We start from the raw sequence: 288,358 nt of genomic DNA on the forward strand, positions 1-288,358 counted from the left end.
AGTTTATTTCCCTCAAATATACAGTTCATTGTGGATTTGGACACCTCACCAGGGCTGCTATTCTCCATATGGAGGTTCAGAGATCTAGTGAAATCTTTATCTCTGCATTATCACAGTGTTATGTTTGGGAGCGGTCTGGAGGTTCTGGCACAAGTAAATAAATTCTATGTTCCAGGCCAGATCTAGTCACGCGGCTGTGGTTAACTACAGGGCAAGGAGAGGATGTAATTTCCCATATACTCAGAAGAAGGGAAGAACTACAAACGAGGAGCAATAATTACATCTCCCATATGGGGAGAAATGTAAATAGAAATGCATGTTCTAGGTCTTGGTTTAACAGAAATATGTGATATATTTGGTATATGCCTAATGTATTTTATTTTGGAGACTTTGACTCAGAGAATATCAGCAGCCTGATATGATGTTGAACATACCATCAAAAAGATCCTTAAATTTTCCAGCTCATATTTCTGTGAAAACATCTTAATGTTTCAAGGCACTTAAATGAATGCAATGTGTGGTTACTAATAGCTCACAATTCCTTACATCTTTTTCTTATACCCAGATGAACTTTAAAACAAAGTTCAAATTTTGTTTGAAAGCAGTGTGCAATTGGAACAAATAGAAGAAATTTTTCAAGATCATTGATATTTTTAAGTTGGTTGTCCATCTATATTGATGCATCTATTTCCATCTCTCTTTATATACACATACATACTCATATATACATGCGTACTCATATACACACACATATGTATATATGCATACATACACACAGACATGTATTACTTTATTTAACAAGGTTTCATAACATTAAAAACAAATGTGATCCTTGAGATTTCATTAGTTAGAATCCTCCCATCTGCAGGAGGGATTCCTAAAATGCAGGCGAACTTGCCTTTATCTTCAAAGGTTTCGTCCTAGCATCAGAAAAGTTGTTTGTAGTAAGCCCAGGGGAGGGAGGAGGGTCTGACAAGATTTCTCCTCCCCTTTTGTGGCTGAACCGAGAAGGCTTCTAGTGTAACTAATTTTACCAATATAGATCAGTAGGTTAGTTCCTGAAGGAGGCAAGCCTATGGCTGTGTGGGGTATAAGGAAGAGGGGGGAGTCAGCACTTGATATCACTCTCCCGCCCTCTTTTCTCTCCTCTCTCTCCAGGGTCTGCCACTGCCCTCATAGACTGCTAGCCCCCAGCGCACAGCCTAAGAGAAAGGAGCTGTCCGTTCAGTACCAGGACCACGTGCAAGCTGCCCGCCAAAACACAAAGAACTGAAATATTAATTAAAAAAAGCCAATCTGCTCAATCCTCCGCCCGCAGGCAGGCTCTAACGGAAAATCGCATATGCTTTCCCTTTCTCCTCAATAAATCTTCATGTGGGCATTAAAATACCTAAAAGGATTAGTCATTAAATGCTTGTACATTTGGCTTAATTCGCAAGAAACTGTATGTCACAGGGTTACATCAGAACTGCAGTTTAATCTAATTTGCAGTATTTGTGTAAATGCTTTATTTCTTCTGCTGATTGTTACAGAGGATAATATTAATATCCCAAGTGTCCAGAGGGAGAAGGTTAACACACCAGCACGGAAATGAGCTGGATGCTGACTGATATATTAAAATATCAAAGCTTCTTTTAAGGTAAAACACAAAGAAGAATAAATGGAAGTGTGGCTTTTCCTCCTCAAGCTGCATTTATTATTATTATTTATTATTTGATCCTCAGGTAATAAGGAAAATGCGTTTTTTGAAAAGGATTTTTGCACTTCAGTTGGTATGCTCTCCTACATATTGCATTCAAAAGCTGTCTATATGGAAACAGCGAAACAACTCTTCAAAGGATTTTATTACAAAATCATTCTTATTTTCTTCTGAGACATTTCTGTTGTAGCAACAACATCCAGTCCAGTTATATGAGTCATGCCTTTCCCCACCCCCTGCCAAACATTTCTTCTTTCACTGAACTACTAGAGCATGCACTGTTGTCTGTCTTATGCATCTGCAGCTGGCCCTGATGATTTACCTCTTGGTGCTCCTACTTATTTTTGTACACAGTTCTTATAATTTTACTGGACAGTAAGTCCCCAGGCGAAAGGGATCAAAACCCCAACACTATCTAGAAAAATAATTTTATTCATTAAATACATGTTTATTGTTTAACTACTCTGTGTGAGCCCTCTGCTGGTTTTTACTCATAGTGTATTTTCTGAAATTATTTTTTGTTTACATATTTGGGACACATCCCAAGTTAACAAAAGAAGCCCTTAATTTGGGTTAATTCTTGCTTTCTTTTGCCAGAATGCTCATGGAATATGAGCTATTTTATTTATTAAATGCATTTTTTTTAAAAAATCAAAGTTTGCATCAATTTTAGAATTCATGTTTAAGAATTCAACAAGATATTCGAATATGAAGTCAACGTTTGATTGCCCAAACTTTATCTACTGGGAAAAAGTAGCCTTAGACAAGAGTCTATTTCAATTTAGGTTTTTCCTTTGTCCGTGACGTACTGTATGACATAGACAATTGGTTAACTGTAAAGACTCTATTGATATATTATGCAAGTGGTGAAAAAAGAAGGAAAATGCACAATTTGAGGCTTTCCTTGGAATAGAAGAAGTTTTTTTAGGGGGTTCAAAATAACAGCACTTAAAATTGAGCCAATGTGCATTATTATATATAATAGATGAGTGAATGTCTGTCCATTGTGATAAAAAGGGCACATTGTGGTAAAAAGCTCACTTACAGAGTTAGATGTTTTTTCTATTCCTGGTTCAGTTGCTTATCTTCACACCCATAGCAAATCTCTTGGTCTCTGATCCTCATCTCTCTTTTTTTTTAAGATTTTATTTATTTATTCATTTGAGAGAGCGAGAATGAGAAAGAGAGAGAGCACATGAGAGGGGGGAGGGTCAGAGGGAGAAGCAGACTCCCTGCTGAGCAGGGAGTCTGATGCGGGACTCGATCCCGGGACTCCAGGATCATGACCTGAGCCGAAGGCAGTCGCTTAACCAACTGAGCCACCCAGGCGCCCCTCTGATCCTCATCTTTTATGTTAAGCAGGTATATCAGATATCTTTAAGATTTCTTCATATTCTGACCTTCTATGAGTCTAACTGAACATCTTCAACTTCTGAAGTTTTAATTCCATGTCCTATCATGACATTCTTTTTTAAGTTAAAAGGTGTCTTCTTTGGGATGCCTGGCTGGCTCAGTTGGAGGAGCATGTGACTCTTGATCTCCAGGTTATGAGTTCAAGTCCCACATTGGATGTAGAGATTACTTAAAAATAAAGTCTTAAAAAAAGGGTGTCTTCTTTGAGTCACTCTTTTTAGTTTGTTTCAAATATGGATAAATAATATGGAAATTTTGATCAACAATCAGAACTGAAATCATCAGATTATTTCAACTTTTACTTATTTTCTCTGACAATTTATAGTTTATTTGTTATTTTTACTCCTAGCTCCTTCATCTTGTATTATTACTGAATAATGAATTCTTTGTCAAAACATAAATGATTATTCTTGCTTTCTTAATAGTTATTCAGGGTCTTGATGATTTATTTATCATCAAAGTTTTGTTTTTATTTGAAGAGACTGATTATACAAAATTAAACTGATTCTGGTATTCAAACCTCTGTTAGATGTAAGTTTAACACGTTAATTCTCAATAGTTTAATCAAATTCTAAAAAATTAAGTAAACACCTATTTTATTATTTATACCTAATACCTCATTAGATAGTAGGAAGGCATTAGGAAGTGTATAAAGCATAATTTTCAGAATTTGGGAAACTTACAATCCAGTTGAGGAAATAATACTCACATGTAAAATCAATTATATGAAAGGCAGTCAATTATATGAATGGCAAAATGTAACAGATGTGACATAATAACATGGGGCAGAATGGTTTAGGTTAGTTTTCTGGGACTTGGTGAAGAGGGGCATTTTAAAACAACATGGTCATAGCCTAAGCATTGATATATGGCATTAAAAATCAAAGTTACATATCATAATAATCAAAATAAATCATAATAAAGAATCATAATAATTAATTCACATTTTTACCTCTAACTCTTATTTGACAGATAATTTTTTCTCCCACTTTTATACTGGAACATGGGTATCATTTCTATTTTGTCCTTTACATTAAACCTTTCTCTTTCCAGGAAAATCTCATGTTTTCTTTGCTCTAGGGAGGGAAATTATACTCACATTCAAAGCATAAACCCCAGCTTCCCATGGGACTGCTTGGTTGATAACTGGATAAGAGAAGTACATTAGGGTGGAAGTGTGGGTCATACCATATCAAACCAAAAGCATGAGGCTAGAGTCAAGTTTGGTGAATTTTCCTTGTATCAGATCATTTTCAGGCCAGCTCTACTATTTAGTCTTCCTCAGATAAGGATAATATTCTTGCCACTGAACAATAAATTGAATTTTTTCTAAAACAATAATCTAGCAGAGTACTACCCACTCAGGAATTAGATGTGATCTGGGGTGAATTGAGATAAATAACTCCTAATTAAAATAATGACAATTCAAATATGTGAACCATAAAATTGTATGAGCTTTTAAGTTAAGGATACTGCTTTTTAGCAAGTGCATCATTTCTAATGCACCGGTAGTTCTAGGGAGAGAAGTTTTGGGGAAACATCTACAAGACTATTTAATATCTGTTGTCTACAAAAATACATAGCATTTACATCTAATTTGTATTTTTAACAATCATTTTGAGAAAGTTCTTGCTATGACAAACACTTTTTTGCTAATATATTCTGTCTGTTACATTTGATACATATTTACAAACTCTGGAAAGAGAATTTAAGGTAATGGATGCCATAATAATTTTAAAATATACGTTATGTATTATATAATGGCTTTGCTTAAGTAATGTTTGAACTGTAGTCTTAAATTTCAACATATGTGGAATGTTCAGTATAGACCCAGAATATATATATATAACAACTTGCGACCTGAGTCCAAAAATGTAATAATACATCATATAGAGATTTTAAAACTCCATCAAGAAGTGTGTGTGTGTTGCTTATCCTTGAATCTAAACTGATTCCATTCTTTTCAACTAATAGAATGCTGTGGAGGAGGTACTGCATGACTTACAAAACCAGAAAAGCTTCCGTCCTGTCTGTAGGCTGGGATTCTTGCTTAGGAGCATTTTTTTTTAAGAAAGTTGGGGTTGGGGGGGAGAGGAAAAGATAATCTTAAGCAGGCTCAACACGCAGCCCAGTGCAGAGCTGAGGTGGGCTCCATCTGATCTCACAACCCTGAGATCATGACCTGAGCTGAAATCAAGAGTCATCCAGCTTAACTGACTGAGCCACCCAGGCACCTCACTTTGGAGCTTTATATTTTCTTGTTCAGCCTAAGAATTCCTGTATTATTCTAAAAAAAAGTTACAGTGGGGAAGAAGCTATAAGTGATGCTAGAGTTTTGTAGTATTCTCCAGACAAAATTTTAGAGTTTAAGGTGGTCATTTTTTTGTTTCTTCTTGTTTTTGCATGTTTGTATGTCTGTCTTTCCTTTGATGCCCTCCTCTCGATATTTTGAAGTCCTTATACCATCCTCAGCCTAGGTGAAGGTGAACATAACAATATGACTATTTTTATGAGGTTTAACACTACTTTTAAGCTATTTGGTTTAACAGCTGACTGAGGTGGTGACTGCCATGGTGTCCCACTCCAATGTGCCTTTCTTGGGAAATAAATAGACCTATTTTTGCCTTACTCAGTTCCCACAGAAATGCAATTCTTAATAATGATTGGTTTGGCACATAATATGTTCTAGATACTGTGCTAACTATATATATTGTCTTTTTATTTATCACCAAAATTCTATGAAGTATTCATTACTGTTTTCTATGATTCATAAATGAGGAAATTGGCTTAAAGGGATTAAGTCACTTGCCCAAGGTGACCTGTATATTAAGGACAGGAGCCAGGATTTAAACCTAACTGTCTTACTCCAGAGTTTGGGATTGTTTCATTTTCTTAGAATCTTGTCAAGCAACACACACACACACACACACACACACACACACACACACACAGCCATTGGTATAACCATTATGAAAAATAGCATGGAGGTTTCTCAAAAGAGTAAAAATAGAATTACCATATGATCCAGCAATACCATTTCTGGGTATATATCCAAAGGAAATAAAATCCTACCTCAAGGAAATATATGCAGCTCCATGTTTTAGCATTATTCACAATAGCAAGATATGGAAAAAACCGAAATGTCTATCAGTGGGTGAATAGATAAAGAAAATGTAGGGTGTGTGTGTATAAAGTGTATATATATGTATACATGGAATTTTATTGTATATATTCCATTGTTGTATGAATTATAATTATTATATTAATATAATATGATATAACACAGTATTATTCAGTCTTAAAAAAAAAGGAAATCCTGCCATTTGTGAAAACATGATAAACCTAGAGGACATTATACTAAGTAAAATAGGCCAGGCATGGAAAAACAGATACTGTATGATATCACTTATATATTGTATCTGAAATAAAAAAAAAGAACAAGAACTCATAGTTTCAGAGTGTAGAATGATGGTTACTAGGAGCGGGGGTGGGGAGGTCATGGGGAGTTATGATTTAATGGGTCTAGAGTTTTAGTTTTGCAAGATGAAAAGTATTTTGGGGATAGATGATGATGATGATGATTGCACAGCAATATGAATGCATTTAATACCACTGAACTGTAAACTTGAAAATGGTTAAGATACTAAATCTTCTTATGCATATTTTACCACAATAAAAAAATGGAAAAAGAGGAAAACATTTTAAAAAGAAATTGTACATTTTCCATATTCTTGCTTAACCACTCATGTGGTAGTCATCACTTAGCTTCTACCAAGCAGAGGAAAACACTATCCCAAGTGTGAAAGAACAACGAGATGGCAAAAACCATGGTCTGAATGACCACGCTGAAAGACCTACTCCAATAGTGTGAGCCACTTTTCAGGTGGACTATTATGTGTGAGAGAAATAAACTACTCTCATCAAAGCCACTGTATTTTTATATTTATTTGACACCACGGTTTAGTCTATAAAATAATCAATTCAGTCCTTTAAGTTCAGTTTTATTACTGAGAAATTAAATGAGAGAAATTAAATGAGAGGAATTAAATGATTATTCTAAGATTACACAGATCTATCTGCCTATCTTCAAATTCCATGCTTGTTTTACTCCAGCATACCAGTTCCAGACACAATGGGAAGAGTCCTAGGAGCTACAGTGAAATAGATTTTGGGAGCTCGCTGAAAATCAGACATATATAGGCTCCATGTAGAAGCTGTCTGGGAGCTTCTTTTGTATACTTAGTTCAGTCCCATCAACATATTCTGAGAACTTTGTGTGTGATAGGTATTTTGCTGATCACTGGGATTAAAAGGTGAGTAAGATCCAGCCTCTGTCTTCAGACTGCCATGTCAGTCACGGTTATGGCAGGAAAAGGAATTCAGCTAAGGTGATGCAAATAATGAGACTTTCATGAAGGGACTATTTGTAGAGTTGTGGCTAGGGTTAAAGGAATGAAGGATGTTGAGTTACCCAAGGAAAAACAATCAGTAGATATAATAGTAGGAGACCACTGCTAAGACTGAAGGGGAAAATCAAGGAAATAGTGTTATTAGAGACTGGTGAGAGCTAAGTCAGATAGAAGGGGGCTCTGAGCAGGAGCTGAGCCACAGCTTCTTCTGATGAAGACATTGTGCCATTGTTGCCACCCATTGACCAATCCAAAGGGAAAAAAAAATGGCCACAGAATCCAGATTATAGGGTGAGCCTACTGGGGTACAGAGAAGGGCATAGAAGGGTGAAGAATAATCTTTTTGTTACCAGAGGAAGTTAATTGAGAAAAACTAGCACGGGATTTTTATAGTCTATTTTAAGACGTGGGAGTGGGGCAGTGACCATATGTGTTGATAGACAGAATGTAATTTTAGAAATGTATTTTGTCTTTAATTTTACCTAAAATCTACCCTCATTACTGCATAAAACAGATACACAGGCTTCCAGTGGCCTATTGAACTCAGTAAGTCATGGTGGAAGAAGCATGTCAAGGGACAGCTACCCACTACTTATTTAGTTTAATGTTAGATGACCAACTATTACTATTTTATTAAGGTAGTTACAACTAGGAGTTTGTATGTCATGGTTCCCTCAAAGATTGCCAGAAACCACGGCTAGCATATGTCATACCTTGATATCTTTCCTGAAAAGCCCAAGTTTTCCATTATTCACAGAATGGTGCAACCAGTCAAGATTCCTTGTAACAAGCAACCCAAACTGATTTTAGCTAATTATGCAGAAAGGAGGTTATTAAAAAGATTTTGAGTGGCTCACTGAATTGCTAGAAGATTGGGTAAATTGACCCGGAGAACAGGCAAGGTAAAGGAGCAAAGAAGTGTGAACCTCAGGCATAAATCATGGCTTAGAACCATTCTGCTGAGGGCAAGACTACCTCTGCTTATTGAACAGTGGAGGCTGTCTTAAACCACTGTTACTACCTCCAACATGCATTCTCCACCACTCCTGAGTTTTGTTCTACTAGAAGTTCTGGGAATCAGACCTGGAACAGCTATGTCTGATTGGCCAGTACTAGTACATGTGTCCTGCTTAGCTGTAACAGAGGCCAAAAAAGCAAGTATCCAGATTTTTAGTTCTCCGCCCCCACCAGGGGACAGATTCTTCCTCCTACCAGGACCTGCAAAATAAGGAATTCTTAAAATCTAGACATAGGATTAAAATACTGGGGGTCATACGTGTTAATTTCACCTGGGTATCCATTTTGCATCTATATCTTATATATAATAAAATCTATTATATACATACTATATTTATATACATATATAATGATAAAATGGGTGATACAAAAAAACTCTGTCCTGGGGGAAAAGACACTGACAATTATTGACTGATGTTCTCCCAACTCTAAATGTAACATTGATCTTCAATGATAAGATAACTTATTTAAAAGATCAAAAAGGTAACACTGGTGTAGAGTAAATGAAATTATTTAACACTTATATGAATGCCTACATCCAAGAAAGAGAGAAATACAAATCATGCATCCCAAGGCTTTCTTAGAAGGTCCAACATATGATTAATAACAGTTTATAAATTTCATCTTAAATCTCCAAATTAGATTCAACTGTATGGATTTAGTTTTAGACCAAACACATTATAAAATTCATACTGTTTAATGTGACATTTCAGCAGCTATGCCTCTTAAAAGGACCTTATTATCAATACAACAGCAAAATTTCATTGTTTTCCAACTCAAAATAATTTACAAAGATGTAGCTTTTCCCATGTTTTCTTACAGATTTGGGACTGAAACCAGGACTTGGACTCCATGTCAATGTTTATTTTCCTTTTGATTTGTTTGAAGAGTAATTATTAGTACAATTTTTCTCTGTCTGAAGAAGGCACAACGTGAGTTACATCCCCCATCTCCTTGCAATATTGGCTATAATCACACCAATAATAAGAAAATCTGGTGTATTTTGAATAGGGTAGACAATGCTGGGATTTTTAAATTTCATTTTGAGCTGACACTGAAATACAGAGAGCAGCTTAGTTGTGGACATAATATGTCAGGAAAATTTCATGTTTAATTTTCATGTAGAGTAACAAGGATTTCTGCTTTTGAATAATGATTCAGGAGTGATTTGCTGATTGGAGAGACAATATGCTTCAAACATATGTTATTCAAGATTCGAACAATTTTCACAGTCCAGTCTTAAATTATTTCTGAGAATGTCCTGTGGAAGGAAAATGAATTAGAAAGGATCTGATAAGGGAAATTCATTTGCATCCCACGTACAACAGAGAACCTGTTGAATGACATTTAAAAGAGGATTAAAGCTGATTTCTTACAAGCTCTAGGATAATCAGATTTCTAAGCTAAAGCAGAATTAGGACTTCCAATTCATTTACAAAGTAACTGATGTCATTGACCAGAGGGCCCAGCGTGATGCAGTTGCTTCTGGATCCCTCTTATCCTTTTATCTCTTTCAAGACTTGCTTCTTTCCAATATTTTTTAATGAGAGGGGGCTATGTGTTGTTGTTTTGTGTTGCTGCTATTATTGATATACAAACTTTAGAATGGTATTTTATAGTCAAGACAAATTAGACCATGCCATGGTTCCTCAGGCTCTATTACATTTACTTGAATAGTATAGATATTTCCTATAATGAGTATTAATTTAAAGACATAAACACAATGTTGAGCAGAGCATATTCTTTAAGTGAGTAACAGTATGACCATTTTTGTGATATCAGTGTGATGTGCACTTTTGAGATCATGCCACTCTCCTTTTGGAAACTCTAGATACTGGGATTTATTGGATCTCCTTGGGAATAGCCTGATGTTTCCATTATACTTTCCTTCTGTATTTATCAAATTTGACTCTGTGAAAAGCAGATTTTGAGTATGATTTCTGGGCTATGAGAGACAATGAGAGTCTTTCCCCACACTATTCTTTTTTTTTAATTGAGATATAATATTGTGTTAGTTTAAGGTGTATGATGTGTTGGTTTGATACATTTATATGTTGCAATATGATTGCCATGCTAGCATTATCTAATACTTCTATAATGTCACATTATTATCATTCCTTCTTTGTGATGAGAAAAGTTAAGATCAAGTCTTTTAGCAACTTTGAAGTTTATGATATAGTATCTTTGACAATAATCACTGTGCTGTGCATTAGATCTCCAGAAATTACTTATCTACTAGTTGAAAGTTTGTACCATTAAACTACACCTCCCCAGTTCTGCCACCCCCCTACCCCTTGGTAACGACCATTCTAGTCTAGTCTGTTTTTACAAGTTATTTAGATTCCACATATAAGTGATACATAGTATGCGCCTTTGACTTATTTTGCCTAGCATAATGCCCTCAAGTTCCACCCATGTTATTGCAAATAGCTGGATTGCCTTCCCACACTACTTTTTCTTTTAAAATTCTTCTCACCTTCGATATCAGTTGGTGTGATAGTTAAGATTATTGTTCAACATATATTCACTCTCTTCTCTTCTGACTGAGGGTAGAGTATGCCTTTACTGCCTCCATTTAAGGTCATCTTTGGCCATGCGGCTTGCTTTGGCCCGTGGAATGTTATAAAAGTCTAAAACATGCTTTCATAATTTTTCTTGGCTCCTGGACTTCTGCCATTTCCACGAGAATATGTCCTGGTGCTGTCCCTCAGCCTGACCCCAGAATCAGACTCATGGAACAGACTTAACCTAGCCCTTGTCTTAGAGCCACGTCTGGATGAGTCTGGCTGAAATCAACCAAACTTCAACTCTTGTGAACAAGAAAAACAAGTACTTGTTGATGTAATCCATCAAGAATATGAGGTTATTTGCTATGCAGCATTATTGTGGCAATAGCTGATTATACAGAGGGTAAAGTCATTGATCAAGACAAGGAAAAATAATTCCCAGGGTATAACTGAATTGTTAAGAAGAACTGGGGATATCATTTTATTATTTTGAGAGTAAATTGCTTATTTTGCATTATTGTGGATGATATTTAAAACTATTTGAGCCCTTCCTATATATCCTGAATTGTGCCAAATGCTTTACACAGAATATCTCATTTAATTTACACCATAACTCTGAGAGGTAAGCCAGGTTATTACAACTTTGGAGCTAAGGAAACAATTGCAGTTATTCTATGGCACGTGATGGATCCAGGATTCAAACATAGAAGAGGCAAGTAGACTTAAAGCCCATCTCTTGACATTGACATGATAAAGAAACATTTCTTTGGGTGAGACAAACAGCCCATTGTGTCCCATCCTGACACACTGACAGGAAGGCAAAATAGTATTTTGTGTGAAAGCATCACTGTTCTTATTTACTTTCACCTAAAAAACTCAGAGATATAAAACCAGATTTCCTGTATCTAGTTATATGTTTATTATTTTGATCTCTTTTCAATGTATATGTCTATACCTCTTATTTATGCAACTACTTGATGCAATCTGTATGATAAATTCACTATTCACAAAGGTGATTTGTTTACCCTAAAAATATCTCCTTCAAATTTCATGGTTTAGGTCCTTATTGTGAAAATTTCAGATTTGGTGGAAGTCTAATTGACCTTACATATAGCTTTAGCACAAGTTACAAACATTGTTACCCTCTCAAATTTTATTTTCCTAAGATTCCTCCATCTCTCTAGTTAATTATCTTCTGTCCAATTTCCACTAAGTCCCCCCCCCCTTTTTTTTCCAGGGCGTAGTCCTTATTTTTCATCAGAGTTAAGTAGTACTTTCAATTTTGTTTCCAGTTGCCCTTCTAGAAATCTCCAGGATTATTCTGAACCTTCAGGCCTTGGCCTTACCATCTTTGGGGATGTGCACTCTTTAGAGGGACTTCAGCTCACCTTCTGAATTATTCAGCAGCACTTAGGTCACATTTCGCCAATGATACTTTACTTTTCCTAAAATAAGCTTTCCGTCAAATTACAGTGAGTCCATTTTGCGGTTCTCTCTGTGGTAAGGATGCTTAGATTACAAGATTTTGTTGGCTTGATAATGCAAATATTGAAGGATTATCCATATATGTTACAGCTACTTTTGAAACGTTCCTGACAAATGCCACGTAATAGGAGGATTTAAGCATGTCCTTGCCAAAGTGTATGTTTGATGGTGGTGGTGAGGTGTAGAGTAAAAGTGAACAGTGTGCTTGGCTACAGTCTTCTTTTAGCCATGACAAACATAAGAGAGGACACATAAATATGGTAGTAGTCAGGTGATTCATGTTTCCTCAGGCCAATCAAAAGCAATTATATACAATCTAAAGCAGAGCAAAATCTAACATTGTTGGTTGGGCTGGGGGCTGGGATTTGGTTGATGATAGGATCTGTTAATTATGATTTATCTGACTTCTCATTGCTTCAATGGGAATGTGTTGGTTAGTTTACATAGTGATGAAGTAGGCCTTCCAAAGTGTCAGTGTAGAAAGTAACAAGATACATGCACACACGAACACACACACATACGCATGCACGCGCACACACACACACACACACACACACAGCCACTCATACATACTTGGCCTGAGTTCCCTGCCAACTGGACTACTAATATAGATGTTTATTCCTTGGAGCCAGCTTTTCACAAATTTGTGATTTGGGTGGGGTCCAAGGGCTCAAGACCAATCACGTGATAATATCATTACTCTAGATAGATTTTATTTTCATCCCCTTTCTTGGCTTATCACAAGTGCAAACAGAGAGACTAGTAAGTCTGAAAAATCCATTTTCATCCGTCTTAATGGTAAATGTAACTTTTACATTTAATATTTTATATTCGTAAGAAAGGCTCACAGCCTTATATGAAAATATGGGGGATGTGACATCCATTATATGGCAGTTTGTCATGGAATGGAGGCGAGTACAATAGTTCAAGGTTTTTACTTCATCTACCAGTGGAAATGCACAGGGATATTACCAAAAGCTAGAAAGGAGAAATTATTTCTTCTATTCAGAAAAGGAAGCACTGTGGAGGTTGGAGAAATGATTCTCAGGGTGATTTTTAGTCCCGTTCTCACTTTAATTGGGACTGGTTTTGGGTACAGCAAGAGGTTACACACACATAATGATGGTTCTTGTGGAAGGGTATGTAAAAACATTCTTTTACTGATTTCTTTTTCTAGGAGCAGCAGGGGCCTTGGATCATCTTTTCTCTGTCACTCAGGTTTATGACTAACTAGAGAGGAAACCTCTGTAGGAACTAAAGGGACACTCTTCTCCCTTCCTCATCTCTCCAGGGAGACCTTCAAAGAGCAGAAAGTCAAAACCACTGGATATCTACTATTTATTTTTATAACTGTAGCTAATTTCTGCCTGTGACCATGGACCTTATATCCTTCCTTTCATCTTCCTGGACAACACACCCCTGGATAATACTCTGAAAAGAAGGAGGGAGGGTGCTTTGATGGGTAAATGAAAAACCCCCATCTACTAAACAATAGATTCAGCCACATCTTTGAAAGGGAGTAATACAATGTCCAGAAGAAGGGTAATCACTAAAACAAACAGAAGTAGCAAGTCAGTTTCTGCTTCCTAAAAATTTCAATTGGCAACCCCCATTTTGAGCAGCTTGACTGCAGTTCAAGAGCTCGTTTGAAACCAGGAGAGTTTGGCCCTCTGGATTAAGAACTAATTTCAGAGTTCTTTTTTTTTTTTTTAACCATCTTTCTTTGTTTTCCTAAATCTCTCCGGACTTTGCTGAACTTCAGTTCTCCACTGTCATTCTAGCAGCTTATATTCAGAAGCTTCCCTCCAGGCTAAGAAATCATCAGAAGGTGGCCAAACATCTTCCTTCAAAAAAATAATGATTGCATTTCTTTTTATTTAACATTTACTTACAAGATATGATGAGATGCTTCTAACCAAGTGACCACCTTCTCAATCCTTAACACTCAGGGTGCAGTTAAAAATTTGAATTCAACTATTATTGAGTTCATGACTTTTGTTTTTTGGACCCTTTATTATTGAAAATGTTAAATATCTGCAGTAGTAATTGAATAAGATAATGCAGGAAGGCAGTGTTGAAGTAGCAAATCCCCTTCCATAAAAAAACAGTGAAATGAGTAAAAAAGTCTTCAGTTTTACTCTACTTAGTGGCCAAATCTTTTTCTTGCAGAAAGTTATATATGTGGGAAAAAAGTTTTCAATTGCTTAAGAAAGCACTGTGATTGTGATATGACAAATGGTTTAGATAGTAAATTGTAAAAACACTTCACTAAATAATAATATATATAATACATAGAGGAAGGGAAATTCCATTTATTAATTCCCACTGTGCATGTAAGAGGTAGGTGCTATATGTTCAGTGTGTTATCGAGTTTTATTTTCTTAGTTGCTGAAGATAAAATTCATATTAGACTTAAACTGCTGCCTCTTCTTCCTACATCTTCCTACAACAGAGAAATGAATAAATTCCTGCTTGTCGGTAGCAAAGACGAACAATCATTAATTCTGTGAAATTTTCATCTGTTAACACTCTGATTCTCAAGATCTTTTTTCAAACTATTGTATGTTAGTAATACCCAATTGTTGCCAAAAGGTTTATGTACTCATTATGAGCAACTCTTATTTATTAATTGTAGAAAGACTTCAGAGGCCTCTCCATGAATGTTGGAGGCGTTTGAAAGTAAGTTTCATTTCTCAAAAATTATCTCTAATACCGACTGTGTGTTATGGTGACTTCCTTTCTTTCAGTTCATTCACTAACTATGTAAGATCCTACTAGGTTTCAGAATAGAGCAGGAAAGGGGGAGAGACACTGCTGGAGGTTGGTGGGGAGGGGTTGAAATTTTAATTAAGTAGGACAAGGAAGGTCTTGTTGAGTTGACATCTGAGTAAAGACCTAAAGGAAGGGAGGGAGCAAGCTACATGGGAGAGGAATGTGATAGGTTGTGCAACACAGCAGGTGCCAAGGCCTGAATAGGAATGTATCAGAGGTGTTCAGAGGACAGCAAGGGGATCATTGTGGTTGAGTGGGACAAAGCAGGGGAGAATGGAGGAAGTCAGGGGAGTTCCAAGGGGCCTGACGATTTTGATGAGGCTTTTATTTTTTATTTTTTCTTCTGCTTTTACTTTGAGTGAGATGAGACCAGATTGCAGAATTCTGACCTAATTTGACGTAGAGGGATCATTCTGGCTGCTAGTTGAGAATTTTCTTGAGACAAACACAGGCAAAAGAATGAGCTATTGCAATAATTCAGATGGGAGATGATGGTGGCTTGAGCCAGATGGGTGAAGGTGAAGATGTGAAAGACGGTTGCATTCTCGATATAGCTTACAGCTGTATCCGATAGGATTTGATTACAGATGTGAGAGAAAGGAAGAATTCAAGAACGACTCCCAAATTTTTGGCTTGAGAAATTGAAATTGTTGAGTTGTAATTATTCAGGATGGAAAAACTTAAGAGAAGAGCAGATTGAAGTGAGATTTATGACTTTTATTTGAGGATGTACTGAGTGAGTTTCAGAGGCCTATCAGACTTCAAAGTGGAGATGTTAAGAAGGCCATTGGATATACAAGTTTGGATATACGGAGTTTGGTTGGCCCTTGCATTATAAATTTGGTATAAATTTTGGAATTATGAGCATTTTGATGATTCATAAATCCATGGATATGGCTCAGATAACACAGAAAAATAGAAAAAGAGAAGCCCAAAGCCTCAGCTCTGGTGTTCACCACTCTTTATTTAGAGTCTGGGAAGAAGAGGAGAAATCCATAAAGGAGGTCGAGAACGCATATCGTGAGGTGGGCGTGGCTATGGAAACAACCTGAGTGTCACCATTTACAACAACATGGATGAACTGGGAGGGATTATACGAGATGAAATAAGTCAGACAGCTAAAGACAAACACCGCATGATTTCACTTATATATGCAATCTAAAAAGCAAGACAAACGAAGGAACAAACCAACAAAACAGAAACAGACTCATAAACATAGAGAACAAACTGGTGATTGCTAGAGAGGAGGATATAGGAGGGATACTGGAATAGATGAGGAGGATTAAGAAGTACCAGCTTCTAGGGGGGTAGGGGGATGGGTTAGCCTGGTGATGGGTATTGAGGAAGGCACGTTCTGCGTGGAGCACTGGGTGTTATGAACAAACAATGAATCATGGAACACTGCACCAAAAACTAATGATGCAATATATGGTGATTAACATAACAATAAAAAAATAAAAAAAAAGAAGTACCAACTTCTAGTTGTAAAGTAAGTAAATCATGGGAATGAAGAGTAAAGCAGAGGGAATAGTCAACAATATTGTACTAATGTTATATGGTGACAGATGATAACTACACTTACCGTGGTGAACATAATATATAGAATTGTCAAATCACTGTGCTGTGCACCTGAAACTGATATAACATGGTATGGCAATTATACTATAATAATAAATTAAAAAATGAAATTGGTCAGCGGTTAGAGGGAGAGGTGGGGGTCAAGAGAGAGTTTTTGTTGTTGTTTTGGATTTTTTTTTTTAAGATGAGAAAAACAACAGCATGTTTGTGCACTCATGGAAAAGATCCAATGGAGAGAGAGAATCCATGTGATTCAATAGAGCACGAGGAGAATTCCGGAAAGAATGATTATCCTTGTATTGATGCAGAGGATGGATCTGTTGTATAGGTGGATTCGTTGACTTGCCCAAGAACATAAAAAGTTCATTCTTAATAGCAACAAGAAAACTTACCATATGGTACAGATGCTGATAAGGATGCACATGGGAGCTTGTGAATGTTCTCTTTTGAAGCAAGTATGAGGTAGGAAGTATTGGAGGATTAGAGGATAGAAAATGAAGTCTGAATATAGGGAAATATGAGCTAGGGAAATATAGTATGATTTCCAGGCAACACTGAGGACCCCCTAGGCTCTTGGTCATGTCTTGGAAGTGCTTTTCTTTCACAAGCTTTTCTCCAGCCTGGATTAGTTGTTCAGATTAATTATTAAAAACATTTAATTTTTTTCACGCTAAATGTCATGTACTGGGGGTATAAAAGTGATGACGAAACAGTACTGCCCCAGAGAAACTCATAGTCTACTGAATTTAAAGGACCTGTAAACTGATGATAAAAAAAAAGTGTTGTGACAATTTCCATAGTAGTTGTACAAAGTATGTTCATGCCATAATTTTACAATGAATGGAACTCAGTCTTTTACATACCAATTGGCAATAGCAAAATTTAAAAAAAAAAGATCTTTAGGGAATATTTATTCACTTTGATATTTGGCATGTCTGTGCAAAATGTATCTGTGGTATTTGTAAATGATTGCAAAGTATGCACTTTAGGGAAATTGTTAGAATTATGGAAAATCAGAGCTGGAATGAAACATGACTCATTCCTTAATTTTACACATGAAGAAACTGGATCTCAGACAAGGAAGGCAAATGGTATAAAAGGACATGCCTGGTTACTCAGCCTAGGGCTCTTTCCACTTCACCACTTATTATCTCCAGACCAGGACTTCACTCAACCCAAGGCTCTGTGGTCATTCTTACTTATTATTCTAACTGGAATTGGCAGTTTCCTACTTCGTAAAACTTTCCACCCTTCTGTGGTTTGAGAACATAAATTGCTCTGGTATATTTCAGAGGCTAAACTGCAAAAGAACTAAAGCAACCCGGAAGTGAAAAGGAGACAAAAGAAAAAAACAAAGTGAAGAGCTCCTCAGGGAAGAGTTACTACAGGGGATTTAAATTTTCTCTAAATTTCTGCCTTTTCTTCATACAACATGTAATTGGTGAAGGCCTATTATTTATCACCAGGCATATAGAAAATTACAGAAGAAGGTTCTCACCTTTGAGAAAATTAAAATCGTTGGACCCGTAGAACCCGCTTTTTTGTCCATTCTGTCTTTATTCCTTTTGTGGTCTCCTCCATTCATATTCCAGACTTACAGAAACTCATAAGTGAAAGGAAGCATTCTGTGTAATGAAACTAGTCAGCAACTTTCTCCTTAAATTTCTGAAAATATCAACTGGGTTTGGGTAAACAAGACATATGAAAAAGAGGAAAGACTTTTTTCCTAAAGGACATAGTAAAAACTCATAGTCCAACTAGTCCAGTTATTCAATTAGCTGACTAATTATTAAATCAACATTTGTGGGTCTATAATATGCCCTGAATTGTTTGAGGAGCTCACATATATGTATCAATGGGGCCTATGCATATAATCCATAAAACATAAAAACTGATGGTTAGTCATGAGTTTACGTTGATAAAGAATATTTCTTAAAAAAATTTTCTGTCCATATACTTAAATAAGAATATTTGGTTTGTATTTTTTGCATCGTATACTGCTTGCTAATAAAATGAAGATAAGTTCAAAATGTGTGTGTGTGAGTGTGCGCGTGCGTCCGTGTGTGCATGTGCGCGTGTGCGTGTGTGTGTGTGTGTGTGTGTGTGCACTCACACATGGTAAAGGAGCAGTGACAGTGTAGTCGATGACTTAGTCTGGTGTTTGGGAGTGAAGGCTACTGGGAGTTAGGGGGGGACAAGGACAGATTGGAGGACACAAAAATCCCTTTTTAATGATCATAAACAAATAACAGGATGAGATGTTTATTATTATTATTTATTTTTGGCTTGGGTTTCCATCTTTACGGTCAAAACAAGAAAATTGGAAAACCACATCCATCTTGCACCATTATTCTTGCTTTTTCCTACTGGTGAACAATCTTCCCTAGTTCTCCATTCCTTTAATTGGTCCTTGGAGAGTCCTCTCAAACCTTTACAGTGACATTCAGTGAACATTTCTGAGTGGTGCCAAGCCAGAATCTCTGTGATAGCTCACAGATTGAACTAAAGCTGTATTACTTCCTTTTGCGATGTTTAATGCATGAGTTTTCTTATTTGGTATGGCTAAGCTGATGACATACAATCTTTTTTTTCTTCTTAAAGCTTCATGAATTTCTTTGAATATGGTTTAAAATGCATTCTTTAAAAATGATTACATGGCAAACCTTTCCTTCTATTGTTTCCTCTGCACATGGGTTGAAACGAAATTATTACACATGAATGATATATTTCTGAAAAAGTAGAAATAGTCTGCAGAGATGGATTTAAGATACTTAAAAGTCACAGACTCTACTTTGACAGTTCTACACAAAGAAAAGTGAGTTTTGGAATATCTGCAGATCTCTTCAACATCTATCTCATAAATGAGATGAAGGCATATTTTGGTGGTTATAATACATCAGCTTCAAAATGTTTTCAGTATTGACCAAATAAGCTTTAGATGTAGGAGAAAACTTATTAAAGTTTTTTGATAGAGAGGAGAAAATTTTTCTTTTCTTTTTTTTTAAAAGATTTATTTATTTATTTGAGAGAGGGGACAGGGAGGGGCAGAGAGAGAGAAACTTCAAGCAGACTTCCCGCTGAGCAAGGAGCCCGACACAGGGCTTGATCGCATGACCCATGATATCATGACCTGAACTGAAACCAAGAGTCGGACACTTAACTGACTGAGCCACCCAGGTGCCCAAGAGGAGAAAAGTTTTCAAAAGTTACTAACGTACGATTTTTGTTTCCTTACATTTCAAAATTGAGTGCATTGTACATAAAAATCCAATAAATATTATTTCCAGAACATTTATTGAGTCATTAAGTAATTCACTTCCATCACCTTTCTTTTTTCTTTCTTTTTCCTTCTTTCTTTCTTTCTTTCTTTTTCTTTCTTTCTTTCTTTCTTTCTTTCTTTCTTTCTTTCTTTCTTTCTTTCTTTCTTTCTTTCTTTTTTCTTTTTCTTCCTTCCTTCCTTTCTTTCTTTCTTTCTTTCTTTCTTTCTTTCTTTCTTTCTTTCTTTCTTTTTCTTTCTTTCTTTCTTTCTTTCTTTCTTTCTTTCTTTCTTTCTTTCTTTCTTTCTTTCTTAGAATATAACATTTTCAGACATATTTGATATGTATTAATTTTTATGTTTACTGCTTTTCTCTAATGATTAGAATGAAAGCTCCAAGAGGCCAGGAATTTGGTCTATTTTGTTCACTGTTGTAGCCCCAGTACCCAGAACCTAGGCTAGGGAAAAGGTGAGGTCAGCCCTATTTAAGCAATACATGAAGATTCTCCATCAAAAAGGAGGAATTTTTTTCTAGAAGGTAAGAGCTGCTAGACAGGTAAAGTAACAGTTTACTGTATTTGACTTACTGCTTTCTTACACCCTCAAGCTAAGACATACATATTGCAACACATATAGTTGCACCTGTGTGCTTTTTGCCATTTATGATTTTAAGAGCCATCTCAGATTGCAACTAAAAATATTCTCACTTCTCCCCAGTGGGAGACACATTGTGTCACTTCTTGCTACTGCATCTAGTCCCAATTCTAGATGATAAGTTTTCCTTGAGGTTGGGTCCGGATTTGGCTCCACAGGATCTGACAAGGAATCAGTTACAAATTTAACTGTCTCTAACACGCTCCCGGGCAGGAAGAACAAGGAATCTCTTTGCTGTGGCAGGGGAGATGGTTTCTTGGTGAGCCCAAGAGAGGCCTCTGCCTTGTTCATTGTTTTCCATGACCACAACTGAAGTAGACACAGAGTGATTTCTATTCTAGAAGCTACACCCCTTGAGCCTCTCACCCTCTGGAGGTGCGGTTTGTTGGGGCAGCAGGTAAAGTATTAATTGCCTTGCTACTTTATTGAATTTCTTTTCCACACTGTTAGCTATTCATCTATCTTGTTGTTCTTAACCAGTCATGGTCCTTGAATGCAGACTACCATCATAATCTTCGCTTTGGCCTCCCTTTATAGTTTCTGTTCTTTAGCAACAGGCTTCAGAACTCTGTCCATTTTCCTAATCCTCCTAACATTGGCTTTAGTCTGTGCCTCGTACTTAAATCAACAGGAAAGAACAGGGTTAGTGCCTGCCCCTAAGCTTCTTCTCTATAGATGATTTTCATAATGTAGCTAATTAGTACTTTAGTCAGGCTGGAGCACATTTCAGGAAGGGCTTTGGAGAGGCCTGTCAGATCATGCTCCTCCATTGCTCTGACCCTTCCCATATTACAGCTTAATTTCCCCCATGTCCTTCCTTTCTACAACTCATTTTTGCTTACACTTTGTCTTGAGATTACCAATTAGGCTTTTGCAAATTCTAAAAAACGCATGATTAATATGACCAATAGTAGTCTTGAATTTCTTGGTCTGGGTAAAAAAAGATCTTTTGTAACAAAGATTCTTGCTGTTAACCTTCTTTCTTTTCAAAGGATGCTGTATATCAGTCTGAAGAGTTTCTCTTTGGGGCGCCTGGGTGGCTCAGTCGTTGGGCATCTGCCTTCGGGTCCAGTCGTGATCCCGGGGTCCTGGGACTGAGCCCTGCGTTGGGCTCTCTGCTCGGCGGGGGGCCTGCTTCTCCCTCTCCCACTCCCCCTGCTTGTGTTCCCTCTCTCGCTGTCTCTCTCTCTGTCAAATAAATAAAAGCTTAAAAAAAAAAGAGTTTCCCTTTTAGCAACACCTTATTGAAGTAGCCAGCACAATTCATGCTATTTTTCCACTTAATTGCTCAAATTCCTAGGTAGGAGTATGAGCTACAAGATACAAAATTTTATAAAACATGTAAAGATAAGACTATCCTAAAGCTAATTATACTTTTGGGGGCTTAGTAAAAGAAGGAAAACTTCCTAATTCTTTTAATGAAACGACTATAAATAGATATAGAAGCCTAACAAAAATTGTACCAAAAAGAAAACTACAGATTATCAATGCCAAATTTACAAATCAGGAATTAGCAAACAGATTCCAAGAGCACTCAAAAATGCATAATAATTGGGGCACCTGGGTGGTTCAGTTGAAGAGTCTGACTCTTGATTTCAGCTCAGGTCATGATCTCAGGATCTTGGGATCAAGCTCCACATCGGGCTCTGTGCTCAGCATGGAGTCTGCTGGTCTCTCTCCCTCTGCTCCTCCCTACCCGCTCACACTCACTCATTCTCAATCTCTAAAATAAATAAATAAAATCTTTAAAAAATGCATAATGATCAAGTGGAGTTTACTTCAGGAATATAAGGGCAGTTCAATAACAAGAATACCATTATGTAATTCAACAAATAATTAATAGAGCTAAGGAGAAAAAAAATTTTATCACTTGACAAAAAAAAAGCATTTGACAAAATTCAAGAATTGTTAATATTAAAAGTAAACAATCAGTTGTCGACTGGCAGTTACTACCTTAACCTGATTATATACTTACATTTACACTCACCTGTATACACATACAGACCCTAGCCCTAGAAAGTCTTAAAGGGAAAACACCAGAGGCTTTTCTTCTTGGCTGAAGTTTGGAAAAAGATGAGGATGCCCACAATGTACTATTTAATACAATGTTACTCAATAAACTTAGTTAAGAGAAGAGCACTGGGTGTTATACACAAACAACTACATCAAAAACTAATGATGCAATGTATGGTGATTAACATAACATAATAAAATAAAAAAATAAAAAAAGAGAAAGCAAATAGAAGCATAAAAATGTGAAAGGAAGAAATAAAACCTTTTTTCTACATATGAATATAATTACTTATCTGGAAAAGTATCTCGCTTTCTCTCTCCTGCTCTCTCAAATAAATAAATCTTCTAAAAAATGTATGAAAAGATGCTTAATGTTGCTCATAAGAGAAATGCAAATGAAAATTACAATGAGATATGATATCCAAAATTTGAGAACACACTCTGTTGGCAAAGATGTGGGGAAATGAGCACTTTCATATATTATTGAATGGATTACAGAATTACATATGCATAACCTGGTGACCAAGAAATTACTTCTAAAAACTTATCTCGTAGGGGCGCCTGGGTGGCTCAGTCATTAAGCGTCTGCCTTCGGCTCAGGTCATGATCCCAGGGTCCTGGGGCTCCCTGTTCAGCCGGAAGCCTGCTTCTCCCTCTCCCAATCCCCCTGCTTGTGTTCCCTCTTTTGCTGTCTCTCTCTCCGTCAAATAAATAAATAAAATCTGAAAAAAAATAAAAAAATAAAAACTTATCTCATAGATAAACTGGCAAAACAAAACAAAACAAAAAAAGGAAAAACAAATCATGTATGTGTAAGGCTATTCATTGCCACAGTATTTGTATAGCAAAAGACTAGAAACAACCAAAGTGTCCATTAATAAGGGACTGATAAAAAAATATGGCACATTTGCACAAAAGAGTACTCTGAAGCTGTAACAAGGAATAGAAAAGATTTCTATATCCTGTTATGGAGTGAGTACAGAATATATAGTGTCATAAAAAAAGAAGGCCAGGTGAGAATAGTGTGTATAGAAGGCTTCCTTTTGTGTAAGAAAGGAGTGAGATATGTGATGCACAGACTCTACTATGACCCCCGGTCATCCTTGCCTCCTGGTTCTCATGCCCTTGAATGTTGGTGGGAACTGTGACTTGCTTGCAACAACAGAATATGACAGAGAAGACGGGTTGTCATTTCTAGAATTATATTATTTTTCTTTGCCTTATTTTTACTATATTGGGATTCTTTGTATTTTCTGGATTACACCTACATACACTTCTTATTCTCTTAATTTTATTCTTTTTGATGAATGGTTGTTCTTAATTTTAAAGAAATCCAATTTATTGATCTTTTCTTTAATGGTTAGGTTTTTTGGTGTGTTCATTTATTTATTTATTTATTTATGTTTGTTGTGTGCTTTTTTTTTAAGATTTTATTTATTTATTTGACAGAGAGATAGAGAGAGCCAGAGAGCACAAGTGGGGAGAATGGCCGAGGGAGAGGGAGAAGCAGGCCCTCCACTGAGCAGGGAGCATGATGCGGGGCTCAATCCTGGGACCCTGGGATCATGACCTGAGCTGAAGGTAGATGCTTAAAGGACTGAGCCACCCAGGTGCCCCATGTGTGTTCTTTTAAAGAAATCTTTGGATATGTGAAGGTTATGGAGATATTTTCTTATATCTTCTTCTAGAAGTTTATATTTTTAACTTTCCCATTTAAATTTATAAGCCTTTTCAAACTAAGTTTTGTGTTTGGTGTATATTAGAGATCAAGATTCACTCTTTTCCCATATAGATTCCTGCATCCTAGAGCCATGTATTGAAAGGTCATCTTTCCCTACAGAACTGAAACAATCTGCTAATTGGTCTCCTTGCCTCCAGTTTGGCCTTCTAGAGAGTCTGTTTTTCATGTAGCAACCAGGATGATTTTTTAAAATTGTGCACTGTATGATATTTCCATGCTTAAACCTCTCTAATAGCTTTTCATCACACTACAAATGAAATTAAAGAATCCCATGACACACAAGAACACACATTACCCAGTTCATACGTAACCTGCCTCTGTATCTGACCTCCTGTTCCGTCACTCCATCACTCATGCTGCTGTAGCCACACACACACTGGCCCCTTACTGGTCCTTGAACTCTCCACGGCCTTTAAACTAGTGTATCCTGTTACTCAAAATACCCATCTCCAGGTATATGCAGGACTCACTATACCACAGCACCTCCAATTCCATTTCTCCAGAAAGGCCCCCTCTGACGATTGTCCTAAATGGTCTGTAATAGTACTGATTCTCTATTCCTCTGCTACTTTATTTTTCTTCATGGCACATTTCACTACCCGACGCTATAGTTGTTTGTTTATTGGCTGACTCTCACATTAGAATGTAAGCCCCATAAAGGCAAGGACCGTGCCTCCCAAAACTAGAATAATGCCAGGTATACAGTAGGAACTCAACTGGTATGTGTTAAATGAATTATTGAATAGATGGAAAAATAAAAGTTGATGTCGATGATGCAGAAAGACAAAAGGATGCAGAGAGGAAGATTGAAAACGTACTCTCTTTCCTTTGCACTTTTAATTACTTTGTATTGTGATACTGTGCTTCTGACATATACCTTTGCTGTTATTCATATAGCAAAATGCAAAAAAAATATGGGTTCAAATCTTAATTCTATCATATACCAGTCCTGTGATCTTTGAGACTCTCTGAACTGCAATTTCCTGTGAAATGGGAATTATAAATACCTGCCTCACTGTGTCATTATTGTCAGTATTATAAACTATCCATGTAAAATGCCTACGCAAAGGTATATATGTAGGATTTCAAAGATGGTAACTGCTTTTATTATTACATAATTTCCTATTTATAAATTAGAATATTACTAATTAAAAGAAAACTCTTGGTATACTTCCGTCACCAGTAGAATTCTTTGCGTATATGAAGAGCGCAATAAATGTTTTTAGAATAAATGAATAGATACAGACAGGCTATGTTAAGAACTAAAATTGCAACGAGTCTGTTTTCTTCTTTCTGTCTGTATCTCACATTGATTTATTGATTAATAACGGAATTAATCTGTCCTTGGGCTAATTTGTTAGAAAAATCTCTGGAGAAAAAAATCCCCAGTTTACATAGTCTCTTAGTCTCTATAAAATGTTTTTGACTTTTTATTTCTTCTCTAACTTTAGAGTTAGACCTTTTTGATTCCTCAGTATGCACAATTGTATATTTCAATGATTTTTTTCAATAGGCAAAATACTTCTCCCCCTTCCCTTTTCACTTCTAAAACCTCACAAGCTGTTAAAATGTCCATCCCTTCTGCTCCATTTCCTCACCAAAATCCTATCACATACCATATGAATTTTTAACCCTAACACCTGTCTACCCACATGGTTCCAGAGGGGTAAATTAAAAAAACAACAACAACAACAATAAAGCTCACACATATCCCTATGCAACTAGCACACAAAATATATAAAACATAGTTTGTCTACACCGATTATCTACTGTGTAAATAACTCCAGGGACCAGAAGAATGCAAATTATATGTATTAAGATCACAGCTTTTCCACTTTCCTTGGGTCCTGACCAATGATTGTGTTACTCTTCAGTTTGTGTGGTTTCAAAATCCTTGGATTTAAAGCTTTTGTCTCATTATCCAGGTGCCAAGCAGTCCTTCAGGCTGCAGAGAAAGCTGTTCTGTGAGATCTGCTTCTGCCTTAGGGTGTGGTGTATGACAGAGAAGAACAAGAAGGAAGTGTGTTAGCGCCAATTTTAATTTAATTCATTAATTACACAAATGCTTGATATTAATAATTTTCTTAGTCTTGTATTGGGTGTGGGTAGAGAAACCTTTAAAGAAAGCTTCTGCATGATGCTGTAGCTCTGTGAATATTTGGATTTCTATATACCGGAAATCAGTTAATGCTTCTGTACAGTCCCTGGAGTGATTGATTGACAAGCTTCTCCCCGAAGCATCCTTTATTATCCCATACTTCTCCACGTCTTTCTTTCTTTCTTTCTTTCTTTCTCTTTCTTTCTTTCTTTCTTTCTTTCTTTCTTTCTTTCTTTCTTTCTTTCTTTCTTTCTTTCTTTCTTTCTTTCTTTCTTTCTTTCTTTCTTTTCTTTCTTTCTCTTTCTCTTTTTTCTCTCTCTCTTTCTCCCTTCCTTTCTTTTTCTCTTTCTTTCTTTCTTTCTTTCTTTCTTTCTTTCTTTCTTTCTTTCTTTCTTTCTTTCTTTTCTTTCTTTCTTTCTTTCTTTCTTTCTTTCTTTCTTTCTTTCTTTCTTTCTTTCTTCTTTCTTTCTTTCTTTCTTTTTCTTTCTTTCCCTGATGATCCAGTTGGGAACCAAGGGGAAATGATGTGTAAGAGTAGCTTTACTGTGGCAGGGAGGAGTATTACCCACATTGTTCAGAATTGGTGGTACACGGTGACAAAGAAAAGCAGACTCTAACTTTTAGTTGGTTTTATCATTGTTTTGAGATTTTTCAATAGACAATGTACTCTCTTATTGCTGGCACTCCAGGCATACCATTTGCATCCCCCTTGCCCCAACATACTATTGATAGCTTGGCATAGTTGACGTCTTAAGAGATACTGAGGTATATCACTGGGAGTTCGATTCAGTAATGAGAAGATGACTATTTTGATGGAAATAAGAGAAAGACCTATCTTAATCTTACTCTATGATCAGTATTTTCCTTAGGGAAATAGCTGGGTTTTTGTCCTCTTTATTTTTGTTCTTCTTGTTTTGAAAAGTTTCATGCTTAAGGGTTTTGCTGGTAGGGCAAGGGGGTCAATTTATGAATTATTTAAGCAGCCTGGTCTATACTTTACCCCTTGCTTTCAAGAATAAAAGAAAGAATAAAATAACAATAAATTTGGTAGAACAGTTTTTATGTGAGAAGAATTTTTTTTTATCACTAGTTAATAGTTAATATAATATTAATGAGGCCAAGTTTGGGGATTCTAATTCAACAATATTATGTTTTATAGTCATAGAACACAGCCCAGTTTCAATCTTGATTCTTTATTTTGAGAAAACATACCTCTTTTGAAAGATGCCCAGGGGTTGTAATGTGTACAGATACGATTGATTCTATTAACATTTTGGAAAAACAACTCACAAGCCATATCTTGTCCAGTGATGTACCACATTTTATTGTATCTAAAATGCCTTTGATGATTAAGATGCCTCTTCATGTCCTGTATCATAAAGAAAGAAAAAAATATGCCAATTATATATGATACAATGCTTCCTTACTGCTTAAATGTTTATTTTATATATATAAAAACAGGTTTTGATATCTATTTAGACACAAATTTTATATTTTGTCACACTTGGGCATGCAAATAAAGGAGAAATATAAATAAAATGAATTGTTCAAGATACTCTTAAACTTTTTTCAAACTGAGTCTCTCCTATTTGGAATCACTTTTAAACTTAGAGTTGTCAATGTTTGTGTTTTTCTGAACAACACTGTCTTCTGTGCCATCAAGAGTTTTGGTGATTTAATAGTTCTTAAAATTATATCCTACTATATTGTTATGATTTTCTTTCAAGGTATAGATATCCATTCTTCAAATTTTGACTACAGTGCTCTTTTCATCTTTTCGAAAAATGTTGCACCAGCAGAAGCAATCATAGTTGCATCATGACCACTAACTTTCCAATTGGAATTCTAAGATAAATTATAAGATCTACCGTAAAATGAATTCCAATGGTTAGTGCTTTAAAATTAATAAGATGTACTCTATCTCAGTTAATTACAGTCTCACCCAATTACCTTTCTGGAAACCAGCAAAATAAGAAATCTTTATAGTGTTAGTGTATGATAGTGTAAGATATTGACTAAAGAGCATGAGACCTGAGTTCAGAAAGGCTTCGTTTTTCTCTGCTATTGTATAAACTTGACAATGACCATTTACCTGAGTTTCAGTTTCCCCATAGGTAAAGTGAGGATAAAAATACCTCATCTTTATTACAAGGATGAATTGAGATACTGTATGTTACGGTACTCACTGGGACTCTTGGGAAATATTAAGTGCTCAATAAATGGTACCAGCGCCAATGAGGATGATGACTTGATCTGCAAGAGATATATTTGTAATACAAAAACTCAACCTTAAAGTTATAGAAAAAAAAAAGGAAGGAGGGACTTTTACAAAGTTACCTTTGAGAATGTGTGTTAATCTTGGCCATTAATCAGAGTATCTGAATATAACAGACATAACGAAATTTGAACAATTTATTACCAATAGACCCTCACTGCAAGAAATATTGTAGCAAGGTCTTCAGGCCGAAGGGAAATGATATCAGATGGAAATAAGGATCTGTATAAAGGAATGAAGACTATCAGAAATGGTAACAACGTGAATAAACACAAAGTATTTTCCTGTTACTTAGATCACCTTAAAATATGACTATTTTAACATACATAATCACAATGTTGTATGGGGTGATAATGTGTAAAAGTAACATGGATGACAGCCACGGCACAGAGTTCAGAGTGGAGACATGTAAGAAGGAGAGTTGGCGTTTCTTATATTATATAAGGTGTACTATCACTTGAAAGTAGACTATGATAAGTTAAAGATGTATAAAGATGTAAATACCTAAAGCCACCTATAACATGATAAAATAAGAAATTGCAGCAAATAAGCCAACAAAAACAATAAAACAGAATCATAAAAAACTAATCTAAAAGGAAGCAGGAAAAGAGGAAAATGGGAGGAAAACAGACTGGAGAATTAGAAATCAAATAACAAGATGACAGATTAAACATATTAATAATCACATTAAACATAAGTATGGTCTAAGCCCTCAATTAAAAGGCAGAAATGGGGGCACCTGGGGGGGTACAGTCAGTTAATTGTCTGTCTTCTGTTCAGGTCATGATCTCAGGGTTGTGGGACCGAGCCCTACTTCTCCCTCTCCTGCTCCCCCTGCTTGTGTTCTTTCTCTCTGTCAAATGAATAAAAAATAAATAAATAAAAGGCAGAAACGGTCAGATTGGATAAAATAAGCAAGACCTAACAATATGCTGTGTACAACAGAGTCACTTCAAATATAAAGACATAGTCAATTTAAAAATGAAGGTTAGATGAAGATGTAACATGGAAACAGTAATTAAAAACAAAACAAAAAAACAACCCAGAGTGGCTTGGGAGTAGATTTCAGAGCAAAGACTATTACCAGTGATAAAGAAGGTCATTTCATAGTGATAAAGGAATTATTTCATCAAAAGGATATAGCGATCCTAATGTTTACATACCTAATAACAGAACAGCAAACACTGATAGAACCGCAAGAAAAAATAGACAATGTTGTAATTATAGTTGAGATTTCACATCCCCCTCTCAATAACTGACAAAATGAATAGAAAATCAGTATATTTTGAATACTATCAACCAATTTGATCTAATCAGTATTTGTTGAACAGTCCATCTAACAATGGAAGTATATTTATTCTTTAAAAATGCGCACAAAATATTTACCAAGGTAGGTCAGAGGTGGGCCATAAAACAAGTGCAAATAAATTTAAAAGTATTCAAGTCACACAAAGTATGTTATGACAATGGTATTGAATCAGAAATTAATAAGAGAAAATCTCTGGAATATAACCAAAGATTTGGAAACCAAATGATATGCTTTTGAATAACCTATGGGTCAAAGAAGAAATCTAAAGGAAAATTAATATTTTGCACTGAGATAAAAAAAGCACAAAATATAGAATTTATGAGATACTGTTAAAGCAGTACTTAAAGGGATGATTTATAGCATTAAACAGTTATATTAGAAAAGAAGGAAGGTCTTAAATCAATGACCTTAGCTTCCACCTTAAAAAACTAGAAAAAGAGAAGTAAGTATAAAATCCAAAGAAAAAGTAATATTAAAGACTGGAATGGAAATCAATGAAATACAGTATAGAAACACAATAGAGAAAGTAGTTGAAATTAAGGGCTGCTTTCTTGAGATTAATTCAATTAAGAAACATCTTGAGAGACTGATGAGACAAAAACAAACAGAAAAGACACAAATTACCAATAACAGAAAGATAATATCACTAACGCTATCCAGATATGACCAAAACAATAAGGGATATTATCAACAACTGTGTTAATAACTTTGACATCTTTAATGAAATAAATTCTTTGGAATGTACAAACTACCAAAGCTTAGTCAGGATGAAATAGATAGCCTGAATATCGCTATACCTAGTAAAGATTTTGAATTTTGAAGTTAAAAACTTTTCCATGAAGAAGACTCTAGGCCCAGATGACTTTACTGATGAATATTACAAAACATTTGATACCAATTCTATGCGAACTTTTCTATAAAATTGAAGAGGAGGAAATACTTTCCAACCCATTTCATGAAGTGGACATTACCTTGATACCAAAACTAGACAAAGATATACGAAGTAAAGAAAACTACTGAACAAAATCCCTTGTGAACATAGATGCAAAAATTCTAAGCAAAATTTATGCAAATTGAATTCAATAATACATAAAAAGGATGATACATAAGGAGCAACAGGGGTCCGATTCCAGAATGCAAGGTTGGTTTAACATTCAAAATCAATCAATAAAATGTACCTTATTAATCAACAAAAGAGGAAATCTATTTGATTATCTCAATATTTACAGAACAACATTTAATAAAATCTAGCATTAGTTAAGGCTCTTGGTACATTAACAATAGAGGGAAACTTTCATAACCTAATAAGTTCATCTATATACAACTTATAACTAACATCATTCTTAATTGTGAAAGACTAAATGCTTTTCCCTTAAAATCATTAAGTATAAATGTACATCAGCTTTCACTTCTTGTATTCAACATTTTACTGGGAGTACTAGTGGTGGAATAAGCTAAGAAAAAGAAAGAAAAAGCTCCTTCTATCTTGGGACTTCACCAGACCCTAGAGATATGCTGTCCAACATTGTTGTCAGTAGCCTGCATGTGGTTATTGAGCATTTGAAATGTGATGCACTGTTGAACAAAGATGTACAGGAAGCGTGAAATATACACAGATCTTGAAAACATAGTATAATTAAAAAGAAAGTAAAATATTGAATTAATAGTTTTAAAATTACATATGGAAATGATATTTTATACATAAAAAGTTAAATAAAATATGTTACTAAAATTAACTTCAGGGGCACCTGGGTGGTTCAGTCATTAGGCGTCTGCCTTCGGCTCAGGTCGTGATCTCGGGTCTTGGGATCGAGCCACGCATTAGGCTCCCTGCTCAGCAGGAAGCCTGCTTCTCCCTCTCCCACTCCCCCTGCTTGTGTTCTCTCTCTCGCTATGTCTCTCTGTGTCAAATAAAAAAACTTTTTTTTTTTAAGATTTTTATTTAGGGCACCTGAGTGGCTCAGTTGGTTAAGCGACTGCCTTCGGCTCAGGTCATGATACTGGAGCCCCGCGTCGGGCTCCCTGCTCAGCTGGGAGTCCGCTTCTCCCTCGGACCCTCCCCCCTCTCATGCTCTCTCTCTATCTCATTCTCTCTCTTAAATAAATAAATAAAATCTTAAAAAAAATTTAAGATTTTTCTTTATTTTTTGACAGAGAGAGAGAGACAGCGAGAGAGGGAACACAAGCAGGGGGAGTGGCAGAGGGAGAAGCAGGCTTCCCGCGGAGCAGGGAGCCCGACGCGGGGCTCGATCCCAGGACCCTGGGATCATGACCTGAGCCGAAGGCAGACGCTTAAAGACTTAACCACCCAGGTGCCCCTTTCTTTTGAACTTTTTTGTGTGGCTACTAGAGAGGTTAAAATTCCGTACGTAGCTTCTATTGTATTTCTGTTAGATCGTACTGTCCCAGAGATCCTCTTGGAAGATAGAAGAAACAGTACAGATGCTTGTAAGCTTTTATGAGCCAGGCCTGAAAGAGATGTATAGCACTTCTGTCCCAGGCTTCTGGCCAGAACTCATACATGTAGCCTCACTTTCCCGGGACATGAAAATACGCAGTGTGTGCTCAGGAGAAATAGAAAGTGGATTTTAGTGGCCATATAAATTGTCCTTTTGGCATGTATTTGTGATTATGTGCATGAATAAATGTCTTGCTATTAGTGTCAGAGACCAGCAACTTAAATCTTACCATTTGGAATCTTTCCCTACTGACCTTGCACAGTCTCTTAAGCACATGGAGTCCCACTGAATACTTTGTTAAAAAAGACTATTTATTTATTTATTTACTTACTTACTTACTTATTTATGAGAGAGAGACAAAGAGAGAGAGCATGCATGCATGAGTGAATGAGAGGGGAGGAGCAGAGGGAGAGGGACAAGCCAACTCCGAGCTGAGTGCTGAGGCCCTGGCAGGTCTCCATCTCAGGACCTTGAGATCATGACCTGAGCCGAAACTAAGAGCTTGGACGCTCAACCGACTGAGCTACCCAAGGTGCCCCATCACTGAATACTTCTTGACTGGTTTGAGTAAACTGAATTCACTAATACATAAAAAGGATGATACATAATGAGTAACAATTAAAGAAGGAAAGGTGGGGTGGGGTGGGAGGTGAGTGCAAATGGAGGAATAATTGGAAATTTGACAGAGGAAAAATTTGTGGAAGGTAAAGAATACAGACTTGGTGTGACGAATATAAAGTGATTTCATGATTGGACTGCAGAGGGGGATGGTGAGATCATTATTTAAGACTTTGATGCTGTGTGCCTGGTATATTGGAGTGGGCAAAAGCTTTGAATCAATGTGGCCTGGGAGAAGGCTATTGATGATGTATTGAGGTCACATCAGATTTATTTAGAATATGTATTAGGAGACAGGAAGAGAAAAGTGCTATGTTACTAACCTGCTAAACTTTGCTGCTTCTCCTTTCTAAACAAAGACATCAACTTTTTTTTTGACGTGGTATGCAGCAGACTTCTGTTTGTTTACTCTTCACATGCAAATTGCCTCTTGTTTTCCAGCCGGTCTGCTCATTTCAAAGCCAACCAGGATAGGTGGGAGGCTTATGGCTTTGTAGCCCCAAATAACAAGGAAATGCTAAAGTTTCTTCATTTTTAGAAAAATTCCATGTGGCGTGCCATGAAATCAAGCTGTGTCTGTTTGGTGTCAGTCTCTTTTATCATAGCAATTGTTTCAGAACTTTCCTTCCACTGAAAGGGTAGTGGAAATCCATACACCTGAGAACAGGGTCATCTTGGTGGGGGGAGGGGGCGTCCTACAATTCTCATGTGGGTTGGTGGGAGTGTTGGTAACAGTTGTAATGGTTAGTAACACTTGGGTGTTAACCCACCTGCATTGTCTTAAAAAGAGATATCTTTAATCTTTTGATGATGTCTAGAGGGGAGACAGTGGAAAATCTGCCACTAACTTAGTAGTGGCAACCCTGTGTATGTGTGTGTGTGTGTGTGTGTGTGTGTGCACGCGCGCGCACGCGCATGTGTGCACACATTAGCAAAGGATTTCCTGCACTCCATAGTGGTTATAGATGAAGGGGAAGTAGATTGAAGTGATTATAAATGTAGACTGTCTAACTATCCTTTGCAATATTGTGATCAGACAACCTTGTATCAAAACATACAAATAAGCTTGCATTTTATGTTTTTTTGTCATTAGAATATCTTTAAAACATTTAAATAGCATTTTCTGCTGTTATAAATGTGCGGTATCTATCATGGCATTTTATCTTTGTATCAGTCCTTTGAGGTAAGGAGAATACATTTTTTTTTTTCTCATTTAATAGGCTAAAGGAAGCAGGATCCAAACAGGGAAAGTGGTTTACTCTGGTTTATACCGTATGGTTATTGGTGGTGGAGCTGAGACTATGGATATGTATAGTCTTGCTTCATCTCTAAGGGCAGATGAGAGGAAGCAGGTGTAGGCAAATCTTAATTGGAATGTGATCCAATTAATTGGAATGTGGATGACTTGCTTTAGAACCATTGGGGATCGATGTTAAAAATTCAGATTTCTGGGGCACCTGTGTGGAACAGTTGGTTAAGTCTTTGTCTTCAGCTCAGGTCATGATTCCAGGGTCCTGGGATCGAGCCCTGCATCAGGGCTCCCTGCTCAGCAGGGAGCCTGCTTCTCCCTCTCCTACTACCCCTGCTTGTGTTCCCTCTCTCGCTGTGTCTCTTTCTGTCAAATAAATAAACAAAATCTTTGAAAAAAATTCAGATTTCTGAGCCCGAGGAGGATCCACTGTCACAATTCCCGGAAACAGTGCCTGAGGATTTGTGTAGAAACTACCTCGGGTGATTTTATGCATACCTAACTAAGTTTGAGAACCACTGGAAAGCAGAGTGCAGCTAGGCCTCGGAGCTGAACAGTTCTAGATTTGAGGAAGAGTTGTTCTACAAAGCTATTTGACACTGAACTTCAGTGTTCTTGTATTTAAAACATGCAATTATGGAAAATTTTTAATGTGCAAGAGGAAATGCAGTGAAAAAGTGATTTCTTAAAAAAAGTTGAGTATAGCTTTATCCCAAATGTGAGTTTGCCTGTTGCTGAGGGGCAAGTGTAAATTCAAACTCTTTTTGTATTACCCACATAAGACTAAAGGAAGAACATAAAAATTAGTAAAAACAAATACACACTGAAAAATAAGACAAATTTTGCTATAGGTCATGCAAACTTATATAGCTAACTTAAGAACCCACGTGAAAACCATGGGCTCCAAGGTGAGGAGGAAACATAAAACTTCTGAACTTTAGAGTTTAGGTTGTTTCTTGCACAATGTAATTCAGCTTGGTTAAATTTTTTTGAAAATTCAATTCCCCTGGCAATCCTAGAAGCAGGACATGAATAACTTTCAAAAGAAAAAAATCTTTGTTGTTTGCATAGCACAGCTTTCCATTTAGTTAGAAAAAAAATTACTAAAATTTCCCTTGAAAAGCAGTGATTGAAATGTTCTAAAAAAATTCAAAGAACTTTTTTGAAAATATCAGCTTCAAAACAGAATTTCTCAAGGTTTTTATAAAATCCAAACACCAAAACCCTGATGGGTGCTCTCTTATCTCAGGCCTGTGTGTCATCAGCTGATCTGATGTTCTGAATATTTTGGGGAAAGGAATTTTATGTATCATAGGGCCGGATTTATCCTAGTGCCTCGGCTGGGATTAGACCAAAAAACAATAGAAACTTATTTGTTTATATCAGACAGAGAAGTTAATACGAATAATAAACCTTTCTTGAACCCATAGTTTGGGCCAGACACTGTACCAAGTGCTTGGAAAATATGAAAGGAATAAAACAAGATTCCTATCCTGTAAGCATCAACAATTTCTTATTCATAGTCTATAGAGAAGAAATTGAGATGCTGGGGAATTTATATGAGCATCTATCACTACTTTAGAATCCTTTAGGTGCTCAAAGCATGGAACTACCAACTTGATTTGGGGGATCTTTAGGAATGAAACATTTCCTGTAATATCCATTACCCAAAGAGATGTTTGGTGAGTGGTTTAGATTCAGTCACCTGGAGAATCAAGAATTTAGGATGCTTTTCTGTTCTGACCTTGACATCCTATGTGAGCATTGACCAACCTTTTTGACATTTCACCCAAACTTCAGAAAGAGAAATTATTGAGAAAACCTCTAAATCATCTTGGGATGTATTTTTGCTGAACCAGCTGGCTAGTTTAATGTTCAAGAGGTAGACCAGTGAGGGTTATTGGTTTAACTGACTGTGCCATTCACAAAAGTTGAGAAAATTGATTTAGAAAACAAAGTACACAGAAATTGGAGAAATTTTACTTTGCATATTCTGAGTGAGAGAACAAGTCTTTTGGAAAAAATTCAAATCAAAGGTGCTAGGTTGATCACTCTCCTACTTGTTCTGCCTGTGAAAAATTCTTTTTTTTTTTTTTAAGATTTTGTTTATTTATTTGAGAGAGAGAGAGCACAAGCAGGGGGGAGAGGGAGAAGCAGGCTCCCCGATGAACAGAGAGCACAATGCAGGGCTTGATTCCAGGACCCTGAGATCACGACCTGAGCCGAAGGCAGACACTTAATAGACTGAACCACCCAGTTGCCCCCCAAAATTCTTTAAGTATAAATTTAATTCTTCAAATCTGCATTTCAGTGGGTCATCATAGCCCCTTTTATACTATACTTGTTAAGGGTAGCGAATAAACATTTGCACAGCTGATGACGGACAAACCCAACTCAGGAACAGATAACACAGCCTGGCTTCTAAATCAAGAAATATTACTGAGATGTGACTTCTCCATAAGATGCCACAGCTCTGGTTTTACTGATACTATGTACACCATGACTACTTCACAGGAGTACTGGAGACACCTAAATAAATGAGGGAAAATTCTTTGAAAAATGTGAGAGTCACATGTAGACTTGTCTATTACTGTAAAGTCCTCAAAAATTGGCATTACATTTAAAATTTCTCTGTGAAGTTGCATCATTAACCTATGATGGGGGGAATTTTACCAACAATTGAATCAATGAACTAAAACATTAAATAAAGTTTTATATCCCACAAAGCCAAATTTCATTAGATTTTATGAATAATTGTTTGCTAATTGATTTTCAAACCCAAGCTGAACTTGGTTTCAAGGACCTAAGCAGGTTCTATGAAGTATTATTTCTTCAAGTCACTTTGGAATCAAGGGTCAAAAAATTTAGAAAACAATGGCATTCTTTCTTTAAAAATTCACAATGAAAATAAAAATATTATTGACTCTGAGGAGTCCTGCAAAGAAAAAAGCCATTGTGTTTGTTTTTGTTTAACCGTTTCTTAAACTTAGTTGATGAGAGGAACCCCCTCTCACTTTTAGTTGGCAGAGGGTAACATCTATTCACATCTGTTTTCTTTTTTTAAGTTGGATATAGGCTCATCCAGGGAGTTTAAAAAAAGTTAACTAAAGTTGCATATCTTAGGCTTTGGAATTAATTACCTTAACAATCTTGTATGGACATCTTTTTCTCAAGTTATAATCACTACCATCCCACAGGATTTATGATGTACAGAACACATTCCCAGAAATACTGGTATCAAGGAATGACAAACTATGCCAGAAATCAGGCTTGCTGAAGGCTTACAGAGATCTTCAGTGAAGATTGCGTTTAGTTTAGAGATATTATCTGTCCACCAGCAGTAGCTTCGGTCCACAAACCCTCCCAATGATCTTATTTTCAATTATCCATTGAATCAATGCTGACCACACTAGAAGGCAGATCAAGGGGCAGAATGTTAATTTCTTTGGTTATGAACGTCTTTGTATGCACAACATTCTTTTTACTTTTTCCTCTCCATTAGTTTTTGCTTACCAAATCCTTTTTAACCCTTGTTATCTTGTCTTTCATTCATTCAACAGATATTTGAGCACAGTTTTATGCTTGGAACCATGTTAACTGGTGATATAAGAGATAAATAAGATGTGATCCCTGCCTGAAGGCCTGTGGGTCCAGTAGTGAATGAGAACGAGGCTTTCTTTACTGTCAAGGAGCTTGTTGTCTGCTTTTGGGCTTCTGGTCCATCTGTCTGCCTGTTATCCCCACTGCAAGCTCTAACACCGATATTTTATCCATTCCTCAGCTATGATTTACATAACTGATTTCTGACTTTCAAATCCTTTGTGCTTCATGGTTGCTGACACTCAGTGGGGCATTGACAACTAATTTCTCAGACTACCTTTAGACCCAGGGTCCTCTCCAACAGGCCCTAGTGTTGCCTCAAGGCTTTCAACCTGTCCTGCAGCACTACCACCACAAGTGGAATGGGGAAATGTTTAAAGGTTACAAAACTCCATCAAACAAGCTTTCGGAATCCACTTCCCTCACCTTGTCAAACAGGCTGAATATCTATTTGAGATGGTTTAGGAGTGCCAATGTGAAATTTTTTGGTGGGTTTTTGAGCACAGAAAAGATTTTGATGTTTCCTTAGTCTTTTAAATTAGTGCTAAATTTATTACAGTATGAAACTTGAAGTCTTATTTTACTTAAGCTTTTTGATTTTCATATGTAGTAAATTTTAGCAATTATTTTCAAGGGAGCTTTTGATCAATGTTCAATCAACTTTGAGAGAACACAATAAATTGCTTTTAATAATCAGTTCATTTTTCAAAGTTCATTAGTTTAACATCCTTAAACATTTAAAACTGTGTTTATAAGTTCAATATATTCAATTTTTTTAAAAAGATTTTATTTATTTATTTAAGAGAGAGAGAGAGAGCGAACATGAACGAGGGGGAGGGGCAGAGGCAGGCTCCCGGATGAACAGGGAGCTTGATGTGGGGCTCGATCCTAGGACCCCAGGATAATAACCTGAGCTGAAGGCAGACACTTAACTGACTGAGCCACCTAGGCGTCCCCTATATTCAACTTTCATTTATAAATACTTCAAATATTCAACTTAGCAAGTAAGATGATTCAAGTACTAAACGCCATTATGTCTAACAACCAAAACTTATAAATATAGTGAACCACATTTTTTTATCATTTCAAGAATGTTTACAAACATCATTAAATAAACTTGCACCTTTCAACTTGAAATCAGAAAGCTGAAATCAATTATTTAATTACATATTTTGCATGTTTGATTATATATCCACGTTTACATTTTCAATCGTGGGACTGAATCTTAAAGATATTTATCTAACTTACAAATAGTTTCAATACCAAATCTTCAGAGTAATCTTTACACAAATCATTCACAGGGTTTTGATTTACTTAATACATCTTCTTGAATTAAAAAAAAAAGACTTATCAGAGTTATAAGACATTTAGCTACCAGTGAACAATTTTACCTTTCTGAGAAAGTTGTGGCTATCAATTCCAGGAAACTTAGGCCCAGGGAATTTTGGCCACAGCATAAAATCTAGGATTACAGATACACAGGGTAATTCTAATTACAATGCTAACAGATGTATTGAATTCTTGTTTGTGGTCTCCACAACGCTGGTGTGCTATAAAGAGGTTGGTCCTATTGTTCATAATCCTGGGTACGAGTTATACCATTAATTGATTTTCTGTCTGAAATAAAGAGAAATCTTATAACTTTCTCATCTGCTGGTTTGAACTTGAACCCTCGTAAGACAACTCTGACTCCAAAGGTACCTTTAATGTTATTCCATTGGATAGTTCACACCCTTGTATAAGTCCTTTTAGACCCCATTTAAATTAAAAAAAATATAATTGTGGCAAAATACAAAGAACATAGAAATTATCATCTTATCCATTTTTAAGTATATAGTTCAATGACATTCAGTACGTTCACTTTGTTTTGTTACTTTCTGTTTCTATGAGTTTGATTACCCTAGGTACCTCATATAAGTGGAATCATACCGTATTTGTCCTTTTGTGACAGGCTTATTTCACTTAGCATCATGTCCTCAAGGTTTCTCCATGTCATAGTATGTCATTTATTTGTCAATAGACGATTGGGGGTTTCCAACTTTTGGCTATTGTGAACAATGCTGCTATGACCATGGATGGACAAATATCTCTTTGAGTCTCTGCTTCCAATTTTTTGTGTATCTACCCAGAAGCAGAATCACTGAATCATACAGTAATTCTATTTTTAATTTTTAAACAAACTGCCATATAGTTTTAAGTTCCTTTAATTTTATGTCCTGATTAGGTAGAGAGCTCCGCTCATCCACTGCCTCTCCACTTTTTTTTTTTTAAACTAATTCTTGTACTGGTTGACTGTATTCATTTAATAATGTTTGTTTTTTATTTTTCTGAGTTTAAGGCCATAATGACTGGGTCCTGAACATCTCTCATGGCTTTGCCTTCATTCAGAAGTGGGAAAAAAAACCATAGAGCTTTGCTGCTTAAAGCTTGTCCATGGACCAGCAGCATGGATATTAGCTATAAGTTTGTTAGAAATGCAGAGTCTCAGGCCCCATCTTAGACCTACTGAATCAGAACCTGCATTTTAGCAACCTTTCCAGGGGATCATTATGCACACTAAAATGCATGCATGTGGAGCACCATCTTTGATTTCTCACAGCTCTTTTTATTTTGGAAAATCTGTAAACATTAGAGTGAGCACAGATAATGTTATCTAGTGTTTGCTAAGCATTTTTATTCCTTCTGTTGGGTCAGTATCAGATTTCAGTGGATTAAGACTATAAGAAAAACCTTTGGTCACGGGTCCTGGCACCACTGAGCTCTGGAATCTTCTAGAATTCAGGATGTCTGGGAAATCAATTATTAGGTGAGATTAGGTGAGATTAGGTGAGGAGTCAGGGACTTGGAAAAACACAGAAGTGAAGGTAGAATATCTGGCAGAATAAAGAAATTACCAAAATATAGTCAATTTCTCAAGGGCAGGAATCATGTCTTATTTAAGTCTGCATTCTCAGAGCCTAGTACTGTATGTGGCATAGTGTTGAGTAAATATTTGTCCAACTTAGTGTTTGCTGAACTAACAAAAACCAAGTCTGAGATCTAGATATGGGAGTCTGTAGTTGCAACAGTTGAATGGAGCAGTTATGGAGTCTGTCACAGTGGTACCGTTAACCCTTCTGAAAACTGAGACCCTTCTGAGGGTAGATTTGGGCATTTATACCTGGCTGTACTTTGACCTAAAGCAGCTCTGCCATGGGAGTCTGGAGAATTTTAAGTTCTGACAGTGTGAAGTTGGATTCTAAATAGAAAAAGGTAGTCTTTGGTCTTTAGGAAATCACTTTTTAAAACAGACCAAATGGTTGCAGAGAAAGGTGACCTAGCTTTGAGAAAACCCAATATATAAATATCAGAACTGCCAAAAGAGATCAATGTTACTGTCATGAAACTGCCTTAAATTTCCATCCCCAAACCTCATTTTAAAATAGTTTTATCTTAAATGTTCTTTTCTTCAGGAGGAACATAAACTCTTTCAGGAAACAGCTCTGGGAACTCTGTACTAGGACAGGTTGAACTCAAGTTATTACTAGAGTGTTTCTGAAAGAAAATCTGTTGGACATACAATTCAAGGTCACCCAGCTACCAATTCTAATAAAAGAAAAACAGAGCCAGTGCTTGTAAAGATTTTATTTATTTATTTGACAGAAAGAGTGAGAGAGCACAAGTGGGGGGAACAGTAGAGGGAGAGGGAGAAGCAGGTTCCCCTCCAAGCAGGGAGCCCGATGTGGGGCTCGATCCCAGGACCCTGAGATCATGACCTGAGCCGAAGGCAGACGCTTAACCATCTGAGCCACCCAGGCACCGTAATGTTTCCTTTTTAATAAGAAAAAAAAAAGAGTAATGTTTTTCTTAAAGGTTCTAGTGTCAGGTGTTAAAAGTAAGCTTAGACAGTAAGCAGAGAGACTCCTGAGCAAAGAGGGTGCTAGAATTGGAAAAGAAGAGTCTCTTTACTTGGTTCAAGTAGTAAGTGGGACAGAAGAGAAAGCCATCTGTCCAGTAAACTGCAAAGAGGCTGAATGAAGACTTGCTCCAACAGAATGACTATCTCAAGGAAGTGTTAATACTTTAAAGAGTATTGATTCCAGCCCACCCAATTCTTGAAGACTTGACACTTCAATGGCCTTTAAACTACAAGGTAGGGAATTTGACTTCAAGTTAGAATTCAGAATAAATGCTAAAGGGAAGTTAAGGATCAATAAAAAAAGGTAATAGGTATAGGGATTTCCTTTTGCAAATTTTTCTCTAAAATGTGTTATTGAAATGCATTAACTAGTAGTCATTGAATACCCAAGTACTGTGCCAAGGGCTATAGAAGATCAAAATATGGGATTAATATTCAAAAGCTACAACTTCAGGCAATGTGGAAGAGCTACATTTGTGCTAAACACAGAGCATTTCTTGTGTATGGCAGGGGAAGATCACTCCCTACTGGAATGATGATGGAAGAGTGGAGGAGGTGATGCTGAAATTGAGCATTCATTGAAGGATTTTTATAGCTAGATAGAGGAGATGACAAAGCATTTTAGATACAAGGAATGAGTGAGCAAAGGCTTATAGTAAGCATTCATTTAGCCCCCTCTGTGTACTAGGCATTATATTCTTGCACTCGTTTTAAAAAGAAGATGAATATGATACAGAAATATAATGAGAAAAAAACATATGTAAGAAATAATGAATACATCAGATTTGACTTAGCAAATGTTTCTTATAGAGGGAAAATGTGGGAGATGAACCTGAGAAGGAAATTGGAGACTGATGATAGAGATCCTTGAATGCTAGACTAAATCTGATTATTAAAGTAGATAACTATAAAGAGCACGAAAGGTTATATTTCAGTGAGTTAAATGGAAAATCACTCCTAGTTTTGATTTGAATCTCAAAGGAAATATTGGAGGGACCACCACCTGGTGGCAGAGTACTCACATTGCATCATCTTTTATTAGGTGCATAAACATTCTGAAGTTTCAAACTGCTAATCTTTATTTATAAAATGATAAGAAATAAGAGATGATTACTCATTGTGTACGTCTTCTCCACCAGATTCCTTTCTAAAAAGAGAAATCCCTGAGAGCATCTAAGATGATTTTTTCCTAAAAAATTCAATACATCTTTAAATAGAAAAATGGTGAGAATACTCTCTTTTATTTGTCCAAATTACTTTGGCAATTAATTATAATTCCACCAACTGTCTGATGACAACATTAGAAAAGAGATTTAACAATTTTATTTTTGGGGTATTTTAATCTTAAAATACTCTTTGATTGGTATTCTTTAGATGTATCTTGATTTGGTGGTGGTTACACATGTGATAAAATTTCATACACACACACATAAAACTAGTGAAATCTGAATATCTGAAGTATCTAAGATCTGAATTAAGTCTGTGATTGTACCAATGTCAGTTTCTGGTTTTAATATTGTTCTATAGTTAAGTGGGATGTTACCATTGGCAGAAATTCAGGGAGAAATTCAGTGAATTCTCTGTATGATTTTTATGTAACTTAGATAACTATTTAAAAATGAAAACTTGGGCGCCTGGGTGGCTCAGTTGGTTAAGCGACTGCCTTCGGCTCAGGTCATGATCCTGGAGTCCCTGGATCGAGTCCCACATCGGGCTCCGTGCTCGGCGGGGAGTCCGCTACTCCCTCTGACGCTCCCCCTCCTCATGTGCTTTCTCTCTCTCTCATTCTCTCTTTCTCAAATAAATAAATAAAATCTTTATAAATAAATAAATAAAAAATAAAAATGGAAACTTAATTATAAGTATCAGCTCAACTTCTACAAACTTTAACTGCAGAAATGAAATATAAAAAGATTTACAAATGACCAGGGCGCCTGGGTGGCTCAGTCGGTTGAACTTCTGCCTTTGGCTCAGGTCTTGGTCCCAGGGTCCTGGGATCCAGCCGTGTTGGGCTCCCTGCTCAGTGGGGAGACTGCTTCTCCCTCTCCCTCTGCTCCTCTCCTTCCCTCTTCCCCTGCTCATGCTCTCTCTATATCAAATAAATAAATAAAATCTTAAAAAAAGAAGATTTACAAATGACCATTTGTAACTATAAATTCTATCAAAGAAAGAATATATCTTGGAAATTAAAGGATGTTAGGTATAAGCATTATATTAATTTTCTTTCTTAATTAAAAATATACTCACCCAGATTGATGAATTTTGTCCTCACTTATTATTTATAGACTTCTTTTGTCTCTATCAAATAAGTTTATACACTGAATGACATATTAACATTGTAGAAAAATTGGAACAAATCAGACAATAAAAAAAAGTAAAAGGAATTATTATCACTCAGACCCACTCAAATAGTATAGTTTTTTCATTGATCCATTCATCATTCAACATTTATGAGCAAGTCTCTGCTCTGAATGTTCTTTAATAATATAGATTAGTGAATGGTGCGGCCTCTAGTGCATTTTCTAATTTACACAAAGCCTCCCTAAAGGCCGGCACTGGCTCAAAAGGTAGATATGTACAAGGAACTTACATTAGTAACTATCTCAAAATATTGTTGTCTTAAATGATTTTTTCTATATGTCTAGCATGCCGTAGGCACTATGAAAGTGTCAGCTATTATTATTTTTATTACTATTAAACTACTAGAATTTGTCATATTTGACCACAAGAAAAGGAGCAGGGCCCGATGATCACAGAATGTAGAATCATAGAACTTCTGTTTTTCATTCAACAAATAATTTTGAGTGCCCTTCACATACCAGGCACTGTCCTTGGCAATGGGACTGGGGAAAAAAAATAGATGCTCCCTCCCTCCATTCCTATAATATAGCTCACATTAACCTGTATTTTGAAAGAACCAACCAAGATTAATGGTCAAATTTATTTTATTTAATGGTTTAATTAAGTGCATTGTGCTGGATGACAAGTGAGTGGGGAGGAGATAGGATGTGCAAAGCTTAAGACTGTCTCTGTTATCCAGGGTTTCTGGTATTAACAAGGGAGACATACTTTCATCAAAATATCAAGACAAAATGATGAATTGTCAAAATACATGGTACAGATAAAAAGTTTAGAGGGGGAAGTAAGTTGTTGAGGCCAGTGGTAAAGAAGCAAATTTTTATGGAACAGAGAGGACCTGAGCTGGGGCTTAGAGAATGTATACATCATATTCTGCACTGAAATGACTTTTTTGGATATGTGGCACAAACTAATTAGCCACTTTCTAAATCTACCTCTCTTCCTCTCAGGAGCAGAGCAAAAGTTATACATAATACTTTCAGTCCTAGCCTATGGAAACTCCCATTTGATGCGCCATGTGCCTTGTTTTCTCCAAATTTTGGCTGAATGGTGGCACTAAGGGCAACCAAGGGCAACAATGGAAGCCACATGTTCAAGTCAGTGGGGACACCATTAGCCCACATCCCTCAATGACCACATGGAGGGCGCCTGGGTGGCTCAGATGGTTAAGCGTCTGCCTTCGGCTCAGGTCATGATCCCAGGGTCCTGGGATCGAGCCCCACATCAGGCTCCTTGCTCAGCAGGGAGTCTGCTTCTCCTTCTCCCTCTGCCTCTCCCCCTACTTGTTCTCTCTCTGTCTCTCTCGCAAATGAATAAATAAAATCTTTTAAAAAAAAATGACCACATAGAGCAGAATTCCGCGCCCCCCACAACTACTGGGCTTTACTTGAATGAAAAATCAACTGTCTTCTCATCTGTTTCTAGGTTTGCCTGTTACAGCAGCCGGCTTTAACATACTATGTAACATGACCAGATTGACTTTAAAATTTTTTAGCACTTTTGACGGTGTAAAAGTCAATATAATACAACATGCAAACTCTGAATCAGCTGAAAATATCCAATCTACACTGAGGTTATGGTGAGGTTGCCAGGGGAGGGAGATGAGGGTTGGTGGGGTGGGGGGCTCCTCTATAGTCATTAACAGATTCCAATAAATTTGGAACTGAAGATTATGTGCATGAATCTTTTGTTTAACAGATATAGATACACATGAAAGAAAAGACGATACTAAATGACTTGCCTAGTATCCTAACTGGGGTATGTGGAAAGGCCTCTTCCCCTGCACAAGAGCACGTTTGACTCCTGACACCTGGGCTGGTTCACTTTCCATTGTTTTATTTTATTTTATTTTTAAATATTTTATTCATTTGACAGAGAGATAGAGAGAGCACAAGTAGGCAGAGCGGCAAGCAGAGGGAGAGGGAGAAGCAGACTCCCCGCTGAGCAGGGAGCCCAATGTGGGACTCGATCCCAGGACCCTGAGATCATGACCTGAGCCTAAGGCAGCCGCTTAACCGACTGAGCCACCCAAGAGCCCCACTTTCCATTATTTTATTTTTTTTAAGATTTTTATTTATTTGACAGAGAGAGACACAGAGAGAGAGGGAACACAAGCAAGGGGAGTGGGAGAGGGAGAAGCAGGCTTCCCGCTGATCAGGGAGCCTGATGTGGGACTCGATCCCAGGACCCTGGGATCATGACCTGAGCCGAAGGCAGATGCTTAACGACTAAGCCACCCAGACTCCCAACCATTATTTTAAATAACTGTTAAGTCTCATCTAAATTAGGTTTTAACTCATGTACCAGTGGTAAAACTAAAAAAGCAATTTCGTCATCCTCTTTTTAAAAATGACTGTATTTAAGACATAGCTGTCACCTCCACTCTATCCTCCCTGGCTATAATCCAGAGTCCACTAAAATCCTCGATGAAATTTGTCAAATAAAGCTCACCAGTTTATAAATACAAATGTTCACAAGTTTTCCTTTTGGTGTGAATCTAGCTCTCTCTTTGACTTTATGGGCCTCAGGCAGTCATGCAGATTTTTTTTTTTTATACATCACAGCTTATGACATGGCTGAATAAAGAGCGGTTAGTGGCTGATGGGCTATAGTGTAGATTCACGTGCAGGTGCTAAATGATCATAACTGGGCAAGTGGTCACAGCTGGATCACAAGGAGTCAGACAAGGACAGTGATAGCATAAGCCCAGACTCAGGACTTTAAATTAGGACTCCCTATGTTCCCATTGCTCAGTATCAGTACTGACTCTTGACCTGTGGAAGATACTGAGCCTGGAAGCAAGAGAAGAAGAGTTTGAACTTGGGGTAGAGACTCCATCTTACATGATTGACACACTTTTCCCCTTTTTTTCTGGAAGTGCTTCTTTATTTAGACAAAGCCCCAATGTCTTTGGTCTTAAAATGACTCGGGCAGCCTCCCGGTGCTTACCACTGGCTGTGTTCTTACACCTACACCTAGAGGAGGCAGAGTAAACCTACCCATATACACCCCAGCCCAGGCCCTCTCTGGAGTCCTTGTTAGTATCCTTGGGAACAGGTGAAAAGTCTCCATAATGAGAAAAGGAACTAAGATGGAAATTTGAAGGGATTATTTGTAAGTACAGTTCCTAATGAAGAAGGTTTAGTTTTTGAGTTCTGCTTAGGAACGCCGTGGAAGGTAATATGACTTTAGGCTATGGAGGCACTTGTGTTTTTGGATGTCAGATGGGTGCTGAAGACAGAGATCCAGGTCTTGCTGACTTTTCATGTGTCACCTAGAGAGTTGATGGACAGACAGATGCCCCATATTTTTCATGTTTTTTTTTTTTTTATGAGAAAGAGTACTGCCAAAACCATATCCTGTTACAGTGCTGCATCTAAGAGGATGTGTGTCACTACAGCACTAATTAGGAAGGGCCCCTTCCAGTGGCCAGACTCCTACTTGCTCTGATCATGCTGTTACATCCAGCTAAGGATCTAGCTCTGCCAAGTGGACCACAAAAGGAGAGATGCTCTTTTTTTTTTCTTTTTTCCACCCAAGTGGAAAAGATGCCTGTGGTGTAAGCTCTTCCATGTTAGAAATTCACTCTTGCATATCTTATGTTTCCCAATGATACCTCCAAGGATTTCATTTCTTTAGACCTTAAGAGATCTTTGAGGAGAAAAAGAGTGAGGATTCTCAGGCAGTCACTTGAAGAACAGTCGACAAAGGCAGCGGCATCAGAACCCACACAGGTGACCACACACATCAGTGCCTTTGTTATGACAGCAGATCACGGCAATTTTCAAATGTTGTAATTTGGCAAATTGGATCTTCAAATAGGTGAATAAGTTCACCTTAAAAAAAAAATAGTACTCTCACACAGAGACTGATTGCTTTTTTTTTTGTAGTTTCTCTTCTCGGACTGTTTGTTGTGTGTGTTTAATGCTCTACGCTTTGTTTCCCCAGCCCCGTCGAAAGTGCGCCACTCTCTGCTGGTTTCTTTGATAGCTTTGCTCACTGAGCAGCCTGTGAAACTGTTCAATATATCCGACCGGCAGCTATCCTCAAGTGGAGTGGAAACACCCAGGGAACATCCTCCCTCCTCCCTGTTTCCGAGGTACGGCTGCCGCTACTGGAAATGTATCACCTTTTAGCTGTTTAATTTTTTTTCTTTTTCTTTTTTATTGTTATGTTAATCACCATACATTACATCATTAGTTTGTGATGTAGTGTTCCATGATTCATTGTTTGTGCATAACACCCAGTGCTCCATGCAGAATGTGCCCTCTTTAATACCCATCACCAGGCTAACCCATCCCCCCACCCCCTCCTCTCTAGAACCCTCAGTTTGTTTCTCAGAGTCCATAGTCTCTCATGGTTCGTCTCCCCCTCCGATTTACTCCCCTTCATTCTTCCCCTCCTGCTATCTTCTTCTTCTTTTTTTTCTTAACATATATTGCATTATTTGTTTCAGAGATACAGATCTGTGATTCAACAATCTTGCACAATTCACAGCGCTCACCATAGCATGTACCCTCCCCAATGTCTATCACCCAGCCACCCCATCCCTCCCACCCCACCCCCACTCCAGCAACCCTCAGTTTGTTTCCTGAGATTAAGCTGTTTAAATTTTATGTTGTCAAAGACAGTCACATTGTTTTCACACAGAGAATGATTTTTTTCTTCCTTTAGTAGCAGAATTAAATAACCGAATCATGAATAACTTATTTGCCAGATTATTTTAAGATTCACGGGCTATATTTTCGAGGCAAAGGAAAGACGTAACATTAATTTCAGCACAAATTGTAAAAAATATAATGCTGGGGCTGTGATGACTCACTTGCTATAGTTAAAGTGATCTTCATAGTTCATTTAAAGAGAATAAGATATAATATTTAGTGCTTAACCAAAGATAGTTTAAAATGACTCACCTTTTGTAATATTAGCAAATGTTATATCCTATATATATCTAATCAATAAGGGATTGTTAATGCTGAGGACTACTTCTTCCTTATATTCCAACCTCTCTCTTTCAATGGATTCTTCCTGTTACCTTTAAAATTCTCATATTTCCCACTGAAAATAAATTACTGAACACTTAATTTCTTTCCTTTAGCAGTTAATCTACCTCTTTCTCTTCAAATGTAAACTTCACAAAGTGCTGTCTGCATTGTTTCCTTTTTAGTGAATCTATTAATCTAACAAACATTTATTTAATAGCTACTCTACACCATATACTGTTCTAAAATTAATTTGAGGGGTGCCTGGCTCGCTCAATTGGTGGAGTGCATGACTCTTGATCTTGGGGTTGTAAGTTTGAGCCCCACATTGGGTGTAGGATTACTTAAAAATGAAATCTTTAAAAAAAAACTAAATTAAGTTGAGATTTCTGATCATCAAGACAGTATAAAGAATTCAAAATGATTTTGGGGGGGATGAAAGTTAATTCAAGTTTTTCCATCCAAGCTATAAATGCAAATAACATATAATGGCTGTCAATAAAGGCTTTCTCTTGACTCTTGTTTTATTTAGCATATTCTTATTTTTTTTCTTTTTTTCTTTACTGTTTCAATCAACCCTTATTTACTGTGACAGCCAACTCAGTCTATGTCTGTCAACATTATACTTTAGTGTTTTTTTTTGTCTATGTTATGTAATCTGTTAGGCCTCTTGAACCATATGACAGATGCAGAGATATCTTGCTCTTTGGGGGGAAATAGACTTGCATAGGGTATGAAGAACATGACTCTCTCATTTTTTTTTTTTTTTTGACTCCCTCATTTCTGTAGGGAGAGAAGTTCTCTGTGAAGTGTATAGATGATATTTCTAAAGAGTTACCAAGAGCCTGGTATATGTATGTGAGTTAGGTTTCTCACTCAACCTTCAATGATTCTTTTGCCTCCCCTGAGGTACTGTTTTGCACAACACAGTAAAAATGTGGACGGGAAGTAATTCCATACTGCAGTTCAGCATATGCCAAAATATAGATTTTCTGCCTTTATATACTCGAGAAGTACTGCTTTTGTCAGTGTCTAGGGAATTTAGATGAATATGTAACACCAGCTTAGCTTGTAATAATTACTTCTGGCAAATGTGAGGGCTCTATAACTCCCATTTTCAAGAGGCTGGTGCTTTAGCACAGATCTAGGGATGCTTAGAACGCGGGTGTTATGTATCCCATTAAGGGGAAGAACTCCTCCATGATCTTGACCTCCTTATTTCTGTAAAATAAATACATCCTAGGGTCTTTTCCTTCAAAACTTTGCCGTGATCCACGGTTCAGGACCCTAATGGGTGACTGATATCTGACAACCTTGCAGGAAACATAACTGCTTTAAGCAAGATGGGTTTAGATGACCTTAGGGATGGAATATTAAGGGTGTGACAAGCTATAGCGAATTTTTAAAATTTGATGGGGGGTATTTAGTGCCCTTGAAATTGTAAGTCATAAATCAACTGTGCATGTTCTGGCCTTGCTAGAACATTAGATACAGTCAAAACATACAAAGTAACAAACACAGCCCTCAAACTTAAGGCTGTTGATAATATGTTAACTATATTGGTTCTCTAGGGCTATATATCCCTGCATTCTCTTAAAGACATGTTATGATAGGCACTGGTAAATGATTTACATCCCTTAGTGTGCTCAGCTCTGTGCAAAGTACTTATTCTGTAAAATAATAACAGAGCACAAACCCCCACACAAAAAGCTTTTTATGAGTATTTTTTCTATTTATTTGAAGCACAGTAAAAAAAAATTGTACACTTTAAAAATTCAGTGGCATGAGGAACACTGCGATAACTTGAGGGACATTATACAGTTAAAAAAAAAAGGGAAACAAAAAGGAAAAAGAATTTCCGTGTTTGAAACACTGCATGACATAATTATACCTGCTCAGACCATTTACAAATACTAGGTCAATAAACTGCTAACATCCATAAAAAGGTAGTTTTCTTACTAAAATGCAAGAATTTACATGATGGGTATCTAAACCAGAAATAAAAAAGCATTGAAATGAAGTCAGATCATGTTACATGGAGGTCACTTGACTAGAGCAAAGTGTGCGGGCTCCTAAAAACTTTTACTAGAAAATCACTAAATGATCTCCTGGTTGTTCAACCTTATCAAGGTTTTTGATCATCTGAGGTCAGGAGGTTATATGGAACAAAATGACTTTTTACTCACTGCTGTGGCTGGATGGGTGTGGCTGGGTGGGATGTCTTGTGAGCTGGGTCAGTGTCCCAGAGGATCCCAAATACACAAGATCACATGAACTAAAGTAGCTAAAACTTTTAAAGCTTTTAGCAGAATGTCTGGATCATGGTAAATACTCGATAAATGTGTAGATTTTGGATTTTAAAAAATGTTTCTCACAACATACAATGTATGAACTTGGACTTGAGGGATGGCAATATTTTGATAAATTTACTCTGCTATATTTGCATATAATAGGCTGTCACTAAATGGTTCATACATAAATCTATACTGGTTAGGGCACCACTAGCCTCTGTAATAAACACACTTCAAAGTTTCAGAGATTTTCCCAATAAAAGTTTATTTTTTTGCATGTATACCAGTCCAATGCAAATGTTCTTTTTTCTTTTTTCTTTTTTTTTTTTTAAGATTTTATTTATTTGAGAGAGAGAGAAACAGAGAGAGCGACAGAGAGCATGAGTGGGGAGGAGAGGGAGAAGCAGGCTCCCCACTGACCAGGGAGCCTGACTCAGGGCTCCATCCCAGGACCCTGAGATCATGACCTGAGCAGAAGGCAGATGTTTAATTGCCCAGACACCCCAGTGCAGGTGTTCTTGTTTGGTGTGTGAGATGTCCCCCCCATGTGGTGTTTCAGGGACCCAGTCTCCTACTACCTTGTGTCTGTGCTATTCCCTGGGGCCTCAGAGTCTTCATTCAGCAGACAGATGGGTAGAGTGAGGAGAGAGAACTTACATTCACTCTTAATCATTTGGAAGCCGCACATACTGTTTCTACTATGATGTTGTCAAGAACTAGTCACACGGCTCCTTAACATACAGAGAACCTGAAAAAAATTGTCCTTGCCTGGACAGCTGATTCTTATGACAGTCTACACTCTGGAAAGGGGTACAGAAATTTTTGGTGAACCACTCAGTCATTTCTGCTATAAGGTTATCATAGAAAGTTTCTGGAATATGAACTGATAAATCCAAAGAATTGGAAGTGTAATTTGTATTGACTCACATAACTGAGTCTTGTTTAACACTTAACACCATTGTATCAATCCTCTGACTTGGAGCTTTAGATGTTGCAGGGACTGGATATTAGTGAGTACCATTTTATGAAGTACCACCTACTCTAGTTGGATCAGTCACTAACATATTTTAAGGATCTATGTTGTTCTTTGATGTTTTTCTGAATCCTTTTTTATGTTATGAAGGCTGCTAGTTAAGCTCATGGCTACTAAACATGTAGGCTTGGGGTTTGACTGGGGAGAAAATCAAATAATTTATTTTTATTGAAGTTCAGTCTTGGTCATCTATGTCATTAGATCAGACTCCCAGAAGCTCATTTCGACCTCTGTTTCCTCTGGGCTAGATTATACAAATCCCTGCTTGCTGGCCACTGAGTAAATTGCTCTTTGAACTTGCATTTTTTTTTTTTTATGTTCATCTGCTATTCTGTCTTATGTGGGGGAGCCATATTTTGCTACCATTATTTCATGTCATTATTACTGCTATATGCTAAACTCTGAGTGAATATCATAATTTGAAGTTTCTATTATCAGAATAATATGCATATTTATTCAAAGAAATAAAATATTTCATGAAAAAATGTCATTGAAATGAATTCCACAACTCATAGTTTATTTCTTATCCAATGAACAAGGCAAGTTGAGTTATTCCCTGAGTTTAATGGGCATACTTGTTTGACATCTTCCTTAATTTCCTTTCATGATGTTCTACCAACTATGATGCATTCTAACTCTTTTTCTTTAAGTTTTTATTTAAATTCCAGCTAACTTACAGTGTAATAGTAGTTTCAGGTGTACAAATAATGATTCAATACTTCCATGCTACACTCGGTGCTCCATTCTAACTAATTCTTAAGAAAGACAAGCCCATAGTACAAAAATAAGGAATTAAAAAAAGAAACTACTTTTACTTATATGCAATTTGGTATTATTGGCTTTATTAAGTCATAACCTGTACTCACTTTCAGATTATTTTTCTTAGTGCATTTTTCCTGATTCCCAATTCTAGATTCCTCTTTCTCTACCCAGTTGGCTGGGAAATGTCAATGAGATGCCTCCCCTTGTGTCCTGGGCTGGGGAGAAATAACAAATCGTAGGCTTGACAAGTAATTTGCCTGATGATTTCAAAGCTGGTTAAAGAATTGTTAACTGTAATGGTTAATTTTATGTCAACTTGGCTGGGCCATAGTGACCAGATATTTGGTCAAACATTATTCTGGATGTTTCTGTGAATGTATTTTTGAATGAGATTAACATTTAAATGGGTAGCCTGAGTAGAGCAGATTACCCTCCATAAGGTGGGTAGGCATCAGTTGAAGGCCTTGATAGAACAGAGACTTAATTCCTCTAAAGAAGAGGGATTACTGCCAGCAGAATGCCTTTGGACTTTAACTGTGACTCTTCTCTGAGTCTCTAACCTGCTGGCTTACCTCATCAGATTTTGGACTCACCCCAGCCTCCACAGACCCATGAGCCAATTCCTTAAACTCTCTCTCTCTGTGAATACACACACACACACACACACACACACACACACACACACACACACACACACAATCATGCACCAAACTGAATAGTTAAAACTCTAAAATTCTAGTTTTGGTTACTAGGAAGGTATTTATAGCTAAAGTCTATTATTTGATATTATTGAGAAATAGGTTATTCTGGATAATTGGGCATTTTATTTAACAGAATATGTATAAATAGTATGTACATACAATCCACATACAAATTTTTTTTTGGAATTTAGATATTTTGTAAGAGTTTACATTTGTAGGTAAAAGTAAACAGTTTTGAAATGATACACTGTTTTAAAATCAATATTTAGATATAGAAATATAATAAATATCAATAATGATAATAAATTAATAAATCTAGTACTAATTCTGGCTCAGTGACCTAACCTTTTTAAGAGAAAAAACTTTTGTAAACTCTAATAATAGTTCAGTCATGTTATGTGCTGTGATTACTTCTCTTCCTCACATAGCTTCTTGCTTCCTCTTGTGTTTATAATTGTCATGTTATTCCCTTAATTTTCTATGTATCTGCCAATGATCCATCTTCAAACTCTCTCCCATTTACATAAATGTAAACATCAGTCTTTTAATAGATTAAAGCACAGTGGGTGTACTACTGATTCCTTCTTCAAGAAATTGCTGTTGTAACTTTCTGGAATGCAACCTGTTCCATTGTGCATTGACTGCTTGCTGGGTCTGATAGGATTCTTTTGAGATTTCTCTTGGTTTAGATCTTCTGGTTCCTAGGTCCTGTATCTTCCTTTTTCTTAGTTACTGTGTCATTTTTACAAGTACATTCTCTAGTTGCTTCTTAAGAAAGTACCCATGGGCTTATATTTGCTGAGACCTTGAATGCTCAATACTAATTTAATCTACTGTCATAATTAGAGTTTAAGAATAGATTTCTTGGTTGGAAATCACTTGAGAATTTTGAAAACATGTTTCACTGTCTTCTAGCTCTTTGGTCCTTTCTATAAAACCCATTTTCCTATTTTCTTCTAGAAGCTGAAAGAATTTTCTAAAATTTGATGTGGCTTTACTTTCATCCACTGTGTTTGGCATTTGGTGGATTTATTCAACTTAGAATCTTATGTTTTCTAAGTTTGGGAAATTAGAAAAAAATTATTTCTTTGATCTTCCTCCTTCCTTTCTCCCCCTTTATTCTCCCTGGCTGAGATTCTTGTTATTTGGATGTCTAATCTCCTGAACTGGCTCCCAAATTTTTGGTTTAAATTATTATACCTTCCTTTCTTTATTTCTTCTTCTTCTTCTTCTTGCCCTATTTTTTGGGGGAGTGTATCAAGTTTCTTTATCTTTAAACTCTTAATTAATTTTTTAATTTTTTCTATTATTATTATTAATTATTATTATTATTTTGCTTGTTGTTTAAGATATAAGCTTATTTCTTTGGGGATAGTTTTCATATCCCTGAATACACTCTATTCTTGAAGTCGTTTTTTTCTCTTGGTCTGTTGTGGTCTCTTTCTTTTAAAATAAAGCATTTCCTCAAATGGTTCTCCTTGTCTGTTTATTTTGGGGAGTCATAATTTTTTTTAATTTTTTTATTGTTATGTTAATCACCATACATTACATCATTAGTTCTTGATGTAGTGTTCCATGATTCATTGCTTGTGCATAACACCCAGTGCTCCACGCAGAACGTGCCCTCCTTAATACCCATCACCAGGCTAACCCATCCCCCTACCCCCTCCCCTCTAGAACCCTCAGTTTGTTTTTCAGAGTCCATCGTCTCTCATGGTACGTCTCCCCCTCCAACTTACTCCATTTCATTCTTCCTCTCCTGCTATCTTCTTCTTTTTCTTTTTTCTTAACATATCTTGCATTATTTGTTTCAGAAGTACAGATCTGTGATTCAACAGTCTTGCACAATTCACAGCGCTCACCATAGCACATACCCTCCCCAATGTCTATCACCCAGCCACCCCATCCCTCCCACCCCCCACCACTCAGCTACACTCAGTTTGTTTCCTGAGATTAAGAATTCCTCATATCAGTGAGGTCATATGATACATGTCTTTCTCTGATTGACTTATTTCACTCAGCATAACACCCTCCAGTTCCATCCACGTCGTTGCAAATGGCAAGATCTCATTCCTTTTGATGGCTGCATAATATTCCATTGTGTATATATACCACTTCATCTTTATCCATTCATCTGTCAATGGACATCTTGGCTCTTTCCACAGTTTGGCTATTGTGGACATTGCTGCTGTAAACATTGGGGTGCACGTACCCCTTTGGATCCCTACATTTGTATCTTTGTGGTAAATACCCAGTAGTGCAATTGCTGGATCGTATGGTAGCTCTAATGTTTGAGGAACCTCCATACTGTTTTCCAGAGTGGTTGCACCAGCTTGCATTCCCACCAACAGTGTAGGAGGGTTCCCCTACTCCACATCCCCGCCAACATATATCGTTTCCTGACTTGTTAATTTTAGCCATTCTGACGGGTGTGAGGTGGTATCTCATTGAGGTTTTGATTTGCATTTCCCTGATGCCGAGCGATGTTGAGCACTTTTTCATGTGTCCCTTGGCCATTTGGATGTCTTCTTTGGAAAAATGTCTGTTCATGTCTTCTGCCCATTTCTTGATTGGATTATTTGTTCTTTGGGTGTTGAGTTTGTTAAGTTCTTTATAGATTTTGGATACTAGCCCTTTATCCGATATGTCATTTGCAAATATTTTCTCCCATTCTGTCGGTTGTCTTTTGGTTTTCTGAACTGTTTCTTTTGCTGTGCAAAAGCTTTTTATCTTGATGAAATCCCAATAGTTGATTTTTGCCCTGGCTTCCCTTGCTTTGGCGATGTTTCTAAGAAGAAGTTGCTGTGGCTGAGGTCGAAGAGGTTGCTGCCTGTGTTCTCCTTTAGGATTTTGATGGACTCCTGTCTCACGTTTAGGTCTTTCAACCATTTGGAATCTATTTTTGTATGTGGTGTAAGGAAATGGTCCAATTTCATTCTTCTGCATGTGGCTGTCCAATTTTCCCAACACCATTTGTTGAAGAGACTGTCTTTTTTCCATTGGACATTCTTGCCTGCTTTGTCAAAGATGAGTTGACCATAGAGTTGAGGGTCCATTTCTGGGCTCTCGATTCTGTTCCATTGATCGATGTGTCTGTTTTTGTGCCAGTACCATACTGTCTTGATGATGACAGCTTTGTAATAGAGCTGGAAGTCCGGAATTGTGATGCCGCCAGCTTTGCTTTTCTTTTTCAATATTCCTCTGGCTATTAGGGGTCTCTTCTGGTTCCATACAAATTTTAGGATTATTTGTTCCATTTCTTTGAAAAAGGTGGATGGTATTTTGATGGGGATTGCATTGAATGTGTAGATTGCTCTAGGTAGCATTGACATCTTCACAATGTTTGTTCTTCCAATCCATGAGCATGGAACGTTTTTCCATTTCTTTGTGTCTTCTTCAATTTCTTTCATGAGTATTTTATAGTTTTCTGAGTCCAGATCCTTTGCCTCTTTGGTTAGATTTATTCCTAGGTACCTTATGCTTTTGGGTGCAATTGTAAATGGGATCGACTCCTTGAATTGTCTCTCTTCTGTCTTGGTGGTGGTGTATAGGAATGCCACTGATTTCTGTGCATTGATTTCATATCCTGCTACTTGACTGAATTCCTGTATGAGTTCTAGCAGCTTTGGGGTGGAGTCTTTTGGGTTTTCCACATACAGTATCATATCATCTGCAAAGAGTGAGAGTTTGACTTCCTCTTTGCCGATTTGGATGCCTTTGATTTCTTTTTGTTGTCTGATTGCTGTGGCTAGGACTTCTAATACTATGTTGAATAGCAGTGGTGAGAGTGGACATCCCTGCCGCGTTCCTGACCTTAGGGGAAAAGCTCTCAGCTTTTCCCCATTGAGAATGATATTCGCTGTAGGTTTTTCATAGATGGCTTTTATGATATTGAGGTATGTACCCTCTATCCCTATACTCTGAAGAGTTTTGATCAAGAAAGGATGCTGTACTTTGTCAAATGCTTTTTCTGCATCCATTGAGAGGATCATATGATTCTTGTTCTTTCTTTTGTTAATGTATTGTATCACGTTGATTGATTTGCGGATGTTGAACCAGCCTTGCAGCCCAGGGATAAATCCCACTTGGTCATGGTGAATAATCCTTTTAATGGACTGTTGGACCCTATTGGCTAGTATTTTGGTGAGAATTTTTGCATCCATGTTCATCAAGGATATTGGTCTGTAGTTCTCCTTTTTGATGGGGTCTTTGTCTGGTTTTGGGGTCAAAGTAATGGTGGCCTCATAAAACGAGTTTGGAAGTTTTCCTTCCATTTCTATTTTTTGGAACAGTTTCAGGAGAATAGGTATTAGTTCTTCTTTAAATGTCTGATAGAATTCCCCTGGGAAGCCATCTGGCCCTGGGCTTTTGTTTGTTGGGAGATTTTTGATGAGTGCTTCAATTTCCTTAGTGGTTATAGGTCTGTTCAGGTTTTCTATTTCTTCCTGGTTCAGTTTTGGTAGTTGATACATCTCTAGGAATGCACCCATTTCTTCCAGGTTATCTAATTTGCTGGCATAGAGTTGCTCATAATATGTTCTTGTAATTGTTTGTATTTCTTTGGTGTTGGTTGTGATCTCTCCTCTTTCATTCATGATTTTGTTGATTTGGGTCATTTCTCTTTTCTTTTTGATCAGTCTGGCCAGGGGTTTATCAATCTTGTTAATTCTTTCAAAGAACCAGCTCCTAGTTTCGTTGATCTGTTCTACGGTTCTTTTGGTTTCTAGTTCATTGATTTCTGCTCTGATCTTTATTATTTCTCTTCTCCTGCTGGGTTTAGGCTTTATTTGCTGTTCTTTCTCCAGCTCCTTTAGGTGTAGGGTTAGGTTGTGTATTGGAGACCTTTCTTGTTTCTTGAGAAAGGCTTGTATCGCTATATACTTTCCTCTCAGGACTGCCTTTGCTGTATCCCAAAGATTTTGAACAGTTGTGTTCTCATTTTCATTGGTTTCCATGAATTTTTTTAATTCTTCTTTAATTTCCTGTTTGACCCATTCATTCTTTAGTAGGATGCTCTTTAGCCTCCATGTATTTGAGTTCTTTCTGACTTTCCTCTTGTGATGGAGTTCTAGTTTCAAAGCATTGTGGTCTGAAAATACGCAGGGAATGATCCCAATCTTTTGGTACCGGTTGAGACCTGATTTGTGACCTAAGATGTGATCAATTCTGGAGAATGTTCCATGGGCACTAGAGAAGAATGTGTATTCTGTTGCTTTGGGATGGAATGTTCTGAATATGTCTGTGACGTCCATTTGGTCCAGTGTGTCATTTAAAGTCTTTATTTCCTTGTTGATCTTTTGCTTAGATGATCTGTCCATTTGAGTGAGGGGTGTGTTAAAGTCCCCCACTATTATTGTATTGCTGTCAATGTGTTTCTTCGCTTTTGTTATTAATTGCCTTATATAATTGGCTGCTCCCATGTTTGGGGCATAGATATTTACAATTGTTAGATCTTCTTGTTGGATAGACCATTTAAGTAGGATATAGTGTCCTTCCTCATCTATTATTACAGTCTTCGGTTTAAAATATAATTTGTCAGATATAAGGATTGCCACCCCAGCTTTCTTTTGGTGTCCATTAGCATGGTAAATGGTTTTCCACCCCCTCACTTTCAATCTGGGGGTGTCTTTGGGTCTAAAATGAGTCTCTTGCAGACAGCATATTGATGGGTCTTGTTTTTTAATCCAATCTGATAGCCTGTGTCTTTTGATTGGGGCATTTAGCCCATTTCCATTCAGGGTAACTATTGAAAGGTATGAATTTAGTGCCATTGTATTGCCTGTAAGGTGACTGTTACTGTATATTGTCTCTGTTCCTTTCTGATCTGTGCTGCTTTTAGTCTCTGTCTGTGCTTAGAGGACCTCTTTCGATATTTCTTGTAAGGCTGGTTTTGTGTTTGCAAATTCCTTTAGTTTTTGTTTGTCCTGGAAGCTTTTTATCTCTCCTATTTTCAATGACAGCCGAGCTGGATATAGTATTCTTGGCTGCATATTTTTCTCATTTAGTGCTCTGAAGATATCATGCCTGTCCTTTCTGGCCTGCCAGGTCTCTGTGGATAGGTCTGTTGCCAATCTAATGTTTCTACCATTGTAGGTTACATATCTCTTCTCTTGAGCTGCTTTCAGTATTTTCTCTTTGTCTCTGAGACTCGTAAGCTTTACTATTAGATGTCGGGGTGTTGACCTCTTTTTATTGATTTTGAGAGGGGTTCTCTGTGCCTCCTGGATTTTGATGCCTGTTTCTTCCCCCACATTAGGGAAGTTCTCTGCTATAATTTGCTCCAACATACCTTCTGCCCCTCTCTCTCTTTCTTCTTCTTCTGGGATCCCAATTATTCTAATGTTGTTTCGTCTTATGGTATCACTTATCTCTTGAATTCTGCCCTCGTGATCCAGTATTTTATCTCTCTTTTTCTCAGCTTCTTTATTTTCCATCTTTTGGTCTTCTGTATTGCTGATTCTCTATTCTGCCTCATTTATCCTAGCAGTTAGTGCCCCCATTTTTGATTGCACCTCATTAATAGCCTTTTTGATTTCGACTTGGTTAGATTTTACTTCTTTTATTTCTCCAGAAAGGGTTTCTCTAATAACTTCCATGCTTTTTTCAAGCCCAGCTAGTATCTTTAAAGTCATGATTCTGAACTCTACGTCCGACATCATACTAATGTCCGTACTGAGTAGGTCCCTGGCTGACGGTACTACCTCTTGTTCTTTTTGCTGAGGTGATTTTTTCATCTTGTCATTTTGTCCAGAGGAGAATAGATGAATGAGAGAACAAAATGCTAACAGGTTAACAATGTATCCAGCAAATATACTCTATACAAATCAGAAAAGACCTGAAACCAGGGGACAAGAAAAGCAAAGAAAGAAAAAAGAAAGAGAAAAGAAAGAAAGAAAAAAAAAAACAAAAAGAGAAAGATTTAAAACAAAAAAAAATCAATACAGAAAAAACCGAATATGATCAAATATGATCAGGCTAGTGCATAGATCAGTGCCACACGCTAGCTTTTGGGCATATTTTGGTCTGTTAGAAGAAAGTGCCTGCTAAAATTTTAAAGGAAGAAAGACTTATATATGTACAAAATAAGGGTTGATACAATGAAGGGATGGAAGATGAGTGTAAAGGTGAAAATTATAAAAGATTTTATAAAAGGAATTGATACGATAAGAAGTTGTTTGAAAAAAGAAAGAAGATTAAAAAGAAAAAGGGAGAGAATGTGATCAGGCAGGAGACTAGAACAAAGCCATACACTAGTGACTTAGGGTATATTTTGATCTGTTAGAAGAAACTGTATCTCAAAATTTTAAAGAGAGAACAACTTATATATATATATGCCAAAAATAAGGGTAACTACTATGAAGGGATAAAATATGACTCTAAAAATGAAAAATAAAAAATGTTTTTCTTAAAAAAGGGATTGATAAGATGTTGGTTGAAAAAGGGAAAAAGAAAAATTCAAAAAAAACCCAAAACAGTTAAAAAAATTACCTTTGAAAAACTAATGAATTATGGTAAAAAAAGCCATGAATTCTATGTGCATTATTCCCCTTGGGTTGGAGTTCTCCCGTTCTCCTTGATCAGTAAACTTGGTCTTGGCTTGCTGGTTGTTCGTGCTTATCTTCTAGGGGTGGGGCCTGTTGCCGTGGTTCCCAAATGTCTTTGCCGGAGGCGGAATTGCCCCGCCCTTGTCAGTTCCAGCTAAGCAGGCTGCTAGGGTTTGCTCTCAGGAGCTTTTGTTCCCTGCAAGCTTTCCCTACTGCTTTGGAGGACGACAGTGAAAATGGTGGCCTCCCAATCTCCGCCCCAGAGGAGGCAAGCACTCGGGGCTCCGCTCCTCAGTGCGCCCCCAGAGAAAAGCAGCCAGTCACTCCCGTGTCCCTGGTCTCCGGCCGCACTCCTTGCTCACCCGGCCTGTGACCGAGCATTTCTATGTCTGGCACCTGACCCCGTGTGGAGTCTCCAAACCCAGCAGATCCCTGCAGTGCGCTCCCGCAGAGCTTTTCCCGGGGGAGGGAGGGGAGTCTCCCCAGATCTGCTGCTTTTTGGGTCCCTGCTGGAGGAGCCGTGGCCCGACTGGGCCGCGGATCACAGTTTATGGCAACCCCGAGCTGAGAGCCCGCGCCTCGGCTCCGTCTCTGCAGCCGGCTTCCCCGCTCCGATACCTGGGAGCTCTGCCACACTCAGACATCCCCGGTCTTTCTGTGATCCCGAGGGTCCTGAGACCACACTGTCCTGCGAGGTTTCCATCCCCCGCTTAGCCACTGGAGCGACGTCCCTCCGCGGAGCCGACTTCTAAAAGTTCCAATTTTGTGCTCCGTGGCTCTAGCACTTGCCAGAAGCGGCCGCCGGAGGCCCTCTCCCCCGCCGTCTATCCTCCCGAATATCGCCTCAGATTCACTTCTCCGCACGTCCTACCTTCCAGTAAGTGGTCGCTTTTCTGTTCAGAGAGTTGTTGCTACTCTCCTTTTCGATCTCCTGTTGAGTTCGTAGGTGTTCAGAATGGTTTGATCCCTATTCAGCTGAATTCCTGAGACCAGACAAAATCCAGGTCTCCTACTCCTCTGCCATCTTGCTCCGCCCCCCTGGGGAGTCATAATTTTTTAATATTTTTATGGAAAGTGTAACAAAAGTCATACTGGCATGCATTCTTTTTTATTTTGAAAGAATGGCATTAACAGAAATGGAAAAATTAGAATTAAAAAAGTATAAAAATGACCCAGGCAAAGTAAATTTTTCAGAGAAATAAACTTTTTTTCCTGGTGCTCTATGTTACTTCCATTTTCCAAATTTCGGAGATATAAAATTTCCCATTCACTTTCGTACTTGGAGAAGATGTTACCCTTTGGCAGATGGTTTAACTGGTATGGGTTATGAATTGACAATGGGAGAACGAGCCAAGTTCTTGAGTTGCCCTAAGACAGAGTTGGGCAGGGGTGCCTGTGTGGTTCAGTTAGTTAGGCTGCTGACTCTTGATTTCAGCTCGGGTCATGATCTTGGGGTCATGAGATCAGGCTTGCACTGGGTGTGGAGCCTGCTTGGGATTTTCTTTCTCCCTCTGCCCCCCCCCTTCTCCCGCTCGTGCATGTGCATGTATGCACTCTCTTTCTCTGTCTCTAAAAATAAAAAAAATAAAAAAAAGAGTTGGGCATATGTAATGAAATAGTCAGGCAACAAGTAGGCAGAATAGGTGAAAATCATATAATTAACTATATCCAGGCAAGTAGACAAGGTTCAGAGGTCAACAGATCAAAGAGCAACATGAAACTTCTGGTTCTACTTCCCTCTTATAGTGGGCATCCCTGTGCCTGTGAGTATTTATCATGGGCCAGGAATTGATCAGAAGCCTATGGTTCAACCCTGCTCCTCACTGAGGCAGGATAATGATATTTAGATTCATTTAACATTCATTCAACAATTACTTGTCGTACACTGACTATGGACCTGGTATTCTGTGAAACACTATTGATAACAGTGAAGAACAAAACACATGGACACTATCTGCAAAGGTTTATGATGTAGTGGCAAAGACAAATAATAATCAAAGACACAGGTAACAAGCAAAGGCTTGGATAGCAGAATAAAGGAAAAATATAGAATGCTGTCTTATGTCAGGTTCCCTAGAAACAGCCTGAGATCAGAACACTTGTGCAAGTTACTTTTTAAGGGAGTGCTCTCAGGGAAACTAGAGAGGGAAGCAGGATAAACAGAGAAGAAAGCTCAGCAAGATGTGGTCTCAGCTGGAGACTGGTTTGAGCCTGAGCTTACAGGGCGCTCTAGAGTATGAATGACACCACCAACTTGGTCCCACATTGTGGAGGCAAGCCTTTTGTAATTCTGATCAGTCAGTCGTTGGGTTAGGGCTGCCAGGTAGAGTGGGGGTGACGAGAGTGTGGGAGGAGCATACTTTGTATTTTATTTGGCTTTTTTAGTTGAAAAATATATGTAAATATGGTAAAAAAAGCATTAACCTTTTTTAGAAAAGAACAAAGGGGCACATCATGAAAACCATTTCTCTTCCACCCTAGCCCATGGCTTACTCAGTCTACTTGCAAATATTCTAAAAACATTACATGCATATGCAAACATACATATGTGTGTGAATATATTTGTGTATTTCTTTTTTAAAAACATATTAACAATTTAAAAGGTACATTTCAGTAGCATTAAGTATATTCACATTGTTGTGAAATAGATCTCTCAAACTTCCTCACCTTGCAAATCTGAAACTCTATGCCCATTAAACAATTTCCCTTTCTCCTTTCCTCTCAGCCCTACTATCTGTTTCTATGAATTTGACTACTTTAGATACCTCATATAAGTGGAATCAAAAGTATTTGTCTTTTTGTTTCTGGCTTATTTTACTTAGGATAATGTCCTCAAGGTTAATCTTACGTTGTAGCATATCATAGGATTTTTCTTCTTTCAAGGCTGAATAATATTCCATTGTTTGTATAGGCAACCTTGTGCTTATCCATTTATCCATAGATAGACATTTCATTTGCTTCCACTTCTTGGCTATTGTAAATAACACTGTCATGAATACAGGTGTACAAATATCTCTTCGAGACCCTGCTTTTGATTTTTTTGGATGTATACCTAGAAGTGGGATAGCTGGATCATATAGCAGTTCTACTTTTAATTGTTTGAGGAAATTCCATATTGTTTTCCATAGTGATTGCCCCATTTTACAATCTTACCGAGAGTGCACACGGGTTGTTACTTCAACGCTTGTTATTTATTTATTTTCTTATAGTAGCCATCTTACTGGGTGTGAGGTGATGGCTGCTTATGTTGAAACACAGGAAATAAAATAACTGATGGAAGCTCTAGCCACATGTATGTGGCTAGTAGGCTTTGGACTTTGTTCTAGCATGATCTGTCAGCCATTTTCAGTGAGAAGTCTCAGATGTCAATATGTTTATGTCTTTTCTCATGGGCCAACTATGTCCCCCATGAGTACTTTCAGTCTTAAGTATGGTAATTTACATCTGGCTGCTTGTGTCCTGAGGGCCAATATAGGGAAGAGAGGTAAAGGTTTCAACATTCAATACATAAACTTTATTTATTGTCCTGCTCCAGTTACGTGTGATGTCTCCACATCCAGGAATCCAGACAGCAAACCTTCATTCTTCTGCTGAGCAGTTACTTGCTTGGAAGGAGCTGGTGAGATCGGGCAGAGGAAGAACTACTTAGACAGACTTTCATCTAAACCTTTGTTTTAAACTTCATCTTCATTCTTACTTCCTGGGGTAGCATGGGTGACAATTCCTGAACTTTGTGGGATTCCACTATATAAATTGGATTGTTTCTCAGTTTTTTCCCATGGTTAACTGAAGACTCAGCTTCCTTGGGTCTTATTAACCAGTTAAAATACATCCAGTTTGATATCCAGCTCCAAAAATAATGTTATTCTTCTTAAATCTTTTACTTTTTTTTGCACGTTTATATTTAATTAAAACCTGGGCCATTAATTTAGTGACTTTTTAAGAGAGGTGGTAGGAGTAGTGACATTAAATAAAAAAAGTCCAGGAGCTTAACAGGATTTTATTAGTGTTGTTCCAACCATTAGATGAAAAGTGATCCCTAGGGGTGCCTGGGTGGTCCAGTGGGTTAAGTGTAGGACTCTTGGTTTTGGGTCAGATCATGATCTCAGGGTCGTCTGAGCCCCACATCGGGCCCCAGGCTCAGTTAAGGGTCCTCTTGGTATTCTCTCTCTCTCTCCTTCTTCCCCTCTCTGTGCTCTCTGTCACACGTGGGCTCTCTCTTTCCAAAATGAATAAATAAAATCTTAAAAAAAAAAAAGTGATCCCAATCTCACTTTTGTGTTAGAGAAGACTGGTGCCCCCAGGTCCATGAATAGGTTGTTATGGTTAGGGTTTCCTTGAGTGCACACGAGCAGACCTGATCTGAAGACACATGAAATGGACCAGTTTCAGAAAAATTCTCCCTCCTTAACTCTTGCAAATCTCAGATTCTCTTTGCCACTTCATTTTGGGCAGCTGGTACCATGACCTTTCCATTGTCCCAAGCTGTGGGACTTGGTACTCATCCAGACCTTCAGTCTTACATGTTCTGTCTTCAAGTCCTTCCCAGTGCTACTTTCCAAAGGTTCCATTAGGTGCTTAAGGCTATTTAAATAAATGAATCTCACATCATATGTTAGGTGGCTCCTATATTACCATTTCCACATAATACCTTGTGTAGTTAAATAAACCTTTATTTTCCTTGACAACTCTTAAAACATACTCTTCATGTTGGATTATCAGGTTCCAGTTATAGGATAATAGGGCAAATGATGTTTGGCCAGAGACTCAAATCAGAGCCCAGGGATCATAGATCTATCATGTTTATGCTTTAGAACCGCCCTAAATGTAGAAATAAATTCCAAAATGGCAGTCACTGAGGAATGTGCATATTTTTTTGATTATTTTGTTTACTGACAGAAACAATATCACAGGATAGAAAAAAAATTATTTGTATATATATATATATATTTATTTATTTATTTTAAAGATTTTGTTTATTTATTTGACAGAGAGAGACACAGCGAGAGAGGGAACACAAGCAGGGGGAGTGGGAGAGGGAGAAGCAGGCTTCCCACTGAGCAGGAAGCCCGACGTGCCGCTAGATCCCAGGACCCTGGGACCATGACCTGAGCAGAAGGCAGATGCTTAATGACTGAGCCACCCAGACGCCACCAGAAAAAAAAAATTTAAATATAGTAAAAGTCACCAGTGATTTCATTATCACTCTAAAACAGAAGCTCTAATTTTTCTATTAAAGTTATAGTTGTACAATATGTTTCTTTACATTCTAAGTATATTCACTTAACATTGTCTATTATATCATAATCATTTCCTTGTTCCTTAGAAGTCTTTATAATCCTAAAAAGAAGCCATTATAATCATAACCGTAAAATTTTCTATGGAGTGACTGTACCATAATTGATTTAACTATCCTCTCATTATTGGTAATTCAAACTATTTCCAATTATTTCTCTATTATATAGTGTATCGATCAGAATTTTACCATTAACATTGAAACCACTCTAAGTGTTGAAAACGGAGAACCTGGCATATGAAATTGATTATTCAGGTCCTGGAAGCACTAGAGACAGAGGGTGATGAGGTATTCCCGAAATTGGCAAGGGTGCACAGTCACTTCTACCCCTAGGCTGGGGACAAAGGACGATGGGGTGATGTTCACTAACCAGCTCAGGGGCTGAAGTCACCCTGTTAAAGCTGGAACCATTGGGGAGACTCAGGCAGAGGATGGGCACACAGAGAAAAACCCTGGCATCCATTTTTCACTATTGTCTCTGTCATACTGTGATTTATACTGAGATAGATATTTGGTTTTCCTCCCCATTTCTGACACAGAGCTCCTAAAATATTCGGAATTTCCTTGGTGATAAGAGTTATAAAGGTGTTTTTGTTATGGTAACGAGGCGACTAGGGACCTCCCCACCTAAGGATAGGGTTGGTTGCCAGGAGACGAATCATGTGATCGGAAGGTTGGAAAGTTCAGTCCCACACCTTGACCTCTGGGGAATGAAGAGGGACTGGAGGTTGATTCAACTCCCAATGGTCAATGATTTAATTAATTATGACTATGTAATGAAGCCTCCATAAAAACCCCAAAAGGAGCGCTTCCAGGTTGGTGAACCCTAGGGGGTTCTGGGAGGGCGGCAAGCCTGGAGAGGTCATGGAAGCTCCACACCCCTTCCCCAGTCCTTGACCTGTGCATCTCTTTCACATGGCTGATCCTGAGTTACATCCTCTTGTAATAAACTGGTCATCTGGTAAGTGAAACATTTCTCTGAGTTCTGTGAACCACTCTAGCAAATTAATTGAAGCTGAGGAGGAGATTGGGGGACCCTCTAACTTACAGCCAGTCAATTAGAAGTACAGGTAACAACCTGGACCTGCATTGGAGGGGGTCCTTGGAACCTCTAATTTGTAGCCAGTTGGTCAGGAGCACAGGTAACAGTGTGGGCTTGCTAGTGACATCTGAATTGGCAGGGCATGGGGGGGGGGGCAGTTTTGCCAGACTGAGGCTTCAGCTGTGGAATCTGATGCTATCCCCAGATGGATAGTGTCAGAATTGAGTTGAATTTTTGGACACCCCATTGGTGTTCTGAGAATTGCTTGTTGGTGTTGGGGAACCCCACCCCCCCACATTGGAATTGGTACCAGGAGCCCTAAACAGCCTCCACCTGGCATAATCAAGCTGACACTAGAGGCTGAAAGTCCAGTCTGTATTTCAGTCAGGTCTCCTGAGTTACAGAATTAAACAGGAGATGTGTGAAGATTAAGTCTGAGGAAAATCAGATCTATATAACCAGCATATATAATTTATGAAATTTTTAGAAGACAAAAAGACACTGATTTTCTTTTGCATGTTCATTGTCTATAAAGTAAATCTATTCCAAGATATTAAAACAAGATTGTCTATAGACTCCATTATTTAAAAGGCAACCGTGGGGGTGCCTGGGTGGCTTAGTCATTAAGCGTCTGCCTTCGGCTCAGATCATGATCCCGGGGTCCTGGGATGGAGCCACGCATCGGGCTCCCTGCTCCGTGGGAAGCCTGCTTCTTTCTCCCTCTCTCACTCCCCCTGCTTGTGTTCCCTCTCTTGCTGTCTGTCAAATAAATAAATAAAATCTTTAAAAAAATAAAAGAATAAAAAAAAATAAAATGCAACTCTGTATTCAGTGCCTGGCCCATAGTAGTAGCTCAATAACTATTTTATGAATAACTGCATAGATAGTTATAAAAATATTCCCCATTTGTAATTTATGAAATGTCCACTATTTGTAGTCCCTTTTTAAGCTCCAGGTAAACAGGGTCTGGTAAACTAATTCATGACAGCAATTTCACATTTTTACCCCCCCAGTTTAGGCAATGATGGCCTTAGTGTATTCATTTATCCTTTCCTTCTTTTAGAAATACTATTGGCTTTGTTGCCAGGACCATCTTTTTGAAGTAGTCTAACTCTTAACTGAAATTAGTCTGACTCCTAATCATTTATCTACCTCTCTTCTCCAAGTCCCGTAACTTGGTCTTTTTTAATTACTTCCCAGGATTCCTGATATCAAATAAGGAAATATTATGTAACATAACCTTTACAGATTCATTGTAAAATTAGCAATAAAAAAGATTCAATAAAACAAAAACATACTGGGTGCCTGGGTGGCTCAGTTGGTTAAGCGACTGCCTTCGGCTCAGGTCATGATCCTGGAGTCCCAGGATCGAGTCCCGCATCAGGCTCCCTGCTGGGCGGGGAGTCTGCTTCTCCCTCTGACCTTCTTCCCTCTCATGCTCTCTCTCTCTCAATAAATAAATAAAAATCTTTAAAAAAAAACAAAAAAAAACCAAAAACATACTTCCAGAAAGGAAAATAAACTCTTATTTTAAAGATTTATTTATTTAGTTTAGAGAGAGAGTGTGAGCAAGGGAGGAGGCAAAGGCAGAGGGAGAGAAGATCTTAAGCAGACTCTGCCCTGAGAGCAGAGCCTGATGCGGGGCTCGATTTCATGACCCTGAGATCAGGACCAGAGCTGAAACCAAAAGTCGGATGCTTAGGTGACCAGGCTACCTGGGCATCCCAAGAAACCTTTTTTTTTTTTTTTTTTTTGGCGCATGCTTATATAGTAAATTACAAAGAACTGTAGGGGATTGAGATTTTGATCTGTCCTAAATTACTGATGACAGTTAATATTCATAAAAAGACTTGTTAATTTCTCTTTATAAAAATGATTTTTATGGGGCTGACCCTTAGTAGTGCTATTTAAGTTGCAATGTGATACAACCAAATGGATTTAAATAGGGAAAGAACACTGCCCTGGATTCAGTCATGATTAGACTCCCTCATTAATCAAGGGCTGTTCAACACTCCTGTTGATGCCACTCTATTTTTACAAATAAGTTGTAGGCCTCAGGAGAGTCAATCAGTAATTAACAGTAGGTGCTACTAAGTGAATTATTGCAATCATATGTACGCTCATCAAGAATTTGTAGAGAATAATTAATATAAAATTACTTGGTAGAAATTAATTTTATAGGTTGCTCCTTTCACTAGTAAAATGTCAAGTGTGTTTTACAAATGATGATGGCAGAAATTATAACGTAATCTCCAAGGATATAATGGGTTTTGAGCTCTTTTCGTTCTTGGAAATGTTTGGCTGCATCATACCCTCTCTCCTTCTTTCAAGTAAGTATGAACTCAAGTCAGCCCTCGTTAGCTCCTCACTTCATCTTGTGCTAACCCCATACAGGAGAGCAGGTTACCAGGCAACCACTAGCTGTCTCTAAGAGTGTCTGTGGCAACGGTACCTCCTGATACCTCCTGTCATAATGTCTCCTGTTAAGTTGTCAGGATCGGGGCACCAATGTGGTTGCCATAGTCACTCTTAGCAGTGGCCTGTGGTAGCTGGACTGAGAGCATAGTTCTGAGTTCCCAAGATAATTAATGAAATAGTAATGAAATTGGCTATTCTGGCTGTCATTTTTTCTGTTTTGGGGGGCTAACCAAATTTCTGTGTATGAAGAGATCTAGACCATTAAAGTATTGTGATAATTAGGGTCATACTAGCTTAAATATTTGAGTTGGGCAAAATGTCATTCTGTCTATGATGTAACATTTGCAAGCGTGGCATATAGTTACCAATGAAGTGTGTCTTAAAAGTAAGTCACAATACACAGTTATTACTGCTGTTTTACGTACATTAGAAAGCAGCCCTTTTAGAAACCAGAATGTAGTCTCCTTAAATTGTTTTCACATGGTGAATAGCTTCATTTAGTAAGGCATGCAGATATGTGCACTTCTGTAGTTACCAGTTTGCTATTTAATCAGAGCGAGTGTTGCTAATGATGATAACAACGTAGTAGTTACATTTATCAGTTTACTTTGTATCAGATCCTGTGCTCAGTGCATTATCTTATTTAATCTCCACAAAGTCTGTGTGAGGAAGATGAGATTCATTTCCCTCTTTTAAATATGAGAAAACCAAAACAAAGAGAAGAAAAGTAGTTTACCCAAAGACAGACAGCTCTGAAGAGCAAAGCTGGGATTTTTAACCCAGATCTGTTTGAGCCTGGAGGATTTAAACAAATGAGAATTTGGATTAAAGAACTACAGAAAAGAGAAATCTGGGTTGGATAAAAGGGGCTCCTGGTAAGGAATTACTTGCTGTAGAAACTCCTCTTTGCAGCACTCATTCTTAAAGGTGCTACAAAACCAGTCTTCTGACTGCTTGTATGATATTTGAGGACTTCAAGAAAAGAGCTTGGGTCTGGAAAAAATCCTCATCCTGGGCCTAAGAGTGATTTGAGAGTCATGTATTTGAGTGATGGCATTGGAGTCTAAGAACTGACTCTTTAGTGATCTGGAAAGGAGATTGCTGGTGATGACTCAGGGGAGGAAAGTTCGCCAACAGAGCCTCCCTGGGATGCAAGCCTGGGATGACTGCTAAATAGAGGTGGGGGAATATCACAGATAGGGGAAGAGGGATTTAAAAGGTAGGTGTGAGAGGCTGAACATAAACTACTGACTTCAAAATTTTGCAGAAGAATTGCCTCTCAGTCGCTGTTTACAGGAGGATAGATTTCTTTTTCATTCATATTCAGGTTTTATTGATACACAATATTATACACTTACTGAGACACATATTATACACTTATTTTAGTATACAATTCTGACAAGTTTATGTAGCAATGTAAACACCACTACAATCAAGATACAGACAGTTCCGGGGGGCGGAGCAAGATGGCGGAGGAGTAGGAGACATGGATTTCCTCTGGTCTCAGGAATTCAGCTGGATAGGGATCAAACCATTCTGAACACCTACGAACTCAACAGGAGACCAAAGAAGAGAGTAGCAACAACTCTCTGAACAGAAAAGCGACCACTTACTGGAAGATAGGACGTGCGGGGAAGTGAATCCGAGGCGATATTCGGGAGGATAGACGGCGGGGGAGGGGGCCTCCATCAGCCGCTTCTGGCAAGTGATAGAGCCGCGGAGCACAAAATCAGAACTTTTAGAAGCCGGCTCCACTGAGGGACGTCGCTCCAGTGGCTAAGCGGGGGGGTGGAAACCTCGTGGGACAGTGTGGTCTCAGGACCTTCAGGGTCACAGAAAGACCGGGGGTGCCTGAGTGCAACAGAGCTCCCAGGTGTCGGAGCGGGGAAGCCGGCTGCAGAGACGGAGCCGAGGCGCGGGCTCTCAGCTCGGGGTTGCCATAAACTGTGATCCGCGGCCCAGTCGGGCCACTGCTCCTCCAGCAGGGACCCAACAAGTGGCAGAGCTGGGGAGACTCCCCTTCCTCCCCTGGGAGGAGCGGTGCGGGAGCGCACCGCAGGGATCTGCTGGGTTTGGAGACTCCACACGGGGTCGGGTGCCAGAGATATAAACGCTCGGTCACAGGCCGGGTGAGCACGGAGTGCAGCTGGAGACCGGGGAGACGGGAGTGACTGCTTTTCTCTGGGGGCGCACTGAGAAGCGGGGCCCCGAGTTCTCAGCTCCTCTGGGTGGAGATTGGGAGGCCACCATTTTCACCCTGGTCCTCCAAAGCTGTACCGAGAGCTTGCAGGGAACAAAAGCTCCTGAGAGCAAACCCTGGCAGCTTGCTTAGCCCGGACCGACAAGGGCGGGGGAGTTCCGCCTCCGGCAAAGACGTGTGGGAACCACGGCAACAGGCCCCTCCCCCAGGAGATCAGCACGAACAGCCAGCAAGCCAAGACCAAGTTTACCGATCAAGGAGAACGGGAGAACTCCAGCGCTAGGGGAATACTGCACATAGAATTCATGGCTTTTTTACCATAATTCATTAGTTTTTCAAAGTTAATTTTTAACTGTTTTTTTTTGAATTTTTCTTTTTCCCTTTTTCAAACAATACCTTATCAATCCCTTTTTTAAAAAAAAAACTTTTTATTTTTCATTTTTAGAGTCATATTTTTATCCCTTCATAGTAGTTACCCTTATTTTTGGCATATATATATATATAAGTTCTCTCTTTAAAATTTTGAGATACAAGTTCATCTAACAGATCAAAATATACCCTAAATCACTAGTGTATGGCTTTGTTCTAGTCTCCTGCCTGATCACATTCTCTCCCTTTTTTTTCTTTTTCTTTTTCAATCTTCTTTCTTTTTAAAAAACAACTTCTTATCAATTCCTTTTATAAAATCTTTTATAATTTTCATCTTTACACTCATCTTCCATCCCTTCATTGTATCAACCCTTATTTTGTATATATATAAGTCTTTCTTCCTTTAAAATTTTAGGAGGCACTTTCTTCTAACAGACCAAAATATGCCCAAAAGCTAGTGTGTGGCACTGATCTATGCACTAGCCTGATCATATTTGATCATATTCTGTTTTTGTTTTGTTTTGTTCTGTTTTTGTTTGTTTTTACCTTTTTCTTTTCCCTTTTTTTTCTCTTCTTTCTTTGCCTTTCTTGTCCCCTGGTTTTAGGTCTTTTCTGATTTGTATAGAGTATATTTGCTGGAGACATTGTTAACCTGTTAGCATTCTGTTGTCTCATTCATCTATTCTCCTCTGGAAAAAATGACAAGACGAAAAAATCACCTCAGCAAAAAGAACAAGAGGTAGTACGGTCTGTCAGGGGCCTACTCAATAATGACATTAGTACGATGTCGGACCTAGAGTTCAGAATCATGACTTTAAAGACACTAGCTGGGCTTGAAAAAAGCGTAGAAGTTATTAGAGAAACCCTTTCTGGAGAAATAAAAGAACTAAAATCTAACCAAGTCGAAATCAAAAAGGCTATTAATGAGGTGCAATAAAAAATGGGGGCACTAACTGCTAGGATAAATGAGGCAGAAGAGAGAATCAGCGATATAGAAGACCAAATGATGGAAAATAAAGAGGCTGAGAAAAAGAGAGAGAAACAACTACAGGATCACGAGGGCAGAATTCGAGAGATAAGCGATATGATAAACAAAACAACATTAGAATAATTGGGATCCCAGAAGAAGGAGAAAGAGAGAGGGGCAGAAGGTATGTTGGAGAAAATAATAGCAGAGAACTTCCCTAATGTGGGGAAGGAAACAGGCATCAAAATCCAGGAGGCACAGAGAACCCCTCTCAAAATCAATAAAAATAGGTCAACACCCCAACATCTAATAGTAAAGCTTACGAGTCTCAGAGACAAAGAGAAAATCCTGAAAGCAGCTCGGGAGAAGAGATATGTAACCTACAATGGTAGAAACATTAGATTGGCAACAGACCTATCCACAGAGACCTGGCAGGCCAGAAAGGACTGGCATGATATCTTCAGGGCACTAAACGAGAAAAATATGCAGCCAAGAATACTATATCCAGCTAGGCTATCATTGAAAATAGAAGGAGAGATCAAAAGCTTCGAGGACAAATAAAAACTAAAGGAATTTGCAAACACAAAACCAGCCCTCCAAGAAATATTGAAAGAGGTCCTCTGAGCAAAAAGAGAGCTAAAAGCAGCATAGATCAGAAAGGAACAGAGACAATATACAGTAACAGTCACCTTACAGGCAATACAATGGCACTAAATTCATACCTTTCAATAGTTACCCTGAATGTAAATGGGCTAAATGCCCCGATCAAAAGACACAGGCTATCAGATTGGATTAAAAAACAAGACCCATCAATATGCTGTCTGCAAGAGACTCATTTTAGACCCAAAGACACCCCCAGATTGAAAGTGAGGGGGTGGAAAACCATTTACCATGCAAATGGACACCAAAAGAAAGCTGGGGGTGGCAATCCTTATATCAGAAAAATTAGATTTTAAACCAGTAAGAGATGAGGAAGGACACTATATCCTACTTAAATGGTCTATCCAACAAGAAGATCTAACAATTGTAAATATCTATGCCCCAAACATGGGAGCAGCCAATTATATAAGGCAATTAATAACAAAAGCAAAGAAACACATTGACAACAATACAATAATAGTGGGGGACTTTAACACCCCATGACTGAAATGGACAGATCATCTAAGCAAAAGACCAACAAGGAAATAAAGACTTTAAATGACACACTGGACCAAATGGACTTCACAGACATATTCAGAACATTCCATCCCAAAGCAACGGAATACACATTCTTCTCTAGTGCCCATGGAACATTCTCCAGAATTGATCACATCCTAGGTCACAAATCAGGTCTCAACTGGTACCAAAAGATTGGGATCATTCCCTGCGTATTTTCAGACCACAATGCTTTGAAACTAGAACTCCATCACAAGAGGAAAGTCAGAAAGAACTCAAATACATGGAGGCTAAAGAGCATCCTACTAAAGAATGAATGGGTCAAACAGGAAATTAAAGAAGAATTAAAAAAATTCATGGAAACCAATGAAAATGAGAACACAACTGTTCAAAATCTTTGGGATACAGCAAAGGCAGTCCTGAGAGGAAAGTATATAGCGATACAAGCCTTTCTCAAGAAACAAGAAAGGTCTCCAATACACAACCTAACCCTACACCTAAAGGAGCTGGAGAAAGAACAGCAAATAAAGCCTAAACCCAGCAGGAGAAGAGAAATCATAAAGATCAGAGCAGAAATCAATGAACTAGAAACCAAAAGAACCGTAGAACAGATCAACGAAACTAGGAGCTGGTTCTTTGAAAGAATTAACAAGATTGATAAACCCCTGGCCAGACTGATCAAAAAGAAAAGAGAAATGACCCAAATCAACAAAATCATGAATGAAAGAGGAGAGATCACAACCAACACCAAAGAAATACAAACAATTACAAGAACATATTATGAGCAACTCTATGCCAGCAAATTAGATAACCTGGAAGAAATGGATGCATTCCTAGAGATGTATCAACTACCAAAACTGAACCAGGAAGAAATAGAAAACCTGAACAGACCTATAACCACTAAGGAAATTGAAGCACTCATCAAAAATCTCCCAACAAACAAAAGCCCAGGGCCAGATGGCTTCCCAGGGGAATTCTATCAGACATTTAAAGAAGAATTAATACCTATTCTCCTGAAACTGTTCCAAAAAATAGAAATGGAAGGAAAACTTCCAAACTCGTTTTATGAGGCCACCATTACTTTGACCCCAAAACCAGACAAAGACCCCATCAAAAAGGAGAACTACAGACCAATATCCTTGATGAACATGGATGCAAAAATTCTCACCAAAATACTAGCCAATAGGGTCCAACAGTCCATTAAAAGGATTATTCACCATGACCAAGTGGGATTTATCCCTGGGCTGCAAGGCTGGTTCAACATCCGCAAATCAATCAACGTGATACAATACATTAACAAAAGAAAGAACAAGAATCATATGATCCTCTCAATGGATGCAGAAAAAGCATTTGACAAAGTACAGCATCCTTTCTTGATCAAAACTCTTCAGAGTATAGGGATAGAGGGTACATACCTCAATATCATAAAAGCCATCTATGAAAAACCTACAGCGAATATCATTCTCAATGGGGAAAAGCTGAGAGCTTTTCCCCTAAGGTCAGGAACGCGGCAGGGATGTCCACTCTCACCACTGCTATTCAACATAGTATTAGAAGTCCTAGCCACAGCAATCAGACAACAAAAAGAAATCAAAGGCATCCAAATCGGCAAAGAGGAAGTCAAACTCTCACTCTTTGCAGATGATATGATACTGTATGTGGAAAACCCAAAAGACTCCACCCCAAAGCTGCTAGAACTCATACAGGAATTCAGTCAAGTAGCAGGATATGAAATCAATGCACAGAAATCAGTGGCATTCCTATACACCACCACCAAGACAGAAGAGAGACAATTCAAGGAGTCGATCCCATTTACAATTGCACCCAAAAGCATAAGGTACCTAGGAATAAATCTAACCAAAGAGGCAAAGGATCTGGACTCAGAAAACTATAAAATACTCATGAAAGAAATTGAAGAAGACACAAAGAAATGGAAAAACGTTCCATGCTCATGGATTGGAAGAACAAACATTGTGAAGATGTCAATGCTACCTAGAGCAATCTACACATTCAATGCAATCCCCATCAAAATACCATCCACCTTTTTCAAAGAAATGGAACAAATAATCCTAAAATTTGTATGGAACCAGAAGAGACCCCGAATAGCCAGAGGAATATTGAAAAAGAAAAGCAAAGCTGGCGGCATCACAATTCCGGACTTCCAGCTCTATTACAAAGCTGTCATCATCAAGACAGTATGGTACTGGCACAAAAACAGACACATCGATCAATGGAACAGAATCGAGAGCCCAGAAATGGACCCTCAACTCTATGGTCAACTCATCTTTGACAAAGCAGGTAAGAATGTCCAATGGAAAAAAGACAGTCTCTTCAACAAATGGTGTTGGGAAAATTGGACAGCCACATGCAGAAGAATGAAATTGGACCATTTCCTTACACCACACACAAAAATAGACTCCAAATGGTTGAAAGACCTAAATGTGAGACAGGAGTCCATCAAAATCCTAAAGGAGAACACAGGCAGCAACCTCTTCGACCTCAGCCACAGCAACTTCTTCTTAGAAACATCGCCAAAGCAAGGGAAGCCAGGGCAAAAATCAACTATTGGGATTTCATCAAGATAAAAAGCTTTTGCACAGCAAAAGAAACAGTCCAGAAAACCAAAAGACAACCGACAGAATGGGAGAAAATATTTGCAAATGACATATCGGATAAAGGGCTAGTATCCAAAATCTATAAAGAACTTAACAAACTCAACACCCAAAGAACAAATAATCCAATCAAGAAATGGGCAGAAGACATGAACAGACATTTTTCCAAAGAAGACATCCAAATGGCCAAGGGACACATGAAAAAGTGCTCAACATCGCTCGGCATCAGGGAAATGCAAATCAAAACCTCAATGAGATACCACCTCACACCCGTCAGAATGGCTAAAATTAACAAGTCAGGAAACGATATATGTTGGCGGGGATGTGGAGTAGGGGAACCCTCCTACACTGTTGGTGGGAATGCAAGCTGGTGCAACCACTCTGGAAAACAGTATGGAGGTTCCTCAAACATTAGAGCTACCATACGATCCAGCAATTGCACTACTGGGTATTTACCACAAAGATACAAATGTAGGGATCCGAAGGGGTACATGCACCCCAATGTTTACAGCAGCAATGTCCACAATAGCCAAACTGTGGAAAGAGCCAAGATGTCCATCGACAGATGAATGGATAAAGAAGAGGTGGTATATATACACAATGGAATATTATGCAGCCATCAAAAGGAATGAGATCTTGCCATTTGCGATGACGTGGATGGAACTGGAGGGTGTTATGCTGGGTGAAATAAGGCAATCAGAGTAAGACATGTATCATATGACCTCACTGATAGGAGGAATTCTTAATCTGAAGAAACAAACTGAGGGTTGCCTGATTGGTGGGGGGTGGGAGGGATTAGGTGGCTGGGTGATAGACATTGGGGAGGGTATGTGCTATGGTGAGCAATGTGAATTGTACAAGACTGATGAATCACGGATCTGTACTTCTGAAACAAATAATGCAATAGATATGTTAAGAAAAAAAAGAAGAAGAAGATAGCAGGAGGGGAAGAATGAAGTGGAGTAAGTCGGAGGGGGAGACGAACCATTAGAGACGATGGACTCTGAAAAACAAACTGAAGGTTCTAGGGGGAGGCGGGTGGGGGGATGGGTTAGCCTGGTGATGGGTATTAAATAGGGCACATTCTGCGTGGAGCACTGGGTGTTATGCACAAACAATGAATCATGGAACACATCAAATCTAATGATGTAATGTATGGTGATTAACATAACAATAAAACATTATTTAAAAAAAAGATACAGACAGTTCCATCATCCCATAAAGTTCTCCTTGCCCCTTTGTAATCAAAACCCACCACCCACCCCAGCCCCTGGCATTGATAATGGTTTTCATCACTATAGTTTTTCCTTGTCCAGGATGTCATATAAATGAAATCATTCAGTATCTTTTTGAATCGGGCTTCAATCCTCCAGGCTCAAACAGATCTGGCTTCACTTGCATATTTTTTTATAACATATTTGAGATACATCCAGTTTTTTTGAGTTTGTTCCTTTTCATTGATGAGTTGTATACCTTTGAATGAATATGCCATAGTCTCTTTATCCAGTCTTCATGTGAGAGAAATGTGGATTGTTTCCAGTCATTGATGATTATGAAGAAGGCCTCTATAAACATTCACATTCAGAATTTCGTATGAACTTAAAATTTTATTTCACTTGGGTAACTATCAGGGAATAGGGTTGTTAGGTTGTATGGTAATGGTTTGGCTAATTTTATTAGAAAATGGAAATTATTTTCTAAAGTATATTGCATTTCTACAAGAAATGTCTGAGAGTTCCAGTTCCTCTATAATGTTCCTCCCTCCATACCCCATTCTCATAGGTATATAATAGTAGTATCCCATTGTGGTTTAAATTTGTATTTCCCCAATGACTAATTTTGTTGAAACTCTTTTTGCATGCTTATTTATATTCCACATTAACTTCTTTGGTGAAGTAGCTATTTAAATCTATTGAATTTTGAAAGATCTTTATATATTCTGGATGTAAGTCCTTTATCAGATATGTGATTTGCAAATATTTTATCCCAGTCCATGGCTTGTCTTTCGATTTTTTTTCACAGTATCTTTCATAGAGCAGCCCTTAATTTTGATGACGTTCAATTATTGATTTTTTTTAATGGATTGTGCTTTTGGTCTTATATCTAAGAAATCTTTTCTAAACCCAAGGTCACAAAGATTTTCTTCTCAGTCTTAAACCTTTTATAGTTTTACATTTTATAATTAGCTCTATAATCCATTTTGAATTATTTTGTATAAAATATCCGAGTAATTGTACATGGTTCATTTTTTTTGGCATAGAAGTATCCAGTTTTTCCAGGACCGTTTATTGAAATGGCTATCAATTCTCCATTAAATTGCCTTTGTACCTTTATAGAAATATCAGTTGACCATATATATGTGGATCTATCTCTGGACTCCATTCTGTTTCATTAATCTATATGTCTATCCTTTCTCCAATATCACTCTGTCTTGATTAATTTAGCTTTATAGTAAATAAATGAGGTAGCGTGTGTTTCCAATTTTATTTTTCACAAAATCGTGACTTGTCCAGATTTTACCTTTCCATATAAATTGTAAAATTAGCATATTGATTTTGAGAAAAAATTCCACTAAAATTTTTTAAGGATTTTATTTATTAACTTGAGAGGGAGAGAAAGAGAGAGAGAGAGAGAGCAGGGGGAGGAGAAGGGGGAGAGAGAGAGAAGCGGACTCAGCACTGAGCTCAGAGCCTGAGGCGGGGTTCAATCTCACGCCCTGAGACCATGACCTGAGCCGAAATCAAGAGTCAGAGGCTTACCAGACTGAGCCACTCAGGTTCCTCAAGTGCTTTATGTCTTTTAAGGAATTTATTCAATTCTATCTAAGTTTTCCAAGTTATGGGTATATAATTGTTCATAATATTCACTTGTGGTATGCAGAACTCTAATTTCCTTCCCTGTGAATATGAGTGTCATTCCCATGATTATATTATGTTACATGGCAAAAGGGATTTTGAGGATATAATTAAGCTTATTAGTCAGTGATCTTAAGATAGGGAAATTATCCGGGTGGGACTGTCCTAAATAGGTGCACCCTTTAAAAGCAGAACGGTTTTCCCTGGCTGGTAGCAGAAGATGAAGTAAGAGATATTTGAAGCACCTGAAGGACTCTGCATCATTGCCGGTTTGAAGATGGAGGAGGATCATGTGAGTAGAAATGTGGGTGGTCTCTCCAGGAGCTGTGAAAAACTCCCAGTGACAGCCCTCAAGAAATCAGGGACCTCATCAGACCTAATCTCAAAGAAATGAGTTCTGCCAATAACTTGAATTGGCTGCCAGGGAGTTCCTTCCCAGAGACTTCAGGTAAAAGCTCAGCCTAGTCAATTCCTTGATTTCAGCTTTATCTAAGAAGATAACCCAGTTGATCCCATCTGAACTTCTGACCTACAAAACTGTGAAATAATAAATGAGCATTGCTTGAGTCATTATATTTGTGGCGATTTATTATGCCAGGGATTGAAAACTAAAACACCTTTATTATCCATTTAATATGTAGAGGGTCTTAAGTGATGTCCCATCTTTCATAACATGACTTTGGTGATTTGCATGTTTCCTGTATTGTTCTTTAGAAATCACACCAGAGGTTAATAAGACTACTTCCTCAACTGGAGGTTAAAAAGATTTTATAGATCTTCTCAAACTGTTTAGCTTTCAGTTTCATTGATTTTTCTCTATTATTTATCTGTTCTCATTTTTTCTCTTTATTATTTCCTTCCTTTGTGCTTGCTTTGGGTTCAGTTTTCTCCTTTTTTCTGGTTTATGAACATGGAAGCTTAAGTCATTGGTTTGAGACCTCTTTGTTTTTATTTATTTTTAAAAAATATTTTATTTATTTATTTATTTGAGAGAGAGAGAGTAGGGGGAGGGGCAGGGGAGAGGGAAAGAGAGAATCCCAAGCAGACTCAAAGCTGAGTGCTGAGTGACCCTGAGATCATGACCTGAGCTGAAACCAAAAATTGGACACTTAACTGTCTGAGCCACCCAGGCGCCCCAAGACCTCTTTGTTTTTAATATAGGCATTTCATGTTGTAAATTTCTCTCTTAAGCATTGCCTTAATGCGTCCTACATATGCTGTTTTTTAGTCAATTAAAAATATATTCTAAATTATCTTGTATCTTCCTCTTTAACTTATGAAACATACAGAAATGTGTTATTAATTTCCAAACATATGGGGATTTTCTAGTAATATTTCTGGTTTTAATTAATGATTTAATTCTATTCTGGCTAGAAAATACTCTTTGTATGATTTTAATACTTTTAAATTTGTTGAAGTTTCTTTTACAGCTCAGAATATTCTTGATCTTGGTGAATGTTCCTTGTGCTCTTAAAAAAGAATCTATGCTCTGCCATTATTAGCTAGAATGTTCCATACGTGTTAATTAGGCCAAGTTTATTGATAGGAATATTCAGGTCCTCTATATTCATATTGATTTTCTGTCTACTTGTTCTATTGATTAGTGAAAGAGGAATGACGAAGTGTCCACGTACAATTGTAGACTTACCTATTTCTTTTTTTAGTTCTATTAGTTTTTATTAAAAAATTGAAGCTCTATTGGCAGGCACTTTAGGATTTTTATGTCTTTTTGGTGAATTGACTCCTTTTATGAGGTACTTCTCTTTCTCCATGGTTATTTTTGTTCTGAAGCCTGTTTTGTCTGATAGAAATAGACCTGCTTAAGCTTAATTTTGATTAGTATTTCCATAGTATCTCTTTCTTCATTCTATTACTTCATTTCTATTACTTTTAACCTTCTCTACCTATTTATGTTTAAAAGGGTTTCTTGTAGGTATCACATATTGAGACATGCTATTTCATCCAAGGTGACAGGACAAGTTTTCTTTTACTTGATGCATTTAGACTGCTTATATCAAACATAATTATGGGTATGATTTGATTATTGGATATTGCTATTGGTTTTCTTTGTTTATTCCTCTTTTCCCCTTTTTTTGAATATTTTTTATTCCATTTTATCCTTGGCTTATTATTTTGATCTCATTTATTTCTCTATTTTATTTTATTATGTTAGTCACCATACAGTACATCATTAGTTGATTTTTCAAGTGTTTTGTGTGGGCTTTCATGAAGTTTATAACATACTTTTTAAAAAAAAAGATTTTATTTATTTATTTGTCAGAGAGAGGGAGAGAGAGAGAGAGCGCGCACAAGTAGGGGGAGTGGCAGCAGAGAGAGAGGGAGAAGCAGACTCCCCGCTGAGCAGGGAGCCCATGTGGGGCTTGATTCCAGGACCCTGAGATCATGACCTGAGCCGAAGGCAGATGCTGAACCGATTGAGCCACCCAGGTGCCCCTATGTTGGGTATTTTCATGTGCTTATTTACTGTCTTCCAGTGACATGTCTGTTTAAATCTTTGCCCATTTTTTAATTGGGTGTTTTTTTAAATAATGCTGATTTTTGAGAGTTGTTATTTTTGAGAGTTCTTTATTCTCGATATATTTGACAAATATGTGATTTGCACGTATTTACTTCTAACCTGTAGTTCTTTTCTTCTTTTCATCCTCTTAATGGAGTCTATTACAGAGCAAAAGGTTTTAATTTTGTTGAAGTCCAATTGATCAATTTTTCCTCTAATGGATTGTGCTTTAAATCTAAAAACTCTTTTCCCATTCCTAGATCCAGAAGATTTTTCTCCTGTGTTTCTTTTGAAAAGCTTTGTAATTTAACATTTCAAATTTAAGACTGATCCATTTTGAGTTACTTTTTGTATCAGATGTGATGTTTAGGTTGAGGTTTGGTTTTTGCCCACGGCTATTCTTTTACTTCAGTACCATTTGTTGAAAAGACTGTCTCTCCTGCACTAAACTGATTTTTTTCCTCTTTTGTCACAATTATTTGGCCACATGTGTGTGAGTCTTCTTCTGGGTTCTCCGTTTTCCATATATGAGTCCATCCCTCTACCAAGACCATACAGTTTTGATTACCAGAACTATATAATGTCTTGAAATTGAGTATACTGATCTCTCTCAGTTAATTCTTCTTTTTTCTTTTTTTAAAATTTAAACTCAGTTAGCCAAGGAATAGTACACCATTAGTCTTTGATAAAATATTCAGTAATTCATTAGTTGAATATAACACCCAGTGCTCATGATGTCATGTGCCCTTTTTAATTCCCATTACCCAGTTACCCACATCCCCCCACCCAATTCTTTTTTTCAAAATTCTTTTGGCTATGTTAGTTCTTCTGCCTTTCCATATAAATTATAAATAATTTTGTCTAAAATTACTTGCTGAGATTTTGATAGGTATTGCATTAAACCTGTATATTGTTTTTGGGAGACTTTGTCTTCCAATGTTGAATCTACCAATCCAGGAACACAGCATCTCTCTATTTATTTAGACCTTCTTTGATTTCTCTCAGTGGCATTTTGTATTTGTATATGAGTCTTGTACTTGTTTTGTTAGGTTTATAGCTAAATATTTCATATTTTAGTGATTACAAATGGTATTGTATTTTTATTGTTGGTGTCCATGTGTTTATTGGTAGAATTTGGAAATAGAATTATTTCTGTATATTTATCTTTTGTCCTGTGATTTTGTTAACTTCACTTACTAGTTCTAGGAGTATTTTTGTAGATTCCTTGGGATATTCTATGTACACAATCATCTCATCTGCAAACAAGGGCAGTTGTATTTCTTCCTTTCCAATCTGTGTGTCTTTTCTTGCCTTACTGTACTAGTTAGAATTCCCAGCACCGTGTGAGTAAGAGTGATAAAAGTTGACATCCTTGCCATGTTCCCAATCTTAGGGAAAATATATTCAGTCTTTATTGTTAAGTGTAATTTCAGCTATAGTATTTTAAAAATAGATGCACTTATCAAGTTGTGCAAGTCCCCTCTATTTCTATTTTTGAGGTTTTTTTTAATCATAAAAGAATATTTCATTTTGTCAATTGCTTTCTGTATCAGTTACATTATCATGTGACTTTTTTTCTTTAGTCTGTTAAAAGATGGGTTATATTGATTGATTTTTGAATATGAAACAAACATCCCATCCCTGGACTAAACCCCCATGTGGCCATGGTGTATGATTCTTTTTTATATACTATTTGTTAATATATTGTTAAAAAGTTTTGTGTCTATATTCTTGAGAGACCTTGGTCTGAGTTTTTAAATTGCTTTGTTTTTCTCTTTTTCTGGTTTTGACTTTAGGATACTATTAGTTTTAAAAAATGAATTAGGACATGTTCCTTCTTATTAGGAAGAAATTGTGTAGAATTGGTATTAATTCTTTAAATATTTGGTAGATTTTTCCAATAAAACCATCTGGCTGGGCAGATTTCTTTTTTGGGAACTTTTAAATTATGGCTTTGATTTTCTTCATAGTTATTAGGCTATTCATATTATTTATTTCCAATTGGATGAGTTATAATAGTTTGTAGTTTTTGAGGAATTGCCATTATGTGGTAAGTTGTGTAAAGTTCAAATATATGTGTGTAGAGTTCTTCATTGTATTCCCTTTTATCATTTTATTGTCTGCAGGATGTAGTGATGCCCCGTTTCATTCCTGATGTTGGAAATTTGTGTGCTCCATTTTAAATTTGTCAGTCTTGCTAAAGAGTTGTCAATTTTATTGATTTTTTTCAGTAAACAAGCTCTTTGTTTTATTGATTTCCTTTATTGTTTTTCTAAGTTCTTTTATTTATCTTAAGTTCTTTTATTTCTGCTTTTTATCATTTCCTTCCTTTTGCTTGTTTTGGTTTATTTTGCTCTTTTTCTAGGTTCTTGAGATAGGAGCTTATCTTATTAACTTAAGACTTCCTCTTTTCTAATACACACATTTAGTGACATAAAGTTTCCTCTCACAACTGCTTTAGCTATGTCTCAGAAATATTGATATGTAGAACTATTGATATGTATTTTCATTTAGTTCAATGTCTTTTTAAATTTTCCTTGAGTCTTCTTTGACCCATAGATTATTTATTTTTCCCCTTAGCTTTATTGAGGTATAATTGACAAATAAAAATTGTATATGTTTAGGTTTTACAATGTGATTTTTTTAAAGGTGTACAATTTGATAATTTAATGTACTTATATGTTATGAAACAATTAATCAGTACATTTGTCATCTCACATATCCTTTGTGTGTGTGTGTGGTGAGAACACTCTGTTAGCATCAAGTACACAATACAGTATTATTAACTACAATCACCATGCTATACGTTAAAACCTCACAACTTACTCGTTTGATAACTGGAAGTTTGTACCATCTGACTAACATCTCCTCATTTCCACTACCCAGAAAAGCCCCTGGCAACCACTGTGCCTGCTTTCTAGTTCTACAAGTTTGACTTGTTTAGATTCCACATATAAGTGAGATCATGCCATATTTGTCATTCTGTGGCTGGCTTATTTTAGTTAGCATAATGTCCTCCAGGTTCATCCAACTTGTTGCAAATGGCAGGATTTCCTTCTTTTTGTGCGGCTGAATAATAACCCATTATATATATCCATATCTGTCTATCTAATTACATTTTTAATCTATTCATTTGTCTATAGACACTTAGACAAGTAAATTAGGTTGTTTCTATATCTTGGCTATTATGAATAATTCTGCAATGGACATGGGAGTGCAGACATCTTTTCAAAATACCAATTTCATTTCCTGTAGATATATACCTAGAAGTGGGATTCTGGATTATATGGATTATATGGTAGTCCTATTTTTAACTTTTTGAGGAAACTTCATATTGTTTTCCATAATGGTTTACATTCACACCACCAACAACGTCCAAGGATTCCTTTTCTCTACATCCTTTCCAACACTTATCTCTTGTCCTTTGATGATAGCGTCTTAACAAGTGTGAGGTGATATCTCATTGTGGTTTTAATTTGCATTTCCCTGATGATTATTGATATTGAGCACCTTTTCATTTACCTTTTGGCTATTTGTATGTCTTCTTTGGAAAAATATATATTCAAGTCCTTTGTTCATTTTAAAATCAGGTTATTTGCTTTTTTGTCCTTGAGTTTTAGGAGTTCATTACATATTTTTCAATAGTAACCCCTTAACAGATACATGATTTGCAAACATTTTTTTCCCATCTCATAGGTTGCCTTTTTATTTGCTGATTGTTTCTTTTGCTGTATGGAAGCTTTTTAGTTTGTTGTAGTCCTATTTATTTATTTTTGCCTTTGTTGCCTGTGCTTTTGGTATCACATTCCAAAAATGATTACCAAGGTCAATGTCAGGGAGCTTTTCCCCTCTGTTTTCTCCTAGGATTTTTACAGTTTCAAGCCTTACATTTAAGTCTTTAACCCATTTTGAGTTAATTTTTGTTTTTGGTATCTGAGTCCAATTTTATTCTTTTGCACGTGGATATCCAGTTTTGGCAACACCATTTATTGAAGAGACTATCTTTTTTCCTATTATGTATTCTTGACACCCTTGTCAAAGACTAGTTAACCCTATGTGTGGGTTTGTTTCTGACCTCGCTATTGTTTGACCCACTTCTAGGTATATATCTACAGGAAATGAAATTGGTATTTTGAAAAGATGTTTCTGACCTCGCTGTTTTTATGCCAGGACAAAACTGATTTGATTATTATTGTTCTGTAATAAAGTTTGAAATCAGGAAGTGCAATGTCTTCAACTTTGTTCTTTCTCATGTTTGCTTTGGCTATTTGGAGTCTCTTGTGGTTCCCTATGACTTTTAGAATTTTTCTATTTCTGTGAAAAATGTTATTGAAATTTTGATAGGGATTGCATTGAATCTGTAGAACACTTTGAGTGGTACAGATGTTTTAACAATATTAATTTTTCCAATTTATAAACACAGGACATCTTTCCGTTTACTTGTGTTTTCTTCAGTTTCTTTCATCAGTGCCTTACAGTTTTCAGTTAAAATTATTCCTAAATATTTTACTGGTTTTGATGCTACTGTAAATTAGACTGTTTTCTTAATTTCCTTTTCAGATAGTTTTTTGTCAATATATAGAAATGTGACTGATTTTTGTATGTTGATTTTGTATCCTACTACTTTACTAAATTCATTTGTTAAATCTAACAGTTTTTCAGTGGACTCTTTAGGACTTTTATATATAAGATCATGTCATCTACAAACAGAGACAGTTTCATTTCTTCCTTTCCAATTTGGATGCCTTTAGTTTGTTTTGCTTGTCTAATTGGTCTGGCTAGGACTTCCAGTAATGTGTTGAATGGAAGTGGTGAGAATGGGCATCCTTGTCTTGTTCCTGATCTTAGAGAAAAATATTTCAGTTTTTCACCATTGTGTATAATGTTAGCTATTGGCTTGTCATATGTGGTCTTTATTATGTTTTGGTGTATTCCTTATATTCTTAATTTATTGAGAATTTTTACCATGAAACGATGTTAAATTTTGTTACATCCTTCTTCTGCATCTGTTGAGATAATGACATTTTAAATTCTTCATTCTGTTAATATGATGTATCATGTTTATTGACTTATGTATGTTGAAACATCCTTGCATCCCCAGGATAAATCCCACTTGATCATTGTGTATAATCCCCTTAATGTGATGTTGACTTCAATTTGCTAGTATTTTGTTGCATAGTTTTTGCATCTGTGTTCATCAGGGATATTGCCTTGTAATATGATTTCCTTGCAGTGCCTTTTTTTGGCTATATAAGGATAAATGCTGACCTCATAAAATGTGTTTGGAATGTTCCCTCTCCAATTTTTTCAAGAGTTCAAGAAGGATTGCATCAATTTTTTAAATATTTTATATAATTCACCCATGAAGCCCTTGCCCTGGGCTTTTCTTTTTTGGGAGATTTTTGATTATTGATTTGATCTTAGAACTATGTTTTTAGGTTTCCACATGTTTGGAGATATCCTGTTATCTTTCTGGTATTGATTTCTTGTTTGATACTTGTGGTCAGAGAAGAGTGTCTGCATGATTTCAATTCTTTTAAATTTGATGAGTTTTATTGGATAACTCAGAATATAGTTTATCTTGTTATATGTTCCATGGGCATTAGAAAAAAATGTGTATTCTACTGTTGGTGGGTGGAATAGTTAATAAATGTGGACTAGATTCTGTTGGCATATAATGTTATTAATTTCTTTTATAACTTCACTGGTTTTTTTCAGTCTAATTTTCTATTAATTGTTGACAAAGAGGTATTGAATTTCCAAGTGTAATTGCAGATTTCCCTTTTTATTCCTTCAGCTAGGTCTATTAGTTTTTGCCTAACACATTTTTCTGCTTTATTGTTTGGCGTGCACATATTTAGGATTACTATGTCTCCTTAATAGATTGACTGTATTATCATTTTGTAATGACCCTCAGTCTCTGGTAATTTCTTTTGCATTGAAGTCTTTTTAAAAAATCTGATACTAATATAGCCACTTCTGCTTTCTTTACTGTTTCTGTGAAATACAGTTTTCCATTTTTTTGCTTTCAACCTGCCTATATCATTGTAATTTGAATGAGTTTCTTGTAGTCAGCAAATATTTGGTATTTGTTTTTTAATCCACTTTGCTAAACCCTGTCTTTGAATTAGAATATTTGGAACACTTGTAGTTGATGCAATTAATTAAAATGTCAAGGCTTATGTCTGAGCCATCTTATTTTTTTGTTTTCTGTTTGTTTTTTTCTGTCTTTTTCCCCCCTCTTCCTTCCTTGCCAATCCTGTAGGTAACATGGACAGTTTTATGAATTCCATTTTGATATATCTATTCTGTTTTTGAGCATCTCTTTGTATAACTTTATTAATGATTGTGGTAGATATTAAATTAAATAGATATAACTTATCACAGACTACTGGAGTCATAATTTTGCCAGTCTGCATGGAGCATAGAAACTTTACCTCTCTACATCTCTTTCTTCTCTCTCACTCATACTTGCCTTAGATATTTTCCCATCACGCATTTAAAATCACATCGGTATTATAATTGATCTGCAGATTTTGAACATAATTTAGACAACTCAACAGGAGAAAGAAAGTCTATTGTGTTTGCCCACAATGTTTTGCTTACCGTGTGTTTTTCTACCTTCTTGATGTTCCAAGATTCCTCATTTTATCATTTTCCTTTTGGTTAGAGAACTTTGCTTAGCCATTTTTTAGGGTAGTTATGCTAGAGAGAAATTCTTAGTTTTCCTTTATTTGAGAATGTTTTGATTTCTCCTTTATTTCTAATGGATATTTTCACTCAATATGGAATTCTGGATTGATCCTTTTTTTTCCCCCCAGTACTTTGACATGTCCCATTTCTTTCTGATTTCTCTGATTTCTCATGGAGAATCTGCTGCCATTCAAATTATTTTCCCCCTTACAGTGAAGATTTTATTTCTCTTTCACTGTTTTTAAAATTTTTTCTTTATCTTTAGTTTTCAGAATTTTGGCCCTGATGTGTCTTGGTGTAGATATTTTTGAGTTTATTCTGTTCTTAAACAGTTACTTCATCAGTTACTTGAGTTTGTAGGTTTATTTCTTTTTCTATATTTTTAGAAGTTTTCAGCCATTGGGTCACATGGGTGGCTCAGTCGTTAAGCGTCTGCCTTTGGCTCAGGTCATGATCCCAGGGTCTTGGGATTTAGCCCCACATTGAGCCCCACATTAGGCTCCCTGCTCCGTGGGGAGCCTGCTTCTCCCTCTCCCACTCCCCCTGCTGGTGTTCGCTCTCTCATTGTGTCTCTCTCTGTCAAATAAATAAATAAAATCTTAAAAAAAAAAAAACCACAAAGTTTTCAGCTATTATTTTTTTGAGTACTGTTTTTTAGTTCACTTTTTTCCTACTCCCCTAGAGGACTCCAAGGACACAATTATTATAAATATATTTTTTACAGTACTACTAGTCCCTGAGGCTCCATTTACCTTTGCTAGTTTATTTTCTTTCTCTGGTTCAGATTGGGTAATTTCTACTTTTTTTTTTCTTCTTCCGGTTAACTCTCTGTTCCCTTTATACTACTATTGAGATGGTCTGTTGTGTTTTTAAAATTTAGTTGTTATTTTTTGGTTGTAGAATTGTGTGTGTGTGTGTGTGTGTGTGTGTGTGTGTGTGTGTGTGTGTGTGTGTAGGCTCCATGCCAAGTGTGGAGCCCAGTGTGTGGGGCTTGAACTCATGAGCCTGAATCAAGACCTGAGTTGAGATTGAGAGTCAGACACTGGTTAGGTGTCTCACCATGTTCCATTGACATGTGAGGAAGAGGGGACTCTACTGTTACTGCTGAATAAGGGGTATGAATTCTGGCTCCCCAATAGGCCTGAAATGATACCTCTCTGGCTGATAGGGTTAAAAGTGTCTCCTTCCTGCTCCCCATGTGGCCTCTACTAAAGTGATGAATGAAACAGCCTTCTGGGGGTGGTTGAAGCCTTAAGTTTCTGTTAGCCCTCCTCTAACATCGTCCCAGCATGTGGCGGGCGGTGCACCTTATTGCTGCTGGATGGGGTAGAAATCTGGGCTCCCTCTGTGGTTTCCATTGCCACCATAGAGGTGAGGTTTTATGAGGAAGACTCTGTATCAAGCCAGGATGAAATCTTCTGGCTCCCTACTTGGCCTTCTCTGATGCCACCCTGGTGGGGTTGGAGACGTGGGAGTTTGAAGTTTCTTGTTGTTGCCTGGGAAGGGTGGAAGTCCAGGCTCTCAGCTTAACCTTTGCTGGCCCGGGTAGGTTGGGGCTACAGTTTTTCTTCTGTGGTGTTTTGCTGGATCAGACTGATTATTATCTGAGAGTTTTCTATCTTGCTAAACTGCTCTCCTCTTGTTTTTTTGTTTTGTTTTGTTTTGTTTTGGATAGAGAAATAGGGTTTTTTCTTTGGGTTTATTTTGTCTGTGGCTATTGGCATTTCTACGTTGCTGACTCCTTCCATTCTAAGTTTGGGATATGAGGCAAAAAGAAAATAGGGAAGTCACTACCATGTTGTTCCTTGAAAACTGGTCTACCTCCTTTTTTCCACCTTTCATAGTCTTGTTAGGTTTGTTTTATATAAAATATCTATGGATTTTAGTTGTATTCAGTAAAAGGAATAGTTGTACTTAGTGGGAAAAATCACATCTACTCCACCTTCCCATAAAGATGGGTTAAACATTATATATTTTCCCAGTTGTCCTATGGCAAAGCAAAAATTGCACAGGAAGAAGTTAAACAGTCAAGAAAGACATTAATCAGGGCTATTGCAACAGGGGGAGAGAGAACAAAAATTAGAATTTTTGAAAACAAATTTATTTATTTATTTTATTTTATTTTATTTTTAAGATTTTATTTATTTATTCATGAGAGACAGAGGGGGGGAGAGAGAGAGAGAGAGAGAGAGAGAGAAGCAGAGGGAGAAGCAGGCTCCCAAGGAGCAGGGTGCCCGACGCGGGACAAGCAAATAAAAAGCAGAATCATACCTGTAAACACAGAGAACAAACTGATGGTTGCCAGAGGTGAGGGGGAATGGGGGGGGATAGACAAAATGGATGAAGCGGGGGAGGGAGATACAGGCTTCCAGTTATGGAATGGGTAAGTCACAGGAATAAAAGACCTGGCATAAGGAATATAGTCAGAGAATGTAATAGTGTTGTATAAAATACATAAAGTACTTCTTGTAGTCAGTGAAAAATAAAAACAGAGTTCAACTTCAATGAAACGAAGGACTGGAGAGCTTTTAAGAGCTGGGGTTGGAGGGAGATGGAAGGACATCTGAATGTGCTAATTGACTTTATACAAGCAAAAGAGAACATTCTCATATCTTTATGACAGGAGGTATTTGACAACTTGGGGCAAGGCAGTCATTGAAGTAAGCAACCTGTTTTCCTATAGAAGATAGGATATCATCTTCCTTGATATTGCATGCCAAAGGGATGGCTCCCAGTTCCTTCAGAAAGACATTCCTGGGTTATTAAATTGTTAAGAGGATTTTAAAAAGTTTTACATCTCAAGGGGCAGAGGAAAAATTTATAATTACCAATTTTCTAAAATAGATGTTCTAAGAAAAGGGATGTCAGAGGTCTACAGTCAGGAAGAGGTCTAGGTAAGTTCAATCAAGTTGAAGGAAATGCTAAGGCTGCCTTGGATCCTATGGGAGATAAGTGCCTGCCATCACTTTGTCATAGGTACAGCTATTCCTCTTCTGTCTCCCATATGTCTATTTCATTAATAATGTGCATAAATATCATTACCATATTTTGTCCTTCCTCCATCCATTTGTTCAAAACTGGGTTCTGTGTCTCTACTATGCATGCAAGAAGAAATCTGTTATATATCATACCTAGGCCAATAAAAAGTAGCTACAACAATACAAACTTGTAGGCAAATATTTTTCATAGCCATCTCATTGATCCTCTTTATATCCCTTGTGATTTCTGGTTAGATTCTATTCCTTTGATGTGTGATTTCTGATCGGCACATTCAAATATGTCTGCATTTTCTTTTTTAAAAAAATTTATTATGTTATGTTAGTCACCATATAATACATCATTAGTTTTTGATGTGGTGATCCACGATCTATTGTTTTTGTATAACACCGAGTGCTCCATGCAGTACGTGCCCTCCTTAATACCCATCCCCGGGCTAACCAATCCCCCCTCCCCCTTCCCCTCTAAAACACTGTTTGTTTCTCAGAGTCCATAGTCTCTCATGGTTCATCTCTCCCTCCAATTCCGACCCCCTTCATTTTTCCCTTCCTTCTCCTAATGTCCTCCATGCTGTTCCTTATGTTCCACAAATAAGTGAAACCATATGATAATTGACTTTCTCTGCTTGACTTATTTCACTTAGCATAATCTCCTCCAGTCCCATCCATGCTGATGTAAAAGTTGGGTATTCGTCCTTTCTGCTGGCTGTGTAATATTCCATTGTATATATGGACCACATCTTCTTTATCCATTCATCTGTTGAAGGGCATCTCGGCTCTTTCCACAGTTTGGCTATTGTGGACATTGCTGCTATGAACATTGGGGTGCATATCGCCCTTCTTTTCACTACATCTTGTCTTTGGCGTAAATACCCAGTAGTGCAATTGCTGGGTCATAGGGTAGCTCTATTTTTAAATTTTTGAGGAACCTCCACACTCTTTTCCAAAGTGGCTGTACCAACTTGTATTCCCACCAACAGTGTAAGAGGGTTTCCCTTTCTCCACAGCCTCTCCAACATTTGTTGTTTCTTTCCCTGTCCATTTTTGCCATTCTAACTGGTGTAAGGTGGTATCTCAATGTGGTTTTGATTTGAATTTCCCTGATGGCTAATGATGATGAACATTTTTTCATGTGTCTGTTAGCCATTTGTATGTCTTCAGAGAAGTGTCTTTTCATATCTTCTGCCCAGTTTTTGACTTGATTATTTGTTTTTTGGGTGTTGAGTTTGAGAAGTTCTTTATAGATCTTGGATACCAGCCCTTTATCTCTAGTGTCATTTGCAAATATCTTCTCCCATTCTGTGGGTTGCCTCTTTGTTTTGTTGACTGTTTCCTTTGCTGTGCAGAAGGTTTTTATCTTGATGAAGTCCCAAAAGTTCATTTTTGCTTTTGTTTCACTAGCTTTTGGAGATGTATCTTGAAAGAAGTTGCTGTGGGTGATGTCAAAGAGGTTACTGCCTATGTTCTCCTCTAGGATTTTGATGGATTCCTGTCTCACACTGAGGTCTTCCATCCACTTTGAGTTTATCTTTGTGTATGGTGTTAGAGAATGGTTGAGTTTCATTCTTCTGCTTGTGGCTGTCCAATTTTCCCAGCACCTATTGAAGAGACTGTCTTTTTTCCATTGCATGTTTTTTCCTGCTTTATCAAAGATTATTTGACCATAGAGTTGAGGGTCCATATCTGGGTTCTCTATTCTGTTCCATTGGTTTATATGTCTGTTTTTGTGCCAGTACCATGCTGTCTTGGTGATCACAGCTTTGTAATATAGCTTGAGATCAGGCAACGTGATGCCCCCAGCTTTGTTTTTCTTTTTCAACATTTCCTTGGCAATTCAGGGTCTTTTCTGATTCCATATAAATTTTAGGATTGTTTGTTCCAGCACTTTGAAAAATGTCATTGGAATTTTGATCAGGATGGCATTGAAGGTAGAGCTTGCTCTGGGTAGCATAGACATTTTAACAATGTTTATTCTTCCGATCCATGAGCATGGAATGTTTTTCCATCTTTTTGTGTCTTCTTCAATTTCTTTCATGAGTGTTCTGTAGTTCCTAGAGTATAGATCCTTTACCTCTTTGGTTAGGTTTATTCTGAGGTATCTTATGTTTTTTGGTGCTATTATAAATGGAATCGTTTCTCTAATTTCTCTTTCTACAGTTTCATTGTTAGTGTATAGGAAAACAACTGATTTCTGTGCATTGATTTTGTATCCTGCCACATTACTGAATTGCTGTATGAGATATAGTAATTTGGGGGTGGAGTCTTTTGGGTTTTCCACATAAAGTATCATGTCGTCTGTGAAAAGAGAGAGTTTGACTTCTTCTTTGCCAATTTGAATACCTTTTATTTCTTTTTGTTGTCTGATTGCTGTTGCTAGGACTTCTAGTACTATGTTGAAGTGGCAAGAGTGGGCATCCTTGACGTGTTCCTGATCTTAAGGGAAAGGCTCTTAGCTTTTCCCCATTGAGGATGATATTCACTTGGGTTTTTCATAGATGGATTTTATGAACTTGAGGAATGTTTCCTCTATCCGTATACTCTGAAGAGTTTTAATCAGGAAAGGATGTTGTATTTTGTCAAATGCTTTTTCTGCATCAATTGAGAGGACCATATGGTTCTTCTCCCTCCTCTTATTAATGTGTTCTATCACATTGATTGATTTGTGAATGTTGAACCACCCTTGCATCCCGGGGATAAATCCCACTTGGTCGTGGTGGATGATCCTTTTAATGTGTTGTTGGATCCTATTAGCTAGGATTTTGTTGAGGATTTTGGAATCATATTCATCAGGGATATCGGTCTGAAATTTTCCTTTTTGATGGGGTCCTTGCCTGGTTTGGGGATTAAAGTAATGCTGGCCTCATAGAATGAGTTTGGAAGTTTTCCTTCTGTTTCTATTTTTTGAAACAGCTTCAGGAGCATAGGTATTATTTCTTCTTTGAATGTTTGGTAGAATTCCCCAGGGAATCTATCAGGCCCTGGACTCTTGTTTTTTCGGAGGTTTTTGATCACTGCTTCAATCTTGTTACTGGTTATTGGCTTATTCAGCTTGTCAATTTCTTCCTGTTTCAGTCTTGGCAGCTTGTAGGTTTCCAGGAAGGCCTCCATTTCATCCAGATTGCTCAGTTTATTGGCATATAGTTGTTGATAACAATTTCTAATAATTGTTTCTATTTGCTTGGTGTTAGTCATGATCTCTCCCCTGTCATTCATAATTTTATTAATTTGGGTCCTTTCTCTTTTCTTTTGGATAAGTCTGGCCAGTGGCTTATCAATCTTATTAATTCTTTTTTTATTTTTTTAAAAGATTTTATTTATTCATTTGAGACACAGAGATACAGAGAGAGAGAGAGCATGAGCAGGGGTGAGACAGAGGGAGAGGGAGAAGCAAGCTCCCACCTGAGCCAGGAGCCTGACGTGGGGCTCGATCCCAGAACCCTGGAATCATGACCTGAGCTGAAGGCAGACGCTTAACCATATGAGCCACCCAGGCGCCCCTCGATCTTATTAATTCTTTCAAAGAACCAACTTCTAGTTTCGTTGATCTGATCTACTGTGTTTCTGGTTTCTAATTCATTGATTTCTGCTCTAATTTTAATTATTTCTCTTCTAATGCATGGCTTAGGCATCATTTGTTTCTTTTTCTCTAGTTCTTTAAGGTGTAGAGTTAGTTGGTGAATTCGGGATTTTTCTATCTTTTTGAATGAAGCTTGGATGGCTATGTGTTTCTCCCTTAGGACCGCCTTTGCAGTATCCCATGGGTTTTGGACCGATGTGTTTTCATTCTCATTGATTTCCATGAATTGTTTAAGTTCTTCTTGGATTTCCTGGTTGACCCAAACATTCTTGAGCAGAGTGGTCTTTAGCTTCCAAGTGTTTGAATTTCTGCCAAATTTTTTCTTGTGATTGAGTTCCAGTTTTAAAGCATTGTGGTCTGAGAATATGCAGGGAATAATTTCAATCTTTTGGTATCAGTTGAGACCTGATTTGTGACCCAGTATGTGGTCTATTCTGGAGAAACTTCCATGTGCACTCGAGAAGAATGAGTATTCTGTTGTTTTAGGGTGGAATGTTCTGTAAGTATCTATGAGGTCCATCTGGTCCAGCGTATCATTCCCAAAGCTCTTGTTTCCTTGTTGATTTTCTGCTTAGATGATCTGTCCATTGCTGAGAGTAGAGTATTGAGGTCTCCAACAATTAATATATTGTTATCAACATGACTCTATTTTGGTTAACAGTTGGCTTATGTAGATGACAGCTCCCGTGTTGGGGGCATAGATATTTACAATTGTTAGAGCTTCTTGTTGGATAGACCTTTTAAGAATGATATAGTGTCCTTCTGTGTCTCTAATTACAGACTTTAGTTTAAAATCTAATTTGTCTGATGTAAGAATTGCTACCCCAGCTTTCTTTTGAGGTCCACTGGCATGGATCTTCGTCCCTTCACTTTCAGTCTGGATGTATCTTTAGGTTCAAAATGAGTCTCTTGTAGGCAGCATATGGATGGGTCCTGTCTTTTTATCCAATCTGCAACCCTGTGCCGTTTTATGGGAGCATTTAGGCCATTCACATTGAGAGTGATTATTGAAAGATATGAATTAATTGTCATCATGTTACCTGTGAAGACGTTTCTATAGATTGTCCCTGTAAATCTCCGTTGTATATCACTCTTGGGGTCTTTCTACTTTTATAGAACCCCCCTTAATATTTCTTGCAGGGCCGGCTTAGTGGTCACATATTCTTTCAGTTTCTGCTGGTTGTGGAAGCTCTGCATCTCTCCATCCATTCTAAATGACAGCCTTGCCGGATAAAGTATTCTTGGCTGCATGTTCTTCTCATTTAGTACCCTGAATATGTCTTGCCAGGTCTCTGTGGATAGGTCTGATGTTATTCTGATGTTCCTCCCTCTGTATGTAAGGAATCTCTTCCCCCTAACTGCCCTTAAGATGGTTTCCTTGGTTCTAAGATTTGCAAGTTTTACTATTACATGCAGGGGTGTTAACCTGTTTTCCTTGATCTTGGGAGGGGTCCTCTCTGCCTCTAGGATGCGAATGTTTGTTTCATTCCCCAGATTAGGGAAGTTCTCAGCTACAATTTGCTCAAATACATCTTCTAGTCCTCTCTCTCTCTTCACTCCCTCCGGGATTCCAATTATTCTGACATTGGAACACTTCATGGTGTCACTTATTTCCCTGATTCTATTTTCATGGATTCTGAGTTGTTTTTCCCTGGCCTTCTCTTTTCCCTTTTCATCTATTATATTGTCTTCCAGGTCGCTTATTCGTTCTTCTGCCTCAGTTACCCTAGCTGTTAGATTATCTAGATTGGATTGGATCTCATTGATAGCATTTTTAAGTTCTGCCAATTCAGCTTTCATTTCTGCCCTTAGAGACTCTATGTTGCCATTAATTGATTTCTCCATTCTACCCATTGTCTTCACAATTGCTAGCCTGAATTCCATCTCCAACATCTTGGTTATATCTGCATCCATTTGTAAATCTGCAGCATAAGTCATAATCTCTGAGTCTTTTCTATTTTGGGGGCTCTTCCTCCTGGTCATTCTGTTGATGGATGTTTGAGGGAATGTATAGAGTCCAAATTATTGACCAGAACCCAAGCAAGATACACCTGTTTTCTAGGGACCTTAGGGTTGCTGGTCTCTTGTTTTCCCAGCCTGTCTTCTGGGAGAGGGGCCTGCCGCACTGTTACTCAGGCAACCCTGTTTGGGCGGAGTTGCCCTGTCCGCCTGTGGTGGGGGATGGGCTCAGCGGGGATCAGTTTTGGGGGCTTTTGTTCTCTGGCGGCTTTCCCTGGTGGCTTTCCGTGTCTCTTCCACGAGTCAGAGCAGAAGAGACCGTTTCCAACCCTCTGCCTCAGAACAGAGACCACAGTCTGTTCTTCAATGAGCTCTCTAGATCACACTGTCTCTGTTTCTGTCCGTGCTGCTATAAACTGCAGTGTCCTGAGTTGTGTGCCCCTCTGCAGCGCCCCCAGTCCTGCCTCCAGGGCGGGTCACGTCTCTGCCCTTTGTGCTTCTAAAACCGCCAGCCACTCCCAGTTCACACGCACAACCCCACTGCTCTGGGTTTCCGCCCTGGGGGCTGCCATAAAGTCCTTTCCCCTCCGCTACCAGTCTGCGAGTCTGTGCCCGGTCCCCAGCATGCGAGGCTGTCGCTTACCGGCGGTGTAGGATCCCCACGGACAGGCTCCCTCCCGTTGCCATTTATCCTCCGATATCTGCCCGCGGAATCACGGCTCCCTGCTTCGTACCTCAAAACCAACCGCCTGCGATATTCTGTTTGTAGAGATCCAGATCTTCTTACGTCTCAGGCTGGTTTCGGGGGTGCTCAGAGTGGTCTTGGTAGATATCCAGCTCAATTCCGGGGACCAGTTGAAATAGGGTCCCCTACTCCTCTGCCATCTTTCCTTCTCTTGCATGTCTGCATTTTCTTGAATGATCTGCTGATGATTCTATGATTCTACCATCTGAATTGATCTTGCCTGTCACATGATTCCTGGTTGAATATCCACACTGAGGAAGTATTACTTTAAATCTGGTCTTTGACAGGACTTTTTTTGTAGGAGGAGAAGCCAACACAGCCATGTCCACCCCCATACCCACTACATGCTAAAGATTAGGAGTGGAGTAAGAGTGGCAGAGGACTACTGAGATAGTATCATTTGCTTTTTATATTTCTAGACATAATCTGTATTCTAACAGCAAAGTTTATTTTACATGGAAGGATGGAATTTAGTAAGCAATGACCATGTGTTACAGAGTTTTGCAGATCTACTTCTTCATGCAAAGGAAGGAAGCAAAGAACCAGAAAATGTATATATATTTCTTACTCAACTTCCCTTCAATATGGATATCGGCAGCCTGAAAAAACAAACATCACACATATCTCAGAGGCCATATTCATCTTTTAGATGCTGAAAAGGATTGCATTGTTTTAAAATAATGAGCTTGAGTGGTGTCAAAATTGTTTAGTTCTTCTCCCTTTCTTGGACTTCCTTAAGAAGTGAATGATTCATAGAAGGGCTTCTTCCACAAAAGAAATTTTCATAAACTTATAATCTCAAAAGCCAAAGTACAAAGCAATACACTATTGTGGTTCAAATGACTCTCATATAGCAATTATTATAAAGACAGAAAAATCATTATTATGCTTGGAGGTTACAGTATATATTACAGTATTTAAAAGCAGCCTGATGACTGGCATTGCTTTATTCTCTCCTTCCAGAGGACCCCCACCAGGGACACATAACTTAAAGGTGGTAACTTAAAAGGCCATGGTATAGTCTTGAAGAAATTGTGCAAAAGATAAAGAAAAGGCATCTGGCACTTAGTCTAGGTTCTGTCATAATCTTGGTGCATAAATTTAGAAAACTTTTTTTTTCTTTAAACTTGTTTTATTGTATTTGGAAATAATGCACAGAACTTTTATTAAGCTAGTATTGAAGGAAATGATAGACATTTATTTTGTGTTTTAATCATGCTAAAAGTGTATTTTCTACATATTATGTCTTTGACCATGATTTGATGTCTGATATATTTAAGTCTATATGGAACAGAACCTAATCTTATTAAAATGGGATTTGGTTAATATAGCAGTACCCTATCTCACTAGATGGCAGTATGACAAATTAGACCATCTCCATGAAAGGTTCTGGATGCAAAATTCCCTATATGCAAAGTGATATATAAATTTAAGGTATTCTTTTACGACATTATATGATTTTCTAATCTTAGTACATATATCATTAAATGTATCCAGCAAATATTTTGCTATTATTATCCCAAAGTTCACTCAGTCAGTAAGTGGTAGAACCCAGATTTGGGACAAAACTGTCTGCCCACAGAGCCTGAGCACCTTACCTTCTTATATTATGTACTCAGGTGGAAGGTAGATTTTGAGTGCAATGAGTCCAAAGATAGAGGAGATCTTTACTAAGGCCTGGAGTAATATTAAAGTAAAATATGCAATAAGAAAACAAGTCCTAGACATAGCTGAATATTAACTGCTACCTCGTGTCTAGTGTGTGATTTACAAGTATGTGGTTGAAAATTTAAAAATTTGCCTTCATATTAGGTATGCAAAGATTTTCACATATATCAGTCTTATTTCTCTACAAAAGAGACTTAGGGAGTGAACCGGTAGCATTGATTAGCATATTCTTTTCCTGGCTTCAGTTTTATTATCTATAAATAGAAGAAGTTGGAATAAATGTGTATTGCATTTTTTTTTTTCCATATGTAATGATCTGTATTCTATAGTTTTAAAGTATGGGGAATATTCAGTTCATCTAGAAATTGGCATTCCAACGGCTGAAAGCAGTCACCACCTCTAGATTATGAGTGATAAAGAGGAAATGAAGACTTGCAACTCTCTGTTCCTACAGGCACAGGGTTGTGAGTGTTGACTGTCCTTCCTTCCATTAAACTTAGTATTCATTGTAAAGAAGAGACATGCCCAAGTAACTTGCATCCGTGGTGTATCAGAAGGATTCTGCTCTGGTGTTGACTCATATATAGATTGCTCTACAATATCCTGTGTCATGAAATTCTTGGGAAAATGTTCAGATGGAATCTGAGAGCCTCATACCTTCCTGCCACAATTTCCTTCTCTTGGGAATAGGTGTGGCTAAGAGATTATGGCCATGATTCTTAAGCAGAAAATGCCATTATGCCCCCTGCTCTTTCTTAAAAACAAGGATGTATATTCACCTGAGGGGGGCATGAATAACATTTTCAAATGTTTTGCTGAAACACAATTTGTTTAGGAATCCTAATTGCTTTCTCTTTTTATTTATTTATTTATTTATTTATTTTTTAAAGATTTTATTTATTTTTTGACAGAGAGAGAGACAGCGAGAGAGGGAACACAAGCAGGAGGAGTGGCAGGCAGAGGGAGAAGCAGGCTTCCCGCTGAGCAAGGAGCCTGATGTGGGGCTCGATCCCAGGACTCTGGGATCATGACCTGAGCCGAAGGCAGATGCTTAATGACTGAGCCACCCAGGTGCCCTGCTTTCTCTTTTTAATATTGCACATTCATGGGTAGATTAAGGGGAAAATTAGCACTTTGTATTCTACGTGAGGTGAAAGGAAGTTATTGGATTCTACCAAAAGCCCACAACTATGCCCTTAAAAAAATATTTAGACTAAAAGTTTAGTAGAACTCCATTTTGTTAGAGGTTGGGCTAGAAGCTAGGGCCAGACCCAGGTCATCAGCTCAATCCCCGAGGAAAACCTGGTCCCGAATTTAGGAATGTTTGGGTTTTAGAAAAGTCATCTGTTGGGGCAGAGGGCTGGAGGCAGTGCTGAATATTCTAACATCTGAATATTCTTTGATATTGCATGCATTTGACAAGCAGCCTTTGATTTTTGGAGATCTCAATTTTTGCTTCAATGTCACCAAAAGATTTGAAGGCTGATGAGGCCTAGAGAAAAGAAGTATTCCTAACTTTGGCAAGTCTTATAAAAACTTCGACTCACCTCTGAAACTCTAGGCCTGGAGAACTGGTTCCACTCCTGACCAAGGTTTTTCATACTTCAGTCATTGGCAGACCTTCTTCTTTCTTTTAGGAAAGTATTTTATTTTTCTCTTTTTGCTGGGCCATTTTCTATTACTTACAAGCTAACTGATAGTGTGTTTCTTAATATCCGAGACTCCTTTTATCCATTTGCAAATTAAAGATGATAGTGTCTGCTTTATGTTTTCAAAGGGAGAGATGTGAGTCACAGAAAGTGATTTAAAAGTGTTTTTGAATAGAGAAGTAGTCATTATACAGTAGTAGTAGAAGTCGTAATTGCAGTAGTTATAGTAATTTCAGTGGGAATGCTATCGATAGTAGTCATAGTTATTGTTAAACCCCATAAGTTAGCAGTGCGTATGAAAGAGGTACAATACAGAAAATACTGTGTCTGTAGATAGATCTGTTGTGTGTCTTATCGCTTTAGTCCTCACTATAGTCAGCTGATATTATTAAATGCTCTCAGGCTCCTAAACTCTGGTATGTTTTGGCTTAACTAAAGATTTGCCAAGAAAAACATCCTATTCCTGGAAACCAAATTAGAAGAGAGATTCCCTGCCCCATTTCACAGAATAGTGGTTTATTAAATTACTAAGTGTTAATGGAAATTTAACCTTTATCATAACAATTGTGCTAATTGTCAAATTCGAGAACTTGGGGAAGATACTTGAAACTCGGTTTCTTGCTGCACCTCTACCTTGTTCAGACTCAGTGGAGTTCTCTTTCATTGTTGATTTAACATCCTCTGTACCCCAGGTCCACTTCTTGTATCGTTTTCCTTTGGCCTGGCTGTTTTCTGTGCATCACATTCTGCTGGCTTTTAGCTGGCCTACATTGACTAAAGAGGGCTTGTTTTTCCTGTCCCTTCCGAGTGATTTGGAAATGGTTTTAACACACTGTGAAGTTTTAGACTTGTCAAGTACAGTTGTAGTTGCACATTGGGTTTTCTTAAACGTGGAATAACATTGGGAGGATGACCCCTGTCGTGCCTAGAGCCCATTAAGCACACTTCAGACAGGGTTTAGGTTAGTGTTTCTCAAACTTAGACCCTTTGCTTCAGAATCACCTGGACTATTAGGTCCTAGGATTTATGAATCAGCCCTGCATTTTAAACAAGCTCTCCCTGAAGTTCTTGTGAGCAAGCTAAAATTTGATTGATATTGTCAGTGATGGAATCATCAAAGTATTGTATTTCTAAGAGAGCAACAGTATATTTGTATGTGATTAATATATTAAATCGTACTAGAGTGTGAGCTCTTCCAGAAGAGCCATAGTTTATTTGTTTGTGTACAGAGTAGGTGCTCAATAAATATTCTAGACCTGAGTATGAAACTTAATCTACCAGAGTTGCACCTGAGGCAGCCCAGTGATCCAGCTTTGCCAGATGGAAGACTGAATGGTTAAAATGCACATGAGTCTGGCTTACCAGTCTTGTTCTGTTATGATAATCATGGAGCTTAAAAATAATTAGGAAATATTAGAGCTGAATTACCAACTGGAAGCAAACCGTTCACTTTACGGATGGGGAAACTTAGACCTACCGTTGCTGACACCTAGATAAGCTTTCCAAAGCTAATTAGCAATGGACCCAGGAGCAGAATTTAAGACTTCAAACTCCTAGATTATTCTTCTAAGATAAGCTCTTAGATATGTTTCAATTTTTTAAAGATTTATTTATTTATTGGAGGGAGAGCGAGAGAGTGTGTTGGGGGGGGAGGGGAAGAGGGAGAAGGAGAAAGAAAGTAGCTTCCATGCTGAGGGCTCCATCTCAGGACTCTGAGATCGTGACCTGAGCTGAAACCAAGCGTCTCACTACTCTGAGATCATGAACTGAGCCAAAACCAAGAGTTGGATGTTTAACTGACTGTGCCACCCAGGAGCCCCACATAGGTTTCATTTTTGATGCTTAATGGAAGGACACTTAGAACAATTTTGGTTAAACTAAGTTTTTTTGTTGTTGTTGTTGCTGTTGTTGTTGTTGTTTTGTTTTTAGGTGCCAGAATGTATAGTCCATTATCTAGATAAAAACGTGCTTGTCTATGAAAAATAAGTCTTGTCAGTTTTGTGTAGCTATTGTTCAATATTTTTAGGTGAGGTTGATATCTCTAAATGGTATGACATGGGAAACCTAAGAAGAAGGCAAGTGAACAATTGTTTATATGGCCCTTCAGTCAGTCCTCAAAGCCTGTGTCTGCCAACTTGTGGGACCAACTGCTTACTAGGCTGAGGCTTCTCCTCCCAGCATCCATTACTCACCATGCTACCAGTTGTCCATTATCACTTGAGGAGAGGCAAGCATCCGCTCCAAACAGCAGTGGTTATATATCCTGGTTCTGCTACTTTCTAGTGCTGTGCTTCTGACCTCTTGGTGCCTCAGTTTCCTCAATGATAAAATGGGGGTTTTAATAGTGCCAGCCTCACAGAACAATAATGAGCTAATAATATAAAGCCCTTTAAAACAGAACCAGGTCCATGGCCAGGCACTTAATAAATATCGGCTTTTATTTGCTGACATCAGATTCCTCTGCCATTGTTGTTCTGAAGTAGAAAGAAAGGAAAGTTAAGATTGGAAGGACAGGTGACTCCTCCCAGGGGAACTTTTACACACAGAGAAACTAATGCTTAGAGATGTATTTGTTTCCTGGGATTACACAGTTAGAAACTGAAGTGGCATTAGAAGCTAATTTTCTTCCAGACCATGTGGAATTTCAATGGGTGGATGGTGAAGGCTGGAGCAAGACTCCTTATCTCCTGCTTCTCTTCCTGCCCTGCCCTGCAGCGAGTGTAGCAACTCATGGCATCCAAGTCACTTGCATTGTGGTGTTTTAGGATTGCTGGTCAGCTTTGCAGTAGACATTGATGTCTCTGGTAATATTGTTGGCTGATTTTTAATCTATTTTGTGGTCTGTGAAATGCCCAGTTCTGTGAATTAGGTGAAATACATAATTCTTGACTTAGTATAATCTTCAAACAAATTGTTTTTCAATTGCATGGAGAAAATAGGAAAAGTTAAGAGAGATCAACTGAAAGTTAATTTTAAAGAACTAGGCAATCCTTTGCAGTTTCAAAATTCTCAGAAGGACTTAATTCCAACTGCTAAACGTTAATGATTTCTCAATTGGTGTCTGGAGTCTTTAAAGAGACTAGAGCTTCTTAGAAATAAACAGGTGGTACTCACAATACAGCATTAACAGTTACTGCTGCTTTGTCACAGTTTCTTTTACTGGCGATAAATGATCTTCCTCTATGATTCCTCCTCAATATCTCAAGGATTATGGAGGCAGGGGAGTTTTCTGCATACTTGAAAAATGTCCTTCAGACTCTTCAAGTTTAGTGTTTTTTTTTTTTTAAGATTTTTTATTTTAGAAAGCGAGGGAGAGAGCACAAGCATGGGGGGAAGTGCAGAGGGAGAGAGTCTTGCCTGAAGCGGGGCTTGAGCTCCTGATCCTGAGATCACGACCTGAGCCAAAGCCAAGAGTTGTTCCCTTAACTGACTGAGCCACCTGGGAGCCCCTAAATTTAGTTTTTTTTTTTTTGTAAAAATATCAAGAGGGGTTTATTACGGTTTTATTTAGTGAAATGGGAAATTAATAATATGATGAAACCACCTCATAATATTTAATAAATGATATGACATTCTGGTTTTAATATGGCTTTGGGGAGAGTGAGACACAGTGCATTTAAAGTGTGCATATTTGAATTGGCAATTCACAATAAATGTGGAGGTTACAGCTTGAGAAATGGGCCTCTAGAAAAAAAAAATCGAGGCAAGCCAGACTGCTATGTGAGAATAATTATATCACGTAATTTGCATGCAACTATATTTAAACTGAAGAAATAATTCCAAGTTATTCATAGCATAAGGTTGACTTTGTAGTGCCATTATTCCCTACATAAGATATATGCTATAAATCATGCTTTCAATGTAGAGAATAGCTGAGGTGAAGATACAGTTTTCTCCAAGATGTACAAAATGCAATTGAATATTCCAGGTTGAGAGACGTAATTCTCAATTACAGCATATTGGAATTACTTGATAATCCATTATATGTAAGTAGCTTAAGCAAAATGTGCCTCTTTACAACAAATTAACTTTTCTTCAAAGGATGTATTTCTACTCTTTGTGTAAGGTAATAACTATTTATTTATAAACTATAAAACATATAGCACTGTTATACCTACAGCACTCAGAAATTACTAGGCTATATATTCATTAAAGAGAAGTAATTACTTTCCAGATATCTTGCCTACAATCTTTTATTGACCTCATAATGCAATTGCTATGCTTAATAGATTGATGCAGCTGTTTATGCAATTCTTTTCACAACATTTGAGTTTGCTACACAAGTTCAATAATAATTCAAACAGGCACACCCGCTTAATAAGCTTAACAGACAGGAACACGGAGACTGCAGCACGTAGGAAAATATCAGTTGAGAGCCCCAAGGATATGGAAGAGGTGGGCAAAACTGATAAAATATTTTTATGGCAATTGATTTGTAATTGTTACTGCCCACATTTGGTCTCATTGGAAAATAGCAGGTTTTGAGTATAGTCACTTAAGATCATTTGTATTCTGATTTGGAGGAGATAATTTGCAGAGTTGGAATTCATTTTCTTGAAGATGCCACAAAAATATTCATAGATCACTATGGACAAAAAAATACAGGAGCAGTAACACTAACGATGATAATACAACAATAAATTCTCCCTCCTCTTGGAGGGTGCGGAGGTTGTTATTAGCGCGCTGTGTATTATATCACAGGTTTTTCATCCAGTGTTCTTCTGACAAGAAGTAGAAGATATTGGTATGAGATAAGAGTGTGAATGCAAACTTCACTGGAATAGCAAGTAAAATTGAAGAGGAATTATGTGATGTGGATTCAGATGATTAGTGTTTGGAATGATGGCTGCTTTCTGTTAACTTTGCAAATTGCCAGATTTATTAAAACAAACATTTGAACCATCTATATAAATGTTATGTGTCTAACGTCTATCCAAATATATAGTCATAGCTGTATGTACTTTATGTGCACTTCAGACAAGCAGGATGAAAACTTATAAGGAAATGCCTTGTGAAATGTGTTGTAAAGTTGAAATGATATATAAATTCTCACTTTATTATCTACTGTACAAACCCATATTTGTTTAAAAATATGTTATTATTTTAGTTTGTTTATTTCTGCTTATAAGTTTAGTCTAGATAAAGAATATATTCTCAGACAGGAAAATGTACTATTCTGGTAAAAACTTCTTCCAATACAAATGATCTTTATTTTTAGGAAATCTAAAGGAGGGCAAAAAGCTAGGTATCGATCTTATTGTTTTAGTTGTCATGGTTAACAAAAGACAATTCAAGCAACATTTAAAAAATATTTATTAATATGATGAGGTGATTAAATCTAAAACATTGGTATTCAACACCTTTAAAATTGGACTGTAACTTTGGTCAGGAAAATACTAATCAGTGTTCTCTGCTCAGTATTAGTATCATATGGTAGTATCATTTTTTATTAACATAATACAAATATCCTGTGCAGTGCTATACCTTTCATTGCTTGCGGCTTCGGAATCAAAATGTCACAGCAAATTTTACTTTCACTAATAGATTGAGACTTGTACATTACATCAGTAAAAGTGAACAGTAGTGGTACTATGCGAAAATGGCCAAGGCAGGCACATACGACAATATCCTAAATTATAGCTCCGTTTTCCTTTGTCCCCAAACAATAGCAAAAGGGTGAGAAGTTGGGAAAGTAGTATTTATTACCTTTTTGGAGAAAAGTTCACCTCTCTGCACCTTCTCTATATGCATTGTCAAAATATCACATTATACAATTCACTGGAAGTGAACTTACTGCTAAATACCCATTAGGTTCCCAGGAGATGCCTTACATTAATTGTTTAGTGAAAGCACCCTTAGGCTATCACCGGGGAAGCACATTAAATGCATAAGAAGAGAAGTTGACAGAGATCCCTGTAGAACAAGATGCATCTACCAAGCTCAAGACTTCTCCAGGAAGAATCCTGTGAGGCCGTGTTGAGAATGGTCATTTGGGGTGGGGGTGGTTTTTCTGTCTCTCTCTTTTACCCCCTACTTGATACAAACATAAAATTAGCATGGGAGAAAAAAAATGATTAGAAAAAGAGTGCTCTGGAATTGTAAATAGCATTAGCTTATGTGTCTTGGTTCTCAGGCATCAAGGCAGTTTACAGACAGAAAGGAATTGTAAAAGTTGAGAGGAAGGGTATTATCCACCTAATGATGTTATAAAATAGGAATGATGGCACATAACCGAGAGGAGAAAGATAAGTTTTGAAGTAAATGAGAAGAAAGTAGCAAAGTTTTAGGCTAATGGCCATATAGGCTGATGAAGGGAAAAAAGTCAAGTCACAAGATGAATGACAGTGAATTCTGGCAAAATATGTTTTCATGGTCTGTCTGCCACATTGCATCTGAAAACGTTTTCCGTTCTGAATATAGCACAGATTTTTATCACTCCCTTGTTTAGTTACAATTGCTGGTGAAACTATTGTACGTCTATTATGCACTATTATGTTTGTTTATTTCACATCATTTTGTTTAGAATGTTTCTAAAAAAGAAATGTAAAAAAGCAAACAAAATATGTGCTTGGTGGCTTAAATCCCTCCACCTCCTTTTTTTGGTCTGCATTACTGTGAAAATTCCACTAGAGGGGGCACTAGTAAAACAAGAAGCAAGATCGAACCCGATTTTAACTTTTTCATTCTTTTTCTCTTAGAGGTGAAAAAGACTCACTCTCTTCTTTTCTCATACCTGGACAGGAATATTATGAAGGGGTTACAGGAAAGCAGTGAATATGTCATACGGAAGGAATCTTTAGGTCTTTTAAAATGCTTCCATTACCTGTAGTTTTTTTTTTTTTTATTTTAATGTTAATATGCTGCAGTTAAATTTTAGCCAAAAGAGCAAAAATTCTTAGTTACATATAGGTAGATTTTGATATGTTTGCATCACAATTACTGGAAGCTGAAATCTTAAAGAGGAGATTTCATCCGTGACTTTTCCTTAGTGACTGTATTCATTACATAAGCCACTGACAGCTGAAGATTATTCTTTAGTTGTCAGCTTGAAATTACCCAAGGCATAGACATGGTCTTAACTTTAGTTCATCACAGAGAAAAAAATTTTAAAAGGCAATAGAGAAATGTGTCATTTGTTTGTAATGAATCTTTACTAAATGCTAAAATTTGCCAAGCATTATAAACTTTCATGTAACTATTGATTTGATGCTGTCTTTTACTACTATTATTTCTCTTAAGTCATAGCCACAGAACTCCCCTAGCAACTAACAGTGCTAATATGACAGAGGTACTGTTTGCTGTGACAAGATGTCATATCATGAGAGTCAAGGTCACATCCCAGTCTGTTGGTCCACATGAGCTTTGGCATCAGTGAGGAAAGCCCTATCCAGAAAGAGCTCAAATCTTTAGGTCTTTCCTAAACTTCGATACTTCCTAAACTTATAGCATTGAAAAAAATAAATTTTTTTAAGTTTTTTTTCTCAAAGAGTTTGTAAAGTGCCATGTTGTATTGGGTTAAATAAAATAAACCATCCCGAACCCTTATCGTAATGCCAGACAGAATATGTGTGCTTGATAAATATTAGCAAATTTTATGTTATTTCTATTCCTTCAGAATATCCATTCTTTGTCCCTTGGAATATGTAGTTTGTGTAGATTTTCATGATTTGCTACCATTTTTAGTACTCCTATCCAATCTTTTTTTCTGACTTAACCTAGCATAAATTTTCTGAAGGAAACTGGTTACTCTTTGCTTGAAGATCTGCTTTCTACTCTGACACATTAAAATGTTATGGATTGGTATTTCTTTTGCCTTGCTTTTGGTAGATTGCCAGTATTTCTTACAAATGTCAGAAGAATGTTTTAGAAAATTAATGTCTAAGTTTCCTAGCTATGTAAATTTCATTGTCACTTAAAAATAGCTCTGAAGAGAATAACCGTCATGTGCTATATATCAGAGTCATTAGAACATTCGATCTGGAATATATTCTTAGAAATCATTTAGCGCAAATGCCTCCAACAAATGGAACCTGAGGGCTAGTGGAGTTAAATGGCTGCCCAAGGTCACACCACTAGTTGTGAGCTGAGCCATAATGGAAGTATTTCTGTCCTCCTTTGTGCAAAATTATTTTCCAACCCAAATTGCAGAATTGATCATTTTCTTGTTTGATTTGGGGAAAAAAAAGATTCTGTGAGTAGATAGAAGGTGGAGAAATGCCCCAGATCTAATGTACATTTGCGTAGCACTTTGGGAGTTTATGAAATCTCCTTGCAAACACAGTTGCCTTCAATGATGCTTTGGTATGTGAGGGAACTTTCACATTCCCTTACATTGCAAGAAAACTTTTCTTCTGTTTCTTAGCACTTTTTCATTCTATCTTTATGAATTCTCATACTCAGTAGAGTAAGGGCTGATGCCCCCATTATGCAAACCATTAAGCTTATATGGATGCACTATAACTGCTTTGGAAATGGTTATTTAGAGTACTCAGCTCACTGGTGCTGAATTACAGATTTTTTTTTCTCCTCCGTTATACAGTTCTGTGACCTCAGGTGTGTAATGGACACGAAGAGTGGTGATGGTGTTTGGTGCCTGGGGCAGTGCCACCAACATGGAGAACTGTCATGATCTCTGTATACCTCCTATCCCCTCCCTCCAGCCCAAAGAAGGGAGGGAGCAGGGAGGGTGCAAAGAGACTTCTTTGATTACAATTCCCTGTGGCCAACTGCTTTTCTCCATCTCTATTTCTATACCTACTGACTTCCTTGGGGAGAGTTGGGTGAATTATAGAATTTTAGTATTAGAAAGAAATTGTAGAGACTTCCCGTTCAACTGCCTCATTTTATAGGTTTACAGTGATTAAAGTGACTAGCCCAGGGCCATTCACTCCCTTATCTATTTATTCATTAAACATGGTCTTTTTTTTTTTTTTTAAGGACTCTATTGTGTTGCAAGGGTTGAACAACTACGTAGTGACAGAGCTGGGGATAAAAGTTAGTTTTCTTTAGTCAAAGTCTGGTGTTTTCCCCTAGCCACGAAGCTTCCCATAAAACTATTGACAATGTTGTTGTTGATATGAAACCATTAATTCACTTGTGAGTCTTTGACTTGACTTGTTTAGTTTTTTAAAAGTTGGCTGAAAATTGCATTTTTAGGAGCTGTTTTCCAACGTTCGGGTAAAATATCTGATTAGTAGTAACAAAACTGTTCGAAGGAATCCTATTAGTTTGAGGGAAAGGGGTCTGTGACTCCCTTAGAAATACCAGAAGTGTTCTTTTCCATATTATTAATTTAGTCTAAAATAGTTTTCTTTAGGTATATTTTACTCCCCCTTTCCCTCATTTTATTTTATTTTTTTCCCTTCCCCCATTTTAAGCTTACCTTTTTTTTTTTAATTAATTAGGAGAGATTATATTGTTTCAAAAATAATATGTGTTTGTTTTTTGAGCCTGATGCAGATGGCCAGCCCTATACAGCTGGGCACAGCAAACAGCGTATGATGCAATTTTAGTAACACTTCCAAATAACAGTCCTCTCCACTAGTCTCCAGTCAACTTCTGTTGGGAGTTTCCATTGTTTCACAAAGTCCTTAGTTGAGTTTAGGATATGGATACAGGTAAGGGGTAACCCAATGGCTGGGTAACACATTAAACAATATGTGGTCATCCAGTTAAGTAATTAGGACTGATTGTCACAGGGCATTTGTTTGGCTGGGAGAGCTTGTTTTGATAGGGGAAATGAGGGAAGAGTTTGGAAATAATACCTAAGGACAGGTGGACTATTGCATTGGGGCCAGCCACGGGGCATTATAATGAAGATAGGAGGCACCAGGGGATGGGAGAAATATGATTGTCATAGACTTTAGGGAGATAGTAAAATAGACAAATGGAGATCCATTGATTTAAAAAAGCAAAGCAAAACAAACATTAACCCTCCTTCACTTTTTTTATTTATTCAGCAATGTTTAGTGACTACTATGTGCAAGACATTATGCTGGTTCTTTAAAACAATGGTGGGTTTGTCTTTTCATTTGTTCCCCTAGTATAACAAGTCAGCTGTCTGGGAAACACAACATCTGAGAAGTAGGTATATATTCTAACCCTGCAGGCAAAATCCACACTGTCTATTTGCACCTTTGCCTCCGTCTGTCCCTCTTCCCTTCCCTGGCTGTGTTTTCAAGGGACACCATTAGAATGAAAGAGCAGAAGTTTGGAAGCGGGAATGATGAGCAGTTTCCGCCCCCAGAATTGTCAACAGGTATGCACACAGCATCTGCGACTCTGGGAGAGCTGACAGGCTAGGAGCCACCGTGGCTCACACTTGAAAATAATAATAATATCCACTTTGGGGTATGGAATTATTTATTACTACTGGTGGAATTTTTGCCAAAGGCAAAAAATGAAAATATCCAATGAAAAATGTCCTCGGTCCACAGCCCATGATACTCATGCACCATAGGAACTGATTAACTCTGTGACCAAGAATAAACTGTACTATAGTTATTACTATTATTATTTTGCTTTTTAAAGACATTGGGAGTTAAGGAATCAGAGCAAACATAGTGCTTCACAGCATTTGTATGAGCACTTGGGCAGAGCTGATATGCGTAACTGTGATGTCTCTGAGGGAGTTTCTTTCCTTCCTTCTTTTTAATTTCCTTTATTTTTCTCTTCCTCTCTTGCTCTTTTCTTACCTACAGTCATTCTGGGGCCCAAGACAGGCCTGTGAAGATGGGGCATGGTGGGATAGAGACCTACTGGCAGTGCTTTTTGAAACCTGCGAGAGGGAGTGCTCTCAGGCTGTGTTTACGTGTTGAGTGTATAATTAATACTTACGTGGGGGCTACCGTTATGCTCCTGTGCTGAGGTTGTCATATTCACTTATTGTTCTCCTGATGGACTGTGGATTGTGTGCCATAAACCACTGCAAGGCATAAGTATATATGTGACTGTACACTTGGTGTGAGTTCTTGCCAGCCCTACGGCTCTGCGAGTGGCTTTTTAACTGGATAAAAAGGCCAACCAACCTGCTGTCCAGGGTTGGGCTCTCTGTGAGCCTGGCTACAGTTTTTCTCTTTCTATAAGATAAGACCATGTCTGAGAATCTTGTTTCTGTACCAGTATTCAGCCTACATGGATTGGGTTCATGCCTTATTTTGACTCTGATCCTACTTGAGACCCCCAGCATTAGATGCTCAGGTTGGGTCTAAGAGCACCCAGCTCTCTCTCCATCCACATTTACCCTTTGGTGCAGCTAGCTCGTGTTCTGGGCATCTGGCTGCTTTTGGTAGTGTGGTTTTGATTCATAAATGTCTATTTGGGGTTGCATTTCATCTCATAGATCTGGGCTTTGTTTCCAACCCTGAGCCCCTTTCTGAGTTTTCCTGGGTTTTACAAACAGTGCTCCCAGGGGGATACCCGTTCTTTTTTTTTTTTTTTAGATTTTTTATTTGAGAGAGAAAGACTGTGACAGAGAGGGCATGAGATGGGGGAGGGTCAGAGGGAGAAGCAGACTCCCCGCTCGGCGGGGAGTCCGATGCAGGACTCGATCCCAGGACTCCAGGATCATGACCTGAACCGAAGGCGGTCGCTTAACCGACTGAGCCACCCAGGCCCCCGGGATACCCGTTCTTCAACTTGATCCTTGAAGAGTTAGGTTCAAGGTGCCAAAGCACCACCATCTGAGAGGGAAATTGGGCTGTGTGTTCTGCTTTCTCCTTTCTTTTTTCTTCTTTTCATTATCCTTTCCTTCCTTCACTTTTCTCATTTCTTTTTCTCTTCTCTTTCTCTCTTCAGTTCATATGGGTATGCTAAAAATTCCAGAATGGAATATTTGAGTCTTGCCTAATTGTCAGGATATATATGATATCATCGATAAGGATTCTAATTGTATGACTTAAAGTTAACCAGTAAAAAAAGCCCCATTTTGCTATTTCTTTCCTAAGTAAAATATAATCCTTACAGAAACAAATCTAATATCTAAAGTTAGCCTAACATGCTAGGTCCAGAGTTTTGGGACATTCTAGGTTAAGAATAGAAAATTGCTATCTTAAGAAAAAAAACTTTGGATGAAACCAAACAAATTGGTAAAAATTGTGTATCTCAAACTTAGTACTTAATGTCCTTTTTTGTGTTCATGCACATATCTTTGGGGCTCCACATTTTATTCTATCAAAATATATTTAGTAACCATTTGAAATTTCAGACTCTTAAATATTTTAAAGATATTCTTAATATGCAGACTCTTAAAATATTTTTATAGAAATATAGAAAATATTTATGTGGAATATATTAAATAATTAGACATATGGTGAAGTGAGTCTTGAAGCAATGAATACCACAAATAATATTTTTAAAAACATTCAATAGTATTTTACAGAGAACAACTTCTAGAATTTTAAAGTCTTTTGTTCAATTTTCTAAGTAATAACTCTTAAAAAGAAAAATAATAAGGAATTTCTAACTACATGTCCATATATCCTCATCTTCAATTCTGAAATCTAAAAGCCTCTGGAAACCCCAAGTTTTGAGAAATTAATTTGGTATAAAAGATTGACCTGAGCTGAAGAGGCTATTTATAGACTTTATTCATCCTAGTTATTATGAATATTCACATATTTCACTATGGAAATGTTAATGTGTTCATGATGATCCAGCCTTAGGCCCCACTGAGGGTTCTATATAAGATACAGTAAATTACTTTTAAACTTTTCCAAAATTCTGAATTATAAAATACATCTAGCCCCATGTTTGGGATAAGGGATTGCAGACCTGTATGTGTGGGTTATATTTCTCAGGAGATTGTTCCTCTTATTTGGAATCTAAGGAGAACAAATCATAGTCAGAAAAGGCATTTGTGGACTGGTCACTGAGAAATAATGAAAAATGGACTTTATTTTCCTGCTCCTCACACGAAGTAAAGCCATTCTCCTGTGACAGCACAGTGTCGCCTTGTTCTCACCACGCTGAAAAGTAAAGCACCTTTGGTTCGTATCCTAGTGAATCATCTTCAAAGAAAAAAGCAAAGGCAAAGCAAAACATCATAAGAAACTTTGATACCTGGTATATCAAATAATTTCATATATCATATGAAATTATGATATATACATATCATATAATTTTCTTTTCAATGCAAGGAGCTTCTATTAAGTATGTCTTTTGAAATTTCCTGGGAAGTGTACATTGCTCTGATCAACCTGGCTTCTTTCCTTAGCCACTTGCTAAGACTATAGGAGCCTTCACATGATTAATCAAGGGACTCTGTTCACAAAATCCAATGATGAAAACATTTGACTGCTGCTCATCTGGGCAGACAAGGGGGTTTTGATCTCTGTGTGCTCTGCTGAGCTTAATACCTTACTTCAGATACATATCAATACTCAATCCATACTTCATATACCTCTGAAGAAATCTAGGGAACAAGAATTTTCATGACCCTAAAAATCACTGTCCTTAACTTCTGGCCACTCTAGGATTACCACGTATTTTATGTATATGAGATGCCATTGCATGTGTAAATAGAATTTTCAAAGCAGCGTTTAAAATTTAAAAGCCCAATGTTGCCAATCATGAGAGTTCCACACACTATTTATGTTTGAGAATCTGCCTCCTGTAGAGATTTGAATATATTCTTTAATTTTCATTTAATGCTTCTAAATATTACAACTGTTTTTGAAAACTCTCCAAAATAGAATATTTACAAGAGTCTTTTTTTTTTTTGTCCAAAGATTTTCATTAACATGAGAAATGATTTTTGCGTATGATATCTAGATATATACCTTTGGATATATATGTCGCCAGTAAGTATGTAAGTATATAATATATATCCATCTTTATTTGGGAAATTACTGTCATCATGCATTAAGTTTTGTAAATTATATTCTTCACTTCATTCTCATTTCCAAAATGTCTGTTGGTACATTTTCCTCGATATCAAAAGAAAAAATGCACCAAGGAATTCAGAAAGCAAAGGGCTTTCAGTGAATGTCATAGGGGATCCAGTAGTTTCCGTCAACCACCTATAAGTCTCATTTGCATTTCCTCTCTTCACTACTTCTTATAATATGGCCAGGTTTAACTTTTCTGACCATGATTTTTCTAGTCTAGACATCTGGTCCTCCTGCTTCTGTCCACTGCTCTGTTTTCTTCTCTTTGCCTTAATGCAGCCCACCTGGTCCAGCGGGCTCTCCCACATGGTTCTTCTCTCTCTTCTAATCCCCTAATCCTAATGCTGCCCTGCCTTTCACCTCAGCTGAGGACACCTCAGTTTATACGGAAAAATGTTTGCTGAAGTAGGGGTGAAGGGTCTCTGTCTAAGGCTATATCATTTATCATTACCATCAGGATATATTTGAATAACAGGAATTTGTATCAGAAGGTGAAAATATTGTTTCCCCAGTGGTTTATTTTGACTGACTCTTTAAGATAAAAAGACTTCAGAGAATCAATATGGTTTTATTTCAACCATGAGCTATTTTTCCTTTAGGAGAACAGCACATTGTCGAGTAAACTGTTACTTTGGAGACCCAGTGAAGTCTTGTTCTATTAACAATGGCATCAGTTTTATTTTTCTGAGATAAAGGGGCACACTGAGGCTTTTTCCAGCAGCTGGGAAATCATGCCACGATACCAAAATAAATAAATAAAGGCATTCTGTTTCCAGTATGAGATTCCCTCTGGGATTTCTGTTTTGGCTGGGATTACAGGAGGAGCGATAATGGTTTCGAGCCCACGGTGCATTTACTCCTATGCGCAATCTGTTCTATGCCTAACCTCTCCATATTAATATCCTTAGAACGATGAACTGTGAAGCCGTCTTCTAGACTGGATATATCAGAAAACAGGAAAAGTTAGGCCCATTCAAGTCCACTCTGGAAACAAGGCAGAGGAGTGTGTCTCCTAACTGTGAGGAATATCTATACCTAGAAGTGTGCATATTCTACTGGGATTCTGTGCAAGACGGGTCAGCAAGAACGCGTGTTCTTAATGCCTTAGGTTTCATCCCGGGTTCTTTACACAGAGGGGCTGTTTTCAGTCTGAATCATCAGTGTAGCCCTGTATATAACTACCCCACCAATAAAACTCAGGGCCATACAGGGAAATGAAGACACAGAGAGGCACAGACAGGAAATAGACAACCTGAAAACTCTTCCAAAGATCTACAGTCTACTACGACAATGACTATTGGTCCTACCACCGCCACCAAAAAAGGCTTCTTTTTTTTAGTTGGGAGTTTGGTTTTGAAAGTCCCCAAATAACTTTCGGATTTTCAGTGAAGTTCCTTGGAAACCTTGAACAGTAGGGCCAGAAGGAAGTTCTTTTCAGAACTTCAGAAAGCTGGTATATTACCGATTCCTTCCAAGTGGGGAGGACTACATGCAGGAAGAAGACGCATGAAACCTGGCTGTCATTCAATCGCTATTTATTTATTTATTTATTTATTATGTTATGTTACTCACCATACATGACATTCATTAGTTTTTGATGTTCCATGATTCATTGTTTGCATATAACACCCAGTGCTCCATGCAGAACGTGCCCTCTTTAATACCCATCACCAGGCTAACCCAACCCCCAACCCCTCCCCTCTAGAACCCTCACTTTGTTTCTCAGGGTCTTTTGCAGGAGACCTCACAGCATGCCGGGGGGGGGGGGGGGTGGCGGGGAGGGGGAGGCGCCGGTGGGGTGTGTGTGTGGGGGGGAGGGATAATGGCATCCGAGCCCCATAGCTTGGGGTATTTCAGTTGTTTATTTTTTTGAGTCCCTAAGAAGTCAGGTTGCTGCAGCTTCACAAAGCTGAGGCAGCTCCTTTGCCCAGTTTAATCTGAGCAGCATAACAGATCCCTAGTTTAAAAAATACCTATTTGTAGATATCGACCTTAAGAGGTTTGTCCATTTATGACCATAGTGTTGCTAGGCATTCATTAAATAATCACTAAATAATCATTTACTCTACTGATGTCACAGAATGCCCAAAGTTAACCAATGTGAAATGAAAAATGTTTTAAACTTTTCAGATGAACAAAAGAATTTTAAATTAGCAAAATATTCTGGAAAATTCAGAATTTCTGTTCTTTGGTTAAATTTATTTGGCAGTGCCACAGCGCATGTAGTATCTCTTCTCTCCTAATCTCTATCTGGAGACATCCTTGTACCTGTTTTTCCAACACGAAAACTCAGAAAGAGTGGTGAAGTGACTTGTCCAGAGAGTCATAGGAAGGAGCCTCTATATCCTAGAACTGATTTTCAATGTTTGTTTTTTTTTTTCAAGATTTTATATATTTATTTATTTAGTGAGAAAGAGAGAGAGAAAGTGAGAGAGAGAGAGAGAGTGGATGAACATGAGCTAGAGGGAAGGGCAGAGGGAGAGGGACAAGCAGACTCCCCGCTGAGCAGGGAGCCCCACAAGGGGCTCAGATCAATCCCAGGAGCCTGAGATCATGACCTGAGCTGAAGGCAGATGCTTAACTGACCGAGCCATCTGAGTGTTTCTGATTTTCAGTGTTTTACATGGTATGTTTTTCCTCCAACAAAATGATATTTTGAGAATAGACAAACATCTTAATACATGCTACCTGGAATTTATTTAATGCCTTCTATAAGTAACTCCTATCTCTGTGCTAATTTCATTAAGGTAGTGGTACTCAATTAGAAATTTTAATGAAATATCATGAGTTGCTATCACCCCACTCACCTCCATTTGAGAATTTATGTCTCCATGTAAAGGTGAAAATACTGACTCACCCTTGAAAAATCTCTAATCTTTACCATCCTTCAGACATTGGTGGTGTTCAGGTTGATCGTCAAAAATACATTCTGTCCCCAAACAACTTCCCAGAATAACCCAAGTTTATTTCTCTTTAGCTCTGAAAGTCAAGTGATCCCTCAGGAAAGAAATCTCAAAATCCATCCAAGGTAAAGTTCTGGAAAGCTTAGAAAAGAAATCAAATATTCCACACTTGCAGATCAGACTCTGCGAAATATCTTGACTACTAGAGAATCCTTGGGGACATATATATTAGAAAATATATTCCAATGCAACGCTCTCTCCCAAGGAGGGTGAACCACTCAGTGACTCTCAAATCCTCAAGATAGGACACTCTCCTGGCACTGCTCCTGAAAAAGAGCTACTTGTTGGAGGAGGTGGAGGGGGGCGGATAACCCTGCAATTGTCCAACACCAGACAACTTCTTGAATCCAGCTCACCTAAGCTATTTTTCCCCCTACTCTGAGAGCAAAATGAATGCTGCAAGCAATCAGAGTAATAATGGTCTCCCCCCCTCCCAACATTGTTTCCCTTCCTTCCCCCTGAAACCCTAAGCAAGGGACTGGAGAGACTTCAGGAGCCTCTTCATGGTAGCACTTCACAGGCTAGAAGGTGACAGCTTCGCCAGGGACTAATGCAGTCCGACATAATTGAATGTGGCCTGGAGCAAGGCAGCTGCCTGCCGCCACTCTTGATTGTAGCTGTCATGGGTAACGCCTGCTGCAGGAAAACGCGTTCCGTGGAACGCGGGCCCGCTGCTCAGCCCCATGGTTGATAGTTTAGTTACCCAGACGCTGCGACCACAGTTTTGTAGTTAATAATTGTCAGTATCACACTGCTGAGTGAGTGCGGGCGCCAGGCCTTTGAATTATCAATAATCTTTTTAGTGATCTCTCTTTCTCACTCTTTCTCTTTTCCTCTCCGGCTCTCTTTCCTCTGGAATTTAATCAGACCCCGGAATTCTGCGTCTACACCAGAATTTGACCTGATTCACAAGTACTACTCCATCCATTTTTGACTTTGTTTCGTTTAATGGATTCAGTGTTTTTTGGCGCACAAAACAACAGTACTTCTGTATTTTCTGTTTCTGTACTGAAACCCACTCAGAAAATGATCTGCCAAATTAAGTTTTATGAGTAGTACTGAAAGTATTTGACATTTTTGGGTTTCTGTTTTAGTGATGTAAAAGCTCGTTAAATGCAAATGAATAATGATTCAAAGTATTATATTTTTTCTTCCAACTAGATAGACACAGATTTTAGGGGGTCAGGTTAAATTCTTAGCAAATAATTTAACTCAAGGGTAAACATTTTATATGCAAATAAAATAATGAGCAATAAAATAAACGTAACTATATTTAGTATTTGTGTATTCACATATGAAAAAGCAAGTTGTGCCTTTCTGTAAATTGAGGTGCAAGTGAATGGAAGATGGAAAGAAAAATCATATGGTTTGGATTTTAAGGATTTGATTTTACTTTGTATTTATTCTTGATTTAATAATGCAGTGTTTTAAAATCATATAAATATTTATGACTTATTTGTACCCATTTGACTTTGAGGTAAGAATTAAATTTCTCTTATGACATTTTCTACAATTAATCTTTAGTTATAATTAAATTCTAATGTCGGCTAGTGGTGTGAGCTTTATTTTACAGATAGGTAAATGGAGATGCTGAATATTTCTAAAGCTGATGCAAGCATACGGATGTCAGATGGTAATTCTTAAAAAAAAAAGATTTGGATTCTTGAAACCAACTTTAAATGGTAAAATCTACACTTTTCTTGGAAAGTTCTATGGGTTTCTCACAACCACAGCCTCACCCAAATATCTAGTTTCTTTCATAAAATCTTGTCTATATCTATCTCATGGTATCAGTACTCTTCCCAACCCTCCCTTCCCCCCAAATTGGGCTCTGTGTGGCACTTAGGAAGGTATTCGATAAAATATTCAAATGAGTGGCAAAGGTAATATCTGCATGACCAGGTTCAAATGCAGCCAGACTGTCATTTTACTAGGACACGAGAACCAATGTTTTTGTTCTTTGCTGTAAAGCTAAGTCATGGCTAAACCAGCTATATTTACTATTCAGTCTCGTATATTCATGTTCTTAAACTTAACCAAAGAGGTTTAGAAAGTTGAACTATCACCTGTTGAATTCTAATGACAGACAATAAAAAGATAATAATGCTGGACTTTTCAAATTCTAAAATATCCCCTTTAAGGTCCGTATCATTGAGCTATACTCACTATATTGTTTGCATTTCTTGAGAGAGCTACTCATCTCTCTAATATATAGATTATTTATTTTTTCTCTCTTAGAAGTAAAAAAGGAAGAGAAAGTCATATTTATGAATTCACTGTGTGTTTCTCAGAGATTTTCACATGTTTTACTTTCTTTGATGCTCTCAACAGTCCCTCAATGAAACCTAGGAAGCTTGGTTGTATTAAATTAGAAGATAGATAGGGTTAAGTCCTGAGTTACAGATTCAGGATTTCCTATGGTTACCAGCAGAGCCATAGTACCTTGAGGCTGACATATTTAAAGAACAGATTCTACATCAATATAGAATTTTACTACAAAAGTAAATTGCTACAAATAAGTGTATTGTAATATTTTGCATGGTGTTTTTTTGTTTGTTTGTTTGTTTCCTGGAATGAGTTTCCTGCTTGCCCCTTTCTGTAGATGTTACCCTGTAGATAGTTCTAGGAGCTAAGGTTTAAGGTAATTGCTTCAGTAATTTCATTCTCTGGAAAGCTAGTGTGGAAAGGTGGGGGTGGGGCGAATATTTGATATGCATGAAGGTATTGCTCTGATTTGCACAGGCCATTTCTGCAACTAAAAATGTTATGACTAATCCCTTCAACGTGGAGATGTGTGGAGAGGCAGTGGCTGAGATTTAAATGCTGAGGTGTAATTTTAGATAAAAGTAGCTTCCAAAGTGGATAAAGTGGACTTTAGATAAAAATAGCTTCCGAGGTGGAAATACTGAAATCTAATGGGTGTGTACAGTGCTGAAGGCAGACATCTTAAGAGTTAAAACTCACTTCTGACTTGTAAATGGTAAATCACCCAAGAGCCCTTTCCTACTCACCCCAGAAACAAATAAAGACATAATGTTATGACCCTCCATCCCAACTCTGCTATTAACCTGATCATTTAGAACCAGTAGAGAGTGTCAACCTTGAAATTCCAACTGTCTCCAGAGGCTCAGTTTCATGAGCTGTTGTTTATAGACAACTTTACTTTGTCTGAAAAAACATAATGGAAATCTATGATCATCTTCTAGATATTAATATGCATCTCTTTGTATGTGCATAAATATAACTATAATATATATACATGTAATTATATAAACATTTCTCAATGAGAGGATAAGAAATTAAGTTAGCAAGTGAACCCCAAGTGTATGAGGGAGAGATAGTGGTAGCTAGCATTTGATTTGGAAACATTCTGACACTAAGAAATGTCTTTTCATGTGGTTCTACACAGAGAGTAGAAGTGGTCCCCATTCTTTTGTTTTAAAAATTTTAGCTATGATGCCTCAACACTGCAGTGTAACATCAGCCACATTGTTTCACAGATACTCTCTTTGCCAGAGTCTGTTCATTTCTAGTCACAGTCAAAAATCATTTGCTAATGCTTTTTCTATTTTAATTTTAAAATATAGAGTTTGTATTCTATCACATGTGCTGGTCAACGGTAGCCTTTTTTTTAATGAGTGAGGCCTCTGTGTTTTTACTTTGTTAGGTGTAGGCAGTCTGTATTCCTCCTACATTTTGCTTTAAAATTGATCACCTTTCACCTGTCAGTTATCAGTTATATTGCTATTAGTCAAGATAACAAATCCCACCAGCAGCTGTGGCTCTTTTTACTTATCTCCCATTATTTAGTAACTGCAACAATATTTGGCAGCGGAGTTATACTGAAGTCCTTGCAGGTAGTTAACTTGGAAGTTCCACTCTAAAAGGGCAAAATGGCCAGAAGCCAGAAGCAGAGTTGTTCACCATCATACACTATTTAAGATGGATTTTGAAAATAATACCAGGACTACTGAAAATGGGGGGAAAGGCATCAAGCAGAAAAATACGACCTCCATGGGGTGCAGCTAGCTGTCTCCTGAGCAAGGCGGAAAAGAGGCTTTTGCCCGCTGCCGGCTCCGTGGCTGCCCCAAATGAGATTTGACCTCCTCCTAGGATTCCACGCTCCATCCCTGCGAGAGAGACACAAGTTTGCTGTATTTCCGTGAACATGAAAAAAGTATATTTTTAGGAGTCGGCCAACTATGACTAGTCAGCTGTCGGATTGTATTTAGATTTGGGGAAGGCTCCGGTGAGGATTGAAACCACTTGTTTCGCTCGCTCTCTTTCTCTACTTGTCACTGCGATGACGTTGGCCCTGGCTCCAGGGAGCCCTTGGTAAAGTACAATGCCCAGGGCTATGGGAGACATGGGCCTCAATAACTGATATGAAAGGTCCTTAATTAAGCACTTAGCATTTCAAGGCAGTCATCACTGCTCGCCCACAGCCCGCGGTGGCAGCCCGTCACCACCGATAGGCCACCTAGAAGACTAACGTGAGCTGAGTCGAGTCTTTTGTACTTGAGGCGAGCCGCCTGGAGGCACAGGCTGATCCGGTGACCCTCCCAGATACACTTTCTCCGCCGGAAGGAACAGAATATGGGATGTGACAACACCGCAGCCGGGGAAGGATTTTCCTCCCTGCCGTCCACCCCACACCCTCTGAAAGATCCGGGATTTGAGGAGGAAGTTAGAATGACAGTGGCACTTTCTTGGCTCAGCAGATGAGGATGGATATAACCGAACCCAATGAATGAATAACGGTGAATGTATTTATTATGAAGCAAAAGGGAACCCCTCCACCATTGTAAAGTGTCAATTATCTTGCAATTACCCAAGGCCTCGAAAAAGTCAACTAGGAAAGAAACATCCCCCCGGTTTTGTTTTGTTTTTGTTTTTGTTTTTGTTTTTTGCCCCCTCCGTCAACACAGCACATGATTCTCTGGGCAAGAGAAACCAGAATAAACATCAATGTTTGGGGAAGTTTATCTTGATATTAAGGAGCTGGGAGACTTGGCAGCATTAAAATGGAAAGGGTTAATGGAATGAACTATAGATTAAGTTGTAAAGCAATCAAAGAAAACCAGTTTATAGCAGACACCCATCTTCTGGTGTTTGGGTCTGTGTCAAGCCATGGATGTGGAAAATTAAAGCCATACTGAGAAAGGAAATGAACCATGTCTAATACATCCCCAGCAATAAAATGTTTTCACTAGGACTGTAAAACTGTGGCTTACATTAGGAAAAAGAAAATCAAACTATATGTCAATTCCACATCATGGGACATGAAGTGTCCACAAAAATTTATATTACTATTTAGAAGTGTTTCATTCTGGTGTTTTATTGTGATTGGATGCGCCCTCCTCAGTATCTTTTGACTGGTATGAAAATGATTTGAACTACTTTTTTAGCATTTATTTTACATCTATTACCTGTTCTATTACTTTTTATTATTTTATTGTGCTTGTGTAGAGGATTTTGCACAGTTTTCATTATAATGTAACATTAAGTCAATTTATTTGTGTATTACATGCTGTATAATTGCACCTTTTTCTAGAACAATTTGGATTTCATTATCTAACAAATCAGCACTGTTACATTTCTAAAAGCTCTTGTTAGAAATCAAGTGCATTTTCAAAGTAGGACAACAGAGGTCAAGTTTGCACCAAAAAGATTCCTCAGTAATGTTGGAACTATTTGAACATCAGGTGAAGGTCATATTGAAAAGAAGGAAAGACTTGTTTCTTTGAGGAAATATTTAATTATTCACTATTGTACTAGGTTAAGATCAATAAGGATCAATACTGCAAGAAAAGGAATCTTGTAGAACAAAGGGTTCTGACATGGAACAGATAAGAGTGAGAGATATAGATCACCAAACGAACAAATTAATCCAGGAAAAATGTCGATTGTAACTGTGTTTGGTTTATTATTATAAAGGCTATCGAGATACCATTTGGATGCTTAGTTTACAAGGGCTATAAATTGCAAAACTACCAGGCACAATGAAGTGTACATATGTTTTTCCATAGCTATTTTCATAAACTGCTGCCTAACACAGAGGTGGTGTAAACGATTTCAGCAGTCACATAGGTAAAGTGCAAAACAGTAAAACCAAACCAAACAAACCCCCGCAATCACTAAGAAATTGATTAAGCTGTGAAATCATTAACAGAATGTGGATTGATGTTTTATAGGCATAATTATATTTTACATCTTCAATGAGTAAGGATGTAAAGATGCTAAGTTCTTTGACACTACATTTTCTAGATGGCATACTTGGTATTTATCCCATATTATTTTGGCTTCTTTGTTAACTTCTCATGAAATTTGCCTTTTTGTTCTTATTAGACTCTTAGCGGCCTCAGGATAGTGACCATCTGATACTTAATACATCTCCACAACCTGTGACTAGTAATACTAGAGATACTGGTAATACTAGAGAATAGTAATATTGACTTAATACTACTAATAGTAGTAAACATCAAGAAATGTGATTCCATTAGTTAAGACAGTAAGTCACTCATTTTATTTAGTTTCCGTGAGATGGGTTACCAATGCCCTTTTTTCCCCCTTAAGGATATATAGTATATGGGAACTTTAATCTAGAGAAAATTCCAATTTCATTTGTAGGGTCAATATGAAATTCTGTTTTGATGAATTTGGTGATGTATTTACCAAATAAAAGTGTTTCGATTTCAAAGAGTTTTGATTTCAAAGAGTTCATTATAAAAAAATGGAATATATTTTATTTGACCTGAAAGTTTTACCTGTTATTGGAATTTCACCCACAATATTCTCAAAATTGTTAAGTAATATCTCTTGGTGAAGGGTTTTATACTCTCCACCCACACGGACACTGCAGGGAATGTGGGAGAGGATGCTTTAGTGAAAATTTTAGCACAGATTTTGGACATGTGAATAATATCATTTTATTAAATCTTAGCCTTTTTAAAAACTAAATTGTTATCTTTACAAATAATATCTTTTAATAACGTTTCTGTGATGTGCTGCTTTGTGACTCTTACGTAGCAAGTCAAGTTGTTGGGGGAAAACAACAAACAACAATAATAAAATGCATCCATGCATTTAATGGCTCAAGTAAGCTTGAATGAAGCCTTCAACATATGATCTTCTTTTGTCCTTTTCTGTTTCTTCAATTTTCCTTTTTTACACTTTCTGCTTCTTGTTAGGCTTTCTCTCATTTTGTGATTTATTTCTACCCTTGGATTTTAGATAATGTTCTAGTGATAAGAAAGTCAAGGTATTTATTGGCCTCTACTTTAATCAGCTCTTTTTTCCTTTGGTGAAACTCCCTTGTGCTGGCAGCTAATAACCTTCACGCTAATAGCCATGCATTTCTGCTTCCACCAATTGAGATGTATGGTTACCGAAAGTTAGTTCTGTTTCCCCAAATTTGTACTTTTCACTGTAATTATACAGTATAAGTGTTATATCACCCAATAAGATCTAGGCTAAATATTTGTCTTTACGAAAACTGTTGAATATTTTAAGAATACTTGATAAAATAAATTGCAGTAAAAGATTTCAAGCCCTCATGTGAATAAGATAGAAAAACAGTCAACATTTTCAATTCTCTACACATTGCTTACATCTCATCAAGACACTCAATTCTAAAGAAATCCAAACTAAATATACTAGACAATACTTTGTGGGCATGGTTTTTGCTTTAAAAATAGTAACTTCAATCAGGAGATCCATACTCAAAGAAAAGATCTAGGCCCTACCTCAAAGTTTGATGGAGAATGAATGAATATTAATATTTAATAAGTTAAAATAAATTTTAAATGGATGCATCATTTTTATGAGTCCCTAGATAATAGCGCTAAACAGAGTGCTAGTTGATATTATGCAGTCTACCTGGTCCAGCTTTCTAGGATTCCTAGCAACTATATTGATACTAAAAATCAATGTAGCTACATACCATACATACCACGAGAGATACCCAAGTATCTAGATTTATATGCATAATCCAAATATATAACCAAGCAAAGCAAAACATAACTCTTCATGGAAAAAGTGAGCTAATATTTATATTTCTCATACTGAGAAAGTAACAGACACTATTTCAATTTCCTGGTTAAACTGAGAAAAAAGGAATATAATTTTTAAAAGGAAAAAATAATCACTTAAAAAACCAAATGAACAACAAAACACTGTATTTTGGAATTTTTAAAGGAGAAATTAAAGAATAAAGGCCTATTGCCAAAGATAGGAAAAATAAACTATTTACAATAGAAATAAAATGACAAGTATAAGACTGAAAGCAAAAAATATGTAGGATAACATGTATGTTAAATATCATATGAAATATATATACTTTGGGATAAATATAGTTTTAAAAGAAAAAGAACATGAAATTGGGTTAAGAACAAAAGTGATTACCACCTAAAACAAAACAAAAAAAAAACCCCTCAGTTTACAAGTAGAAATATAAGAAATACAAACAAACCAGAAAATAATCAATAATCAAGTTATTTTAAGTTGAGTTCAAGTTAAAAGCTTAAAATGTAAGGGGGAAAAAAACATGTTAAAAGTAATGATTAAAAAGTATGACGGAAGGGGGCGCCTGGGTGGCTCAGTCGTTAAGCGTCTGCCTTCTGCTCATGTCAGGGATCCCAGAGTCCTGGGATCAAGCGGCACGTCGGGCTTTCCTGCTCAGCGGGAAGCCTGCTTCTCCCTCTCCCACTCCCCCTGCTTGTGTTCCCTCTCTCACTGTGTCTCTCTCTGTCAAATAAATAAATAAAATCTTAAAAAAAAAAAGTATGACGGAAGAAAAATTACAAGTGTAATGCACTTACATGTTTCAAATTATGTAGCAGAGAAATATTTGAAACTATGTTCTGGTATTGTAAGAATTGAATGTACAGTGATAATGGTGGTAAATATTAATATACCCTTGATTTCTTGATAAATCTGGAACACAAATTTTAAGTGATGCTATAGATATTTTAAATAATTTAGTTAATAGAATTAATATCATTAATCTAATAAGCATGTTAAAATTTTGTCATGAAGAAAACACAACTTTTTTACATGTCCATGAAACTTTTTTTAAAGGACTATATATTAGGTCACAAAGGGGGTTTTAATAAAAGCAGAAATGTTACAAACCACAATTATCTGTTTATAAATAGAGTAGATGTAAGTACCAAACTGGGAAACAATTGAAAACTTCTCAATCGTTTGGAAGCCCCCACCTCTGTTCACTCAACTATTCTAAAACATCCTTTGTCAGACTTCAGTTTATCAGGGTCAGTTTTCCTCAGGGTGTTCAAGGACCACTATATTTGAATAAACGTGGGAGTGTCTGTTAAAAAATGAATATTCTGGGCATGAATGCAGTCATTCCAAACCAGTCTGTAAGGGTGGTGCCGGTGACCTGGGTTAAGCCATCTAGGGAATTTTAGACCAATAGTGATCTGGAAAATTAGTGATATTAGCTCTAAACTTAAGTTTGGAAAGAAAAATAGAGACCCCTCTTGGAAGATGAGAGATAGAGCATCTCTTTATCTCTCTTCCTCTAAAGATCCCTCTGAAATGCCAGAGAGGGAACAAACATGTAAATTTATAGACATAGATAATAGCAGATAGAATTAGACAATACTAGATAAAAGTTGAGGAAGAAGAGAGTGTGCTTCGGGCATTGAGAGATTTCAGCAATTCTGGAAGATGAAAAGCAGATAAGTGTGGTAATTCATGTAATAGGGCAAAGAGGAGAATATGGACAAAAGAGTCAACTTGCCTCTGAGAATCTCACAGAGGCTTAGATCCAAGAGAAACCAGAGTGCAAGGTGAGAAATGTGGATAAAAATAGGACTTGTTGAAAATGTATATGTGGGATAGCTGACTCACAGCCCCTCCCTCATCCAAAATATATATTGTAATACAGTCATATGTCTGTTCCCCCTCATATGATCTCATATGATCTGCCCCAAATCACAGGTAGGAAATTGGAGGTTTCTTCTTAGAAGAAAGTGAATGGCCTCAGAGAAAAGAGCTTCACGCTCTGTATTTTTGTGCTCCCCTAACAAATTGGCTGGCATTCTGATGATCCTAGATCCAAATGCAAAGTCAATAATTCAGGAACACAAAGCTCATAATCAGCGGCTTAGTGCCTTGTCATTATGAATATTCAATCAAGGATCATCAAATATTTGAGAAAATTCTTCAACATGAAAGAGGGGCACTGTGGTGGGGGAAAAACAATTATATTAGAGTAGCCAGATGTAATGAAGTTCTAATAAAAGATGTTTGTAAAAGTATTAAATCATAATTTTATTTATTAGTTTTTAAAATATTTTATTTATTCATTTGAGAGAGAGAGAGATCATAAGCAGGGGGGAAGGGCAGAGGGAGAAGCAGACTCCCCCCTTAGCAGAGAGCCTGATGGTGGGATTCGATCCCAAAACCCTGGGATCATGAACTGAGCTGAAGGCAGATGCTTAACTGACTGCGCCACCCAGGCACCACTGAATCATAATTTTATTTATTTATTTGACAGAGAGAGACAGTGAGAGCAGGAACACAAGCAGGGGGAGTGGGAGAGGGAGAAGCAGGCTTCCCGCTGAGCAGGGAGCCCGATGTGGGACTCGATCCCAGGACTCTCGGACCATGACCTGAGCCGAAGGCAGATGCTTAACGACTGAGCCACCCAGGCGCCCTGAATCATAATTTTAAAGAAGACCAAGAAGTTGTGACAAATAAGAAAAAAAATCAAAGAACAATTCCTGAAATACAAAAGTCAGAGAGAAGTAATATAAAGTAGAAGAAATCTCTGTCAGTAAGTTAAACAAAAAGACAGCGAGAGGGAGAACAGAAGAAATAAAAGAGACATGAAGGGTTATCCTTTAAAATAATTCTCAAAAGAAGAGAAAAACCAAGGGGAAGAAATTATTAAAGAAATAATAGAAGAGGGGCACCTGAGTCCCCGTTGGTTAAGCATCCAACTCTTGATTTCAGCTCAGGTCATGATCTCAGGGTCATAGGATAGAGCCCTGAGTTGGGCTCCCTGCTCAGTGCAGAGTCTGCTTGGGATTCTCTCTCTCCCTCTGCCCCTCCCCCCTCAAATAAATAAATAAAGCCTTAAAAATAATAAAAAGAAATAATAGAAGAAATTTTCCCAGCCCTGAAAGTAATGAGGCTCTAGATCTGTGCTGTCCAATATGGTAACCACTTGCTGCAAACAGTTCCACACACATACTCAAAATAGCATCAAAATATGTTCTCTATAAAGCAATATGAATCACACAGACACAGATTTGCCAAAGTAAGCCAGGAAGCTTAAAGTTAATGAGACAAAACCTTCCAAGTTCCAAGGGAAATGATTTTTAACCTTAAAATCTAAAATCAGACAAATGCTTTATCAAACTATTTTTAAATATGAAGAATATTTTCTGACTACCAACAGTAAGAAAATTTACTTCCAACGTACTCTGTCATAGGTAGCTACTTGTGGATGTGTTCCAGCAAAATCTAGGAGTAAACCAAGAAATAGGAGGATATGGGAACCAGAAAAATGTGGGTTCAGCCCAGAATATCAGGTAAGCAAAGTTGCAAGGTAAATTTCCCCCCTAATCTCCCTAATGTGAATTACATGAAAAATTTACCTATCCCTGTTTCAGGGCTTTGATTCTATTTCTTGCAAATTGGATTATGATGTTAAAAGAAACTTACTGTCATCCTGCCTTGGTTTACATTGTAAAGCATCCCTGTTACAGACCCAGGCCTGAATCATTTTGCTTTAATTCAGATGCTTTCCCCACTACTAGGCTAGGAGGTAGAAATGTTTATTATAATATATATCTTATTGTGTCTATGCAGAAAGATATCTAAAAGATTACTTACTAAAAATTGTGTTTTTTGAAATATTTTATTTATTTATTTGAGAGAGAAAGAGATAGCGCAAGCAGAGAGGAAGGGCAGAGGGAGACGGAGAAGTTCACTCCCCACTGAGAATGAGCATGAGCTGAGGAGGGGCAGAGGGAGAGGGAGAGAATCTCAAGCTGACTCACCCCTTAGTACAGAGCTCGACACAGAGCTCCATCTCACAACTCTAGATCATGACCTGAACTGAAGTCAGACGCTTACCTGACAGAGCTGCCCAGGTGCCCCTAAAAATTTGTTTTATGTTGACTCTGGGTGCTGGCACTTTGGAAGAATTAATTTTTCTCTTTCTCTTTATTGATTAAATTTTGTACATGTAAGCATTATAAATTCACAGGGAATAGTGAAAGATTGGAAATAAATGACCATAAGTGGGAAGGACTGGTTAAATAAATCTGGTATATTGGTGCAATGTAAGATTTTTAAGTACTGATGTATTAAGTAAAAAACTCAGTGTGACTGTCTCAGTGTGTAGAGTAAGGTACCATTTGTGTAAAAAAGTGTAAAACAAAAATATGTACATCTATTTGTTTATGTGCAAATATCTCTGATAGGATATGTAAAAGCAGGCAACATTTGTCTCTAAGGAACCAGTGATTTGAGGTCAGAATCAAGAAGAAGAATTTTCACTATATGCCCTTTTATAACTTCTGATTTTTGAACTCTTTGCATGTACTACTTATTTACAAACAATATTTTAAAAATTACAAGTATATCCTAGGTAGGATAATGTTCAAAATGTCTTTCTCCCAAATTTCAGACTAGAAAACTCCTAGTTATAAGACTCACTTAAAGGGTTGTTTCTTTGAAGATTTTTTTTGATTACTATTTTTTCCTTTCAGAAGATGACATTAGCATCCCCCTGTCTTCTGCCAGACGACCCTGTCTATAAATCTACTGTAGTCCCCAGAATATTGTATCACACCCTTTCAATTCATCCTATCTCAGAGAACTGCATCTCCAACTATCTACTTAGCCATCCTTCATTTATTCATCTCTTATCCTTTATATTTCATCTATTACCAAGTGCTATAAATTTAGCTTTTTATATTTAACTTTTCTTTTCTCTAGTTTCTGTCACCAGATAATTCAAATAACTCATCAATTATTACCTGTATTACTGCAATCAATTCCTAATTTTCTTCCCACTTCCAAGTCAGTAATTATAGTGTGATCTTTCTAAAATACAAATTAGACACCTTACTTTTTAACAGTGGTCCTCCAGAAAACAGAGACTGAAGCAAGCATTGAAAGGATAATCTGGGGGCCCTGGGTGGCTCAGTCAATTAAATGTCTGATTCTTGATTTCGGCTCAGGTCATGATCTCAGGGTCTTGAGATTGAGCCCCACGTCAGGCTCCACGTTCAGCTCTCTCCCTCTGCCCCTACCCCCATCTCTCTCTCTCAAATAAATTAATAAAATCTTAAAAAAAAAAAGGATAATCCATGTGGGAGATGCCAACCAACGGTGGAGAGAGAAGAAAGGACAGTAAGCTAGAGAAGATGTGAAGCATCAAAATGGTCCAATACAAAGTGATCAGCTAGGATTAGATACACAAATTGTTCTGTGTTTGGTTCACTAGGAGAAAGAAAAAAGGGGGGAATTTTAACCACCCTGTTTTCCTGCCTCCCATTATTCAATATTCATTCCATGAAAAGCCAGTTCTGAACTCTGGGACTTTTTTATTCAGAAACTTTGTGGTCAGATTCGGATTCAGAAAGAGTTGCCAAATTCCATGACTTGCAATGTATTGTTTTTATGCAAGTCAGGAAGTGGCAGAGACTGATTGTGCAGCACTCCTAGGACGGGTGACCACCCTGTCCTGTCTAGCAGTCAGCCAACACCTTCAAAATGAAGGAGTTACAAGATATTTGTGTCTGATACAGCTGTTAAATTAAAATGGCTTCGGGGACGCCTGGGTGGCTTAGTCAGAGAAGCGTCCCACTCTTGATTTCAGCTCAGGTCATGATCTCAGAGTCCTGGGATCAGGCCCCCATCAGGCTCCCCACTCAGCAGGGAGTCAGTTTCCTCCTTCTCCCTCTCCCTCTGCCCCTCCCCCTGCTCTCTTTCTCTCAAATAAATAAATCAGTCTTAAAAAAAATAAAATAGCTGCAATGGCTCCCACATTTTCTTAATTATAGTATTCAACCTCCTGAACAGACCTCATCTGGCAAACTTCTCTCCGTCTTCTTTTTTTCCAGCCATGCTGAACTTCTTCTGCCTCCCATAGGCCCCACTCTCAGGTTTCTGTTCTATTCATCTGTTCTTTTGTTGGTTCTCAATTATTTCCTTCCTTAGTTGGCTCACTCCAGGTCATCCTTCAGAACGAACTTTGGCCATTAGGGACTTCATGAGGCCTTTCTTGAAGCCCCCAGCTTTTGTTAAGGAGGTGGACCAACATGGCTCACTTCTGTATTTGCTCTTTGTACTTATAATGATTTTTCCCATTAGAGGGTGAGTTCTTCAAAAACAGATTTTTGTCTCTTACCACTACATTCCTCATGTTAAGGTAGGGCTGGTTCTTTTAATAAGGCTCTTTGTGTATTAGGACCAGAAACCCACTCAGGCTTGCTCAAGTGAAGTGGGATTTATTATAAGGATACAGGGCAGTTTACAGATGTTGGAAATGGTGCATACCCATACCTCGTAGGAATGGAGTTGGAAATGGAACGGTCCTCTCTCTCTTTTTCTCCCTCTCTCTCTCACTCAGGGATTTACTTTGCATCTCTCACAGATTTCCAAGCGACACATCAACATGGTCTTCGCATCTCTGCTTTCTCCCTCCCTCCTTCTTTTTAGACAAAGCATAGAGGAATCTGTTGTTTTTGCCCAAAGCCCCTTCCCCTTAATAATGGAGCTCTATTTTTTCTTTCTGGGCCTCCTGAAAATAGCCAGTGCCCCCCAGCTTTATACAAGGGATTGGCCTGTGACTTAAACTAGACCATAATGTTCTATTTTCCTAGGGATCTGAATTTGGAGCAACACTCTAAATGTGATTAAAGCTGACAAATTTTTCTGACTATATATTTATATATTATATATATATATAGATATATTTTTTAGAGAGGAAGAGAGAGAGAGGAGGGGGAGGGGCAGAGGGAGAGAGAGAATCTTAAAGCAGGCTCTGCCGCCAGCTCGGAGTCTGAAGCAGGGCTTGATCTCACAATCCAAAGATCCTGACCTGAGCTGAAGAGTCGGACGTGTAACTGACTGAGTCACCCAGGCATCCCTCTGACAATAATATTATAGGGGGACTTGAGTCCTTATTTAGAGAGACCTCAGAGCTGCTTCAATTTTTTTTGATTCTGTGAAGTAACCAGTTCCCTTAACAACAAATTCTCTTTAGACATTTAATTTAGTCAGTTCCTGTGGCTAACAACCATAAGATACTTACTGATAACTCCAGTTTTCTCTGCTTACACATGGCCAACAACCCAAGCTCATGGCGTGCCAAGGCCCTTTGTTCAAATTCCAATAAGAGCATCTGGTCCCCGGTTATCAGTGTACTCGTTCTCCTTAGTTTAGGTATTCATATTTGTTCCTATCAGCTGTAGCCAGGTGTGGTGAGGCCCCATTATAAAAATGTGGCTTCCTAGGGCTACTCCTGAAACTAGGGCAATGGACAAGAGAATATACTCTGCGACAATATGAGTCCTGAGCTGTGTGTACTACTTTGGCAAATAGACCTGCTGATTCCCCTTTCCTGCACCCTCTAAAGTCTCTTTCCACAACCTGAAGGCCACTAGCAAGATAGGTGATATGTGTGGATGTACAAAGAGTTATTTAAGGATTCAGTTTATTTACTTATATTCTGGGGCCAGGATTCCTGTGTTTGAATCTCAGCTCTACGACTCAAGAACTGTCTGACCGTTGGAAAATTATCTAACTCCTTTGAACCTCTATCTTCTCATCTCTAAAATGAGGATAATAAAACCACTGGATTGTGTGAGGATCAAATGAGTTAATCAGTATAAATTGTTTAAAACAGTGCCGGATGTGGCGCCTGGGTTGCTTGGTTCATTAAGCATCTTACCTTCTGCTTGGGTCATGATCCCAGGGTCCTGGGATCAAGTCTCGTGTAGGGCTCCTCACTCAGCAGGGAGTCTGCCTTTCCCTCTGCCCCTCCCCCTGTTCCACTCTCTCTCTCTCTCAAATAAATAAGTAAAATTTATAAAAAACCCAATTTATTCATTTGAGAGAGAGCGAGCGAGCAAGAGCATGAGCAGGGGGGAGGGCCACAGTGAGAGGGAGAAATAAAAAATCTTAAAAAAAAAAAAACCAGGGCCTGAAGGATAGTAGTTTCTAAATGGATGTTAGCTAGTATTGCTGATTATTTTTGTTATTACCATTATTATATTTGGGATGACATCATTGCTATAAAAGAGCAGAAGTGAATTTTGTGCACTCCTGTGAGCTTCATATTTGGGGACAAAGAGGAATTTGAAGGCGTTTTAGTTGAATAATTAATATGCATGTAGTTTTCTTCATTATAATGTCATAGCATTAGGAAGAATTTCCATATTGGGGCACAGCAGCACTGTTTTCTCAATCTATTTTTTGTCATTTTTCGGCTCCAAATAAGTCAGATTCCTACTCCTCTCTGCCCTGCTCCATCGTTGTGATTTCAAGAATGTAGGATCTTCAGTTTCTTCTACCATGTTTTACTTGTGTCTTCACATAACTTATACATTATAGCAACATATAGCATATATAATATTTCTCTTAAAATGACAGTTTCCAAAATATAAACCACATATTTTGGCCCATATCATCTTTGAACTCATATTTTATGTGTTTATTATTAATCATTTATTTTTCCTCATTTCGTTTCATGGAATCAATTAATTCATTATTTAAAAGATTGTATGTAGTTAGGGTACACAACATGATGATTTGATCTACATATACCCAGTAAAATGATTACTATATTCAAGCTAATTAACATGTCACCTCATGTAATTACCATCTTTTTTGTGATGAGAACACAAAAAAGCTGAAATCTACTTAGTACATTACCAATATTCAATATAGTATTATTAACTATAGTCAACATGTGTTACAACAGTTCGCTAGACTTATTCATCCTACATTCCCACCCCACCCCAGCCCCTCTTTATCATTATCATCATTCTACTTTCTGCTTCTATGAGTTTGACTTTTTCTTTTAAAGATTCCACATACAAGTAAGATCATATAATACTTGTCTTTCTCTGGCTTATCTCACTCACCATAATTGCCTCCAGATTCATCCAAGTTGTCACAAATGGCAGGATTTCTTTCTTTCTTATGGCTGAAACATATTCCATTGTATATATATATATATATATATATATATATATATATATATATATATACACACACCACATTTTATCTATTCATCCACTGACAGACATTGAGTTTTTTTTCCATAAACTTGGCTACTGTGAATAATGTTTTGATGAACATGGGAGTGCAAAGATGTCTTTGAGACACTGATTTCATTTCCTTTGGATATATACCTAGAAGTAGGATTGCTGAATCCTATGATAGAACTAGTTCTGATTTTTTAAAGGAATATCTATACTTTTCCATAATTTTTATTCTCACCAACAGTGCACAAGGGTATGGAATTTCTTTTTGATCAATACTACTCATTGTGATATGTAGCTAGCTGATGCTTATATAATGAATCAACTTAGAATTTCCCATCATGTTTCTCTTCTCCCTGCTGTAACTACATTAAAATTCTTGCATCTCTCAAGTCATCATGCTTTTCCAGACTTTTCCACCTTACACATTCAGTTCCCCTCTCCTGGAATGCCATATTTTCATCTACTTTCTTCTTGGCTATCTCATGTTCACTCTTTAAGACTAGAATTCAATGCCATTTCTCTCTGAATAGTAAAAGTCACTCTTAAGAGGCCACACTCCCACTTCTGGAATGACTTTGGTGATTTTGAATCATAGTAAATGATCAAGGTCATCTGTGAGAGGTGTTGCTTCAATTATTGTGTTAAAATATTGAAATTTGCATATGAAATTTTTAACATAGAAGTCAGACTTTTCACTCTTTGCCCTCTTTTCACTCATGGGTAGTGGAGGTGCTGCTTTAAGTTTCCTTGTTACCAGATAGACTCTTTCTACAACCTGGATAGCTATGTGAACAGAAAAGTGTAGATAAATGCCGAAGCACATGGCCTTACACGGGTCTTGCCATTGGCAAGGGTAATTTCATCCCCTTTCCTAGGACTGAATGCAGGTCAGCTCTGCAGGACATTATAGGAAATGCCACTTCTATCTAATTCTTTGGAATTTAACATACCCCATGTTTTTAAAGATCTTTATACCGACCATGCTATTTCCACAAATTCATGGTTTTACTTCTGTTCTTCCCTTTGCTTGGAATGACTTTCTCTTTCTTTGTCCCCTACAAACTCATCTTTGATTCTGTGAAGTACCCATCTCAGATACCATCTGCAAAAGAAAACCAGTCCCATGTAGCCCAAGTTTGTCTATATGCTATTCTTTGAACTCCCTTAGCCCCTTGTCATATGCTCATTATTAAGATTATCAATTTACAAAAATAAAAATTCTATTTATTTTCTTGTTTGAGTCTCTTACACATTTATCTTCAAGACCCACTGAAGGTATTTTTAAAAAAAAAAAAGACCCACTGAAGGAAAGGGACATTTATAAAGTAAGAGCAGGAAGTCTGAAAGGGGTGAACAGTGCAAAGATGGATGCATGGTCCTGGGAAGGAGCCTTCACATGTGTTCATGAGCTTCCCGACAAGGTTGAGAACCGAGGATCTGTGCTCACACCTATGGGTGAACAATGCAAAGATGGATGCATGGTCCTGGGAAGGAGCCTTCACATGTGTGCATGAACTTCCCGATGAGGTTGAGAACCGAGGATCCATGCTCGCACCTATCTGCTTCTCTCCAGTGAGAAAAATGGAAGCTGACATCTCAGGGCAATTCTTTGTCAGAAATATACATCTGCATGAAGAGAAGAGAGTTAAAAATTTAATCTGCAAATCTATTTAGAGAGTGGATAGGCCTTGACAGGCCTCCCAAATGTATTACAAGAACAAGAAGAGTGGAGTTCTGAAAAAAAAAAAAAAAAAAAAGGCTGTTTCAGCAAACAGAATGAAACTAAGCTTTCTTGACAGAATCAGTTTGCCAAATGACTTTAAAATCGCACTTGTCCTTTTTTTTTTCTTAAATATACTCTAATTTAAATGTCTAAGAGAAACTTTTAGAATGTATGTGGTACCATTAAAGAACTCTAAGGTAAAGATACCACAATAACATACGTCGTGTTATTTAGGAGAAGGATGTGTGAAACCAAATTAAAACCTGTCAAACCACTAACCAGTCACAAAAAGGTAATGAGGATTCTGGAGGCATCTATGAATATCTGACTGATAATTTCAAACTCTCACCTTATGTTTAAAATACTGCTTGACATGAATGAACAGAGTAAACCACTGCTAGTCAACTTCCAAAAAATATGACAATTTGATGTCACTTTGTGTTCTATGTTCATTTTCTTTTACCTACTACTGCAGGAAGTTTACCCTTATATTACAGCCCACATTTCATCATTGTTATAGGGAAAAGTGCTGTTCTATTTTTTGACTTATACTTAGTACTCATTTCTTTTGCTTTTAAATTCATAGTTATTTCCCTGCATGCTAAAATAAAGAAACATATACTTTTTTTATCAGTAGTACTTGGGGTAGATAGACCACCATTATCAAATAGTTAAGAAAAAAACGTATAAAATCATACGATCTTTTCAAAAGATATATAAATATCTGTGTAATAAAATTCAAGATTTACTGAATGACTTTAATGTTTCAACCAAGTTCTGCTATTTTTACAGTCCTACTTTTTTTTTATCTGACCAGTCCTCAGATTAGGCAAAAACACACTACTTACTCTAGCAATATCCTGCCTATTAATATTGTAGAAATTTTTTTCCATTTGAAGTCTTAACAACTACTGAAGCATAACTTTTAAGTCCTAAGATGTAAGTCTATCTTAAAATGTTCTTTTAAATCTTTAATATCTAGGGCTTACCCATGGTTATCAGATTTTCTGTTAAAGTATCAACTTGTTAAATATAAATACTGATCATGTGGCCCCCAAACCCAACATATCTACTTTTCTTAACCTACTATGTTCTTTGTTAGTGTGTTCTGAGCTACCTTGCACTCTGCTCAGATATAGCTAACTTAATGGAAGGATTCAGATTTATCACATTGTTTATAAATGTTTATAAATATATCCTTTCTCTTCCACTTTTTTTTAAAAAAGATTTTATCTACTTATTTGACAGAGAGAGAGAGCAGGAGAGAGCACAAGCAGGGGGAGAAGCAGAGGGAGAGGGAGAAGCAGGCTCCGCACTAAGCAGGGAGCCTGACGCGGAGCTCGATTCCAGGGTCCTGCGATCATGACCTGAGCTGAAGGCAGATGCTTAACCAACTGAGCCACCCAGGCACCCCTCTCCTCTTCTGAATATATGGTAGCTTTGCCTTTATCTAGAATATTTTAATTGTGGTCATGTGCCTTACTTTGGCCAGTGAGATGTGAGCAGAAGTGATGTTTCACTTCCAAGAAGCCATATGAGCCAGTGCATGATGTCCCATGTTTCTCTATACTTCTCTGGAAATGTCGGAAACATGTATTAAGATGAATCTTCTGGCAGACTTGGCTTTTGATCACCAAGTGAATATAGTCCTTCTTTATTCCCCAATCCCTGCTGATGACACCTGTTGGCTATTCAGTATGAAAGAGAAATAAATTTTTGCTGTGTTAAGCCACTGAAATTTTGGGGTTTTCTGTCTTGAATAAGAATAACTTATTCGATACTAACGTATCATCTTTTTGGTTACGTGGAATCTGGAGTAGGGAGACAAATTTTAAAAGGTAATTTTAAAATCAGTTATTAGATACTGAATTTTGTCATCTACCTTTTCTGAATGTATTTTTTCTTTTCTTTTCTTAATGTGATAAACTATAGTGACTGATTTTTTTAACAGTTTTATTGGAATATTATTTACATACCATAGAATTTATTTCTCTTATGTGTACAATTCAGTGATTTTTAATAAATTTATAGAGTTGAACAGTCATCACCACAATCTAATTTCAGAACATTTCCATCCCCCTGAAAAAAAATCGAATGGTTATTTGCTGTTATTCCCTATTCCCGCCTCTAGTCCTAGGCAGTCACTAATCTGTTTTCTGTCTTTGCAGATTTCTCTCTTCTGGACATTTTATATAAGTGAATCATACAATATGTTGTATGCTGGCTTATTTCATTTAGCATCATGTCTTCAAGGTTCATCCATATTGCAGGATACATCAGTTCCTTATCCCTTTTCAAAGATGAATAATATTCTACTATATGGATATACCACATTCTGTTTATCCATTCACCGGTCGATGAGCATTTGGGTTGTTTCCAGTTTTTGGCTATTATAAAGGATGTAGCTATGACAATTTGAATACAAGTATTTATGTGGACAAATGCATTAATTTCTCTTGGCTAGATACCTAGGAGTGGAAACTTATGTTTAACATTTTAAGAAACTGCTAATTAGTTTTCCATGGTGGAGGATGCACCATTTGCCTCGTTGAACAGCACTGCTAGATCCACACCACTGTTAGATTCTTTGCATCTTAAAGGTCCTTATATATCTGTGAAAAAGTATTCTGGTAATAAATCAGAATATTCTATCTCTCTTTCCTTTCTTTTTAACTCATACCTACTTACACACATGGAGAGTGAATACCCATATGTTCTGGCTGGTTAATCATTCTGGGTAGAAGAATAGCCATTAGAATTTCCATTTGTTCTTGAGTGTTTCACTTACTGAATCTCGTATGGGAAATAATTCTTAAAGGCATGAGGTTTCTGTTGGGATAAAGTCTGCATGCAGAATTAGGTGACATTGCTTCTCTCCGACTCCTGCTTACACATTCTGACTTAGCAGTGATGCTTTAAATGTTGAAAAATCATCTGTCCTGGGCGCCTGGGTGGCTCAATTGGTTAAGCGACTGCCTTCAGCTCAGGTCATGATCCTGGAGTCCTGGAATCGAGTCCCGCATCGGGCTTCCTGCTCAGCAGGGAGTCTGCTTCTCCCTCTGACCCTCTTCCCTCTCATGCTCTCTGTCTCTCATTCTCTCTCTCTCAGATAAATAAATAAACAAATAAAATCTTTAAAAGAAAAGAAAAATCATCTGTCCTGAATGATTTTATTCTTATCATGTTCATATATGACTGTTCCTAAAACAACAAAGAACCAGCTTTTAATAGTATGTAAATATAAATGGCTTGATTATGTTTCTTTAAAGTCATTTAAGGAAAAACCCCACCTGTTTTGTCAACTACTTTATCTTTTCCTTCATTGTTAACTTTCATTTATGTTGACCAAAGGTATTAATTTTTTATTCGTTTCAAAAAAATATCCTAAATATTTCTAAATATATGTATATATTCCTGATAGTAGGACCAAGTCTAAAGCAGAGACCTAAATTGTAATGTCTTCTATGTAATCCAAACAGGTGGCCAGCAGAAGAGAAAATGAGCAGGAGTTCAAACAAGAAAAGCAAGATGAAGAAAGTGGCAATGGAAAGACAATGGCAGCAGAGAAGTAATTTGGGTTTTGAACTTACTGACATGAGGAAACAAGGTGTGATTTCCCTCTACTTACTGCTGGAAAGCAGGCTCCAAGCTGAGGCAAAGTTCAGTGTGTAATAGGGTTTAATCATAAGACTGGTGGTTGGTAAGTAGGATGGATCTAAGGTGTACCTTTGGAGTTATGCATCTCCAACTGTCCTATATTTATCTAAAGTTGGAATGCTTCTCTGCCAAGAGAGAACTGGATCTGATAAGCTACTCACACTGTGGTATCACTTAGATTGCTTGAATGGTTGGCAGTTCAGGGTATGGCTAAAAGCTTAGGCACTGAGGTAAGTCTATGAAGTTTTGAAAACACTAGCCCTTTTGTGACCATGGTCAATTTGCTTAACATTTTATATTCAAAATAGGTATAATTCCAGAACCAATGCCATAGGTCGTTTGTGAAGGTTCATTGATATAAGGCATGTAAAACAGTAGACACCATGTCTGCCAGAGAGTAAATTCTCCATAAAGATTGGTTGTTATTATTAATGATGAGTGGTTGCCATTCTGAATGGTAGAGTATTTTTTAATTCTTTTTCTTTTTAATAGCTTTATTGATATATCACTTATATGCTAGACAATTCCCCCATTTAAAGTGTAGCATTCAATGCCTTTTCCTATATTCACAGATGTATGCAAACTTCACAACTTTAGAACATTTCATTGTCTCAGAAAGAAACCCCAAACCCTTTATCTGATACTCCACTATATCCCATCACACCCCCAGCACTAAGCAACTACTAATCTTTCTTTTCTATAGATTTGCCTTTTCTAGATATTTCACGTGCATGGAATGATACAATTAGAGGTCTTTTGAGACTAGTTTCTTTCATTTAGCATTATGTTTTTAAGACCATCCATGTTTTAGCATGTATCAGTACTTTGTTCCTTTTTATGGCTTAATAATATGCCATTGTATGGATATACAACATTTTGTTTATCCATTCATCAATTGAATTGTTTCCTTTTGGGTATTTTGAGTAATGCTGTTATTTTCTCTGTGGAAATAGGTTTTTACTTTTTTTTTTAAAGATTTATTTATGAGGTGCCTGGGTTTTTTTTAAAGATTTATTTATGGGGCGCCTGGGTGGTTCAGTTATTAAGCATCTGCCTTCGGCTCAGGTCATGTTCCCAGGTCCTGGGATTGAGCCCCACATTGGGCTCCCTGCTCTGAGAGCCTGCTTCTCCTTCTCCCTCTGCATGCCACTCCCCCTGCTTGTGCTCTCTCTCTCTGACAAATAAAATCTTAAAAAAAAAAATAAAGACTTATTTATTTGAGAGAGAGAGAGAGAGAGAGAGAGTGCATGAGAGAGCAGGGGAGGGCCAAAGGGAGGGGGAGAGAGAGAATCTCAAGCAGACTCTGCACTGAATGTGGAGCCTGACATAGGGCTTGATCTCACAATCCTGAGATCGCGACCTGAGCCAAAACCAAGAGTCAGACACTCAGCTGCCTGAGCCACCCAGGTGCCCCAGAGGCTTTTCTGTTTTCTTAAAAGTGAAATAGTTATAATTTAAGTCTATAAAAACTTCACAAGGACTTAAACTGGATAGAGGATATAGTTGGACCTTATTGAATTTTAACTTTCACAGAAACTATATAAGATTAAAGATAATGGGCCCAACTTGTACTTTTATTTGGGAAGTTTTGATGTCTACAGTCATTTAGAATGATTTCATAACTATCTAGTTGTATTTGAGGGACAAGACAAACTTAGGGTCCCCCTACTCTTCTGCCATCTTAACTCCTTCTCCCTATCTACAGTCATTTAAACATGCCTTATTTTATAGGACCAGCATGTAATTTATTGTCCAAACTACAATACCTTATAGAGGGTGGAAAGAGCTCTATGTATAGTTATGCTGGGGAACAAGAGTAAATTGAGGCAGTCCCAGGCTCACTGGGGCATGTGGTCGCCTGATGTATAGTGAATGACCTCACTCTGCACTAACTCATTTGGAAATATATTTTGCTTGTTTTCTTTTTTAGCAGAAGATAAATTTGTATTTATCTCACACTTATAGGCAAAAGTACATGAATATATATATGCTGTTCTAAGTTTTTTTTATTTCAAGATACTTTATTTTTTTAAAGATTTTATTTATTTATTCATGAGAGACAGAGAGAGAGAGAGAGAGAGGCAGAGGGAGAAGCAGGCTCCCAAGGATCAGGGAGCCCGAGGTGGGACTCGATCCCAGGATGCTGGGATCATGACTTGAGCCGAAGGCAGACGCTTAATCATCTGAGCCACCCAGGTGTCCTCAAGATACTTTATTTTAAAAACAGGTCAAAACACTAAGCTTGTGGCCCATTCTGCCAATGTACAAGCTACAAATGCTTGCTCAGCAGTTGAGTGGCACTCTTTGGTAGCATGTTTGAAAAGTGAATAAAAATCCATATGAAACAAATATCCAAATAGTTCCCATAGGAACACAGATAAATGGCCCCATCTCCTAGTGTTCCATATTGTTGCATCTGCCAACCCTACTTACAAAGAGAGTTCAAAAAAAACCCAAAAAACTAGCAGTACTTAAGTTAAACGGTCCCCCCAAATCCCATAATTCAAGCTAAACTCAAAGTTAACGGGTATCACACGATAATGCTAGCTGAAGCACAGGCAGCAGGGGACACTTTATCCCGCTTCATCCTGCTCTCTCAGTGGGAACACAGGACACAGGCAGAGTGCTGATGTCCTGCCCCTCTCCTTCCAGCAGGAAGTCGTGGTTCTGGATCTGCTGCCTCAGTTGCCATGTTGGTCCTGCCGTCACATAGTAGATCGTCGGCCTCTGGAACCCTTTGAAAGTAGAAGCAGCGGCAACAGTGTAAGCACCCATGTTTCCAAAGAGCATCCAATAGCCCACATGCATCTTGAGCAAGCCACAGTGCTCAACAATGCAATTAAGGCAGTCACATGTTGGTCCCCACATGTTGGTTGAATAATACTTCTAATCTGGATTGAGTCTCTTCTGCATGAGGGGCTTCATGTGTGTATGATCATAAATGATGCAATTAAATGATCCATATACCCCATCATTCACATAATACATAAAGGTTTGTTCACTCGACTCATCTTCATCATCAGAGCCTGTCTGTTCCTTTAGTATGAGCTTTTTTGTTTGTTTGTTTGTTTTGGCAATGATATTAACTGCAAGCATGAACGCTTGCAGTTATCTGCTGGGCTCAGCTATGATTCTCACTCCCGAGCCTGCTGGAAAACACTTGTCCAGTGCTGGGTTAGTAACACTGGTGATCTTTTCAAATTATGCTTTACATCTTCAGATCCAAGAAAGCCACCATTTAGATCAAGCAGATACTGTGCTGAAACCAACCTCAGCTCCCATGTCAAGGACACAGCGGGCATCAGAGATGGTGTGCACGAAGGTCTCAGTATAGCCACTTCCTACATGGAAGCTGATACTGATGATATCAATATGTAGCTCTTTTGCCCCCAAAGAAGCCTGATGGTTTTGAGTGTGGCATCAAATTCAACACTGAGGCAGCAGACTGCTTTGAAATCATCAGTGGTGATCTGCAAAACCAAGTTCGCCTTTGGATGTGCCCTGGCAACTTTGATCAATTGGACTTCACAATCAAAAGTTATTATCTGGACTGCATTATTAACAGCGTACTTAATCTGAGACACTTGTTTGGATTTGCACAGATAATCGTCTCTGGAGGCACCCGGAGGCTCAGTACCAATTGTGTTTCAGTCTTGCTGGTAAAGTCAAATCCTGTCCCAATGGCAGCTAGGGTCTTCACTGTGGTTCTGTTATCATTGCATTTGACTGCATCAAAGGGGGTGACCTGAGGAAGAGCTTTTAACCATCTCAGATGTTTCTTTAGAATGTCTCCCAGTTCTACCACACAGAAGGCATCCTTACCATCAGAAGATGAAACTTCATTAATTTTTTTGGTCCAGACTGTGCTTGGCAGTAAAGCCTTCAAGGAGGAAATGGCAGTCAAACTCTGTATTAACTGAAGTTGTTCATGGTTTCTTGATGTTCCCATGGAAAACTAAGAGATGGAATTTAGAGAAATTTTGGCCAGCATTTCACAAAGGCAATCCGCGGGAATTCCAAGTCCCACTGAAGATCCGTGTGCCCTTCGTGCTGCAGTGGAGATATTCTGATGAATACAGAATTTGCTGTCTTAGAGCGCATGGGGCACCGTGGGCCAGCCCCATGGAGAGTGCGCAGGCTGGCCTGCTGCACCGCCGCCCTGGTCAGCAGCGCCCCCCCACCCCTGCCGTCCCGCTCCCTGCTCCGGGGACCACCAGTCCCAGGTGGCTCCAGGAGTTCTGGCTCAGAGGCTGGAGGCACTGACTGTTGTTCCCTCAGAACAGGAACAAGATAACTGATGCACACAGGAAATGAACCCTGGCTGTTCTAGTAGGCTGTGTTGTCTTTCCTGCTAAACTGAAGTGGATTGCATCATGGAATTTACCTTTTATATAATGTCTACATTTTAAAGATTTTGTGGTCCTTATATCATGTTTTTGGATTCTCATAGCTCCCTCCCCCAAGAATGCCTATTACTGTGTTAGGCATATAAATGTTGCCTCTTCCTCCAATAAGTATTAAAGAAATAATTCATGGCAGAGTGCTTAGTGTTGTGGAAATGTGCAAGGGGGTCAGTCTGCATTTCAGGGATTGGGGTTTCTAAAACAGATTCTCCCAAGCAAATTCTCTTCTCTGAATCCTTTTTCCCCATTCCGCTTCCATTCTACTTCTCCGCTAACCAGCCAACCAAACTGACCCCAACATCCTCAATCGTACTGGCTCTTGAAAAAAATAACAACTGTCCTATTAATTGGAATTCTGATTTCAGTGAACATACAGGGTCAATTTGACAACTTAGAAAGCTGGGGTCTTGCAAAGTATCACCATGAAAATGATGAACATTGAGGCGTCTGTTCCTGCCCCAGGAGGGAAATACCGAATACCACAATCTTGCCCTGCTTCACCCTCTCGAAGAGCTACATTTGTCAGCAGCACAAACCGAGTCATAGCCATTAAAGAACAAACAACTGTGAGAGAAAAGCAAGCTGAGAGAGAGGAAAGCAATGCTATCCACTTTAATACACAGGAGGGCTCCTTCAAGAACATTTGAGTTGCATGGAAGGTTGACCCTCAGACGGTTTCCTAGGTCAGCAGGACTTGAGGCAGTCCCTGGGGTGAGGACTGGTCAGGTAAGTTAAAGCTGCCTTCAGGGCACTTTCAACTTAGGCACCAATTTCCTCAAGACTGAGGGTAAGAAAGCAACACTGTTTTGAGTTCAACTTTCTCCTTCACTTTTTTTTTTTTCTTTTTTCCTTTGTTCCTGTGAGTCCAGGATATCCAAGAGTGACTTCTAATGGCTGGGAAAATTCTTTATAGGGATGTTTCCTCCTGGTTTGATCTGGACTTAACTTTTTAGCAATCCTAACTCATTTTCTAGGCTCCAGGCATGACTGCACAGAATTTTTTAAAAAAAGATATTTTTACTTCCAACCCCCTAAAGTTTTAGGTACCCTTTCGCCACGAATTCTCCAGACCTTTTCTCAGTACCAAGTTAGGTACTGAGTTAGGTACTGAGAAACAGTTGCTGTTTCTCGTTACAATTTTATTTCCCAGCTCTCAACTCGCCTCATGTCAGTTTTCTTCCATATACCCTTGAAACTGCCTTATGTCTCTTTGTGCTGATCGCATTCCTGGCTTGAGATATTCAAAACAGGGTTTTTTTTTTTTTCCCCCCAGACAGAAATTGTTCTACTTTTATTAATTGTCAAAGTAGGATATTAATGGAAATACTCTTTACTTCATATATATTACATTATAATATTATATATGTCATAATATATATGTATACATATTTTAGTCTCATGTTTCCATCATTGAAGAACAAAAATACTCTGTGGTTTTACTTCTACTACCATTAACAAGGCTAATCAGAACTTTGCTTTGAATAAGATTTGGTGATCTTATATACTCACTAGATCTCTGCTGAATTTGAAAGTCATTCCTCATAATCCTCTGGCTATTTTTCCTGTCTCTGATGGCTTCTCTTTCTCAACGCACTTCACAGTTCTGTCGTTGGAGCCCTGTGCTTCTTACTCTATACAACAGAATAACGTATTCTGCAGTGTTCAGACAAAAACTGCTTCTTGGTCAGTTACCCATGAAAATTTCCTAAGAAAGTGGCACACTGGAAGCCAATATAGCATATGTTATCTTTTCCTCCAATATTCAAGCTCTAATCCCGACCGAGGCTCAGATGAGTAGTGGTTTACCCTTAAGGACCATGCTGTATGGCACGTAAATAATTTTAAAGATGAGCATCCTTTTTAACAAGGCAAAATATCTATCACAGCTCAGGAATACAGGGGTTGAGACTGAAGGAGGGTATATTTCTTTTGGAATGGCAGGTGGAGTCGCTGCACTTACTAAATTGTGATTTCTTTCTGTTTTGCAAAGCATGCACAGTTGAATTTGTAAGAGTGAAATGTGTGCGTGATCAGGCTTTGTTACTCTCCTAGGGTGATCCTGTCTGTGCTCGCCATTTCATGTACCATCTCTATGTACATGTGTATATATGTGGAAGCTGTTAGTAATATTAGTATTAATTTAATTACTTTTCTGACTGAATGTGGTAGGTCCTGAGGCCCCCAAAATATGGGAAACAGTTATGGCTAGCTACTTCTTGATACATGTAATTTTCCCATTCATTTGACAATTATCCATTCAGCTCACTGTATGGCAGGCTCTATGCTAGGTATCAGTGATATTAGGACAAATTAGCAAAACAATTCCTGCTTAATAGACCATTATGCCTTATAAAGACTGGTCAGTGCATTCATTCATTTTGTTAGAGAATTGATTAATTTACCATGTATTAGGTATTGTGTAGCAACCTGTCAATATAAAGAAGCATAGTTCCTGATTTCTTGGGGCTCCCAATTTAGGGTTCATACAGGAAGGGAAAGAAATAGACACATAGAATGGTCATTATGATACAGTAGAGCCATGCAGACAGTTAGGCGGTATTAGAGAAGAAGGACAATATTATTGTGACAAACTAACCTGCATCCGGGAGGAGTAAAAAGAAATCTTGACCTAAGATTTCTCTTACTTGTGTAGTTTAACTATTGATATCATTGATTTGTTCTTTCAGGACTGACCACTTCTAAAAGAAAACCACTACTAAGGATTTGGTGGCTGGTGGATGACTTTATACAAGAGGTAGCACTTCGTTTGGGGCTTAAATACCATTGTTATTTTCAATGTGGGGGCACAGTTAGGGACAGTGGGCACTGTAGCCTGGAAGACCACTATAAGCCAAAGGATAAAGTAGAAATCATAAGCCATAACATAAAGCTAAGTAACATGAAGTAACGTAGCATAAGTTCTTAATAAGGTGCATTGTGGCTTTCCTGACTGCCCAGAGCTTGTGTGTGATAGAGAAAGGTGAAAACAAGGTGAGATGGTTGAGATAAGGATACGTATGGGATGACTTACAGGGTAAGCTAGGTAGAAAAATGTATACTTGGTGCAACATCCAGCTTTCTATCCATTGCTCCATCCCAGCAGTTTTTATCAAGTGTTTACATTGTACTTATAGTGCTGTGTTCTGAAAGTATGTTAAAGAAGAAAAAAGAAAGAAAAAAAAGACAGGATTTACCTCCAAGTGTATAGTTTAATTTAAAAATGGATAAGCAAAGTAAGGAAGTATGATACAATCTCATAACTGGTATAACACAAAAATATACAAAGAAAAATTTCTGGACTATGCCTGGAAGAATCAAGGAAAGCTGTACCCATTTGTTAACCGTGAATCATATAATGAAGGAGGGGAATAAGATGGTAAGGTTGAGGGCACTGCAGACAGAAGAAACAACAAAGACCAAAAGGTATAACAGACAGGGGCTTTCCAGGAGAAACCGTGTGTAGTTCTAAAATGCTACAATTTAAAATGTTTTTGTCCTTGGAAAGGGAAAGGGATGAGTATGGTGGGAAGTGAAAATGATCAGGGACTGTTGAGCTTTCTCGTGCTCTGGAAGGGATTAACGTGGTGGGTTATTATACTCAAATTTGTACTTTACAAATTTAACTATAGACAAAAAGTGGAAGGCATTTTGTAGTAATAATGCTATAAATGAAGCCTGTCTGCAGGAGGACTAATTAGGAGGCTCTGTACCAAGTGTGGTAGCAGAAATGGAGACATAAGAGACATGAAGTAAGTAACCAGACTTAAGACTGAACATGTATCTGGGATGAGGAAGTAGGGGACACACAAGAAACTCACACAGTTTCTGTCATAGTTAACTACATAGTTAACTAAGTAGATAGTGGCACCATTAGCTAGACTAACAGGTGATGTAGCCAGGCTGCATCAGGGACTCCAAAGCTATGAAGTTACAGGATACCTCTTCCCCATCTTCCCCATAAACATATTTGGTGTGAATTGATAGGTATAGGGCTATTTCCTTGATTGGAGAGACAAGATCTGGAGCTGTGTCTTCCAAACAGAGAATAAGAAGTTAAGGGCAGTGAAGAAGATGGCACAAAGCTGAGACCACTGGAAGAGACTGCAAGTATCTATTACTATATTCTCTGTGCCTATTATGAATTGAAGAACTAGAAGAACAATAGTGAGAAGAAATTCAGCCACAGATTTGGAAAACCCACTCCTCCCTACAGGAAAAGATAAGCAATAGGTCTTTATAATTTTTTTAAAGCTTTATTTATTTATTTGAGAGAGAGAGAGAGAGAGAGACAGCACACTCGAGCACCAGTGGGGGAAGGGGCAGAGGGAGAGAATCCCAGGCAGATTCCCCGCTGCGTGCAGAGCCCAACATGGGGCTTGATCTTAGGACCCATGAGATCATGACCTGAGCTGAAATCACTAGTTGTACACTCAATCGACTGAGCCACCCACACATGCCAGTCTTAATAAATTTTATAAGCATGAATTTTTCAAAGTATTTGTTGCAAATTGTTAATCGTTCCATTTTATAAAGAACAACTGCCTTTTTTCCAAATGTGGCTTTGCAACAAGAATTTTCATTCAAATTCTAAAGAAGTACTCTGAAATATTCAATATGATTTGATTTTATAGGGGAATTTCAAAAATAGGCAAAAAATGTGGAATGTGGTACAAAAAATAATTCATTCCTGTATATTTAAAGAAAAAATCTCTCATGAGTCACCATTATTTATCTTCTGCTAATAAGAAGTCAAACATGGAGAAATGCTTTGAATTTGATATGCATTTGAATTGCAATTGCAATTGCAATTCAAAAAGAATTTGAGCTTGTTTTTATTTGAAATGTAGAGATGTATTTTGTTCTTATAGAGTGAGTTATGTACTTTTTTGATGTTTTCAAGGTTTTTCTAAAACATGAAACATACACAATAATCAATCCAATTAGGGTAAAGTCTTCGCAATGAACATCTGTTGGTTTTGCCAGTCAGCATCCAAACAACCTTTTTTGGTAAAAATTTCCTTTGAAACTGCCCTTTTTTTACTCTCGACAGTAAGATTGTATGGTAATAAACCACATCTTGCTCTAAGGATGTGTCCTGATTGGAATAATGCAATCAGCAGAGCCCATCAGTAGAGCCCTGACTACAATGATCAATCAGTTCAGGTGTGGGCACATAATCCAAGAGTTAGATGAGGTCGCTTGGAAAGATGATTATGGAACCCCTACCTGTTTCCAAAACTACCCATAGATAGCGGTAGTGTCCCCTTTGATAATCAGTGTTTTACATGTTCATAGTGACCCAAACCATAAATCATGATGAAGGGCAAAACTCTACATAAATAGCATTATGCACAAGGCCGAATGAGAATGCAGAATAAGGATTTTGCTTGGGTAGTGTACAAACATGTAATTGTATATGGATACATAGAAATTGTATATGGCCACATATAAATGTGTCCATATAATATACCCTTTAAATTATTTCCATATAAATATACATGTCTTGTCCCTAAAAGAAGTTTTATTTTCTTACTCCAAAATAAAAGAATCAAACGAGAAGTAAATAGTAAGTACTTAAGGTCATACTTGTCATTTCAAAGAAAAATTTTATTTTGAAACTTAAGTGTCTCTTCTTTTCACATGTTTTATATTTGGTGTAGAGCCTGGAGTATGCTTGGATTCAAACATGCAACTCCAGGAATGGCTTTTATTTTGGAACTGGGTTGTACAGACTCCATTATTGCCCGTGTGGTATGCCAGCCTGATCAATAGCCTGATGAGGCATGTGTGGCCTGCACTGCCCAGCCCCACTATTTTCAACCTAATTAGCAGCTGCTCAAAGATGGGAAACAGGTGCAGATCCAGGGCCAGACCAGGGAAGTCTGCCTGTAATTAACAAGGAAAAAAGGGTCAGATATTGGGAAGAATATCAAATCGGCCCACTGGGGTTAGCATGCTGGCCTCAAAGGCATAGTCACCTGAGATCTTAAGCATGCTAATGTAAATTATGCAAGCTTTCAAACAACGTGGCTGCATAATCAGTTGGCAGAGAGGAAAATGATTTTTTCTTTCTTTTTTTTTCAATAGAGTAGGAAAAAAGGGCATCTACAAACTTATTTTTTTCTCACCACGTTGTGGACTTGCTCATCATGTAGTGACATTTTCTGAGAAGCAATCATGAGTCCTTAAAAGAGGTTGTTAACCAATTACAACTCTCATAGAAATAGGTGAAGTTTGGAGGAAAATCTAATAACCAGGTTGTTGAGAGAATTATGTATTAACAGATATTTGCAAGCAGACACATTATGCACATGTGGTTCTGTATAGTAAATTGATTTCGGTCATTGCAACTTTTTGAATCACTCCATAAAATGAAGTCCATTTAAGATTCACAAGGACTTGCCAAGGGCCAGGCTAAGTTTGGAGAAGGTGGAAGAGCAAATAATGAAAGACAGGTCGCACGCCAATTCTAATTCTGGCTTTAATAATCAAGCTTTCGGTACCAAGGCATTCTTTCTATTCCAACTCATGGAGCTTACAATTCACCCTAGGCTGAGAAGACTTTACATCTTGTCCTTTTTAGCATTTAGCATTTAGTCCCCCAGTAAACTGTCACCTACGTGGTACCGGATTTCCTAGGCTAGAAGAGAGTTTTATATTTCTGATTGAGTAATTGGTGGCAGTTCCATTCAACCTAGCCAAATTAACATTATGGGAAAGAAAAATCCCTAAACCTCAGATACTTACCAAAGGTTTATTTCTTGCTCTCAGTGCAGGTCTTGTGGATTGACAATGGCTTCGTATTGACTTCATTACAGATCTTAAGTGGGAAGAACAGAGTCTCTCTGAGACACAGCCTATCCTTGTGACAGAGAGGATACAATATGGCAGAACGCTGGAAGTGGTTTTCATCCTTTCCACTTACATACCACTTGATTTCCTATGACATCAGTGAGGTGGGATGTATAATCGTCCCTTAAGGGGGGGTGGTAAGTACTCTGGGTAATAAAATTGACTACAGTGAGTAGTATGTGTATAAAATGTATATAATCTATATACATTTTTAGAGAGCTAGTCCTTATTGTGGTGTGAATACAAGTACCAATGTGTCTAAAACAGTGTGAATGTTTTTAAAATCAGAGTCATACGAAATGATACTAGCTGCCTTATTTTTGTTTTCAAATATGCACTATGTGCCAGGCACTTTATAACTTTATTTTTCACGCTCCCTGGAATCTTGGAGTTATCCCCATTTTATCGAAATTGTGGCTCAGAAACTTTCAGTGATTTGCTCAAGTCTCTTTAGCTAAAAAGGCTAAAAAAGTGGTAGCATAGGGATTCCACCACAGCTCTGTCATAGAACACATTCTTCTGAATGTACTAAACTGCCTCAGAAGATGTGGCAGGTCTGGCAGGCACCTTATCTCATGCGCTCATAACACAATCTGTTGCATCTGTCATATTCTGATTGTAAGATGATTGGGGGCATAAGAGGGTGCCTGTGCTGTCTGGGGAGCATCAGGCAGTAGCTCTGGGCTCAGTGCAGTGAGCTTGACTACTAAGCAGAGGACACACACTTTCAGGACTGAAGTCAAGGTGACTGAAGTCTTTCTAGGGTCCCTTTACTTCAGTATCTTTATATTAGGGTTCCTCAATTTTGCACTGTTGATTATTTTGTACTGGATAGTTTTTTGCTGTGTCTGTGTGTGTGTGTGGTGGCTGTTCTTAGGATATTTAGAAGTATCCCCAGCCTCTACTTATTAGATGCCAATAACAACCTTCCCCTAATTGTGAAAAACAAAAATTGCCAAATGTCCTTGGTGTGTGTGTGTGCACACACACGCACACACACACAAAAACACCCCTAGTTATAGGAACCACTGCTTTACATCCAACTGATAAATTTGGTATAGAATTAAAAGTAATATTACTGATACTGAACTCAATTTTATATGAAATCTAATCCTCTTGTATTGTATGATAATCATCCATTCTTTAAACAACAGTAATTGATCACTTATTATATTCAGGTACCTTGCTAGCTTGGATGGGGGAAGAGGTAGTGTGATAATGAATGAGATCAGCCAGGTCTCCACTAGATGATGTGCTTTGTAATTCTGCACCTATAAAGGAGCTAAGAAAGATAATGAAAAGTTAGATTGAAGTTCTTTATGTGGACAAAAAAAGGCTGAGGGTTTTTAAATATATCCAAATACAGGAAGATCAGCAAATTTGGACAAAGTTGAGGTTCAGACTGCAAGACCTCAGGCCAGTTGTGCATTAGATGTTACATCATCTCTAGAATGGGAGGAAGAATGACTGCCTTCCACAGGGGTTGCTGTAAGAATTAAATATGCCTTATTTCCTTGCGAGGCACATTTTAACAGTTTGAAATTGGCATGCACATTTAATGTGCTTTTTGTTAGTCTCCTCCCAATCTTGCCACCTATTGTTATCATGGAAGGCTGGAAGGAAACTAGACTTTCTGACTGGAAAACTGCAGTTTACCTGTAAGTTTTGTATACCTGTTTGGAGGTCAGGTCAGGGAGCTTTGGGCTAGATGAGGAGGAGATGAAGCGGGTTCCTATTTAAAAGGCCTACGTTGGCTAAAGGGTGGAACAGATGACCAAAAGGGAAGAGGTATTTTGAAGCAGTCAATTATCAGGGTTTAAAGAAATAAACCAAAGAAAAGCCATTATATAAAATGAGAGCCATTTAGCATTTGAAGAATGTTTGAATCCTGACTGTGACAAAAAGCCAGAAAGATGTGGCAGATTTCTGTTTGAATGCCCTCCAGTTCTGTTAATAGACTATGTGTGGTGGATATCAGAACTTCACTCTTACTCTCCACCTTTTTCTTGTTGAATTCCATTGGAAATTTTATGTCTACTGGCATTATAAATGATTTATGATTTGGGTCTCTTAGTTTTTCATCATTTGCTTATGATACTAATTATATCTTAAACAGGAATGCTCTGGAACTTGTTTTAGTTGGGGGCCAAGGCCCATGAAACATTAAGAACCATATTGCATTACCTTGCATTTAGGAGTCACTTAATGAATACTGGTTGATTGAGAGACTGATCCTACAGAAATTGAAGTGATGTCCCGTATATGGTTAAGGCTGCCTCTTGTAAGTCTAAAATTCCCCTTGTGATGCTTGTTTTTGTTTAAGTACAAGACATTATTTTTGACTACAAGACATTCAAATTTAATAGTTGGGTGAGCAAGGGAATAAGCCATTTTATCTCTATTTAACAGATGAAAAAACTTAAGTCTAGACAGTACAGTGTTTTATTTAAAGTCACATGGTAAGTAAATTTAAGCTGGGACTCTGTTTCTAGGAAATCATGAATTACCCAACCACAACCACTTTCTCAGCCTTATATCCAACAAACACTAGGCTAAAACACATCCCCTGTAGAACTAAAATGATAGCATGTGTACCCTATGTCCCAGTGCATATTGTTAAGACTGGGGGAAAATGGCTGTATCTTATAAATTAGAAGGAAATAGAGTAGCATCGCTAGATATTTCAGTCAAGTTCAACAGCTGGCCTCAATTCTTTTAAAATGCAGAGTCTCAAAATAGACAGGCTAAGATTTATAAAAATAGATTTGTCTGTCACTTCTAATTTTACATTTTGCAAACAAGTTGTGCTTCAATGAAAATTTGCAGATAGATAGAGCATCTGGCAAAAGGAAGATTGTCATGATTTTCATGGTTTGGATTCCGACTACAAAGGATAATTGGTAAAGATAATCTTTTGTTTGAATAGCCTACATGATTTTACCTCACTAACCCTGATGACAGATGGTGAGTATAGTTATTATCAATTCATTTTTGTGAGAGGAAGGAGACTGAAGGACCAAAGCACTGAAACCCTCCTCATTGCTGAAGCCACGGAGCATTGTGGAATGAGGTTCTAGCCTAGGTTTGCAAGCCTAGCTTTGTCACTAACTGGCTTTGTGAGCTGGACACGTCCCTGAATAGCTGGAGCTTCCTGTACTCGGCTGCAATCGGACAAAGTCGATTAGACCTCCCTACTCAAAGTGTGGCCCATGGACCAGCAACATTGTCACTACCTGGAAACTCATTAGACTCTCAGGTCTCACTGCAAACCTAACGAATCAAAATGCACATTTGCAAAAAATCCCAGGTGATTTCTGTGAACACTGCCCTTCCAGAAGCCCTGGCTTTAAGGCTCTTAGCACAGGGATGGTGATGACTGGCTACCAGTTGTAGTAGAGTCCTTGACATAGAGTGCACTATGGGATGAATAAACAAATGAAGGGAAAGGTATTGTCACCCAGTCAAACTTCAGAGACAAGTCATCTTGACCAACAAGACCTTGAAATCTCAGAGCTCCTTTTGTAAGTTGTACCGATTGTTTCCCCCACATAGAAGCATGAAAAGCCTGTGTTCTCATATACATTTCTTCCTTTTAAACAAAAGCATCTTACTTTCACATTAAAAAAAATAGTTGCCCCTCGCCTGGGTGGCCCAGTCAGTTAAGTGTCTGCCTTCGGCTCAGGTCATGATCACAGGGTGCTGTGATCGAGTCCCGCATCGGGCACCCTGCTCAGTGGGGAACCTGCTTCTCCTGCCTGCCGCTTCCCCTGCTTGTGCACACACTCTCTCTGTCTCAAATAAATAAATAAAATCTTTTTTTTTTAATAGTTGCCCCTAACCTCTCTCTGCACTTACTGATTCTAAGTGGTACAAACACCAAACCAATCTGTCCTTTTCCTTGAAGCTGCTTTCTTTCTCTTTCTCAGCCCACCTGCTCAGGCATCACATTACTGCCAAGCCATTTGCACCATCTGCTCATTTAAGTGTCCGTTGATGGGAGGACAGAGGACACCTGGTGACCGTGAAGTTGGCCCGATACACTGCAGGGAATCAGCAAAGTGGTAAAAAGGCACGAAATGAAACAGACCTTGGGAATCCAGAGGGTTGAGTTTCCAAGGAAGGAGGGACAAGTGAAACGGGTTATGCTTCTGAGGCCCTAGGCAGTCTTTTAATTTCCTAACCTTTTGCTCAGTGAGAACTACCCTGTGAAAGGAGAGACATTCCTAAGGAAGCAAGAGCACATTCATTTTCTGCTGAACAGCTGCTTCCTGCAAAGCAAACGGTACATGGTGAGCCTGCTCTGGGTACCTGTTGGAGTGAAGATTGTTACATGTCTGAAAGACCACCTGTGTGTAGAAGCTGCTAGCTAGGCCATTGCTTCTAATCCTGCAAAGCATCTGTAGTCAAGTGTTTATCATTTCTGAAAGCAAATTCAGACGGAAAGGTCTAGCTATAACCTGCAGAAATATGGCCATAGGGCTACTCTGGAAGACTGGGTCTCGGAGAACCAAGCAAAGGGCCCCTAGACAAAGTTAGGGCACACAATGCTAGACATACTCCAAGGAGCCTCAACGATCTGTCCGATGTCTCCTTCTCAGCCCAGAGTTACTGAAAACCAACTATCACACATTTAAGGTCATGGTTTCAATTCTTAACAGAAAGTGACTGTTTCACCTCCCCCGGCAGTATGCAAGTTCATTAAAAACATTAGCCGTGGTGGGCATGAGGATATTTCAGTCTCTGAACCTTAACAGAATCACTTCAGAATTCATTGTAAATAGTTAATCAGAGCCATTTGTACAGAATAAGTGTAGTGACGAAGAGAGTCGTCTCTGGGAATAGGATCTTAATTTCATAATTTACTTGTATGACTATGGGTGGATTAGTGTTTCTCTGTCTTATCTGTAAAATGAGGTGATGATAACAACCTACCTCACAGGGCTGTTATAAAGCCTGTGTGTACCATGTAAAGAACTAGTCTGGCCTATAGTTAACTGTTACACAGTTTGCTATTATTTGAGAAGTGAGAGTGTTCTGAAACTTGTTTTCTCTCTTTTTCTTACCCACAGAAAATAGACGCTAATTATGGAAACTGTTAGGATCAGCATTCTGCATGGATTCCAGGTGATAAACCTCTTCCATCTTTTCACTTCCTGCCAAGCCTTGTTTCCCATTACCTTATTATTTGACTCCTAGCTCTGTGGGAGAAAATAAGAAAAAAGAAATCTATCTAATGATTCTTTCCTATAGTGTCTTCCTTGTCAGCATCTGCTCCATCACTAGTAGATATTGATGTATTGAAGGTTCCCTCAAGCTTGTTCAAACAGGGAATTAACTTTAATTCTCAGCGATGAGAGGGGGCTTAGTTGGATCCAAAGTATCTTGCTGCCCTTAAAACTAAGTCCAGGCCCTCACAACGGGGTAAGTCAAGAGTCTCAAACTCAAGTGCCCACAGGGGCCTGAAAGAGGGAAGTGCTATCAGCCTCTCTTCTGTTGCTCACTTTAGACAAAGATAGGGTGACAGATATATATGGTTCCACTTGGAGGCAGATGATTGTGTAAGAGCAGCATCAACAGCCTTACACACTAGATCTCAGTTTGGGAGAAATTAACAAGTGGTGAGCCCTATTATGGCAAATGGCACCCATTTGAGCTCAAGAGGGAAGCTGCTACTCAGTTCATGTGAGCCCCATGTTGCTCGATTTTCTGACCTTTAAAGAGAAGCCTCAAATGTGGAATTTTTTTTCAAGTAAAATCTCCAGATTTTTTATAGCTGAAAATTTCAGATGTCAGAACATGGAGGGGGACAAATAAAGCATGTTTACCAGTTGAACCTAGTCTGTAGGCTTCAGTTTTGGGTTAAGTTACATGCACTTAGATCCCTCTCCATGCCAGCCAGTAAATTGTGAAGGACACTGTACATGCCTAGTAGAGGGCTGGATGCTGTAGGGGGAGAGAAAATCTTAATATTGGTCAGGAGATAGGAAGGAGTCTCATGCTTGAGGGCTTTTTCCCTTTTCTCCTTTAACTTTTTATTTTTTTTTAAGATTTTATTTATTTATTTGAGAGAGAGAATGAGAGATAGAGAGCACGAGAGGGAAGAGGGTCAGAGGGAGAAGCAGACTCCCTGCTGAGCAGGGAGCCCGATGTGGGACTTGATCCTGGGACTCCAGGATCATGACCTGAGCCGAAGGCAGTCGTTTAACCAACTGAGCCACCCAGGCGCCCTGACTTTTTATTTTGAAATAATTTCGGATATACAGAAAATTTGCAAAAGTAGTGCAAAGACTTTCCATAGATCATTCACCTAGATTCTCTGAATATGGCTAATATTTTACCATATTGATACTATGATTCTCTTTGTCTTGTTCTTTTTTTTTTTTTTAAAGATTTTTTATTTATTTGACAGAGAGAGCGAGCAAAAGTAGGCAGAGTGGCAGGCAGAAGAAGAGGGAGAAGCAGGCCCTCTGCTGAGCAGGGAGCCCAACACAGGGCTCTATCCCAGGACCCTGGGATCATGACCTGAGCCAAAGGCAGCTGCTTAACTGACTGAGCCACCCAGGCCCCCCTCTTTGTCTTGTTCTTAATCGCTCTTTGTATCTCCCTTTTTGGGTTTATCTCTGTGTGTGTGTGAGCATGCACATGATTTTCCTGAAAAATTTGAGAGTAAGTTGAAGAATCAATGTCCTTTTACTTCCAAATGGTTTCATGTATTTCTTAAAAGCAAGAATATCTTCGTACATACCATAGTGTAATAGTCAGATGAAGAAATTAACATTAATGCAGTGTTATTATCTGATCTTAAAGATCATTCAAATTTCATGTCCCAATTTCTTTATTGCAAAAGAAGAATTTCGGGTCCAGAATCCAACAGTGTCCATGTTGTCTCTTCATAGTCTTGTTTGTTGGCTGGGGTGGGGTGGGGAAGCAGTTTCTCTTTGTCTTTCATAAGAAAAGACAAACCTCTTTTGTCTTTTATAACATTAGTATTTTAGAAGAGTACAGGCGATTCCTCAATATTTTAGAAGAGAAGGGATTACCTTTCATTTTGGGTTTGTTTAGTATTTCCTAACGACTAGATTCAGGTCATGCATTTCTGTCAGGGATGCCAAGAAGTGATGTTGAGTCCTTCTCCATATAAGAAAGACACAATGGGAGTATTTGGGGAAGACTGTCCATTTGTTTTGGGAAGAGAAGCATTAACTGTACAAGTACTGGCCCTCCAAACTGGCCTTTTGCTATTGTTTTTGTGATTTTAACCTTGTTATTAGACGATCCTATTCAAATTCTTTCAGTCTACCTGAAGGTTTCTCCTCTTCTCCCACTCTATTTTGTTTTCATTGTGAAATATCCAGATTCTTTGGATCCATTTGGTATTGAGATTATATGTAAACCTATGCAGCTTGATGAATCGGTAGCTGAAATAACAACAAAATAAAGCAGACAGAACTCACCATTGAGTTTGGTATCAGGAGCCTTTCCCACTACTTGGGCCCTCAGAATATGAAGTAAGAAGCAGACTGCATTATATAGAGTGCAGAGATGTCTAACTACTTCATCCTCACTTCATTTTATTTTTATTTTTTAGTTTTTAAAGATTTTACTTATTTATTTGACAGAGAGAGACACAGCGAGAGAGGGAACACAAGCAGGGGGAGTGGGAGAGGGAGAAGCAGGCTTCCCGCAGAGCAGGGAGCCCGATGCGGGGCTCGATCCCAGGACCCTGGGACCATGACCTGAGCCAAAGGCAGACGCTTAACGACTGAGCCACCCAGGCGCCCCCATACTCAATTTAATAAAAGACATACTTCCTGGCATTTATACAATTTTGAAAAATTCTCAAGACTTTATCCTATTTATTGTTTCTTTTTTATAAGAGAAAATAGTATGCAGGTGAAGATTTTAAAATATTAGCATGAGAGAGTCCTGCCCTGGAATCCTAGTTTTGTTCCTTGGGACAGTCATTCTGTGGAAATGCTTTATGAAGCCCCTAAATTTGAGCAGCCTCAGAGAGCAGCAAAGCACAGGCTCTTAAACTAACAGGTTCTAGTTGGAGCTTTGGATTTGCCATCCAGTATTTGTGGAATCGTAGACAATTTGCTCTCTGGAGCTCAGTTTCCTCATTTGTAAAATGGAGGATTATCTTGCCAGACTCTCACAAGGATTAACAAGATAAACAGAAGAAAAACATTTAACTCAGTACACTTGGTAGATAGTAGAGTCCAATAAATGTGGATTTTCTTCCATATTCTTTTTTATCTAGGCACCTTCAAGGGTTTACTAATTCCCTCCTTGTTACAAAGTCCATTGGGAGGAATTTCAGTACCTAGTAATACTAAAAAAGATTTGGTAAAAAAAAGAGGCACAGAATTTAAAAAATTTTTTCACAACCTGGCATGTTGGACATATGCACACTCTCCTTACAGTCCTAAAATCATGAAAGCGAATATTGATGATTGGGAAGTTTTTACATGAATATGGTACGTTTAACCAAAATGTTTGCAGAATCAATTTGGCAGTCACAAATAGGAAGTCTCTGGATCTTGGTTCTATGTAGAAATTCCCTTTTGGTAATTTAAGCAGTTCCTTACAATTGGAACTCAAAAATTACTGTGACAAAGTAAGCGACGTCTTTCATGTGTTGAAAGATTATCAGGGACTGAAGGAACATGGTCCCGTGTAGAGAAAATTGCCCCCTCAAGTGGTTCTGACTCACTGGTGGAGTGACAGTGTGCATGTAAGCCCTGCGTTCAGCTTCAGTGACTCACAGATCCACTTTCATTCACTTTAGATTTTTGCAGGCACATGACCTCATAGTCCAGGTAAAGATGAAACAATCTTGAATTTCTATTTTCTCACCTTTATAGGAAGTTACCTCATTGTTGTACAGCTATTTCTGCTTTTCTTCTGTATTTGTAAGGGAATAAGTCATCAGAAATAGGGTAGGGAGAATGTTGAAGAAAGGGAAGGATAGTGTTATCATCCACTTTTTTTTTTTTTAAATGCTGCTTATATTTGGGATGACCATATGACTAATTATCCAAATAATATTATCCAATAACCATAGGACTGATTATCCACTCTTACTTTTGAGGGAGAAAAAGGGTGTTATTAGTAATTTTACTGAGACAAAAGAAGTAAACTGAGACTGACCCAGGCAAACCGGGGTATATGCTCATGATCTCCTTGAGGACTTATGTAATTAAAATTAATAGGAAGGTTACATTTGAGGAGAGTGGTTAAGTAAATAAAGCTGCCAATGGGCAGTAATCTCACTTACTGCTATCCCCTAACTCTGTCCAGTGCCCACCTTCTCCGGGCTGGTTAGGGCTCTCCATTGAAGGCTTGTCACCATGATTCAGATTTCAACTGGCTTGTCTGGAAGAATGTATGTGGCTGGTGCCCCAATTCTCATGACCCATTTCAGAGAACTGAAGATTTGTCTTAGAAATTCCTTCACAGTTAAAAGGTCTATTTGTGGTGATCTTAGTTTAGTGGTCTTTTTTGAACAAAGGAATTCATGGTCACAAACAACAGGGGAAATCTGGTGCTAATGTATTTGAAAAGTGACTGTTTTTGTTTTAGGGAGAGGGTTTTTGTTTGTTTTACCATGGAGGCAGAAACCTTCTTCCCCTTCACTTCACAATCCTGTGTACTTGTGAGGCATGGGCATCGATAGCCTTTTCATGAGCCTTTGTTCAGTTGGCCCTCCCCACAGGCAGAGTGGGCAGCGTATGCAGGGTGGCTTACTCATGGAGCACAGGCTTCTCACTCTTCTTTTTTTTTTAAATAAAGATTTTATTTATTTATTTGACAGAGAGATAGAGAGAGCCAGAGAGCACAAGTGGGGGGAATGGCAGAGGGAGAAGGAGAAGCAGGCTCCCTGCTGAGCAGGGAATCCGACGAGGGGCTCCATCCCAGGACCCTGGGATCATGATCTGAGCCGAAGGCACACACTTAACTGACTGAGCCACCCAGGCGCCCCCAGGCTTCCCATTCTGAAGAGGAGTACAAATGAGATCCAGAGAAGCAAAGTGAGATGCTTGCTGTCATAGCATTTATTATATATATATATACACACACACACACACACACACACACACACACACACACACACACACACACACACAGCTTTTCTGACCTAAATAAATTTGCGTCCGGTTGATGGAATAGTCTCAGGGACTTCTGAATTAATAATAGGGATAATATAATAATAATAGAGAAATCATAACGTGCTTACCATGTACAAGGCATTCTTTTAGGAGCCTAATGCATGCTACTACTTATACCTAACATTTTAATCAATATTTAAAATTTTTCCCTAATGGTAAGTGCAAAATTTGACTTCTTTTCCTTCATGGGGTATAGAATTAATTGTTTGCAGCACATTAGCCCTGTTTTGTTTATTTGCCGAGAAAGCTTTGGATAGATAGTTTTTCTCATGTAACTGAGTGCCTTTAGCTCTTTCCTTGTACATTAGAGAAGTGTTTTCCAGCATACATCTTGCTGCTTTTGGTTCAAGGCTGAATGCGGCTTTGTCTTGCAATGTTTATATTTGTGCGGTAGTAGTGTGGACTCATATGATTAGGTAAGGTTTGTTGCTGGAGGCAATATTATGCAATTGCTTAAAATCTTACTCAGTTCAGATGGTTAACAGTCTTCAGTGGCATTTAACTCCTGTTTTGTGTTTATTTGTATTCAAGTACTTTAAGACAGGAGTTTAGTTAGCTTCCTGGGGTGACTATCTGTCTGATATTATTATTTGAGTTACATTTCAAATATAGAGGGGGCAGGGTGGGGAAGGAAAACGGGAAAGGAAGAGAAAAAAACATGGGTCACATTGTCATTCATTACCCATTAAATGTTTAGGAAGTATTGTTTTCCTCAATACAAATGAGAGATACAATTACATCACTTTCTATGTAAATCCAAGGGGAAGTCTCCCTGGGAGTGTTGGAGTTGGGTGTGGTTGGCTATAGGCTTTTCACTGTCCAATTCAGGTTCCAGTGATTTTTCTAGGAGTCCTGGCACCGAGTTGGGCACTTAGTTAATGCTCCATATGTAATGGACTGGAGGGATGAAGACTTAAGGAGAGAACTGAAATATAGTAGAATATTAGAAGGGGTTGTTTTGTCGTGTTGGAGGATGCCAGGGTGGGCTTTACTGTGGATTATAAAAACGAAAGAAAGATTGGTAATTATTTATGGTAGGTCTTGAGCAGGAGGATCCAAGTACCAACCCCAAGTGAGGACTCCCACCACTGGAGGTGGGCGAGCAAAGATCAGAACACAGCGAACCGTTAGTAGGAGCCCACAGACCTCCATCCCCCGCCTCATGTAGGCTTCAGAGTCCCTGCGGAGAACTCGACACATGAAGCAGTGGTCAGAAGAGTATGCTACTCAGAGAAAGAAGAAATACAGCAAGATCAGTGTCTGGCGTAAGGCTAACAGGTCCCTCTGATAGGCATTCAAGGGAGTGGACTGTATACAGGACTCTGAGGCTGCAGGCAAAGACCTGGTTCTCTTCCTCCGGAGGCAGATGGACTGGTAGGGCTGGCTGGCTCTCAGTCATAGGACCCACAGGCTTATGCAACACAAGGACAATCACTTGTGTTGAATTGTATTGGATTGTACTGGGTAGTACTGAGGTGTACTGGGTTGTATTGGGTAGTACTGAGTTGTATTGGGCTGAGTACCCAGAACAGAGGAAAGGTTTCTTCTAATCGGGAAGAATCTGGGGCTGCATGACAGCTCCCAACAACCTTCCACATGGGTGAATGTTTCAGGCCCCAAACACAGATGGGGCAACCCTCAGAGTGCCAGATTGCAGGGTAGCTGTGTCCACAACATAAGAAGGGGCAGAGGGGAGTGAAGGCTCAAACTAGAAATCTGCCCCTGGAAAATAAAAACTTAGTGTGGTTATCTCCAACCCTCCCCTCAATTTTGTGAATGGCAGACCTTACTAATCAGTCATGGAAGTTTTTCCAAATAAATTGGGATACAGTCAGAATCCTTTTGCTTTTTATCTTCAGAATCCTTCTTAACAAATCATTTCCTGTGGCCATTGTCAACTACAGGGAGTGAGTGTATGATTTTAAAATGTATTTATTAGAGGACTACAGATCTTGTGAAATTAAAGGCATGTCAGGACAGGTATCTGTATTGAAACGGGCCTGGGAAAGGGTGTCAGAGGAAGAAGAGAAGATCTCAGTAGGGGAGAAATGGATCTTACAGACTCAACTGGGTTGGCATGGATGAATGAATGAATGAATAAATAATGAGAGGTACATTTGAATTAGTCAGAATGTCTGTATTCCCCTCATGGCATTTCCTTCATTTTTAAACAACCTTGGGCAAACCCCATATGTCAGATATTTCCTAGCAAAACAAAGATCGGAAGTGTGGCAATATCCTGATAATTCAGGCAAAACCTCCACTTCTGCTCGGAGTACAGAAAAATACCACTGGGGAAGAGAATTATAAATAAAAACATGTTTTTCTTTTATAACAGCATGTCATTACCATCTTTATGAATTTATATGACATCTTTTACTTGGGAAAGTAAATGGAATTCCATTAATGTTTATAAACGACTACTGAAAAACTATGCAGGGTAGGGTAGCATTACGATCCAATACCCAAGTGAGGGGACTGGAGCTCTTATTCCTGAGTGATTAGGCTAAACTCCCGATCACTCATATTTCGACTGAAGCATTCCAGTAAGAAGTGAAAAATTTTCTAAATTGCATATTGAAGACCAAAACATATAACCAACAGAGAATGCCTTCATTTTGTATTTTCCTAAAGTTATTTGGAGTTAGTTCCCATAGTTTTAACCACATATCTTGGTGTACTTAATGATGTGGGGCTCACGATTTTACTTCTTTCCTTCTTGCTATAGATGATTACCTATATATCTTCACTTCTTTTGATCTGTTCAGTGTAAATTAAGAAATTTTATTACATGCCTTTCAGTTGTCAAAAACTAAAATTATGCAAAATTCTACACCCTAAAGCAACCCCTGTTAACATTTTGGTAATATATACCCTTTTAAAAAACACAGAAGAGATTATTTTTATACAATCTTTTATAAAATGACTTTTTACTGGGGCACCTGCATGGCTCAACTGGTTAAGCATCTGACTCTTGGTTTCGGCTCAGGTCATGTTCTCAGAGTTTCGAGATTGAGCCCCATGTCAGGCTCCACACTCAGCGCAGAGTCTGCTTGAGATACTCTCCCTTCCCCTCAAGCCCCCCCGCCCCCGCTTGCATGCACTTTCTCTCAAATAAAGAAATAAATAAATAATAAAATCTTTTAAAAAATTTAAAAAAGTAAAATGACTTTGTGTTACTTCCAATATGTTGTGTGATAAATATCTCCTTTCTGTATCAATAAATTTATATTTATATAAGATAGATATATCATTTTTCATGGTTGCCTAGTGTTCTGTTCTCTGGGTTTAACGCAAGCTACTTAACCAATTCTTAATTTTGGATATAACATTTATTTCCAAAATTTGCAATAATGTAAAGAAATAAGATAATATCCCTGAAGTTAAGGATGGAAGCTGGTATCCATCCTTAATTTGTTGCTGGGGATAAACCTTGGAAGTGCCATTGCAGGGACAAAGAATGTGCGCACTGTTAAAACTTCTGCTGTAGCTTGCTGATTGTCTTTCAGAAAGGTTGAAGGTGCTTTCACTTTGAATGGCTGCATGCGGAAGTCTTAAGAAGCCTTGATATTATCCTTTTTCTCTCTTTATTTTTCATCTTTGCCAATCTGATAAATTGTGCTCCTGTATCTCATTTTAATTTGATATTTTAAATTTTACTTGTGAGTTTGAAACATGTTTATTGGCCATTTGTATTATTTGATTTGTGCATCTCATATACAGGCTTTTGTTATTTTTTTTCTGTATGTATTGTCTTTCTCGTTGATTAAAAAATAACTATCGAGTATGCAAACCCATGGGACTGTCTGAATTTCATAATTTTAATAGATTTCAAATATTCTTTATCAGGATTTTGAATTGTGAGAATCCATACTCATTCCTGCTTTCTTAAACTGTTCTCACTGCAATGACCATTAGCAAAAATATGATATTGAAGTTGTCAGAAACTGTTCTGAACCACCTTCTTAATGGTCGTTAATAGTAATGAACTAAACTGTAACTGAGCAGAGAATAAAACAGCTATTCCAAAGTAAAATAGAAAATGGAATCAATTATACTTTTCAGCTAATGGCAAGGTCACTTTTTCTTCATTTTATAAATATTTTAGGCTAAAGTAGATTTTCTCATGGACTTTTTGGGGGGGGGGTGGGAGTGCCGATTTGCCAGACAACTTCTTCGATTCTGCATTGCTTAATAATGCTGGTATGGACAGAGCCAGAGTGTTAATGATCTGAGGACCTAAACTCCAGATGAAACAAAGATCACAGATCAAAGTGATTTTGCCTTGCGGGGACTCACATCCGGGGTCAAATGCAGGCCCTTGGTAGGTGATTGAGGAAGGAAAGAGAGTCTGAGGAGGAGATAGGGTGGCAGGTTCTTCATCAGCTCTGCTGCAAAGCACTTTCTGAGTGTGACCCCCATGCTTAAGAATCATCACACTACATCCTGATTCTCCACCAAGCTCAAATCTGAGAGCTTCTTCTTTGATTCAGCTGGTACACTGGGATGGATATTCATATCTTTACGGACATGTTGCCTTCCCACCCCTAATTTTTTGTTCTCATGGTGTTTGGTGTTAGGGTGAAGGGCGAAGGCCACATTTGAACATAAGTCAGGTTTTTTTATTTTATGTGGGGGAAAGCCGGGGGCGTTTGCAGAACTTAAAACAGAAATCAAACCTTTAAAGGTCGACTGTATATGTCCTGCCACTCATATTCTCTTCTGGCTTCTAACTTTCCCTAGGCTTAAAATACATCTGGAGTTGCTGCTCCCTTTGTTCTTCAGAGAGTTCATTTCTTATTCTTTAAAAAAAGCACACACACACACACACACACACACACACACACACACACAAAACAAAAAACATTTTTTTTTAAAAGGGCAACAAATAAAGTTTTTGTTGATCATAATTTCAAAGCCTTGTTGCCTACAACTCGGTAGAACAAAACAGGACTTGCTGTTATTTCAGAGAGTGCCATGCTGTACCCTAACTTGGTTGGCTTCTCAGTGGGCAGTTCCTGAGCTGAGTGGTTTACTGACTATGAAATTAGGAGGAACTGGGGCAGGAGAATCAGCCACTGGATTTTGAAATGAAAACAGATGAGGAAATGCATCCAGAAAGAATGCTAATTTAATATATCCCAGTACAAGCATATCTTAGGGATACGGTGGGTTTGGTGTCGGACCACCGCAGGAGAGTAAATATTGCAATGAAGTGTGTCACCTGCAGTTTTTGGTTTCCCAGTACACATAAAAGTTGTGGTTACACCATACTATAGTCTGTTAAAGTGTGCAATAGCGTTATGTATGTCTTTAGGAAAAGTACATACCTTAATTTAAAAATATTGTTAAAAGATGCTAGCTATCCTGTCATCTTAGTTTTCAGTGAGTTGTTGTCACTAATCAAAGATCACCATAACAGGGGCACTTGGGTGGCTCATTTGGTTGAGCATCTGCTTTCAGCTTGGGTCATGATCCCAGGGTCCTGGGATCGAGTCCCACATCGGGCTCCCTGCTCCGCGGGGAGTCTGCTTCTCCCTCTCCATCTGCCCCTCCCTCCTCTCATGCACTCTCTCTCTCTCAAATAACTAAATAAAATCTTTAAAAAAATCACCATAACATATAATAATAATGACAAAGTTTGAAATACTGTAAGAATTATTACAATGTGACACAGAGACACAAAGTGACCAAATGCTGTTGGAAAAATGGCCCCGACAGATTTGCTGGATGCAGGGTTGCCATAAACTTTCAATTTGTAGAAAACATAGTATCTACAAAGCACAGTAAAGTGCAATAAAATGAAGTATGACTGTATCTTTAATAAAAGAGCTATAAAGTTTGGCATCAAATCTGCTTCTAATCATGCCTCTTAGTGGTTATATCAATATAAATATTATAGATGCTAGTTTATAGTTCATTAAAGCAATTGGTTGAATGCCAGGAATGCTATTTAGGGATTTCAGCCACATTCAGAATGTATCATAATTGATGAGAATAACTAAATCCTTGACTTGCTTCTTATTGTACAATATACAGATAGTCTTATTCTTTATCACAGTTGTTTCACTTAAATATTTAAATAACAAAGATGTTCTAGGCTACTGTGAGAAAAAAATACAATAACAAGGTGAGTACATTTTCTGCACTAAATAGACTTTATGCTTTCATTGTGATAGCAACTTTTGATGAAGTGAACATTTTGGTACGTTCAGTCTTAGAGAAATGTATATTTCTTATCTCTGCCCACTTAACTGGTTTTCCCTCCTTTGCCTAGAGATTCCCATTTCCTCTCTTTGTCTATCCCATATTCCTAATCCTGCTCATGGAAGTCTTGACCTTTCTCATGAATTCATTCTCTGTGGCTATATTCTGGGAAGAGAATATAAGCCCAGACACACAAGACCCTTGTTGTCCTTGAGTTTATAATCTACAGAAATCTTCCTTGATTTTCTCTTTCCTCAACTGCTTCTGTTCCACTTAGAACCACTTGCTTTCCTTTCTATATTGCTCTTAAAGGCTTTGAAGCTTAAACCTTTATCATAGTTATTTCTCTGCTTTATTGAGGCTGAAGTGCTGATCAATTAAATTGTAACCCTTCTTCCCACCTGAGTTCTGAACCAGTTAAGATCAAACAGTAAGGTGAATGGGATATAAAATATATTTATTTTGGTAAAGCTCAAAATGGGCAGTAAGCGGATGGGGTTCCTGATAACCAAACTCCAAAATTAGACAATTATTTCTTAGTAAAAAACTCCCTAGAAAAAGTGAACACTGCCATGTGCCAACTCTGCTAGGTATGGTACAGTATTAGAATGAACTTCCAGCAAATCCTAAAACTTAAAAGGTAAAGGGACTAGAAAGGGGGTATCTATGCACACCCAGTTTGTCTTCTCAAGCTGGACATGAGGGAATAAAAAGTGTGGATTAGGCCAGATGTGGGCTCCCTCCACATCTGGTTGGGGAAATGTTCCCGTCCCCACACACTCTGCTTATTTCCCTACCAGTGGGTCCTTTCTGAATTATTTTTTAATACTGCAGAGTGGCTAGAATGCAATAGGCATTTGCAAAATATTAAATAAATTTATTAGAAGATAAGCACATTTCATGGATTTACTCCAAAACAAAGAAGACTTGAATGTTCTTGGACTGAATAAGTTCTAGTATTTACTACTTTGTAAATAGTTTATTCTACCTCATGTGTATTTTCATGATATTTACACTGTCAAAATAAAACGTTTAATCGTTATAGCCAACCATATCCAGGCTTGTATACTTACTGAGGCAAAAACGTGAACATGAGTATCTTAAAAAATTCTCAGTGAATATGGTGGCAATAAAAACTTCAAATCATTGTAGACTGAATTATGTGAAAAAGGTCTGAGAAGACCTCACTGTGATCCAAAGAGCTTTTTTAGAAATCTTGAAACTTTATAAAAGCATCTGGAACTGAAATCTGGGATGTGTAGAAGAGAAATTCAGGAGATAGGGACACCTTGGCAGCTAAGCTTAAGAAAGTCTGATGCTATTTCAGTCATACATTTTAAATATTCTTAATTAATCTATGTCCCCATCCACCAACCATGTGATGTCAGTCTTTGCTGATAACAGAACATCTGCTGACTTGGTCAGGGAAGCAGCCCTTCATTCAATCGGGGATATGGTCTGATTTTCCTAACAGCAAAGTTTGCCTTAGGGTTTACCGTTAATTAATTGTGTCTAAATATTAACTGACATCCATTCTAGGGTGTGAGCAAAACTCCCCTCCAGGGCACGTCTTCTGTGGAAAATTTAACATTTCCATTATGAAAGCCAAGAGGATGAAATACTTTTAGAAATGTGGCTGTTGAGTGCAAAGGAGGAGGCAAATATCTCCTACCAACTGAGGAAAGAGAAAAGAAAGAGTAAGAGAAGTGGCTCCAGGGAAGGGGATGGTTGAAGAACTGATTCATGCCAGCATTCAAAGAAATGGAATAAAAAGAAGGAAGAGAGAATGGCAGGCTGGCTGAGGAATCTTCCTGTATTAGAGCGGTAGAGTCCAACGAGCCATGGGGTTGTCATGATGGACAGGAAGAGGAACTCTTATGAGAACTTCACCTTGGAAATGCTTTCCTTCCATAGGGGAGAGGTTTGTCTGCAAGAATAACTAAAAGCTGATGGTCTTGGGTCATATGGACGAATTATATCAAGTCTTTTGTCCTTTTATTTCTAGAGAACTGACTTTAGTTTGAGATCAAATTACAAAGTAATTCAAGCTGTTTGCTTCATGTTCAAGAACTAAATAATGTGTTAGATCCAATGCTGCAATTTCTTATTCCTCACAAGGAATGATTTTGTCCTGAGGAAATGATTTAAGCAGGATCTTTTCCCCTTTTGGACATCTCTGAAAACTGAGACCCCCTGTGTCAACGTAACTGTTTGCGCTTAATTTTTTTAGCCAGAAAGATCAGACTGCATACTAATAAATAACTTTACCCTCTGCTTCAGGATTTTTTTGTACACCAATTTGTCCAGGCAGACATTGGCTTATATGGGAAAATAGCTATCGAAACAGGACAATAGGTTTCTCACATGGACTAAGAGCAGCAATCAGCTCATCAAGACCTACTTCAAGATCCTTGCCCAGTATGTCACAAACTTTGCCCAGTCCAAGCTGTGACCTCTTGAAAGACCCATCTTTAATTATTTGACCCCAAATCCCTTCAGTTTCTTCCTTCAATCTGGGAGGCAATTAGGACTCTATACCAAAGTAGTGTTTTCCCATGTTAGAGGAAGTTTAATAAACTCAGCTCTGTTTGACCCCCACAAGATTTGGTGGTCTTACAGGTAACTGAGGATCTATCTAGTATGTAGGTAGAAGCATCCACATGGACACTAAAGACTCTCAGGATGTTATCCAGATTTTCCACTTTAGTGTAGAGGAACCTAGGCACCAGAGTGGTCAGTGAAATTGGGGAATAAGTGACTTAGTTGAAGAGACCAACGAGGTGCTATATGTGAATAAGAGCCTCAGGAGAGCAGGTTTTGAGACATTAGAAGAAAATTAATGCTCTGTAGAACTGGAAACCAATAACCAGTCTCTTCTCTTGACTATGAGGTCCATGCTTTGTGCAAGAATGAGATTCCCCCTCAGATTTCCAAGGAGACATCCTGGTTTTGTTTAGGATCCAATAGTGGAAAGAATGTGGTAAGTAATTATCTTATTCTATATCCACGAGGGACCCAGATGTAGAGGAGAAAGTTTTCATAGAACAATTAGTGAGTCCTTCTTAAAAAGTGAGACCTGAATAAGATTTGGCAATAATAACTCAGCGATTGGACCTTTTTAGGACTTGGAACTCTTTTATTTCTGAAGATGTAATATAGACTTCCAATTCTCGGACCACATGCCTTATATTTCCTGCTGTCTCAATTCTTTTGTTTCATCATGCCTGATCTTTTATGTGGTTAATATCTCAACTTTTTTGTTCATTCGATCAGCTCTTATATTATTTTATTTTTGGCCTAGGATCCATTGCTTCTAACGCTTACCAAATTTCTCAACTCCATTCTCTTTTATCATTCCAACAATCCATTCCTGGATGGGTCCTACTGACTGCCTCTCTAGCTTCTCTGTCTGGAGGGCTAATTTTTCCGAGTACTGCTGGAGAATAATCATCACATATAAATCCATGGTCTCTAACTGCAGTTGGGCTCTTACCACCACCTAGGAAATTTTCTACAGGTTCTTGAAGCACTGCCTCACTCATTCCCCACAGCTAAATTTTGAAATCTTCCCTGTTCTCCAAAGGGCACCTATCCATCTGCCTCCCTTTCACTCTCAACATTACTGAACAAACAAAACTAACACTACCACCACCAACAAAAAACACATCAACAACAGCAATAATAACCAGGTAGGGGATTTTCTTAATGACTTCAGCTTCCAGTAATAAATTATTTTTTAGAGTTATATTTGACATACAACATTGTGTAAGTTTAAGGTGTACAACATATTGATTTGATACATTTATCTTGCAATCTGATTGCCATTGGAGTGTTAACTAGCACCTCTAGCCCATCACATAATTATTCCTTCTAGTGCTGGGAACACTTGAGATCTAGTCTCTTAACAAGTTTGATGTTTGTAATACAGTTTTGTTGTCTATAATCACTGTACTCTGTATTAGGTCTCTAGGACTTATTTACCTCCTAGTTGCAAACATACGCCCTTAAACAGCCTCTCCCATTCCTCCACGTTCCCCACCCCCACCCCCTGCCCAGCCCCTGGTAGTTATACTTATCTTGTCTTCATCTTCTAAAATAATGGAAATCATGTATATTCCTGAGACTGACCCCCTCATGAGTGTCCTAGCTCTAATCCATTCCACCTTTTCAGGTGTTTGGTCCATCTGTGAACTTACTCCTGTCTCCCCAGTTTCTTCTCCATTGCCTCTTTTGTATCAGTCTTTAAATAGGCTCAATTGTTTTCAATTTGCAAAAAGAAAAGATAGCCTTCTAGAACCTATGCTCGTCTCTAGTTCCACTCACTTTTCCTCCCTTCTCTTTCTCATGGTGTTTTTGAGCTGTACTTGCCCTCTTTAGTGTCCGGTCTTTCACTCACTTCTCAACCTGCCTTCTAACTCTTCCCTCTGAAATGCTACTGAAATGGGTCTAGCAAAGGTCACCAATGAGTTTTTTGTGACTTCATTCTTTAGGAGTTTTTCATCTTTATTTCTTTTGTTTTACCTGCAGGGTTTTATGTTATTGAACAAGGAAAGCCTCAGAGAAGAGTGAAGAGAGACATTGCAGGCAAGGGATTATGCCATAAATAAGGGAGGGTGTCATAGAATTCAAGGAGACAGTGAAAAGATATTTGGGGCAGGGCCCACAAGCTTTCTATAGAATAAGGGGGATAGGAGGAAAGTATGTTGGTATTAGATTGTTGGAAGAGCCCCTGAAGACCATGTCAAGGAATTCAAACAGTATTCCACAGCGACCAAGGATTTTTTTCTCAAACTATTGGAAAAGAGAACAGTACACAGTATGAGGTGTCCATTATCATTTATCTGCCACTGTGTTTCAAACAAGGTGACTCAGCCTTCCTTATTCTTATGGCATAAATCATGGGCAGTTGAGGTTAAGGGAAACATAAAGAATACTTTTGCTTTGAGTTTGAGGCTGGGCAAAAATTTCCGTGAGATCCAGGAAGGCAGTTGAAGATACAGGACTAGCCTTGCAGAAAGGACAGCTCAGACATGCAGATGAAGGAGTTATTCCTGGAGAAGTGAGTGCTGAAGTATTCATCAAGATCTCTGTTGAGACAAGCAAACCATTCTCAAGATAGTCCCTTCCTTCCCTTCAATTTGCTTTTTTTTTTTTTTTTGGCACTCAGAGAATTCCTTGCAGTACATTTGTACAGAATTCCATTTTATCTTACATTTAAAACTGTTGTCATTCATAGATGATACCGTTTTTGTTACACTGATAGGTCCGTTAGAGACTGGTGGGTAAGGCACATTTTTCCTTTTGACAGTTGGCTTGCAATTTTTTTTTTTTCTGTACATGCTGAATTGCTTTCTTGCTCTTACAAATATATTCAACATCACAGTTCTGCCACATGACAGACAGAGAAGGCCCTGGCAGATTCCAACCTCAGGAATAAATTATGTCTGTTTCTATAGTACAATTAAGAGATCCATGTATGTATGTCAGGAGACACCTTTGCGTTCGCAGTGGGCTTCCACGAAATGAAAGGCATACAATGTGATATTCCTTGATGTCGTTTTAACCAATTGGATCACTGTGTTTTAAGTTAATTGTCAAAGAGTAGATTAAAAATTGGATTCCGTGTGCTTTTTACATGATTTCATAAATATGTTTTAAAGTAAAATGTAAGGGTTGATGCTTGGATTTGATGTATTTCTTGTGAAGTTTGGGGTCTATAAATAGACAATTGTACAGTTCTAAGTATTAGTGACCAAATGTCAAGTTTCTGATGATGTAGATACACAAGTAGATAAAAAACTAGAGTGTTTGAAACAGCCTGTAAAGTCTGCAACAGTTTCTAATCTATTTTTGTTGCATTCCAGCAGAGATCCCGATCCTCCTTTGGTATTGTGTGACATCTTCAATTAGAATTCATCATGATTACAGGATACTAGATTTGTCACTCTTTCTTTCTGGGAATGTTGTATTTGTCAAAGACTCTTTCAATGTTCATTCCGAGAAACTTTGCCCAGTGTAATGTCTGTGTACATACCTTTACATATATGTAATATACATAATATTATATTTACTGTCTACTTCATATCCTTCAGATGTCAATTACCGCAGGTTTTTTGAGAGTAGGGCTAGGCTTTTCTCAATATCTCGCCTCTGCACCACACGCAATTCTCTGTACATAGTGGTTATATAATTGTTTTTTGTATTGAGGTGATCTATTCCCTATTTACTCCCTCATCTCTATTATCTATTGATGACATTTTGTGTGTATATATCTGTTTGCCAAATTCTGTACCTAGACTTTGGATAATCAATATTGACACCGTATAATTGTTACAATATTATTTCAATTTTGGGAGAAAAAAAGGCAGCTAAATGATGTCACCTTTATTTGCATTCAGACAAATCCTAATGATACAGTTTGCTCGAAGTCCAAGAAGTTTTCACACTGGGATGGAAAGCAAATGATCTATAGCTCTTAGCAATCATTTCAGAATAGCCATATCATACCTGTCTAGTGAAGGACACTTTGGTTTCTGAATAGATAGAATTTTCCTAGCTATGTGATTACAGGACCCTACTATCGCGGTATCTCAGATCATATGTTTTTTTTTGCAGCATTGTGCCTGGGGCATTTCAGGGTAAGGTCCATTTTTTCCTGAGAGGAAATGTGTTGGAGTGGGATGATCTGTCAGACTAGAAGGTCTAGATCAGTGGTTCTAAGAGTGTGCTCCCCAGACCAGCAGTGTCAGCATCACCAGGGAGGTAATCAAAATAAAAGTTCTCTGGTCCCATCTCAGGCCTATGGAATGAGAAGGTCTGCGGGTGTAGCCAGCAGTCTGTGTTTTAATAAGGCCCCCAGGTGTTTCTGATGTGCAGGAAAGTTGGAGAGCTGCTGGTCTGGAGAGTGGTTGAGCACTTAAAGAGGTCATTCAACATGGAGAATGTATGACTTAGAGGATGTGCTTCCTATTTTCATTCCTGCACTGATTCAGTTTGCAACTTTGAGCCTCAGGTTTCCCAGCTATAAAATGAGGGGTTATAATTTACAAAGTTAGAGTTACTATATCTTACTAACTCTAAACTCTGACAGTGCGCTCCCTTCCCAAGGAGGAAGTTTTCTCTAGTTAGTCTTGCGGCTGCAACGTGGTAAGTAATTTCTGGTTTCCCTTTCAGTCAGTCACCTGACTTGGTATTCAGAGGAAGATTAACCTAAATGAAACAAAGTAACTTTATAACTGGATGCTTGACTGATTCTTAAATTTCGGTGGCTTTTTATAGTGAGACACCTACCGTAATTCTTAGCCCCACAGTCAGCATACTCGGTGAGGCTATGGGACCAACTCCTGGTTTCAACCTGCCAATCCAAGATGTTCCAGCAGGTAAGATGATTGGGTGTATGTGTTCCTCATAAAATTCATCTCTTATTTTCCTTTTTCCTACATATTATCAGAAAACAAAGGGTGGGAGTGTCTAGAACAAGATAGGCATTTGCTATCTGGTAAAATTAGTATATTAAATATTAAAATTTATAGTCTAGATGTGATTGCCTAAAATGAGTTCTAATGGGTAAATTCAATCTTTTACACCAGCTCTAAAACAAATACAGTTATTCTTCTAGTCACCTAGGTATACAAACTTGGAATCTTCAAATAATTCATCTCTTTCTTATACCAATGGTCATTACATATTGTCCTATTAATTTTTCATTTATGATATTTTGAATTCATAATGGCCTCTAGATTTTCCATACTGATGCCATTGACCTCAAAGTCTCTGTGTGAGGTTTTATAACCCGTACCTCAACAACAACAATAGCTTCTTAGTGGGATTTGGCTACATGGTCCTCAAACCTTAACATGAGACGTAAACTTGACTCTAAAAAAGAGACATTTCCAGTAGGCTATTTTTGACAAGTGAGATTTAAGGTTTAATAAATAAATGCCATACATTTTCTGGAACAAACAGAAGGCAAAGGTTTATTTATGTTTTTTAAGATTTTATTTATTTATTTGACAGAGAGAGACAAAGTGAGAGAGGCAACACAAACAGGGGAAGTGGGAGAGGGAGAAGCAGGCCTCCCGCCGAGCAGGGAGCCCGATGCGGGGCTCGATGCGGGGCTCGATCCCAGGACCCTGGGACCATGACCTGAGCCGAAGGCAGACGCTTAACGACTGAGCCATCCAGGTGCCCCAGCAATGGTTTATTCTTCCTCAGATGCTGTCAATACAGGATGGATCTAATTCCAGAGGTCACTCTAGTGGAGATTTTAATTGACTCTTTCCATGTTATACTAATAGCATATATGAATACTTGACTTCAGTGTCTCAGACTATCTGTCTGTCAGTCTGGCACTTTCTTCAAACAAAATATTATTTTCAGGAAAAAAAAAGTCTGAGACCCAAAATAGAATAGGGCTGATAAAATTGTGTTCCAGTTTGTGTAAATGATCTAACCTCCTTTTAGACACTGGGGTCTGGAATGGCTGTTTTAGCAAATTTCTTACTCCATCACCTTGTTAAAAATACAGACGGTTGTATAACTTTGTCTAAGCTCATGCATTATTGAGCTGATAAATCATAGTGGCTTTGAAAGAGCCAATATGCTCCAGCTGCCTCTCATGCAAATTAACTGCATGTGCTAAAACTCCTTATGGAAATTTCAATGGCTAAAAATATTACACACAATCAAAACCCAATGTTATTTTTGCTTTTCCTCTACAATATTTTCTCAGTAGACATTTTAAGAGGTTTTCAATTGTGATAACTTCTGGATTTGCCTTTATTTTAAAGGAAGAACCTACACACACACACACACACATGCACACAAATATACATATATATGCATATATATATATATATAACCAATTCTCATTATTAGCAGCAATTATGTTCTATGAAGTCATCACAAATGCTGAATTAGCAAATACTGAACGATTGCTCCTAGGGGCAATAACAGGGTTAGGTTCCTGTGAACCTCTGCTCACATTTTGGTTAACTGATCAATATACAACCTTGTTTTATGTGTTTTTGTTTAAAGACATTTTGTATAATATCTATTGTTGAATTAGTAGCACTGAATATGGCCGAGATATACTATAACTCATGTCTGAATGAAGCTCAGCTAATACATATGTTTTCTCCATGAGGAATATCACAGGCTCCTTGTGCTTAGGAACACTAGACAACTAGTTGAGGCCCATTTTAAACAGTGAAATCCCCTTGGGCTTCTGGGTGGCTCAGTCCATTAAGTGTCTGCCTTTGTTTCAGGTCATGATCTCAGGGTCCTGGGATTGAGCCCTGCCTTGGGCTCCCTACTCAGCAGGGAGTCTGCCTCTTCTTCCCCCTGCTCCTGTGGACTCTCTCTCTTAAATAAATAAATAAACTCTTAAAAATAAATAAATAGTGAAATCCCCAACAAAAAGCAAAAAAATACAAAAATATATGGCAGTAAATATACTATTAACAGGACACTTGTTTACAATCTGAGTGCTAAAACGAGAAGGCAGGTTGGGTGTGAGTCAGAAGATTCAAAATTTTTGTCGCTGTGCATATGTTTGCAAATGACCATGAAAACAGCTGTGAGTATTGACTGATTGGGGGGTTAAAAATAAATTTTAGCAAGTAGGCAGATTTGTAAATACAGGATCTGTGAAAAATGAGGATCGATTGTATGATAATTAGATGCGAATGGAATGTGGTAAAAATTTAGAACTCTAAACTCAAAATAACACAATAAGTCTACAAGTATGTTCTTAAAAGTTTCAAGGTACCCCATTCTGAGAGTTCTTATTCAATGAAAGTGAATTTATCAAGTATAGTTTCTTCTCTCACGTTCTGACCATATTTTGTCTCTGCTACTTTTTTTCTTCTATATACATAGCTTATTATTTTCATGACCAGGACTAGTTACTTTTCCTTGGTTCTTTGTTTCTTAGCTAATGATGTGATTGATTAGTTATACCTGGTTAGAATGCCAACATTCAAAAGACATTGCATGATCTCATTGAGCCACAGTTTATGAGTTGCCCGTGATTTCTTACATGAATTGAATATTTATATTTTATAAGTAGACTTACTTTTTTTCTCTTCAACACATTCACCAGTCCAATGTCCTATTAAAACAAAGTTACTTCTTGTCTGCTTTGAGCTTCCCTTCTTTGTATCTAAATGCAACCTTTAAAAGAATATAAACTGGAGGACTCTGAGACACAAACGGAGGGTTCTAGAAGGGAGGGGGGTGGGGGAATGGGTTAGCCCGGTGATGGGTATTAGGGAGGGCATGTATTGAATGGAGCACTGGGTGTTATACGCAAGCAGTGAATCATGGAACACTACATCAAAAACTAATGGGTAATGTATGGTGACTAACATAACATAATAAAATAAAATTTAAAAAAAGAATATGAACTGGAAAAATAAAGTAACTTTCTTAATTCTTTTTATTCGTAAGCTGGTTCCCTTTAGATTCTTCTTATAATAGCTATTTTATTTTTTAAAGATTTTATTTATTTATTTCAACAGAGAGAGAGAGAGACAGCGAGAGAGGGAACACAAGCAGGGGGAGTGGGAGAGGGAGAAGCAGGCTTCCCGCTGAGCAGGGAGCCTGACGTGGGCCTCGATCCCAGGACGCTGGGATCATGACCTGAGGCAAAGGCAGACGCTTAATAACTGAGCCACCCAGGCGCCCCTATAATAGCTATTTTTAATTAAAAGTGTTATCCCTTATTTTGAAGTTGTCCAGGTTTGTTATGAAAAGATGAAATCTTTGTTTCCTGTATATTACTCTAATTTATTGTGCTGAAAGTATACAAACACGCTGTTTTTAATGTTAATTTCATATCTTCAAATAAGAATGCAAGAATAGGAATATAAATAAATCCAACCGAAGTGAATTATGTCGGTACTGAATATCCTATACCTTTTTTCCCCACTTGATAACTTCCAAGTGGATAAAATGTTCAGATATACTAAGAAATTACTAGCATTCCTAGATCAGAATATATTTCAAGACAGGTGGAAAATAGTTTTGTTGTTATGGAAGACTAATTTTGTTGTTTTCTTCAGAAGAAGCTGGATTTTGGTATAAATATACATTTTTCATCAGCAAGTGCAGTATCTAGAATAGAACCTATTTAAGAATGTTCTGTGTGAATTTGAGAAGAGCATTTTCTGAGTTCCATAGGCCAAGCTGGGTATTAACAATGCAGTACTTATGGTGTCATGTTTATTAATGACTCAATAGGAGGGACAGAAGTGAAGCAAGTATAGATGTAATTCACTCCTCATACTATCTTGGCACTGTAACAAACCAACGGGATGAAAATATTTGTATAAAGGATGTGCCTTCTCTTATGTGTATTCTTAAAATTGCCTTGGAAGCCTCCAGATTTTTTTTAAAAAATTTACTATTGTTATATTTTAGGTAAGGCAAACACCTTTTCTATGTTTATGTGATAAACTTCCCTATGTTTGCCTAGACTTAGATTCACATGTCCGTATGAAAGCAAAGTAGTGGTATTTATGAATTAAATGAGTTCCTCAGGGATAAGAGAACCACAAGGAATTCATAATAATTATGTTACAACTGGAAGGACATTTGGGGACATTTCGCCTAACCCACGTACTTCTCAAAAGAAGAAACAGAGGTACATTTTAACTAGAAATCAGAAAGAACATGTACACCGGCAAAAAATTTGCTTCTTCCTTTTCCAGTTTGTGTTTAGGTTGAAATCGAATCTTCCATATTCACTTAAGCTAACAGCATAAGGAAATCAGGGGACTCTTCGATGGTGGTACATCTGTCCCTTCTGAGTATTCATGGTGCTCCGGGGGTGGGAAAGGAAGAATAGTATTTCTGATGAGACAAGCCAGGAAGTGGTCCTCCTGGGGTTGCTGACTCCCAACAGGAGCATATTAACATTCCAGAGAAGAAAGTGACTATGTGGCTTACACAGCAAAAGGGTTAGATTTGGCTCCGAGGCTACAGTCAGAGAGACAGAGGGTGAGAATAACAATACACTTTAGGAATAATACAGTTTTTTATAAATATGTTCATTTAGTTCCAGCAAAATGATGTGGGTTTTCTTTTGTTTTTTTGGATCTATTTTTTTAGTTTTGACTCTATACCAGTTAGGTTAATGGTAAAACTCTGGATATATTAAATTTTTCCCATGATTGACGATATTCATTTTAAGGATTTGAATTCAGAAAGACACAAAGAAACTTGCCCCCAGTCCTGTGAAATAGGATCATTTATCAGCTCTGCTTTATTTGCAAAAGAAGGTTCAGTTGCCCTTTATATTATTGTTAGAGCTCAAGACAATGTTTCTTTACTTATGAGCAGATGTTTGAAATCCTCCAGGAGGTTTCTATAAGACTATGGAAATGAACTTGGCATGGGTACTGGGCTCCCAGGTGGAGCGGTGCACATGAGCCTCCTTAGAAGTGGTAGATCAAGGCTAGTCCGGGAGAGCAACAGAGCCTAGCCACCAAAAGCCGAGTGCTTTGGTGAGTGACAGGTACAGGCTCCTTCTGAAGCATGAAAAGGAATGCTAAATGATCTCCCTGACAGAATAAATCTTCTGTTTGTTTGGTCTGGACCAGATGTGCTACAGGCTGATGTGGAAATGTCTGCTCATGCCAATTTCACTTTAAATCACAATTTGGCAGGCTGGGTAGTTTTGATAGTTGCAGCCCATTTAGCACTTTAAACAGAAATGTTTTCTAATGGTCTTTCCAGTTGATTTGCAAATCCACACCAGGACCTAAATAGGGCTGTGAGAAGCTGTTCTCTAGAGATGTGGGTCACTTGATCAAAGAAGTCTGTCTTAAGATTGAATGGGAAATATGGCTTTATTTCCTGTGCTCAACAGAGTGATCTCTATGTATGGATAGAGGAGCTCTGTGTGTCCAGCACTGGGCTGTGTGCAGTACCACGGATTTATTTCTTATTGCTGTTTCATCTGCAAGTTGCTTTAATATTTTTAAAAAACAGGAGTAAAATGCTGATTACCAGCTGCCAACTGTTCTGAACAGTTCTCAAAATCTTGAGTTAGGAAAGACCGAAAAAGATTCACTCTTCTCAACATATATTACATACTTTGAACCTATGGATACTCTAAGATCCATCACAGATATGGCCTGTAAAGAAATCTATGAGGAATTTAGAATTTTAGGAATATAAAAAGTTCTCCTTTGAGAGGAGCAATTCTTTCTTGAATTACTTGAAAGTATGATCATCTTACCTTCATTTTTCTTCATAGAAGGGATCTTCATAGCTCTAGTTCATAAAAAGAAATTTTCATTAGTACTTTCTTCCTGATAACACGAGGATAGGAATCTTGATCTTTTTATTAATTTCTGTATCCCAAGTTCCTAGATAGAAGGCTGCTACATAGTAGCTGCTCGATAAAACTTTGTTGAATGATTTAATTCAGATACGTGAGTGTACTTTTACCATTCCACTGGTGATTAGAGAAGGAGTTTGGTATTAGAACTCCAGAAAGAACATTCATTTCTGTGGATTCAGATGTAAAATTTGAACTCTTACCTATAGTTCTTGATTAAAACATCTCCAAAGACTTCCCATCAATAATGGGAAATGAGAATGACATTTGTCACTGGGGCTTGGGACAATGAATCTGTTGTTCCATTGTAAAATTTTAATTTGGACTCAGTCTTATGAAGAATTATATTAAAAAGTTATCATGTGGGGTGTTTGTGTGGCTCATTTGGTTGAACGTCAGTCTCTTCATCTTGGCTCAGGTTGTGATCTCTGGGTTGTGGGATGGAGTCCTGTGGTGGGCTCCACCCTCAGTGGGGAGTCTGCTTGTCTCCTTCTTCTGCCCCTCCCCCTGCTCGCTTGCTCTCTTTCTAAAAATAAATAAATCTTTTTATAAAAAAGCTTATCGTTTGTTTTTATCAGTCTCCACCATCTCTATGAAGAGTACTCAGAGAATACTAATGATTAAAGTAAATTAAACATTTTGCTAGAGAGAGACACTTTATGTAGATGTAAACACATTCTCATCTTTCAGAAATACAGGAGAGGTTTTTTTATTTTTGGTTTTGGTTTTAATATTCACCTCAAATGAAAATACCTTTCTAGGAAAGACCAAAAACCCAGGGGCCTTATAACAAAAGAATTTAAATTTAAATATAGAAACAATAACTTCTTCCTGTTAAAAAAAATAAATAAACCAAATCAAAATACAAATTACAAAGTAGGGGAAAATTGCAACATGTTTGAAAGCTATGGGCCAGTTTATTTAATATATAAAAGCTCCCCAAATCAATTAGAACACATATATAAAGCAAAAGGTGCTCAAGTTCATATTTAAAGCTCTGTAAAATATCATTTTTTTCCACCTGATATACTGATAGACAAAAAAATGCTTGATAATACATTGAATATAAGGAGTAAAGAAGTAGGTACTCTCATGCATTATTGCTGGGGGTGTAAATTGCTGTATCTTCTCTCAAGGACAATTTTGGAATTGACCTGAAAATTAAAATCACTTTGACCTAACAGTTCCACATCTGAGAATTTATCTTATGGGTATACTTGTACCGATGTCTAAAAGTACATGTTCAAAGATAATCAAAATTTCATGCAATATTGTTTGTAGTAGCCAAATACTAAAAATATCTAGTGGTCTATCACTGAGTAAACTAGTTAAATATGCTGTGCTACCCATATTATGGGATGTTTTGAAGCCATTAAAAAATGAAATTTTTCCGTATGTTCTAAAATGAACCAGTTTCATTGCAAAATGAAATGAATAGTGTTGAAAATGAAATGCTGATTCCTATTCATTATTAGCTCTGTGCATTTCAAGATATACTTTTTAACATATTTCTAGTATTCAGAAATATTTGAGGTCTGTGTGTGTGTGTTTGTATGATGTTAATGTATATCATGACGGAGTTAGTAATGGCTAATTAAGCCTCATTTAACTGTCTCATAAAGCAATCTATAATATAGCCCTAACTTTTAGTCACATTTACGGACACTAGAACTTATCTAGAGATTTTCATTGATATGGTGTTTTATTTTCCAGATCATAAGGAGAATATGTAAAAGTTTTTTCCCATGTGTGAAACTTTTGGGGCCATTAAAGTGCCATTTTGTAAAATGACAGTTTCCGTGCAATAAATGTTGCCCTGGGAACTTGAAAAAGTTTATTATCCTCCTAAAAAAATGCATATTTTATTTTTTAGTCACTGCAGGAATGAACCTCATAAACTGGATGAGTTTAATGGGCTCACACTGAGCTTAAAGGGTGGTACCCACTTTCTCAGGGCCTTTGATCTGCCACACTGGAGGCGCAGCCCCCACGTGATTCTCCGCAGTGCTCAGCTCCACTAACTACTCGGCTGATGAAATTACTGTCTGAAGAGAAAGGACACCTGTAAAGCTGAGACGCCATTGAATACCTTAACAGTTGTGTTGCTAATGTTAAAAAGGTAAATTATTTCAATCACGAAGACACGAATATTGAAAATGAAATTGCAGACGGAAGAAAATACAATTCTAGAAGCCCCCTTTCCTCAATTTGTCTATGCAATGCATAACCTCATGCTGTATACAGATGCTGGGGAAAAGGTTCATGTTGTGGGCTGTAATTCTAAAAGTGGTCGCTGTGATTAGTTAACATTATATGACTGAGTCTTCTGGCAGTTGTGTTGGATGCATTCGTAAATTAATGTAGATGGGTTGGCAACCTGGTGAACGAGGTGCCAAGCTTCTCCTTGTTTTAGGTCATGTGGGAAGGAAGGGAGTCAAAAGGAAGGGATGGAGAGAGAGTCTGAAGTTTTTTTATTTTTTTATTTTTATTTTTTTTAAGATTTCATTTATTTATTTGACAGTGAGAGACACAGCAAGAGCGGGAACACAAGCAGGGGGAGTGGGAGAGGGAGAAGCAGACTTCCCGCTGAGCAGGGAACCTGATGCAGGGCTCCATCCCAGGACCCTGGAACCATGACCTGAGCTGAAGGCAGATGCTTACAACTGAGCCACCCAGGTGCCCCAAGAGACTCTGAAGTTTTAACAGTGGAAATTGTCCAAGTGTTTTGTTTTGAGTGAGTGGAGAGAGATGATATAGAAATAAAGGTGGCAGTGACCTGTGTATATGTATTTAAAACACGTGTCTGTGTCTATGCCTTTGGCATAGATAGGTTGCCAGATTTTACTCACCCATTTGCATGGTTTCTCATCTAGGTTTCAAGGATCCTTAGATTTGTGGTTGGACTTCAGGATGACAGTGACCTTCTGGAATTGAACAGGAGCTTTTTCTATGAGTTCATTTTGTCCCCCATCACAGAACTGGTAGCATGCACTAGGTTCTCAAAGAGACGAATATAGCTGATGTTCATGGGTCTAGTTTGTTGACGTGCACACAAATATTCCAGCTAGTATATATATCGTGGCAAACTCTTCAAAGAAGTCTAACAAATCTATAGAGAGTGTAAATAGCTAAGGGAGCACGAGAAGAAATAAACCCAGAAGACTCTAGGAGGACCCCAAAGCTGTGCTTACATAACTTTCTGGTTATAGAAGGCAAAGGTGATGCTCATTCTGGTAACGGGACATAAGTGAACATATCCACCTTTCTAAGCTACAAATGCCGCACTCTAACAGAGTATACCTAAATATATGTAACATATTTACCCTTGTGGACAGTTCACTGAGGGCTTCCTGGTCTGGAAATGTTCTCCGTGGGATCTCTTCATTTAAGCTGCCCCCAAATTTGTGATCATAAAAGGTTTCAACATTGTTATTGTTCTAGTGTTAAAGCTCCCATTTTTGTTGCCTTTCTTTTTCAGTAAAAACGGGGGATTGAATATTTGGTACCTCAAATTCATATCTCAGTCATTTCCTTGAAAATGCTAAGAAGAATATATGGGAATGCAATGCATGCAAGACCCATTATTTGTTCCACAGGCATTTGCTGAATTCTTTAGCATGTATCAGCAACTGGATTTGTTGCTGGGAGTACAAAGATGAACATAATTTCTGTCTCTGTGAAGCTCGCAGATTAATCGACCTGGGGGCTGGAAGAGATAGAGAAATAAGCTTATAAATTAAAAGAACTCATGAGTGTCTGTTGTTTTATATCAAACTTTCCTATCAATCCCATATTTGAGATTAGAATGTAAATACTTCTGACAGCTCTGTGTTAAGTTAGTGGGTATTTCAGTGATTTGCAACCCTTGGTACCCAGCTGATCACCTTGTAGCATTTTAAATACAGTTGCCTGGGGCTGCACTCAGACCTTATGAATCAATACTCCTGGGGATGGGGTCCTGGTATATACATTTTGAAGAGCTCTACAGGGCTTCTGATGTGCCATAGATTGAGACCTTCTGAAGTTTTATAACATTTTTATTATTTAATCAGAAATATGGGTTTAGGGGTACCTGGGTGGCTCAGTTGGCTAAGCATCTGACTTCAGCTCCAGTCATGATCTCAGGGTCCTGGGACTGAGCCTCCTGCTGAGCAGGGAGCCCACTTCTCCCTCTCCCTCTGCACCGCCTCCCCCAACACTTGTGTGCACTCTGTCTCTCAAATAAATAAATAAAATCTTATAAAAAAAAGAAATGTGGGTTTATCACAAGAGTATTTAGATAAGTCAGCCCAGTTACTGGGAATCATATGCCTGTTAGACCTTTGTCCTTTCTCAGTGTCCCCAAGTCCTGTTGACATGTTAACTTTAGATACGGAGTTGGCTTGCCTTTATGGTTGTTGTGTAGCTAAGCTTTGTTTTTCGGAGTTGATTATATTGCACTTGGTTACCAGAATCCCGTTTATTCCAAAGGGAAGATAAACTATGTCAACTGTTAGAAAGTCATTAAAATATACCTCGAGGAATAGTTAGATCCTTCTGGAAAACCTGACACCTGTTGTCTTTTACAGCAATCCCAAGTCTACCTCATACATTTTCTTTATTTTTTTCTCTCGTTCTTGGGAGATGATTTCCATGAAAATGAGATCTTTATTTCTTGTGAGTTCATCTGTTCCTGCTGTTCACAGGGAAAAAAAAATGCTTAAAATTTAAGCTCGATGAGTTGAATTAGAATGCTTCTCAGCATTTTCCACAAGGATCAGTCGCTTTTTGTGGTCTATCAGGAATTCAAGCCCCGCTGCCTACCAGCTGCTGTTGGGATGAAGGTTTGCTGGGGCTGTTTTCTTGTGGACATGTCATTCTCAGGGACAGCCATTCCAGCTCCGGTGACTGCAATTAGGGAGAAGCTTGCATCCTCTTCAGCCTGTGTTCTTAAACTTTACCCTCCCTGTAATCTGGTAATGCCTGAGTCTGACAGCAGCTTTTCCTCAGAGCATTAAGTTCCAGATGATGGACATAACACTTTATGAGCTAGAATTTCTTTTCATAATTCTTTTTTATGTGTCACTTTCCCTTTTATTTTATATCCCTCTCTAACTACAAAGTGAGTACTAACGCAAGTAAATGTAACAGAACTTCTGTAATTAGGCACTGGCCTAGGTTGGCATTTGCAGATGTATTGACAAATGTTTTCTCCGTTAACTAGCTGTTTTCTTCTTGTATTGAGTGTAGGAATGGCTGAGAAAAGCTTTGTACTATTGCTTGAACTTTGAATGTGATAAGAAGGGAGGAAAAAAAAGCTCTGCTTATGTAACATTGTGATTTATTGCCTTTGGATCTGTATGGAATTTAAAGGTTCATGGGATTCTAAAAACAATGTATAGCAAATTGTATTTTAATAAAATTTTGAATACTAGAGGGGTTATTGTGCATAGCAAACAAACCAAACCAAACAAAAAAAAAAAACCCAAATGATATAGTCCTATCTTTAACATCCTCTAAATAATCAATCATTTTCTTAACCTATATGGAAGTTATAATAAAATATCAAAAATTGAAGCCATGCATTCAGATTAATTTATTAATTTTCTCTAATTGGTTATAGAAAATAATACAATGAAACTATATGTTCTGCTTTATAATTTCATTAGTGAGAAAGAATCCATTTCTTCAACACATATAGCTAAAGTTCTGAGACAAGTTGGAAGGAGACTTGTAAGAAGGTTCTTGTTCTTTGGAACAGTCCTGAATCACCTTTTTGTAACATTTATTTTTTTGCTATAGCTGACATTGATGGTCACATTTCCCAAAGCCTTTCTTCTCTGTCTTCTCCCATTGGCCAAATACAACTAGGAGAGAGATGGAAAATACCAGATACTTTCCAAATTTCCTTCCAGCTGAGAAAGACCATGTGAACCAGAACTGGTCTATGACATATGAAGGAAATTATGCTGGGGGTTTCTGGCAGAATATTCTTCCTTGATAAGAGGAAACAGGTAAGGTATATGCATGGAAGCCCCTCTCTTCCCTTATTAATTTTGTACGTGCTTTATGTGAAAATGTAATACTTGGAACAGCTGCACCCATTCTGTAACCATGAGGAGATATCAACTTCTTGAGTAGAGCAAAGCAGAAGGATAGGAAGATCCTGGTTATTTGATGACATATGGAGTCACTGAATCTACCCTGGAACTCTATACCTCAATATTTTTGTTATGTGAGGGGTAATAAATACCAGTTCATATATTGGTATCAGTATTTCTTTTTAAGGATTTTATTTACTTATTTTGAAAGAGAGAGAGAAAGCACAAGCAGGGGGAGCTGCAGAGGGAGAGGGAGAAGGAGGCTTCCTGCTGAGCAGGGAGTCCAGTGCAGGGCTTTATCACAAGACCCTGGAATCATGACCTGATCTAAAAGCAGACACTTAACTGACTGAGCCACCCAGGTGCTCCTGTATGAGTATTTTTCATTTACGTTTTCCAGGCCTTTCAATAAAAAGTATTTTAACTGATAACTTGGCAGATGCTACAAGACTTACAAAGGAGGTTAGATCTGTCTATAAGAGAAGCCTCAAGATTTGGAAATTCTCTAGTTTTATTTAATCAACCGGTAATAAAAGTAGATAAACTATGAAGGGAAACTCAGTTGATAGCTGGCAGCTCTGCAACCAAGGACAGCAATTTACAAAAATAGGTTAGAAGCCTATATCATCAAATTTAGATAAGAATGAATGTACATTAAGTGGTAGCTCACCACTCAGAAAAACCAGAATCTCAAAGATTAAGGAGAAGTGATAAGTTAGACTCTTAATGGAAAATCTGAATTGAGGCCCATGTACTCTATTAGGAAACTAATTCAGCCTCCAATAATTTTTTTCTACCTTATTCAAATGGAAAAAGAAAGAAAACCAGGTAAAAACAAGGAACACTTCCTACATTACGCAGGTGGGCAAAGCAATTCAGTTTGAAAAGTTTAAATCTTGGAAACTTTTTTCATCAGAACGAATTTAAAGTACATTCAATTTCCAATTAAAAAAAGTGATTTATCAAAAGCATGATACTTTTAACATGAGTATGGCAATTAAGGGAAGTATTTGAACAAAATTGAACTGGAAACCTATTTAACAATACCTGTATCTGAAACTATAAGCAAATCTATGGATACTGATAGAATTATATGTGGCTCTGTCAATAGACAAGTAGAACTTGACAGTAGACAGAGTAATTCGGGGAAGGAAACCCTACACAAACCTAATGAAATATAAGGCCAGCAGTGAAGGTGTGAGGCACTAGGCAATATACAATCTAAGCTGCTATGGAGATACAAAAATACAGTGGCTTAAACCATTTAGAAGTGTGTTTCTCTCTCACAGAACAGAATAGAATCAGGGGGTCTAAGCCTAGAAGATTCTTGGTCATCCTCAAGATATAGCTTCCATCCCTGGATCCAATTCTTGCAAAGGGAAGATAGAGGAAGACAAAGGAAGTTCATTTCTTTCAGGGGCACAGCCTGGAGGTGACAAACATTAATTCTGTTCATATCTCCCTAACAGAACAAAATCACACAGCCACACCTAGTTGCCAAGTGGTGCTGGGAAATATACTCTGTAGCCAAGGGGCCTGTCCCTTTATAAAACTCAATACCATTCTTCTTAAAGAATGGAGAAGGAACAGTGTGGGGCAATCGTCATTTCTGATCCAGGAGGAGTCAGTGTTGGAAGGGATAATGGGGCTGTAGAGTCTTAGCTTTTAATCCTGATGTTCACCTTGTCTTTGGGAAAATTTTCCTGACTACATCTGTGATTTTAGTTAAGTATGCCTTCTTTTTAATGCTCTAGTGCCAATGTAGACCCCACTGTTACCAGGTTGGAGCATTTGTGTCTTTATTTTAGCAATTAAAAAAGTAAAGTAGTACAAAAATAATCCCTACACATGGTTATAAAAGATCATACAGGGTGGACTTCTAAGAAAAAGCATAAGTTTCCTGCCCCCCAGTGGCCTTCAGAAAATGGGACACCTTTTCAATTCCTTTAACTATGTCCTTCTACAGGTATATCCATATCTCAAAACACTATTATGTCTACAAGTTTTAGTTTATTAATTTTAGACATCATCTGTTGAATCTTAGCTTACTTACCGGTAATGGCATACCTCTCACTCAATATTATTATATTAAAATTTTAGTTCCTTTACTCATTGTCTTCATAATTTTAAGTAATATGCTTACATATTCATTTCTTATTTGGTCAATTATAGACACTTTCTTGATTCTCTACTTTGAAGGTGAAGATATTAGCACTTCTAAACATTTCTTTCAGCTTTCATCTCTCATTCTAACCCCAACTTTTGTCCTTATTCCTGTATGCTAAGGCTGATAATATTACATTGTATTCATTAACCAAAATTAAATATCTTATATTTTGTTAAAGGTTGTTTCCAAAAGTTGAAAAATCTATGAATATTGTTTACATTATTATGACTAGTGCAGAGGAAATAGGTTAGCAAAGGGTTTGTATGCTATCCTCCCTACCCTGGGGGTACTGAGGAAAAGGTGGGGGGTGTCGGGGGAGAGAAAGGAAGAAGTAACCCATTCTGAAAGAAAACTTAGAATTTATAGGTTTATGAAGCATGGCCTGTTTGAAATGTCGGTGTCAGCTGTATCATGATCAGAGTATGAGAAAGAGGCATTTTATGACTGAAAGGGCTCCCTCTGAGTAAGTGATGCATTACTCTGAGATCTTGTATGCTAAATCTGGGTCAGAGTATGTCCTAACATTGTAGGAAGAAACCAGGCAACTTTTTTTTTTAAGATTTTATTTATTTATTTGAGAGAAAGAGAGACAGAGACAAGGAGAAAGAGCAGAAGCCGCGAAGAGAGGGGGAAGCAGACTCCACGCTGAGCAGGGAGCCTGTTGCGGAGGTTAATCCCAGGACCCTTGGATCAGGACCTGAGCCAAAGACAGACACTTAACCTACTGAGCCACCCAGGTGCCCAGAAACCAGGCAACACTCTTTGGGGGGGGGTTCCAGACTTCTCCACTTCTCTTACTTCTGTATCTCATAGTTATCTATATTCTTTGAATTAATACTAAAGTTTAATATTAGGTAAGATCCCTCTGTTCCTTGAGAGTCTGATTTGACAATCCAACAATATTTATTCTCATCTATTTCTTAATGATCACAAAAGCAAAAAACATGGGGTGAATATGTTTTCACTCAGTCCTTTTCCCCGTAGAGTTTCTATCTGCCTACTTTTTCATTATATTATTATGTTGGAATATATATGTTTGAAAGTAATAGTGTGTATTATTATATTTCAAATTATCAGTACATTTTTATCATGAGGTCATTTCTGTGATGTATGTAAGAAATGTTGAATGAAAAGCACATTTTCTGAATCTTTATATATCTACAAGTATCTGTATTGATTTTTTACATTCAATTGATCAATTGGCTGCTATAGAAATCTAGGAAAAAATAACTTTCCCTTATTATTATGAAGGCATTATTACAGTTTTTAAATTTGATATTGACAAGTTTGAGCACATGTATGCATGTAGCACATCCCCTTAGTATATTTCACAAATGACTTCATTTAAAAAAAAACTTTGGTTTCCATGAGTTCTTTCAGAAGTCTCCTAGAATTGCTTGGAGTCATCTGAAATGAAGCAAGTCAGTTCACCTTAAGCATCTCAGTTTTTTCATCTAAAACTAGGGACTGGAAAAGTTTCCTTCCAGTTTTATAAATGATGATAATAATAAATACAATTTTTTTCAAAGAACTTTGGTTGTCTGTTTTTTATTGTTCTGATTCACCTTCATGGGTATCTGCATGGTAGGCAGGGTCATTTTTGTTATTCCCATTTTATTGCTGAAGAAACTGAAGCACAAAACTATTAAATAACCTGTAAAGGTAAAAACAGCTTTGCTTTATTTAAATTATGACTTTAAAATTTGTTTAAAAGATGGTAAAAACACAACTTGGCTTAAAATGAAGTGTACTATGTTAATATTTTGCCAAAAGTATTCAGTTAAGTACATTTTCCTCTAAGGAATTTCTCTCATATCATAAAACAAAAATCACACCCTGTATCTACTGAACAGGTTTTAAAAACTGTAATTCATTGGTGCCCTTATGAGAATGAACTATGTGATGGACACACAAGTGCACACATATACTCATGCACATGCGCACATGCAGGCATATACCACCCGCAAGGATCATGGTTTAATGCAGTAAATTAAATCAGAGGTCTTGACAGGATTTTACTGAGCAGTACAGAAAAGATCAACATTTTATATTCTTGGTACATGATAGTGGGCTTAAAATGATACTTAAATGTCTGTTGTAATAATTTCATGTCACAGGACATTTGAGAGATATTTGTTTGTGTTTGCCTATACCTAGCTATAGAAGATTAATTACTTGGTGCATAGCAAAGAAAAGAGATGAAATACCAGAGCTTTTGTTTTTGTTTTTTAAATGAGCTAAAATTTAATTAGATTCCAAAATGTACTAGGCACTAAAGAGAACATAGGTTTAATCCCTACATGTGGGCTTAAAGAGAGAAGTAAACAAGCCTCTAAAGAGGAAAAATGAGAATCATCTTCTATTTCTTTTAATAATGAACTTTTTCTTGATTTTTGTGGTAATTCATGTGTATTATAGAAAATTTGAGAATACAAAAAATATAAAGAAGACAAAACAATGTATCACCCAGCAATAAATATAGTTAATATACAGCAAGCTTACTTTTATCTTTTGGCAAAATTCACTTTTATTAATAGAAAAGAAGCACTTATTCCAGTTTCAAAGTTGTTATAAAGTTGCTAATAAAAAATAAATTTAAAATAACCACTTAATAATACAGTTTTGGCGAAGACAGTGAAACTGTGGCTTAAAAAAACTAATTGGCTCTATTTGCTCATAGATATTTCAGAGTTTATTCTTAAACGTTTCTGGAACTTTCCTGAATGTAAAGTACAGAATCACCTACAGGAGAAAGCCTTTCTGGGACAGCCAATGAGAAGTGAAACAGTCCTCAGAAAAAGAATCAACGTGTGTTCAGCATGCTAACTTGGACTATACAATACCCTCCTACCATTTTTTTCCCCCTCCCACCATTTTAGCTTAGGAGGAAAATGCTTCTAAGCACTGAGGTATGAGGAATCGGGCTGTCATTTTCTATTACAATTGGTCTTTCCAGCTAGTAACAGTAAATCTGGCACTGATGCTATTGGTCCTGTGGTTTTTAGGAAATTCTGTAAATAGTTTGGATTTAGTTCAACTTATTCACAAATTAAACATGTCAAAAAGGTTCACTTCTCTGCCAGGGTTAAGTGTCTCCTGGTTTAGTATTCTTATAAAATATGTATGACATGTGTAGGTAAGTCATAGTCTTAAAGCATACTTAGAATACTGTATTATTTAAACATACCTATTTTAACAAAATGTCTATAATTAGAAGTAGCTGATGAAACTAAATCCAAAGTTATGACAAGGGAGATTCACTTTCACTCAAAGCTGTGTTACTTAGAAAACTTTAAAAAGCACCTGGTGAGCGCTGTGAATTGTGCAAGACTGTTGAATCACAGACCTGTACCTCTGAAACAAATAATACATTATATGTTAAAAAAAAAAAAAGATAGCAGGAGGGGAAAATGAAGGGGGAGAAATCGGAGGGGGAGATGAACCATGAGAGACTATGGACTCTGAGAAACAAACTGAGGGTTCTAGAGGGGAGGGGGGTGGGTGGGATGGGTTAGCCTGGTGATGGGTATTAAAGAGGGCACATACGGAATGGAGCACTGAGTGTTATACACAAACAATGAATCATGGAACACTACATCAAAAACTAATGATGTAATGTATGGTGATTAACATAACATGGTAATAAAAATAAATAAATAAATAGAAAAAATTAAATGTAACTAAAAAAAAATCGTATGCCATTAAAAACATTCAAGGAGAGCACCATTTCCTCCTTCTCTACTATATGATTCCAGTTGGGCTTGGCCAGACATTTGCATTTCTAAATATTTCAGAAAAGTGCACAGAACTGTTAAAAAGTCTTTTGTGCAAAGAAGTATGTCTTTTGGCATCAGTGAGTAGTGGTGCTCTTCAGAATTTCCTGTAACACAATGACAAAGTCAAGTCCCAATACTTGATCAGGCGTCAAAGGAATGGGAAGTAAACGATTAGGTTAAAGCTTAGTGTGAGCTTCTGTTATCTTTTCACAATATACTGTTCACCAATGTGAGTAAAGTGGACTTTTGTAAGAGAATAGTGTTTGGTGGCTATGGGATCCTGTTGGAGGAGGTCATTGAGAGGCTGTGACTTTTATGATTCTGGGAGGCAGTTGCTAAGATCTACTTGTGGCCACCCAAGACAAGCCTTGTAAGTTTTCTTGCTTGTTACTGATCTGGAGTGGTCTGCCTCTTTGTTCAGTCTCTCTTGCCCTCTGTGTATGGGGGCCATTTGGGGAACCAACAAGTCCTCTAGCTGTGGATAGTGGCTAATAGGATCATTCACAGTCGATATTGTGGACTGCAGTAGGGTTTTCCTGTGCAGCTCAAAAAATCCCGGATAGGATTTTTGAGATCCTTTTTCTATGTAATTATACACACTCACTTCCCAAAATTGACTTATTTTATATTTAGGGTTTTTTTTTAATTTAAAAAAATTTTTTAGTTTTTTTTCAAATATGTTTTACAGTGAATATTTTCCAATGTTCCTAAATGTTCTTTAAAAACATGATTTTATGGGGCGCCTGGGTGGCTCAGTCGGTTAAGCGTCTGCCTTCGGCTCAGGTCATGATCCCAGGGTCCTGAGATTGAGCCCCGCATTGGGCTCCCTGCTCGGCCGAAGTCTGCTTCTCCCTCTCCCCCACCCTTCTGCTTGTGCTCTCTCACTCTCTTTTCATGCACACTCTCTCTCTCTCAAATAAATAATAAATAAAAATCTTTAAAAAACAAAATCATGATTTTATGGATTTCACATTATTTCATTGTATGGGATAAACCATAATTTAAAAGCTTCTACATTGTTTAACATTAGTTTGTTTCTAAATTTTTGTTATTACAACTAACGCTGTAACAAATATCCTCACGTAAAACAAATCTTTGTACTCAGCTCAGGTCATTTTCTTAGGTAAATTTATCTGAAAGTTGAATTATTGGGTTCAAACTATCGACACTTGAGATCTTTGATATTACCAGATAGTTTTTCAGGAAGAGTATGAGCATTTCCACTTCTACAGGAGGTTCCAGCAATGTGTGGCCAGCTCCATGTTGCCACCCTGCCACCAGGGTCAAGCACTGATGTCAACAAGAATTTGCTAACTTGACAAACATTAGATTGTATTTGTTGCTTTGATTATTGAAGGAGCTGGCATTTTTTTGCATATATTTTTACTGATTGGTTTATTTTTATCTGTGAGCTGTTCCTTTTTTCCCCCCACTTTTTCAGTTGAGGGTGATTTGTAAGCACTATTTACACATTGAGGAAATTACCACTTATTTATATTTGTGATAAGCAGTTTTCTGGGATGTCATTTGTCTTTCGTTTGTTTATGGTGAATTTTGATATATAGAAGTTTTAAAACTTCGGGTAATTTCAACCACTGATATTTTCCATTGTGGTTTTTTTTCTGTTGCCTTTACATTCAATGATCTTTATCCCTGGAGCCAGGATTGCTGGGCTGTGTAGACATAGCCTATGAAATAAGACACCCTTGGTGTATGGGGTGCATTCCTGATTTACAGATAGAGGGATGCTTAAAATGAAATAGTGAGCATGTTACTAGGTAAAACTGTTGAAGGGCTTCCCATTGGTGTAAATTTGAGTCATAAAATCCTTCCCCTCATTCTTTACAGTCTCATGGTAATGGATTCCAATTTCACCATGGATGACAAATTGTTTGGCGTTTATTGTAGTATCACAGGTGAGAATTTTGGTTTGTAGGAGCTGTTCTAAGAATTGCTTATCATGGGCTCCCACAGCATCTTGTGTATCTGGTAAGTACTGAAGAGAAGGTTGCTCTTTTGCTATTACTAAGTACTTAGAGCCATAAAATAGAATGAGGTCTATCCCCCTCTACGCCACACCAAAACCAGTGTATCATGCCTTATATCGCATTTATTTGGTAGCTGCCAAAGGTCCAGTGTTCCTATCTGTTTTAATGTACACTTGATGTAGTGTCTCTATTGACCCGGTAAGTGCTTGTCTTTAAAATATTGAAATACTTCCTTACCTTGCACCCAGATATCTGTTTTTTAGAGGTTCTTGAATGTCCCACACTGCCCTAGACACCCTGGCCCTTCATTCCTTTCTACCTATGCCCCACTACCCTGCAATTCATGGACTGTTTCATACTTGGAACAGCATTATTCTTAAGTATTCTTAACATCTTAAACTGACTCCTATTCACGAAATGCTCTTTATATCTTCCACATGGAAGCAATGTTTCACTCATTCTTACCAATCTTTTCCACTTTGCCTTCTGGATTTCCTGAGATGTGATTTAAAAAAAAAATCCGCTTCAACATTAATTCTTTGGAACATTCTTTTCACCTTGCCTTAACTCCAACCTCCTTTCTTCTGCAGATTCTCTTCCTTGCCATCTTCCTATATGGAGACTGTTTTTTCTTTTATATCCTAAGTACATCAGAAGGCTAAGAGTTTGGAAGAACATCATTCTTGCTACTTGTTTCTTCTTCCTTCTTTGTCCATTTCTACTCCTTTGCCCCCCCTTTTTTTTTAAATTGAGGTATAATTGATATTAGTTTGCTAATGGTCTTGCCTTCCTCAGTGATGTCATCTACTAACTCCCTGGTCATTCATTTCATTTGTGTTCTTGGCTCAGTCACCTCTACTTCCAGTTCTTGATCATTGGCATTGGCTTCAATATCCCAGAGACTGAACAACCCAACACACTGAGATTGGACTTTGTCGGCACCCAAGAGCCCCATTTCTGAATAGTGATTTCAATCCCCCTACTTTCTGCTACCTCTTACCTTTCTAGTCATTTTGACCTGTTGTCCACTACTGCCAATATTCTATAATCTTTTGGAAACATCCGTTCTACTGATTCTACCGCTCTTCCTTCAGCACCTTCCTCTTTTCACTTTTCTCTTTGTCCAGCTTCAATGTTGAACATTTTTTCAACTCTAACTTTATTTTTCCCTTCACTGGTGCTCACCAATACATTCCAACCTGAATTGAACCAAACATTCACCTTCTCTGTTCCTCAAGAAAACTGAAAATTCCTGGAGAGACTCATACATTTGGGTTGATAATATTCATTTTATATTAATTTGTTTTCAAAAACCTCACACAGGCATTCAACAATTTCCTGTAATCCTACTGTTTACCTAGAACATTGTGTTTCTTACTTGCTGCACATACTATTTTGGTCCTTCTTTAGTTTCCTTGGTCACCACGCATCTCTTCTGATCATACTTATCACAAACTTCATGTGAAAAAAGACAGCCATTCAATGGGAGCCCCTTTATTTTCTACCACAGAACCCACAGACCTCATGCGTCCTCGTACATTTCCTCATTCCTCTCTCCTGTTACATTAGGGAAGCTTTCCTTTTCAAAGATAGGTCTCTCCTCTTTGTTCTGTCATCCGTCTTCTTTTAGCTATAGTCAAAGATTCTGCATGCTCAGCTTTTCCTGTCTATCGCATCACTAGTCTCTTGCAGTCTCCAGATCATTCCCATCAAATGTAAAGCTACTCTAGTAACTTCCATTTTACAAAAACAAAAATGTTACCTTTTCATTTCTACTTCACTTTTCCATTTCTTGAGATTTTATTTGGTTCTTAAATATCAGTCTTTTCTCTTAATCACCTGTTTTCTGGATTTTATTCCTTCCTTACCTGTTTGAACAGTTTAAAGTCCCTTTTAGATTGCTCTGTTATACAGAATCATTTATGTGATTATTCAAGTTCCTTTTTCCTGCCCAAGGCCTACGACATTACCCAATTCTGAATTGGTTTTATTTCTGTGTCTCAGCTCAGGGTTTCAAGTTCTACACTGTATGAGGAGTGCTGATGGATCCCATAACCACTCATGGGCAAATTCCAGATGCTCATCTCTCATGTCTCTTTCCACTCATGATTTGGGATAAGCAGTAAGATGCTCTAGGCCTATGGTGGGAGTGGAGATTTCCTGGTGCTTGTTTTTAGATTGTGCATTCTCAGTAGAAGATTATAGTAGAAGAAAAAACAAAGTGAAACGAAATAGGCTACATTCTGAGTCCCAGCAGATGGGCCCATATTCTTGGTAGAAATGAAGCAATTGTCAAGGATCAGACTTGGTTTTGTTTATCCACTGTCTGCCCATAACAGAAAGATAACCAGTCTTCAAGGTCTTGGTTTTCAAATGTTATCCCTAGAGCAGCATAAAAGGGCCCCACTCCAGATCAACTGGATAAGAATCTACATTTTAACAAGCTCCCCTGGTAATTCATATGCATTTTGAGGCCTCTGAGGCTAAATTCCAAGTAATCCGTGAAAAATAAAAATTTAAATTTTCTTGCTCTATTTATCTGATTATAAGTGAAATAGTCTGTAACAGTCACATCATGATAAAGGCAAGAGATAACAGTATCCTCTCTTTCTGATCTAAAATACACAAATTAAATGGGGAAGATGAACTATAACATAGTCCTGACCCAAGAATAAAATGACCTTTTGATATTGCCATGTTCTGTTTAATAATGCTCACTGTGTACTTTTATGGTGTCCTTGAAATTTCCCTACTTTTGGAGGAGGGACTCATGGGAGCCAATCTTTTCTCCTTTAGTGGCTTTATATAGGTCCTCCCTGTTTCTGTGGTAGATCTTATTCTTCATATCTTTAGAGATGATTATCTCTACCATGGGATACAAATTTTCCAAAAGGGGTGAGGTACCATCAAAATGTGGCCAGTCACCTAGGCGAACAATGTGCTGTTTTAGAAAGGGAGGCAACTCTTGAGGCAAATTATAACTAAAGTTGCAAATGCCAAACCAGGCACCTGGGTGGCTCAGTTGTTAAGCGTCTGCCTTCAGCTCAGGTTATGATATAGGGGTCTCGGGATCAAGTCACGCATCGGGCTCCCTGCGCAGCGGGGAGCTTGTTTCTCCCTCTCCCGCTCCCCCTGCTTGTGTTCCTTCTCTCGCTGTCTCTCTCTCTCTGTCAAAAAATAAATAAAATCTTAAAACAAAACAAAACAAAACAAAACAAATGCCAAACCAAAGCAAAAATACAGTTGAGTCTTCTCAAGGAAGAGTTTGGTGACTTGATCCAGAGTGGCCTTCTCAATGTTTTTCCTTAAATGAGAAAAAGGAGACTAAACTGTTTTAAAATCTTAAATAGGAGAAGAGTTTTCTTTAAATCCAAGTTTTTTTGAGGGTATATACTATTAAAGCATGACAAATCCATGCATTAAGAATTTTAACTTTTGGATCTCTTGGACCTATAATGCAATGTTATTAACAATAATTAATGACTAACATTTATTGAGATTGTTGCAGTATGTACTTAATATGAGTATCACGCTTGATTTTCACCTGTAAGGTAGGCACTCTTTTTTTCATCATTATACAGAGTCAGAAGCAGAGGCCCAGAGGCTAACTCATGCATTGTCTCTGCTGGTAAGGAATGTAGCTGAAGTCTGAACTCAGGCAGTATGGTTTCAGAACTCTGGATTAGAACCCCTGTGTCATACCAGAGATTTTTGTCCTTAGGAGATGAGATACACACTAGGGACATATTTCCCAGAAATGCCTATAGGTATCACTTAAGAAACTTGTTCAAAATTTCCAGGTCCCTCCCTTGAGGTGGATACCAGTAATCTGTAAGAAGCTTCTTGGGTAATTCTTATCAGGAATGACTGGGAAAAAATGCTTAAAAGATATTGAAAAAAATGCAAATATATGGCCTTACTATGTGACTTAGAATCAACTAAAATCAGGTTCTTTCTCTTTTTCATAATATAAGGAGGGAAGGACGCTCAGAAGATGCACTAGGAAGAGTTTCCTGACACTGTGGAGGGAAGGAAGGCATATTTAACTAAAAATAATCATCAAATAAATTAAAATATTAGAGATAGTTTGATAATAGAGAAGAGCCTGTTGTTGGGAATTGTAACTTCTCCTATACCTCCTTCTATTTATTATCTACCAAGAGTTTTGGCACTGATCATAGTCAGATAAGGGGTAGACATTCACAGGGTTAAATGCTCGTCTAAATGGTCAAGTAGAATATTCTTTTTCCCATGAAATTTCTTAAGATAATCCATTATATATTCATCAGGGATTATGGATTTTAGAACACTCTGCACCTCATAAAAAGAGCAAATAATACTATGTCAGTAAACTACAATATTCCTGTAATTCAAATGTACTTTCTGCACAGAGAAAATCAATATTGCTCCAGGAAAGGTTTTAGATAGATGGCTAACCGAAATAGCTCAAGGTGAGAATTTTTTTGAAGAGTCAATATTTGAAAGAAATGGAATGCCACGATTAAGCAATCCAAAAATCCAAAAGGTGGAACATTCTACAGGAGAACTATCTTGTGCTCTTGAGAGAGTTAATAACATGAAAACAGACACACCAAAAAGAGTGAGACTATTGTAGATTATAAGAGACTAAACAAATGTAATAAAATGCAGTGTGCAAACCTGGACTGGATCCTGGTTCTGGTCAAAAGAAAACAGTTATAAAAAAGAAAATTTGGAGCATTGGAGAAATTAAAATATGGACCTAATATTAAATGTTATTATAGAACAATTACTAATTTCTTAGATCATAGTGGTATTATTTTTTTGGTTCTTATTTTTAGGAGATGTATGCTAAAATTTTTAAGGATAAAGTGCCATGATTTTGCAACCTTCAAATGGTACAGATATACACATACGCGTGCGCACACACACACACATGCACGCACATGCACGCACATGCACACGCACGCACGCACACACACAGAGGTACATATAAAGAGAGGGAAAGAAAATATGGTAGAGTATTCTGTCAGCTATACTCTTTCCTACTGAAAAGAACAAGAACTCCTTGGAAATATGGATGATTCTAGGTCTGGGGAGAAATGTACAGATGATACTCAATATTTTATTGTAGCAAATACCAAGGGAACTGTCAAAGACTACTAGGTTTGTGTAAAAAGACTCAGGAGACAACTTGAAAGCCTTCCTCTGGCCAAACGTGGGTATCAATAAGGGTGATAACTTCAATAGATTTAAACACCAATTATGTTTCTATGAGTTCTTAGTATGTGTTAAAAAAGAAATGGTCATCATTAAAGGATGGAGTAATTTGAAAGTTGGTAAAAACAATAGAATAGAGCATTTATTTTCCCTTTTATATACAAGTGTATTACTGAACAAGAAAGTGGTAAATGAGGGGACATTTCTCTTTATAGAAGTATATTACCTAATAAATGAAGAAAAAATAAAACTAAAATATCAACATTTTGTACTCCTAATGAATTATTAGATCTGTGTATTGCACATTAATGATTGCTAACATCATAACAAGAGAGACAACTAGATATTACAAGCCCCCAGTGGAGCAACATACCACCTACTAGGAAATACCCTTTCCAAAGATGTCATTCCTAAATCTAATCAAGTCTGTAGGTCCAACTAAATATTCACAAGAAATATAGAAATCAAGGAAACATGTAAAAAACAAACAACAGCAAAAGCTTCACAGGGATGCAGTCAGAAAAATCCAGATTGTAGAAAAATCTAGAGAGCAAGTACCTCATTTCGTCAGTGAATGGAATACAAATAAGATGGAGAAAGAAAGCTATAGATTAAAGGAGGCTTAATAGAAATGTTATTTAATTGCTATATGTGGGCCTTACTTGGATCCTGATTCAAACAAACAAATAATTAAAAAAAACTTTTATAATATGATGGAACATTTGGGTGTTAAAAGATGTTTGAAGGCATTAAGGCATTATTGTTTTTAGGTATTATAATGTTTTTGTGGATATATGGTTTCTATTTTTGAGCAGAGTTTTTATCTTTTAAAGAGACATATGAAAGTAACTACAGAAGAAGTGATACAATGCCTAAGATATGTTATATAGTAATATGGAGAGGAAGTAAAAGTAGATGCAACAAGACTTGCCAGGGATTGACAATATTTAAACTTTTTAAAAATATAATTTTATTGATATTCTGTCTATTTTTATATTGAGCAGTTAAAGTTTAGCTTGTAATGAGATAGCAAAAATCCTCCCGGCCATTCATTCGGCTGAGATCACAGGCACAAATAATGTTAGCTGCAAAGTGAGCAAGAAGCAGTTTTTCTCTTAAGGACATGCTGTAGCTCTTACTCTTCTTCTTCAAGAAAAAAAATATGAAATTGATACTATTATGTTTTGCATTTCGCAGATGAGGAAACTCAGACAGAGGGAGACAAAGTCAGTTGCCCAAATTACACACTATGATTTGTAGTTGAGACAGTTTCCATAGGCAGGCACTCTGAATTCAAGACCCTGTGCTTAACCATGATGACGTGTTTACCTGGGCTGAGATGTGACCTAGCGTGGCTGGCAATGTTTTCTTCACATGGAACTTACAAGTAACTTCATGGCTTATTTGATGGGTGCAGATTCAAAATTTGGTATAGGCCAAGGAAAAAGGCTACATGGCTTATGCCTCTAGATTCCCAAGACTTAGGAGTTGAATACATTTTGATATATGGAAACATGGACCATTTGGGTATGAGTATGAATTTTGGAGATGGTAGGAATGAATACTCACATTATTGTTCCTTTTATCCATATGCAAAACACGGAAGGAAAAATATTTTCTTTAGTGGTTGAGAAATGCTGTTTCTCAGAACTGAGAATGGAGGAAATATTTTTCCATTGCATTGGCTGTAGTAAAACTGCTATCTTCAAGCAAGATAACTAACTCCTAAGAATGAATATCAAAAGAACCTCAGCATAGTAAAAATCTTCCCTATGCTAATGTGTTCAGATGTTAGAAACAAATTGATTACATCCGTAAAATAGAAGAGAAAGAAAGATGGAGTCCTCCAGGATGTGACAGGGAGAATTTAATAAGCTGCCTTAAATCACTCAACCTACAACACATCTAAAATGCTAATTAAGCAACTTTTTTTTTTTTTTTTTTTTTTATCATCCTCACCTCTGCTCTGCTGGCTTTAGTAAAAGCCTGTCTGCCAACATAACTCTCTACAGGTAACTCCAATTCTGTTTGAAGTTGGTGATCTGGGCTTGCCTCATAACATTCACAGTAGATTTACCTGAAAGATCAATAAAAGCGTGTTCAAAGCTAGATTGGCTTCATAGAGCCCAGAATTTTTATTAATTCATATAAACTTCCTAAAACTTTCAGTGTAAAGAAAAAAGAAGGAAACTTGAGAATATTCACATTGTAAGAAATTGAATTGGTATCATGGAGTTTTAGAATTGGTTTGGAGCCCGTGAATCCCCTCACATGTCAGAATTCATGGAGGCACCAAAAGCTGAGTCTTTCTTAAGTCTTCTAGGAGGTCTTAGAATCGTCAATCACATCAAAAAGGGTTTTATAAGCGCCAACCTCTTTGTCGTGGATGCTGTGAAAGGTTAGTAATGTGGATTTTGCCCTCTGTGAGCAGATGCCTCTGACCTCAGTAGCCTATGTGTAGCTAGGTGTTAACTATATGTTTTACTAATTCTGTAAGGAGATGGAAAGACTATAAACAAAGAAGTTAAATCAGATAAAGAAGGTATGCAGTTTCCACGTGGACAATGAGAGGAGGCTGGGAAAAGAGGGTCAGGTAACATTTTAGGAGGCATCTAATAATGGAGTAAAAATAAAGCATGTCTTTTTAGAGCCAAATATCAAATTTGGCTGGAATGTTCTGTGCAATTTGCTAATCTCCTGGAACCTCAGTTTTTCTGTTAGTTAAGGATAAGAAAAAATAACTTATTTAAAGGAAGTAATTTGCTTTCTCAGAGAAATAAGGATTTTGAAGGACTATTTTGAATTATGATTATATATTTCAAAATGCAGAGTGATAGAAGGGGAGATATTTATTACATATTCTGGGGTTTGGAGAGGCTTTCATGGAAATAGTGTCATTTTTACAGCTTAGTGTTCCATATGAGGGTCTGGCAAGTCAAGAAAAGCAGAGAGTTCCAGCCACAGGGCATGGGGTGGGATAATTAATGTGTAATTTGACTAGCATTTATCATTTATAATTTACTGGAAGAGTGAGCTTACGTAGGGACAATTGTTTTCTTCTTTATGTTGGGAGAGGTAATATTCCTGCTTTTTCAAATTTAGGTTTTTTTTTTAAAGACTGTATGGTTTGACTAAGAGTGTAAAATTAGGACCTAGAAACTAATCAACCAGCAGAGAAGCTTTGATCTTTAAAATGCTGGAATTATCTTTAATCAGAGGAGATTTAAATTGGCTAAATAGTGGGATTAAGGCAAAATTATCATCATTTTGTGCACTATAATGTTGATTCTCTTTCTACTAATGGAAATATTTCTATGAATAAGAACTCAGTTTTCTTTTTAAATTAAATGATCCATTGCTTTCTTATTGGTTCAGTTTTTAAAATTATTTTACCTTTTAGCACAGCTACTATCAGTATCCCCAATAGTGAAATATAAATGCTGACCGAAGATTTTATTATACTCACCAGTGTTTTAACTCTTCTCTCCAATAGAGTACTGCCTGTAATTTTTGTGAGGACTTTCTATCACGACTGTTTTTCTCTCTAGAAAAACATCTTGGTATCCGAGCATGGATTTCACCTTTTATTCTATGGGATCCCTGTAAGGGACTTCATGAAAGATTGATTTGAAATTTACATATTTTTTACATATATTTTAAAAGCCATAACAAAAACAATATGTATACCCAACATTGTCATATAACATATTTTACTACCAATATATTGACATGTGTTCCCAGGTAACTAACTTTGCATGGATCATAGAAATCAGTGTCCTGATATATACACATATTCGCACATCTCATAATTGGGTCATTGATCATTTATGCATTCATAAACATCACTGATCGGGTTTCAGCTAGGTTTTACAGGAGCTGGATAGGTGCATTGGTTTCCTTAATTTCAGGGTCACGTTTGTTCACAAATGGGCCCCTATACACAGAGGGCAAGAGGGAACTGAAGAAAGAGGTGGGCCACTTTAGATTGGTAGGTGGCAATTTTAAGAAGCAAGTATTGGAGGAGGTCATTGGGAGGACGTGACCACCGGTTGACCCCAGAGCTGCACCTGGGCAATCAGAGGCTCTTCCACCCCTACCGCCATCCCCATTTTTGTAATGTGCATTTCACTTGCCTTTCCTACTCCCAGAAGCTGCCCCAAGGACATAGTCCCGATAGTGATGTGCTGTTGAGACATCTGGGTGGTGTATGTGACTGAGCCCAGTTAAAGTCTCTGTGTAAACATGTAAGATATAATTTATGGTGATTAGCATAACATAATAAAATTAAAAAAAAAGATTCTAGCAACAAGGTGTGGAATTCTACTCTTCTTGAGGCTGCCCAAGACAAGCCTCCTTTGTGAGTTCTCCTGTCTTTTTCTTTTGTCTCTCCCTGCCTTCTGTGCAACAGGGTCCAGTTTCCAATTACACCTGGGAAGCTTCCAGAGGAGGTTTCAAACCAACAGCAAGGAAACTTAACTGGGTTCAGTCGTGTACCGTCCAGAAGATTTCAACAACACATCACGATCTCACGGCTGTGTTCTTGCGGCAGCTTCTCTGGTGGGGAAGGCAAGCAGAACACGCATTCGAACGACAAGGGAGGAGTGTGAGGAGCCTCCAATTGCCCAGATCCAGCTCTTGAGTCAACTGGCAGTTATATCCTTTACGCAATCTCCTCCAAAAGGTAGGAAACTTTTTGTCTATTTGTTAGTTTAATTTATCCTTTTAAATGAATGTTGCTATCCATCCCTCCGGTGATAAACAATTCATTCATTAATTTTTTCTAAAGATTCTATTTATTTATGTCAGAGAGAGCACAAGCAGGGGGTGGGGAGCAGCAGGCAGAGGGAGAAGGAGGGTCCCCGCTGAGCAAGGAGTCCGATGTGGGACTCGATCCCAGGACCCTGAGATCATGACCTGAGCCGAAGGCAAACGCTTAACGACTGAGCCACCCAGGCGCCCCTATAAAGGAGATTTAAGACTACAACATGGAGGTTGATGAAGAACTAGGTGATAAAGAGCCTCTGTGCAGAGGCTGTCTTGATCCTGGACTTGTTCTAGGACTCTGATTTTCCTAGAACTTTCATGCCCCATTTTAGGCTATTACTTCTACATCACTCTGGATTTTCAAGCTTTTGCAAGACTCTGAGCAACTACCTATGCAACTATGTCATTTATTTGTAAGTTACCACCTGACGCCATGTTGACTCCTGCCTGCCTTCTCAAAGATGTTTGTTGTCTTCCATATGCCATGCCTAAGGAAGAAGGGTACTGTAATTTATGTCCTCCGATTTTCCTTAGATCTACTGTGATGTGTTCATACCCATAACATCCATTTCCCTTGCAGATGTTCATGACAGATCTCTTACCTTAGCTTTCTTCTTCTTCTTCTTTTTTTTTTTTTTTCATGTCTCCACCAGAAACAGAATGGCTCTTCTCATCTGGTGTGTCTACTCTTTCCCATTTACTCTCCAGTCCTGTGGTAGTAAAGTGTTTAGTTTTTTAAGAAATTGCCAAACTGGTTTCCAAAGGGGCTATACCACTTTCCATACCCATCAGCAAAGTATCCTAGTCTCAGTCTACACCTCTGGTGGTGGCAACTCTGGATAGAGACTCTATAAAAGTGGGGTTCTTCTCCAAGTTTGTTTTTTTAACTAATTATAAAGAATTTCTCAATGCTACCAGTTATTCCAACTCCAATTTTCCTCATTTACATAGTGGGCATGGAGAGAAGTACTGTCATTTGACTTTTGATTACACGATGAGATGATATATCTAAAATAAACACCATTTGGGAAAGACTCATGTTTGAATGGGCTTTTATGGTTCAAAAAGCTTTTGAGAGTTTATTGTCTTACTTAATTCAAGTAAAAGAGTGATCCACAATTGAGAAGGGTGTATGTATGTTTATGACTTCTACAACATGAAAATCATTGAGAAATGGCATTAAAAATAAAATTATGTCAGATTATTTCTAATTTGCTTCAAATATCTTTAACTTCTCATTTTGAGATAATTATAGATTCACATGCACTTGGAAGAAATAATACAGAGACATCCATGTACCATTTGCCTAGTTTGTCCCTACGGTAACATCCCGAAAAAGTATGTAGTACAATATCACAAATAGTGTATTGACATTGCTACAGTCAAATGGCATAACATTTCCATTACCATAAGGATCCCTCATTTTTTTTTTCTTATGGTCACACTTACTTTCCCCTCACCAACCCCCTCCTCATCTTTAAGCCTGGCAACCACTAATCTGTCTCCTTGTCTACAATTTTGTCATTTCAAGAGTATTATACAAATCGACTCCTACAATATGCAACCTTTGGGATTGGCTTTTTCACTCAGCATAATTCTCTAGATATTAATACAATTTGTTGCATGTTTCAATAATTCATTCTTTTTTATTGTAGAAAAGTATTCCATGGTATGGATGTACCAGTTTGTTTAACTTCACCCACTAAAAGACATCTTAGTTATTTCTGGTTTTTTGGCTATTAGGAATAAACCCACCATGGATGTTTGTGTACAGCCTTTTCTAAGAACTTTTCATTTCTTTAGAGTAAATCCTCAGGAGTATGATTCCTGGGTTGTAGGGTAGCTGTACGTATGTGTGTCTGTGTATTTTGAAGAAACCGCCACACTGTTTTCCAGAGTTGTTGCATCATTTTAATTTCCACCAGCAATTTATTATTGATCTGGTTTATTTCGATCCTCATCAGCATTTGGTGTTGTCACTATTTTTTATTTTAGACATTCTGATGGGTGTGTAGTAATATTCCATATGTTTTAAATTTGCATTTCCCTAATGGCTAATGGAAACAAATGTCTGTATATCTTCTTCTGTGAAATGTCTGTTAATATCTTTTGCCCACTTTCTAATTATATTTTTATTTTAGATATATAAAGTCCTTTGTTGGCTATGTGATTTGCAAGTCTTTTCTGTCAGTCCTAGTTTGTCTTTCATGCTCTTAAAATGGTCTTTTACAGAACAAAATTTAAAGTTTTTTTAAGATTTTATTTATTTATTTGAGAGAGAGAGAATGAGACAGAGAGAGCACATAAGAGGGGGGAGGGACAGAGGGTGAAGCAGACTCCCTGCCAAGCAGGGAACCCGATGCGGGACTCGATCCAGTGACTCCGGGATCATGACCTGAGTCGAAGGCAGTCGCTTAACCAACTGAGCCACCCAGGTGCCCAAAATTTAAAGTTTTGATGAAATCCAGTTTATCAGTATTTTTCCTTATGGATTATGCTTTTGGTGTCAAGTCTAAGAAATCTTTGCCTATCCATAGACAGCAATGACTTTCTTCTATATTTTCCCCTAAAAGTTAATAGTTTTAACTTTACCTTTAAGTCTGTGATCCATTTTGAGCTATTTTTTATGTAAGATGTGAAGTTTAGGTAGACAATCTCCTTTTCTTTTTCTTTTTTCCCCTATGAATGTCCAGTTGCTCCAGCACCATTTGTTGAAAAAGATAATCTTTCTATTGTATTGCTCTTGCACCTTTGTCAGACTTTAGCTGGGCACATTTGTGTGACCCTATTCTGCATTCTCTATTCTGTTCCATTAATCTGTGTGTCTGTCCCTCCACCGATGTCATAGTTTTTTTTTTTTTAAAGATTTATTTATTTATTTATTTGAGAGAGAGAGAGAGAGAGAGAGAGCACGAGTTGGGGGGAGGGGTAGAGGGCGAGGGAGAAGCAGGCTCCCCACTGACCAGGGAGCTCAATGCGGGGCTCGATCCCAGGACCCTGGGATCATGACCTGAGCCGAAGGCAGGTACTTAACCGACTGAGCCACCCAGGTGCCCCAATATCATAGTTTTGATTAGAGTAGCTATACAGTGAGTCTTGAAGTCAGGTAATTTGATTGCTCCTACTTTATTATTCTTTTTCAGAATTCTTTTACCATTAAGTTCCCTTTGCCTTTCCATATCCTTTCCTTTAAGACTTATTATTATTATTATTTTTTAGAGCAGTTTAAAGTTCACAGACAGCAACACTTAGAGGAAGGTACAGAGATTTCCCATATATGCTCTGCTCCACACATGCATAGCCTCCCCCATCATCAACATCCCCCATCAGAATGGTCCGTTTGTTACAATGGATGAGTCGGCATTGCCACATCATAGTCACCCAGAATCCATAGTTTACCTTATGGTTCACTCTTGGTTTGGTCACGTGTATAATGGATATGGACAAATGTATAATGACATGTAACTATCATTATGGTATCACACAGAGTACTTGCACTGTCTTCCAATTACTTTGTGTTCTGCCTACTCATCCCTTCCCTCTACCCAAACCCCTGTCAACTGCACTGATGTTTTCCCTGTCTCCCTTATTTTGCCTTTTCCAGAATGTCATTTAGTTGGAATCATAGTATATAACTTTCTCAGCTTGCTTTCTTTCCTTTAGTAATATATACCACTCCTGTTTTGTTTTGAATAATGTTTGCATAATATATCTTTTCCTAATCTTTTACTTTCACTTACTTATATCATTATATTTGAAGTGTGTTTTTTGTGTATGTATAGAAGAGGGTGAGGCTTTTAATCCATTCTGCCAAGCTTTGTCTTTTAGTAGGGATATTCAGGCAATTTACATTTAACACAGTTGTTGATATGCTGGGGCTTAAGTATTGATTTCCTCTTCATTCCTGACAGATATCCTCTGTCAATATAAAATTCTGAGTTCACAGGGTTTTTTTCTTTTAGTACTTGAAAAATTTGCATTTCTTTCTGGCCTCCATGGTGCCAGATGAGAAATCTACTGCTATTTGAAATGTTTTCCCTCTAAAATTAAGGTGCTTTTTGTTTCTTACTGCTTTTAAGATATTTTCTTTGCCCTGAGTTTTGGAAGTTTGATTATGATGTGTCTTGGTGTGGATTGTTTGGGCTGATCTCATTTGGGGTTTCCTTAGTTGAATCTGTAAGTGTATGTCTTTTGTCAAATTTTGGAAATTTACAGCCATTATTTCTTTGAGTACTTCTCCACCTACCCTCTTTTGTACTCCAGTGCCATGAATGTTAGATCTTTTATTATATTCCCCCAAGTGCATAAAGCTGTTACTTTTTTTTAAGTATATTTCTCTTTGTTGTTCAATTGGGTTATTTTTATTGTTTTATCTTCAAGATCATGGATCTTTTTCTCTGTCCCTTCTAGTCTGCTGTTAAGCCCATCCACTGAGTTGTTTTTTAAAATTTCAGCTGTTGTAGGGGTGCCTGGGTGGCTCTGTTGGTTAGGTGGCTGGCTTTTGAGTTTGGCTCAGGTGATGAACTCAGGGTCCTGGGATCGAGCCATGCATCAGGCTCTATGGGGAGTCTGCTTGAGGTTTCTCTCTTTCTCTCTCCCTCTGTCCCTCCTCCTGCTCGCCCTCTCTCTCTTTAAAATAAACAGATAAAAATCTTTAAAGAAAATTTCAGTGGTTGTATTTTTCCATTCTAAAATTTCCATTTGGTTCTTCTTTATATCTTTTTCTTCTCTCTCTCTCTTTTGTAAGCTGAGACTTTGTATTTTCTGTTTCATACCTGTTCATAATGGCTTGTTGAAGCCTTTTCATGATCGCTGCTTTAAATCTTTATCAAATAAATCTTATACCTCTTTTATCTTGATTTTGGCATCATTGATTATCTTCTTCATTCAAGTTGAGTTCTTCTTGGTTCTTGATATGATGAATAATTTTTGTTTGAAACATGGACAGTTTGGGTATGATAAGACTGGATCTTATTTAAACCTTTTGTTTTAGCGGGCTCCCAATAATATTGCACTGGCAGGGGAAGGATGGGTGTGCTTCTATGATATTGACATTTAAGAATGGACATCCAGTTTTCCCACTAGGCTTCCTTTGACACAAGTGGGGAGGGGCAGGGGAAGCCTCCTCATTGTTCCCAGGTGGGCTGAGGGTTTCTGTCTGCCCCACTAGGCCTCTATTCTTAACCATCCTGAGAAAGATAGGAATGTCTCATCACATATTACTCATCCCATAACCCTGCTGATATCACAGGGGGTAGTCTCATTACTGCTGGGTGGTGGTGAAAGTCTTGACTCTTTACCAGGCCTCTGACACCACTCACAAAAGGAGGATGGAGTGTCTGATTATTATTGGATGGAACTGGGAGTCTGGGATCCCCACTTGGTCTCCACTGAAACTCTGAGGTGGGTGCCTCCTTACTGGCTCAGTGCAGATGAAGTCCTGGCTCCCTACTCAGTCTTCTCTGACATCATCCTACTGGGGTAGTGTGTGTGTGTGTGTGTGTGTGTGTGTGTGTGTGTGTGTGTGTGTGTGTCCGTGCATGCCAGTGGGAGCTTTGGTATACCTCATGTAGCCTGTAGAGGGCAAAAGTCTAGGTTCTCCACTTGTCCTTTGCTGGCATGGACATAAGTGAGGCCACGGTTTTCTCTGTAGCATTTAGATGCAGTAATGTGATTGATGTCTAAAAGTTTTCCGTTCTGATAGGCTTCTCTTATCCTGGTCCTTTGGCTAGAGAGAGAATGCTTTTCTTTTTCATTGTTGTTTTGTTTTTGTTGTATTGTTTGTCTGTTTTTTTGTTTGTTTGTTTGTTTTTTGTTTTTTGATCTGCATCCTTTGACATTTTTCAGGTGTCAACATCTTCAACTCTAAGTCTGGATTTTAAGAGGTAAAAAGAAAACAGATCTCATCACCTTGTCTTTTGTTGGGTTCTGAGGTCCCCAGCTAGTCTGTCTTCTCTTTCCCATCTTTTAGTCTTCTTTTTTTTTTTTAAGATTTTGTTTATTTATTTGTTAGAGAGAGAGAGCATGGGCGAGAGAGAATGAGCAAGAGTACAAGCAGGGGGAGCTGCAGGCAGAGGGAGAAGCAGGCTCCCTGCTGAGCAAGGAGCCCGATGCGGGACTCGATCCCAGGACCCCGGGATCATGACCAGAGCCAAAGGCAGACACTTAACCGACTCAGCCACCCAGGAGTCCCCGCCCATCTTTTAGTCTTCTTTTTTATTTTAAAACATGTAATATTCAGGGGTTTTAGTTGTACTTAGTAGGAGAAATGTGTATATCTACTCTATCTTCTCCCATTTCACAGAAGGAGATGTTTGATTTTTTTTTTTTAAAGAAAGGAAACATTGTAATACGGAATCTTCTGTGACTCTTTCCTGGTCCCATTCCTTTCTCTTCCTCTGGTTTTTAATTTTTCTTTCTTTCTTTATTTTTATACAGTAATCATACTACAGTGATTTTTGCAACTTGATTTGTTTATTTCCTCAAAAATACTTTCTGAACTCTACCCATGCTAACATACAGACTCTTAAGTTCACTAAGTTTGGTGGCTTGTTGGGATTTGGGGTGATAAGAAACTGTTCATAGCTGGGCTGACACATACATCTCAGACAAGTGGGTTTTGTGTGTGCCATCTTTTGCAGTCATTAGCTATGACGTTAATGAGTAAGAGTTGCTGGCAGAAAGAGAGGCCATGCCCTGTAGATGTAGGAGACATCTGCATGGTCTCCCAGGACTGAGCTGTCAGTCAGGCCCCTGGCACCACGACTGGGCTATGGCATGGGTGTATAGAACAGTCACGTGTCTTCCTTGGCCTTACGAAATCTTCTAAATGCAGGTTGAAAGACCCTGGTCAGTGGGTGTCCTGAGTAGAAGAAGGCACAGGCTTTCCTCCCTGAGTAGTCTCATCAGTTGATTATGGCAGAGTGGCTGGGCTTAGCCCTTCGATTAAATGTCTCACATTGCAATGGCTCCTTTTTAACACTATTAGCAAGTATTTCCTTAAGAATGGTTGTATAAGATGATTTAAAAATATACCAAATATGCCTAAATGCTGATTAATGTGTCTGACCAGGGTGTCTTGAATTCTTTGACTTTTTGGGGACTTTCTCTTGGTATCCCAGAGGCCAGTTTGGACTGATCTGGAAGATGGCAAGATACTCTTGGCCTTCTGGGACACTCAGTGACATTTAAAGACTACTGGGACCTAGCTTGTGCATATATCAACGAACTAAAATCAAACAATAATTGTAGGGCTTTGGTCTAGAGAATTCTAATCTACCTCGAAGCTAAAGGACCATTGAAAAAATTCTACGTTGAAGCTCTCTTTGCAAGTGAGAGTTGTATTTTTTCCACATGAAGCTTATACCCAGACTGTTTTGGCATCTTAAGCATCATCATTTTGCGTAAGAAAATTTCATGGGGTTAAGGAGATATTGCAGTAATAATCTTGTTATTATAATCTTATTTGTATTTTTCTACTCCTTATTTCTGGAATATGATGGCTAGGGGTTCTTGACTGTTTTTCTTCTTCTTTTTCACTTTATATTTTCCTTTTACTAAGATTACATTTATGTACCTTTGAGCAAAAATATTTGAGCCACATGACTGAGCTAACATTACATTTAGAAGTTATTTTATTAGGCTGCATTTTAATTGTATTCCATTTGTCCTCATTAAACAACTGTTTGCCCCCTCAGGCATTTTAGAGCTAACTTTCTGACTCTATATTGGTTCCCAGGCTGTAAAAGTTAAAGCTTATTTGAATTTTTTTGCCTAGGACTCTTTTAAAAACACATAAAAAATCAACTTGAGAAATTCTAACTATTTGTATGTATACCTATTTTGGTAGCATAATACTTGTTTTATACCCAAGGGATAATATCCATAAATGGTAATAGTAGTATCTGAGTAAAAATTTTCTCTAAAAGGGATGGTTTTGTGTATGTGTGTGTATATCCCTAAAAAGGATATGTGTGTATATGAATTTATATGCATGAACATAAAGATATCTCTCTCTCTCTCTATATATATATATATAGTTGACTGTGGAACAACATGGGTTTGAACTGCGTGGGTCCACTGTTAGGCAGATTTTTTGCATAAATACAATACTGCAAGCGTATTTTCTCTTCCTTATGAAATCTTTTTTTTTTTAAGATTTTTTATTTGTTTATTTGACAGGGAGAGACACAGCGAGAGAGGGAACACAAGCAGGGGGAGTGGGAGAGGGAGAAGCAGGCTCTCTGCCGAGCGGGGAGCCCGATGTGGGACTCGATCCGAGGACCCTAGGACCATGACCTGAGCCGAAGGCAGACGCTTAACGACTGAGCCACCCAGGCGCCCCTTCCTTATGAAATCTTGATAGTATTTTTTTTCTCTAGCTTACTTTATTGTAAGAATACAGTATATAAAAACCTACAAAATATGTATATGTTAATCAACTGTTTATGTTATTGCTAAGGATTAGTAGTTATGCTATTAGTAGTTAAGTTTTGGGTGAGTCAAAAATTATATGCAGATTTTTCTACTGGCGGAGGGATTGGTGCCCCTAACCCTCATGTTGTTCAAAGGCCAACTGTATATATTTATGTATACAGGGTATAAATTTACAGTGTGTAGATTCTACCTAGGACTACATGAAGCCAATGTGTCCCTGTGGTGTTCAAACTCCTTCCTTAAGCACCCTCCCTTTCCCGCCCCATCCCCCATGCCTTTCCTCTGTTACTTCCATTCCCTCTTCCCCTTCTGCAGTACCTCCCTGGAAGAACTGGAAGGAACAAGAATAGGGATGAAGAGCTGGAGAGGAGATGATGTGGGCCATTGTTATAATCCTTCTTGGCGGGCGGGGGGGCGGGGCGCGGGGGTGTGTGTCTGTATTTTCCACCATGCTGGAGCTGTATTTCTCCACTGCTCTTTTCTCCTCTTCTCTGGGAGGCACAGAGAAGGAGATCCAGACACGTGGTCCTTGCCAACTCGAAATTATATTGTTACAAATTTACTGATTGTATAGAAGTCATTCAATCTCTGTGGACTTTTTGTTAAGGGATTTAACAATTGATTTAAATTAAGAGATTGACCTTGTTCTTTCAGGTCATTTTCTAGATTTAAATCTGTAATTTATCTTTTATTTTTTTTCTCTTTTTTAATTTTTTTATTTTTTTTATTTTTAAAGATTTTATTTATTTATTTGACAGAGAGAGACATAGCAAGAGAGGGAACACAAGTAGGGGGAGTGGGAGAGGGAGAAGCAGACTCCCTGCTGAGCAGGGAGCCCGATGTGGGGCTCGATCCCAGGACCCTGGGATCATGACCTGAGCCGAAGGCAGACGCTTAACGACTGAGCCACCCAGATGCCCTATTTTTTTCTCTTTTTATCATCTTTGTATCTTAACTGCTTTATAATTTCCTTCATCAGGTTTCTTCTTCTCCCTATCTTTTTCTTCCTCTGAAAGTATTGTGGCAGAGAGATCAAGTTCAGGACTATATACATAGCTGAAAAGAGTTTTTTCAATAGCAAAGGAAAATAATTTCCTTTTAGTTGTTCAAGCTATTTAGAATTCTTACTTTGTTTTCTTTATTAGTGCCATATTCATGATGTGTTAATTTGATTATCAGTTTGTACATTTTCTTTTTACTCATCTTCATTGGAAAGGCATTTTCAGTCAGGGTGGACAACAATTTCATTAAGTACACCCACAAATATCAAAACTCCCCCTTACAATGAAATCAGATACTTGACAGTTAAAGAAAAAAAAAACATTATGTGATCATGAATTTTATGCCTTGTTATAACTTGACTTCAATTTGATGTATTTGTTGGTTGCTATTGAGGTTTTATCTTGGAAAATACTACTCATTAAGAAAATTTTCAGAGTGTAATAAAAAAAATTCTCACATGTGATCAAGAAAAGGATAGAATGGAAAGTAACCTTATTGAATGTCTGTGTGTCAGGCATGCACTAGTAGTTACATAGGTGTGAACTCTTAAGCATAGGCCAGTAATGAAGATGTAAAAAGCTGAATAACTGCTTAATTGTTCTTAAATGGCTAAAATTTAATTTTACCTAGGGATGAAGAGTACCTTAATTAATGTTTAGGATTTCTATTGATCGAACACCTTAAACATTTTTTTAAAAAAGATTTATTTATTTGAAAGACAGAGAAAAAGAGAGAGAGAGAGAGAGAGAGTACTGGGGGAGGGGGAGAGGGAGAGACACAATCCCAAGCAGAGTCCCCACTAAATATGGAGCCCATTATGGGGCTCAATCCCAGGATCCTGAGATCATGATCTGAGCTGAAATAAAGAGTCAGTTGCTCGACTAACTGAGCCACCCAGGCGCCCCAAACACTTTAAACATTTTGAACCCCATTATGGACAATAATATAAGATAATGTGATAATGGTAAAAATGTTGTGAATTTCATGGACAAGCACCCTGATTTCATGGAAAGAAGACTCCTCACAGCTTTTTTCCACTATAATTATGTGACCTTGGGATCATCTTGAACAAGTTGTAAACTTCTGTTGCTCATCTGTAAAATGGGGAAGCAGTAGAACGCACAGTGAAGTTATACATTAGTTGCTTTCTTACCTACATTACAAAGATCATAACCAGAAGTAACTGTTGGGATATTCTTCAAATTTACTATTATTGCCATCAAATAAGCTGGTTTATGTCTCTTTTTTAAGTAGAAGAGGGAGAATTTGGCTATTTGATAATTTATTGGAAATGTCCTGATACAGTTCAGATATGGAAAAAAAGTCATGATTGCATTAAGAAAAATGGCAATAAGAAAGAACTATGTCTCTATGTTCATGTGCAGGGGACACCACTTTATTAGGTTTTAGGAAAAGGAGCTAAGTATGTTACTCAACCTGGGTTTAAGTCCTAGCTATGCCACAGAGATGTCATTTAAGCTCACAATTTCCTTGCCTGAGAGCAATGGTATTAATACCTGCCCTGCCTGATTCATGGTAACAGCAGTAAGAGTAGTTTACATTCAGTATTTCTTCTTTTAACTCATGCTGGACAAGATCACTTGGAGGTATAAGAATCTATGGGTTACTCTTCTATGTGAAACAATGGTTCTGATTGCTTGTAGATTTTGATTGCTTTTATCAGTAACACATCTTTGAAATTTTACTGTATCCTTCAGAACACCCTACTTGCCTTGTTACTTCCAACTCTAAACTCAAGTTCTTTTTCTTAAACAAGGGCAGTGTGCATAAGAAATGTGAGAGTATTTACAGTTTGTTCCAGAATGGTATTTTGATGCATAGTACTAGAAAAATGCGACTGACTTGGTTGGGGCTAACAAAATTTCATGTTTTTTCCCCCTTATTCACAAATGTTAATGACACTTCCAAAAAATGTTAGTTTTCCAAGATAAAAATGGATAGTTTAATGTCATCTTATTCCAATCCTTGTTTTTGAACATTTCAGTATTTGTTACACTGAAGTGTCTGTCAGTAAATAATATTCACTCATGCTCCTTGCTTTTTCTTTTTAATGTTTTGAAAAATCTGACTCTGGTGGAAAAATACTGATTAACTATTCCAAAACTATTTTGATCATATTCCAAGACCCAAGTGGTGCATGAATAAGTTCTTTAAGTTCTATATTTTAAAAATAATTGGATCTTTCTAATCCTAGGTGTCCATATCCCATGTGTTAGCTGGCACAGAACTAAGTAAATAACCCTTTTTTGTATTTGCATTTTAATTTCCCTTTAACGGTTTTGCGATCTATGTTTTCATACAGAGAATATGTCTGCATTATAAATAGATGTCACTTGAGCTGTCATTTCAAAGATCTATGATAGGAATCTGAAAGTCTAGAGACAATGTTTAAAGTGGCAAATTTAGTTAGAGTGTTTGAAACATTTTTTTTAACTGTGCCCCTTAAGATGAAAAATTATATAACCCCCTAATTGATACTACAACTTGTGATGTACTCCTTAGTAATATGAATTACACACATGCATCAATTTGATTTAAAGTTCACAAGATAGTTTTTAAACAAAATTATACATACAGCATAAAACCGGACTGTTAACACTCTACCCTTTGATTATGTGCATACATAATACATACATACATAATGTTTCATAAACACATTCTATCAGTACAGAAAGAGTTCTCCCAAATACATGTCATTCTTCTAATAAAAGCTAAAGACATTTTATAAAATTCAAAAGATAACACCATATAAATGAAATAAGCCTCTGGGATGTTTATTTACTGTAAATGCTTGAATTAACTGTGACTACGGTGGATTTTTCCTATGAATTATGTTTTCAATGAATTATATCGTTTCATGAATTTTGTTTTTAAACCGATATTACATTGTTCCTGTTCCTTGCTGAATTATACCTTGCAGTGGGAAATATTTTAAACTAAATACTTCCCATCTGGCCCTGCCAGGGTGAGTGTTTCTCTCACAGCCTTGACTTGCAGTCGAAGCTGATGTGAGAGTATGTCATGGTTGTTTTGACAGTCTGGTCACCCTAATCCAGGGATCCGATCCCTATGGTTTGTCAATTATCCTGCTAACCCTACAGCGAGAGCAACACTCAAGGCACTGAACTGTCAACCAATAACCAAGAAATAATGTCAGGAGCCAGAGAGGCAGGAAGGAGAGAAGTTTGCTTTTGACAACAGAAGTCTGTATCGTTCAACATTTATTTTATTTGTAGGGGCTCGTAACAAATTAATTACGGGAATCACATGATGAAACGTCACCCATTGCTTTGGACATTCTTTAGTGTCTAAATTTACAAAGCAAGGATTTGACGGCTTGTATAAGTTTTCCTAACATGGGATTCTGGAACATAACTCTGTGTTGAAAATGGCTAGATCACCTGAACTTAATTTGATTGTTAGTGATTTTTTTTTCCACCTACCTCATGTTTACTGTAAGGTCTTCAGGGAAAAAAAAATTAATGCCCCTGGGGACTATGTGTGTGCTCATGGAAATAATTGTGAAAGTTATTAGGAGTCCCATTAGTATGGAAATGAACATAAATATGGGGGTGAAATTGTGCCTTATGTATGACCAAAAAAATACATTCAAAACCAAGAATTCCAAAGGGAAACTTATTTTTGAACAATTTATGATCATTAATAGTTTAAAAGAAGAAATAAAAGGGACTTTTAAGTGACAATGGTATCTGTCTTAAAATGAAAACATGATAATGCGGCTTTAAATCTGCAACTGCTCTTGAATAGGGCTCACCGGAACTCTCGAGTGACATCAGATAAAATCTACATGGGTTTTTATTCTGCTCTAGTTTGCAATCTGTGTTCTATGTGTGTATCAGTTCAAATATCTCCTATATACATAAACTGAATGGTAGACCGTTATTAACCAACACGAGCCTGGGATCGATCTTTATATAAATGCTTGATTGCTATATCCAAATGACAGTTTTTACCTGCATGTCTTTCTTTAGGAAAATATTGAGTGAGTCAAAGTTCCTGCTTTGTAAAGTGCAAAAAGTTTGAAATTTAAACACATTTTGTGAAATTCCAATACACAATCATACTGGCTCTTGGGATTTAATGAGTACAGAACATATTTTTCCTGCTTTGAGAAATTATAAAGTAACTTACAAAATAATGCTTATTTAATTTGGGCAGTACCCCCAAAATTAGAAGAAAGAAAAATATAAACATAATGCAGACATCATGTATAATGTAAAAATCTTTTTTAAAAAAAGATTTTATTTATTTATTTGAGAGAAAGAGAGAGAGAGAGAGAGAGAGCAAGCCCAAGTCGGGGAGAGGGGCAGAGGGAGAGGGAGAAGCAGACTCTGCTGAGCAGGACCCTGTGATCATGACCTGAGCTGAAGGCAGATGCTTAACTGACTGAGCCACCCAGGCGCCCTGTAAACTACTTTTTAGAATATATATATCAGAAAAAATATACCACACTATATAAATATAGATATGTAATGTTTTGTACCCAACTTTTTTCCCATTAGTGAATATGTTTCCGTGTATAGCAAATTCTTTGAAAATAGAATTTTTTTGACACTGTTAATATTTTAATATTTGAATATAGCATAATTCACTTAAGTGATACACTAATGTTGGATTTCATATTAATTAAATTTGAAAAGATGGAAAACGACTGCAAGAGAACTCTTATTTCTGATTTACTTTAGACTTATTTCTGATTTTCATTTTCGGATGCATTTGTTTCAGGTAAATTATAAGTCAAAGAATATCAATTGTTTTGATCATCTGGGAGGACTTCAAATCTTATTTAAAGGTAATGATTAACTCTTAAAAAAATAAAAGAGGCATCTGGCTGACTTGGTCAGTTGAGTGTACAACTCTTGATCTTGGGGTTGGGAGTTCAAGCCCCATATTGGGTGTAGAGATTACGTAAAAATAAAATTTAAAAAAGATAAAGTGAGTGATTATCACTAGAAATTTCCTTATCTCCTTAATATATTGTTAATTGCTTCTTTTTAGGCTGTTACAGGTGTAGCCAACTTGTAATTATTATTTGTTCGTGTTCTAAAAAATAGAAACATGTCATGGCTGAAGAATAGCACTGGGGTCCTTAGAAGAAATACTTATGTTTTTAATCTAGGTGTTACTTCCCAGTGCTAGTGGCTTACTCACAAACTAATAAGGTGGATGGCAGATTCCACTTTTATTTCATACCAGCTGTATTCTTAGACAGATTTCTTAACCCCTGTGCTTTAATTTCTCCTTCCATAAAATGAAGGTGATATTATTGTCCACATCTTTCAGTTGTGGAGAGGATTAAATTAGGTAATGTGCATCATCTACTTCACGCAGTGCCTGGCACATAGAGGGCCTCCAGTGAATGTTAGCTGCTGCTATTACTGGAATATAGCCATTAGCAAATAAAAATGTATTCGGATTTAACAAGCGTTGCATTTCTTGTGTGGAAGTCAAGAATAGCAAATATTTTCATTATGTACATAATACCTGGTTAAAAAATCTTTTATTTGTAACAATAGAAACTTTTTAGAAAAGTACAGTGCAATATAGTAGCAATTATTCCTGCCTGCTGGGAACAGCAGGGAGGAAAGATCCTAGTGTCTTTGTTTGGGTTATGTGTTATGTGTGTTATTAGCTCTACATGTAATGATACTATGTTGGTATTATGTGATGTAGCTCAGAACTGCTTAAAATTTAATGAGTCATTTGGGGATCTTACTAAAAGGCAGATTCTGTAAGTCTGGGGTGGGTCCTGAGATTCTGTATTTCTGGCAGATCTCAAGTGATACTGATGGTCTAATGGCTACATTGAGTAGCAAAGATTTAGAATAAAAAATTAAGTTAGTGAAGTTTGATAGTGAGTTTTTAAATTTTTTAAAAAGATTTTCTTTCTTCATTTCTTTCATCTTTCTTTCTTTCTTTCTTCTTCCTTTCTTCCTTTCTTCCTTTTCCTTTCTTGTAGAGAGAATGAGAGAGAGCACGAGAGCAGAGGGAGGAGCAGAGGGTGAGGGAGAGAGAATCCTGTAGGGTTCCATCCCAAGACCCTGAGATCATGACCTGAGCTGAAACCAAAAGTCGGTCGCTTAACTGACTGAGCCACCCAGGTGCCCTGTGAGTTTTTAAATTAAAAAAAAAAAAAAATCTTTTTTTTTCCTCTTTAGCTCTTTGGTTTTGGGCATTTATTATATTTGTATATTATGAATTTGAGTCTCTTCAGTGTCTTGCAAAACTGGGAAGTCAACACATTTTTTTCCCCAGGAAGGGGGAGGGGCAAAAGGAGAGGGAAAGAGAGAGAGAGAGAGCACATCTTAAGCAGGCTCCATGCCAAGCGCAGAGCCCCATGTGGGGCTTGATCTCATGACCCTGAGATCATTACCTGAGCCAAAATCAAGAGTTGGACGCTTAACCAGCTGAGCTACTCAGGCACCCCAGAAGTCAACACATTTATATAAAACTAATATTCTCAAACAATTGGCAGGTGGGAGGAGAATAAGATTTAAAAACCAAAAACCAAAAACCAAAAACCAAACCTCTCCATCCACTGATCTTTGGCTGTCTGCAAATCTGACATGAATGTTTGTAGCCAGGTTGTGGGTTTTTTCATCTCTGGCCGCTTCTCAATACCACTGTCACCACGGAATGTTGTGGCTTCTTTCAGCTGGCCTCCACCAAGGCACAGAAGCAGAAATCAAATCCCACCAGTATTGTTTAATGATGACCAGAATGAGGACACACAACATTCCTTACAACAGAAACTGTGCTCTGACTGCTTTTTGTCCATGATCCTCACCTGATTTTTTTAAAGATTTTATTTATTCATTTGAAAGAGAGAGAGAGTACGAGCACAAGTAGGGACAAGGGGTAGAGAGAGCGGGAGAAGCAGACTCCGCGCTGAGCAGGGTGCCAGAGGAGGGGCTCGATCCCAGGACCCTGGGATCATGATCCAGGTGGAAGGCAGACGCTTAACCGATTGAGCCACCCAGGTGCTCTGATCTTCACATGATTACTACAGAGTAGGTATGCATCCAGGAGGCTATAAAATATTGGACAGCTTTTCCTAATCTTCTTAGAACATCCATTTTACTCAAAGACTTGGAAAATCCTATTAACACAAATATGGATCATTTATACCATAGAATCTGTATGCATTAAAAAACAGTATGAGAAATTATGGTAGGCCACATCTATCTATGTTCCTATACCCCAGGGGTATTGTTTCACATTATTTTGCCATTAAGACTACTTTCAAGGAGAAAATATGAACACTATTGGAAGTGAAAAGAACAAGAGAAGAAACGAGGGAGGCATCATGATAAGAAAATTGATATAAGTCAAAATACTTAGTTTCTAATCCTTGTTCTGCCATTCACATCCTTGGCAAAGCTTTATCTCTGTGGGCCTCGTCAGTTTTCTCATTTGCAAAATGAAACAGAATGATTTTGCAGTCCCTCCAAACTCTAGCTTTCCATGATTTTATGATTTAATTTTTCTTTTCTACTGAGAATTTTACCCTAATTCATAGGCGGCCAGTTGACTATTTTGTATGGTAGAGCCTTCCCCCAGCCCTGGCTCCTATGGTAGTCTCCATCTGTGACCAGGACTGTCAGTCATCCTGTGATTATTTTCACTGTTCTGCAGAGTCAAAAGCCTACCCTAGAGATGGAGTTTCATTTGAAATACAGTTGAGTACACATGATGCTAAAAAAATGTGTTACCCCACCTGCAATGGGGCAAGTCTGGAAGAGAATTTACCCCCTAAATGTAGGGTATCAATGAGGCAATGTAAACCACCAGGCCAGCTACTTGACAATTTGTCACTCAACTTCAGCAAAACTATAGAGGAACAGCACAATGAATTAATGAAGAGCAACAAATCCCCATGACAACATGTTAGTTCATTAAAATTTTATCAGCATTCTTCCTAAGGAAAGTGTGCCTTCTGTTCTATGTTGAGTTTCTTCAACATTGTTTTACAGCCAATTCACAGCATTCTGGTGCTTCAAAATTAGTTCCTGTGGAGAGTGAGATACAACATAGACTCTATATTGTGTCACACATGAGTCTCCTGGGTGTCACGATGAAATATTGCCTGCATTTTTGTGTATCTTATGGCTTAAACATTAACAAGCATTTCCCTACTGCCTTTTTTGAGAATAGGTTAATTAGCTGAAAATCCATCTCTGTGTTAATTTTTAGCAAATGCATTAAATTGCATTTCATAACTATCTTTCTAATATTCAACCAAAAAAGGCATCAAATGGGGGGGGATGGCAGAATATTTTCGCTTGCCACCACAGTGGCATTTTCCCTCTGGCTTCAGAATACACAAAGTAACACACAAGCCTCTATAATTTCCTTGGATTCTTTTTCTCTCCTTGAAATTTTTGTTATGTATAATCCAGATGCCAGTGATCCGGGTGTTCCCAAGTCTTCCAGCGTAACAGGGATATACTTCCCTTTTATAATTAAAAAAAAAATCTCATAACCCCATCCTATAAACAATAGGAAATGCAGCACAGTTCCCAATATTTTCTAGGGTTTTTTGAGAGTATTACATTCTTTCTATTTAATTTTTACCATGAGTTCTAATGAATTCCTGATTTCACTCATGTCTCTCCTTTTATAAAAAAGTATCTAAATGGACATATATATGGAAGTCAGCCCTTTTTACTCTACTGACAACAAATTGAGGATCACAGCAATTTAGCACCCTCTTCATTTACCTTCCCAAATTGAGGATTGTGTATTGTTGAAGGACATGGATTTAGACCATTCATCCATATATACATATGGCCACCATGAGATCTTTTTTTTTTTTTGGCACAGAAATTGGAAGAATGATTTTTTCACATGTCACTAAGTGTGTTTACAATGAATTTGATTTATGAATTTGATGATCTGTGTAACCTTTGTATTATGAAGTTTAGCAAAGTGTATCAAATAAAATCACACATTTCCCTTGACTTAAAATTTTTTTTCTAAGGAGTGCCTGGGTGGCTCAGTTAGTTAAGCATCTGCCTTCATCTCAGGTCATGATCGTAGGGTCCTGGGATCGAGCTCCGCCTCAGGCTCCCTGCTCAGTGAGGAGTTTGCTTGTGTTGCGAACACACAAGCAGGGGGAGCGGCAGAGGGAGAGGGAGAAGCAGGCTCCCCCATAAGCAAGGAGCCTGATGCGGGACTCAATCCCAGGACCCTGGGATCATGACCTGAGCCAAAGGCAGTTGCTTAACCGACTGACTCACCCAGGCATCCCTAAAAATTTTTTTCTAAGATACACTAAAAATAAGCACATTTATGCCAAAATTTATCTATAAGAATATTTATGACAATATTGCTTATAATAAGAAAAATGGAGTTAATCTAAATATCTGATAAGGTTGATTAATATAATTTGTTACATCCCAAAATTGAATACTAGTCAGTCATTAAAAATAATGAAGCAAATCATGATTTCCTGACACGGGGGTTTATACATAATATATTGGTAAATCATAGGGAAGTATAACATGATTGTATATTTGTCCCAGAGTGTCTGTAAACATCTAAGTATTTGTGTGAGATTAAGTCTACAAGAAGACACCAGAAAGTATTTATCACTAAGTTGTGGGATTTAAGGTGACTTGTTTTTTTTCTTTACGCTTATTTTCTAATTTTTCTATCATGGCCATACTATATTTAGTAATGTCTTAAAAAAGAAGAAAAAATTTTAATCATAAGCTTTAGAAAAACCAATTGCAAGAGTCACTTTTATAGGATAATTAAATGCATCAGAATCTAATTGTTTGTATTATGTATGGCAGGATGTCTCAACAGCCTCACTACAGACATTTTAGGTCATATAATTCATTGTCGTGGGAGCTGTCCTGTGTATTGTGGTATATTTAATAGCATCCCTGGCCTCTACCTACCTGATGGAGGTAGCAACCCCAATTGTGACAACCACAAATGTCTCCAGACATTGTCAAATGTCCCCTGAGTGGGAAGAGGGGCAAAACAACCCTCAGTTGAGAATCACTGATTTACAGGTATTGATTGATTGATTAATACCTTGTACCATAATTCTTAATTCATATGTGGAACAATTATCTTCTCTCACATGTTCATTCCTCTAGGAATATTCCTCGTCTCATGCCTCCATCTTGAAGAAGTCGTATTTTCCTTTTTTCAGAGAAAGCCTGAATTCAGAGACACAACTAGAGTAACTGACAAGGTGTAGCTGGCTTAGATCACTGAATCTGAAAGGATTACCCGTTAATGTCACCATGGCTAATTGCACAAATCACAGCTATTAAGGGGGACTTGTCCTCCAAACTCACGGGCTCTACACCTTACATTTAGCTTTACAACAAGAGAATGTCCAGCCAGCTTATTCTATAAGTCACATATTTAAAAAATATTTACTGTAAATATAGATATATTCTTATTTCTGATAATTAGGCTGACTCTGGAAAATGTATGATTCTTATTATCATTAGGCATGGCTTTGAGTTCTGAGCCTGCCGCTTTCCTGTTCACATGACCCTGGACCAGTCTTTTAACCTCTTTAGGCTGAAGTTTTGTTATTTGGAAATAAGGATAATATTAACAGCCCCACTTAACTACATGACTGTAATAAATAATGAGTGCATTTATAGCTTTAAAGTGCTGTGTAAACTGCCAAAGACTCCATACCCATTGGGAATTCATTTCTCATGGAGGTTATTGGTGGCTGAGGTTGCTATGGCAACTTTCTGTCTTGTAATATTCCAAAAAAAAATGCCTAATAAATATGTGCCCTCTATTTACACATGGAAAGCAAATAGGGATAATTAAGGAATTTAACTTGAATTGTTTAATTTTAATTGTTTAATGTTTCAGTATTCGTCATAGAAATTAAGTAAATCTCAGATGCTGGTGGATATGGAATATAAAACTAACGCAGATAAGAAAGGAAGAGAAAGTAAAATAAAGGTGAATTCTTAAAAAAAATAGCCTCACAGAAATTAGGAAACACATGTTTGAGCTCGTTTCAAGAATTACTAGTGTGAGATTTCCTCTGATAGTTGTTTTCCCTGCTTTATTCAACCCTGTTAAAATGAATCAACCAATGGGGCTTCTGTCATATCCCCCAGGAGCCTCTGCTACACTGTAGTATAACTAAACATTAGAATATCTTTTTCTGGTTAGCTGTCTCACAGCTTCTCTCCAAAACATCCCCTGTGGATTTCGGAAAATTATTGCAAGCTAGCATCTGAGCAAGAATGGAAGATACACCAACTCCTTTTCCTGATAACTACTATGCCTGCAAAGTTCAAGATTGTACATTGACAGCTTTAAGAAAGCATAATAAAATGGATTTAAAAACATATACCAGCCAAATACTTGCTTTGACTTTCATTTATTCTTACTTTTCAGTCCTTCAAAGCTAAGACATAAGGTCAGCCTTAGATATGATACCCAACAGAAGATGATATAAATACTTGAGTGAAATGTGGGGTACGTACATGTGTGCCTGTGTGTGTATTAAACAGTCCCTGCAAAAGGACAATGTAATGTTAGAGTCCCAACATGACAAACACGTACACACTGATATTGGTTTGCTGTCCACTGTGTGCAAAGATATTCCAACAAGTCCTCTGATTAGCAAGAAAAATATTTTCAGATTGGTTTCCAAGGAGGGGGAATGGATTCAGGATTAACTTCCTTCCTTCAGTTTTGTTCCGTCTTCAGGGGGAGTGGCACATGTTTGAGAAATGATTGCTTAACCTACTCTTGGATCAAGGAACAGCTTAAAGAGAGTTAATAGCCACAAACTTAAAGATATACAGACCTGGAAGGGAGTTAATATGATTAACTGAGATGAGAGAAATGGCATGACAGTACTCAATTTGTCTGGGGAAATGGCTGGATCTGTTTTTGACAGCTGTGATATTCGCAGAATATGTACATACCTATCTAGTCATTCAGCAAGCGGTTAGAATTGACAATGTCATGACCAGGAAAGAAATACATGGGAAAAATAGATGTGAACTTGACTGCTTATGCTAATTGGAAGTTTCAAGAGTGGGTGAGATGACCAAGATCGAAAAAACAAGCATATGAAATTGTCAGACTTGTCACTACTGTCATTTATTATTGTTACTTTTTACCTTTATTTTCTGTCTTTCAGATGAGACCTTAAGCTCGGTTGTAGAGCCTCCAGTAGTCTTGTTTACCATTGTATTCTAGAGCCTAGCATCATGCCTGGGACATGGCACAACAGCAGAGATTATTCATAAGTTAGGACAGAAATCAACTTGTGTTTTGTCATTGTTGTTATTGATTTTAAGTGGAGCAGTCTCATCAACAAAAGGATGTAAAGGTCATTTTGCCTCTCCCATCAGATAGGCTTTTTATATTCTTTTTTTTGCAGATTTGTGAGTGGCATGGGGTCAGGAGGAAGAATTATGTCTGTTTCAGGCTAGATGGAGATTGACTGTCATGAAAACACCCTTCTTATTTTGTATGAAGGGTCTGTGCCCCACAGGTGATTATATAGATAGGATTGACTTAGAAGAAAAGGGCTTGGTGCATTGGCGCTTCTGGGTAGGGTTCATCTAGACTCAGCAGGAGACTCTCTAGACCAGGGAGGGACTGTGAAGGCAGACTGCTCCTTTGCTTATTGCAATGAGGTCTGGGTGATCCTGGGTTGATTCGTCAGGGCAAGATAACCATTGTTAGTGTTATTGCTTTCTAAGTTAAATGGTCATCTTGACAAGGTATAGGAATGGAGACTGTGGCAGAGGTGGGCTCTCCTCTTTCTGATTAACTGCTGGCCTGATTCCCAGCCCCTTGGATCTAAGTGGGGCCAAAGGACTGTGTTCCGGTGATTGGAATGTGGGAGGAACTGCTGTGTGCCTCTCCCAGACCAGGCTAGACTGCTAAAACTTCTGTCAGCAACCTTCGTACTTTTTCTTCCCTGATTGCTGCCCAGATGAAAAAGAATCTGTGAGGAAGCTGGGATCCCACAAATATCAAAGACATAGAGTGATGACTGCATGGAAAAGGGTTCCGTTCCCACAAAACCGCTTGCAGCCATGACATGAGCGAGACGTGCATCCTTACTCTATTAAAAGCATTAGTAAATGGGGCACCTGGGTGGCTCAGTCGGTTAAGCAATGACTTGATTTCAACTCAGGTCATGGTCCCAGGGTCGTCTGATGGAGCCCTGACTCAGGCTCTGCGTTGGGTGGGGAGTTTGCCCAAGATTCTCTCTCCCTGTCCCTCTGCCCCTCCCCGCCAACTCCACTCCCCCCCTGCCCCACTGCACTCATGCTCTCTCAAAAAATAATTAAAAAATAAATAAAAGTACTAGTAAGTTAAATGGTCAGCATGGGAATGGGATTAGTGCCCAGTGTGTCTCAAGTCCTAGTACACGAAATTGCTTTTTTTTTTATATATATATTGAAGTGATTCCTTCTCCCATCATCTTTTGTCTCAAAATGATCATAGCACAATGAAAGTGGGAGGTATGGAAGAACTCCTACCTGTGCATTCAACTAGCATATGTTTATGCATTATGTGCTCTGCGGATGAGGAGTAAAGCTCTCTAGACATGCTGTTTTATCTCTCAGATTGCCTCTGACTCCTAGAAGGAAGGTAGAAGGTAACGATTCTCACCAGCAGTCTTCATATATTAGACACGAAGTAGCTGCGAATTAATAAATGAAATCTGTATCCGTCAGTTAACTTGGAACTTATCTCCTTGTGTGGTCTTCAGTTATTTGGTGAGGAACTTTGACTTATCCAGGAACATTTTTCTCTTTGAGAAAGAAAGGAGAGAAAGCTGTAGTTTGTGGAAAGAGCAAATTTGACTTAAGGCCCATTTTTATTAATGTTGCACTTGGTAATGACTGTAGCTTTTGAATGACACCCAAAATGCATCTTGAGTTCTTAAAACAGGACCCTTATTGACTTAAATACAATGAACTTATTTTTTGTTTTTGTTTCTTTCTTTTTCCTTTACGGTACGCTGAAATTCTTCTCTCCCCTTCTGTCTTTCCTTTTACCCATTGTCTCCAATTTCTGGTGGGAATCCTATTTTGTTCAGTGACATTTATCCTTCTATGTTTTCTTCCGTGATCATCTAATTTTTAAATAAATTGCACCTTGCTATTATTCATGTCTTATGTGTTCTTTGGCACTTCTTTTCCTTGTCCTTACTACATTTTCATCGGTCCCTATTCTTGACACCTCCTGATTCATCCGTTGAAACCTACATGTGGTATTAGTCAGGAATCTTTTCGTTGAATATATGGAAAGTTAATCCAAACTGGCCTAAATAAAAAAGAGAATGTTGTAGACTAAATAATGGTCCTTCAAAGATTTCTGTATCTCGACCCCCAGAACATGTGAATTATATTACCATATGCTGTAAAAGGGATTTTGCAAATGTGATGAAGTTAAAGACCTTGAGATGGGGGATTACCCTAGGCTATTAAGGTGGTAATCACAACAGTCCTTATAAGAGGGAAGAAGAAAGACCAGAACCAGAAATAGGAAATGTGATGATGAAAACAAGTAGTTGAGTGATGTGGGGAAGGGCCACAAACTGAGGAGTGTAGATGACTTCTAGAAACTGAAAAAGACAAGGAAACAGATTCTTCCCTCAAGGTGCGAAAGAAATATAATCCTGCCAGCTGAGGACTCCAACCTGATTTAGACTTCTGACCTCTAGGACCAAGAAAGAATAAATTTGTGTTGTTTTAAGCCACCAAGTTGTGATAATTATTTACAACAACAACAAGAAACTAATACACAGTATCTATTTATTTATATCTGGGTCATGTGGGACTGAATGCACTATTTTTTTTTCAGTTCCTGATTAGAGCTCCATGTTTTCATTCATTTATAAATCTTATAATGAAACATCTATAATTTCAGTGTAAGTGTATTTAAAGTGAAGCATAAACTTGTGATACAGCTGGGTCACAGAAGCTTTATGGATTTATATAATTTCCCCCATCACTTGTTGATGGTGTCTCACCCATATGTAATTCTATAGGATTTTCTTTGATCTAGTCTTTCCAAAGCATGCAACTTCTCCTAAAAATAACACCACCCTTTCTTTTTCCTTGTATTTCACTAACGTATTCAATATTTAGTAGCATTTATGATTACAATAAATTTGAGAAGAAGCATTGATGACTTCATAATAATATTGTTAAACTAGACAGATCACATTCAGTGTGTATGGTTATTTCACTATGGTTTATTGCAGACATGAAGAGTATTAGTTCAAACAGAGAATTGGTTAAATATAGTTCAGTTAAGAGAACTCATATCATAGCTCAATTGGCCTGGTTTGGCTTACACGACCATTCTTGACATAATCATCCTGGCCAAAGGAAGATATTGCAGATAACATCAGATGGTTCCCCCAACATGTTTCCCTTGAGCTCTTCACCTTCATTCCACTATAAAAGCTAAATAGGCCAGATAGTTGAATTTCTATTTTTTATTGTAACTAAAGATGGCTACATGATCCTGTTGTAACTTTTGAGACGTGAACAATCTCCTGGGGGATTTCTGGGAAAAGGCTCTCTCCCTGATAAAAGGTGATATGAGTGTGAAAAGAGTGTGTTTCCCATTCCACCCTGGCATGTCCCCTTCCCCCACATCTTGCTTATAGGTGCATTTGTGGAAAGGAAAAGCTGAGTCTTAAGGACATCTACCCCACAGGTTGCAATTATGAAGCTGCTGTAATAACCTGGAATTGGTTATTTAATTATGATCTGTCACTTTCCGCTAGTTTCCTCTTACTGGCAGATGAATGCTTCCTTGCTGATGGGGAACAGAATAAGCTGATAGACTATATGAGGATTATGTTTTCACTCCCAGAGACAGGTTGTATATTGGTTAATAGTCATGGGCTGAGGATGGGGGAGAGTCATTTCCCCAAAGGAAAACAAAAGTGCTGCTATTAAAAGAAAATGGGAAATGGATCCTAGACAAAAATAACAACAGTCAACCTCACATGGGCATCAAAAACTCCACTTCTTCTATATGGATCCAAAGTGAAAAGGCAAGCCTTAGGTGTTGTTTCCAGAGAAAATTGAAGCACTAAACTCAACTACTCTGCTTTCCTCAGCTCCACTAACGTTTCTTTTCCTTTTCCTTCTTTTCCAATGATGCTAGGCACTTGTAAATTAGAAACCTATGTGGAGTAGGAAGATAAGTTGACTTGAGCTAGAGTCAAATGAAACTGTCAAAAGAGGCATGCCAGTCACTTTAAGCTGTTGTCTGAAGTCTGCCTGCCTGTCTCTTTCCTGTAGTCTCTGTGAGACAGCTCTTGTTAAAGGCATATGTCATGTCAGTCAAACACCATAGGTGGTGTTTGGAGTTTGAGGTATTGACAATAGGTATTTCCTTTTGTCTCACATCATCCCATCTCAAAGGTATGTGGTAGGTACAGATGCCTCTTGAAAGAAAGGGGACACAGATGATGGATGAAAAATTGTCAGTGGTAGCCAGAACTACCTATTATTTCCTGACTTACCAAATGGAATACTAGATTTCACAAAAATGTTCCCCTTTATTTGAGCACAAGATAATTTTCATGACTGATTTTATAAAAAATATGTAGTTTTGCAGGTTGGTTGAAAACTGTAGAGTTTGCATAAGTTTCAGTTCAGTGAAGGTTACTGAGAATCTACTGAATTAGGTGCATAATTTAAGACCTTGTGAAGGGTAATATAAAAATCAGAAGATAAAAATTCCTGCCTTGAAGTGATTTACAATAGGGGTGCAGAGTGGGGAAGAAGAAGAAAAGATAATTCCATAATTATAATTCAAGGAAATTAATTAAGCAACAGAGAAGAGGTACAAAATATCATGAGTTCTGAATTAACATCTGGCCATAGAGTCAGGGAATGTTTAAGATGAAGATGATATTTAATATTATATTTCGGGGGGAATGTGAAAATGAACTCTATGTTAAGATGGGAACACCTGTGTTTTAGGTCCAACCTTTAATAAACTAGAAAAATTATTTTTATTAATTTTGGGAAAATTAATACCTGAAAAATTTACCTTTATTAACTCAGATTCATCTGTAGGATGGACAATATTTTATTAGTGATGATATTAGCCTGTAATATTTTGTTTCTTTTTTATCTAGGGAAGTGATTAAATTATTACATGATGTGTATTTAAGTATAAGACTTTAAGTTGAAAAACTGAGTGTTGCTGGAGGGGAGGTGGGTAGGAGATGGGTTAAATGGGTGATGGGTATTAAGGAGGGCACGTGATGAGCCCTGGATGCTGTATGTAAGTGATGAATCACTAGATTCTACATCTGAAACTAATGTTACACTGTATGTTAATTAACTGGAATTTAAACAAAAATTTGAAAAAAAAGGCTTTAAGTTGAATACACAAAGGGAAAAGGAGTGATACTTTTATAATTAATTATGTGTAATAGCATCTATTTTTTACATAAGAGTACTCTTATAAGATTATATGTGTTCCTTTTTGCCCCTGCCTTATTTCAAAAATGATTTAGACACTTAACAAAAAGAAAGTATATCAATGTTTTTAAGAGTAAATTTAGGGGTGCTTGGGTGGCTCAGTCAGTTGAACATCTGCTTTCTGCTCAGATTATGATCTCGGGGTCCTGGGATCAAGACCCACATTGGGTTCCCTGCTCAGCAGGGAGCCTGCTTCTCCCTCTCCCTCTGCCCCTCCTCCCGCTCATGCATGTTTTTTCTCTCTCTCTCAAATAAATAAATAAAATCTTTAAAAAACGAGTAAATTTAACTTCTTGATATATATGAAGTTAAAAAAATCAAAACATTTTAAAAATGCAAATTATTATGTCATGAAATATGCAAAAAGCAAGTAAAAAGAAAGTGGTAGGTTTCATTGAACTTATTTTTCACATCATTGTCCACAGTGTTAAATCAAGATATTTTTGGTTATTCATTCAGCATACCTCTGTTTTGTGTTTCATGACATCGGGAAGGATAAGCCTGAGAAAACAAGGGGGAAAGTGTTGGTCCATTGAGGACCAGTCTACTGACAAATAAACAATGTATACTGACTGAAGGAATTAATTCGGCACTGAATGTATTTTCAGTGGTATACTAGAGAGTAATAAATAGGATAAATTTAAGTGAACTCATAATTGCTTTGAGAATTGGGCAAGACAGTTGGTATCTTTTTTTTTCTTTGAAGGGATAGTAGTCTACATACATGTACAGATCTCTCTCTTTTTTTTAAGATTTTATTTATTTATTTGACAGAGACACAGCGAGAGAGGGAGCACAAGCAGCGGGGAGTGGGAGAGGGAGAAGCACGCTTCCTGAGGAGCAGGGAGACCAAAGTGGGGCTCAATCCCAGGAGCCTGGGATCATGACCTGAGGCGAAGGCAGATGCTTAATGACTGAGCCACCCAGGTGCCCCCAGAGCTCTTTTGAAAGAACTAATCTTTCTCAAAATGCAACAATGTTTCAGGTGTTTTTCAATACTGATGAAAGCAAAGCAAAACAAAACAAAACCAATAACCTGAAGCTGATTAGCAGACCAGGGAGAAAAGATAAAGCATATACCAATTTTGGAATATTTTTTGAAACCTATTTTGCAAAAAAATAGAAAAAAGAGAAGTCGTTTACAAAGTCTGCTTTGAAAACTTCTTTACTCATGATCTCTTCCTTAGCCTATTTTCTTTCCTTTCCCTTGGATACCCTGAATGATTGACCTCACTCAGACACAGATGAGAAGAGAAAGGCTGAACTTAGCTCCGACAGTAATTAAAAAATACAACAAGGAGGGGTGCCTGGGGGGCGCAGTTGGTTAAGCATTTGACTTTTGATTTCAGCTCAGGTCATGATCTCGGGATTGTGAGATTGAGCCAGCATTAGACTCCATGCTCAGCAGGGAGTCTACTTAAGACTCTCTCCCTCTCTCTCTGTGCCTCCCCACCCCTTTCTCTCTCTCAAATAAATAAATATTTATTTTTTAAAAAAATGTAACAAGGGAAATGATATATGACTGTATTCCCAGGACCACATACACAATCAATGAGTGCTTACTTTGTGCTAGGCATTATGTTTGATGCAAACACACACACACACACACACACACACACACACACACTTAATCCCTATGATGATCTTAAAGGGCAGATACTATCATTCCCATCTGACAAAGGAGAAAGCTGATATATATAGAGGTTTAGTAATGAGATGCTGAAGTGGCAGCTTTGGTTTAGATGCTAAAATGATATGTACTATATCCATGGGAGTTTTGAGACATCCTCCATGCAGGTGGTCTTAAATCCCCGATGAATCTTAAATCTGTCCTAAATGTAGAGGGTGTACAAAGGGTTGGGTCATTGGAGATGGGGTGGGGAGGATTATTGAAGATTTTTTCAGAGCTGTGAGTGCTATTCCCTCCTCACAGGGTCAGAGTTGGAGGTGTTTCTTCCTTGGAATGGAAAAAGAATCTATGAGTGATGGGGAAGGAGGCTGGAGAGATGGTTAGGGGCCAGATCACGCAGACATTCTATTTGTCTTCTAAGGATAGTGGGAAGTTGTGAAGTATTTTACACAGCAGGATGGCATACTTCCAAGTTCACTTCGGCTACTCTGTGCAGAATGTTATTCTCTGCAGCCAAAAGTGGGAGCAAGGTGGTCAGTTGGCAGTGGTGGCCATGGACCTCCTGAGACCTGACAGCCTGGACCAGGAGGGGGACAGCCTGTAGTGATGGACTCAATGCATATTTTGTGAAAGAATCAACAGAATGAGTTAATGGAGTAGATGTGGAGGTGAGAATAGGAACTGATTTTTATGGAGCAAATTTAATTTAGAAGAGTAGACAGTCACTTCTGGGTCCTCTGAAGCAACAGCATTTTTAGGTTCAGTCGACCACTGAAATCAACTCAAAGATATTTAATGTCCACTTTTTCTGTAATTAAAAGAGGGATTTTAAAGGAAAGCATTTACCTTGTAATTCCAAATATGCATATATAAGTCAGTCCCTGCTATTCACCACTAGTGGCACATGATTTTCTTTAGGGAAATCTGTTGATTGTTGGAATTGCCCACCAAACATGACATCCTTACCTTGGAAAGACTAATCTTTAGAGAGAATATTTTCATGTGTATCTTTTATAAATAAGAAAAACTGAGACAAGACCGATCACACATACACAGTTCACTGGTTGTCAAAGAGCTCCGGATCCGGACCCCATCAGATCTTTTTCTATCATCATCAAAGCACAAGATGACACTGACAAAACTTGTCAGATGTCAACATTAAGATGCCTGCAGTGGTGTTAAGCCAAGATCAAGAATGCGGCAGGTTAAAATTTGAGAGAGAGAAAGAGAGATAGAGAACATTCAAGTTCATAGGCTGGAATAAGGTACAGTCAGAAAGATAGGAATGCCTATTTGTACCATTGGATGATAAATTTTGGCTGCTGGAGTTGACCAGTTGGGTCCAGCTCATTTGCTCTTTGAATATAACTCTTAAGAATTTGTTCTGCTGCTAATTTGTCTCCACCCACCTTTCTCCTTTTTTACTTCCTTGTTCATATAACTTGCACTGATTTGCTTTTGGTATTAACTAACTCAGTGCTCTGAGCCCTTCCTGAAATCATTATTTCTTCCCAATGAGACATTGCCAGAGTGCATTTTCTAGGGAGAGCTGGAGGATCCCTTTACTCTGCATAATCAGACTTGCTACTCATAGGTCCCCTCATGTATATTGAGCAGGGTACATTCTCATTGTCGTCTTATACATTACTTTATGATATTATATATTATATATAGTAGTATAAAATTATATATAATGTATATATTATAATTAGGTCTTAATTCAATTATATTAAGCATATGATTGATTATATGATTAATTAATCATAACCACCAGAGCTTCTCATTCTCTGACTTGATTTTATTTTTTTAAATTTTTTTATGTTCAGTTAGCCACCATATAATACATCATTAGTTTTTGATGTAGTGTTCAATGATTCATTAGTTGTGTACACCATCCAGTGCTCATCACCACACGTGCCTTCCTCAGTACCCATCACCCGGCTACCCCATCCCCCAACCCCTTCCCCTCTGAAACCCTCAGTTTGTTTCCTGGAGTCCAGAGTCTCTTCTCTCATAGTTTGTCTCCTTCTCTGATTTCTTCCCATTCAGTTTTCCCTCCCTTCCCCTATGGTCTTCCATGCTATTCTTTATGATTTTAATTAGGATTTGGTTATTACAAATTACTGGTATGCCTCAGTTCAAGAAAACCCTTTCTTCTTTCCTGCCTCCCTCTCTGCCTACTTTCCTGTCTTCTTGTTCTCCCGCCTTGTTTCTTTACTTCTGTATTCTGTCCATGCATTCAACAAATGTTGAGTGCCCTTTGTGTGCTAGGCATTAGGCTAGGTGCTTATGATTTAATAGTGAAAAAGACTGATATAGTTATTTTCTTATAGCTCTTATAAATAGTAGAAAAAGATCTATTAAATAAAACTATTTCATATATGGATAAAGTTTAGGAGGCAAGTTATCACTCAGCTGTGTGAGAGAACAATGGAGCATGATTCTGCATAGAGTTCCCAGGGACAACCTCTCTGAGGAAATGATGTACTCGTTGAAAACTGAAGGATAAAAAAGAAATAGTCAAATATACTTCAGGGGAAGTGTTTCCATCAGAAAGGACATCAAGTGGGAAGGCAGTAATAGCCCAAATGGTCTTTTGTGTGGTGTAGAAAATGATGTCCCTTCCTCAAGACATTGCTGGATAATAACTGTAATAGACAAATATGTGAAGAAACCAAATGTGAGTTAAGCCTCTTATAATATCAATATATACCCTGTAAAATTTTATATTGCCGGCTGACAATATCCCTGACCAAAAGTGGGAAAGAAGTTCATATATTCGTGGAAGTAAAAGATGCCTCATGATTCTGGATTCAATTTAACATGATGGAGAGAGAGACAGAAGGCATGGTTAGGAAGGTTTGTTGTTGTTGTTTATTTGTTTTGTTTTGTTTTTCCAAGCAACTCAAAATCAGAGCATTGAAAGTGTATTTCTGCCATTCTTCTCACTTTACCTTCATGGTTTCAGGAGGGCTGCAGTGTCTTCATGTGTAACATGTACACAATTGATTTCAGAAGCAAGAAATAGCAAATAGTCAGGGAAAAGAGTTTTTCTGTTTGACTGCTTTTCTCTCCTCCATCTCCCTCCATTCCATTCTTCTCCTCCAGCTCCTCTTCTTTCTTCAATTCAGAGAGGAGAAGGTTTCCCAGAAGCCCTCCCCCAGACTTCATCTTATGCTTATTTGCCAGAATTGGTCACTTGAATATACTCCAACAGGGATCACCTCTCTGACATCAGGGATACCTACTTCAACCTCCTACCTCCAAGACTTAACCATTACATTTATAAGGGAGATGTGCAGAAGACTGCCTGCTAAATTCTTTTTTTTTTAAGATTTTATTTATTTATTTGACAGAGAGTGAGAGAGCACAAGGAGGGGGAGCAGCACAGGGAGAGGAAGAAACAGGTTCCCTGCTGAGCAGGGAACCCGATGTGGGGCTCAATCCCGAGACCCTGAGATCATGACCCTAGCCGAAGGCAGATAGATGCCCAACTGACTGAGCTACCCAGGCGTCCCTAAATTCTTAAGGCCTTAGAAAGGAGTCTGCAGTGATCAGAAGGCTCTAAGAGGAGTTCCTAAGGCAAGTTATACCATATAATGTGGGTTTCAATGAGATACTGCTGAGAACTGGATGGTGAGCATATCAAAAGGCACAAAAGGAGTAGCAGAAAGGCAAGTTAGGAGGCATTTCCAGAAGTTTGGGTGAGAACCCATGTCACCTACCCTGAGATGGCAATAAAAAAAAAAAAAAATGAGGAAAAGAGGTAATGTAACCAGGAAGACAGAGCAAGGATATAACTCTGTTTATCTTGTAGCTCTGTCTTTTGAATTAGAGATGGACAGAGGCTCCTGGGTGGCTCAGTCTGTTGAGCCTCCAGCTTTTGATTTCAGCTCAGGTCATGATCTCAGGGTCTTGGGATTGAGTCCCACACCGGGCTCCCCACTGAATGGGGAGTCTGCCTGTCTTCTTCTCTGCCCTTCACCCCACTTGTGCACTCGCTCTCTCTCTAAAATAAATAAGTAAATCTTAAAAAAAAGAGTTAGAGATAAACCAAACTTTATTATTAGTAGAAGAGGGGGGTGGGCTATTATTTACACCTTATTTTCCTTTTATTTTATGTAAAGAGAAGCGTAAAAACAAGTCAAATCAAATCAAATCATTTTTCCTTTGCATCAGAGATAGTTTTCAAGTTTTTAAGAAAATTTTTCTAAATCATTGATTTAACTGAAGCTCATGACTTATCACCAAATCTTATGACTTGTCTGCTCTCTTATCTTTTCTTGGTCCTTTTTCTTCCCATCCCTCTCTCTTGAATGTGGCACCTCAAAAAGCCTCTCAAAGACTCCCTACTCAGTTTCTAGAGGTGAAGTAGTTGAAACTTTGGCCATAACTGCTATGACAGTGTGCAAAAGGTCCAGTTCCTCAGGGAGCATGTTCCTCTTACTCTCCCATTGACTTTGCAGGGATAAGAGACTCTGTATAAACATGGCAGCATGCTGTAAATCTCTGCTCCCTGTGTGTCTTAAACATCTATGTCAAGTGTGCTGAATTTATTGACAAAACCCACACTGTTCTTCCTGATGGCAGTACGGAAACTTGAGAGCTCCAGATGAACAGGCTGTGTTGGTTCTGCCTTATACATCGGCGACAGAACTGCCTCTTAGTTCACCTTCATAATCTTTATAGTTGATGGTGAAAAAAGGCTTTGTTTCAGCTACTAAGTTGAAGCCCAAAGCATTAGCAATGTAAGCATTTTATGTAGTGGCATTTACTTAGAAGAGTGAGATAGCTATGTGGTTATGTAATTCTTTTTAAAGTTACTTCTTTAACTCTTTGTGAAAATAGCTGGAAAGTTTTATGCTGTGTTTTAGAAGGCACAAGAAACAGTGCAGAACTTCAAAGCTAGATAAAGCTTCCAGAGAGCACTCAGACTGGTCCTCTGGCCAGAGTGGAACCAGAAAAACTATTTCAGAGTAATAGATTTTTGTTTATTCTTGTTGATAAGATTTTAAAATATCTGCCCTTAATATTTTATTACCCACAGTTTTCATTTTTTTGGGTTTTTTTTTTTCTGTTTTTTTACTTTAGCTAGAATTTGCAAACAGTATTTTAAGCGAACAATTTAACGTGTTTTGTCAGATGTGTGTTCCAATGTAACCCCAACTTTCCAGTCAGGTATAGAACATTTTCCTCGCCCAGTAAGTCCTCTAGCGCTCCCTGACAGTTCCTACCCCATCCCACATGCAGAGGCAACCATTGTTTTGTTTTCTATCACTATAAATTAGTTTTGCCTGTTTTTGAACTTCATATGATTCATATTTACCCTTTGATGGCTATTTCCTTTCAACATAGTATTTTCAGTCATGCATGTTATTGTATCAATAGTTTACTCATTTTTATGAGCTGAATGATATTCCACTGTATAAATATAACCTAATTTGTTTATCCATTCTCCTGTTGGTGAACATTTGGGTTGTTTACATATATTTACTATTAGAAATAAAGCGGTAAGGAACATTTTTGCATTGATCTTTTGGTGGGTATGTTTTCACGTCTCTTGAGTACATGGGTTTACTCAGTCATGAGGTAGATATACAGTTAATATATAAGAAAATATCAAGCCATTTCCAAAGTGGTTATAACATTTACACTTCCACCCAAAGTTTTGGAGAATTTCTATTACTCTCCATTCTTTACAACATTTGGTGGTGGTCTTGGTTTTTGAGTTTTAGCCAATCTAGTAGGAATGAAGTGATACCTAGTTGTGGATTTAATTTTCATTTCTGAGGAATAATGATGTTGAGTCCTTTTTGTGTGCTTAATAACCATTCATATATTTTCTTTTGTGAAGGATGTATTCCTGCCTTCTTCCTATTTTTGTTGTAATTTTTAAAAGTATTTTGTAAGAAATTTTTATATATTCTGAATATAAGCTCTTTGTCAGATATATGCAGTGAGTATATTTTCCCCCAGCTTATGGTTTGTTTTTCATTTTCTTAATACTGTCTTTGGATAGGGTGCTTGGGTGGTGGTGAGGCATCTGAGTCTTAATTTCAGCTCAGGTGTTGATCTCAGGGTTGCGGGTTTAAGCCCCACGTTGGGCTCCATGACCAGTGTGGAGCCTACTTATAAAAACAGTTGGGGTGCCTGGGTGGTACAGCTGGTTAATCCTCTGTCTCTTGGTTTGGCTCAGGTCATGATCTCAGGGTTGTGATGTTGAGCCCAGCATCAGGCTTCTCGCTTAGCGTGGAGTCTACTTGAGATTCTCTCTATCTCTCCCTCTGCCTGTCCCGCTTGTGCTCTCTCTCTCTAAAATTATAAATAAATCTTTATAAGTCTTGAAAAAATTGTCTTTGGATGAACAGAAGTTTCAAATTTTGATTAAGTCCAAATTATCATGTTTTCCTGTTATGGTTAGTTAACACATAAAATTCAATATATCAATTTACTGGATCCATTTTTACCTCTAATTGTTAACCAGAATAAAATTCCAAATTATGTGTAATTCGCCTAACCAGAAACCTTTACAGCCAAAACTTCTATTATACTTCACTAATTGGAAAAAGAAGACAATTTTTTTTAGCATCATTTTAGTCTCTATTCATATAGAGCTACTTTCAACTATAAACACATAGCAATGCTGTATAAAACATAACCAAAACATTAATTTCCCCGCAAATTTAAAAGAAAAGAAGGAAAATTCCTACCTATCAAGGAGAAAGATAACAACCAAAACCTCAAAGCCAAAACAGTAAGAATACAAGCTGATGCTTAGAGGGTGAGCAAAAGGTTAGGGATGGGTGCAGTGGACGGGGACATTGGCTTTAATAGCCAGAGGCTGGGCCACTGAAGCTCTTGTAGGAGATGATATGGCTCAGGGCCCGTGCACAGTCACAAGATAAAACCAAACTATACAAATTTGAAAATGCTCTGTGAAAGGGAGTCTAGAAAATTCTACCTTTTTGAAGCTTATTCCTGTTTGGGAGTCTGATTGGGAAAAAAATCTACCACTAGGAAAAAAATAAACAGCAAAGAACCTAAAGCATGAATAATACAAAGGCATATTAAAATCCAAGCTGAGAAATTAACATAAAAATTAGCCTTCTACTTGGGATTCTCCTGGACTTTTGGTGAAAGTAAGCCCAGAATGTCTCTGTAGGGGACACTTTCCCCAATCAGAGCAAGCAGTACTTCCCACCCCCAACAAAAACAACAGCAAAAATGAAAGAAAACTAAAAAAAAACTTTATTGCAGATTATCTCATACCAAAAATTATCAAATACATTAGGAAATATTCCAGAGGAGAAAGAGTAAATGGACATACTAAACAAGAATTATATTTTTCTCAAGATTAAGAAGGTGAAACAATAGGAAAATGTAAGTATACACTGTGTGTTTAAAATGATAAGACATATAAAGAATATACAAGCTACACACATACACAATGAAATAATAGAACACTATAAATAAAGAAGTGGCAGATTAAAAAAATCTAGAGATGAAATATGTAAGATAGATAATCAGATTAATCTGAAGAGTCTACTAGTGAACTGAAAAACAGATTTGAGTAAGTCCTTGGGATCACAGCAAAAAAAAAAAAAAGATTAAGAAATGGGAGATATGAGAAAGAGATGAAGTAACAATGGGTAAATTAACAAATTCCTACACATGCCTAATTGATTCTCCAAAAAATGAACATAGAAAATAGGGGGCCAATGCTAAGAGATAATATCTGAAAATTTCCATGAATTATTGCAAATCCAGTCCCCAGAACAAAGAAGCACATCAAATCTAAAGCAATGTATTTAAAGATCACTGCATGCATCACAGGAAATTTGAAAAATACTGAAACACCAAAGACAGCAGAAAGTTATAAGAGCCAATAGAAAAGATGACTTACCCACACACATACACAAAATCTTAGGCTAAATGTAATTTTCTCTCTTACAACACTTAATGACCAGAACATGAAAGAATAGTGTATTTAAAATACAGAGAGAAAATAACTGCAAGTATGGAGATTTTTACCCTGTAAAGCTGTCATTTAGCACAGAAGTGAACTAAAGCTATTCCAAACAAGAGCTAAGACAATTTACTGTGTACTGAATCTCAGTGAAAGAAGTAGTAAAAAAAAAAAAAAATGTGCTGCTGTAAAAAGGAAAACAGAGAACACCAGACCTTTGTAATGAGGCTGGTTAATTTCAAGTTAGTTACACCTATTAAGAATAAAAAAACTAAATATATTTTCTAAATCAACAGAAGGAAAAAAGGGAATAAAGAAAATTTGATTAATCTCATATAAGGCAGGAAGAAGGAAAAATAAGCAAAGAAAAATCATAGAAAAGAGAAAGCATGAAAAAAGGGTAAGTATAAATCCAAGTGCATCCAAAATCATAAGAAATAAACAGATGAAACACATATTTAAAAGCAGATTGTCAGATAAATAAAAGCCCCAAATATAATTTTTGTAACTTTAGGATACACAAAAAATTATATGATTTATGATTACCAAAAATGTGGTAGAATATAAAGAAAGGGTTTGCAGGGAGACACATGATCTTCCAACTATTAATTATATCTGAGGAGAGATAAGCTGCTTCAACTAACCCTGTGATGTTCTATTTCCTAAAAAAAAAAAAATCAAGTCCAAATCAAATATGGCAAAATATTAACATTTTTAATCCAGAGTATGCAAAACCCTAGTCATTTGAGAAATAATGTCTTCTGTCTATTCTGTTCTTACCTCAATGGAAAATTCAACTGTTTTAGGAACATTTTTGACAAGTGCTCAAACAAAATAAATTTTCTTGTTAATCTGGAATTAAAAAGAAGTTAAATTAACCATAGCTTTGCATTTCTTGAAGATTCAGACTTTTGGAAATTTTTCTGCAAATGTAAGTGGATTAGATACACCTGGGTCTCTATCTCATCCAATGTATTCAGTTCTGCCAATAAAAATTCCTATGAAATGCAATATTAAGATAAAATATACAGGAGAGAACATATTTTTCCTATAAGTGTAAATGCCCAATTCATATTTGGTATTTTTAAAATTTAAGTCTTCAGAATTTTCAGTATGACAGTGATTTCATATTTTTAGTGATAATATGACTTTGCACAGAGACCCTTGAAAAGAAAATTCCATTACATTTCTCCTTCTGACAAATGATCCCCATGGCCAAAACAGCTGTGAGATGTGTTCTTGGATTTTGAGGGGGTATTTGAATAATCATTCTGTCGATTGAAGCTTTGATAATTTCCCATGTACTGTACAGCAGGTCATGTCAGAGTGAGATAAGGTGTTAAAATTTTACCTTGTGCTACGCATTTGGTTTTTCTGTACTACTGACTTTGGTTTTTAGTGATAGATCTCTCCGAGAAAGTCAGGCACTGGGAAAACTGATTCACGACAGCCAAACCACTAAAGACGACATGCCAATAACAACAGAACAGAAACCCACCTTAAAGGTGAACAGTAGGAAATGCGGGAAACCTACTCTTCCCACAAAGAAAGAAATGCACTTGAGAGAGGAGGCTGCTTAATGATTATGCGAGATTAGATCTGGAAAGGAGGGAGGGAGGGAAGGAGGAGGGGTGTGAGATAGAGAGGGCCATCGTGTATCAAGTACGTCAAGTACCTACCTGGTTTGGGTGCATATGGAACCTGTGCCAGAAATGGGACTACCCTCCTTTCACTTGCTTTTGTTATCTTATTTGTGTCAAAATGTGTTTATCATTGCTGATGTATTATAAGGGGTTTGGATTGGGAATACGGAAGAAAGTCTGGGCTCAGGATAAGGGTGTCTGAGGAGTTTATAAAGGTGTGTAAAGGAAAGTTGTGGAAATGAGAAGACAATGAAAGAAAATTGAAAAGCAGACTTAGAAGTGTTGATATAGGAAGGAGTCTGGGTAGGGTCTGCATTATTTCTGATCAAGAAATGGGTGCCTCTTCCTTCTTGTGTGAGGCATGCTTCATAGCCTGTAGCTGTCCTCCAAGGTGAAGACCTTCTGTTGTGTCCCATTGGAAGGCTATTGTTAGTGCTTCCTAAAATGACAGGTTAGCTGTTAGTAAAAATAATGCTAGTTGCTACAACAGACAACCCCCTAGATAGGTGGGGCTTAATACAATAAAAGTTTCTTTCTCTCACATGAAGTCCAGCACTGTTTTATGGTCGATGGCAGGTCTTTTCTGAGCAGTGATTAAGGAGTCCAGGCTCCTTCCATCTTGTGGTTTTGCTATTTCAACTTCTGGCTTTGATAAGACCACTCTGCTGATCTGCCTCATGTCAGAGGGTGGAGGATGGGGACCATGCAAGAGAAGACTTAGACCAGGCTTGGAAGTGGCATACGTTATTTCTATCCTGGCCACATCACCTGTAAGGGAGGCTGGGACAAGTGGTCTTACCATGAGCTTTGCCAAGAAGGAGAAACTGTCTTGGAAGAATCTCCCAAACTTCCTAGTCAGTATTCCTGTGTCCTCACAGATGTCTGATATTCTACTATAAAGCATCTTTGAATTGGTTCTTATGTTTGTTACCATAGAATAAGAGAAGTAGGAATTCAGGACATTGATGGATATTTATTTATCCCTTACTATAAATTATTGCTTTGTAACTTGTGAATCATAACCTATTAGCAGGTTTGAAATCAATTTAATATCAAGTTATGACCTGCATTTAAAAAAGATGATAAAGATGGGCGCCTGGGTGGCTCAGTGGTTAAGCGTCTGCCTTCGGCTCAGGTCATGATCCCAGGGTCCTGGGATCGAGCCCCACATGGGGCTCCCTGCTCAGCGGGAAGCCTGCTTCTCCCTCTCCCACTCCCCCTGCTTGTGTTCCTGCTCTCACTGTCTCTCTCTGTCAAATAAATAAATAAAATCTTAAAAAAAAAAAAAGATGATAAAGAATAGAACAGTATAAAAAAGTCACAGTGTGTTACATAAAGTGCAGGTAAGAATTGTTTTGTATAGGATGCCTGGGTGGCTCAGTGGGTTAAGCATCTGCCTTTGGCTCAGGTCATGATCCTGGGGTCCTGGGATCAAGTCCAACATCGGGCTCCTTGCTCAGCCAGGAGCCTGCTTTTCCCTCTGCCTCCTGCTCCGCCTGCTTGTGCTCTCTCTCTCTCTCCTTCTGACAAACAAATAAATAAAATCTTTAAAAAAGGAATTGTTTTGTGTAACTTTTGTGCTGATTATATATATAATATTTGTATCATTTACATGTGTAATACATAATTACATATATATTAGTATATATAATTAAAACAAAAGTTATATGTCTTTCTCTATACACATGTATGTGGGTTATTAAGTCAGCTGTAATATATCTTTCTTCCTATGGTTGCATAAAAAATGTACAGTAATAGTGTAACTAGTTTACTACATCTTTTCATACAAGGTAGTACTTCAGGTGGACTTGGGAAATAAATTGAACCTATCCTATTTCACAGTTTTGCTTGGGGTTGTACAGGGTGAGCAAGAGGATAGTAAGTTCCAGAATAACCTGAATTTTCTTTTTTCCTGTAAATAACAATAACAGGGTAGGAAATTCGTGAAACATCCTAGGAAATCATCACGTCTCTACCAAAGACTAAGGATGAGTTGGTGGCAGAATTACAAACTTAATTCTCAATCTGTTTGCCTTCTGTCAGTTTTAGACAGATAACTTTTTTTTTAAATCGTTCTTTCAAGAAGTATCAATATACATGCATAGTATCAGTCCCGTCATCTAAAGTTCTTTATATAAGCAGGTGGTTTTGGACCTTGCCTGCAGCAATAGCCTTTGATCATTTAGGGGCTACTGATGTACACTAAGGCAGCTCCAGTTAAGCAGTTATTTGTAGTCATTTAGATATACACCTTTATACTATATCTTTAATCTTTTTGCACTTATAATAGACTCACAATATGAGAATATCTGAGAAGATTTTTCCCCCACAGTTATACTTCACTTTTTTCTTTCTGGGGACATACATAGTGTTTTTTTTTTTTTTTTTTTTCCTGTATGAATGTAATTGAGATTATACATAAGCATGGATATTTGTTAAATACAATTATAGACAAACCTAGTAAAATCATTTGAGGTGGTTACTAGAAGCTTAATGCAGCTGTTTCTATTCAGATTTAACTTTTGAACCTAAAATCTGGAGTTCTTAGGCATCCCAGAATGAGAAAGATCTCTATTTCCCTCCATGTATGGTTTATGAAAGATGGAACATAGTGTATGAAGTGGTTAAGGAGGAGGAGAACACAAAACCAAAGGACTGGTTGGTTTGGTCGTCACTCTGTTTTCATATTAAGGCTCATATATTCCCAATTTGCAGAGGTGAACAGTTACAGACCCAGTGATGCCACAACAAATTCCCCTGGAGCATCTGAGTGGGTGGCAGATCTCAAGCACACCGCTGATTCTGGTGGGGGGAAGCAGGATGAGTTCACCGAGAAACTTCTAGTCTGGTGGCTGCATGAATTAGGAGACACAAAGAGAACTGTTCTTGAATCCTGGCTCTGCCATTTATTCTAGCTACAACTGTAGGCTAATTATTTAGCTTTTCTACAAATTAATTTCTTCCTTGTAAAACCAGAATGATGATACTTTATCAGCCAGGAACTTTTATCGTCACTGACAGAGCTCCGATTGGCTTAAACAGAGATAGAGGTGGTTGGTTGGTTGGTTTGTTTGGCTCACCTAGTAGAAAACCCAGAGGCATACCAGCACCAGAGGAGCTGTTTGATTTAAGGTCCTGTGTCTTCAAGGTTCCAGCTCCCTTTCTCTGCATTTCTCAGTTTTGCTGTTATCTTCTTTTGAGTTGGGACATCATACGAATTCTATTAATAGTAGCAAAAGTGACTGGAAAACACCTGGGTTACACAGTCGCACACTAAACAAAACAGAAAAGAGGACAGGTGAAAAAATCATTCCCAGAGAAGAGTAGAAAATGAACTAGAATTCTCCTATCAAAGGGTCTTCTTGCAATAAATTTGATCACATGACAGCCTCTGAACCAATCACAGTGGCCACATGAGTGGGGTAAGCTGTTAGGGTCCAACCCAGAAACGGAAGGTCAGGCTATCCTGCAAATAATTTCTGGCTGAGAAGTGGTTCTCCAAAAGAAATGCAGGTTTTGTTTAGAGAAAAATGCTGGGGAGGCCAGCATCTGCTAGCTACCACTTGACTACCCCACATCCCATGTGTTCTTCTTCCCATGAAGGTACGCTGAGGACTATATCAGATGTTCCCGTCCCATCTCCCCTCCAAGTAGGCCATCCAAACCCACATCCCTGAGTAGGAAAGACTGAACAAAATGGGGGTGCCTGGGTGGCTCAGTCGGTTAAGCCTCTGCCTTCGGCTCAGGTCAGGTCCTGCAACTGAGCCCCGCGCTGGGCTCCCTGCTCAGCCAGGGGTCTGCTTCTCCCTCTCCCTCTGCCCCTCCTCCCTACTTGGGTTCTCTCTTTCTCTCAAACAAATAAATAAATCTTAAAAAAAAAAAATAGTTCACGCAACGGGCTTGGTTGTTCAACACTAGCATATCTTCAGGAGGATCTGCTGTGTGACTGACCCTTGGGGATGTTACCTCTGTTACTAATGAACATGGTTGGTTGTTTTGCATACCTGGGGCACCCAGCCAGGCTCTACCAACTTGTTAAGACAGACTGTGTAGACTTCTGGTGGACACCGGTTTCCTTCTAGGGGTCTTAGTTTCAGAAATCAAGGCTGGCCATGCAGGTAAATGAGCCCACATACTCAGGCCCCAATGAAAGTCCTGTACTCAGGAGGGTCTCCTTGGTCAGAAGCACTGCTTGTGCCCCAGTTCTTTCTTGGAGGAACAGCGCATCCTGTGTGATTCCTTGAAAGAGAACTTTAGGAACTTGTGCCTAGCTCCTGACAGACTCCACTCAAATGCATTTCCCCCCTTGCTGATCCTGCTTTGTATCTTTTTGCTCTAAGAAATATTAGTTCTGGATTTTGTAAGTCCTAGGGAATCCTTGAAAGTGTGAGACAATCACATTGCAGCATCCAGATCCAAAACTATAAGCACTGTAGTTCGTTGACTGTTGCTACTGTAGGTAGTGGGCCATATTCTTGGCTTGTTCAAATCTAACTTCCTATATGTGATCTGAGCAAATTTAACTCGGGAGTTTAGCTTCTTACAGTGCAATCAATATACAGTGGGGGATAACAGATACAAATATTATTAATCAAGGGTCTGTAGCACACATGTTTTCTGCTGAACCTGCATAACATAGACACCTTGACTGGGGAGTAGAGTAAATTCCCAATCAGCCAATCTGGTGCTTCTATACCTCCTGGGAGGTATCTCTGTTATCCATCCCACTGCTATCACCTCTTGGGTAGGATTTGGGTGGTATTTACCTTTAGGGCTTCACACAGCACACTTTCTCTGGGTGTAGGCCTGAGAATTGCCTTGGGGGTAGAGCCATCAACATCCTTAATTTCTCACTAATTGGTTAAAGGTTTTGTCCTCAAACTATTTCCTTAATACTTTAATTGAATTTTAAGCAGACTTTAAACTCCTTTTATTGAACTTCAAAGGATAGTAAACAAAACCAAGGATATTACTAGATAATGGTCTTTGAGTGTATAACTTGGCCTGAGAAATCTATTTCCCAGAAATAGGTGTTGGTTAATGGCCTCTGCCTTCTCTTTTTGGGAGCAATTCAGAGCAATAGGTTGATGTTTGGGGGGTTGGGGAGTCACTCATCTGCATCTTTGCAATGAGAGGGGATGGTCCCCTTTGCATGTAGTAAGGAATAAGAGTTTTCTCGGGAGATGCCTAAGCAATAAGATTTGCCTCAGTTTCAATCTTATCACTTGGTAACAGCTCTTCCCCATGATTTTTACTGCCATTGACTTTAGCATGGGCTGATCATTAATTTTTTTTTTTTTCCTACCCATGCAAAGTCAACTTCCAGTTAATTTTGATTGCTTGGAGCAAACCAAAAGGATCATTCACAGAACAATGAATCTTTTTTTTTTTTTTTTTTTTTTGGACCAGATTATTCTCTTTTCTATTGGTCCTTATAGAAGAGTACTTTGGTCTCCTCATCAATGAAATAGAGATAAAAATTGTAGCTGTGTTATTAGGTAGGATGTAATGGGAAGTTTCTTGTATTAGAGGGCTGAAAGCTATCAGTGGAAGGGAGTAGGGGGAAGGGACAAAGACAGGGAAGGAATAGGTTTTGTTTTGCAGAACCAGCGGTTCCTGCCATAAAGCCCTTTAGGTGTTTCACTTGATAGCTCCTTATGTGAGCCAGTTTCAGCTGGTTTGGAGCTGAGGACCTGCACAGAAACCCCCTGAATGGTCTTGAGGTTACCTTTAGCTCATTATAATACTAAGGTCAGGGCTTTCCACCATTTTTTTTTGAACATACGATATGTGCACTAGCACGTTGACATGCACAACTGAACCAAAGTAACTAAGTAATAGAATATGTATAAGTTCCTTAATATGTATACAAGTTCTTGGGGCATCTGGGTGACTCAGTCATTGAGCATCTGACTCTTCATTTCAGCTCAGGTTGTGATCTTGGGGTCCTGAGATTGAACCCCGCATCAGATTCCGTGCTCACTGGGGAGTCTGCTTGAGATTCTCTCCCTCTCCCTCTGCCCCCCCCCCCGCTCGTTCTCTCTCTCTCTCTCTCAAATGAATAAATAAATCTTAAAAAAAATGTATGCAAGTTCCCTGTCAACCTCAATACACTGAATGATACAGCTTCCTGTACCAACCTCCAGGGGGAGATAATATTTTGAGAGCTATCTCCCTGTCTCTTTACTTGTAACAAGTAATAAAAAGTTCTTTGCTTTCAACACTTCCTTGGGTTGTATTCAATTTAATGCACCCCAAGAAGCGAACCCCTGAAATTTGGTTACAGTGTCATCAGTTATTATGAATAGTTAAATGAGCAAATACAAGTAAACAGTTAGAAAAATGCCTGGTGTATAATAAATAGTTGATACATGATGGCAAAAAAAAGCCATGGGAGGCAGCCAACACACTGATGAGGGAGCAGAAGTCTATCAGAGGACAAAGCACAAGCTGACACCCTGCTACTCACCCCTCCTCCCACAAGTCCTGGGTGGGATGTGTGTTACCTTCTTCCAGGAAGCTCCCTACTATCCAGACAATGGAATCCTCATTACTTTTCTCCTTACTTCAGGTTAGCCAATTCTGTATGTTAACTCTCTTTTGATACCCCATTCCTGGTTCTAAACTCTATGTGACTAAGAATCACTTGGAAAAGATGGAAAATACAAATCAAAATGGCTTAACCAAAAATAAAGAGCTGAGGACTCTGTTAGCTAATAGAGAAGTTCAAGGAACACAAAAGATATCGCTTGATCTAGAGGTTCCTGATACCATCAGAGCTCCAGGTATATATTTCTCTATGAATTCCTTGGCTCTACTCTTCTTCATTAATCAGTGTCATTTTTAGGTTGTCTTCCGTCAGTTAAGATAGTTAAATGGCTAGGAGATCTTAGAGCCTCACCTCTATTCACCACACTATTCAGAATATAGACCCATTCTGGTTGCTCCTGTTAAAAGGATAAACAGGGATCTTAAAACTTTTAAGAGTTTAGTTGAGCAAAAATCAGTTTGAATTAGGCAGCACCAAACCACAAGTGGTCAGGAGTGCTGAGCAGATAGGAGCTCAGGGAGAGATCTTTTATAGAGAAAAAGTGGGAGCCAAATAAGGAAATTATTGATTGGTTATAGCTTAATGCCTAGTTGGCCGTTTGTGCTTGGTTGGCCTTAGAGGTTTGATTTCATAACCTTGAAGTATTTGTAGGCTTAGATTTTGGTTTGTTACATAGGCTGCCAAGGCATTAGAGCCAACTTAGTCTCATGGCCTTCTTGTTTAAATAGTTTAATAGTCTGGATGCCTGGGTGGCTCAGTCGGGTAGGGATCTGCCTTCATCTCAGGTCATGATCCCAGAGTCCTAGGATTGAGCCCGGCCATCAGGCTTCCTGCTCAGCGGGGAGCCTGCTTCTCCCTCTCCCTCTGCCCTTCCCCCTGTTTGTTCTCTCTCTCTGACAAATAAATAAAATCTTTTTTTTTTTTAAAGTAGTTTAACAGTCTCAAAGAAGAAGGGAGGCTCCTTATGAAGACATAAACTCTTCACCTACTCAAATATTTTGGAAGACAAAAGATTCCATCTATCTCGTTGACTGCATGGGACAGTTATTATATACTGAATGCAAAAGCTCCATTCCCATTTGTGTATAATATACTTTTCTTTGTTTCTGAGACTGGGGAGTTTAAGACAGTTTCTAGACTCCCTTTCAGATGACATATTTCTGCCAATAGAGGTACCAATGTGAGATTTGAAAGGTGGAAAGAAGCCAGGCTCCACTTTTGGCTTCAGCTGGTTCTGTAGGTAAAGCACAATTCTGGAGATTTTGTTTGTTTGCTTTTCCTTCATCAATGTTATTGGAGTTCCCAGTGCCCAATTCTTGTTTCATGAGTGTCAAGAGGCATGGAAATGGGGCTTAAATTTTAGGTGAGGTGATGTGATCTTGGGACCAACAGCCTGGATCTTGGAGGAAACAATGATAGTGGAGTTAGTGGTTCAAGGAGCCATTTTGTGATCACGCAGGTTTCTGGTAACAGGGAAAGCAACTGCCTTATTAGGGCCGTTCTTCTTTGGTGTTCTGGGAATCATTTCTAAAGACTGAGACTTCGTCTGGCTTCTTTAGCTCCTTCAATGATTTTGTGAGCACCCTGCCATAAATGCCTTTGTGCTTAAGCTGTCTAGAATAGTTTCTGTTGTCTGCACCTGAATTGGTGCCCTCCTATATTCTAAGTGCCTAGAACAATAGTTGGCACATTGTATATAAACAAAAATTAGTTATTACCTGGCTGATATTTCCCCCAGTTACCTCTACCCCCAAATTTCTTGTTTTTTATTGAGTGAAATTAGTCCCAGCAAGATACTAGTTATGGACTGAAATATTAGGATCAGGGTGATGGGCTAAACTAGAGCACTGGATTTGAGGATGGAGTATAGTAAAGCATATGGCTGAGACCGAAGGAACAAAAATTCCCTAAAATAATCTAGTTGTTATTTTTGGAGAGCAGGAAATAGCACCTGGGGAGGCAAACAATGACTATGTATAGAGAGGCCTACTTTTAAAGAATTGTGTGCATTCCAGAAGATGATGCGTGTTTATTGCAGCTAATTTTATTTGTGGGACAAAAATACCACATATGGGGTACTGGGAGCCACAGTAAAAAGGAATTGTTTGAGACAATGCTATATACACCCCCTCCTCCCCAACTGGCCACTTACCCTTCTTCAGTAGTATCAGAATCACAGTTTTTAGTCTGGGGACATCGCTGTCCAAGTTAAAGATATATATATATATATATTTTAAGATTTCATTTATTTATTTGACAGAGAGAGACAGCGAGAGAGGGAACACAAGCAGGGGGAGTAGGAGAGGGAGAAGCACGCTTCCCGACAAGCAGGGAGCCCGATGCGAGGCTCGATCCCAGGACCCTGGGATCATGACCTGAGTTGAAAACTCAGACCTGAGCCCAAGGACTGAGCCACCCAGGCATCCCAAAGATATATTTTCTAACTCTCTAGCTGCTAGGTATAAATAGGTGACTAAGTTACAGCCAGTGAGAGGTAAGCAAGTTTTGTGTGTGACTTCTAAGAGATTTCCTTACTAGGGAAGAGGCAAACATCATTTTGGCCCTTCCACTTTTTCACTTTGCTGGCCTATAACACAGATGTGATATTTGGAGTTCTGGCAGCTATTTGGGACCATGAGGTAACCTTCATGGTGTAATGAAAGAAGAGAGTCTTGATCTCATTATAACTAATGATCCACCGTAGCAATTTTGGGTAGCGATTTCCAAAATCATTTTGTGAGGGATAGGAAAACTATTTTGTTGAAGCCAGTGCTGTATTAAAGGCTTTCTGTCTTACACAGATGAATCTAATCATATCTAATACAGATATCGTCAAGTCTTAAGGGACAGAGATGTGACTTTAAATTCTGTAAGAGAAAGCACCTTATAGACTTAGAAAAGAAAACAGAAAAGGAAAAATTGGACAAAATCAGAGGATAAGAGGCAAAGAATGCAGGGCAATTTTATCACAGTGTCAAACATTAATATCGTCTTTTTGCTAATATTTATCTTTAAAACATTCTATATAGCATCTGAATTTTCTTCTATTTTGTGAGTATAAAATATTGTGATCTAGGCTACTATAGCAATCAGACCATTCAGTAATCACACCACTCACTTTGGACCTTAAATCAAAAGCAAATGATGCCAGGCAGGGAGAGCAGTAGAAACTTCCTGAATGTGGGGCTCATGGGTGGCTCAGTTGTTTAAGCATCTGCCTTCAGCTCCAGTCATGATCTCAGGGTCTTGGGATCAAGCCTCACTTGGGGCTCCCTGTTCAGGGAGTCTGCTTCTCTCTCTCCCTCTGACCCTCCCGCTTGCTAGTGCGTGCACACGTGCTCTCTCTCTCAAATAAATAAAATCTTAAAACAAACAAACAACAACAACAAAACAACTCCTTGAATGTGACAGTGAAAAGTGGTGTCGCACAGCATCCAGTGTCTACAATGTGGGAGAGTGAGATGTGGGATTGAGAAATTAGTGGCGGCAGTAACACTGTTCCTTTTTGCCGAAGTTCTCTGGTTGGATTTTGGGTGTAGTTATTAACAAACGGAAACCTCATTTAAAATGCGGTTGGGAGGTCAGCAGGGGGAGCTTTCTTGACCGACCTCTTGTGGTCAATGCAGACACGACAGAAAGAGACCACACCTTGCCAGTTGAGATACTTTAGCTACTACCTTACTTAGCTACTACCTTATTATCCCAGCAGGAGGAAGAAGCTTTTCTCTTGCCCTGGCAACAGCCCAGCCAATAAGAGACTATCAAAACTCAGTCCGCGAGAAATCACTGTACTTTGGACTCCCAGTTTACTCCAGTGGACTTTTTGTTTATAACGGCCTCCCCAGTTTCCCCCCTTTCCTCTTTAGAAAAGCCTTCCTCTCCTTTGTTCTCTGAACTTGCCTATTGTTTTGCCTTAGCTTGCTTGTCTTGTGTTGCAATTCTTTGGTCTTCCCGAGTAAACCTGTTTTTGCTGGTAACAACTGGGGGTTTTAGTTTTAAGGTTAACAGTTCTGGCTATGTTGTTGCTACTTGATTCTTTGTCTTCTCCAGTCTTCCTTTCCTGCAGTTTGGCTTTCCATGGTTTCAGTTACCTGCAGTCAAGTACAGGCTGGAAGCAGATGATCCTCCTTCTGATGTATTGGCGGAAGGTCAGTAGTAGTCTAATGCTGCATCGCAATGCCTAGGTCACTCACCTCACTTCATTGCATCATGTGGACATTTTATTTATTTATTTGATTTTGTTTTTTAAAGATTTTATTTATTTATTAGAGAGAGAGAGAGAGAGCAGGGAGAGGGACAGAGGGACAAGCAGACTCCTGGCTGGGCAGGGAGCCTGATGTGGGGCTCCATCCCTGACCCCCAGATCATGACCAGAGCCAAAGTCAGATGCTCAACTGACTGCCCCCCACATGGGCATTTTATCATCTCACATCATCCCAAGAAGTGTGAATACAGTCCAGTAAGGTATTTTCAGAACAGAGACTGCATTCGCATAACTTTCACTGAGCTTATGTTACAGTTGCCCTATTTCATTATTCATTATTGTCATTAATCTCTTACTGTATCTAATTTATAAGTTAAACTTTATCATAGGCATGTATGTGTAGGAAAAAACAGTATATATAGGGTTCTGTACTATTTGCAGTTTCAGGCATCCACTGGGTGTCTTGGAACATAACCCCCATGGATAAGGGGACACTACTAGAATTCAAATCTGGGAGCTCCCAACATCTTTTTAAAAATCCTTTTATTTGCTCACATTAGCCAGAGTCAGTTTATGTTGATTGCTAAAATGAACTCCATCTGATACTCATCTTCTAATAACCATGCAGTATATAATACTGCAAAGACAAGCTTTGATTTAAATAAGAAATTTCAACCTGTCTTTTTTCTGAATTGATTTTAAATAACATCCATATGTTTCTCCAGGGGCAAGAAGTCTTAGGAGCCTCTTTGATTAGTCTTTTTGCCTTTCTAAATCCATGTTTCAAAACCAATTCATTTAAACTTGAAAAAGATGAATTTGGATTGAAATAATTAACCCATATGTTTCAAATGAATTTTGAATTTACCAAGAATCAGACTCCTTAAATCCACACTTAATAAATACTCATCTAAACCTGTTACAAATGTGACTTTATTTAATGTGTGTTAAAGTAATGCAGAATGAATGGGACAGAGGCGCCTGGGTGGCTCAGTCGTTAAGTGTCTGCCTTCGGTTCAGGTCATGATCCCGGGGTCCTGGGATCGAGTCCCACATCGGGCTCCCTGAGCGGCGGGAAGCCTGCTTCTCCCTCTCCCACTCCCCCTGCTTGTGTTCCTGCTCTCGCTGTATCTCTCTGTCAAATAAATAAATAAAATCTTAAAAAAAAAAAAAGAACAAATTGGACATAGTTTCTGTGTTCGATGAGGTCAATCTTCCCAAGATTTTGTCCATTTTTCAAGGAAACTTCTATTAAGTGCCTGGCTCATAGTAGGTCCTTAATAAACATGTATTAATGATTGAATTTGGTAAGAATAATAGGATTACTTTCATGGGATTTTGTTTATGTAAGATTCTTGCACCTTAGAAAGATAGAAATAATTTAGCAGCAGGAGGGTTGATAGTAGTAGAAAATGGTATATGGGCTTTATAATTTTATTATGCTGATTCAGTGAGGGCTAGTAGATATTTTAAACAAAGCACAATTCTGCTTTCTGTTTGCACTTTACTTAACATTTCAGTGTTCGTTTCCAAGCACACAAGAGTTTCTTTTCACTGCTCTAATCAATGAGCATTTTCTAAATAGGCATATGGACAAATTACCTTATCAGGTGTGCTTTCAGAATTTGCACCAAACATACTGTATTTCATCCCTTGAAGTACAATGCTTCCTGATGGGGTAACAGAGGAGATATCATTATTTATTTAATTTTATGCTTAATATCCCTCTGCCGCTGATGGTTTGTTATGGGGACTAAAATTTGTCCTTCTTTTCTTTGAGAGACATAGGTTACCCGTGGGTATAATAAAGTGTCCTAAGATAATAGCAAAATAAAATTCGAGAATCACTGGCCTCAGAATTTTGTTACTGAGCAATCACCCACTTTTTACATTTTTTGTTTTATCTTTTATTCTTTTTAACAGAACGTCCTTCATCCCCTTCTCTCCCCCATTGCCAAGGAAAAATCTGTAGTTTTAGACTGGGAGCTTCTCAAGGTCAGGGCTGATGGCATTTTTTTTTTCAGTAACACTATCACCTTGTCTGGGATATATGTGTAACATAGTAGTCACTCAACAGAAGTCTACTGTGAAAATATAACAGATGGAGATGGACTCAGCTTTTTACCGTGTGAGATAGTGCACTTAAGTGGAAAAAGCACAAACTTTGGGGTCAGAACCATAGTTTCAAATTATTCCTCTATTCCTTATGTAATAAGTTATGGTACTTTATTACTTATGTAATGAATATTATTATTGGTTCTTATACTCTCTGTGTCCTCAGGAAAAAAAAAAGGGTTATTGGAGGAGTAAAGAGGAGTAGTTGTATAATTGATTTCATTCAGTGCCAACTGTATGATAGACACCAGTAATGTTGCCCCTCCCGCCCTTTCTTACTGGCATTGATACTGGGGAGTGTAAAGCATAGCATTTTACTTTAGTAGTGAAAGCACTGGGTAAATAGTTAAGAAAACTGAGTTCTGGTATTCATTTTTATCTGGAGTAAGTCTGTAAGTAAGATCGCTAAGACCAATCTCTGGGTCTTAGTTTCTTCCATCTTAAAATGAAAATGACCACCATCAAAGGGTAGAAGGTAATAAAATAAACCAGATAAAAGGCCTTAAAATTTTTAATAAATATACACTCGGTGGTGTTACTAGTTTTTGTTTCTTTTAATTGTGCATAGTACAACATATTGCCATTTGTTACAATTAAAATATATATATTCGTTCTTAGGTACAGGTACTTATTCTGAGGCTAAGACCATGTTACTAGACTGTCCACAGGGGCTCACAGGACATAGCGATTACATTGAAAAGTAATCTTAAGGAAGAATGTACTGTGGTTAAAGAAAAAATTTTAAAGATGATTTGAACTAGAAGAGTTTGGACAGATTGAAAAGAGAGTGAAGACAGGTGGTGAGGAATGGGTTTTGGAATATCAGATGTGAAATGACAAGGACAGGAACAGAGATTTAACTGTGGGGGGAAAAAAGTACTAGAAACATATAACTGATTTTCCAAAGGAAAACTGTTCAACTTGTCTTTGTGTGTAGAATTTTGCAATATGGTCTTTTATACACAGCTAACCCCTGACTAATAAAGCAGGGAGCAACTTGTTTATTTTTTCTTCATCTGGTAAGAAACCTGTTGTCTTACTTTGCTCCATTGCAGTCAAGCTCTCAAAGTTCTCCCAATTCTTCAGTGCCATTCTGCAAGAAATTGTTTTTTACTAAGTGTTTCATACAAGAAAAAAATATGTAAATGTTTGAAGAGGAATTTTATCTGCAAGAAGATTATTAACAACCCTCCATTAGAGGGTTTACATTTAGAAATAAAAATTCAGGCAGAGAAATATTCAAGGCTAACTACAAGTTCCAATTTGTGGGGTCTACATCCTCAGCACATAAGTAGCTGCCATCCACATTGCTTGTTTTTAGAGGAAAATGCAGGCTATTAAGATTATCAGTAAGCACTCTCATTAAATCATGTGGATCATTTTGAAAAATGGACAGTGGCTTCTTGGTTTCTGCTGGGAACCCCTTCTGCCTACCTCTTCCTGGTTGGACTTGTTAAAGGTTTTTCTAAAGCCCCAGATTTCCTGGTCATGATCTGTCTGAGAGATATTGGCCATTCTCATGCCCCTAAGCTTTACTGAAGACTGCCAAAGACTGCCAGATTGATGCTAATCTGAACTTTCACAGTTTCGTCTCCTATTCATCTGCCAGCTAGATACTTCTACCTGGATGCCTTATGGGTGCTTCAATCTCAGCGCTCTAAACTGTTTCCTCTTATAACTTTTCCTTCCCCCTATAGTCTCTCTATCTTATTTGATAGTATTACTTTCTATCTAGCAGCCGTATAAGAAATAGGGAAGTCACTTTTTTTTTATATACCCACCCTTTTTATCTACCATACCATAGATGTCACGAAATCTTACCAGTTTCCCCACCTAAACTGCTCTGCAATAGGTTCTCTTCTCTTTGTCCTTCTAACACTCTTTGGGTTAACCCTCAATCTCTCATGCAATAGATTTCTACCTCCTCTGCCTGCCTCCAGGCTTATCCTGCTGTGATTAATTCTTCATCCCGACATCCCAACTCAAATTTGACTGTGTCACCTATTGGTATATAACCCTTCGAAGGAGTCCTAACTCTTACAGGGTAAAATATCAAACTCTTTAATGTAGCATATAAGCAACTCCGTAATTTGGCACCAGCCAACTTCATCCCCCACCCTTTCTCCTATTGTCCCTTGTCTGGAATGCCGTTGCTGCCCTCTAAATCCACTTGTCTTTGTGGAATTCCTGCTAATGGTAGGAGAATCAGTTCAGGTCCCCTTCTTTAGGAAGTCTTCCTGGACTCTCCTACTTGCTCTCATTGTGATCCTCAGAAAATGCCTTCTGAGCTTTTGTCATAGTTTTGCATCTGTCTGTCATTGTCCTCACTGTGTTGCATTTTGATTATCTCTCTGTAACAGCTTCCTAGGCTATATTGTGGGTGACTTGAGGACAGGAACCATAGATTGTTCTTCTTTGTATTCAACCCAGAGAGTTTGTACAGAATAGTAACAAAAAGTATTTTTTTCAATGAACGAATGAATATATAGAAGTTCAATGAAATTATAAAAAGAGGAATAACATTTTTTAAAACATTTCATCTACATCTTACTATTTGTTCTTCCTCAGTTTTACTAATAATGTGGCCAATAAATCACAGTGAACAAAATCATAGGCGAAGAGGGAAAGGAAAGCTACTGGGCCTTCTAAGTCGAAGAGTCATTTCCTTGCATTCCTCTCTGTTTCTAGATCTAAGATCCAATTGGATCTCTAAAATTTAAGCCTGAGTAAGAGTAATTTGAAAGATAATGTATGTTTTTCTTAACTTCCCATTTTAATAATTATTTACTACCATTTATTTTATTTTTTAAAGATTTTATTTAATGAGAGAGAGAGGCGAGAGAGAGAGAGCACAAGCAGGGAGAGCAGGGAAGAAGGAGAAGCAGGCTCCCCGCTGAGCAGGCAGCCTGACATGGGGCTCGATCCCAGGACCCTGGGATCATGACCTGAGCTGAAGGCAGACGCTTAATGACTGAGCCACCCAGGTGCCCCATTTTACTACCATTTAAACAGTTTGAAATCACTGTAAAAATCTACATAAAATATTTAGGTCATAATCATTTGAAGACCATTCTGATCTAGTCTGTGGATGTGAGGATGGATGGCCTTATTGCCTTTCTATATTTTTTGCTTTGGTTTATTTATTTTTTCCTCCAGAGAGTTAATTTGTTTTACTTAATCCCACACTTAGTAATAAAACTAAGTTTAAGTCCTCTATGTAAGCATAATATATTTTAATGAAATAAACTCAAATATTAAAATAGGTAGTCAGATGCCACCTTCTGGCTCTTGAAGAAAAGGAGAAAGAAAATCAATACTTGTACACAAATTGGTATATTGAAGGTGACTGTCAGTTGCTTCAGGTTGATTTGTTTCCCACCCTTAAACACATAGGGTGCATCATGCTGTATCTTCAGGCTATGTCAGCCACACATAGTATAGCAATGGTAAGGAAGAAACACAAAATGCATGACTTTGATCTTCAAAGTTACCTAATTTCCCTTTGCTCAAAAGCAGTTGTTAGAGCTCCAGAGTTAAAAAGTCTTCTAAAGAAATGTAAATAGCCGTCTGTGCAACTTTAGTCTCACGCGTAAATCTAGAGACCCAGGAAATATTGTCGCTATAAATCCAAGTAGCAACAAAGTCCACAGAAAGAAAAGAGAATCATGTTCCTTTGGTGACTACAAATTAAGCTAGTGGATTCCCCCAACTTCCAAGGGGTGGAAAGACTCTTTTACTTTCCTTCTTCTTTTCTAACTCTGGGTTCCACAAACCCCCACCTTCAGGAAGGTAGTCAAAAGTGAATTCTATGAGGTGACAGAAGAGTTACTTTTTTAAACTATGCTTTATGTATTCTCATCAGATTGATAATATGGCTGAACCATTAATAGAGTTTTTTAGTAAAATGGGTTTTTGATGATTGGGGAACAACTGTGATACCAGGTTTGTTTGTTTGTTTGTTTGTTTGTTTTCCCCACGTCTGTAGTTGTTGTAAGTTGATTTTCTGGAAAAATAAAATAAAACTCAGGACACGTAGGATCTTGCTGGAGACAGCTGGAGGGAACCTTTCTAAGAATTTGGAAACCAATTTCAAACAGCCCTCAGGTGCTTTACTATTGAATGGTGGAAATATAAAGTCAATAGGCCTTTGTTTAGCAAGTCATCTTCATGAATTTCTGAGTATGCAAACCTGAGCCCAAACATTATTTGGGGTGGGGGATGGAGAACTGAACTGCCCTTCACAAGAAATGAGACAGAGCAGTGAGCTGGAGACTATCTTGTAGAAATAGGAAAAGGGCATAGAAAGTTACCAAAGTTGGACGTGATCAATGAGAAATTACTCATGGTAGGAAATGCCCAGTAGAATGTGGAATTGTATTTGATAACTAATGTTAAGATTTTTAAAATATTGTTTATGTGATTTTCACACTTTGTTGCCAAAAATCGTTGGTAAATTAGGCTTTACAGGTAGAGTCTTGTATTAGGCCTACTTGAGAAAAATGAAAGAAACTAGGAGAATGTTGTATGTGATTTGAAGTAATGCATAAGAGGAACAAGATAAAGTGAAACTAAACTTTTGACTGACACAAGAAAAAGAAGCCAGTGGTAACCAGAAAAAAGAAAATCAAGAATGCCCTTAGAAATTGACTAGTTGGGTAAAATCTTTTTTTTTTTTTTAAGATTTTATTCATTTATTTGACACACAGAGAGAGAGAAAGTACAAGCAGGGGAAGCAGCAGGCAGAGGGAGAGGGAGAAGCAGACTCCCTGCTGAGCTGGGAGCCCAATGCAGGGCTCTATGTGGGGTTTCAGGTGGGGCTCCATGTGAGTCTTGATCCCAGAACCCTGGGATCATGACCTGAGCTGAAGGCAGAGGCCTAACCGCCTAACCAGCTGACACCCAGCACCCCTGGGTTAAAGTCTTTTTGTTGAAAAGCTAAATGGCAGGTTAAGCTCAGAAGGCGGGAGAACTTTCAGTTTTGGGTAACTTTACTGAAGCCTATTGTCTCACATAAACAAATTCTTAAAAACATTTCATGTAATGAGTGAATTCTATGGCATTCACAATAGTAACATCAAATGAAGCCTAGACAAATGAAAAATATTATCCACTTTGATTTGTAGTTTCCTCTATGTTGTATAAGTTCTTTGAGCATAATTATTTTACTTTTAAATTTTAAAATCCTGAATTTTTGTTTCTGACATTACTTTTGAATGGAATGTAATTAAGTTATGCATTGATGCAAATCAAAGGCTTACAAACATTTCCACTTGCAGAGTTAGTTTTCTCACAAAACCTTAAATGGGAAAAAATAAATTAAAAAAAAAAAGATAAGCAAATAGAAATACTATGGCTGAAGTGGCTGAAGTAAAGGGTAGGTGTCAAGTTATGGGTGAAATTGCATCAAATAGTCCTGCAGGGTGAGAGGAAAGAATAACTAATAACTTCTGGTATGTCCTGGCCCTCTCCAAGCCCACCTTATCGTCCTATGGTTTTAAATGTGCTCAGAATAATAACCTCTTCAGACAACTTTTGACATAATTAACCATGATCTTGTATCTCTTTTGTATTTGCTTTCTGGAATGTTAAAAAATTATTTTGCCACTTGTCTTTCTCTTAACAGACTTTCTTTACTCAATTTACTTTGTACCCTTGGTCTTTATTGCTCCTTCGGGGAGGAAGACCTTCTTCTGCCCTTCCAGGTCCTTCTAGCTGGACTTAGAATCAAATTGTCATGAGACAGATTAACAGGAGAAAATAAAACTTAATAGTGTATATATGGGGAATCCACCACAGACATGAAATTTTAAAGACCATGAGGCAACATGAAGCTTATATGAGCTAAAGAGAGGTGTAGGGTCTAAGGATACAAAGGGGAGGAAGGCCATTGGTAGAAGGTGAAAGGAGATGTTTTGAAAAACAAAGTCTGCCCTATTATGCAGTTAAGTTTCTTACGTAAAGGGGAGTCTCTGTTAATAGCCCTCTTCCTGACAGGCTCTCCTTTCCAAAGGAAACTTAGGCAATTGAGGACCAGGATGAGAGCTTTTCCTGCATTACTGGGTTCTGATCACTTTTAACTCAAAATAACATTCATGCCAAAGTGGCCCATCTTGCGGCAGCCTGCCCTTGGCTCCTCTACCTCTTACTCAAACTTTAATGATTCCCAAGTTGTAACGGAACCAGCATTGTCTGTCTTCCGCTATTCTTTTTTGAATCTTCCTCTTGTTTCTTTCTGTATGTTTTTCAGTTTGTCTGTACCATGTCCCCTATTCTCATTTTACTCTGCTTCCTCAATTCCTATAACTTACTCAAAATTCCTTTGCCATTTGCTTCTCCTATAATGACAAACTAACTTCCCATAGTTGCTCCATGAGGGAACATTATTCATTTTAATGAGCACTTTTGAAGAGCTTCTTATGTGCTCAACCCAGTTTCAAGCAATACAGAAGTTACCTGAAAAATCATGTCATGGAAATAAACGAAATGAGTTAAGTCTAAATATAGAAAAAGAAAATCTGAGCTATATTTCCAACACAGAACCCTTCACTGAAGCCTAAAGTTTGCAGAAATTCAAGGTAAACTACATGCCAGTGTAGACTAGAGTTAGATTAGGAAAGATTCACAGAGTTAGAAAGAATACTTGACCACAGAATCAGCATAGTTTACCAAGAGCAAAATGTGGTAGTCTATCTCATTTCAAATTTTTGTCAGGGTTACTGGAATGAGGAATCCAAAAAATGATGTAGGCATAGTGTACTTGGAATTTTGAAAGTATTTTACAAAACACCTGATAATTTTCATATGGATTAGATAAAATATAAAATGTATATGATTACAACTAGATGGACTTATTGAATGACAGAAGCCAAGGGATATGGATGATGGGTTTATATAACACATAGGGAAAATTCCATGGCTAGACCCTAAATTTCTCCTCTCTTCTCTTTTGTATTTATCATTTTAGTTATTGACTCAGATGGACATATGTAAAGCAAGCTTATTAGATGTGAAGATAATGCAAAGCTAGGAAGGTCTCCCTACCCCAAAGGTATGAAAATTCTGGAATAATGAATCAGATGCAAAAAAAAAAAAACCAAAAAAAAAAAACCCCAAAACAAAACAAAAAAACACGAATATTGATTATTATAGTGGTCTGCACTGTTAACTTTAGGGCCACTGCCCAAATAAAGGATGAGAGTGAAGGGCTCAGTGGCAGCAAAATGTAGAAAGACATGGGGCTTCCACATTCCACTGAATTCAGGATGAATCAACAGTGTAATGGGGCTGCCAAAACAGTTAATTCTGCTTATTGGTATGGACTGAGTTGTGTCCCCCAAAATTCATATGATGAAACCCAAACCCCCAGGGTGATGATATTTGGAGATGTGACCTTTGGGAAATCTGGTTTGGATGAGGTCATGAGGGTGGGGCTCTCATGATAGGATTAGTACCCTTATAAGAAGAGATACCAGAATGCTTGCTCTTTCTTTATGCCCACCACCTGAGGACAGAGTGAGAAGTGCCTTCTGCAAGCCAGGAAGATAGCGCTCACCAGAACCCAAGTGTTGTTGGCAGCCTGATCTTGGACTTCCAGCCTCCAGAACTCTGAGAAAGTGAACTTCTGTTATTTAAGCCACCCAATCTGTGGTAATTTTTTCATGGCACCCTGAACTGATAAATACATGTATCTTGCATGAATAGGATTCCTTGATCTTTTAAAAAATATATTTTTTGAAAGCCTCTGGTTACATTCAATCAGTTCATTTTATTTTAAATATAATTTCAGTTGTTCTTGGGACATGATGTCCTTTTGAGATTGAGCCCCTCAGAAGAGATGTGGTTACTAATTCTATGGCAAGCTTGACCTCAAACTTATTCTCCAGAGAGGAGAATGTACATTTTTAAAGGGCCACAAGTCAAATCAAATAATTTGATCTAAATATACAGGTCTAATGTGTCCTGGGAAACACAATTATGCTATTTCTAGCTAATGAAACTTATATTCTAAGCCATGAAAATGAACATAGACACATCTTAAGTAGCCACAATAAAATAAGTATTGGGAACTGGAAGTTGAGGATAGAGTTGCATATGGAAAAATTAGGGAGGTTTACATGGATGCAGGGTCAATAATATGGTTTGAGTTTGGGACCTACATGTTAAAAATTCAGATTTTTTGTTTGATATACACACTTGGACTATGACTAATTTATAACACCCAGTGAACTAAATAAGTTGAAGTTAGTCTGAAATCTATTATCATATTCACTTCTTTAACACTTGTGAAAATGTCGCTGATGGCACTCCATTTAATTTCTGTGAATTCCCTTTTTTAGTACTTTAGTAAGGAAGTGTGAAAGAAACCATGATCAAATGAATGCTAAAACATTTCCATAGGCTAGAAAAAAGTCTGTCTAGAAACCAGGCCTCGAGGAGGAACAAGCAGTCCGAAGTGAACTTTTGGTTACTGTTGAGTGTTTTTGTTTTTCTGAATGTGGGTCTGTGAAGAAGAGGTGAGAAGCAGTGCTGAGCCATGGTGTCTCAGGAAATCCTTTGCCTCCCACTATCTTGGAGCTTGAGTGTGGCAAATTGCTAGAGGTGATATACAACATATGGAAGAGGAAGGGATGTGATGAGACAGACATAATTTATCTGTCTTTCTCATTTCTCTGCTATTTTCCCACTCCTTCCTATTTATAAATATTGTCAAATTTCATCACTTTCCCTTTCTTTCCTTCTGCATTTGATAACATTGACTTCTAATCCTTATTAATTCTGATTTGATTTTCAAACTTAGTTTGCTTTCGTGGAAAGAGGAAAGGAAACAAACTGGCTCACTAAAGCCCATGAAGATGGTATAAAGAGTAACACAATGGGATGGTAGGAAGTAGACGAGTAAGCTCAAGAGATAAGTGGAAAGGAAAGGAAAAGCATCAAGGTAATGAGCTTTCTCATCAGACTTAATCTCCAGCTGTATTTTGCAGTGCCCATTCAAGATTCTAAGAATAAATGTGTAAGTGGGCATTTTATGGTATATGAATACACGCAAAAGAAAGTTTCCTTTGGCACATTCTCTGAAACCTTTATTCCACCATTGGGAATTTGACCTGAAGAGCACTGACCCACAAGACAGGTGATCTATAGGATTTCTACAAAGACTCACATAGAGAGGTGGGAGGTTAATTTCCCCAGTACTTTAGAGAACCTCTGGTCATTGGCCACATAAAACCAATAGTGTAGGCAATGCTGGATTTCCTTATCCTAAATGCAAAATCTTTCTGTGCCTGACTCATTTTATACTTAAAAGACATGTGCCATATATTCTTTAAGGAAAGCCAAGATAGGAAAAACATTTAGTTTTTATGTAATAGGAACATAGGGGCTAATTTCTTAAAAGATAGTTTTAGACTTGCAGAAAAAAATGCAAAGAATTCCTAAACATGCTCTACTGAGATTCCCCAAATGAAAACATTTTACCACATTTGCTTTATTTTCTGTCTCCCTAACACACACACACACACACACACACACACACACACACAGAGACACCACACTTCTTCCCTGAAATGTTCAAGAGTAATTTTTAGACAGGTTACTCTCTGCAGCCTGGGAGCCTCTTTACTCATTTGGATGTAACTTTTGCTCAGGTTTATTCACATGACAAGGTTATTTAACATACATGACAAATTGACAAATGAAATTTATAAGCGGGGCGCCTGGGTGGCTCAGTTGGTTAAGCGACTGCCTTCGGCTCAGATCATGATCCTGGAGGCCCGGAATCGAGTCCCACATCAGGGTCCCTGCTCAGCAGGGGGTCTGCTTCTCCCTCTAATCCCTCTCCCCTCTCATGCTCTCTGTCTGTCATTCTCTCTCTCTCAAATAGATAAATAAAATCTTTAAAAAAAAGAAATTTATAAGCAATTATTTTGTAAATAAGCTCTCAGGAACATTTCTATTCTGAAGTCCAAGTATACTTTATGTTTCTGTTTTATTCTAAATAAGCAAACAGAGCTAACAATGTTTGCATAGTAGCTATGTGGAGAAATTTAGAAGGTACAAAATGTGATTTAATACCATTTCTTAAATGCCTACCATAAGTGAGACACTTTATAAGAGGTGTGTGTGTGTGTGTATCAACAATGTGTCTAACAATAATGTCTTTTTTTCTTAATGACAGTGTCTTAAGGAAGGTATTATTATCCTCATTTCACTTTTAAAGAAACGGTACCTTGAAGAAATTAAGTAACTTGCATATATTACACAACTAGTAAATGCTGGAACTGTAATTTCCAGAAAGCATCTTTTCTTAATAGAGTAAATTTTATAAAAAATAAAGCCTACTTTATTGTTAATCTCATCTCCCAAAAAATGAAGCCAGTCAATAGCAAAATTTAACATAAGTCTCTTCTTGAAGATGGCTTGGGATGAACTATAATTTCCATCAATAATTCATTACTAATTTATATTAACTGATGCTTGGAGAAGTTAAGTTAATATCTCAAGGTCACACACTATCTGGATGCTGGAGTTGGTAGAATATTCTGGAGAAATGGTCTCAGCTCATCATGTTTCTAGAGCAATTAAAAAATGACTTTCTCATTTTGCATAATAAATGTGTATTCATGATTTCAAAATCACATTTTTAAAAAGATTTTATTTATTTTTGAGAGAGAGAGAGAGAGCACCTGCATGCGCAGAAGGGAGGAGGAAGGAGGTAGGAGGAAGGAGGAAGGAGGGAGGCGGGAGGAGGGGCAGAGGGAGAGGGAGAAGCAGACTCCCCGCTGAGCAGGGAGCTTGCCACAGCACTAGATCCCAGGACCCTGAGTTCATGACCCGAGCTGAAGGCAGACACTTAACTGACTGAGCCACTCAGGCACCCCACTGAGATCACATTTTGAGTCAGCTTTTGAAAATTTGTATTTTTTTTCTGGAAAATTAACTGTGATTTTGGTATTTTAAATTTCATTTAGCATAATAATTTTATATTTTCTTAGAAAAATTAGAGAATTTTTAATTATTTCTCTGGGTCTGTTGTATACTCTTTTTCTTTATTTCTTTTGTTTATGAACTTGGAACTTTTACTTTAAAAACAATCTATGTTGTTGGTCTTTTCTAAGAAACAGCTCTTGAATTTATTTATCACTTTACAGTTTTCTTTTCCTAATTATTTTTTTTTGCTTTTATCTTTGTTTTTCTAGCTTCTTGAATTCAAATTCACCAATTAGGTTTTAACTGCCAAAACCAATGTGTTTTCCTTAGTTCCCATGCTCCTTGATCTCTCTGTAGTATCTAATGTTTTTGGACAGAACTTTCTTCTTAAAATAATCTTCTTCCATAGATATTTTAACTCCATGGTTCTTTTTTTCCCCTTAACTTCTCGGTCTTTTTGTTTTCATCATTAGCTCATCTTCCTATTTTTCAAATGAAAATCCCTCCAAATGTAGCTCTTGGTTCTGAACTCTTATGTCTACTCTTGAGATTACAACAACTTCTTGGACTTCAACCGTCATTTTCAAGAAAATGATCTTTAACGATTTTATTGAAATAAAACTTACACATCCAAAGTTTCATTCATTATAAATGTACAATTCAGTGATTTTTCATAAATTGATAGAATTGTGCAACCATTGCCACAATCCAGTATTAGAACATGTCCACCACCCCAAAAAGTGCTCTCTTGCCCATCTGGAGTTAATTTCTGCTCCCATCCACAGTTCAAGGCAAAGACTGACCTGCTTTCTATTTCTATAAACTTACCTTTTTTGGACATTTCATATAAATGGAATCAGGCAACAGGTAGTCTTTTGTGTTTGGCTTCATTCACTTAGCATAATGGTTTTGAGGTTCCTCCATGTATGGATAGTTTGTTCCTTTTTTTTATTGTGTAGTAGTACACTACGTAGGTTCCCCATATTTTGTTTATCCACTAACAATCGATGGACATTGTGATTTTTCCAATTTTGGCTTATTGTGAATAAAGCAGCTATGAGCACTCAAATCTTTGTGTGGGCCTATGTTTTCATTTTTCTTGGAAGGCTTTCTAAATGTAGAAGGGTAAGTTTTTGTTGTGCTTTCAAAGAAACCTCCGAACTGTACCCCAGAGTGGCTGTTCCACTTTACATTCCCACCAGCAGCATAGGAGAGATCCAGTTTGTCTACAGCTTTGCCAATGCAGAGTTTTTTTTATGTCTTTTTTATTGTAGTCATCCCAGTGGGTGTGAAGTATCTTATTTTGCTTTTATGTATATAATTTTTTAACTTAGTACCCTCAGTCCTGGCCTGATCTTAATGGTCTAGGTACATATTTCCAGCAACTTTCTACTATTTCCATTGGATATTTCACAGTCACATTCATTTTAACATGGGAGAAACTAAATCTCTCATTTGACTCCTAATATTGGTTTACTTTTAGAGGTCCCTATTCTTTAACAATAGTAGCATTGTTTTCTCTCCCAGTTTTAAAGATTTCAAATCATCCTCTATGTTTCTTCTCTTGAGCTCTTCATATTTAATCAGCCAGCACATTCTATAGATTATTTCTTTTCTTTTTTTGAGAGAGAGTGAGATAGCTAGGGCCAGTGTGTGGGGGAATATCTTAGCAGGCTGTATGCCTAGCACAGAGCTGGATGCAGGGCTCCATCTCACCACCCTGAGATCATGATCTGAGCCAAAATCAAGAGTCGGGTGCTTAACTGACTGAGCCACCTGAGCACCCCTAAATTATTTAATATCATATACAACATTTTCTCCCTATTTTCATTACCTTAATTCCAGTCTAAATTATTTCTAAATAATTATGTAAAACATTTTGCTCACTGTATTTCCACTGCTCTCTATTTTGGAACTATCAAGATGTAGTAGTTTTTATTTTATTGTATTTTTTGGCCACATTTCCTTAGGGACTCAAAATTATTTAATGCCCTTGTACTCTCTTTCGTAGTGTGCTACTTCTTAGTGTTAACTCCATAGGGCTCCAACCCAGCTTTTTCATCTGAAGAAATTCCTCAGGTCCAGTTACACGGAGACTCCTATGAACACGTCCGTGCATTTCAACCTGGAGGCTTTAGTAACAACTGCATCCCACCATCTAACTTGGAATTACCTTTCTTTGCCCGTCTCCCTTTTCACCAATCCTTAGCAACAAAATTGAAGTCTCATTTTCTGACTGAAGGCTTTACCAACTGCCCGTGCATATATAAGCTAATCCAGTGTGGTCTTCCATTTATTTATTTTTTGAATACTTTGAGAACTTACTGGGAGCCAGGCTTTGTGCTGGGTGCTGAAATGCAAAGTGGATATATTACTTTTCCTCAAGGAGAGTAATTCAGTGTGATGAAGCAGTATATAAAGAGGCAATTACAAGTAATATATTGCTATAGCAATTGAGCTGTGGACAGGATATTTTAATCCAAAACAAGAAGAGGCAAAAGGCCCATCTTGAGTTAGGCTGAGTGTGGGTGATAGTTGAACTGAATCTTGAATGATGATGAAGGTGATGAGGATGGGGGCAGGAAATTCTAGAAATGGAGGTAAAGGCATAGAGGTAAGAAGTAGCCCAATGTGATTGGAAGTTGCCAGCAGAAAGGGTCTATGGACACATGTGGCATCAGGCAAAGATCAGTGAGAATGAATCTAGAGAAGAATTCAGAGACCAAGGTGTGAGAAGTCTTGTTTCTCGTGCTAACAATTCAGACTCTGCACTGTGGATAATGTGACACTACAGGACTTTAAATAGGGGAATGAAATGGTCAGTCTTGTGTTGTATGCTGTTCATTTTGAAAACTATGTGAGGGATGACTTTGATCAGGACCAGACCGTTGGAAGGGGGCTAGATGGGTGTCATTTCAGTGATGAGATAGTGAATGCTTAAGCTGATGGTGGTAATGGTTATAAAGAGAATGGGATGACTATGATAAACATTTTGTAGATATAATTGGCTGGATGTAGTAGATGTTTGAATGTGGCAGGGAGAGTGATAGAGAGAAAGAGTTGAGAGTAACTCCCAGATTACTGGCTTTGGTTACTAGATGTGCCAGTGATGACATCAAATGAGCATATTTTGGATACCACTCACGAATCACTTAATACTTTGTAGTGCACCTTTTAATGGATATGATGGTTATCTTCCTATACCACTGATCAAAGTATTTGAGAAGAGAATCTAGCTTCTGTATATTTTGCAGAAATGAAAATGACAATGGCTTTATTATTTTTTCTCTGTAAAAAAATAGTGCCTGTTCGTGTTAAATGTTAATAAATCATGAGAAAAGTAAAAAAACCAACAAAAAAACCCCACAAAAAAACCAAACCATTTCAGTATCATCTCAAAAATATTGCCACCTAACACTGGAAATAGAACTAGGATTCAGTGTAAAAGTGTTACATCTTTCTCTTTTAACTCATCATATTATCAGGTACATATTTGTATGCTTGATTTATATAATGAATTTTAATTTTGCCTGTAGCATGTTATTACACAGATGAACTATATACTTGAATCAATGTTATCTTGGGGAATAAGTAGGATGCTTCCAACTTCTCAATAGAACAGTCAATGCTGAAAAAAATCCTTCCATATACATTTAGACTTTATTGTTAGTCTCATTTCTCCATTCCCTAAGAATAAAGTCCCCAAATACTGCATATCATAAGGATTCTTTCTGACCTGAACTCTGACTCTGTCTCCAGTCTTGTCTCCAGATGGTTCTCAAGGTGCATCACTTTGTGGCAAAACCAACCTGTTTGCAACTCAAAATAAATCATGCTATGTCATGACTTTAAGCCTTTGACATCTTCTCTCTGCTAGGAACACCCTCACTCTATTGAATTTCTCCCCTAGAAGTCTAAAGATCAGCTCAAAGTTATCTTTCCTTAATTCTCTTACAGACAGTTGACCATCTTCTGATTTCTGCTGTGCACATTCCTATCAAATTTCCTACCACCCTGTATTGTAAATTTTGGTTTGCGTGTCTGTGTTCCACACTAGAATATAAACTTTTTGCATTTAGGGACTGTATTTTAATTAGTTTCTAATCCTAGATTTTGGCACTGTTTTAGCACATAGTTAAGGCTCACTTCATGATTATTTAATTCAATTGACATTGAGACATTTTCAATGGTCTACTACCTCAGATGACCAAACCTAATTTAAAGACTGAGGAATTTAGAAATCCTCCTGAAAGCAATAGTGCTCCTCCAAAAACCTTAATTTTATTCACATTGTTTGAATTTTTTAAAGAGATTTTTTATTTATTCACTTGAGAGAGAGAGAGAGAGCGAGTATGAGAGCATGAGCAGGGGGTAGGGTCAGAGGGAGAGGGAGAAGCAGACTCCCCACTGGGCAGGGAGACTGACACAGGCTCTATCTCAGAACCGTGGAATCATGACCTGAGCAGAAGGCAGACGCTTAACCGACTGAGCCACCCAGATGCCCCCGTTTGAATTTTTTGATATGGAGCATAGTTTAACTCTATAGACTTTATTATAATCTAAAGTAAGATCAAATGTAACCTAAGAGAGTTTTGAAAAATCTCTTGATGCTCCTCATGTTTAGCTTAAAGGAAGAGAAAAAAAAAGCATTTCAGTGACTCTTTGTTAATGACCTCAAGAAGGAGCAAACAAATCACTGCAGAAGTGGGGAATATTTTCCCCCCATTTTGGCACCAAAGTAGGGATGAGTGAGAAGCAGGAGTCAGTAGTCAATTATATAAATAATTAAAGAGCAATGTTGTATGCACCCACGATTGCATTTTCAAAATTTTGCCCATGTGTAGATATATTCCTTAATTTTCTTGGAAGCAATAAAAAATTCTTAAATGTCTTTTTAATATAAATTAAAACTTCTGTTTCTTTTTAAAATGTGTACCAATTTTCTGTAACAGTCTCCAACACAGGAATCTCTATACAAGTTAAAATTTCTCTTAAACTAATATCATAGCCAGTGCCTTCTAAGAGAGGTCTGTAGCTCACAGAGATATTTTTATTTTGTAATTCCTAATTAATGAGACACAGATACTTGAGATGGTATCTTAAAGTCTTGATTTGTAATGTTCTTCAGTCCTTAGAAAAGTCCTTGGAAAAGAATTAACTGTAATCTAACTAGTTCTGTGTGTTTTAGTCAGGACACTTTTTTTTTTTTTAAGGACACTTTTTGACTGCAAGTTACAGTGAGCAAATTTTTGGCTCACATAACTGGAAAATTCAGGGGCTGCAGCTGGAATCAGCTCCGTCTAGATCAAACTATTAAGAGGATGTCTTCAAAGCTCACACTATGTCTTTCTTTAGAATAGAGCCTCTTCACAAGTGAGCCAATGGCCACTATCTTTGGCAAACATATAAAGATTTCACTGGGTTTAGTTTGGTTCACTTGTTTGGTTGACTGGGTTATTGTGATGGGTCAGAATGGAGACATCCCTCTGCCTGGAGTGGGAGAAGGATCAGGCTTGCCTGAACCATGTGGAGTGGGCTTTCCACAGACAAAAAGTTCTCTAGTACCAGACAAAGTGAGGGAGGTGTCCTGGAGAGACAAAATCAAGAGGTGACCACTATAATAATTTTTGCCACTGTAGGAAGTTGAAGTATAGAATGAATGCCGTGTTTTTTCCTGGCAAATGAAATACTGGTAATTTATAACATTACATAACCAACTATTTGGCCTTACTTTTTACTACCTAGGAATATGGAGTTTAGGGGAACACAGTTGACCCTGAACTCCTAGATTTACTCTTATATTTGCCACTTTCACTTCCATATTTGCCAAATTACATATTCAGGAAGATTCTAAGAGCTGACCCTGACACATATTCCCAGAGAATCTATATTAAACGTGCTTTTGAAATACAGGTTCTCAGAAAGTGAACAGGGTATCTTTTAATGGGCCATCTGTAAAACCGTTTCTGGATGACAGAAGAAACTTTGTGAAACATAAAGATTTTCTATAAATTTTTTTTTAATTTTTTATTGTTATGTTAATCACCATACATCATTAGGTTTTGATGTAGTGTTCCATGATTCTTGTTTGTGCATAACACCCAGTGCTCTACACAGAACGTGCCCTCTTTAATACCCAACACCAGGCTAACCCATCCCCCCACCCCCCCTAGAACCCTCAGTTTGTTTTTCACAGTCCACCGTCTCTCATGGTTTGTCTCCCCCTCTGACTTACTCCCCTTCATTCTTCCCCTCCTGCTATCTTCTTCTTTTTTTTCTTAACATATATTGCATTATTTGTTTCAGAAGTACAGATCTGTGATTTAACAGTCTTGCACAATTCACAGCGCTCACCATAGCACATACCCTCCCCAGTGTCTATCACCCAGCCACCCTATCCCTCCCACCCCCCACCACTCCAGCAACCCTCAGTTTGTTTCCTGAGATAAAGAATTCCTCATATCAGTGAGGTCATGTGATACATGTCTTTCTCTGATTGACTTAGTTCATTCAGCATAACATCCTCCAGTTCCATCCACATCATTGCAAATGGTAAGATCTCATTCCTTTTGATGGCTGCATAATATTCCGTTGTGTATATATACCACTTCATCTTTATCCATTCATCTGTCAATGGACATCTTGGCTCTTTCCACAGTTTGGCTATTGTGGACATTGCTGCTATAAACATTGGGGTGCACGTACCCCTTCGGATCCCTACATTTGTATCTTTGTGGTAAATACCCAGTAGTGCAATTGCTGGATCATATAGTAGTTCTCTTTTCACCTGTTTGAGGAACCTCCATACTGTTTTCCAGAGGGGTTGCACCAGCTTGCATTCCCACCAACAGTGTAGGAGGGTTGCCCTTTCTCCACATCCCCGCCAACATCTGTCGTTTCCTGACTTGTTAATTTTAGCCATTCTGACTGGTGGGAGGTGGTATCTCACTGAGGTTTTGATTTGGATTTCCCTGAATATGAGCGATGTTGAGCACTTTTTCATGTGTCTGTTGGCCATTTGGATGTCTTCTTTGGAAAAATGTCTGTTCATGCCTTCTGCCCATTTCTTGATTGGATTATTTGTTTTTTTTTTTTTTTTGAATATCTTTTTTTTAAATTTTTTTATTGTTATGTTAATCACCATATATTACATCATTAGTTTTTGGTGCAGTGTTCCATGATTCATTGTTTGTTCATAACAACCAGTGCTCCATGCAGAACGTGCCCTCCTCAATACCCATCACCAGGCTAACCCATCCCCCTACCCCCCTCCCCTCTAGAACCCTCAGTTTGTTATTCAGTGTCCATCATCTCTCATGGTTCGTCTCCCCCTCTGACATACTCTCCTTTTCTTCCTCTCCTGTTATCTTCTTCTTTTTCTTTTTTTTATAAATATGTTGCGTTATTTGTTTCAGAAGTACAGAACTGTGATTCAACAGTCTTGCACAATTCACAGCGCTCACCGTAGCACATACCCACCCCAATGTCTATCACCCAGCCACCCCCTCCCTCCCACCCCCAACCACTCCAGTAACACTCAGTTTCTTTCCTGAGATTAAGAATTCCTCATATCAGTGAGGTCATGTGATACATGTCTTTTTCTGATTGACTTATTTCACTCAGCGTAACACCCTCCAGTTCCATCCACGTCGTTGCAAATGGCAAGATCTCATTCCTTTTGATGGCTGCATAATATTCCATTGTGTATATATACCACTTCTTCTTTATCCATTCATCTGTCGATGGGCATCTTGGCTCTTTCCACAGTTTGGCTATGGTGGACATTGCTGCTATAAACATTGGGGTACACGTACCCCTTCGGGTCCCTACATTTGTATCTTTGTGGTAAATACCCAGTAGTGCAATTGCTGGATCGAACGGTAGCTCTAATTTCAACTGTTTGAGGAACCTCTATACTGTTTTCCAGAGGGGTTGCACTAGCTTGCATTCCCACCAACAGTGTAGGAGGGTTCCCCTTTCTCCACATCCCCGCCAACATCTGTCGTTCCCTGACTTGTTAATTTTAGCCATTCTGACGGGTGTGAGGTGGTATCTCATTGAGGTTTTGATTTGGATTTCCCTGATGCCGAGCGATGTTGAGCACTTTTTCATGTGCCTGTTGGCCATTTGGATGTCTTCTTTGGAAAAATGTCTGTTCATGTCTTCTGCCCATTTCTTGATTGGATTATTTGTTCTTTGGGTGTTGAGTTTGATAAGTTCTTTATAGATTTTGGATACTAGCCCTTTATCTGATATGTCATTTGCAAATATTTTCTCCCATTCTGTCGGTTGTCTTTTGGTTTTGTGGACCGTTCCTTTTGCTGTGCAAAAGCTTTTTATCTTGATGAAATCCCAATAGTTCATTTTTGCCCTGGCTTCCCTTGCCTTTGGCAATGTTTCTAGGAAGAAGTTGCTGCGGCTGAGGTTGAAGAGGTTGCTACCTGTGTTCTCCTTTAGGATTTTGATGGACTCCTGTCTCACGTTTAGGTCTTTCAACCATTTGGAGTCTATTTTTGTGTGTGGCGTAAGGAAATGGTCCAGTTTCATTCTTCTGCATGTGGCTGTCCAATTTTCCCAACAGCATTTGTTGAAGAGACTGTCTTTTTTCCATTGGACATTCTCGCCTGCTTTGTCAAAGATGAGTTGACCATAGAGTTGAGGGTCCATTTCTGGGCTCTCGATTCTGTTCCATTGATCAATGTGTCTGTTTTTGTGCCAGTACCATACTGTCTTGATGATGACAGCTTTGTAATAGAGCTGGAAGTCCGGAATTGTGATGCCGCCAGCTTTGCTTTTCTTTTTCAATATTCCTCTGGCTATTCGGGGTCTCTTCTGGTTCCATACAAAGTTTAGGATTATTTGTTCCATTTCTTTGAAAAAAGTGGATGGTATTTTGATGGGGATTGCATTGAATGTGTAGATTGCTCTAGGTAGCATTGACATCTTCACAATGTTTGTTCTTCTAATCCATGAGCATGGAACGTTTTTCCATTTCTTTGTGTCGTCTTCAATTTCTTTCATGAGTATTTTATAGTTTTCTGAGTACAGATCCTTTGCCTCTTTGGTTAAATTTATTCCTAGGTATCTTATGGTTTTGGGTGCAATTGTAAATGGGATTGACTCCTTGATTTGTCTCTCTTCTGTCTTGTTGTTGGTGTGTAGGAATGCCACTGATATCTGTGCATTGATTTTATATCCTGCCACTTTACTGAATTCCTGTATGAGTTCTAGCAGTTTTGGGGTGGAGTCTTTTGGATTTTCCACATACAGTATCATATCATCTGCAAAGAGTGAGAGTTTGACTTCCTCCTTGCCGATTTGGATGCCTTTGATTTCTTTTTGTTGTCTGATTGATGTGGCTAGGACTTCTAATAACATGTTGAATAGCAGTGGTGAGATTGGACATCCCTGCCGTGTTCCTGACCTTAGGGGGAAAGCTCTCAGCTTTTCCCCATTGAGAATGATATTTGCCGTAGGTTTTTCATAGACGGCTTTTATAATATTGAGGTATGTACCCTCTATCCCTATACTCTGAAGAGTTTTGATCAAGAAAGTATGCTGTACTTTGTCAAATGTTTTTTCTGCATCTATTGAGAGGATCATATGATTCTTGTTCTTTCTTTTGTTAATGTATTGTATCACGTTGATTGATTTGCGGATGTTGAACCAACCTTGCAGCCCAGGGATAAATCCCACTTGGTCATGGTGAATAATCCTTTTAATGTACTGTTGGATCCTATTGGCTAGTATTTTGGTGAGAATTTTTGCATCCATGTTCATCAAGGATATTGGTCTGTAATTCTCCTTTTTGATGGGGTCTTTGTCTGGTTTTGGATCAAGGTAATGGTGGTCTCATAAAACAAGTTTGGAAGTTTTCCTTCCATTTCTATTTTTTGGAACAGTTTCAGGAGAATAGGTATTAATTCTTCTTGAAATGGCTGATAGAATTCCCCTGGGAAGCCATCTGGCCCTGGGCTTTTGTTTGTTGGGAGATTTTCGATAAGTGCTTCAATTTCCTTAGTGGTTATAGGTCTGTTCAGGTTTTCTATTTCTTCCTGGTTCAATTTTGGTAGTTGATACATCTCTAGGAATGCACCCATTTCTTCCAGGTTATCTAATTTGCTGGCATAGAGTTGCTCATAATGTGTTCTTATAATTGTTTGTATTTCTTTGGTGTTGGTTGTGATCTCTCCTCTTTCATTCATGATTTTGTTGATTTGGGTCATTTCTCTTTTCTTTTTGATAAGTCTGGCCAGGGGTTTATCAATCTTGTTTATTCTTTCAAAGAACCAGCTCCTAGTTTTGTTGGTCTGTTCTACTGTTCTTTTGGTTTCTATTTCATTGATTTCTGCTCTGATCTTTGTTATTTCTCTTCTCCTGCTGGGTTTAGGCTTTATTTGCTGTTCTTTCTCCAGCTCCTTTAGGTGTAGGGTTAGGTTGTGTATTTGAGACCTTTCTTGTTTCTTGAGAAAGGCTTGTATTGCTATATACTTTCCTCTCAGGACTGCCTTTGCTGTATCCCAAAGATTTTGAACAGTTGTGTTTTCATTTTCATTGGTTTCCATGAATTTTTTTAATTCTTCTTTAATTTCCTGGTTGACCCATTCATTCTTTAGTAGGATGCTCTTTAGCCTCCATGTATTTGAGTTCTTTCTGACTTTCCTCTTGTGATGGAGTTCTAGTTTCAAAGCATTGTGGTCTGAAAATACGCAGGGAATAATCCCAATCTTTTGGTACCAGTTGAGACCTGATTTGTGATCCAGGATGTGATCAATTCTGGAGAATGTTCCATGGGCACTAGAGAAGAATGTGTATTCCATTGCTTTGGTATGGAATGTTCTGAATATGTCTGTGAAGTCCATTTGGTCCAGTGTTTCATTTAAAGTCTTTATTTCCTTGTTGATCTCTTGCTTAGATGATCTGTTCATTTCTGTCAGGGGTGGTGTTAAAGTCCCCCACTATTATTGTATTGTTATCCATGTGTTTCTTTGCTTTTGTTATTAATTGCCTTATATAATTGGCTGCTCCCATGTTCGGGGCATAGATATTTACAATTGTTGGATCTTCTTGTTGGTTAGACCCTTTAAGTAGGATATAGTGTCCTTCTTCATCTCTTATTACAGTCTTTGTTTTAAAATCTAATTTGTCTGATATAAGGATTGCCACCCCAGCTTTCTTTTGGTGTCCATTAGCATGGTAAATGGTTTTCCACACCCTCACTTTCAATCTGGGGGTGTCTTTGGGTCTAAAATGAGTCTCTTGCTGACAGCATATGGATGGGTCTTGTTTTTTAATCCAATTTGATAGCCTGTGTCTTTTGATTGGGGCATTTAGCCCATTGACATTCAGGGTAACTATTGAAAGGTATGAATTTAGTGCCATTGTATTGCCTGTAAGGTGACTGTTACTGCATATTGTCTGTGTTCCTTTCTGATCTATGCTGCTTTTAGGCTCTCTCTTTGCTTAGAGGACCCCTTTCAATATTTCTTGTAAGGCTGGTTTCGTGTTTGCAAGTTCCTTTAGTTTTTATTGTCCTGGAAGCTTTTTATCTCTCCTTCTATTTTCAATGACAGCCTAGCTGCATATAGTATTCTTGGCTGCATATTTTTCTTGTTTAGTGCTCTAAAGATATCATGCCAGTCCTTTCTGGCCTGCCAGGTCTCTGTGGATAGGTCTGTTGCCAATCTAATGTTTCCACCATTGTAGGTTACATATCTCTTCTTTTGAGTTGCTTTCAGGATTTTCTCTTTGTCTCTGAGACTCGTAAGTTTTACTATTAGATGTCGGGGTGTTGACCTATTTTTATTGATTTTGAGAGGGGTTCTCTGTGCCTCCTGGATTTTGATGCCTGTTTACTTCCTCACGTTAGGGAAGTTCTCTGCTATTATTTGCTCCCATATACCTTCTACCTCTCTTTCTCTTTCTTCTTCTTCTGGGATCCCAATTATTCTAATGTTGTTTCATCTTATCGTATCGCTTATCTCTCGAATTCTGCCCTCGTGATCCTGTAGTTGTTTGTCTCTGTTTTTCTCAGCCTCTTTATTTTCCATCATTTGGTCTTCTATATTGCTGATTCTCTCTTCTGCCTCATTTATCCTAGCAGTTAGTGCCCCCATTTTTGATTGCACCTCATTAATAGCCTTATTGATTTCGACTTGGTTAGATTTTAGTTCTTTTATTTCTCCAGAAAGGGTTTCTCTAATAACTTCCACGCTTTTTTCTAGTATCTTTAAAATCATGATTCTGAACTCTATGTCCGACATCGTACTAATGTCCGTATTGAGTAGGTCCCTGGCTGACGGTAGTACCTCTTGTTCTTTTTGCTGAGGTGATTTTTTTCATCTTGTCATTTTGTCCAGAGGAGAATAGATGGATGAGAGGACAAAATGCTCACAGGTTAACAACGTCCCCAGCAAATATACTCTATACAAATCAGAAAAGACCTGAAACCAGGGGAAATGAAAGAGAAAGAAAGAAAAAAGAAAGAGAAAAAAAAAAAGAAAAAGAAAAAGATAAAAACAAACAAAAACAGAACAAAACAAACAAAAACAGAATATGATCAAATGTGATCAGGCTAGTGCATAGATCAGTGCCACACACTAGATTTTGGGCGTATTTTGGTCTGTTAGAAGAAAGTGCCTCCTAAAATTTTAAAGGAAGAAAGACTTATATATGTATAAAATAAGGGTTGATACAATGAAGGGATGGAAGATGACTGTAAAGATGGAAATTATAAAAGATTTTATAAAAGGAATTGATAAGATAAGAAGTTGTTTGAAATAAGAAAGGAGAAGGTTTTAAAAAAAAGAAAAGAAAAAGAAAGGGAGAGAATGTGATCAGGCAGGAGACTAGAACAAAGCCGTACACTAGTGATTTAGGGTATATTTTGATCTGTTAGAAAAAACTGTATCTCAAAATTTTAAAGAGAGAACAACTTATATATATATGCCAAAAATAAAGGTAACTACTAAGAAGGGATAAAGTATGACTCTAAAAATGGAAAATAAAAAATACTTTTTTTTTAAAAAAGGGATTGATAAGATGTTGGTTGAAAAAGGGAAAAAGAAAAATTAAAAAAAAACAGCTAAAAAATATTAACTTTGAAAAACTAATGAATCATGTTTAAAAAGTCATGAATTCTATGTGCAGTATTCCCCTAGTGCTGGAGTTCTCCCGTTCTCCTTGATCGGTAAACTTGGTCTTGGCTTGCTGGCTGTTCGTGCTGATCTTCCGGGGGAGGGGCCTGTTGCCGTGGTTCCCAAATGTCTTTGCGGAGGCGGAATTGCCCCGCCCTTTTTTGTCCGGGCTAAGCAAGCTGCTGGGGTTTGCTCTCAGGAGCTTCTGTTCCCTCCAAGCTCTCAGTACAGCTTTGGAGGACTAGAGTGAAAATGGTGGCCTCCCAATCTCCGCCCGGAGGAGCTGAGAACTCGGGGCCCCGCTCCTCAGTGCACCCCCAGAGAAAAACAGTCAGTGACTCCCGTCTCCCCGGTCTCTGGCCGCACTCCGTGCTCACCCGGCCTGTGACCGAGCGTTTCTATGTCTGGCACCCGACCCCGTGTGGAGTCTCCAAACCCAGCAGATCCCTGTGGTGCGCTCCCACACGGCTCCTCCCGGGGGAGGAAGGGGAGTCTCCCCAGCTCTGCCAATTGTTGGGTCCCTGCTGGAGGAGCAGTGGCCCGACTGGGCTGCGGATCACAGTCCATGGCAACCCCGAGCTGAGAGCCCACGCCTCGGCTCCGTCTCTGCAGCCGGCTTCCCTGCTCCGATACCTGGGAGCTCTGCCGCACTCAGGTACCCTCGGTCTTTCTGTGACCCCGAGGGTCCTGAGAGCACACTGTCCCATGAGGATTCCCCCCCGCTTAGCCACTGGAGCGACGTCCCTCCACGGAGCCGACTTCTAAATGTTCCGATTTTGTGCTCCGTGGCTCTATCACTTGCCAGAAGTGGCCGCCGGAGGCCCTCTCCCCCGCCGTCTATCCTCCCAAATATCGCCTCAGATTCACTTCTCCGCACGTTCTACCTTCCAGAAAGTGGTCGCTTCTCTGTTCAGAGAGTTGTTGCTATTCTCTTCGATCTCCTGTTGAGTTCGTAGGTGTTCAGAATGGTTTGATCTCTATTCAACTGAATTCCTGAGACCAGACAAAACCCACTCCTCCGCCATCTTGCTCCGCCCTCTGCCGATTTTCCAAAAATTTTATCAGAATGGAAAGTATAATGTATTCCCTGATCAGCTTCCTGGTAATATAAATGGGATAATAAATGGGAGCATGAATTTTTTGGGTTTTAGCTCTATAAAATAACTTTTATAATATCAACCTACAATGATGTGAGTAATTTAAAAGTTATCTGTTTTTCGTTGACCCCTTTACTGTATTCTACTTTATTCATAGTCTCCCAATTTTCACTTCCCTGAAGCTAAACAATTGGTGAAATAAATCTAATTTGTATATATTGCTGTTTGTCTAGTATAAAAAAAATCTATTCCCTAGGTTTTGAGGGATAATCCAAATGACAATGGAATATGGTGACAATCATTAGGAATTAAAGATACCACTTTAAAAATTTTAATTTTTTCTTAGAGTTCACTTTAATTACTATATTTCTGATATATTAAACTAGATATTTTATTTTCAGAATAAAATTTTACAACACTATAAGTATATCTTATAGTGTCATCATCATCATCAGTATCAACCACATTTGTTTTGCTTTGAATATTTAAAATATGCTGAAAACATTATACTAATTTCATCCTTTATAAGAAACTGCATAATGTGGTGAATAAAGCAAAAAAAAAAAAAAAAGGTAGGGCTAGGTTGAGCCTTAGCCATTCCATTTGTTTATAGCCTCACAATATTTTTATAAATATTGAATGGGATAACCTGTGTAAAAGCAACTAGCTCTCAGAGAGGAATTTTTGTAGATGTGCAAAATAATTTTCTTCCCCCTTCCAATTTTTATTTTCCGTTCCTTTTTCTTGTTCTTCTCTCTTTTTATCTTTTCCATCCCTCCTTTCTTTTCCATTTTTTCCCCTCCTTCCTTATAATTTCTTGCTTCTGAAGGGGAGCACAATTTGCCACCCCTAAATATATATCTTTCTTATAAGGATTATCTTGAGCTGGTCATTATTCTAATTTTTCATTATTTTTTTAATTGAAATGTAGTTGACATTGAGCTGGTTATATTTAAGAAACAGCACACACTGTTTGGAGTAAAAGTTACTCTTGTAAGAGACATTTACATTTCTAAGGAAAACCCCCATTTGTAAGTGTGTCTTTTCTGTATCAAGAAAGAAGGATGGGGATGCTTGGGTGGCTCAGTCGGTAAGCGTCTGCCTTTGGCTCAGGTCACGATCCCAGAGTCCTGGGATCGAGTCCCACATGGGGCTCCTTACCTGCCAGGGATCTTGCTTCCCCCTCTGCCTGCCACTCCCCCTGCTTGTGCTGGTCTTTCTCTCTCTCTCTCTGACAAATGAATAAATAAAATCTTAAAAAAAAGAAGAGAAGGATGACTCAAAATCTCTAGAAACTCTATCAATGGAGAAGGCAGAGACTTAAATCTGCATAACAACCTACCTTCATTTACTGTGCTTTACCTGAAAACCTCCCATAAATGGAACCTACGGGGTAGAGGGAAAAATTTTTTTCTTCCCCCATATTTCTCTCAGATTATCCTTCTCTGTCTTGTTCTTAAGCTCCATGTAGTTCCTTTGAGAACTTCAAGCTCATATCCTTCAAGGTTTAAGTCCAGTAGGTAGGCAGTATCTCTGTGGAAGTTTTTCCCACACATTCAAGGATTCACCAGGACTAACTTGGCATCTATTCCTAAATCAATCAGTGTTTCAAGAGATTTGGTGTACTGACTGATATGCACTGGGTCATGTAGTGCAGGAGTAGAAATGTGTGGAGAGAGAATGAAATAGAGTATTTTCCTTAAAGGAAACTTGGGGTCCTTCTGCCAGAAGAAAATGGTTGGATGCTGGATAATCAGAACCCAACAAACGTTCACTACATTCTTTTCCTTTAAGGAGCTAACAATTTAATATCTAATGTATTATATATATAATGAAAATAATGTAACTGAACTTAAGTTTGTATGCCCAATGCACAGCAAAGGCAATCACTGAGACATGAAGTAAGTAGTAAGGAAAAACCTTACTCGAGATGTAGCCAAACAAGAGATTGGAAGGCAGGCCACAAATCCACCTCCCTGAAGGGCTGAGGGTGGGATTATTTAAAGATAAGGGATTTTTTTTTTTTTTTAATTTGACAGAGAGGGACACAGCTAGAGAGGGAACACAAGCAGGGGGAGTGAGAGAGGGAGAGGGAGAAGCAGCTTCCCGTGGAGCAGGGAGCCCGATGCGGGGCTTGATCCCAGGACCCTAGGATCATGACCTGAGCCGAAGGCAGACACTTAAAGACTGAGCCACCCAGGCGCCCCAAGATAAGGGATTTAAAGATAAGGATGTCGTGGGATATATAGGTTGAATGAAATATGCTGATTGGATGTAGGGAAAAGAGGGATGTCTTCCTTCTGAGCATGCACAGTCAAGAATTATGTCTCTTCATGGGACACGTGTAAAAATTGGCATTGTAAGCATGACAAATGGGGGGAGATCTTGGTGTGTGTCAATCGCAGAGGTTACTCTCATTCATCTTGGTCCCTTCTGCATAGTTGCAAACATTCTCTGTGGTTTGCTTCAATCCTAGCTAGCCTGCAAAAAGGGCTCATAAATCAACCAGGTTAGCCAGAGTTTTCTTAAGGTAGAATGATCAAGCACTTGTTAATGTATCGGTTTCAATCACCAATAAAAAATGTCAAGTAGAATTGCTGGTAAATAAATTTATCTTTATGATGATTTCTGTAGAGCAGGTAATATCTGTAATGGTTATGAACACAGCATAGAGCCAGAGACCCTGGGTTTGATTCCAGACCCCACCACTTGATAAGCTTAAATTCTTTAATTCTCTATACCACAGTTTTTACATTTATTCTAGTAATAGTATCTACCTTATATGGTTATGGATTAATGCCTGTAAAGCAGATAGAGCCTTGCTGATATATAATAAGTAAATGTAAGTGTTAGCCACTATTATTATTTGGAAGGACATCTGTTTCAGTTGGAGTAAGACTAAGATAGATAAGCTGAGGGAAGTAGGAAGATCATTCCAAGTAGAAACAACCAGGTGACTAAAAGCATGAGGTAAGGTGCATTCATGTTTAAGGAACAAGTATGCACAGAGATCACAATATAAAAACATAAGAATGCACCCTCAGAATCTTTGTAAAGGGACTTTCTCACCCTACTCCCTTTCCTTGGTATCTTTTCACTTTATGTTCTTGTTTCTTTAGATCACTTCCTTCCTCATCTTTTAAGACCCGTACTACATTTTACCTCTTCTAAGTAGGGATGTCTTATTGAAGTGAGGTCACTGTCTAAAATTGTTGCCAACCTAGTTCACCCAGATTTTGAATCAAAGATGTAATATCACCACAGGTCAAGTTACAATCCTTCCATCACTTCATTAGTTCTCTCTTCCCAAGGGTTCTGATGAGTCTGTGTTTAGGTCCATAGTTATTCCTGAGTACTTATCTTGCTCGATGTCTTTGAATTATGTTATCTTGCTAATCACCCAGTCACTTTCTCTCAGAGATGTTCCTTTCTCAATGTCATGGTGAAATGACCTATTGATGTGTTGCTCCTGTATTGATGATCATTCCTTCATAGTCTACTTTCAGGAGCCTCCTCTTGTGCTCTTATATTAGTGCTCTTCAAGTTCTTTCCTGGGCCACTTTCTTTTACCACTCTACATAGTCACTCACTTTCTCCTGTGATTCCAAATATAATACATGGGCTAATGGCTCTCAGATCTATATTTCCAATACAGTTTTCTCTCCTGAGACAAAAATCTGTGAAGACATCTGCCAACATCTCCTATCTGATGGGATATAAATATAATGGGAATATATAATATAATGGGATATAATGGGAAATAAAAATCACAGTAAACCTAAAATGAGACTGTTTATCTTCCCAACAAACCTATCTGTCTTCCTGTGCTCATTACCATCTCCCCAGATGTCTGATCTTGAATTCGGTCTTCATCCTTACCTTCTCTGTATTACTAACCTTCTAAATGTCTTGGGTCTATTCATTTAACTTCCCTAGAGCCACAACCTTATCCTGACTATCTTCATCCCCCCCAACCCCCATTCCATTCTTGTAATTGCCTCCAAAATGGTCATTCTGACTCTAGGCTTATTCTTCTGTAACCTATTATCCATAGCTTTTTTTTTTTTTGTCTTCCTAGTGATCAAATTTGACTAGACCATACCCCTCTGTGAGGTTATTCAATTTTGAATTTTGCCTTTGAGCAAAATCCAAAATATTACAGGCTTCTTGATTTCATCTTTAGTCTCATTTTATATTACTTCCTCTATCTTGCCCTGTTTTTAGCCATAAATCCCTTTTTGTCCTCTAGGCTTCTATGCATGTTGTTCTCTCTCTAGATTATTTTTCTTCCCTTCTTTGGTTAAATCATTCTCTCTTTGACCCTCTCTAATTCTTTGTTTCCATTTCACTAAATGCACTGGATTTTCCACATGCTTCTGGTACCAATTCATTTTTGTCTCCTGCAAGAGCTCTTTGTCTACTAAGACCAAACACTTTGTTGTCCTGTCCTGGAATAATCAATAGAGACCTCAGGATTTCCCAACTAGTGGTCTTCCTCATCCTCCCCATTCAATCTTCATCCTCTTTGGTACTCTCCATTTCAAATGATGACCTTTCATCACCTTAGCTGTCCATGTTAAATTCTGGGAATAAGCCTTGATTCCTTCTTCTCTGTTATATGCATAGGCAGTGAATCTACAGATTTTCCCGAATTTATTATCTAAAGTATTTCTCAGGTGTCATCGTGTTTCGCTCCATTGATGCTCCCACTGTGTTTAGATCCTCATCATTTCTGATAACAATGACAAGAATAGCTAACATTCATTTTTATGGGATGGTGCTCTTCAATGTTTTACATGTATTATTTTAGTTAATTCTCACAGAAAATTCCTTTGAAATAGAGACTACTATTTTTGTCTTTATGTAGATCAGAAACTGGAGGGTCAGAGAAGTTTGGCAACTTGTTTAAAGTCACACAGCTCCTCAGGATTCATGCATTCTTATAGGGGCTCTAAAATACAGTGACAAAGAGTCCTTTGTTTTGTAATGGTTACTCTGAAAATCGGATACTTGTACTTAAAATCTTCTTTGAATTTTGTCAGAATATGTCACATGGCCTACTTAAAATCCTGTGTTCTAGACTGAATCATTAAAAACTTTTTCTGTGATTCTTTCCTGCTGACATTGATGTTGCCCTTCAAAGTGAAGTTGGGTCAAAAGAGTAGTATCAGACACAGTTACTAAAGGCAGAACACTCTCTTGTCTCTCTTCCCTCTCTACAGTGGCGTGAGCTTCCTTAGAGCTTTGA

The 288,358-nt window shown here is 37.9% G+C and overlaps 1 non-coding gene and 1 pseudogene across 1 annotated transcript; one reads left to right on the forward strand and one right to left on the reverse strand.

Annotated features, from left to right (window-relative positions):
- Positions 1–47,340: 47,340 nt before the first annotated feature.
- On the forward strand, positions 47,341–47,474 carry LOC114204700 (small nucleolar RNA SNORA51). The gene has a single exon (XR_003608228.1). It is a non-coding gene; the product is annotated as a small nucleolar RNA SNORA51 (small nucleolar RNA).
- Positions 47,475–144,454: 96,980 nt separating this feature from the next.
- Positions 144,455–145,854, reverse strand: LOC114204369 (ornithine decarboxylase pseudogene; annotated as a pseudogene).
- Between the last annotated feature and the right edge of the window lie 142,504 nt (positions 145,855–288,358).

Source organism: Eumetopias jubatus, unplaced genomic scaffold, assembly GCF_037043125.1.
Source record: "Eumetopias jubatus isolate StellerSeaLion01/CBP00866 unplaced genomic scaffold, mEumJub1_p1.0 scaffold_6, whole genome shotgun sequence".
Lineage (NCBI taxonomy): Eukaryota > Metazoa > Chordata > Mammalia > Carnivora > Otariidae > Eumetopias > Eumetopias jubatus.